This window comes from Pinus tabuliformis, chromosome 5_2 (assembly GCF_031772625.1).
Source record: "Pinus tabuliformis cultivar Carrire ecotype Pingquan chromosome 5_2, CPIR1, whole genome shotgun sequence".
In the NCBI taxonomy this organism is placed as follows: domain Eukaryota; kingdom Viridiplantae; phylum Streptophyta; class Pinopsida; order Pinales; family Pinaceae; genus Pinus; species Pinus tabuliformis.
This window is the reverse complement of record NC_142306.1, coordinates 236,710,005-236,998,362: the sequence shown is the minus strand read 5'-3', so window position 1 is coordinate 236,998,362 and position 288,358 is coordinate 236,710,005.

Genomic DNA, 288,358 nt, shown 5'->3' with positions numbered 1-288,358 from the left:
ATGCGTTACCCATATGGAGGTCCCACATGCCACGTCATCACCTTTAATCGCAATCAGCGGTTGGACATCCCTTAGAAACTAGCAATATTGCAGATATGAAATTGTATAAAGACATGTTATGGTGGTGCAACGGGTCCGAAATATGATATTGCAATCGGAGGTTTTACCATCGTTACATCTCTTCAACACTTGCGATATGCGACGGATGTGATATTTATTTAGGACGTATTATAATGGTGCAGCGGGTGCACAATGTTATCGCAATCAGAGGATTTGGATATACATCCCTTTATGACATGCGATATGATCGTTTCAATAGGCAGATGTGATATTACATTAGGATTTTTTTCATAAACATATCGGGTCCACAGCTCAAATCGCAATTGGGGGTTTCAACATGACAAGGCTTTAAAGAGACTTGTGATGTGGTGGACGCGATATCATATTAAGGCATATGTAATGGAACTATGGGGTCTATATTACGTATTGCAATCAGAGGTTTTGAGTGGTGGCATAAAATAGAACTGTTGATATGATTTCTGCCGATATTATATATTGTTGAAAGGGTTCCCATGGTTTATTACTTCCTCCTTAGTACATATTGCAATCAGAGGATTTCAGTGTAACAACAAGGCTTCAAGACTCATGATGTGGTGGATGCGATATTTCAATAAAAAAATGTTAATAAATCCGTCGGGTCCACAGCCTTATCGCAATCGACGGTTTGCGGGACTTCAGTTGGCACATGGATTAAAAAATGGCCTTAACCCTCGCAGTTGACTGTGATCTAAGGGTTGACTATGAGATCAACGGCTAGGATTTAGTGCGGGACTTCAGCCACGATCAAGGAAGTTTGTACTTTCCTACCCCACTCTTCTGATAGTTGTTGCTCCTGTGACTTCTTTTCACTCTTCTGATAGTTTTCTTCTTTAATATTTGGCTTCTTGCTCCTGTTGCTTTACTGGATCTACTACGTCATTTGTTGTTCAATTGTTGATCAATTGAACTCCTACGTCAATCGTTGTTCAATTGCTGTTGAACCGACCTCCTGCATCATTTGTTGTTCAATTGACCTCCTGCGTCATTTGCTATTCAATTTCTATTCAATCAACCTCCTTTGTCATTTGTTGTTCAATTGCTATTCAATCAACCTCCTACGTCATTTGCTGCTCAATTTCTATTCAATCGACCTCCTGCGTCATTTGTTGTTCAATTGATGTCGTGGGTCATTTTCTATTCAATTGTTGTTCAATCAACTAGGGTCTTCCATCTCATCATATCATCATATATCAAACTTTCATCACTATGAGGATTATGATCAACAGGCATCAATGGGAAATCATGTATCAAAGAATTTGCCATCACAAAAACTGCTATATTGACATCAATGACAACCAGGATTAACATAAGATGGTAATCCCAACAAAGATGGAAAGCAATGATTTCATAAGGAGAAGAGGAGTGGAGGGAGTAGTTAGGGAGTTGATGGAAGGAGAAAGTGAGATGAGGGTAAGGATGAGAGTGAGAGAATTGAAGGATCTGACAGTGAGTGCGTTGGAAGAAGGGGCAGTTCATAGAAAGCCATGGTCACTGCAGTGTTTGAGTGGACAATGAACACAACAAATTCCTCACATTCCAACGAGGAATTTTGTAAGTCTACAGTTATCATCAAATCAAACGTAACACCTTGCCTTGAATATTATGATAGTTTTATTTTTTACTTAGATTGGAAGAAAAAGGAATAAAGTGAGGAAAAAAATGAAGCCTATGGATAATGTTTTATGCCACCATATAAAGGCCACCGAGGGATGGAGCTATGAACCCATGGAAAATAGGCAGTACTATGTTGTTGCTTCTTATTTTTATATTTCCTATTATTATGCGTTTAGATTTTTAAGATTCTGATTTAGCAATGTACCCATCATGTGAACCATTCAGGAGCGGTAAATATTCTACAAAATGAGGATTTTCAGAATATCAATGGGATTTGAAACCATGTAATCAAATAGCCCTATGTCTTGCTGGCGGAAAAATATGCAACGAGTTAATTTTTTTTTTTTTTTTTCTAGTTGCTTTCATGACATCACTATCTTCTAACCATGTGTATTTCCACCCTATTTAATGTGTTTGACATTTTAGATGTTTTATCAAATTTATTTTCTAGTTTAATAGTTTATAATTAAATTCGTTGAAATCATAAAATTTGAGTTATGAATTTTTTATCATCTAAGTATTTTAGATATTTTTAAGACATTTTTTAGGTGTTGGATCTATATATACAATTAAAAGATTAATCTACAAAACAAAAATAAAAAATTGACAAAAATATTTTTTAGAGAAATTCCAGGCACTCTATTATATAACTATACAATACAATAAAAAATTTCTAACTTTTTTAATTGTACCAACATAAATAGCACCAAGAAATAACTTTATTAATTGTACTACCATAAATAACCTTATCTTAAGGTGTAAAATTTTTTAACTTTTAAAATTGTATTACCATAAATAAGCTTATCTTAAGGTGTAAAGTTTTTTTTATTCAATGCAAAACTTGAAGAAATATTTGCATCTCAACATATTTAATAAATCTAGAATTGAAATAAATATATGATAGTTTCACACGCATATAATTGTTATATATAATATTAATTACAAGTATTAATTTTTTTTATTATTTAATTTTCCCAAATATGCTATATAAAGATTTAAACTTAACTACATAAAAGCATGAAATAAAAATGAAGTTTAAGAGTTTTTTGTATAACTTAGTCTCAATAAATTAATCGTCAATCTTGTAAACATAATATTTTTTCTATTATATAAAAGAGTTTTTATATATTTATAATTTACACTTTACAAAAGCTATGGTAATTATTTATATTCATATAATTCACGTTAAAACATAGACATAGTTAGCAAACTATTTAAACCTCAGGAAAAGGATAACTATAAATTTTTTGATGTTGAGTCATTAGTTGAAACCCTGAAATTATAAAAAACCTGAAATTGCATACCGTATTATCTAGGAACAAATAAAACCTTTCTAAAACTTACTTAGAATAAAGACAAATCTGACCATAACCTGCTCACTCATGTTTGTTGCCCCCGACATGTTTATTTCTTTATTCAATAATATCTAGGAAGAAACAAAACTTTTCTAAAACTTACTTAGGATATAGAAAAATCTGATTATTACCTGCTCACTCATGTTTATTAAGAGAATAAGAGTCTAGAAGAAGTGTGAATACTATAACCTGCTCACTCATATTGGTTTCCCCAATCGACATGTTTATTTATCTAGAGAAGAGTGTGAAGCAATATGAATCTTTCTTTCCGAGAAGTTACCAAGATTATTAATTTTATTTTGTATTATTTTGACAAAGTTATAAAGATTATTAATTTTATTTTATTTTTTAATCTATTTGATGAAATTAAAATATTAAATATGATAGTACAAGTTGTGATTGTGAGTCCCAAGATATTATTCTAGAAGTAGTTATATTTCTATGTATGTGAGTTGTATCATTATGAGTCATAGATCCACTTTTTTCAGATCTTATCATCTAGAAGTCGGTGATCTAAACCTATATATGTTCTTTGTTATGTGATCAATAAAATAACTCTGTGATTTTTGTTAACTTTGTCCTTTCTCCATTTTTTTTCTAATATGGTATCAAAGTAGGTTCAACCCTAACTCTCTCAAGAGAGGAGATGATGTGATCATGCAATTTTAGCAATGTTAATCATGTGTACATTGATTCAGAGTTATGCAAGAACACAACTGAATATAGATATAAACATAAAAATAGAGATGCAGCATGAATAAAACTTCATTTCATTAATATCAAAGAAGCGAAATATGCCTACATACAGAATGGAAATAAACTAGCTCCAACAATGGGAGCTCATCTGTAAGAATATATGTGATGGCTACATGCCTCTCAATTGTGTTACAACAAGGTTCGAAGGCCTATTTATTATTGAGAAGCAATGGAAAATCATAAACATCCAAAAACCTACTCTAGGAGATGAAGCACCAAAACTATGGGCCCCATTGCGGTAAATTGGTAAATCAACTTCCCGAGGTCATAACTTTGGCATATGATCTCAGTTTGATGCACATGATACCTCGTTAGAAAGATCTGTTTGACTATAACTTTTTACTGTAGACATCCATTAAATCTCTACATCTGTCAAAAAAAAATCAACATTATTTAGGGCCTTAAAATGGCTCAGAAAGTTCAGGACCCAAAAAACTGCCAAAAATAGTAAATTATGTTACAATTAACCAAACTGAAAAGAAGAAAGAAACAATGGTTGGGTTCTAAGTGGAATAGGCGGGTGGTCACCAATGTCCACCTGTATGACTTCTCCCCCGTTAAGAAGTAATGGTCCCCATTGCATTGACTATCTCTGTGAGATGGGGAAACTTCTATTGAACTTGGTCCCTAGTGAATGTTATGAAACCAGCTCAAGAAAAGATAGAAAAGAAAGATCAACGCCTTAGAATTCAGCCTCTTCGAGGGGGCAACCTCCTTTACATTACATAAATGAACAATTCTTGGATGATACAAATGACAAAACCTCCTTTCTATATATAGGAGTCTAAGGAGTCACAATATAATCCAGCTGACCTAACAATAATAATATAAAGCCACAAAAATAACAATAGAGGGATTCTATGGGGCACAGAAATAACAATATGGGGGTAATAGGGGCACAACAATATAAATAAGGGGTATAACTACAATAGTAATGGGGTAATCACTAGTATTATAGGGACCCAACATGCCCCTCTCCTTCAAAAAAGTGTTGTCCTCAACGCTTGAGTAGTTCTGGATACTTCTGCATAAAATTCTCATCCTCCCATGTGGAATCTTCAGCAGATAAGTTCTTCCACTTGATAAGATACTCTGAAATTGATCGATTTCGTAGCTGTCGAGTTCTTGTTTTTGTGACTGCTTCCGGTTCCAATATAATTTTTCCTTCCTCGTCAAGTTCTGGCAATATTGTTTGAACTGGGAGCTTGTCGCCTATAACCTTCTTTAAACATGAAACATGGAAAACTGGGTGCAATCGAGAAGCTGCAGGAAGCTCCAATTTGTATGCCATAGTACCAATCTTTTCCAACACCTTGTACGGACCATAATACTTTGGTGATAATTTATTATCCTTCTTAGCTTGCTTTAGGGACATTTGCTTATATGGTTGTAGCCGTAGGAATACCCAATCACCTACATCAAAACTTCTTTCACTGCGATGTTGATCTGCCTGTTGTTTCATTCTATTTTGTGCCAACACGAGGTTATCCTTTAAGAGTTGGAGGACTTGTTGTTGATGTTCGATGTGATGTTCCACTGCCTGAACCTTAGAATTTTCTCTTAAATATGATGTGATGGATGGTGGTTGATACCCATAAAGTGCCATAAATGGGGTCATTTTTGTTGCTGTATGGAAGGAAGTGTTATACCACCATTCAGCCAGAGGCAACCATTTGACCCATTGTGTCTGTTTATCAGATACAAAGCAACGAAGATATCCTTCCAAACATTTGTTTACTATCTCAGTTTTCCCATCAGATTGAGGATGATAAGATGAGCTATGAGCTAACTGAGTACCAAGACAAGAAAATAATTTTGTCCAAAAATTTCCAGTGAAAATGGGATCTCTGTCACTTACAATAATCTTTGGGTTTCCATGTAGCTTTTGAACTGTTTCCATAAATGCAGTAGAAACTGTACTGGCTTTAAATGGATGTGATAATGCACAAAAGTGTGCATACTTGGTAAGTCTGTCAACTACCACCATGATGACACTCTTTCCCTCAGACTTGGGTAAACCTGTGATAAAATCCATTGAAACCTCCTCCCAACGTTGGCTTGGAATGGATAAAGGTTGTAATAGACCCGGTGTCTTAATTGTTTCAACTTTATTTTGTTGGCAAACCAAACATTCCGCCACAAACTTTTGAATATCTGATTTAAGGCCATCCCAAAAAAATTCCTTCTTAACCCTGTGGTAAGTTTTTAAAAATCCTGAGTGCCCTCCTAAGGGAGAAGTGTGCAATTCCATAAGAATCTTTTGTTTTAGCTGGGAATTCTTACAGAGGTATAAGCGATCTTTGTACCATAACGAATCATTTTTCCAGCTAAATGTATCAGAAGTACTGGAATCTTGTTGTAGCTTTCGAATAAGTGCCCACACTTCTTCGTCATTCTTCCATTCCTCCCTTGCTTCGTTTATCCAATCTGGTTGGATAATAGAAATGGCACACAACAATGCTTCCACATCCTCATCCTTTCTTGAGAGTGCATCTGCCACCACATTTTGCTTCCCTTTTTTGTAGATGATTTCAAAGTCATAACCCAACATCTTTGTGACCCACTTTTGTTGCTCTTCAGAGGATAATCTTTGTTCTAAAAAGTATTTAAGGCTATCATGATCCGTTTTTACCTTGAAGTGTCTTCCCATTAGGTAGGGTCGCCATTTCTTAAGTGCATGGAGTATTGCCAACATTTCCTTCTCATAAATAGCTTTGCTTAAAAACTTTCCCTTGATTGGACGACTTTCAAAAGCAATGGGTCTTTCATCTTGCATTAGAACAACACCAATTCCATTTCCTGAAGCATCACATTCCACAATAAAGGTTTTTGTGAAGTCGGTGTAGCTAAGACCGGTGCTTGGCACATTGCCTCTTTAAGATGTTCAAAGGCCTTTGTTGCTTCCGGAGTCCATGAAAATGAATCTTTCTTCAATAATGTTGTTAGAGGTGCTGCTATTCTCCCATAATTCTTAACAAACTTGCGATAATACCCTGTCAACCCAAGAAATCCTCGCAGATGCTTTATGGATGTGGGGATTTTCCATTCCTTAATGGCTTTAATTTTGCTAGGGTCTACCTTAACTCCTTCATGAGATACAATATGACCCAAATATTCCACCTCCTGGACTCCAAAGAAACATTTGGATCTTTTTGCATATAATTGTTTCTCCTCCAATAGTTGTAGCACCCTGTCAACATGTTCAACATGATCCTTCCAAGACTTGCTGTAGATTAGTATATCATCAAAAAATACTAACACAAATTTTCTAAGGAATGGTTTGAAAATTGAATTCATCAAACCTTGAAATGTTGAAGGTGCATTGGTAAGGCCAAAAGGCATGACCAAAAATTCATAATGACCCTCATGAGTTCTAAATGCTATTTTCGGAATGTCTTCAATCTTCATTCTGATTTGATGATATCCCGAACGAAGATCCAACTTGGTGAAGTAAATTGATCCATGCAATTCATCCAGTAATTCATCAATGACAGGAATGGGGAACTTATCTTTAATAGTGAGCTTGTTGAGCTCCCTATAATCTGGACACATGCGCCATGATCCATCCTTCTTGTGCACCAATACTACTGGAGCTGAGAAAGAACTTTGACTCGGTTGAATTATACCAGCCTCTAGCATTTCTGCAACCATACGTTCAATTTCACTTTTTTGGACATATGGATATCTGTACGGCCTGATGTTTGGAGGAACACTTCCTGGAATCAGATGAATAGCATGATCATGATCACGCATAGGTGGGAGACCTTTGGGAGTCTCAAATACCTTGGAATGATTGTCCAGGACTTTTTGGAGATCTGGAGAAATAGATGATTCCAATGTGGAAACATCTAGCGAACATAATTGTGCAATTACACCTCTTTGCTCCTTTTTTAGAAGCTTTGTCATGCCATTAGAGCTGATTATCTTTCCTGGTTTCCCTGCAATACCCCTTAATTCAACTTCCTTTCCTTCCACAGAAAATTTCATGAAAAGTTCTTGAAAATTAAAAGCTATTGTACCCAAGGATTGTAGCCATTGGACTCCTAGTACAACATCAGCACCTCCCATTGGAATGGAAAGCATTGGGCTAGTCAATACATATTCTCCCATGGATAGCTTGATATTATGGCACTTTCCAGAACAATTTATTGTTCCTCCATTTGCAATCATCACTTGACACTCTGGTGCTGGATATAGGAAGCAATTCAATTCTTTTGCTACCCTACAATGAATAAAATTGTGGGTGCTTCCTGAATCAATCAACACTATTACCTTTTTCTTCTTGATTTGTCCTTCTATCTTGATGGTTTGAGGAGTGGTAATTCCCGCCAATGCATTACAAGATATGGTCGGATTTATTTGTTCTTCATCTAGGCTTTGTTCCTGGAATATATCCTCTTCTTTTGACCTTTCTTGCTCCTTTTCTTCTTCCTCTTCACAATCTATGTAGAATAATTTCTTCTCAGCACACTTATGACCTTTTGTGTATTTGCTATCACAATTGTAACAAAGCCCTTTTGCTCTTTTTTCTTCCAATTGTTGTGGTGTCAACCTTGTAGGTTGTGGAAGACTGTGGGCAACAACACTTCCGTCTTTATAGTTGTGAATGGTATGCTTCCTAGTTGCCATAATTTTGCTTTCCATTTTTCTTGCTAACCTGAATGCCTTCTCTAATGAATCAGGTTCCCAAAGGCGCACATCATGTTGGATATTATCCTTTAAAGACCCTATGAACACATCAATCCTATGCTCCTCTGGAATATCTTTTACCCTTATGTTCAATTTTTGGAACTCCTCAATGTGCTCCATTATTGAACCCTTTTGTTTGAGACTTATCAATTGGCTAAAAAAAGTGTTGCTTTTTGTATCCTCATAATGTGCTATCAATTCTTCCGTAAAAATTGCCCAAGTGATAAATTGTTTACGAGAACAAAGCCATTGATACCATACAAACTGATTTGGTTCCAAATATAAAGTTGCCATACGTACCTTTTGTGTGTTTTGCACATTATTGAGATCGAAGAATTGCTCCATCTGTAATATCCATGTGGCGGGATCCTTGCCATCAAACTTCCTCATATCAATTTTTGGAATATGGTGGGTCTTCGATCCAACATTAGAGTCTATGGAATCATGATTAACATTTCTTTTGTTCTCATCATGAGTTTCCTTTACTACCTTTTCACCATTAGTAAGTATTTCTTGTAGAAAATTTGTCAAATTTGTCTTCAAATCTGCCATGTCTGTCTTCAAATCTGTCCTCAAATCTGTCCTCAGATCATCCATCTTAGCTTCCATGGCCTTTATCTTAGATTCCATGCCATTTATCTTAGATTTCATGCCATTTATCTTAGCATCTGTTAGCTTTTGTGAGCGTGACATTTGTTGCACTTGTTCTTGTAATTTTGATATATCATGTAGCATTTCTTCCTCTTCTTCATGAGTCATGCTAGAGCTTTCAGGTTCCTTACTAGGTGTTTGCATTTTCTTTCCTCGGGGCATCAGTTACCGATAATAATGCTTTACTATTCCCTTTGAATTCCTTCAAACCAAGCTTATGCAAAAATTAAAAAAAAAAAAACTACACATTTTTTTACTTTGTAGAAGCCTGATATTGAATCTGATGTATCTCTGTAATTTCGAATCATCCAGTTTTGAAATTGTGAACTTTAGTAGCCTTGTATGTCCTCTTTCCAATGCCACTAGTCTGATCCAAATTGGATTCTCCAAGAAAGAGTTATGCACAATCTCCCGCAGTGACCTGATTATAGACTATTTCAGTAGAGCGAACTTGTATGAAGTGCCACGTGTCACTGTTTCAACCTTTGACTCTAAAAAATATATAAAATAAAAGTACAGTCCATCCTCTTTCTGTACCTTCTTACAAAATTTCAATCCGATGCTCAGAAAGAAAGTTATGACGATTTTCCCCAGGTCACCTGTTTTGAATGTAATTCAGGAGTCTGCAAAAATACCAACTTCCTCAGATCATATCTCCGAAAATATCGCGCGAAAAGCTCTGAAATTTGGACCCAAGGTTCAGCGTGATTTCTTCTCAAATGGGTTTTTTTTTGCGACTTCTGAAACATCACATAAAAAAAGTTATAGCGAAAATTCCACGATGACCTGTTTGGAGCAGCGAAACCCTAGAATCCAAAGCTCTGATACCAAATGTTATGAAACCAGCTCAAGAAAAGATAGAAAAGAAAGATCAACGCCTTAGAATTCAGCCTCTTCAAGGGGGAAACCTCCTTTACATTACATAAATGAACAATTCTTGGATGATACAAATGACAAAACCTCCTTTCTATATATAGGAGTCTAAGGAGTCACAATATAATCCAGCCGACCTAACAATAATAATATAAAGCCACAAAAATAACAATAGAGGGATTCTATGGGGCACAGAAATAACAATATGGGGGTAATAGGGGCACAAAAATATAAATAAGGGGTATAACTACAATAGTAATGGGGTAATCACTAGTATTATAGGGACCTAACAGTGAACCACCTGCCTTGGTGCAAAAGTTGGTCAGCGTTGACAACCTGATATAGTTGGATATTTTGTTGGCAAGTTTTCTTGTTTTTGTGTTCACGATCTGATCAATCATGGCCTGTTCCATGCAATTTGAGTTTAACTATGTTGGTGTGAGTTATTCTATAATGTCTTATGTGTTCAGTAATGGTGGAAGGTATGGTCAAAGGCAATCTGCATTAAACACTGGGTGTAGGCTAAGGAATGGGGAAATGTTGAGCTCAAAAGAATTGTCTCCAAGAACCTTGGTAATGGTATAAGGCCCATATCGAAGTGGTTTTAGATTTAGATGGGCTCCAGTAAGACGTTCTTTCTGCAAATGCAACAAAACTTTGTAGCACACTTGAAACTTGTGTGACACCAAATGTTGATCATGTCATTTCTTGTACTTGGCATTGGACTTCTCCAAGATGTCATGAACCTGATGGTGGATGTGCCCGATGCGTGCAATAAATATGGTTTCTTTATCAACCTTAGACAATACATGTGTGGATTATGTCTGTGTAGTCGCATGAGGCATGGAAACATCAATCAGACACAATGGTTGAAATCCTAGACCCGCTTGGAAGGGATTGTGATCAGTCGAGTTATGGAGAGCTTTGTTATAATTTTGATGCACATAGGGAAGGCTCTCATCCCAGGTTCATGGATTCTTGGAGTTGTAGATGCAAATTATGTGCATTATCATCTTGTTGACATCCCTTGTTTGTCCATTAGTCTGGGCATCGAATGCAGTCGACTTGGTGAGCTTGGTGTCCAATAGTATCCATAGGATTGACTAGAATGTGCTCAAGAACCTTCTATCCTGATCTGATATGATGGTCTTTGGGATCCCAAAATGTAGCCACACTCGTTCAAAGAAGAGTTTGGCAATGTCCTTTATTGTGATACTCTTCTTGAGTGCCACCAATATAGTCATCTTAGAAAATATGTCCACGACCACAAATACACAGTCATTCCCATGCTTGGTAGAAGGGAGGCCAAACAAATAGTCCATGAATATGGATTCCAAACGCTGGTTGGAAGTAGGTAGAGGAGTGTACAGGCCTTGCTTCATGATGGTTAGCTTGGCAATGGCAGTGAAAAATCTGATATATTTCCCAACATCCTTTTAGAGTTTTGGCCAATAAAATTACTTTTGTAGTACGACCACTATTTTCTCCACACCAAAGTGTCCTACGATCGACTATAGTGCGACTCCAAAATCAGCTTGGCACGCTCACTTGAAGGAACATAAAGGTGTCCTGGGTAGCATAAAAATGCATCGTGGTGGTGGAAATCAGGAACTTGCTTGCCATATACTAACATCTTGTATGTGGAGGTGAACTCTAGATCATTTTTGTATAGTTGCAGCCATCCAAATGTCTCGTGGCCACAAGAGTTGAGAATAATAGTCATCGCTACAACAGGGGTTTTCTAAGGCAGTCTACGACATTATTGGTGCTTTCCTTTTCGTATTTAATGTTCAAGTGGAATTATTGTAGCTATGTAGACCACTTCTGATAGCGATCATTCTGCAACTTCGCTTGTGTTTGTATAAATTGAAGAGGTCAGTGACCAATGTGCATGAGCGTCTCCTTCCATAGAATGTAATGATTCCATTGTTGGCAGGCCTTCACGATGGAATACTTCTCTTTATCATAGGTGGGTACTTCCAAATTGTGTCAGAAAGTGTCTCACGATGATAGGCCACTGGATGCCCATGATGGGTGAGGACTACACCAATAGCATAGTCAGAGGTGTTTATCGCAATTTCAAAAGGTTGTTGCAGGTATGGTAATGTGAGTATCAGTGTAGAGCAGAGGTGACATTTCAACTCAATGAATGCCTTCTATTGGGACTCAGACCAAGAAAAATTTAATTTTGCTCTGCCCTTAGTAATCTGACTTAAAAGCCAAGTGATATGGGAGAATCCCAACACAAACCTCCGATAAAAATTTTCCAGGCTCAAAAAGTTGTGAAGATTTGTTAGAGTGGTCGGGGTTGGCCAATCCTAAATGACTTGGATCTTAGTTGTATCCACATGCACGCCTTGCGCATTTATGATGTAACCCAAATATTGGACCTGGCTCATGCCAAAGGTGCATTTCTCTAATTTGGCACACATTTTGTGGTATCGTAGGGTTTGAAGGACATTTTGAATGTGTTGCAAGTGTTCTTCCCAACTCTTGCTAAAGATGAGGATGTTGTCCAGATAAAAACCCACGAATGAGTTGGTGAATGGTCATAAGATGTAATCCATTAGCCTCATAAAAGAAGTAGGGGAATTTGTCAACTCTAAGGGCATAAACAAACATCCAGAAAGGTCTTCCTTGGATTTGAAGGCTGTCTTCCATACATATGTGGGCTTTATTGGAACCTGATGACAGCCAAAGTTCAGATCGATCTTGCTAAAATAATTGGCCCCCTTGAGTTGGTCCAAAAGGTCATCAATCTGTGGGATTGGATACCTGAACCTGACACTAATTTTATTTAGTGCTTGATAATCAATGCAGAGCCTCCAGGTCCCATCCTTCTTCTGTACAAGTACAATCGGGCTCCCACAAGGCGAGGAACTTGGTTAGATGTTCCCTTTTTATAGAAACTCCTCGATTTTTCGCTTGATCTATTCATTTTCAAGAATGGAGAAGTGATATATCGACCTATTGGGTAGAGGTGCTTCAGAAGCCAGATCGATCAAATTCTTAACATGACAGTGCAAGGGTAATCCTGTGGGTGAGGAGAAGATGTCCTTATATTTTTCCACAACCTTATCCACCTTCTTTTGCTGTGTGGAGGAACCCTTCCTGGAGGCCATGAATGTGGCCACAATCTTCCCCTTATTTTGAGAGTGAATCAGAAAGGAAAAATAACTCCCATTCTAGGAGATGATCTTACTGCATTGCTTACAAGAGGTGAAAGAGATGGTGGTAGGCAGAGTTGCCTCTAGTATCCTGTATATATTATTTCAAAAATAAATAATAATAGCTTGACTCCTCGACTCATATACAAAATGTCGCTTCCACAGTTATGGTTGATCTAATAATAAATCACAAACTTCAAGAGGAGGAACATCACACAATACCTCATCTGTGAAGGGCTTGATGTTGTAGAGAAGGCGAAACTACTGGCTAATGTAGAGATGTCGTCCTTAGTGAATCCACCCAATGGTGTACGTCTGCGGATGTGGTGTGGTCGATAGGCCCAACCGCTTCACGACCTCTGCTAACATGAGGTTCTTTTGGCTCATGTTGTTGACAACGAATTGTAGCAGCAAGCCCTTCACCCACGTATGTGAGTGGAAGATACACTCCCCCTCCTCTGGATCTTTGGGCTCAATATTTTGGATCTTGGTTATGGCAACAGTGGTTCTGGCTCTGCATCAATAATTTTCTTTCCTTTGTCAATCCCCTTGTCAGATTCTAACTTAGAGTATCAAAATGCATCTAATTCTAAAGCCTTCCACTCATCCATGAGTGACTACTTGGCCCGACACTCACTTGTGTTCTTAGTGGGGTTCTTATAGAACTCCTGCCTCTTTCCTGTGTCCTTCTTTGTCTTCGTGGTGTTTCTTTTTATCTGCAGCTTTGACGGGTTGTCCTAGGTCACCCCACCTTGGATTTGTCCTTTGTTTTGTGGTTTGGAGGTGCATTTCCCTTGCTTCAGATTCGTAGATCCAAAGTCTCACTTCTTCTATTTAAACTTCTACTTGATCTTGACAATGTATCGGTAGGCATTGCCAAGCAAGGAGATGTTCCAAGTGGGTGCATCTAAAAACAGTGAGGGTTCCCTCTCGTCCTTCTGCTCACAGTAGGTTTCCCACCAGTCCTTGACGTGGGGGGAAACTTTGAGGAGTGCAAAAGTAATATTTCCCCTATTGGAAAAATTATGAAGTGAAAAATACCCTTCCAACATATTTAGCCATCTATCTACGACATCTGCATCTATCTAACCTTCAAATATGGGAATATCAAAGTTGAGTTATACCTTGAAGGGAGTGGTTCCTCCAGAGTGGCTATCAGATGAGGATTCTTTACTTGTGGGCATCCGCTAAAGGATCTGAATTTTTTTTTCCATTATCACCTTCCTATGTCACTCGAGGGCTTCTTCAAGCAATATTTTGAGGGGATCTCCTGCTCCCTCGTCTTTTTTTTCTTCTTCCATGGGAGGTCATCGGGGTTTGCGAGGTTGGTCTTTGATCCGAACTTAAACAAGAACACAACAAATTACAAATATAACCATAAATACAAGATGCAGTAGAAATAGCACTTAATTTTATTAATATTAGATATTGAAATATGTTTACAAACAGAATGGAAATAAAACTAGCTCGGGTGATGGTAACTTATCTCTCAAAAGAGATGTGGCGGCTACATCCTCTAAATCATGTTGCAATGAGGCTCAAGGGCCTTTTTATTATTGAACAACAAAGGAAAACCCTAAACAACCAAAACCCTAAGCCTAGGAGATGGAAGGCCAAGAGTTTGTGGGCATCGTTGGGGTTAGTTGGGTAGCCAACTTCCTGTGGTCGTAACTTGTTCATATTATCTTTGTTTGGAGCGTATGATACCTTATTGGAAATATATCTCTGAGTGCTATAGGATTTATAGAAATGACCATGGGCTTGCTACCAACTTCAAAAAATGTTATTTAAGGGGTCAAAACTACTCTGAAAGTTCATGACCCTTGAAAAACTGCTAAATATAGTAAATTCTACAATAAACAAGGAAATGGATGAAACCGGCTAGAGGTCTAGGTGGAATAGGCAGGTGGCCACCAATATCCACATGGATCATGCTTACAAAGTTTCAACCAATTTGAGCCCTAACTCCTCATACCTTGACCTTGTTGGGCACATGCAAAGAAAAATAGAGAAAGAGCAGCCCGCTCTGATACCACTATCTGGACTTATGTAGGAACACAACAGAATACATATATAAACATAAACACATATATGCAGTGGGAATAAAACTTCATTTCATTAATATCAATGAACTGAAATATTCTTATATACATAATGGAAATAAAGTAGCTCGAGTGATGGTAGCTCATCTCTTAGAAGAGATGTGGTGGCTACATGCCTCTGAACTATGTTACAATGAAGTCTGAAGGCCTATTTATTATTGAGAAATAATTGAAAACCCTAAACATCCAAAAATATAACCCTAGGAGATGAAGCGACAAAAATATGGGTCCCGTTGGGGTAAATTGGTACATCAACTTCCTAAGGTCATAAATTTGGCATACAATCTTCATTTGATGTGCACGATACTCATTAGAAAAATATATCTGAGGACTACAACTTTTGACTGCAAATATTTGTTGAAAACTCACATTTTCCTATTTTCCAAAAAACATCGTTTAGGGCCTCAAAACGACCTAGAAGTTTAGGACCTGAAAAACTGCAAAAAACGTAAAATATGTTACAATTAAGGAAATTGAAAGATTGAAAGAAACAATTGTGGGGTTTGAAGTGGAATAGGTGGGTGGCCACCAATACCCACCTCGATCATACATAGATTATTTTAGTGTGTGAGAATTTTTTGTGATCCTGTTTGCGTAGATATGTTTGTTGTTTGCAACTCCTTCAAGCTTCCCCAGATCCTTTGAACTTCCTGCATCAAATTCTTTGGTGGTTCCCCCGAAGTCTCCTCAGGCATGACTACCTCTAGTACTGAAAAAACAATTGATTTCATGCAATTTATAGCTAAAAGAAGAAGAATTAATGGCTCATTACTATGAATGGATGCAAATCAAAGGTGGTAAAAGAAGAAATTTGAGGAATTTATTATAGGCCATGTTAAATTACTACTTGGGATTCTGGATCAACACAAATCAGGAATGAGATTGTTATTAACGTGAAAATTATATCATGATTTTGAATTATGATTTGTAAGTTAAAAAGTATTGACGTGGTGAGCTTGTTGTAGGTTTATTAGTATAATATACAGAAACAAAAGCAGAAGCATCGAGTTTCTTCGAGGTTTAGGAGATGGAGTTTTTGTTTGCAAAATGTTGACTACCATATATTTTATTATTAATTATCAAGCGAAAGATTTAATGGCATCTATAGTAGTTTCTTCATGATAAATTTCAACTTGAGACTGTTGGAAATTGACTCCATGTTTTCTGTTGTAATCATAATGGGAATGAACAAACAAATGACGATCGGTGTTGTCTCCATCTGTTTGGTGTTTTGTTTCATTTTTGTTTTTGGTTGTTATTTTCTTTGTAAAATTATTTTGGTGTCTGAAAATTTGATGCAAAACCACAAAGAACAAGCCAATGATTGAACAAACTAATGTGACTCATCATGCTCTATGAGCATTAGTTACAGGTTGTTCTTAATAAGGTCAAGCTAATGTGACTCATTGTGCTGCAAGGGCATTAGTAGAGGTTATTTTGATGAAAGGTCAAGTTGTATAATTGATTGTTGAAGACGTTATGTATCTAGACTGCTATCCTAGATAACTGATGAATATAGCAGAAGGCCCTGTATTCAATAGGTGGTGGCAGTTCCATAGAATGTTTCAGTATCGAGATTCTGCTTCAGGAGTTCAAGAAGCTTCAATTTTGCAAGTTCATCAACAATGGTTAGAAGTAATTATATTTTAAGTGGAGGTCAAGTGATATCGCAAATATGTGGTGATGAAGAAAAAGCATTGTCTATGAGATTCCAAAGTGGGTGTAAATGCTAATGAAGACTAGCCATACAAAGATCAATATTACTATTGTAATGTGTGTTTCAATATTTGTACATGTAAAGAATTAAGGGAGGGTGTTGGAAGTAATGTGTCCATGTGTGTCATATGTGTCATGATTTACAAGCTGTGATGTGAGTCCCGAGGTATTATTTTAGAAGTAGTTATATTCCTATGTGTGTGAGTTGTATCTGAGTCAATGTGAGTCATAGTTCCACGTTCTTCAGATCTTATCATCTAGAAGTCAGTGATCTACACCTATATATGTAATTCCTTAAGTGATCAATAAAGTAAGTGTGTGATTTGTGGTAACTGTCTGCTCTGCATTATTTTTCAATATTGGGTTTACTTCTATTAAATTTATTTTATGTTATTAAAATATATATGAATTAAAGTTTATATATATCTATATCTATATCTACCTATATATATAATTAAATAATTAAATAATTATTTTATTGAAAATGATTGTCTCATTGCAGGTTATTTTTCATAAAGTTGTAAAATCAAAGGGTCATAAATCTAATGCTACTTCTAATTGGTCTTATGTACCTTCCTAGAAAATATTTACACGAAAAAATATAAAAAGTGTAATAAACTTACTCCTACAAATTTAGATGATAATTCTTCTTCAATTTGGTGTATATGTCATGGGGGCTTCACTCAATGAACCTCTAACCTATCACGTGCGTTCATGACATATTAAACAATACCCCTAATTTGATTACATATTGGAAAATATCCCTAAAAATCACATTATTTAACCCCTTATCAATATCAACCTAATACACCTTCCCAATTAAAAAAATGTCTACTTCCACTATATATTGTAGGTATCCATTTTTCCATTAACATTTTTTATACCCCTTTATATTTTTCATTAGCTTTGAACTCCATTTTGTATAACTACCAATATAAAAACCCTTTACCCCCTATATATCCCCCAATATATTATGCCATTTTGTCCTCAATATATATCCCCCAATATGAACCCACGTGGTATGGTATTGGTCTCCCATTGAAGCCCCCATGGTATATGTTGGAATATTTCACATCAAGAAAATACTTATAATCTTTTTTCCTTGACATAAATAACTATTTCAAAAGAAGAAAGAGCTCCATTACAAGAGTTTAATTAAAGATGATTTTGGCTGTAGGAAGAGGATGGTATTATTGCTATTTTTTTCAATGATACGACATATATTTTAGAGTATTTAGAATAAAAAACATCAATGATTCACTTGTTGGAGTAGGAAATGACAAAATTCAAGAAAGATATGGTGAAGAAGGAAATCTAAATTAGGTGTCAATGGTTGATAAATTTTCAAATGCCTACTAATGAAGCAATTGTTTCACATAAAAAAAAATATATGTCTTAAAACACTAGTTAGCATAAAACATTTAGAGCATTGTTCAAAGGTTTTTGATTTAGCTCCATAGATTTCCTATTCTACTATGTTAGAAAAGAATTATTATTGATGTCAAAAGTGGTTTATGGAGCATATCTTAGGAGTTGCATGCGACATGGGAATTTTGCATGTTGATTACATGTCACATGCAAGGAATGCATGTGAGTTGCATGTGTCATATGGAGTTTGCATGTTGATTGCATGCAACATGCAAGGCATGCATTTGAGTTACATGTGACATGTGATGTTTACATGAAGGTCAAGAGTAAAAATATTTTCGGCATGATTTAACTGATTGATCAATTAAAAACACAAAGAAGCAATAATGAAGTAAACATTTAAGACAAAACATAACTGAAATTTAAATTGACTGAAGAACACAATGATAAATTGGAAATCGATACAACATGCATAATGAAGTATCATAGCATAAAAACAAAAAAACTGAACTAAGTTAAACTAATTTTTCACTTTGATTAAATAAATTCAAGGCACGAGTTAAGAGAAAGAATAACCAAAATTAAAATAGATTGTTGAAATAAAAATCAAGCTAGATAGAGATACAAATAAAAGCAACATCACTTCAACAGAGTTCAAGAGGTTAACTAACAATAAAAACTAAAGCTGAATCAGAGGAAAAGAGGATCAAAGTGTTTAATTTATTGAACAACAAAATAAATAGCAGTTGATTTTGAAAGAAGCGGGTAGTTCATACAAATCCATGGTCACTGCAATGTCTAAGTGAACAACAAATGAAGAAAACATAGCTGCCATACTACCCAACACATGATTTCCAGTTAGGAAGAACAAATTCCAGTCAATAATTATGTAAGTCTACAGTTATCATGGGTGGTGCTATGATGTGTTTCCTTATTTTTATATTTGATTTTCTTATGTGTTTTCATTTTTTAGATTAATGTATGTAGATTTTGGTTTAGCAATGTACCCATAATTTTCGCCATTCATGATGGGTAAATATTCTACACAATGAGGATTTTTGGAAAGTCAATAGGATTTCAAATAATATAATCAAGTTTTATATTCTTTGCAACTCTTTGAATATACATGACATTACTATCATCTAAGCATGAGTATTTAATATAGTTATAGCATACAATAAGGAATTTGTAACTTTTCTAACTTTGCAAGGGTCATGACATTTTGTAAGTTATGAATGTAAGATTAAGGTGCAAAAACAATTTTGTGCAAATCTTGAGATTTTTATTTGACATTTACTATTATAAATTTTGAGATTCTTTTAGTTGGTGATACAATATTAAATAATATTGTGATCATTAATTTGATTATTTAAAATGTATTTTTAATTATAGAATTTGAAAAGCTCATATCTATATTTATATATATATATATTGATTGCAAATTACACATCTCAAATTTATAATATAAATAATAATTTTCAAAATTTTAAATATATATATATAGAGAGAGAGATATATATATTTAACTCCAAAAAATAGTTAAACACCTAATTGTTAACCATAAGACTCTAACCTCTCTTGAATGTATAAAAGTAAAAACATTACAAATTTGATATCATGTTATAAAAAGGGTAATAGTTGCGATGCAGCATAGTCCCTACCTCTACCGCTATTTAATTGATTATTTTGTATAAAGATTTTTGAAGACTCGAAGTTATTTATGTTGGAATTAAAGGATTTAATTGCTAATATTTTCGTAAGAAATTGGCGTATACGATATTATTGGTGATATTCGTATTTCCAAATATCTTTTTGTATTTGTGCGATGAGGTTCGTGTTTCATCCACATTGGTTGTTCCACACTTCTTTCTCCACACAATGATGACTGCACAACTTCTTTTGTACATGCTATATCTGCACATGTAACTCTATTGTGCGAAGAGGTCCACATTTCATCTACTAAAGGATTTTATTGCTAATGTTTTAGTAAGCTATTGACTTATACGATATTATTGGTGATATTCACATTTTTGAATATTTGTCTATATTTGTGAAGAGAGTTCCCTATTTCATCTACATTTGTGTCTTAGCCCATGCTTGTTCCACACTTCTTGTTTCACACAATAATGACTGTACAACTTCATTCGTACATGTTATATATGGGTATGTAACTCTACTGTGCGAAGAGGTCTACATTTCGTTCACATTTCTGTCACATCTCTACTGCTACTTATTTCGTCCACTAATGTATTTTATTGCTAATATTTTAGTAATCAATTAACGTATATGATATTATTGGTGATATTCATATTTCTGAATATCTTTTTGTATCTGTGCAAATAGGTTTGTATTTCATCCACATTTGTATCTCATCCTATGTTTGTTCTGAATTGCTTATTATGTATACACTATATCAGGATGTGTAACCTTATTATGCAGAGAGGTTTGCATTTCATGCAGATTTCTATCTCATTTATATCATTATTTAATTGATTTGTTTTCATAAAGATTTTCACAAAGTGGAAGTTATCTAAGTTGCCATTAAAGGATTTTATTGCCAATATTTTAGTAAGAAATTAACGTATACAATATTATCGGTGACATTCATATTTGATCCGAATATCTTTTTATATTTGTGGGGAGAGGTTTGTATTTCATCCACATTGTTTGTTCTACACTACTTGCTCCGCATAACGACGATTGCACAGCTTCTCCCGTATGTGCTATATATGGACAAGTAACTCTATTGTGTAGAGAGGTCTGCATTTCATTCACTAAAGGATTTTATTGCTAATATTTTAGTAAGAAATTGACATATATGATATTGGAGAGTGTTTGGATCCCTGCGTGGTAAAAAAAAAATGATATCGATGTTTCAGGCTAAGTATCACAACCCAGCAATTGACATATATGATATTATTGGTGATATTCATATTTTCGAATATCATTTTGTATTTTTGCTGGGAGTTTTTTATTTCATCCACATTTGTGTCTCGGCCCATGCTTGTTTTACATAATGATGATTTTACATATTTTTCCATACATTCTATATTTGGATACGTAACTCTATTGTGTGGAGATATCTACATTTACTACTTGGCCTGCACAATGACGTCTCCCACAATAATATTTTAAGTTTAATTTTTTTTATATTCGTATTTCCGAACATCATTTCATATTTGTGTGGAGATGTCAGTATTTCATCAACATTTTTGCCTCATTCCATGCTTATTCTGCACCTTTTTCTCTACACAACGACGAATGCACAACTTCTTTCGTATTGTATTTGTGCAAAGAGGTCTAGATTTCATTCACATTTTTGTCTCAGCCCATGCTTGTTCCGCGCTACCTTCTCTGCACAACAATGAGTACACATCTTCATTCGTACATGTTATATCTGGAGACATAACTCCATTGTGTAGAGAGGTCCGCCTTTTCTACACTGCTTTATCTACACAACTTCTTTTGTACATGCTATATGTGGAGACCCCACCAAAGAAAATAGTTATTTTAATAGATGGTTAACGTAAACGAAGTTATTGATAATATTTTGTATATTTCGAACACCTACTTGTGCAGAAGTGCTCTTTGTACGAATGTCGACACTAAATTGCTCTAACGGCTAATATTATTGCTAATATTTCAATTATGAGTAGTGCATATTAGTAGTCAATTAAGGAAAAGTTCTGTAGATAATAAAATAATGCTTCGAATATATGTTTGTTTATGCTCTTGTGCGAAAATGTTTTTTGTGCAGATGTATGCACTTTGTACTAAACAATTTTATTGACAATATATTGCTAATAATTTAGTTATAGATAATGCATATCAGTCATCAAGTGAGTAAAAGTTGTGTGAAGTGCACAAAAATTGTGTACAAAACCACATTTCATTGATTAGAAGATTTGTTTGTAGTGGAGGAAACTTTCAAGTTTTCATTGTGTGAATGATAGAATTGTTTATGCACATATTATTGATAATATTTTAATTGTAAATAATATATACTATTGATATTTAAGTAAAATTTAATTGTAAATAATGTTTCAAATTAGCATATGTGCAGAAGTGCAGAGAAACTCCATTGTGCAGATGAAGTTTTCAATGTGAAAATCATCGTACTTGGTACTTTAGTATTAAATAATTGCAATACCACTGAAGCAAGTAATGGACTTATACAATTGTTGCTAATACTTTAGTCATAAATGATGTGTATCTACCTGTTTCTATAACTAATTAGGTGGGGTTCCACATTTCGTCTACACTTCTATCTCAGCTAATGCTTTCTCTGCATAGCTTTCTCTGTACGACGACATTTGCACAACTTCTTTCGTGTACGCTATGTGTGGGAACGCTTCCTCCACACGTGTTGTGAGCTAAATTCCACTAGCGCGAGTATCTACGATACATCCTGTCCTTTTATTCAAATAGGCTAAAACATCATTTCTATTATGATAAGTATTGAAATTGTTTTATGGTGGCCCGGATTATGCTTATAAATTCATTTGATTCATTGCTTCTGCCAATGCATAGTCTATTATTATTATAACAAAAGAATATAGTTAATGATTATAGTTAATATGTATTAACGGTTAATCATTACAAGGATTAGGATTGTACATCCATTTATGCTTTTCCTTGTAATTATATAATAACATTATAAAGATTAATGATTGTACGAAATATTCATGTTCATAGGTTGACATAACGAGTTGTGCGCAATGAACTTCTGCACAATGGCAATTTGAATACCGAGGACTATGTTGTGTAGGTACCACTAATCGAAAGTGAGCTTGGCAATATCAATTTGAAGTCAAGTTCCTGAAATAATGTTATCAGTATTGAATAATGCATATTTGTTGTTCATAATATTTTAGTTATAAATTACACAAATTTCTATATTTTTTAATATCACTACTCAATTGAGGGAAGGTCGGATCATTCTAGAATGCAAATAACTTGTAGCAGCATCAATGATCGGAACATTGAGCCGAAGCTTTAATTATGGATATTTGTAATGAGAAAGGTTTCATGCTTTCATTGTGTGGATATGTGTATCTCTAGTCTTCGCATTGAGGGAAGGTTGGATCATTCTAGAATGCAAAGAACTTGTAATAGCATCAATGATTGGAACAATGAGCCGAAGCTTTAATTATGGTTATTTGTAATGAGAAAGGTTTCATTCTTTCATTGTGCGGATATGTGTATCTCTAGTCTTTGCATTGAAGGCATTTATATGTGTTGTTCGCAATAATGTTGACACAAGCAGTGGAATGATACGATATTATTGTGAATATTTTAGTTATAAATAATGATTTTTATTGCTAATGTTTTAGTATTAAATATTTTGTATTTTATTTTGAAACATTTTAACTATAAGTAATGGGTATCTCTGTATTATCAAATATCAACAGTCAATTGAGAAAATATTGTGCACAATTTGAAGAAAATTTAATCATTACAAGTTTTCTTTATGATTATATCATAGTCTATTGAGCAGAGGAAACTTTCAAGCTTTTCTTCTACAAACGCTCGCATTTCAGATTAAAGGCTTTTGTATATTTTTTCTGGGAACTGATGCATAAGTGTTGAGCTTAGCTATAAAAGATTTCAAAGCTAATGTGCAGTATCAATTTTCATTTATCAAATTTGATATTGCATATTATAATCGTTATTTGTGTAGTATAACATTAGTGTTTATAACATATTTTATTATGTGATTACTGTAGATTTTGTTTGGGTAGTTGGAAGCAGAAATGAGACATAAATGAGACAAAATATTTGGAATCACATGTCTAACTATCTAATTTACTTATTTCAGTGAATAGAGTTCATTTAATATTTGCATAATGTGAGAAAGGAAAAAATACATTCAAATGGAAAATTGACATCTCGGTTTTAAAATTACTTTTTCAAAGTAAAAGCTGGCTCGTAGCATGGCAAGTCTACATAGTAAATTTGTTGGATACATGGTAGTTCAGTGAATAATTATGGAAAATACTTTTATTATTGGAAAAAGAGCTTTAGTTAATTAAAATAGAATTTGATTTACGATTTTAATAAAAAATTATGTCGACATTGATTTCTAAAGCGTGTAAGGTGGATTAATCATAAAACGTAACTGTGTCAATTGCACTATGTCAAATTAGAATTCAAGTAAAACGTATATGATTTAAAGTAATAGATTTTACAATAGTGTTTTCTCATTAAAGATTAGAAAAATGAGTACTATCCACATTGATAACGATTACTAGTTAATGGATGTCAATGAAATCGATAGTAGTTAAATGTTGTTTCAGAACTTAAATGTCAATTCGTGATTTAGATTACTTATTGCCTCTTATGCATTATATATATGCTTGTTTCTTGTAAAAACAATTTTTCCATGTTCATTTTGTTCTAAAACTATTAATTGTTTTAAGGTGTTGCTTTATAATTTATCTATTATTTTTTTCATTTATTACTAACACCAAAGAAATGGCTCCAAGAAACAATGGCAGGGGCATAGAGAAAGATGTACATGCAAGAAGAAAAGATATTTTAATGCCCATCTTAGATAACTTAATGCTTAGCAAAGATATTTTAATGTTAATGCATAAAATACTAGAACTTCAGCAAAGGCTTAGGAGTCTCGAAGACGAACTAGATACCATGAGAACATTATGAGAAAGGTTATTGCAAATCATGAACAAATGAATCAGTTCTTGATTCTGATAGCATAATCAATACAATTGTTAATTCATAGAAACAATGGTTAATTAATAGAGAAAGATTTATAATTCCTTTGCTATTTGTTAAATAGATTTTGAAATTAGGTATATGTTAAAGCCTATGTATTGTAATATTGTCAATGGAGTTAACGCAAAGAAACATATTGGAGTATGCAGGATTACAGATCTATGTAAAAATGCAATATGCTTTATAAGTTATATCAGTTTAGAAAAAAAATTGAGCTTTGTATGACAAGTTATTTGGATATTTGTTTAAATCTTGTATGGAATAGTTGTTTAAATAGGAAAAAAATATCGATTTGTAAACAAAGAAGACTGTTATTGTAAATTAATATCACTGAAAATTGCATCATAATGAACTTTAATTTCCTGAGTAGTTATAGAACTTACAGATTTCATAAATCGAGAAAAAAAATGAAAAAAATGATAATGAGGGGAAAAAGCAAAAAAATGGCATAGTATAATACAAAACATAGATTCAGAACAAAAAAATAGTTCATTGGATTATGTTTATGTACAATGTCATAGTAACATTTACATTGGTATAAAAAATCATCTTGTTGATGTGATGAGTAGACTCGTAGTCTTGTTTCCATGGGTATAATATATTGATTGATAATGTGAAATCAGATCGCAGATGTCCAGTAAAATGAAAGATCTACTAGGATGCTTGGAAATGAAACAAGCGAACATTGTGTCATTATCGAATTGCTTAACAGTGTAAACAAAGAAACCTATCAGTGTATATGTACATCTACGTTTTGATGGTCTATCATAAATGTGCCATGTAATTCGAAGTTGCTCAATATTTCAATAGCATATGTTTTGTCTACACAGTATTGGTCATATGAAATTTGTCGTAGTGCAGGTAATAAATTTTCCACTTTGACGCCTCTCAAAATACATTTTTTTTCATTCTTGTTAGTTGCATGTATGATGAAATTTAAATGATGAAAATAAAGAAAGCCAGAGTGCTTCTTGCAGGAAGTGAAATAAAGCATAGTATTTTTTATATTTCTAGAAGTTGTAATTGGAGTACTGCATTTTGACATAAAGTTTTGAATGGAATCGTATATATGCTAACCACTTTTATATATCCTTGAAAATGTTGTAAAAAACAGATACATAGTAACATGAAATAAAATATCTTTCTTATTTTTTGTTCTCTATCCATGTCTATTTAAACATTATGATATATCTTACTGTGCATATTTCACTTGGCGAGGAAAGAAATTGTCTTAGACTATCAGATTACTTTCCCTTGTTCAATGCACAAATGAATGTTGACTGTGAAGTAACTATATATTTTTTATCAAGATCAGTGGAAAAACATTTTTTTCAAATATTTTTGAATTGTAACAGATGTCGTAACAAGTTTACCATGTACTTGAACCTGTTACATATGCAACATTTGTAAAACAATACATGTATATTGTACAATTTTTTCCTCAGACATTGAGATATATAGACGTACATATACATAACTTGTTTTTTATTTCAATGAAGTTCATAAAAATAAAACTTTTAAACAAAAAAATCTTACTATAGCCTAATCATGTTCTCCATTGCCACCTTTGATTTCCAAAACATATTGTGTTTTTGTTTGTGTTACCGAAATTGCAATAGTTGTGATTGTTCCTACTGGAAAGGCATTGTCATTACATCATAGATTTGCAATTTTCATGTTTGAAAAAATCGGTACTCTGTGAAAACAGGAAAAATGTTTTCTACACTACTAAAACTATTTAGACAAATACTTTTCTCACAATCACCACTATCATATTTATGCTTTGGAATAATTGTGAAATCTTTAATAGAGTCACAGGCATTTGTAATAAGTTGACTCATGTTGTTTGATTAACGATGTTGGCACAGGCAATGTTATTGTCATTTTTTCTTTCTTATCTGGTAAGTCTGCAAGAAATATTGCTTTTGACTTATTTATTTTGTCAAATAATGTTCGATATGTGACCAAGACAATGCCATGAAAAAATTTCCGAGTTATATTGTTATTGATACCTTTAATCAACAACGACATTGACTCAGTTCCCTTTTGCCTAATTATTTCCATTGAATTGAAATAATTTTTTTGTTTTTTTAAGAAAAAAGAATGTAAATAATAGAAAAATGAAGGCAGGGAAAAAAGAGGAAAAACGGAAAAAATTAATATAGAGATAATTTATTTTGCACAAAATTAGCTATTTATGTTTATTTCTTTGATAGTTTCCATTGATTTTATTTTTTTTATTGCAATATATGTTTCTATAGTCCTCATCATTGTTATTTCTACATTGTTGTCCATGCCTACTATGACAGCATTCGAATTTGATAAATGTTTCTTGTTTACAACTATTACACTGAAACCACTACCTAAAAGAACACTATAATTGAAAATAAGTAACAATTGTCCAATGAAAATAGAATAAGATAAAGAAAACTCATTAGTAATGTACAAAAATGTTAGATAGATTTTAGCTTTAGAAAATACGAAAGTCTTATAGAAATTTTCAAAGTACTTTTTTCCTTGTAATTGTTGTCCTGAATCCAAATATTTAAGTGTCATGTGTTTCCTAGAAATTTTGAAAAAAATGCTTTTAGTTATAGTACATTAAAAAATATGGCCCAAAAGAAATGGGAGCACACACAACAACAAGAAACAAAAAACAACAACAACAACAATTGCAATGTGTAATGCAAATATAATTAAAGTACAATAAATAAAATAGGAATGTGCCTCTTAGAAGAGTTATGCTTGTCCTTAACAGTATCTGTTATACTTGTTTTCATTTTCGTTGCTATGATGATATGAATTATATCAAATATACAGAAACAAAGAAAAATAAGAGTTTCTAATTCCATAGCATGGAAGTACTTCAGAAATAAGAACTATATGATAGTAACGTATTTTGTCCAAGTGTTTTTTAATATTATTGCATCATATAGTATTTAAACTTTGTACATCATTAGCAAAGGACTGTACCACATATTATATAAACATTATTAGTACTTGCATATAGAAATAATAATGCACTGTTAACTTGTCACTAATGCTACACATTGTGTAGTTTCATTCTAAATGATAGTCACTCACAATCTGCAATTTTGAGAACAATATCATAAACCCATATGAGAATTCTATTTCTTCTTAAACTAGTTTTACATGCATTTAGAACGTGTATTATTGCATGATGAATAGCTCGTAAATGCTTCTACGGACAACACAATGAAACTTAGCAAGTATTATTGTGACATTAGCATATAAGTATTAAACATATATTTTAGACACTTAAGACAGTTGGAATGGTAGATAACAGAAACTGTAATAATAATAATAATAATAATAATAGAAAAAAGTAATCTTCGACTTCGAATATTTAAGTTTAATGTATTTCCTTCAAAAAATTAAGAAAACAATCAATGCCACGTGTTCCTAGATGAATTTACATAGTTATTTTGTTTTTTCCCCCGTTAAGAAAGCATATCATTTTAGAATAGTTTCTATAGCCCAATTGTGAAAAGTGTCAATGTTTTTTCAAACTTTTTAACAATAAACATTTATCTATAAAACTAAATCATTAGTGATTTCCCTTTGCGATTAACGGAAGCATGTATTTGACGAATCAACATACATACCTCATCTTTCACATAGTCAAAACTCTAGACAATGAAAACTAATAATAATGACAGATTAGCATTAATAAATTAATTTCCTGAAAATGTCATGTTCTAATTTTGTCACTACTGAATAAACTTTCGAATATAAAAGCTCGGGACAGTAAAAGCTCTTCACGATAAATTTTTCAACGCATACGTTGTTTTCTTGCACATAACTCATTTTCCATATTTTTTATTGTTAATAGAAAACAAACATGCATATAATATAACACAAATGCATGTGTGCCACATTTCACAACAAATCTCCCACACAAACCCATAGTAAAAACCCTCCTCCTTTTAGTAGGTCGCGTTACTAATTGATAAATACATTGGAATTAAAGGATTTTATTGCTAATATTTAAGTAACGGATCAACGTATACGATATTTTTGATGATATCTTAGTTGTAAATAATGTTCATCTTTGTATTTTCGAATACCTTTTCATCTTTACGAATATGTTTCAAATTAGGAATATGTGTGGAAGTGTGGAATACCCTGTTAAGAGGAGTTGTGAAACCACTCATTCTTCCACACATAACTCGTTTCCATAAATCTATTTAATTTATTCTTTTTTCATAACTATTTTCACAGAGTAGAAGCTATCTTCATGCTCAATAATGCCTTTCAATCAGTCATATCATTGATTGGTAAATACGTTGGCATTAAAGGCTCTAATTTCTAATATTTTAGTAAATTATGGATGTATATGATATTATTGGTGATATTTTAAGTGTAAATAATCTTTATCTTCGTATTTCTAAATATGTTTCAAACTAGGCATATGTGCGCAAAAAATCTGTTGTGCGGAGGAACCTTTTAATGTGAGGATCAGCCCACTTAAAACAAAAGGCTTATATTGATAATAGTTTAGTACTAAATAATGTATATTTGCTTAATAACATTGTTTATTCTTAGATTATTGATAATATTTTACTTGAAAATAATGCATACTATGTTGGCATTATGATTCAAGTGTTGTCCTTGATGGCAACTCACTCAGAGGTTGGTACAGATGCTCAGAAGTTGGTACAGGAGATGGCAACTTAATCAGAAGACAGATCCTAGTACAGCTTGCCAAGGAAGTTCATACACGCAGGTTTGTTAAGCCCAAGTCGCGTGTACACGCAGGTTGGCTTCAGAAAAAGCGCGTGTATGTGGAAAAGTACCTTTGGTCCATGGCGGTTAGTCCTTGGAAGTTGTGCCTATGGTTTCAGACCATTGTGTCTCGACGGGCGTGTCGATCCCTAGTTTTGAAGTTGATGGTATTGTGTTTCTATGGTTTTGGCTCTTGGTATTGAACAAGGCCTAAGGCTATATAAGGAGAAGATCACTAGGCAAAGAGGGTGTGTGTGGGTGTCTGACGCAGTGAGAAGATCTGGTATTGCTGGTTATCTGTTCGAGACGCTTGGCAAGGGTCGGATCTGACAGCAAAGGCAGAAGTAATCATTTCTAGATCTGCACGCGGGTTGCCTTTTGAAAAAGCGCGTATACACGCGGTTTTGGTACAGTGAAGTAGCGTATGCATGATAAGGGTTGATATTTCAGGTTGTTGCTGATTCTGGTGGTTGTTGCAGAGTTCTAGATTCTGGTTTGGGTTCTGTGTTCTTGATGACAGGGTTTCAGTGATTCGGTATTGGGTTGTTTAATGAATTATGATGCAAGTATAAGTTGATGATTGTATTGCGGTAATGTTTGCTTTGTACTCTTGGATCCAGTCTGAAAATTGATGAAACGTGGTCCCTGAAGGTTGTAGGGTCGGCACCTACGTACTAGTAAATGGATCAGCTAGTACTAGAGCTGAGGGAGTTGTAGCTCCCTTCCAGAAGTAGTTGGAAAACGAAAGAGAGGGTTGTAGCCCTCTGCAGGTTGTAGCCTGCATACTGGTAAAGGACTGCACCAGTATATTGTAAAAGAAGTTTCTCATTAAAGAAGAAAGAGACGAATTGCAACAGGTGGTTTTCACCCACATTGGGTTTCCACCTTATATCATGGTGTTCATGTGTGTGGCTTTTGTGTGATGATCTGTTCTGTTATACTGCACCTGTTTACTGTTAATATGCTTAATAATGTTCTGATGCATTTACTGAAGATAAGATTAACTGAATCATAAGATCTCTGGATATATGCTAGTTGCATTAGACACAGTCGCGTGTACACGCGGGTTCACTTAACTGAAGTCGCGTATATGTTTCTGAGTATGAAATTGAAAAGTTTTATCTGATCTGATAATACTGATTCACCCCCCCTCTCAGTATTATTTCCAACAATTGGTATCGGAGCAGGTCCTTCAGAGAAGCTTGATCGCTTGAAGGAGATTCGTAGAACAATGGGAAAGAAAGCACGTCAGAAGAAGAAGACAGCTCAAAGGAAAAATGACAACCTGCCGTTGAGTGGAAGCAAGTGTTCAGATCCTGAAGCATCTCAGATTGAAGATGGACAAGCAAATGAAGCATCAGATCAAATCATAGATCAACAAGATCTACCTAGCAAAAGGGAGAATGCCCTCAAGGAAGAAATCATCAGATTAGAAGATCAGTTAGAATGTGCCTCCAGAATTCGAGAAATGCTGCTAGCACTGAATAAAGAGCAAGAAAACGAGATCCTCAAACTAAGGCATCAGTTGGATGAAGGAAGGAAAGCTGAAGAGACCTTGGAGAAGCAATGTCTTGAAAAGGAAGAACAACATCAAGTTGAGGTAAATATCCTGAAAGGTAAAATAGAAGAAAAGGATAAGCTTTTACGATTTCAAGATAGTACTAAAGTCTTGGATGATATTCTTAATAGTCAAAGATCTCCTGCTATCAAGACTGGTCTTGGTTTTCGTGGATATGTTGAAGGTGAATCTAGTTCACAAGGTAAGGCAAGAAACTCTAATGAGAAATCTGAAATGCCCAACAAGGAACAACCAAGGAAAGAAATTCCTCAAAGAAGATTCTTTACTCCTAACTATGGATGTGATAGACGATTATTTCCTCCACTGAATAATGTTGAATGTTATGTATGTCATAATCTTGGACATGTTGCAGCCATATGTAGAAGAAGAAGGTTTCAAGACCATCATGCAGAAAGATCATCACATTCGAGGTACTTTAATGGATATTGTTTTTCTTGCAATATGTTTGGCCACAAAGCTGCTGATTGCTACAGGAGGAATATGAAACATGTAAGATGCTATACATGTAACAAGTTTGGACATAAAGCAAAAGATTGCAGGAACAAAGCTCATGATAAGAAGAAATCATCAACATGCTTGAAGATATGGAAGAAAAAGGAAGTTCAGTCAGAAAAATATGGCACAGCGCAGGGTACTCAGCACAGCACAGACATACCAAACTCAGGGGGAGCTGAAGGTGTAAAACTTCAGTGTTCTAATTCTCATACGCAAGTTTCATGAAGGAAAGCCGCGTATATACGCGAGTTACAAGCTGCAAAGTCGCGTATATGGAGAAAGGGCAGCAGAACAGACCCAGGTTCAGTCATGGTTGGCTCAGGCTCAGGGGGAGCAGAACAGACTCAGGAAATGGTTCAGACATGGTTGGCTTACACTCAGGGGGAGAATATTCTTCAAATAATGCATTGTTGGCATTATGGTTAGAAGGTGTTGATAAAGTCTATGAAGCTAAATGATACATCTTACTGTTTAGGAATGGTATTGCAGGCTGATGCTTATGGTACAGATCATGATGCTGTTGGTGGCGTTCATAAGTCTTGGTCTAGATATTTCATCACTATGTCATGTATCTCTTTTATGATGTCAAGGTCATGTAACGGCCTATGTTGGTTTCCCCACTATGCCTGGGATGAATGATGAAATGTTCATGTATTATCATCTTCACATGGTTAGGTAGATGAGTCAATATTGGTATATCCCCACTAGGGTGGGTGATGAATGTATGTTGAGTCTTTTGGTGATAGGAAGGTCTTCTATGATGTATAAGACTTTGTTCTTCTTGAAGAACATCTTTTGCAGATCTTGCCTACAGTCAAGGGGAGCATGAACAACACAATTCAGCAAGAGCAGATTGGTACACCTTGGCATACACAAAGGGGGAGCACATTTGGAGATTTCAGCATGTACTCAGGGGGAGTATGGACAGGAGAGGGTATACCAAAGAAGAGAATATCTTGGTCCACCCTTTGCCCTTGATGTCAAAGGGGGAGAGTGACTTGGTGTGGTGGTTGCCATCAAGTCCAAAGGGGGAGATTGTTGGCATTATGATTCAAGTGTTGTCCTTGATGGCAACTCACTCAGAGGTTGGTACAGATGCTCAGAAGTTGGTACAGGAGATGGCAACTTAATCAGAAGACAGATCCTAGTACAGCTTGCCAAGGAAGTTCATACACGCAGGTTTGTTAAGCCCAAGTCGCGTGTACACGCAGGTTGGCTTCAGAAAAAGCGCGTGTATGTGGAAAAGTACCTTTGGTCCATGGCGGTTAGTCCTTGGAAGTTGTGCCTATGGTTTCGGACCATTGTGTCTCGACGGGCGTGTCGATCCCTAGTTTTGAAGTTGATGGTATTGTGTTTCTATGGTTTTGGCTCTTGGTATTGAACAAGGCCTAAGGCTATATAAGGAGAAGATCACTAGGCAAAGAGGGTGTGTGTGGGTGTCTGACGCAGTGAGAAGATCTGGTATTGCTGGTTATCTGTTCGGGACGCTTGGCAAGGGTCGGATCTGACAGCAAAGGCAGAAGTAATCATTTCTAGATCTGCACGCGGGTTGCCTTTTGAAAAAGCGCGTATACACGCGGTTTTGGTACAGTGAAGTAGCGTATGCATGATAAGGGTTGATATTTCAGGTTGTTGCTGATTCTGGTGGTTGTTGCAGAGTTCTAGATTCTGGTTTGGGTTCTGTGTTCTTGATGACAGGGTTTCAGTGATTCGGTATTGGGTTGTTTAATGAATTATGATGCAAGTATAAGTTGATGATTGTATTGCGGTAATGTTTGCTTTGTACTCTTGGATCCAGTCTGAAAATTGATGAAACGTGGTCCCTGAAGGTTGTAGGGTCAGCACCTACGTACTAGTAAATGGATCAGCTAGTACAAGAGCTGAGGGAGTTGTAGCTCCCTTCCAGAAGTAGTTGGAAAACGAAAGAGAGGGTTGTAGCCCTCTGCAGGTTGTAGCCTGCATACTGGTAAAGGACTGCACCAGTATATTGTAAAAGAAGTTTCTCATTAAAGAAGAAAGAGACGAATTGCAGCAGGTGGTTTTCACCCACATTGGGTTTCCACCTTATATCATGGTGTTCATGTGTGTGGCTTTTGTGTGATGATCTGTTCTGTTATACTGCACCTGTTTACTGTTAATATGCTTAATAATGTTCTGATGCATTTACTGAAGATAAGATTAACTGAATCATAAGATCTCTGGATATACGCTAGTTGCATTAGACACAGTCGCGTGTACACGCGGGTTCACTTAACTGAAGTCGCGTATATGTTTCTGAGTATGAAATTGAAAATTTTTATCTGATCTGATAATACTGATTCACCCCCCCTCTCAGTATTATTTCCAACATACTATTGCTATTCAATTGATTATATATTTTAGTATTAAAAATCCATATTTTATGCTTATATTATTAATAATATTTTATTTATAAATAATGTATATGTTTGTATTTCTGAATATGTTTCAAATTACGCATTTATGAGGAAGTTTATAATAAATCCATTGAACGGAAAAATATTTCAATGTGTGATTTGTCGCACTTGATACTAAAGGCTTTTATTGCTAATAATTTAGTATTAAACAATGCATATTTGTTGTTCGTAATAGCACCAAATAAAACATTGGACTTATATGATATTGTTGCTAATATTTTAGTGGGATTCATATCTCACCCACATTTCTTCCGTACAGGCTATATTTGGACACATTTTTTCAATTGATTTCCTGCAAATAGTTCGTACTCCACACAGTAAAATATCCACACAACATTCATATGATATATGTATACAATTTGGAACTTTGTACAAGTATCTATAATCAGCAACATTAAAGGTTTTTATTTCTATAATTTTAGTAAACGATATTTTGTGTAGATGAAGTTTTCAATGTGTAGATCGCCCCACTTAGCACAAAATACTTATATTGCTAATATTTAGTATTAAATAACACATATTTGCTTAATAAAATTGTCTATTCTTAGATTATTGATATATTTTACTTGAAAATAATGCATACTATTTTTATTCAATTGATTATATATTTTAGTATTAAAAATACATACTTTATGTTTATATTATTAATAATATTTTAGTTGTAAAAAATAGATATGTTCATATTTCTTAATATGTTTAAAATTAGACATTTGTGTGGAATTGCAGAGGAATTCCATTGTGTGTAGAAATCTTTCAATCTATGGTTCATCGCACTTGACACCAAAGACTTTTATTGCTACAATTTTAGTATTAAACAATACATATTTGTTGTTCACAATAGCACCAAATTAAATGTTAGACTAATACAATATTTTGCTAATATTTTAGTGGACTCCATATCTATCCACTTTTAGTCCACACACGCTATATCTAAACATGTTTTCTCAACTGCTTTCTTGCACATAGTTCGTACTTTGCACAATAAAATTTCTGCACAACGAAACATCATAATATATGCCATTATCCCGCACATACATCATCCTTCATAAACATTTATATGATATACGATCTAGGAATAGAAAAATTATCCTTTCACAATGAAATATTAAGAAAGGATTTGTTCAGGAAATTGACAAACATATCCCATCTTCTGCACAATCAAAGCTCTCCACAATGACACATAATAATAATACCATATTAACAGTATTAGTTTCATTAACTTCCCTATACATCCATCATTCTTCCCACACATACCCGACCTTCCGCAAATATTCATAGATTTAAAATCAAATCTCTACACAACTGCTCTCCCACACGTACTACGTACTCCGCACAGTAAACCTCTATTGAATCAAAGATAATAATATTCTCAGTTCTCCTACACATATCTAGTTCTTTGTAAACATTAATACAATATATGATATATGATATGGAAATTTATAAAATTATTTTCACACAACTATTTTGTGTAGCTCCTCCATGGGCCATCGCCCCCTCTCCCCCCTGTTACGCATTTTCTCTTTGCAAAGGTTGTTCACACGCAAAACCACCTCTGCACAATTACTTTTATACTCAATAATGCAATTCAATCAGTAATTAACATTTGAAATTGTTATTAATTAAATTAATAGACTTGTCCTAACTACACACTTTCTTTATTGATCACTTAGTAGGTAGGTATATATTACTACGTTTCTACTTCCATACATCCACCCTTGTCACATGTTCCACACATTGTCTGTTTGCATAAGAAATGCTCCATAAAATTTGTTTTTTCTCTTGATAAAACTTTATGATTGCACTAAAGGTACTTAACTTTTGTTTTTTATTCTGAAATGAGCAATGACATTCACATTGTCAACAAGGTTTCATTGGAAATTCAATTCAATATATATGAAAAAAACGGTTATCACTTCACAATGTTTTTTGACTTTGCATTATTTCAAGGAATTAAAATATTAAACATAAAATAATGATTTTGAAAGCTTTGAAATATTAAAATTAATGTGTATTCTCAAAACTAATCCAAAATATAAATCTTTGAAGCTTTGGTTATGATTTTGAAAGAATTAAAATATTAATCTTAACATATATATTTGTTATTAGTTGAGTTCACTGACAAAATGAGAAGGTATATTCAAATTTGAAATTGCAACATGTCTAATGTTCATTCTCATTAACAATTTAATGTTCACCTTGTTTGATAATAGTCTAATGTCAATACAATTCCTGCATATTTTCATATCTCCACATATGGCTTTTATGCGAAAATGAGGAGTCTTAAATTATGTAACGAAAAAAACTTTGAGCATAAGCACAAATGTCACTAAACACTTTTTCTAGACAGACTACAGTTTCTACACTTCATAAAAATTGATTTCTTTTGCACAAAAATAATTTTCTAATCAACTAATTAAAGGTTGTGCTCTTTGCAAATTCGACGTGTTTTTTATAGTTATCTTTGCATAAATAGGCATATACATGGAACTGAGGATAAAGTAAAATGTTCAGAGGAAGCTTTAAATATTTCATCGTCAGAATCTTTGTGCTCCGTATGAAAAGTTGTTTGAAAAAAGCTCCACCCCTACTCTAGATAAATTTAAAAATATGATTACAGTGAACATTATTTATGTTTCATAGCAAAATGAAATATTCTCATGTTGCATGTTATTAGCATATATGTATCAATAGCATAATATGAATGCTTAAAGCATAAGCCTGTAACATTAAGTAATGAAATCATAGTAACAATAATAGTATCAAGTTTCAAATTTCAATCATCATAGCTATAGTTGAAATTAATAAACAAAATACAAATGCATAGAAGATAAGATGATAAGAATTAAGAACATTGATTTTGACTGTGAATTGATTGTATCAATAATGAAAATGCTCAATGGCTTAGTGCATTAGCTCATTCACTATGTTATTCTGGCATCTTCTCTTTAAGTACTTACTTCTTCATCTGCCAAAAGTAAATATGTAAAATGCAATATGAAAGAAACCAAGCAACCGCATTTAGCAAGTATACTATGTGACATTAGTAGAATTAACAAATAACGATGATTGGATACTAGTAAACAGAAAACAAATATGAAAAGATTTAAGGACACTTACAAATTGTGAAAGCATATAGGCTAGTTGTTTGAATATCAACTGCCTCCCAAATGCATGGCCTATTGAACCAATTTCTTCAACTTATAAGCCTAAATGAATTATTTCATTGGTCCCATTGTAATCTCTAGGCTCACATGTTGATCGAATAATTTCTTTTTGATTTCCATTGCCTCCCCTTGTAACTGAGCAGTTAACAAATATTTCCTATCATTAATACTGACAAATTCAACTACCCATTTGTCAATTTCTTCTAGAGTAAAATCATATATAAAATCAAACTTCTTTGCCAATGATTGTTTCCTCTTGTCCAGTTCAAATCCTAGTGTATCTTTTGTAAACAATTTAAAATTTTGTATAATACATGGATTGTCTAGATCTTTAACAATTTACATGGTCCTTAGAAACGTATCACTTCTTCTATTCTCTATGGTCTTACATTCAAAAATAATTTTTTCTAGTGTACTAATTTCTTTTGGACCATCTAGCTTTGATTTGCGTCATTCGACTAGCATTTGGCATTTCTTTGTTTTTCTTGTCCAAATCAGGCAACGATTTAATCTTTTTACCGAAAGCAAGAAAGTCATTGTTAATGAAATGCTTGTATTCTATAACATTATTTGTGATCAAATCGATAAATGAGCTGATTTTTTGTGCTAACCATAGCATAATAGAAACTATGTACCATGCATGTTCAATGACTTCTAATCTCTAGCATATATTACTGGCTATATGAAATTGGACAGCATTAACTAGTCGCAATTCTCAAATAGATCCATAAGATGTGCTGGCAGTGGAAATTGGCGATTGCTAGGTTCGTATTCTGATTGGAGTCATTAAAAAAAGGACCCGAATTTAAAGAATTTTCCAGAATCTCTATTTTTGCTTTCAGTACTAGGTTCCCTGTGTTTCATTCCTCAATAGACACTGCATGTGAATTCCTGATAAATTCATACAATGTTAAAACATCTATTACTGCAATTCCAAACATGTGAATATTTGTTTCTTTTGTATCAATAATGTTTTTACCATGCACCCTTATCTTTTCAATTTTTAATATTTTACTTTCTCTGTTATATTTTGCATCTTGAAAAGAAACAAACTGATCATTGAAAATATAAAATTCTTTGGAAAATTACTTCGTTATTTTCTGCTTTTCATTCAAGGCACTACTAACCAAATCAAGTAGTGGATTTTCCATATCCTCGTTTATAGTTTCTTGACTTCTTATTATTTGTAGAGGACGTTTTCATTTCCTCAATTAAGGCTTCTTGTCATCTTCGAAAATTGATAGCTAACTGTGAATCAGACGTGCAATTTCGGTATCTTTTCATTTTCTTTCACTTCAAGATGAAGGCAAAGAAGTTTTGAATATGCAAAGAGAAGATTGAGCAACTTTTATGCTTCTTTGTCTATGCCTTGTTTCACTACTAATACTTGTTTCTTCAACAATTTATCTAATAGTCATTGCTTCTTCTTTATTATTGTTTGCAATACTATGATTATTTTCACTTTCACTTGTAACTTTTCTTAACAAGATCTCGCATTTGATTGCGTCCAGATGTTTGAGAAATAGACCTTTTGGATCAACGTCTCATGAACCTTCAGCTTTTTTTCTAAATTGAAACAATGCAAAGACCTTGCAAGCTCTGCAAGCTAACTTTCAATCTTCATGATTACTTGCCCAAAGACAAATGGCAAAGAAATAAATTATTTCTTCTTTTTCTGTTCAAATTTAACCTAAAAATTGTAATATTGTTTGTAGAGTTTGGCAATAAAATACATGTCCATCAAAATTATTGGAAGCAATAGTGCTTCACCTCGAAACACATAAACTTGAATAACCGTATTATTTGCTCTTTATTCAAGTATCCCTTTCTCCTAGAGGATAAATTGTACTTCACCAGATATTCGGCAAGGTTGTTGTCTAATTATCATGAAAATAACTTTCTTTATAAAAATATATTGAATTAGACAAAAAAAAATGAAATAGTTTGTTGCTTTCACAATATGGGATAGTGGAAATGCATCGGTTCTTTGTCAATACTGAAATTAGGAAATCCTAGATCTGAAAAAGTGGAAATTTGGAAGATTGAATTTTTATAATTTTTATAAAATAATTTTACAGAAATTCTGTGATATGAATGGATCAAATAGGATGAAATTTCTCACTCAAGATGTGGCCTTATGAGGAGGTGACATGTGGGAAAGGAAGTTTCCACATGTCAATTGATGTGGAATTGTATGGTGTTGACACAAGGCCAAAGGGCTACCATGTGGATTCAAACGACTTTATAGGAACTTGTCATAACTAATATCAAGATACTAGATACCCTGGACACATTTTACAACACGATTTAATGAATAAAGTGAATACATTATTTAATAATAATATGATTTCTTTATGGGGTTTCATGTGAAAATGATTTAAATTCGCAATAAAGGCATGTTAAACATAATGTAAATATCCCATATCTTCATATATTAGATATCTTATATTGTCCTAGATTTTATGTTATATCTGCATCTAGCTCTCTTAAGGAATGGTTTACATGAAAACCTTCCTGATTATTATTATTTTCCCATTTTTCTTCAATCCACAGCTGGCCATATTTTTAAAAGAATTCTTCATGTTCTTCAGGAATACTAGATACCAAGTGCATTTTTAATCATATATTACATTTGGACCTAGGTCAAAACAAAAATGATTACACTTATTTTACTCTACATACCTTTGAGTGACAGAGCCTATTCTTGGTTTTCATGTTTTCATTGTTTGCATTGTCGTGATGATAAAAAAAAATAATAATAATGATGGTGATGAACTAGCATTATATGAAAATAGTTGTCAATATATCAAGAGAAAACATTATAAAAGAAACCCTAATCATGTTTTCCCTAGTTTTCTCAACATCTATTGTCTTGGAAAATTTGCAATGTAAAAATAAAAAAAATTCTTGAAATCAAATGCAACGCAAAACTAAAACATGCACTTCGTAGCGAAGCAATTGGTGGGATAAATTTGAGGAGTACTTCGATGAGTTTTTTTCACATATATGACTCCAACTGTAGTTAATATTTAAAATCCATATATGCAAATGAAAGTACCTGCAAAACAAAGGAAGGACGAGAAGTTAGATGTGATTAATAAAATAGAAGAAAAATCATACTAGTGCCTTATGCCCAATAAATAGAGTAAGAGTTTCTCTTACTGCCTTGCATGAAAAATGACAGTTTATGGTCTTTCACTCAAATAAAAGCATAATTGTCAAAGAAAGAGAAAGACTACATGAATTGTTTTCATGAAAAAGTTTGTTATTCATTGTAAAATTTCCCACTGTAGATCACCACATAATGCAATATACTAAAGCAAAATACTTGATCTACTTCTACAAACAAACTTCCAAAAGCTTAATCGATTTTGAGCAAGATCAAATAGAACACATATGACAAAGAATGAAAAATCAATCCCACATGAACCCAGAAGAATAATCTGGGGAAAGCCTCAGCTAAAAACCCAATCTCTGTAATATCATACAAGTGGAAATATGTCCAGATTACACAAAGCTTTAGCTCACAAGCTATCTAGCTCTCAGGACAATCCCTTAATGTACATAACATATGCCTTACTCTAGTCCTCTAAGCCTCCTATTTCCTTGTGCAGTTTCTCCTAGGTCCTCTTGCTACCACCTGTGCGAATTGACCTCTCACACAACTCACCAATCTCAAAAGTAATTATGCAATGTCCAAGGAATGAATTCCTTCTGCATGCAAGAGATATCCTCAATGGAATATTCCTGCAACTGATAGTACATTGTCCCATCATTTGATCTCAACTAGGTCTTTGACTGAACTGACATGCATGAATTATTTATGAGAGAATATTCAATTATCCAAAGTGCAACAGTTACATGCACCATGCATTAACTAACTGAACTCACAATTAGTGCCACAAACTATTGGAACTAAAATAACTGGACTTAACTTAGTTAACTGAGCTAACTAATTACAACTCAAAGTATAACTCATCTTGATCTCGTTAATCAGGGGATAACTTCCTCAATCAAAGGGGAAACTATTGCATGTCTTCACATAGAATTCATGTTTGATTTTCCCCGACTAATTAACTCAAGATGAATTAATTAATTGTTTTTCAAACAGATGCTAAAATCAAATTCGAATTTTAATTCTCAATTTTATTTCAGGGACTAACTAAAATTGGAGTGTATCCCAAAATTCTATTTATAGAAATGTTATTTTTAGCACTTCTATATTTAACATTTCTTGTTGCTATTTTCAACACTCCCTCTCAACAAGAAAGGGATTATCAGTCACCCTAATCCTGTCTCTGTGTAACTCGAACTTACATTTTGACAATTCCTTAGTCAAAGTATCTACATCCTGTTCCTCGGTCAAACATACAACAACAACATGATCCTCTTCACCACACAGTCTAGAAGATGATGATACCAGATATTGATGTGCTTGGACCTATCATGAAATACTGGATTCTCAGAGAGTTTGATACAACTCTGATTATCACAATAGATCACAGTTGGATCCATCCTCTGACCAAACAATCCAATGAGAATTTTCCACATCCAAATGGCCTCACATGCTGCCTGACTGACAGCCATGTATTCAGCCTCTGCTGAGCTAAGTGCAAATGACCTCTGTTTCCTATTGTACTAAGAAACTGCAATTGAAACAAGGTTTAAAATTCCTCCTGAAGTGCTCTTCTGGTCTGATGGACTCCCTGCCCAATCTACATCTGTGAAGCCCTGAAGCTTCCCTCCCTATGTCCGTTTGTACCACAGTCCATACTGAGATGTGCCTCTAAGGTATCTTAGCACATGCTTCGCTGCCTTCCAAAACAACTTCGTAGGTTGAACCATAACTTGACTCAACTGGTTCACCACAAAGCACAAATCTGGTCATGTGTTCACTAGATACATCAATGAACCCACTAGGTGCTGATAAATAGTAGCAGCTACTACCTCACCTAAAGTAGCATCCTCCTTCCTCCAGTTATCAGCTAGAGAGGTCTACATGGGCTTGCACTTCTCCATGTGGAATCGCCTGAGTATCTCGTTGGCATACTTGCCTTGAGACACAAACACTTCCCCATCCTTCTGCCACACTTCCATGCCTAGAAAGTAGTGCATAAGACCCATGTCTTTCATCTCGAACTCTCTTGCAAGGTCCTCCTTGCAAGACTTGATCAGCTAATCATCACCTGTCAATATCATATCATTAAAATAAATAACAATGATCAATGGCTTACCTTCTACCATGATGTGGTAAAGGTTCACATCTCTTAGTGAAGCACAACCTGGTGATATAGCTGTCGATCCTGGTGTACCAAGCACGAGGTGCTTGCTTCAGCCCGTAAAAAGCCCTCTTGAGTCGGCACACATGCGACTCATGATCGAAGGTCTCAAAACCTTACGACTGCTCAATGTACAACTCTTACTCAATATTCCCATTGAGGAATGCAGTCTTCACATCCATTTGATGGATCTTCCAACCCATCTGAGCTGATAGTGCCAACATCGATCTAATAGATGAGTACCTTTCTACAGGAACAAATGTCTCATCGTAGTCAATCCCCTCGATCCGTGAGAAACCATGGGAAACAAACCTTGCCTTATGTTTCTCAACATTGCCATTAGCTGCTTGCTTTACCTTGTAAAACCCTCGGGAACTCACCACTGACTTATCCTACGGTCTTGGGACAACATCATAAACACAATTTCGAATGATGGAGTCATACTCTTCCACCATAGCATCAACCCAGACTGGTTGCTGCACTGCGTCCTCAAAGGAAGAAGGTTCAGTCTCTACACACTTCCCAACCAGGGCCATGTAATCAATGTACTGCTCGGGTGACCTCCTCTATCTCCGTTGAGAAGATGGATGTCCCACATTATCTCTCGCATCTAGCATCAACCTATCAGCTTCCCCTGAGCGTTTCCACCCATCTTTAAAGGACTCTGCATGAGTGAATGTATCCACTCTCGGATCCTCTGCATGTGACTGCTTTGCATCAGTTTGAGGCTCCTCCTCCTTAGGAACTAAAAGTTCCTCCTATACATGCAACTTGAGCTCCCTCTCAAGTGATACTCAAATGGCTTTCTGCTCATCGAACTTCAGGTCTATGTGTACCACTATCCTCTGACTAGCAGGCAAGAACACCCAATAGTTGTGGGGTGTATCAATGTACTCCACAAGTATCCCCAACTCAGTTGTTTGATCTAGCTTCTTCTGGGCATCTTTTGTCACATGGAAATAAATTGATGATCCAAAAATCCTGAAGTGACTCACATCTGGTCTCTTCCCGAAAAAGGCCTCCATAGGTGTCTTCATTCCCAGTATATGATGCGGGCTACTGTTCTGCAAGTATAATGTTGTATTGCATGCCTCAACCCACAAATGAAGTGGTAGGCTTTGGTCATGCAACATCACTTGAGCTACTCCCACAATCGATCTTTTCTTCCTTTCGGCCACCCCATTTTGCTGTGGGTTATGGGGTGCCATCAACTCCCGTTTAATTCCTTTTACTGCACAGAAGTCCTTAAACTATTGAGAGACATACTCTCCACCATTGTCACTATGCAAGGCCCGTATTTTCTTTCTAGATTATTTCTCTGCCAAGGCTTTGAACTCACAAAACCTTGAGAAGGTTTTATCGTTCTTCTGCATAAAGTAGATCCAACATCTATGAGAAAAATCGTCAATAAAAATAACATAGCACCTTTGTTTAGAGGTGGAGACTGTAGAGAATGGTCCACACACATATGTATGAACTCACTCTAAGATTGCTCTAGCTCTACTGTCTCGATCCTGAAAGGAAGATTTCACATACTTACCCAAGGTAAAACCTTTGCATGTATCCATTTGCTCCAATTTTCCCTTCAGAAGTTTGGTAGAAATCGGTTGCATGATCTTCAAGGCCCCATGGTGTAAGTGGCCCAATCTTCTATGCCATAACTCGCCAACATCTTGGCTCTGCAACAACTCTACTTTGGAACTCAATGCAACACAGTCATTTACCTCCAGCTTGTAGAGATTCTTTACTCGACTCCAAATCCTCTTGGTCTGTCCAGTGTCGATATGCCTCAGGAATGCCTTTCCTTTACTAAAGACTACATCATAGCCTTTTTCTTCCAGCATAGCGACGAACACAAGATTCTTCTTCAGGCCAGGCACATAGTTTACATTAATCAGGGTGAGAGGAGCTCCATACTCGCTCTGAAAGACAACCATACCTTTACCTGAAACACGGTACTTTCCATCATTGCCCATCTCGATCTGCATCTAGAGATCCTTCACCTCCAAGGTACTGAAAGGATTCTTGTTGTCGATCATGTGGAATGGAGTTCCACTATCCAAGTACAAACACATCTCATTATCGATGAAACCATACATGCGATGAGGGTGAAATCCAATTTGAATTATGAGACCAGTGCCTCACCCTCTGATCCCTTCGAGGATCCATTCTTGGATTTCTTCTATGGACAATTCGTAGCATAATGGCCCACCTCATGACAATGAAAGAATCTCACTTTCGATTTGTCAATCTTCTTCCCACCATGGGAAGAACTAGATTTGGAATGGGAAAGCTTCCCTTTCCCTTTCCTCGCCTTACTCGCTAAGGCTAGATTTTCTTCATCATCTGGCTTTGATGAAGATCCATCTCTAGTGCTTCTTCTTATCTCCTCCTGCATGAGATCCAACCAAAGTCGTTCCCAATCTAGTAGTTTCTCTCTTCCATTTACCGAGTCTTGGTAGTTGTGCGAGCTCTTAGGAAGACCAAGGAGAGCAAGACTCATCCCTACACTTCCAATCTCATCCATGCAGGTGGTGAGCTTATTCAGATATGTAGAGATCGTGTCACCCTTTTCACACTTGATTTTCTAAAGCTTCTCTTTCAACGCCAACTTCCTCTGATTGTTTCTGTTCTAGTATAGATCCTTCAATGTTTTACACTTGAAAACGGTGTCTCCTTCCCATGGAGATAAGAGAATATGTGGTCTCAAACTACCTCCAAAAGGATTCTCCTCGCTCTAGCCACACATTTTTTCCATTCTGCCAATTGTTTGGCATTAGTAGCTGCTGGCTTGGGGACTTCTCGATCAATGAAGTCCTTCAAACCATTGTCCTCTAATACTGCTTCCATGCGATCCTTCTAGGCTATATAATTCGAGCTGCCATCAAGGGCATACTCGAGTCTCAAACCATTAAACACCATTGGTGAAATTTGAGATGTGATAAGAATTCGATTTCTATAATCAGGAACTTTGAACTTCAAACTTCGAACTTTTTTGTATATTGTTATTCACTTTGATCACCTTTGCTCTGATACCATGTAGAATTTCCCACTCTAGATCACCAGATAATGCAGTATACAAAAGAAAAATACTTGATTTACTTCTACAAACAAACTTGCAAAATCTTAATCGATTTTGAGCAAGATCAAATAGAACACATATAACAGAGAATGAGAAATCAATCACACATGAACACAGAAGAATACTCTAGGGAAAGCCTCAGCTAAAAACCCTGATCTCTATAATATCACACAAGTGGAAATATGTCCAGATTACATAAAGCTTTAGCTCACAAGCTATCCAGCTCTCAGTACAATCCCTCAATACTGCTCATAGACTAAATAGACACAACATATGCCTTCCTCTAGTCCTCCAAGCCTCCTATTTCCTTGCGTATTTTCTCCTGGGTCCTCTGGCTGCGACCTATGTGAATTGACCTCTCACACAACTCACCAAGCTCAAAAGTAACTGTGCAATCTCCAAGGAATGAATTCCTTCTGCATGCAAGAGATATCCTCAATGGAATATTCCTATGATTGATAGTACATTGTCCCATCATCTGATCTCAACTGGGTCTCTGACTAAACTAACATGCATGAGTTATTTATGAGAGAATATTTAGTTATCTGAAGTGCAGTAGTTACATGCGTGCATGCATTAACTAACTGAACTCATAATCAATTCAAGAAACTATTGGAACTAATCTAACTGGACTTAACTCAGTTAACTGAGCTAACTAATTACAACTCAAAGTACAACTCATCTTGATCTCCTTAATCAAGGGATAACTTTCTCAATCAAAGGGGAAACTATTGCATGTCTTCACATAGACTTCATGTTTGATTTTCTCCAACTAATTAACTCAAGATAAATTAATAAATTATTTTTCAAATAGCTGTTAGAATCAAATTCGAATTTTAATTCTCAATTTTAGTTCAGGGACTAACTAAAATTAGAATGTATCTCGAAATACTATTTATAGCAGTGCTATTTTTAGCACTTCTATATTTATCATTTCTTGTTGCTATTTTCAACATTTATTATAAAAATTTATGTAACTACCACTCAAGCAAGACATACAAGACAAGTATCAAACAAATTTTGTTGTCTCACCTAAACCATTACCATTTTGAGTTCTTTTCTTTAGATAGTTATTCCACTTCAACATTTGAATTGAAACTAGTTGTCCTACGCATATTCATGAGACCAATGAGGTAAACTTAGATTAAATTTGACCAGCTATTAAAATTAATTGCTTGAATAAATAATAATTAAAAAGACTTGCGTGCATGGATACGTGAATGAGATCCTCTTGGTTTTAAGAATAAATTTTTGGAGTAGTTTAATCTTGGAGAAACCCTCCCTCCCCTTGATGAAGCAACATTGAATTCAACATTGACTTTATTGTTGCTTTGTTGGATTAAGGGTTTTTTTCTCCAAGATTATCCAAATCCTAATTTATTTTCCATTGAATAGGGCTGACCATGTGAAGGTGGAAGCTCTCATGGCCCCTCCCTCCCCCTCCAATCACTCTCAATTCCCAAGTACCCAATCTATCTACTATATAGGAAATAGTTGAAAAATTAAAATGCATTAGAAAAAACAAATAGAAAACATTCATTCATTCATTCATAAATCCAAAAAATATTTCATCTCAATATATTTTATCATAAAAAATATGTTTACATAATATGAAACAATGTCATGTACATAAAGAAAAATATAGAAATTATTCATTAACATATAACATTCATTCATTCATTCATTAATCATAGACACAAAATACTTCGTCTCAAAAAAATTTATCATCAAAAATATGTTTTCATAATATGATTCATGATTTTATAATTATATAACTATTAAAATAATTTATTTTTATTGTTCTTTACTTTTGATGCCCTGTTTATGTGCTCATGACATTGTTGAGGCTATTGCAAGAGGGGTGGATCATCTGCTGTAACAAAAAAGAAATGTTAAATTGATATTTTTTGTTATTATTCATTAATAAAAATAGCATTAGGGTTTTCTTTATCTCGTGCACTGGTTGACACTGTAATTTAAAAAAGGAAACAATTACCACAATATCAAAACATACAAGTGTAATTTTGTAGATACTTTTCATGCAAAGCATCGATATTGGTTAAGATAACCAATATTGCCTCCCATATTCACCTGTAGCCTGTATAGAATCTATGAAAAAGTATGTTTGGAATTCGTAGATGCCCTAAACACTACTGGTGACGATGGGAGGAAATATTGGATCTCTTGATCGATATTAACACTTTGTTTGAGAAGTATCTACAGAATTGTACTTTTCCATTTTGATATTATGGTAATTGTTTCCTTTTTAAAGTTTTGTAGATTAGTTCTAGGTTTTGTTAACATCTATCATTCTTTTAAACATGAATCACTAATGGATTGTGGATATGTTACAATGGTTGAACGTTGTATTTGCCAAGAAGAGGACAACAAAAGAAATATGGGGATTATAATATGGACAATATGAGACAAAAGCATTATAATATGGAGATTCTAATATAGAAAATATGAATACCTGAATGAGCTCCTCTTGGTTTCGAGAATAAATTTTTGGAGTAGTTTAATCTTGGTTGAGAAAACCTCCCTCCACTTGACAAAGCAACAACGAAGTCAACATTGACTTTGTTGTTTCTCTATTGGATTGAGGGTGTTTTTCTCCAATATTATCCAAATCCTAATTTATTCTCTACTGAACAGGTCCAACCACGTGAAGGTGGAAGCTCTCATGCCCCCTCCCACATCACTCTCAATTCCGCGGTACCCAATCTATCTAATGTATAGGAAATATTTGAAATAAAGACATTAAGATACATAAAAAAAATTAGAAAACATTCATTTATTCATTTGTAAATCCACAAATCATTTCATTTCAATAAATTTTAACATAAAAAATATGTTTACATAATATGAAACAACGTCATGTACATAATGAGGCATATAGCAATTACTCATTAACATATAACTTTCATTCATTCACTCATAAATCCACAAAATATTTCATCTCAATAAATTTATCACAAAAAAAAATGTTTACATAATATGAAACAATGTCATGTACATAAAGAGACATACAACAATTAGTCATTAACATATAACATTCAATCATTCATTCGTAAATCCACAAAATATTTCATCTCAATAATTTTAATCATAAAAAATATGTTTACATAATATGAAACAACATCATGCACATAAAGAGACATATAGAGATTATCCATTAAATTATAACATTCATTCATTCATTCATTAATCATAGACAAAAAAAACTTAGGGGTTTAGGGGAATAAATAAGAGGGATTTGTAATATTGAGGGAAGAGTGTAGTCGATGATGTTTTTAGATGCTTAAAATGAGAAATTTAATAGCATTGTAAAATTAATAATTGCATATTTATCCTTCAATAGATTAGGTCTCATCCAAATTGCATGTATGTGAATTGTTTTTGAAACTAGGCATCTGAATTGTTGCACCATTTCAAAAATCTAGAAACAAAGTCTGATCATGATTAAAGAATGAAATTCACTTTCTAAACATGGTATACAAATTAAGTTTGAAAATGCATTGTTAAAATATCAGACCTAGTATGAAAACTATAGCCATCGTACTTGAATATGACAAAGTAGTATTTCACATACATATATAAGATCCGAAGTTTGAACATGACTATGGAAGCTAAGACCTATGTTTGATGCATAGATCTTAATGATTAATATTGTATAAATATTGGCGTATGTGTATGTGTGTGTGTTATGAGCATTATACTTCTAATATCGATCAAACAAACAAAATAAAGAATATGAATAACCTAAAGGAGCCCATACCTATGACACAATGTTTGCAAGATATTCTAAATATGGATTGAGGATAATAAACTACCTTCATTAAACATATACTAATTAACCTAGACTTAGTGTACCACTTGAAGCTATAGAGTCATGCAAATAGTGGAAGGCTATAAGTGTAATAAATTTCTAGAATTTGAATAGAACATTAGAACAATATTATGAAATTCAAATATTATTGGGTTAAAGCATGAGACGAGTTGATAATAATCCCATGAAGCATCAAGATTAGTCTCAATATAGACTAGTTGACATTGTTGGAATGGCTACTATATTTATTGTAAGTAATCTATGTATTGGTTGCATTTTCTAATCTATATTAGTATAACAAAATTCTAACATATATCAGTTATCAATTCACAACAGTTTGTGATTATGATGAAAATTTAAGTACACATGACTGTAATGTACATGATGGGATGTATGTATTTTCCTCCACACATTTCCTGTCAATGACTATAACCTTGAATGGCCTAACACTAGTCTGTCATCGCCATCTTAAAATGACACACGAGATGAAAATTTACCATGCCTGTAATCATCACTTCACACTGTCTCATAGATGACCCCTTTTACAAATTATATACATGAATTTTTGGGAGACCATCCCTCTATCTAGCCTATGATTGATTGTGAGAACATGTGAACAAAGTACAATTTATAAGTAGGGGATCATGTCAACAAATATTTGTCAATTGTCATTTATTCACTCATTGTCACAATCAATCATAGGATAGGTAGAGGGGATGGAATTCCATAAATTCAGGCATATAATTTGTAGAAAGTGTCATCCATGATATAGTGTGAAGTGATGATGATAGACATGGTAAATTTTCATTTGTTCGGTCATTTTGAGATGATGATGACAAACCAGTGGTATCCCATTCAAGGTTATTATAATCTTTGATGGGAAATTTGGGGACAACAATTCATACAACCCACCATGGACATTACACGCATATGTACTTGAATTTTCATTATAATCACAAATTGCTGTGATTAGGCATTGAAGCAGGAGTATATAACACCTAAATTAGGAGTGTGGTAGTGTATGGTGGAGTGGGATATGTATACAAATTAGTAGATGGTTGACTTATCATGGGCATAGATTGTGTAAAGGCTTAGTTTAACATGGGAATTTGATTATAGGCTCTTGGTGTTTGTAACAAAGTTAATTAACTTATACCATGAATTTATCAAATATATGGTATTCGACACCATCCTTGTATCACAAAAAATATTTTTACACAATTTGAAACAAAACCATTCTAATTTTTTGCAATGGAGAAAATCACAACTTTTTATTAAGATAGTCTAAAGTTATATGTGCACATGTCGTGAGGAATTCAACCTCTTAGTAAAAAATGTGGTACTAAAAAAAATGGGCTCCAAGTAAACAAGTTCAGTAATTTTGTATAAGATTTGTTTCTCCCTTTTAACATGTAATTAGCCAGGATGTCTTAATCTTCGCCCCCTTCAATTTTTGTGGTCAATGGTGTAATATGTCTTGTTGTTGGCATATTCATATGACTATGCTACTGCAAGTGGGGTTGAGCATCAATTGCAATAAGAAATAAATGTTAAATTCATATTTATAATTATTATTATTAAAAATGTTTTATTAATAAAAAGAGTAGTATATTTTTCTTTACCTGCCTCGATAGTGAATGGAACCGAAATAATTTCAGATGTGGCCATATGTTCATCCTCTTCTGTTGCTACATCCTGTACATGATCTGGTGTAGAAATAAGAAAGGTTATCATGAATACACCATTTGCATTTAAATATTTTTAATTGTATTCCATACTACAATTTTTTTATAACACATGAAATCACTCTAGTATTGAGTTGAAAATTAGTCTCAAGACCAGGCACTCCATTGTCAGTAGGCTCATGTGTTGTATGTACATTTCTTTCCTTCTTTTAACAATCAAGCACGTTAACTTATGGCCAAAAATAATAACCAATAGAATGTAAAAGTAAAGATTTATAAATGTTATTCATTTCTTTTATTTTCCTTAGTGTTATGTTCGATGTTGGAAGACTGTGAAGATGCCAAGCTTGTCCTCTATTCAACCACGACTTGATAAATGTACTTGAAAGAAAGCTTTAGGTATTCCTCTGTGGGAGCTTCTTTGAATTGTGTCCCTTATAATTTTTCATTAGAATATGAGTTTTTCTTCTTTGGTGATATTAAATTAAAATTATTAAAAATCTATAATTTGGATGAAAATTATTTTTTATATACTTACAATTTTTGCGGCCAATTTCAAATAACCACTTGGGTCAAGACAAAGCTACCCATGTTTGGCTATTCTAGCATATGTAGCTTAGGAATTATCTGGAAGCCTATATTTAAAATATTGAAAAACTTAATTAGATGTGACAATGATGATAAAGCATCATAATTACATTATGAAATGTGCCTCATACCTTCCTGGTCTGGGTGGAGTCTTCCATGATTCTCGAACTGCCTTCTTGTGTGCATCTGACACAAGTGCTCTCCACTCCATCTATGGAATTGATGGAGGGATCTCATGCGACTTGGCCCTTTCCAATTGAGACCTATATTGGTCCCGCAAATATTTTAAATGAATTCCTACCTTTGAGGTAACTCCAAATTTGTTGAAAGTACCATCACCAAACATGCAAACCATCCTGTTAATAAGTTACTCTTTTAACTTTGAACTTTGGGATTTCCAGTTCGTGAGAATGGTCAACCCAAAGATTTCCAAGGTAATGCCATACAACGCCAATAAAATACATCATTTCTTTCAAAATGATATTATCATTAGTTTAAAATAATCATAGAATATACGTTGATTTCATTTAAGTTGTACTTAATATTTAAAACAGTTATCAAATACCTCAAAGTTTCTCTATTTTCATAGGGTCATTTTCATCATCTACCAAAAAAATGATTGGTAGTGATCCCATGCTAGTAACACGGGAAGATATAGGAAATCTCATTTTAAATTATGCAATACTATCATACTTTGCATCCACATCATATGTGTAGATCCTGATGTATGTTGTTCAGGGGATGCAGATCCTATTGTGGGTGGTTGAGCGGTTGTACTGGTCTCAATGAATTGTGACCCACTCACATCGACGCTACTACCAACGCTGGCCCGAGCCATAGTCATAGCATGAGGATTGAAATTCGCCAAAACTCCTATAAAATAAAGAGCTTTTTAATAAAGGATGAGTTAACTAAATTATAAACAAACAATTGTGATAATTAAATGAGTTTCTCAACCCATACTGACAAGCTTGTTGCAACAAGGTTTTGATTTCACCTTTTATCTCATTTGTTTGAGGCTCAATCAGAACTAAAGAAATAGGTTTCTTGGTTGCTTTGAATTTAAGCTTCCTTATTGCTTGCATTTGATCAAGGAACATAAAAATTGCATCATCAATAACCTCTTCCTCACGAGAATTTGTGGAATTATCTAAGGTTGGTTCCTTCCCTTTATCACTATGTTTATTAAATAAGTGTAATTTCAATTCATCCACAATTAATCATCATTATATTAATAGTGAAACCACTATTGACGTATATCTAAATTTATATAGAAACTTCACATAATAAATGACAATCATAACATACAATAGACATTTCTTACAAGATGGGTAAAATTGAATACATACCGCCCCCTTAATAGAAATAATTGTATTTATTCTATTCAAATTGTAATCAATGAGCCACTCTTCCCCTGCATCTATTGATTTAATGGAACATACCAATACATAGTGCCCTTCACATCCCTCGAATATGAAATTGGGTTTCTTATTTGTGGTGATAGGCCACATACTATTTATAAACCTGCAATATTCCCTGTTGCTTTTGGCCTTTCATCAATATGCATAGTTGCACCTTTATTTTAATAATTGTATTTTAGTTATATATAATTTTTGACCACTCCATATCTTTGCGTACTTTTTGTATATTGGAATAGTCATACCCAATCATTGTAGTTGTAACAGGGTCTGACCTACTCCATTAATTCAATTAATCCTCTGTAACATACCTTTATTCCATCCATTGAAAATAACCCCAAACCATGTAATGATGATGGGGTAATGCGGTATATCCTTTCATTAAAAAAATATCATTGTTTATATCAGGAAGATCCTTGGGTTCCCATTGTTTCACTAGATGTGTGTACCTCAAGGGCACCTCGATCTCATCTATGCTCTCATTATCATAAGAACATGACCCCACTTTAGTGAGAAAAATTTCCATGCATGTATGGAATTTTCTTCTAATCTTTTCACCTTTAGTTGATCTTCGCCTGCTAGATGACTTAGTATGTTTGGTCAATTTCTACTATCCTACCTAAACTTTCGTCACTCAATAAAGATATATCTGAAAAATACTTATTTGGTTGAATGTCCTATAACACTCCATCGAATGACAAAAACTATTAGTGAGTGGCATAAGGGATGTTGACTTGGATTTCAAATTCTATCATCTGATCTATTTGTTGAAGGTGGATCTGAGCCATATTTTAGGAAAATTGAATACTTTTTTAGCCATTTCCTCCTTCACACAAATGGATTGGATTTGAAATATCAACCTTTGTTATAGAATGAGATTTTATTGAGACCCATCTAATATTATGTTTGGATTTTGGGCTTGAGCTTGAATCGATTATTTTTTTAGGAGTGCCATTAACCACAAGGTATTCTCCACATACCCATCATCACCTATAATATAGGCTTTTATTGCATAAGGGATATCCCCTATAAGAAGTCCCAACTAGGCCTCAGACCGTTTGGAGTAGGACTCCCAGTAGTGGGTAGTAAAGTTATGCCTTGACTGCGATTGCGCACAGAGGTAAGCATGATATCTTTGTCGGAAGAAAGTGTGTGACATTTTCACAAGTCAAGTTAGATGCATGGGGATGTTCTAACACACGAAGGGGAAAAGTAAGTGTGCCACTTAGAATCCTGTAACAGTATGCAGCCTGAAAGGAACACACGAGTTGAATGACATCAAAACCCGGAAGGAAGAATAGTTAATAATCCAAAGTAATGGGTTAAACCAACAACACGACTTCAACAAGATTCATACAATTGTATATGAAATAGTTTATACACAAATGCATAAGTTAAACAACATAATTGCTAAAGTAACCAAAATAGTCGAACTACAATAACAACATATGCATGAAGATGTGTCGGCTCTGTTATGTTATGCAAAGTGAAAGTTTTGTCCATCCATACAACCATGACAGCCACTAGCCCCAATAGTGGAAGGTTACAGTCAACATTGCGTGCACCTGTAAAGAGATGTACTCGCTTTGCACTATCGAGAAGCCAAGGCTCGTGAGAATACTCTCCAAGTCCTCTCTAAGAAATTCCTAGTAAAATATTAGCTCCCAAAAGCCTGTTCTATGAGTTATGAGGTTCCATATATAGCAAAGGGTGAGGTGACCCTTGAAATTCCCCTTTGAATCTTGGACTACCCTCATGACTCTTGAAGTTCATTACATTTAACTCTTTACATTACATGTGACTATTTTCATTCCACTAATGACACTTCGAATCCCACTTTACATTACATTTTATTACAACAAACACAGCGCATAGTAGTGATATGGCTGAGACAACTCATAGCACAAATTGACATGACATTATTGACATGTACTGGCTAACTGTGGTGTCAATGTCACGTTGTTGTCCTGTTAAGTGATGGATGTGTCCTTGAATGTACTTTGTCTTCATCTCCGCATAGCTTGGTGTTCCAGGTTCTTCAATGGTCTTATTCTTCACAAGATGGTTCCATGGGTGTGTTTCTTTTTCTTGTTGTTTGATGTGATTCATGTGTATGTTCAACTGTGAACAAGTCTTCTAGCATGCGCTCCTTCTTCATCAAGTTCGTCATCATGCCATGATTCATTTGTGTACATGTTCTTGCAATTCACTCATGATGGGACGCCATCAAATCCAAAACCTCCTAGTCTAGCATGATGCATTGTTCTCGTGTTTCAGGTCGAGCTGACCGAGAGGTAGTACAAGACACTAAAACTGCGTAGAGCATAGCTCATGCCGGGATGAGAGGCTCTAGAGAAATGTTGGGAAAAACTGTGTAGAGGTCACTGGGAGGCATATTTGCATAATCTGAGACAGCAATGACAACATCAAGGTGGAACCTAGCTAGGTAGGACTATGCAGTTCCTAGGAGGAAGACAAGACAGGGTGTCTAGGGGAACTGCTAGATAGTTCTGCATAATTTTTAGGATGGGGAATGGGCATGTCATCCGCAGTCCAACTGGGAATATATGTAGTTTCTTTGAGGAGGAAATTCTTGGAAGTAGGAAGCACTGGCATGAAATTCTGCGCAGTTTTCTATGGTACGGCAGGATCGGACCGCGAGGAGTTGTTGGTCACAGTTGCGCATTTTTTACGGATAGTGTGAGACAGGTAGTAGGGACCTTTCCGAGATAACCACATAGTTTCTACGATGAGTATAGAGTGGGGTAGTAGGGAGAGTGTCGGTCAAAACTGTGTAATTTTCATAGGCATGGTAGATCAAACTAACAAGGGGGTCTACCAGAAATATCTACACAATTTCTTGGAACAGTGTAATGCTAGGTAGCAGAGGCTTGACTCACATGTTTGCAAAATTTCTGGAGTTAGTGAAGGGTACGCAACTAGGCATGTCTATGTAGTTTTGGAGAGCAACTTAGCTTAGGGTCACAATGCAGTTCAAGTTTTGGTAGATTAGAGGGAGGCATGATGAGTGATCTTGTGGCAAGAGCAAATTGGGTCGGACTTGGGGAAAAATTCTTCATAGTTTTGGGAGACAATCAGCTTTATCACTTCTAGGATTTCACAGTGCAGGTTGCTCTGGACGACCACCTCAAGCTTTGCACAGTTCTGGGAATGAGAGTAGGGTCGCTAAGAGCTGAGACTACATAGTGTAGCTCAGTCAGGGTCCGGTTGAAGGAGGGTTGTCCGGTCGACAAATTTTCAAGAAAAATGGCTAATTATGGGAGAAAGTGAACTTGTGCATACATGAAATTGTGATCTCACACTTAACATGAATCGACGACAAGACACCTCAAATGAACAAGACAAACATGTGCTCAGTGGGACTATCTAAAGGTTAAGAGTTACAAGTGCGACACTTGGGGTAAATCTTCGAACGAGTGTGACGACACTTGTGAGAAAATGCTTACAACTTTGTGTGTGAGTATGAATGATGTTCACATATCAAAAACAACTCATGCACACCAAGACAAACCTTCAAAATTTCTAGAAAAATATCACAAGCATGATATAGCAAATGACTTTTTTCCAACAAGCGAAAAGGAAGCAAGAGACGTAGAGGGAACACGTGGATTAAATTTTAGTGCTTGCAAAGATGCATGTTAGTGAAGACAGAATGATATCACAATGATAAGTAGTACTTCAAGCTACATTAAGAGATGTACTTCAAAATGATGTACTTTACTTACCATACTTACCCTCGATATGATTATGCATTCGATGGAGTTTGCATGCAGTCCAGATCTTTTGCCATCACTCTTTTTCTTGGTCCTTCTCCTCAACTCCTTGAGAGTGACCTAGCATGTCATCTTTTCCTGTAGTCACTGAGAGATAGATCTTATTATTTTCAATGAGCAGTGACTGTTTCCATGATGAGGCCCATCTGTGTATTTTTTGAATGTAAGACAAATTAGACCGCTTAGAAAAGACTGTGCAATTTTGAGATGCAAGAAACTACTACGGGATGGGGTCGTAGGAGGACACCTATGTGCAATTTTTGAATGCAAAATAGACTGGGCAGCTGTGGGACAATACTATGTTGTTTTTGAATGAAAGGAATTGTTACAGGATGGGGTTACAGGAGGAAACCCCCGTGCAGTTTCAAGTTGTAAGTCAAACTGGGTGGCTAAGGGACAACACTGCGTAGTTTCTGAAGAGAGTGGGTTTCGACTGGGAAGGACACTGGAGGAAACCACTATGCAATTTTTTATGCCAAGGAAGGCTGGTATCTTTGCGCATTACATAGTCCCAGCAGGCAAGGGATAATGATTCAGGGTTGCAGAAGCAAAGTGTGCAGTTCCAGAAATCTGGGTGAGGCTAGGTTGCTCAGGAAACTTCCTAAGTTTGAGATCAATGAAACTAATGTAAACAATGATAGAACTTGAATATGATCACACATGAACACTTAGTGATACAACATAGACTACCAAAAACATATAAAACATATTATTCTTGATGAAATAACCTTCATGACAAGAGTGTGTGAAGTGAGTGTGAAACATGTCTATGTGATGAGAACAACCCATATGCACGAATATTTCCCCTTGAAGCAGAACAAATTTCCCTTTGCATGAAAAATGATAATCCCTATGCCCAAAGATGACACATGCTACATAAATATGAGAACGTGAACAACTCTTAAGATCAAGGAGGGGAGATTGATATCATCATCTTACTAATAAGTGACCAAGGAATGATCAATCAAAAGATCCATGGAAGGCTCTGAAATTTGCATGTGATCCAAAATTTTGGAGGGTGGTTGTAGCCGCTCAACATTGGCGACACACTAGTAGAAATCCAGCTCTCTGTATGGATCTTGTCTCATGAAAAGTGATTATAACTCGTCCAGAAGTATTGTTCGATTCTTTAATTGTCATGGCTTCCTCACTAGTTTGTGTGAAAGATGTAGTCCATGCCATTCTCTTTATTAGTCAACACACATACCAAGCCAATTCAACTGAGTTGTTTCGATTGGGGATGATGGGTATATTGATACACAAGTAATATAACTATCAGAGTTTTGGTTTCATGTATGTTTTTGATCCACTACCAGTAGGTCTGGATAGTACCCCAGCAGAGTCACGCAGGAATTCAAGCATCGCTCCGTTGCTAGCAAGCCTAGATAGTACCCTGGTGGAGTTACTTACATCACCTCTCTATGCAAGAAGCCTTTCTCTTCTTTCCCTTATTCATTTTTTTCATATTCAAAGAATTGTGCATATGCACTTATTTATTTTTCATGAGGTGGAAGATGGATCCCGACTTATTTGGAGCAGAAGAGGTTGTCCCTTCAGAGAAGTATGTTATATATACCTCTGACATACTTATTAGTTTTTTCCCCCTCACCTTACTCTACTTGACAGATATGATAAGGATTAACCCAAAAAAACTAATTAGAGTAGATGGTACTAGTTATTAGTGCAAGTGTTGTGTTTTCACCAAGACTCACTCTAAATAGAATATATTTCCATCAGGGTATCATTCACTAAATAAAAAAAGCTCTTCATAAAGAGAGAGAAAAATAGATAACCAAATGTTGATAGTTGTACAAGTCCCCTCATATTTTCCCAGCTTGTCTCAAGCACCAAACACAATTTCATGTAAAACTAACCTATGGGTGCAAAAAAGAAATAAAATAGTAGAAGTAAAGCAAAAGAAAAATAAATAAGCAAAGACAACATGCAAGCAAAACAAAGAAAACCAAAAGGTAAAGAAAAGAAAGAAGGAAAACACTACTCCTACTCCTATACTAAATAATCGATGGGCCTACTCATGTAAAGTGATATTTCCATTACAGCCACCGGTGAATTGGTTGGCCCATGTTGGTGAAGGCATGGTTGACAAGAAATATATACATGAAAACCAGTCAACTGAAAAGATAAAACTGTGAAGACCAACACGCTCTGAGTTTAAAGGAGTCCACATAAAAGAAAATATTAAAAGAGCAGGATAAGCATTTTGCAGACGTACCATGGTGTTGTGACACACTGTGCGTAGATGATAAGCACATACACTCTTTTAAACTTGACTAACAAGAAAACATGAAGAAAGAAGACAACTTGCACTTCAAAGGAGTGCTCATTGTGTAATATTCCTCCAATGCGTGAGTGATGGGATCATGTAATTTTGGTGGAGGATATGAAATATGTGAACTAGATTGATCTTCAATGCACACAAGAAAGTGATGAGGAGCTTCAAGCGTTTCAATAGATTTCTGATTAGGAGTGGAACTTGCCTTATGACAGCGAGGGACTGACATAACCATTAGTGCAAGCTCAAGTGTCTCAATAGCTTGAGGGGTTTCCACTTCATCCATAGATAGATAATAAATGACCAATGGCTTAGAAAGATTATCATCAAGTGAATCAGCATCGTGATCGAATGAAGGAGTACAGGACCACAACAACCACAATCATAAAATTCGAGACGTTCATCAACATCCTCATGATCTGACGAATCATGTAAAGGGGTTAATGAGAAACAATAATTTTCATCCTCTACATTTCTAAAAATGACAGATGAAAGATTGAATGGATTTTCTGAAGAAATATGTGTCCTCTCCACAATGCAATGAGAGATTGACATTCGGTGTTTCTTATGAATGATCGGAAGTAGAAACATACGGCGATGGGTTTTCATAAGGAAAATAAAAAGTGGAAGAATCACAAGAGCTATCAAGATAGAGTGGATGAGGCATGGATAGAAGGAGGTCAACCTTCACCGCTGGTTCTTCTTTAGATTCCCGCACACACTCATGATGAATGAAAGCACAAGTTGGCTGCGCAACATCAACTCCGTTGGCAACATGATCTTCCTGAACAACAAGTGTGCATTCTGAAATAGGAGAGAAAAACACACTACAATCTCGAGGATCAAAAAAACGTGGGGACGAATGTTGAGGAAACAAGTCCACGTGAAAACCAACAGTCTTGCAGACAAAATCTGCGCAGATATTAAGAGCGGGTAAGGTGGTAGGATTTGATAGTTCAATAGATGTATTCCCACCTTCTCCCACCTCGCACTATGGAGCTAGAGTTGTTTGATGAGAAGAGGACAAACAATCACCCATGACAATAACTTTGCCCACCTTAGATTTGGTAACTCTAACATCAAGGTATGTCGAGAGGAATTCGAATGATTCTAAGATTTGCAAATTTTTGGATATATGGAGAAGATACTTAAATCTTCCATCGAGAAATTCCCAATCAATTTCATCTTCAGGAAATCAAAATGCAACATTATGAAATCCTATGTGAAATTTCTCAACGATTTCATCAGGTGCCTTCCATAATTCCAGAATTTATTTATTGAGTGATTTATGATCAAAATGATGGAAAGGATGGTCTACCTCTCCAACCAACTAATTAAGAGACTGAATGGATTTATCATGAAATGTGGCACACCATTGCGATGGGTGCCCTTGAAGTGTGAATGTGAATGATGAGCAGGTTATGTAATCCTCATGGATTTCATACCTTCTACAGAAAGCTACAAAGGCAACTCTATGTACGAGCCAGGCTGCTCCACCTTCACCTTTGTATGTGAAACATGACAAGAGATTCCAGAGATCCTTCGGGATTTCAAACTCATTTCCATAAGACATACATCTTGGAGGAAACGTTTTACAGTTAGTTGTGAAAGATGTGAAAAGATTCAAAACATACTTTGAGGACTCAGCTTGTCATCTAGCCCTCCTTCTAGCACCATAAATGTTGACGGTACTGGACCCGCCAACATGTCAGGGGATCTCCCCAGTAAGAAGTCCCAACTAGACCTTAGACTATTTAGAGTAGGACTCCCAGTAGTGCGTAGTAAATCTATGCCTTGACTACGATAGCGTGCAGAAGTAAGCGTGATATCTTTGTTGCAAGCAAGTGTGTGACCTTACAACATTTTAAGAGAGATGCATGGGGAGGTTCTAACACACGGAGGGGAAAGGAGGTTTGCCCCTTAGAAGCCTATAGTTGTATGCAGCCTAAAAGGAACACATGAGCTGAAGGACATCACAAGCTGGAATGAAGAATAGTCAACAATCCAAAGTGATGGGTTAAACCAACAACACAACTTCAATAAAATTCATACAATCGTATACGAAATAGTTCATACACAAATGCGTAAGTTAAAAAACATACATTTCTAAAGTAACCAAAATAGTCGAACTACAATAAAAATATATGCATGAAGAAGTGTTGGCTCTGTTATATTATTTAAAGTGAAAGTTCCATCCATACATACAACCATGACAACCACTAGCCCCAATAGTGGAATGTGACAGTCAACACCGCTTGCTTCTCCAAAGAGATGTACTTGCTCTACACTATGGAGAAGCCAAATCTCATCACAATACTCTGCAAGCCCTCTCTAAGAAATGCCTACCAAATTCTTGGCTCCCAAAAGCCTATCCTATGAGTTATGAGGTTCTATATATAGCAAAGTGTGGGGTGATCCTTGACATTCCCCTTTGACTCTTGGACTACCCTCATGACTCTTGAAATTCATTACATATAACTCTTTACATTACATGTGATTGTTTGCATTCCATTAACGACACTTGGAATCCCACTTTACATTACATTTGATTACAACAGACATGGCTCATAGTAGTGAGATTGTTGAGAAAACACATAGCACAACTCGACATGACACTATTGACATGTAATGGCTGACTGTGGTGTCCATGTCAATTTGGTGTGTTGTTAAGTGATGTATGTGTCCTCGAATGTACTTTTTATTCATCTCTGCATAGCTTGGTGTTGTGGGGTATTCAATGGTATTATTCTTCACAAGATGGTTCCATGCATGTGTTTCTTTACCGTGTTGTTTGATATGCTTTGTGTGTACGTTCAACTGCGAGTAAGTCTTCTAGCGTGCACTCCTTCGTCATCATGTTCATCATTGTGCCATGATCCATTAGTGTACCTATTCCTATAATTCACTCATGACGAGATGACATCAAATCCAAAACCTCCTATTCTAGCATGATGCATTGTTCTCATGTTTTGGGTCAAGGTGGCAGGGAGGGAGGAAAAGACACATAAACTTCATAGACCATGGCTCACGCCGGGATGAGAGGCTCCAAAGGACTATTAGGACAAACTGTGCAGAGGTCACTTGGAGGGAAATTTGTGCAACCTAGGACAACAATGACAACTGCAAGGTGGATTCCAGCCGGGGAAGACTATGCAATTCCTGGGAGGAAGACAACACAGGGTACTAAATTATATGATTTGATATTGATCATAAATTAAATTGAAGTAGAATTGATTATTTGCCAACAGTGAATTGATTGTTAACATTATATGTTGAATGTGGAAGGCTAAAGAAAATAAATTTATTCAAGATTTAATCAAGAACTTAAGAAGCATAAGTAAACATAAATTTGCGGAAAAAATAGAGATAGAAGACAACAAACATTGATTACGGAGTTTGTCCCTAATGGACTATGTCTACGGGTCCGCTTTCAAGATGGGCATCCACTTTATTAGGATTAATCGAAAGAGGTATTTTACACAGGAAAAACACTAGACTAAGTGTGCACACATGCACTTCTGGTCTCTATAAACAAAACCCTCTCTCTCCTAGATTTCCAATGCCTATATTGGTTCCCAATTCCGCGTCCGGACAACCAAGATACATTGAAAACAACAACTGCCTCTCTCGCTCAACATTTGCATACAAGTCTCAAAATCACTCTAATTGCCTTCAACATGATCAAAAGGTTGAATTTATAGTTCCTTCGGTTCATTCAAATTCTTGATGCCAAACTTAGGCATGTATGAGTTGCATTAAAGGTTGAATGTCTCGGTCTTGTTATAAGAGGACACCATATGATAAGGTTACATGGAGGTTGAATTAATTTAGAACAACTTGCAACCAAAAAAACCCAAAATAGACTTTGGATAGCTTATTCCGCTAGCGGTCAAGTAACGATGGAGATGAGGTTGAATTGATAGCATGTGATTGGGCGGTCTAACCCCCAGCGAACACCTGGTGGTCAACTCCGACAGTTTCGGCTAATGGTGCGGTCACTGTTCACACGACAGCTATTTGTAGTGGTAGTTTCCTACTTCGGTTAAGGTTGCAGTCACAAGACTATGCGGCTTTTGACTGCTCACATGTCACAACCTCCCATTTTCAACTGACAATTCTACTGCGGTTAAAGCTACGGTCATAAGACTGTGCATCTTCCAACTACTCACAAGTTGTGGTCCCGTTGGGGTTAGCACCATTGTGCTTAGGACTATGTATGTTTTGTATTGTTTGTAATATATGATCCGAGAGGGTTTAGTTGCATAGGTTTTTACCATAGTCTGATAGGTTTAGGTCTTAGGTTTAGAACATAGGTTTTTAGCATAGTTTCATTACATTATATCATGCTAAGGTTTAGTACTGGGTTTTAACCTTATTAAAAATAACCCATTACAACAAATTGTCATATTGTGAAATTAACTGGGACCATAATAAAAAGACCATGAAGAAGTAGCCAACACCGAACACTTAAAGAACATTGGCAAATATGATGAAGCTAAAGATGAACTTATCTCTCTGGATACAATGGAATGATAAGATGCTCCTAGATCAGTGTCCAGGGGATCTACTGGACAATTTTGTGCAATTTTCAAGATGGGGATTGGGCAGGTCATCCGGGGTCCAACTGAGAATGTGTGAAGTTTCTCTGAGGAGGACAAACTAGGTAGTAAGAAGCACTAGTAGTCAAGTCTACGTAGTTTTCTAGAGAAGGGTAGGATCGGGCCGCGGGGAGTTTCTCGTCACAACTGTACATTTTTCATGGACAATGCGAGATAGGCAGTAGGGTCCTTTCTAACACAACTATGCACCTTCCGAGATGAGTACAGAGTGGAAAATACGGAGGGTTTCAGTAAAAACTATGAAATTTTCAGAGGTAGGGCACAGCAAGCTAACATGGGTTCTTGCTAGTCAAATCTGCATAATTTCTTGGATCAGTGCAGTGCCAAGAAATGGAGGCTTGACTCACATGTTTGCACAATTTTTGGACGTAGTGCTGAGAAGGCAATTGATCATGTCTACGTAGTTTTGGAGATTAGCACAACCAAGGGTCACATTCAGGTTTCTGGTAGACTAGAGGGAGGATGGATGAGTGATCTTGTGGGAAGCGTAGATTGGATCACGCTCAAATATTACAAGTAGAATTTATAGACATGGGCAAGAAGTCTCTAGGTGAAGATTGGTCATTCTTTCTTGAAATTCCAAAATTGACCACTTTAGAACCTACTGTCACCAAATCAGCACCTCCCCAGTTTAAGCTTGTTCTCACTGCTACACCAAGAGCTGTTGAACCAAGTGCTGAAGCATGAGTGTTTTGTATCCATTGCGCAAAGATAGGTTGTATTTATATAGCAGTATCTGAGAACATATATTGAGACTTGGGGACAACTTCTTTACAGTTCTGGGAGACATTTAGCTTGATCACTTTGAGGATTACGCAGTGAAGGCTACCCCGGAGGACTACCTCAAGCTCTGCGCAGTTTTGGGAAGTAGAGCTGGGTCACTTAGAGCTGAGACTGCACGGTGCAGCTCAGTGAGGGTCTGGTTGAAGGAGGGTTCTCCGATCGACACATTTTCATGAAAAATGGCTAAGTGTGGGAGCAAGTGAACTTGTGCATACATGACATCGTGATCACAAACTTAGCATGACTCGACGATAAGACACCTCAAATCAACGAGAAAAACATGTGCTTAGTGGGACTGTCTAAAGGTTAAGAGCAACAAGTGCAACACTTGGGACAGATCTTCGAACAACCGTGACGACACTTGTGTGAAAATGTTTACAACTTTGTGTGTGAGTATGATCGATGTTCACATAGAGAAAACAAATCATGCACACAAAGACAAACCTTAAAGATTGACAGAAGAAGATCGCAAGCATGATATAGCAGACGAAAGTTGGTCCAACAAGTGAAAAGGAAGCAAGACACATAGAGGGAACACATGGAATGACTTTTAGTGCTTGCAAACATGCATGTTGATGAAGACAAAATGATATAACAATGATAAGAAGTACTTCAAGCTACATTAAGAGATGTACTTCAAAATGGTGTACTTTACTTACCATAATTACACTTGAGATGATTGTGCATCTGACAGAGTTTGCATGTGGTACCAATCTTTTGTGATCACTCAGTTTCTTGGTCCTTCTCCTAAACTCCCTGAGAGTGACCTAGCATGTCATCTTTTCCTGTAGTCACTGAGAGATAGATTTGCGAAGCTTCAATGGGCAGTGACTGTTGTTGGGATGAGGCCCTGCGAGGCCCATATGTGCAATTTTTGAATGCACAATAAATTGGAAAACTTGGAAAAAACTGTGCAGTTTTGAGATGCAAGACACTACTACGGGGTGGGGTCCTAAAAGGACACCTCTATGTAGTTTTTGAATGCAATATAGACTGGGTAGTTGTGGGGAAATACTACGCAGTTTCAGAATGCAAGGCGTTGTTGTGGGATAGAGTCCCAAGAGGACACCCCTACGTAGTTTCAAGTTTCAAGTCAGACTGGGAAGATGAGGTACAACACTACGGAGTTTTTGAAGAGAGTGGGTTTCGGTTGGGAAGGACACTAGAGGAAACCACTATGCAGTTTTTTATTCCAAGGGAGGTTGTGGTATTTGCACACTGCACAGTCCCAACAGGAAAGGGAAAATGCTTGAGGGTTGTAGAAGTAAAGTGTCTAGTTCTGGAAAGCTCAGTGAGGCTAGGTTTCTTGGGAAATTGGCTAAGTGTGAGATCAGTGAAACTGATGTAAAAAATGATAGAACTTGACTATGATCACACACAAACACTTAGTGATACGAAATAGACCATCCAAAACATATAAAACATACTCTTCTCGATGCGACAACCTTCATGACAAGAGTGCATGAAGTGAGTGTGAAACATGTCTATGTGATGAGAAAAACCCATTCGCACAAAGACTTCCCCTTGAAGTAGAACAAAATTCGCTTTGCATTACAAACAATAATCCCTATGCCCAAGGATGACACATGCTGCATAAAGATGAGAACATGAACAACTCTTAAGATCAAGAAGGGGGCTTGAGATCATGAGCTTACCTATAAGTTACCAAGGAACAATCGATCACAAGATCCACAAAAGGATTTGAAATTTTCACATGAGCCAAAATTTTGGAGGGTGGTTGTAGCCGCTACAAAATTCCCAATAGTTGGTAGTAAAGCTATGCGTTAACTGTGATAGCGCACAGAGGTAAGCGTGACATCGCAGTCAAGGCATAGCTTTACTAGGCACTGCTAGGAATCCTAATCCAAAGAGTCTGAGGTATAGTTGGGACTTCTTACCAGGGAGATCCCCTGACATTTTGGTGGGTCCAACACCGTCAACAGGCGGATATTGGGAAATTTTACTTAAAGAAAAACATTATATGATTTATACATCTCCACACATCAAGAAAAAGGGTGATATAAACAATGTAAACTTTGAAACGGGAACTGATACTGTTACCCGTTTTGTAGAGGTGGCAAAAAAATGACCCGATTTTCAAAAGTGTTGATGCAGAATACACATGTTTTTTTAAGAACATGCTTTTTGGAACTTTAATTTTTTTCATGTGCATTAAGTGGGTGAGGCTCCGTGAATGGTAGTGATTTTCATCCTGATTTTAAAAAGTGTGTATTCTGCATCACACCCTTTTTTTAAAAGACCTATTTTTTGACTTTAAATTTTCTAGTGTGTGAAATGTAAAAAATTATTTTCTAAATTTGATAGTTTTTGAAGTCGTCATTGTATTCATATTTTCTTGTTCTCTATCTTAATTTTTTTTTTTTTTTAGTGGGCTTTTTATTGTTTTGCGTTTTTAAATTATAAAGTCGATAGTTTGAATTTTAGATAATCTACATATTTAGACATCTTTTCAACCCCCTTAATTAATTTTTCAATCCACATGAAATAATTGTTTCTAAAAAACAACATTTTTTAACAATGGACATAAAAAATAACCATTTTTAACATAAATATAACAAAAAAACTAAACGTTTTGATAATTTTTTGCTAGAATTAACATGTCAAAATCACAATTTTTATACAAAAATATTAACTAAAAATGGTCAAATAATAGTTTTTTTATGAATTTCATGTCAAAAAGATAATAATAACTACTTTTTTTTCAAAAAAAAATGTTTAACTTAAAAATCAATGCAAAAATCACATATTACCAATATTGAACGTATAACAACCCTAATTGAGTGTTTATTCTTCTCATAAAATGTCAAAGTCAAAACATTGCAAAGCTTGAGTTACAAGCATAACTTAAATTTAATCAAGAATGTCACGTAATCCAAACTCTTCGTCCTCTAGAGTTTCATCATTGTCCTCTTCCACAATATTTTCTGTTTCATTTTGCTCATTTTCCTCTTCTAATGGGTCTTTCATGTCTGCAAATCCCCCAATATGTGTCTTTCCATACATTCCATGTAATGGTGGTTGGGGTTCCTTTGCCTTTTTTGCCACACGTGATTCACTAAAGTCCCCTTTCTTCAACCCAATTTCTTGCATTGCATCTGGAAGAAATTGAAGAGCATTAATTCTTTGCTGAATGAAATTGCATTGTAATGGATCTTTCTCAATTGCAATGCAATTTCTTCCTTTTTGAAGGCAGCATGCTAGTGTTGTACCTAATTATCAAGCACAAACAAATAATGAAGTAAATTAGTACAATGACATATTAATTAAAAAAAAGAACATATTGAAATTCAATTCCATGTGGCAAAACGTACCTGAGCCAGAAAATAAATCCAGAACCCAATCTCCTTCATTTGAACATATGTCTATAAGATAGTTAATCAATAATTGTGGTTTCTGATAAATGTTAACTATCTCTCCTTTCATTTCTTTGTCTTCATATGTTAGTTTTCTCACAACAGCATCATAAGTCAGTATCTGGCTATGAATCTTTTTGTCCACCCGATTAAAAATCATAGACATATGGCTATCATCTTTTGCCCAACTATCAATATGAATGAACTCACAGTCATTTATAAATTGTTGATCTTCATTGTCAAGAATATTTGACTTTTGCCTGTAACATAAAATAGTAAAAGTTCAATTAATTTGTACATAAATTAATTTTTCAACATTAATCAAATATACCTTTAAACATCTTACCATGTAAGCTGCATCCTTGAATTTGTCTTCCCCTTGAAGCTTGACAATAACATTGCCAACTGTGTGTCTGAATGAAATGTCACAAATCTCCATAATGGTGATTACGTCACTTCCTTAAATCCCGCCACCACTTTATTAAAAGCTTGATAAGTATAAGGGTCATTATCATAGAAAATGTTTGGAATATTGAAACCATGGGGAATATCTGCAATAACGAGGGCATAATCCCTTTTTGGTATGAGTTTCGCAATGTCTTCACAGTCGCCTTGTATTACTTGGTATTGAATAGTGTCTAGCCCATTCCAAATGAAATGATTAAGAGTTGGATCAAGTTCAACATTCTTAATACGTTGCTTTCTTAGTCTTTCAATCTTTATTTTTTCAATAAAAGTCTTGAAACTGTCTGGTGCTCCATTATCTTCTTTCTTCATCTTTTACCAAACAAACAAATGTATGTGTAAGTTTTAATTTAAATTAAAAATAGTACACAGATGATTAAAACTGAATGTATAAATCAAGTTACCTTTTTAAATGCAAGATAAAAAGCTTTCAATGTTGATGTAGAACTTGAATCTGGATAGTTGCGTACAACATCATCCCAACTATCTTCATTCAACAATTTAACCATTTGTTCCTGAATTTTCATGTAAACTTTGTGACTGCATAGATAAAGTAAGAAAAAGTTAATATACTGATATGTATAACAAATACTACCAATAACAACATGTTTTAGTTAAAAGATAACTATAATCCTGGAAATAAGTAAAAATAATTCAGCAAACTTACTTTTGAAATTCTTCAGACATTTCTTCCAATGATAATTCCCCCGACTTCACACGAGATAATATTGTTTTGACAATTTTTTCATCTTTCACTCCTTGCATCGCCCTCCAAGGCGTGATGGTCATATCGTCTGGAAGTTGCTTCAGTTCAGGCGCTGATTTATTGTTGCTACATGTCAATGGCTTAGACTTTCTGACCTTCTGGTTTTTAATGCCAATGTCTTCCCACATGCTAAAAATGTCATCAATCAAATTCCAAATATCTCTAGTTCTAAATGCCAATTGGAAAATGTTATCAACACCTCTGAATAAATCGCTAGATCTGTTGTCTTTTCCATTTTTTGAATTGCCTTTATCTTCAATTTGATAGCCTATTTCCATACAACATTCCTTTCGGAAATCTGTAGTAATATTGATCTTATCCCCACCACATTTTTCTAGGAATTCACTATGAATAAATCTAACCTTCTGGACCAAAGTCATAGACATCCTATATTCATTATCTGAATTATGATCCCATGCCACTAGCTTTGCTTCTGTTTCATTTAAACCAGCATAAATGATACATTTCATCGTTTCAAAACGTGGGTTATTAGGATATTCCTCCATCAATTGTCTTTGAGCTTCAACAGAATGGTTCCCCCCAAGCACATAATAATTGTATTCAAAACATTTTGACTTATCAAATGCTTCTTTGTTGGGAACTTGAAGTGGATCAACAAGAAGCACATAACTAACCACATGAGCATATGGATTGTACCTCATCAATGTCTTCAAGTTGTGAACATGCAGATGATGCGGCTTTCTGACTTGATATTGGCATTGTCCTTCACTTGCCTTATAGGTTTGTGTCACATTTAACTGAAATGTACGACCACCATCAACTAAGTTTCTCTTTGTCAAATTCGGTCGAATGGCATTTTGTTTTGTTTTGATAATGCCATCACCTAAATCAGCTCCTGGTGTAATGATTTCTCTGCTTTCTTTTGAAGTTTCACTAGGTTCTTGACTGCTGGTAATGACTACTTCAAGATCTTCAACTCTACTTTTTTTCATCTTAACATTATGAAGAGATCTATTCTTGGCCATTGTTACTTTTGGTCTTTTACGACCTTCCACAATTTCAATGTCATCTTCACTAATGGCAACATATGCTTCATTGTCAACTTCATCGTCCTCAAAAGTAACTTGTTTACCCTTGCTAGATTTATCCACCAGAGGCCTTTTTTTCTGATTCTTTGGATGTAATTTTGTAGCATCATCAATTACTACATTTTCCATGTTTTGCATATCTTCCTCTGACACTGAGTAAAAATGGCTGACAACGTTCATGATATCATTCTCTATGTAATGAATGCCTCCCACCATAATTGAACAGCTTTCAACAAAATTCTGCCAAACAAAATATCATATGTTAATATAATCAAAGTTAAAAAATATAGCGAGACATTTTCAAAACGCAAAATAAAAATACAAATAACAATACTTACCGTGTTTTGTGTCATATCATTTACGATTTGTTTACACAACTTTGTAGATACCTCTCTCCTATCATATAATGAATATGATAGTCGGTATTTAATCCTTTCATGTGACTTGGCAGTTTCTGTAAGTACGTAAACAACTTCAGTGTTTGGTACCGAACACATATCTATGACTTTTCCCATCACCTCTAAATTTTCATTATTATTGCGTGTATCAATGTATAGATATATATTCACAGTTGTGCTCTCTCTTTCTTTCACATACCAGGCTCTTGATGGAAATTTCACCTCTTTTGAACTTTTCCAATCTGAGATTAGCTTCTTATCACTTAAAACAGTTGACATATTTGTAGGTATGAGCTCAGGTGGAGTTCGTTCACCAACGTTTTTTGTAGGTATGAGCTCAGGTGGAGTTCGTTCACCAACGTTTTTTGAAGATACACCTTTAAGACTCCTTGCTCCAGAAAGATTCACAGAAATTTTTCTTGATGCCATTTTCCTAAAAAAAAAATACATAAATTAGTAAATAAAAAAATTGCTAGGCTGGGCTGGGCGAGGTGGGCTGGGCGGGGCGGGCCGGGTGGGCGGGGCGGGGTGGGCGGGTGGGCTGGGCGGGGTGGGCTGGGCGGGCGGGCCGGGTGGGCTGGGCGGGGCGGGCGGGGGTGGGCTGGGCTGGGCGGGGCGGGCCGGGCGGGCGGGGTGGGCGGGCGGGGCGGGCCGGGTGGGCTGGGCGGGGTGGGCGGGTGGGCTGGGCGGGCGGGCGGGGTGGGCTGGGAGGGGCGGGCTGGGTGGGCTGGGCGGGTGGGCTGGGCGGGGCGGGCGGGGTGGGCTGGGCGGGGCGGGCGGGCGGGCGGGGTGGGCTGGGCGGGGCAAGCGGGGTGGGCTGGGCGGAGCGGGCGAGCCGGGTGGGCTGGGCGGGGCGGGCGGGTGGGCGGGGCGGGGTGGGTGGTCTGGGAGGGGCGGGCGGGGTGGGCTGGGCGGGGTGGGCTGGGCGGGGTGGGCGGGGTGGGCTCGGCGGGGCGGGCGGGTGGGCTCGGCGGGGCGAGCGGGGTGGGGCGTGCGGGTGGGCGGGTGGGCTGGGCAGGGCGGGCGGGCCGGGTGGGCTGGGCGGGGCGGGCGGGGTGGGCGGGTGGGCTGGGCGGGGCGGGCGGGGTGGGTGGGCGGGTGGGCGGGGCTGGGCGGGCGGGCCGGGTGGGCTGGGCGGGGCGGGCGGGGTGGGCGGGTGGGCTGGGCGGGGCGGGCGGGTGGGCTGGGCGGGGCGGGCGGGGTGGGCCCGCGGGCGGGGTGGGTGGGCGGGTGGGCTGGGCGGGGCGGGCGGGCCGGGTGGGCTGGGCGGGGTGGGCGGGTGGGCTGGGCGGGGCGGGCGGGGTGGGCTGGCCCACCCCGCCCGCCCCGCCCAGCCCACCCGCCAGCCCCGCCCAGCCCACTCGCCCACCCCGCCCGCCCCGCCCAGCCCACCCGGCCCGCCCGCCCCGCCCAGCCCACCCGCCCACCCACCCCGCTCGCCCCGCCCAGCCCACCCGCCCACCCCGCCCAGCCCAACCGCCCACCCCGCTCGCCCCGCCCAGCCCAGCCGCCCGCCCCGCCCAGCCCACCCGGCCCGCCCGCCCCGCCCAGCCCACCTGGCCCGCCCGCCCCGCCCACCCACCCGCCCAGCCCCCCCGCCCACCCCGCCCGCCCCGCCCAGCCCACCCGGCCCGCCCGCCCCGCCCAGCCCACCCGCCCCCCACCCCGCCCGCCCCGCCCAGCCCACCCGCCTGCCCCGCCCGCCCCCCCCAGCCCACCCGGCCCACCCGCCCCGCCCAGCCCACCCGCCCACCCACCCCGCCCGCCCCGCCCAGCCCACCCGGCCCGCCCGCCCCGCCCAGCCCACCCGCCCACCCCGCCCAGCCAACCCGCCCAACCCGCCCGCCCCGCCCAGCCTACCCCGCTCAGCCCACCCGCCCACCCCGCCCAGCCCACCAGCCCGCCCCGCCCAGCTTACCCCACCCGCCCCGCCCACCCCGCCCCGCCCACCCCGCCCCGCCCAGCCCACCCGCCCACCCCGGCCACCCCGCCCCGCCCAGCCCACCGGCCACCCCGCCCCGCCCAGCCCACCTGCCCAGCCCGCCCAGCCCACCCCGCCCGCACAGGGCCACCCCCGGGCCGCCCCGCCCCCCCCGAGGGCGAAGCGTCGATTCCCGGAATCGAAGCTCCGCCCTCGGGCGGGGCGGGGCGGCCCGGGGGTGGGCTGGGCGGCTGGGCGGGGCGGGCCGGGTGGGTTGGGCGGGGTGGGCGGGGCGGGCGGGTGGGCTGGGCGCGGCGGGCGGGTCGGCGTGGCGGGGTGGGCTGGGCGGGGCGGGCGGGGTGGGCTGGGCCGGGTGGGCTGGGCGGGGTGGGCTGGGCGGGGCGGGCGGGGTGGGCTGGGCGGGTGGGCCGGGTTGGCTGGGTGGGGTGGGCTGGGCGAGGCGGGTGGGTGGGCTGGGCGGGGTGGGCTGGGCGGGGTGGGTGGGCTGGGCTGGGCGGGGTGGGCGGGGTGGGTGAGGGGGAGGGGGATGGGGAGGGGGGAGGGGCGGGAGAGCGGGAGTGGGGGATGGGGAGGGGGGAGGGGTGGGAGAGGGGGGGAGGGGGGAGGGGGAGGGGGGATGGCCGGGCGGGGGAGGTAGGGGGATGGGGAGGGGGGAGGGGAATGGGGAGCGGGGAGGGCTGGGCAGGGTGGGCGGGGTGGGTGAGGGGGAGGGGGATGGGGAGGGGGGAGGGGGGGGAGAGCGGGGGAGGGGGATGGGGAGGGGGGAGGGGCGGGGGGGAGAGCGGGAGAGGGGGATGGGGGGGGGGAGGGGCGGGAGAGGGGGGGAGGGGGGAGGGGGAGGGGGGATGGCCGGGCGGGGGAGGGAGGGGGATGGGGAGGGGGGAGGGTGGGCGGGGTGGGTGAGGGGGAGGGGGATGGGGAGGGGGGAGAGGCGGGAGAGCGGGAGAGGGGGATGGGGAGGGGGGAGGGGCGGGAGAGGGGGGGAGGGGGGAGGGGGAGGGGGGATGGCCGGGCGGGGGAGGGAGGGGGATGGGGAGGGGGGAGGGGGCGGGGGTGTGGCGGCCCGGGCGGGGGGTGGAGGGGGCGGCCCGGGCAGGGGAGAGGGTGGGGGGGCCTGGTGGGAGGGAGAGGGTGGGGCGTCCCGGGGGTCGGAGGGGCAGGGGTGGGGGGGTGTGCCGGGCGGGGGGAGGGGGGTGTGCCGGGCGGGGGGAGGGGGGTCGGGGCCGCCCGTGCGGCCGGGGCCGCCCGTGGGGCCAGAGGGGGAGGGGGGCGTGGCGGCCCGGGCGGGGGACCTAGGGGTCGGCCCGGTGCCGGGTGGGCTCGGGGTGGAGTGTGGGATGGGCAAGGGGCCGGGGTGCGGTGGGGTTGGAAATTTTTTTTGGCCGGGGTGGGGGCGGGTGCCGGGTGGGGTTGGAAATTTTTTTTTTTTAAATTAAAAAATGGGGGGGGGGAGGGAGTTAGGGGGGCAGGGGTTGGAGAAGAGGGGAGGTGTGGCGGGCGGGGTGGGGTAAATAGCAAGATTAGGCTAGACAGTTACTGATTCACCATGTGGTATAAAAAAAAAAATTGGCTTGGAAAATTTTTTAATTTAAAAAAAAATATATTTTTCATTAACGTAATTTAATATGAAAATTTCGAAAAAATAATTGTACTTGCCTTTCAATTGCAACAATTCTTCGTTGTATATATTGTTGATAGCAATATCGCTGCTCCACAAATTCACGAGTCTTTCAAGGAATTTCAGAAAACCTAGATGTGAGGCGAGTAATAGTGATAGCGAAATTTATTATATAAGTGAAATTACGAAGATGTTTTTCCATACGATTAATGTGGAATAATTTGTTTTACATTATTATAGAGAGAATATTGTAGAGTTGTTTTACAACGGATTGAATGTGGGATTAATATGTTTGAGAATATATTATAAAAATTAGAAAAAAAAGAAATTGTTAAGTAAATATGATATACTTTAACTATTAGAATAATTAATGTACAAGTTGTGATTTACAATTTGAATTCTAGTGATTTATTTCATAAAAATAAATTAGTTTATGTTTTTCAATCAATTGTAGAATAAAATAATAAAGGTAAATAAATCTAACAAACTTTTGGAGGGAAATATTTTCGCGAAAATTTTTGGAGGGAAATATTTTCGCAAAAATTTTTGGAGGGAATAACTTTGGAGGGAATATTTCATTCTTTAAGCTATATAATACTCTCAGGAGACTCCATTTGTGTCATTCAACATTTTCTATTTGAAAGTGATGGATTGCTCTGATGGTGAAGTTTCGGTTTATACACCATCAACATCTTCATCGCGTAACAACTCTATTCATATTGATGAATATAGTGGGAATCCTTCCACTATGAATAGAAAGTCAATTCTTCCACTTAGTCCCGATTCTAAGGACTACGAGAGCAACACTGATGAAAGAGGGGATGGAGAATTTAAAGAGTCACATATTCCACTTAGTCCAAATTCTAAGGACTATGAAAGCAGCGGTGATGAGGAGCATGATGGTGAAGTTCAAAAGAATGCGGTGTCACAATGTCCACTTAGTCCTAATTCTGAGGACTATGAGAGTAGCAGTTTTGAAGAATGTGATGGTGAAGTTCAAAAGAATGGAGGGTCACGATGTCCACTTAGTCCTAATTCTGAAGACTATGAGAGCAGCAGTTTTGAGGTGCATGATGGAAAATTTCAAAATAATGGAGTGTCAAACTGTCCACTTAGTCGTAATTCTAAGGACTATGAGAGCAGCAGTGATGATGAGCATGATGATGAATTTCAAAAGTATGGATTGTCACAGTGTCCAGTTAGTCCTGATTCTAAGGACTATGAGAGCAGCGGTGATGAAGCGCGGGATGATAATTTTAAAAAGATTGGAGTATCACAATGTCCTCTTAGTCCTAATTCTATGGACTATGAGAGCAGCGGTGATGAAGCGCGGGATGATGATTTTCAAAAGATTGGAGTATCACAATGTCCTCTTACTCCTAATTCTAAGGACTATGAGAGCAGCGGTGATGAAGCGCGGGATGATGATTTTCAAAAGATTGGATTATCACAATGTCCTCTTAGTCCTAATTCTAAGGACTATGAGAGCAGCGCTGATGAAGCACGGGATGATGATTTTCAAAAGATTTGAGTATCACAATGTCCTCTTAGTCCTGATTCTAAGGACTATGAGAGCAGCGGTGATGAAGCGCAGGATGATGATTCTCAAAACATTGGAGTATCACAATGTCCTCTTAGTCCTGATTCTAAGGACTATGAGAGCAACAGTGATGAAGAACAGGATGATGCAGTTTGTCCTAATTCTAATCAGTATAAAGGTAGCAGTGACAAAGGACAGGATGTAGCATCTTCAATAAGTAAACAGCCACATTTTCAACATAGTCCTAATTCTATGGACTATGAGAGCAGCACTGACAATGTACATGAGGAAGAATATCCATTAAACATCGAGTCAGATTTTCCATTTAGTCTGAATTCTAAGGACTATGATAGTAGCACTGAAGAAGGGGAAGATGAAGGGTATCCTCTCAGTCAAAATTTGAAAATCAGAGAAGATCATAGTGTGGATAACGTTCCTCTTAATGATGAAAGTCCTTATAAAAATGAAGATCCAATGATGGAGATGTTGCCAAGAAATATTGTATCAAGGAGTAGGAGTAGACCTTTTCGTATCAATGCAAGCTATTCTAGTTATACAAGGGGTAGAGCAGAATATCTGACGAGAAGAAGTTCTATCAGCGCTCTCATTTCAAGTGAATGTTGCCAAAAAAATTGCTTGAAACGTATGGATTTCACATTTGCATTAGAAAGCAGGAAGAGATATTTGTCAATGAATAAAAGCATGCAAAACTCATATTTAGTTGGCTGCATGCAATCTACATTGTCAGGTTATGATTATCATATTAGGAATTTTTTATTGTGTAGAAAAACTTTCAAAATGTTTCATTCACTTGGGAATTTTCGTCTCTCGAGAATTCAAGAAAATTTGGAAAAGGATCCCACATTTTATTCAGAAGTACGTTATAAAAGACAGTTTGGGCCATTATCAAATACTGCAATGTCATGGATGAAAGATTTCTTTTCAAAGCATGGAGAGTGTATGCCAAATAGAGAGACAATACATATTCCAGACAATTTTTCAAGACGAGAAATCTACAACTTATACAAAGAATATGCAGAAAGTGCTGAGGGACAGGGCCACTTTATTACATATCAATATTTTGTGAAGCTATGGAAGAAAGAATTCAATAATGTTCGTATTCCTAAGAAGACAAGGATGGGGATTTGCAGTACATGTGCTTCTCTTAAATCAAAAAGGGACAAATGTGAAGGCTCAGAAAGAGGTAAGTGTTCATAACTTTTACTTTTAAAATTGTATAGTCATCAACTATGAAAACATATTTCTTAATGAATTTCTTTTATGTTGTGTAGATTTAATTGTCAAAGAACTTCAGGAGCATCGCGAACAACAAACAAATGAAAGGAAGAAGTTGTACAAGCATCGAAAGAAGTGTTATGATAATCCAAATAAATATTTGGGTTTGATAATTGATGGTATGGACCAGAAGAAAACACTTTTACCACATTTTGTTCGCACACCCAAAAATCTACAAGAGGAAAATTTTATTCAGTTTCACTTGGTCGGTTGTATGGTCTTCAATGGGAAAATGTTGCCAAGGGTGTACTTCACAGCTCCAAATATTCATAATGATGCAAATCTGACCATAACCATAATTCATGATGTCATTTCTCATTGGTCTGGTAATCTTCCTGAAGTTTTGTATCTACAATTGGACAACACTTGCCGTGAAAACAAAATCAGATTGTTTTTGGGTATCTGAACATGCTTGTTGAATTGAGAATTTTTCAAAAGGTAAAGGTTGGTTTCCTTCTTGTTGGGCACACTCATGACCATATTGATCAGATGTTCAGTCATTTTTCAGTCACATTGAGGAGGAAGGAAGTTGGGAGCTTGCCATCACTAATTGAATGTATTAAAAAATCATACATGCCAGAGCCTGCTTTTGAAGTGTTGGAAGAAACTGTTGACATGCGAAGGTTTATTCTGGGATCATATGGTGAGGGGAAATGCATTGAACAACTTAATGACATTAGCTTCCAACATCAATTTCGTATCAAAAAATTGATGGGAAAACACTAATATGGGGCAAGAAGTATTCAACTACTACAGAGTGGGCACCGTCATCAGGATTGCGATTTTTGAAGTTCATTCCAGATCATCCAATATTTGCATAAAAAATATTGTCATTACAATCAGTTGGTGAAGTTCAGAATGCACGTAGACAGAACAGGGCTGTAAATTATTCTGATTGCCTGGAAGAAATTAAAAAATGTATTAGATATACATATGAGTACTTTGACATTGTTGATTCAGTTTGGTGGGAGTCGTTTTTCAATAATCAAAGTGATCTCATTTCGACAACAATAAATGAAGATATACCTTTGAAAAATCCATTTATTTGGCCACAAAATGTGTCGAATGAACATGAGGAAGTAAACATTGTTGAACAACAACAATCTCAGGGTATTATTAATTCTTCACAGGCAGAGGAAAGAGAGATGTATATAGGTTCCAGAAGATCTCGTGCACAACGTGAAGCCATGGAAGACCTTTATAGGGGTTCAGTACAGGATATTAAGGAGGGTTGCATGATTGCAGTGCTAGCAGATGGAGATCCCAATGGCTATCCATTTTGGGTTGCTAAAGTTTTAAAGGTCTTTACAGAAAATGAGGATGTTACAGGTGTTGAAGTACATTGGTATGCCACAAATACACACCCATTCAATGGTGTGTATAAGCCAGAGATGGTAGTTGACAAAAAAAATGGTGGAAAAAGAAAAAGAAAGGGTACAAATATAAATCGCCGCCGCACAGACATATTACAATTGAAGGATGTTGACATACTTGTTTATGACTTCAATTTAACAAAGAGAGGAACTCTTCACTTCAAGACGACAGAGATTCTGAAAAGGTTGTTACCAGAAGGAACAGTGTTGACATGGGACTCTGCTGAAACCAGTCGTAGATCTAGAAGACTTTTGAAACCTGGAATCTTGGGCATGCATGTGGACTCAGATGGGGCACTAGTTGATGACAGAGAAGAATATGGAACATCTTCGTCAGCATCCAGTCACTCATCTGAAGATGTGAATTCTGATGGTGTGCAAGAAAATATGAGTGATTTTGAATAATTGTTTAAGACAGTTTATATAACTGATGTATGCATCGTATCTTCAAATAAAATGGATGTTTTCCATATTTTGTTAAATGAGAAGTTATGAAGCATTTTTATGTTGTTGGATTGTGTCTTAAGTATGATAAATCTTATTGTTTAAATATCTACAATGCAATATCAAATTAGAGATATAATGTCTCTTTTATTCAGTGTACAAATAAAGACTTTTGAATTCATTCAGTGAAATAATTTGTTCATAATGTCATGTTTTTTTAGTTTTGTGGTTGAAAACATGTTAAATTTATACTTAAGAAAGAAAAATGATATTCTACCAGAAACATTAATGTGTTTTTCCTTAAAATTTAACTTTGTTTGAGACATAAAAAATTGGTTTTATTAGCATTGTTTAAAAAGTATGAAAATTGACCCTAAAAAAAATCATTATTCCAGTATCAACACTTTTTTTCTGAAGCTATATTTTGCAGGAAAATTTCGTAGAAAATTTCGTAGTCGCTGCCATTTTTAAAACAACCGCAAAATTGACACCTAAAAAAAAAAAACATCGTTCCAGTATACACACTTTTCGTTTTGAGCACTGTTTTTGTGGTTTTTTTGGGGTTTTTGGGCCAGAGTTCTCGTTTTGAGTTTATAGTTCCCGTTTCAAAGTTTACATTGTTTATAGTATAAGCACAAGAAAACAATGATTCATTAACCACATCTGGGCCAATATATTCCATGCTCCCTCCTCATACCAAAGGATAAAAGAAAGCTATCCTCTCAACTGAAGTGGCTGATGGCACTATATATGAGAAATGGAAACCCAAATTATTGCATACACAACAAAAAATGACTTATATTAACACATCAATTGAAGAACTTATTGACTGATTTTTTGTTGAGAAATTCCTCAACTTGATAGAGATAAAGGTCCTTACCTACCACAAGATAAATATTCTTCCCATGGGATTTGACAAGCCTTGTCCTATACAAATGACTATTTTGGCTTAGTTTTGGAACAGGTAATGAACCCCTATGCTCCTCAATCCTTAATCCCACCTCAATGGAGGGAAAGGTAAAAGAGTCTCAAATGGAAAGTTTGACCCACCTTCCATTGGGATAGTGCTACATGTCATGTTATGGACACACATACCCACAAAAACATCCACATTAAGTGCCACATGAGAGGTCTGAGGCCTATTATTAATCTCAAATGATGGTTTATGTAGACTACCAAATCCATGAGTGGAAATGTTAGGAATTGTTAGTGAATACTTACTCTTCTTTGGTCTTCCTAATTTTCTATGTACCATGACTTGATGTAATCAATGTACTTGTCAAATGAAATATAAAATAAAATTGTATTTTTTGAAAAGAAGATTCTTTAGTAAAGAATAGGTTTCTTTCCCATTGATTATTTTGTATTAGGTTTAGCACCCATTTATGGTCTCTAGGGTTGTGACAAGTACAAAGTCAAAGTCATGATGAAAATTCCCATGAAGGGTTCTTGAATTGATGTAAACAAAATATTTTAAATGTAAAAATGTGATCTAGAAGCTAACAAGTGATGGGTTAGTCAACCCATCAATTCGGCCCCACAAGAGGCCCTTAGACCTCACCAAAACACTGATTTTGCCTTATTTTTGTAGGACAAGAAAGGAGGTTTGCTCTCTGATTTTGGCTTCTATTTGAAGTATGGAAAGGGTTTATGGAGGGTTTATAGAATGGTGTAAAAGGTTTATGGAGGGTTTATAGAGAAGGATGCATCAAGATTTAACTAGTCTTTCCATTACAAGTATTATGTCAAAATCAAAAGCATTAAAACAAAAAAATTTAACTTACAAAACTTTCCATTGGTTTATTGGTTGTAGCTTGAATGTAGAAGTAGGCTTCTTCATGTCAGATTCTTTGCTGCTCCTGAGATGAGGTGGTCTTTGAAAGTAGTCCTTTTATGAAAGTTGATTTTTCTTGAAGTGTTGTCACCTCAATTGTAACCCTCTTTTCTTTTTGCAGGTCCCTTATGAATAATGAACTTGAATAGTAGAAGTCCCTTCTAAATAATGTTGCTCATGTAATGTATCTTGTATTCAAGTCCCTTTAGACAATTTTAGATATTGAATCCAGGTCCCTCTATAATAAACTTCATATTTAATAGCTTGTCTTTGAAGTTTCTTGAAGTAGTCTAATTTTTGAGATGGAAAGGATAAAAAAAGCATAAATGATTTTTTTTTCCCTCTCCCCTTGCTTATTTTGAGACTTGTCCTCAAGTCTTTACCTTTATTTTGCAAATAAAAAAATATTGAGTAGTGAAAATCAAAATGAAATGAAATGAAATAGAACTCTTTTTATGAATTAGAACTCATACAAGCTAACTAATTTGGTTTTCCATTACGAATTCGGGTTTTTACTGTGCCAGGAACCTAGATTTTCACAGCCAAACCGCTTTATTATTCCTGACCTTTTTTTTCTTTTTATTTGATGGAAGAGGAGTAAGATTTGAAAGCTTATGAAAGTAAGTTAGGTTGAATTCATGATCTAGGAGTAGATGGATAGATGGATAATAGGTCTATACTTAAACATGGATGTTCATGGAGCTTAGCATGCTAAATGGATGGTGAATGAAACCGTGAACAATATGAAATATGAAAGGTTTATTTGGCAATGAATGTGACTTGGAAATGAACTTGTCTTCTTCTTATGTTGCTTAGCTTTATGTCTTTCGCCTTTATCTCGATCCATCATATAAGATTGTTAGTGTTGTTGGTCAGAAATTGAAAGAAATATTCAAGATATTTGAGTTTATGGATAAAATATACATCAGGTAAATGTCCTCTTTGTTTTCACTTGACTATTCGTAGATATGAATTTTTAAAGACTGACTTTGAAAATTCCTTCGTCCATGTAGTTGACCCCTTAAATCTTCCTGGGACCTATAAAAACATAGCACTTGCCTAAAATAAAATATTAGATGATGGAGGAAGAGAGGTGTATAGTATCTCTTCTTCTAAGAAATATGTAAACAATTATTGAAAAAAATGTCCAAAGATGATATAAAAAGAAAATGCAAGTGTTTACCACTTGAGGAGTGGTGGCTATCCTAGACCTCCTAGTGGTATTTTGTTCACAAAATATTTGATTTATGTCCAATTAGATTGATTACAAAGTCAATTTAAATTCATATGGCTACTTCCAGTATAAAAATGTTTTCAAAATTATTTAAGATGATATGCTAAAAATGATGAATAGTACACTGCTTGATAGAGTTTCTTTTGAATTGTTTACTAGACCAACAATCATTATTCCGAGTGTAAGGTTTTCGTTAAAGATACGATCGATGTGATTCCACTTGGAGATTAAAGTAGATTCATTTTTTTCTATCTAGTAGAAATAGGTTTTTAAAAGTCTTAGGTTTGATATTTTAAAATTTCTGATGAACAGACCTAGGAGGCAGAGTTTTACTAAGCCGATTTGAAGACATGTGGCATAACGTTTTCATTTGACCTCAAAATGGGATGATTCAAATTGTGTCATGAACTAGACTTGAATATGTATCTTATATATAATTTTTTTTTGAAAATAAGATGATTTTATATGTGAGATATGCCTATGAACAATCAAGACCTAGAATTGTCACCATGCATATTTTTCAACAAGAAGTTAGTATCTTGAGCATAACTTTTTCATATGATATCGGATTGAGGTAATTAAAATTGATTTGGAAACTAGATTTCAAGGTCTATATTCCCTGTATATATCATGTTAATATGTTTCCATTGGACCCATTAAATAAATGTTGTACTAACTTTGTCCTCAAAATTTCACTTGAGACCTAGTTTTTATTTTAATCACATCTTTTTTATTTGTGATCCAAATTGAAAATTTCAATTTGGATTTAAAAACTAGATTTCAAGAGATATATTGTTTAGAAACAAAAATCAAAATGATCATATATGGTTACCCAAAATAGGATTTTCCTTCCTGCATTTTGTCATGGAATCCTTCCAAATGAGTATTGAACAATGATTTCAAGAATTATTCATAAAAGTTTGAAGAAAAAGTATTTTCATTTTACCTATTCATTTATTTATTTTATTCTATCCTACTCTATTGTTGAAAGAAGTCATTCTCTCAACTGTAAGAGAATTTCCCATGCATCAATTTTTGTATCAAGATCATAAGTAGACTCATATCTAAGTTTGGAAAATATACTTTAATGAATGCTTGGACATGAAAAATTTGTTGATCATAAATATTTTATGCTAAGGAATGTTGAAAAATGGAGTGGTGTTGTGAATTAATGACTAGTTGAAACCAAGTTTTGAAATGATCTTTGTTTGTTTGGCTCTCCTTAATTGTCTTAGCACAATTTACTTCTTGTGGCACTTGTTCAAAATCTTGAATGCACAAGGGATCTTGTGACATACATGCTAGAAATTCTTCAATTTCTGGCTCTTATGGTTGATCTTCATTGCATGTGATCCGTGAATCATTCACCTTCTTACAAAGCTAGCTAGAGAAAAGTTTTAGGTTTTCTTTTTGTGTATTCTCTTCATGAATGTTTTGTTCATGTTCTATATTTTGAAATTAAGATTCATCCCTAGTGGTTATTCTAAATTGTGGATAAAGATTTAAGAAGATATTTGTGGTGGCATACCCTCATTCTCTAAATGAATTTTTTAACATCATGATTTGTAGATATTGTTTTGCAAATGGATTTTGTTGTTAATGAGTTTTTATTAGTGGTTGTGAGTTTTGTTTTGGGGATCTATCTTTCTAATTTCTATATCTAAATGTTAATAACCATAATGAAAAATGTTATTTTTGTTTTGTTTTGTTTTCTTGTTGTTTTTGTATTTGTTTTTAAACAAGCTTCCTAACTAATTATATCTAAGTGTGCTTCCCTAGCAACAATGCCAAAAATGTAGGTTTAATTTATGAAACTAAATTAGAACATATATTTAATTATCAACCCGGATTAGTAAACTTAGAAACATGCCGAAATATATGGATCTTAGATCTAATTAACTTAGGAAGCCATTATTTAGGATTTGAAAAGTTGAATACATGTTGGAATCTTAAAGATAGTGAGACAACTATTCTGAAAAGAAAGTAAAGAAAACATCCAGATTTACTCTATGAAAGCATATAAATGATTAGTCAATGAGATTAGTCTATTTTTACAAGATGGAGAAGAGGTTATCTTCTAAGGGTCCTAGTTTTCGTTCCACAATATTTCTATAATAAAATTTCCAAACAACTAAGAAATCATGAAATAATGTAAACTATAAAAGCATATAAATTTAGTCTAGAAAAGCATATGAGAAAGTGAATCTTGTTTCAGTTCAGTCCTAGCTCATAGAGAAGAGGCTCTTTGCTAAGAGTCCTAGTTGTCCTTCCAAATTCAAGTTAATTACTGAAAGGAAAGCAATATTCACTTAAAACATGGCCATAAAATGAATTCATACTGAAAACATCTGCAATATTTGCAACAAATAAATATGATGAACATAAAGAATTAAACTAGCATATGCACAATTATGAACATTATTCTACAACGAAGTGTACTTAGCTCAGAATGAGGGCCCTCCACCTTTTCCTGGTACACCCTTAAAACAATCAGCTACAACACTCCATTCAAATCATATAGTATGCACAAGAAATTGAAACAGCAAGTTTCAACCTTCAATTATCTTCAAAAAGTAACAATCTCCAAAATCTTCAGGGTCCTTTCTAACTATAACAAGAAAAGATAAAAAGGTTTTACAACTAATAATTATCTTAATCCACCTCACAAGGTCGAATTCGTCAGTTACTTACACAAAATATGGGTGAAACCCATAAAATCATAAAACTTCCAATTTTTCAGGCGATTTTCTGAGCGACTGGTCAAGTTTGACTAGCATTGACCGGCACTAATCTAGTTGATTTGATTTAATCCAATAGGTGTTCATCCATCCGTGGTTCCCATAGTTTCTAGATATGTCTTCGGTTTGAGCCCAAGTGTCCTGAAACCATGACTTTGAATGAGCCATTACAAGCTTTTCCAATTCTGTCAAAATTTAATTCTAATGTTGAATTTTGACCAAAATACTAAAATAATTCAAATACATAGTTGACTACCTTGATGTGCATGAAACAAGAAAATTGAGGTGGATAAGGTGATAAAGTGGTGAGGAAAGGTGATAAATGATGAAATATGTGTGTCAAAAGAAGCCAAAATGGGAGACTAACAAGCATGTCCATTACAATAAAGATGCCTCACAACGATAGACTCATACATATACTAGAGAATTAAAGAAAACATATACAGACATTAGGAAATCAGATGATGACTCTATAGCTCTGCATTCTCAATTCTCAACTAACATTCAACATCCAAAACTATCATCCAAAATCCAACGATCATCAACCAAAAACTTACAACCCCTAACCTATCTTTGGAGGCCTTTCTTAGCCTCATCTAGAAACCTCCCGAACCCTCTCAGCATCTCACCCAATCACTCCAGTTGTCTTTTAAAACTGTTAGGATGTTTTCCTCATCATGTTGAGTTATCCCATGTGTATTGATGACTATTCAAAATATCCTTCCCATTTTTCAGTTCCACTCCACCCTATCTCCTATATCCTCAAAATATCTCCACCTTCCAATCAACCACGCTCTCCTCAACTAACTCCACTCTTTTGCAACATCCTAATCATCGGGATTCTCCTACACGTGCCTTCTCTCCTTAGGTGCCACTATTGTCATCCTGTGCGCCTCCATCTACATCACAACCTACCTACTGCACTAGCCCTATGTATCACTCCACCTTAACCATTCATGCTCCTTATACTTGTTGCGTGGTCCTACACTCACAAAAATTTTGCAAAACTTTTTGGCCTCCAACAAGCCCCCAACAAAAAAAATGGATTTTCCACAAGCCACTTAGTCCTTCTTCATCGAAGCAATCTTTTCATTTACAACCTTCTGTAAACTATCCCACACTTCTACCTACACTTCAAACTTGGCTTTCATGTGCTCTATTACGGTGGTCGGTTCCCTAGTGATAGTGGTAGTGTCCTCATTGTTTCTAGTCTACACAGTTTTCAGCAATTCACTACATTTGTCAAGCATCATCAAAACTTAATCCTGGAGATCTATCCAAGGCTTCTGTTCTTTGTGGATTTTATATATTGACTCACTGAGTCGTGATCTATCATGCATCACCTTCCTTATATCAATAGGATTCATATTTCCTATGGTCTGATCAATCTGACATATTTGTTCATCCACTTCCTATATCTACGGGGTAACTTGTTTGATAGTTGGAACCTCTGACATTGCATTTAGCTTCTAGTCATTATGTTCTACCATCTCCTTGTAAGTTTTAACCCCATATAGAAATTACCTTCATACGAATTCTATAACAAAAAAAATAAACAATGCGAGAGCATAACACATAAAACACATATACACAAATATTTTCCCCTACATACCAAAACCGGGACTACCAGCTTGATTTTTCATTATGTTCCTTTCAATGTTACAATACATATTTATACATGCCAAAGCATCCATGGACCGAAAACCATTGCGTCCAAAACCATGGACCGAAAACCATTGTGTCCAAAAACATGTCCGAAAACCATGTAAAAAACCATAGGTAGGTCCGCTCAACGTAATATAGGGTCCAAAAAAAAATTCCCCACGGTGTTGCCTCAGACCCCGTAGAGGGGGGCTACCTGCCCCCCTTTGACCACCTTGCTATGCAATTGATGCAACGAAGGGGGCGAAGCAGGGGCTTCGCCCCCCCCTCTAACCCCCTCATTAACTACGTGGGCTAATGATGTAGGAGCATGAGGTTTAAAGGCAAAATCCTTCACATTATTCCAAAAATCCGAAACACCTTACAAGAAAAGGAGTGGGGTCCTTTAGCTGCAAGTTTTCAAAACTTTCTAGATAGGATTTAGACTAGAATCTAAGATATAGATTATCATGTAATAAATTCAAGTAGTTAGATGTAGTGGAGATTCTCGAGGAGAATATCATGCAAATTAGATAGGATTAGTTAGTTTGGTCCTTTGATTTAGAACCTGGTTGTTAATTGAAATAGTGCTTATGTAATTTCCGAAACATAATAACGAGATTTTGAATGATTCGACTTGTTTTGCCATATATAAGATTTAGTTTTAGAAAATATCTCTCTATATCTTTCTGTGTAGATTTGGTCAATCCCGGAGGTGTTGCATCCCTCTGTGATATCACTGTGTTTTGTTGAATTTCCTGTTTAATTCTAAAAGGTTCAATTATTGTGTAATCGAGTTTAATTCTCATTTTGTGTGTATTAAGAACTGTGGGGTTTGAAGGTATACGGGTTCCTTGATTGGGCTTGAAAGACTACATTCATCCTAAGCCATTGATCTTAATTTTAACTCCTTACGACTAGTCCACAGTGGGGTTACCTTGGTGTTAACTCATGGTTTATTTGAAGTCTCCACAAGTCAGAGGATCCAGTGGCCTTCATTATCCGATGGATATCAGCTAAAGAATTGGGTGGTCGTTAACTCCTGAACCGGACCCGACATCGACTATATTACAGTTTATAAACCCCATCGAGTCCGTCTTATGGAATTAAGAAAGTGGAAAAAACTAGACCTAAACTTCTATAGGCCGAGTGTTTATAAACCTCACTGGGTTTGTATGGTCGATTAAAGGCTGCGCAAATTGTTTGAGCGATGAGACAGTGACTGTTGGATCACTAAAGTGGTTGACCGTTCGATCAAACTTGCATCGTTGAGTCAAAAGTAAGTAAAACTTACCAAATAGTTTTGCAATTGTGATTTTGCAGAGGTTTAGTAGATTTATAAGGCTCATCCTGTTGGGGAAATTTTAGGTGGTTCCACTAGGTTAGTGGAATAGATAACTTATAGATAGATGAGTGATAATCCATGGGAAAGTGAAGAAGGGGTCCAACCTGAATTAGAAGATATTGTGTCTGGTTTTGAACGTTTGTCAATAATGCCTACACCTCGGCCGCTAGCTAGTCGTGGAAAGAATATAGCACAACCCAACACTCCTGACACCTTATTTCATATTGAACGAACTGTTCTCTCTCCTACCAAGCCAATTCCCTATGTTGTTGTGATTTAGACAACATATGTGGTTGTTTCTTGGATTCAGCCTCTGTCACTAGCTCTTTTAGCCCCTGTATGGCCTCCTTAACCTTCATTTCTACCTCTTGACCAGGGGTCTCTACATCAACTGACTCCTCTAGGTTATTCCACTCTAGGTTATCCTCCATCAACGTCTTCTATTTATGACACAATTGTTCTTTGGCCTTTTCCTTATACTCCAAATATCCTGTGTGGTTTTGAAATTTTTTGGCAACACCTGGGTTGCATGTTGTTGTAGTTGGGTCAAGTATATTGAACCCAATTATGGCAGTACTACATTGAACTGCAAGGAGACATCCAAATTTTTCTACATAGACCCCTCCCAAACCTCCATAGTAACGCTTGGAACATGGTACATTATTTTAGGTTGTTGGGATGATGAGTTGGAAATGGTATGTGAATGAGCCTGAGGCTGAACTCCATGCATCCTAGAAAATAAACAACCAAATTTTGTCATACCCGATGAAAAAGTGAGTGTTGTATTTACCTCTTTTTTGAGCTACTGCAATATACTGAACTTAGTCGTTGTTGCGCCTTACATTTGGTATCTGATGCATTCAAAATTATCATTGGTCGACACTGTCTAAATCAAGGAGGTGAAAGTATCATTTTTCTTCTTCATGGCCTTTATTGTGGAGGCACTCAATGCACTACTCCTCAGTATCCTCTTTTTCCAAAACTTCGCCTACTCTCTTGGAGCTACAATTTCTTCTTGCAACTCTCACTTTGGGACAATTGGGGACTGGTCTTCTTACTGCCCCTAGCCTAAAGTTCTTCCATTCATTTCTTCCCCACTTGAGATGATTTCAACTTTTGAGGTGTCTTCCTTTGGAACCTTCCATGTAGGTTCCATGCATCAATTATGCCCTCAATTTCCTTTATGATCAGTCTATAAGTTTCCTTCCGCCAACACTTGTCTGGGTCTCTTCATGGCATAACCCATATATGGTGGAGGTCGACCTTGAACTGTGCTATGACCTAGTACTTCCTCATGCTATCACCAAGTAACTGTGGTGTCTCCTCAATAATCTTCTACATCTATCCCCATTGAGACAAAACATAAGTATGTCAATATTTTTTCACTTTGGTTTATTAAAAGACCATAAATTCTAGAAATTAGTTCCGGCGATTTGTTTTTCTAGATCAACCACCACTTGGAAGTTCTCCTGTTTCTCTCATTTTACCAACATTATCAAAATTATCAGCCATGAAAAGTGAAATTCCTCATTTATTTCTTGAGTGTCTAAACAGTCTTGCTTGAATTCTTGTAATAGAAAAGTAACCCATGCAAACCATTCTCCTTTGGAACATTGATTCACCACAACTGAACCTTGTAGGGACCTCATTTACCCATCAATAGCTTGCATGCGATAACTGGTGCCACGAACCTAGTAGCATGGTTATTTATCATTTAAATTAGGAACCCTTGGTTCCCTCTCTTTGTCTTATATGTCTTGGTCATGGTCACGTTGAGAGCCTTATCATTAATGAGTAATCCTTGGTCTTCTCCTTCCATAGGGAGACCATTAATCTTGTGGATCCATTCTGCGGTGATGGGTACTAGCCAGTTGAGCCACAAGAATTTGTCATACACACAGGCCAACATAAACTTGGTAAAAAATTCCAACTCGTCTCATTGTCCGAAGTGCGGAATATGGAAAAATTAAAAATACTAGAAGTTTCGAAACCTTTAATCCACTTCTATGGTTTTATCTCAAGTGCATTGTGGGGATTGGGCACCACCTGCATATAATCTTGAAGGTTGGGATGATGATATGGGTCGCACAAATCATGGTTCGAGTACAAAACACACTCCATAAAATTCCTTATTCTCCCTTGGTGAATCACTCCTAGCGAAAGAGGTGGAATTCAGGCAATATACTTGCATCCCTTAGGAGTCGACATTCCTTCCTGGGGTCCTAAAAGTGGCGGTGTATAGTTTGGCTCGACTCTCCAATCCATTATCATCGTTAAGTCTACCTCTTTTGTACTCGTCTCTGAGCTTGTATCCTCCTGTGGTTGCTTTGAGCTTTGCCTTTTCGAGGTTTCCTTTATTTTGACCACCCCCTTTCCATTTTCCTTCAGGGAGGATGAATGACATTTTTGGCACGTCTTCCGCTCTTCTACTACTTGGATTTCTTCTTCCATAATTCTCTACTCGTCACTCTCTTCCTTAACTCCCACTTCTTCTTATGGCTTCCCTCTAGTCCTAGTTCTTTAATTCATAGCTTTGCCTTTTCCTATTATTCATTGTTTATGATCCCTTTATCAAATACTTTGTACCATTCTCCTGCATGCCTTCATTCACCCACTCAATCTCACACTCCCGAGCCATTATTCTCTCCTACTGCCTTAAACTTGACAATACATGTCATTACAATAGATTTTTATTTTCAATAGGTGGAAAGGAAGACTTCCTTTCCCATATATGACTGCAATATCCTGAATCAAATTTTCCTTGGACACCCCCAATTTTTCTCATAATTACAAATTATCCGCCCAAAGCATGCTTATTAATTAAATGCCAATTTTTTCTCTTGTTCAAGGTTCTATGACTATTTTTCATTAGCCACAACTTGATTGATGTGTTGTGTATAATCATTGTGTTTCCCACCTAACCATATCATCATCGTCTATTACCAACTTCAGATACACTTTCCCTGAACACTACACACCTTCCAATCTCCCTCAAAATCCGTTTGGGCTTGCGGTGACCACTTCTTTACAATGTAAATGAAACAACCAACTCCTATTTGTAATAGCCCTAGTCAAAATCCATGTAAAAGTTAATAAAGGAAAAATATTTACCATGGTCATGGGACACATTTTCCAAGCTGAATGGTGGGGAAAACCATAGTGATGGGGATCATTGGTCATTGATTAATGGATAATGAAATTGGAAAAGGCAATGATAAAGGCTTTAGAAAGGAAAAGTGGCATTTTGACACATTTATTGATGCAAATAATGGAAATTATGACAAAATGAAGGCGAAAGGTCATAGATTTCATGTGAGGAGGAAAATGAAGGAAAATAATGGAAAAATAAAGGAAAATAGAGGCATCTTTGATAATAAGGCTTCTAAGGATCAGCTAGTAGCCCTTTGTCAGTTCATTTTTGGAGCTTTCATTGTACTCTCTCTCTCATACTCTTGGACACTTAGATTTTTCTTGGATCACTCTTGGAGAGTGTGGCATACCTAGATTATTGGAGAAAGAAGGAAAAGGAAGAGCATGAAAGTGCAAGAGGACATCAGGATCAACAACTACAATGGTTTTTTCTTGCAGGTATTGAGTTGCATGTATGTTTTCCTCATTAGTTTTGGCATGCATGGCATATGCATTTGGTTTATTGGTTATGATCTATCATTGGCATGGAGGATTTCCTCGATTGATAGTGGATTTTCCTAGCCTTTCCATTTCCACGATAACCATGGTGTTGCGGTTTATTTTCATTCCTTTTCTTGTTGGTTCTGATGCTTTATTTAGCATGGGTTGAGTTACTAGTTCTTGGAACCCTTTGTCGAAAAAATTCTCTGGAAGACCTGTAACAAATTGGGCTGAGTTACTAGTCCTGGAAGCCTTGTTTGGAAAAACTTTCTAGAAGATTTGTTTGGACAAATGATCTGGAATCATGACAATAGTTGCGGGTAGAGTTACTAGTCTTGGAAGCCTTGGTTGGTGAAAATGCTCTGGGGCCCTGGAAGGCTTGGGTAGAGACCATTCTAGTGATGGATTTTGATGTTCAACAGTGAGGTGGAATCATTGTTTGATGAGTTGAGGTAGTTTGGCCTCTGGAAGCCCTGGTTCAGTTTTGAAGGATTGTTCCATGAGATCCCACATTCATCCTTTGAATATGGCATGGGGATGACTGGCTGAAGAGAGATTTGGCTCAACCATGTCTATGGGTTGGTGGTTCGTGGAATTCCCAAACCTATTTTTCCTTTGCATCATTAATATGAGGTTATTTCTCCTTGATAATTCATGAGTATTATATTGGTTTATATGTGGATTATATGGTTGGGGTTTCCTTGGTATTTCTATTGTTATTATGATGGTTATGAACATGTATTATTACAGTGGCTATGTATGGCTCTCATCATGTTTTTACTAGAAAACGAATGAACAATGTATATATGGCCTAATAGATGAAATTGCAACTAATGTGTAGAGGCATCAATTCTTCTTAATGATTCTCAAATAAGTATGATACCCATATGCTCAGTTCAATTATTAAGACCTTTAGCTTTCATGTTTGTGACATTTTAATGAAATTCCTATCATGGATCGTAAGGGTTCAAAGTATTCCTTGTCTATGTTTTTGTAAATTTATTTGTGTTCCATTGTGAAATTTCATTTCTAAAGGTGTCATTGAGTTCTGGGAATTGACCTGGGCTCTAGGCCTGAAAAAATGGCACAAATCTCAGAGTCGCAAGGACAACACTTGGAAAACAAATCCCTGGAAGCTCCCTTGCCCTTGCTATGGGAGCTACTGGATTCTCCCATATGCACCCTTATCCATATCAAGGGAGCATCTAGGGGTTTGATGCACTAAAACTTCATTTGGTCTCAGGGGCTGGTTACTTGAGTGGTTGGGATGGCTCTCGTTATTTTTGTTGCTAATGTGGAAGGTCTGTGTGGTGTGTTCCACTGGTTCCACTTCCTTAATTAACACATAAGGAGTCAAATCATATCATAGTAACTTTTCATCACATGTTTATCCAGTTTCGACGATTACTTGGGTTGAGGTAAGAGGTGAATTAGGAGGTTGAATTCCATTATAGTGGCCTCTCGCTGCATATTTACCCCGGTTAACCGGATACCTGGGTAGGTGTGGGAGGAGGGTGTTATAGAGTGGTATCCGAGCATGGTTCACCCCTCGGACTAGAAGGGTTGTGTGCTGGTCATGCATTCATGTCGGTTACATATGTGTTTCTTATGTTGTAAGACCATGTGCTTGTTGCATTTGTATGGTATGGGTTATGGTTGCAATGAGGTCGCTATGGGAAGTTGATGGTGTTGTTATGGCATGTGTCATTTTACTGCATGGTTGATCATGCATTTTTTTACGCATGTTAGTATTCACATGTGGTCAAGTGTATAGTGATGTGGTGGTTGTTGTCATGCATGAGGTCATGGTATGTGTAGTTGATATGGTCATGCATTAATGACTGGACTCTAGCTAGAATGATGGTTATACGATTATTTTCTTATGTGTTATATTTCTATATGTTGTCATTATTACGTTGTACATGTATTACACTTATTTTTTGATCCTGAAAATGAGGTATCCTCCTCGAATGATGCTAAGGTACATTGGTTTATTGTGATTTGGTTTAGCTGACATGATATACCTTGCAGGAAGAATATAAAAGATGACTAGCAAGATGGTAGACTACATTTCCAGAGACTGTCCCTATGGATCAGATGAGCAACATGGTGTTGGGCACTCTTCTGATTTAGCAAACACACTCTAGATATTAGAGGAAGAAATAAGGAGTTGTAAGGCAGACAATGACATAATCATATAGGCACATGAAAAACAATCATAAGTAAATGCATTGATAGTTCATAGTTTGTTAGAATTGTAGCAACAAGGAGCACTTTTAATCAACCATGAGCAAGAGGATAGATCTAATGGGGCATATAGTAGCAGGTCTCATGGTGAGTACATGTCAGATAGAGATGACATGGTTATAGATGGCAGGTCCTTGGATACTCTGGCTAGGAGAGGTGATGGATGCAGGTATTATTCTAGTTATGATTCCGACAGGAATTATGATTGGCATCATTATCATCCTTACAAGAGGAGTGATAGGGGATATTTTCTAGATGATTTTAAGAAAGAAAATCCACCTACATTTGATGGAGAGATGGAGTAATAATAGGATGAAGAGGCATGGTTTCTTGGTATGCGGAAGTTATTCATGTTACATGATTATTCAAAGAACTTAAAACCAGAATAACTATGTTTAGTCTCAAAGGTAGAGTAGATATTTAGTGGGAAGATGTGAAGAATGTCAGAGGTATTCATTAGGAGGACTTGACTTGGAGTGAGTTTGAGAGGATATTCCAAAAGAAGTATCTATCGGAGAGATACTTTCATGACAGGGAAAAATAATTCTACGAGCTAAATATGGGATCAATGACATATGAGGAGTACACTTGCAGGTTCTTGTAGTTGTTGAGGTATGTGCCTTACCTCAAGGAGGAGAAGGCCTAGATTCAGAGATTCATTAGTGGATTACCGATTGAATTCAAAGTTAGGATTGAGTTCAAGGAGCCTAATTCATTGGAGGAAGCCATCCAAAAGCTAAATAATTGCTATGAGAAATTGAAGCATGAGTTTGAGACTAAGAAATATTGGAAGGACAATGATAAGAATAAGGGAAAATGGGACAAGACGCAAGCAAGACCTTAGGATTCAGGTAACAAAGAGAATGTTGCACCACCTAAGAAGTTCAATACATCTGGAAAAGGATAGGGACATTGATCTGAGGAGTAGAATAAGGATGAAGGTTGGACTCCTTTGGAGTGTTGGACTTGTGGAGGAGAGCATTGTAGGAGATATTGTCCACAACATCAGGGTGGTAGACCGTAGATCTACAGTGCTCAGAAGGCACTGACAATGGGAGATGTTTGGAATAGTATTCTTAGGATCTATGCAGCGTTGGAGAATAGACAAGCAGATCACAAGGCATCTATTATCAAGATGGACGGTAAAATTTGTGATGAAGTTGTCTCTGTTTTATTTGATCTTGGATCTAATTATAGTTATATTAATCCTAACTTGGTGGATAAGTGTGGTTCGAATAAATAAGTGCATGCAGAGTCTTGGTTAGTGTAGTTGGCTACAGGTACCAAGAAGAGAGTTCATCACTGGGTAAGATTTTGTACATTTATTTTGAATGGTATACCTACCCCATCACATTTGAGTGTATTTCCGTTGGGATCATACAGTATGTTGTTGGGCATGGATTGGTTGTACCTACATAGAACCAAGATGGATTTTTATGACAAATCCATTGAGTGCTTAGATTGCAATTGGGAACAAAGAGTCTTTTGAGGTAATAAGAAAGAAACATCAATTAGAATGGTGACATCTATGCATGCCATGCATAGTCACAGGAAAGGGTATGTGTTATTTGCGATGCACATTTCTAGTGACAATGGTAAGGAAGTTGAGGATGCAGATGTTTTGAGAAGGTACCTAGTTCTACAATATTTTCAGGATGTATTTCCTGTAGATATTTCAGAGTTTTCACTTCACATGGAAGTATAATTTTCTACTAAGTTAGTGCCAGGGGAAGCTCTGACATCAAAGGCACTTTTTAGGATGAGTACCCCTGAGTTGGTAGAGTTGAAGCTACAATTGAAGGAAATGCTTGACAATGGGTACATTAGGCCAAGTGTATCACCATGGGGCGTGCTAATATTGTTTGTGAAGAAGAAGGATGGTAGTCTTAGGCTATGCATTGACTACAGGAAGTTAAACAAAGTGACCATCAATAACAGGTATCCATTATCGACGACTAAATACGTGTTCGCTCAATTGAAGGGAGAAACAATGTTCTCCAAGATTGATCTAAGATCTAGATATCGTCAGGTATGCATTGAAGAAGATAGAATCTACAAGACAACTTTCCAAACCAAGTATGGGCATGATAAATTTGTTGTAGTTCAATTTGGTTTAACTAATGCTCCAACTACATTTATGTTCTTCATGAATAGTGTGTTGCATCTGTATTTGGACAAGTTTGTTAGTGCGTTCATTAATGATATATTGGTATATTAAAAAAATGAAGAAGCGGATGTTGAGCATTTAGTAGTAGTGTGAGATTGTTGAGAGAACATTAGTTGTATGCTAAGCACAACAAGTGTAGTTTCTTTCAAAATGAGGTATACTACTTGGGACATGTTGTTTCCAAGGATGGCATAGTTGTGGACTCTAAAACGTAAGAGCTATCATGGAGTGGGCATCTCTGAGGAATGTGGATGAGGTGAGATATTTCATTGGGTTAGCAAGTTATTACAAGAGATTCGTTAGGAACTTCTTGCAGATTACTTATCCTATCACATCATTGCAGAGGAAAGGTAAGAATTTTGAATGGACAGAGGAGTGTGTGTCCAATTGTCAGCATCTCAAGAAGTTGTTGACACATGCACCATTGTTAAAGGTTGCATCTCCAAACAAAGAGTTTATAGTATGTACATATACTTGAAAGAGAGGACTTGGTGGAGTCCTTATGCAAGATGGACAGGTGGTATGCTATGAGTCACGGAAAATAAATGAGCATGAGCATAACTACCCGACACATTATCTTGAGTTCGTAGCAATCACACACACATTAAAGATGTGGAGGCACTATCTTCTTGGCATGATGTTTGTATTTATGAGTGACCATAGTGGTTCATGGTATGTATTTGACCAACCGAATCTGAATGGTAGGCAAGCTCGTTCGTTGGCCATGATCAATGAGTTCGAGTTTGAGATCAGGTATATCAAAGGTAAGGAAAACAGGGTGGTAGATGCTCTTAGCAGGAAGATACAGGTAAATTACATAGCATCTATGAGCTCCTATGGGACATATTTAAAGGATATGATCTTGCAAGTAGTTCAACAGGATGACAGGTATATGGAGACTGTACACAGGTTGCAACAAGGTATAGGTACATGTACATGTACAGGTACATATGCAAGTGCACAATATGTGGACTATCATCTCACAGTAGATTGATTGGTTAGATTTAAGAAGAGGATATATGTGTGAGTTAGCAGTGAGCTCAAGAAGGTGATCTTAAGGGAGTTTCATGTGAAACCATATTCAGGTCACGGAGGTTATCAAAAGACGCTGACAATAGTGAAGAAATTCTATTATTGGTTGAACATGAAGAGATTCATAACAAAGTTTGTGGCTAGGTGCTTGGATTGTCAACGGGTGAAGGCAGAGTGTAAGCATCCAGGTGGACTGCTACATCCTATTATGATTCTAGAATGGAAATGGGAGGTCATTTCCACGGACATTATCATAGGTTTCCAAGGACAGTTAGACAACATGATTCCATCATGGAAGTGGTGGACATGTCGATAAATGTGGCACACTTCATTTTAGTGAAGTCTACATTCTCAGCGAGTGATGTAGCATAGGTCTTCATCAGGGATGTGGTCATATTGCATGGAGTTCTGAAGAAGATTGCATTAGATAGGGATGTGAATTTTACTTCCATGTTTTGAAAGGAGTTATTTGTATTTTTGGGCATAGATTTGGCCTTCAGTACTGCTTATCATCCACATACATATGGATAGGCAAAGATGGTGAACAAGATATTGGAGGACATGTTGAGGATGTATGTGACGTATCAACAATGGAAGTGGGAAGAGTACCTTTCACAGGTAGAGGTTTCTTACAAAAATGGGTACCAGCAGTCATGGAGGATGAGTCCGTTTGAGGCATTATATAGGCATAGTTGTAATACTCCCATCAATTGGAGTGATCCAATTAATAGGGTGTTGATTGGACCAGACATGTTGACAGACATGGAGCGAGAAATGTAGGTAATCAAGAAGAATTAGAAAGCAACACAAGATAGGAAGAAGAGCTATGCAGATCATAATACATTTTTCAAGGAGTCTTAGGTTGGCGAACATGTGTACTTGTGCATCAAACCAAAGAAGAGCTCCTTGTAGATTGGATGCAGGCTATGTATCCTCCCTTATTCATTGATTGAGTGGATTTTTTGGTTTATTTCTTTGCTATATGTTTTTGGTACATGTTTTGGTGATGTTTGGTATATGTACATATGTATATGGATCTAAATACTGCCAAAAGCTATGTTATAAAGCTCCAATAAGTGGTATGGGTGTCATGTCATTATGGTGTTATACTTGTTAAGTTGTCATGTTGGTTTGCTTCTCAGTAGGATGATCATTGTAAATACTGCAACGGGCTAAGTTAGAAAGCTCCATGGGAAATATGTTTTTCTTACAACAACCTTATTGGTAATAGGTTTTTTTGAACATTGAGGATGGTGTTCCCCCAAGGGGGAGGGTTCTGTAACAACCTTGGTCAAAAATTCATGTAAAATTTAATAATGGAAAAATATTTGCCAAGGTCATGGGACACGTATTCCAAGCTGAATGTTGGGCAAAATCATAGTGATGGGAATCACTGGTGATTGATTAATGGCTAAGGAAAGGCAATGGAAAAGGATTTCAAAAGGAAAAGTGGCATTTCGTCACATTTATTTATGAAAATAATGGAAATTAGGAGATAATGAAGGTGAATGGTCACATGTTGCATTTGAGGAGGAAAATGAAGAAAAATAGAGGCCTCTTTGATAAAAATGCTTCTAAGGATCAATTGGTAGCCTTTTTTTAGTTTAGTTTTGGAGCTCTCATTCTATTCTCTCTCTCTCATACTCTTGGAAACTTAGAATTTTCTTCGAGCACCCTTGGAGAGGGTGGCATACAACTATGTAAACTTTGAAACGGGAACTATAAACTCAAAATGGGAACTTTGGCCAAAAAACCCCCAAAAAACATCAAAAACAGTGCTAAAAATGAAAAGTGTGTATACTCAAACAATGATTATATTTTTTAAGGGTCAATTTTGAACATGGTTTAAAAATGGAAATGAATACGAAATTTACTACGAAATTTTCATGCAAAATATAGCTTATAAACGAATGTGATGATACTGGAACAATGATTTTTTCTTTTAGGGACAATTTTCGAACTTTTTAAAAAATGCTAGTAAAACCAATTTTTTATGTGCCAAACAAAGTTGTTTATGAGGAAAAAAACACATTAATGTTTTTGGTAGAATATCATTTTTCTTTCCTAAGTATAAATTCAACATGTTTTCAACCATAACATGCTAGATACAAAATAAATTGAATTTTTTTCAATTATAAAATTAAAAAACCATGACATTATGAACAAATTACATCACTAAATGAATTCAAAAGTCATTATTTGCATATTGAATAAAACATACATTATATCTCTAATTTAATATTGCATTGCAGATATTTTAAATAATAAAAATTATCATAATTAAGACATATAATCCAACAACATAAAAATGCCTCATAACTTCTCATTTAACACCATATGGAAATCATTAATTTTATTTCAAGATACGATGCATACATCAGTTATATAAATTGTCTTAGACAATTATTCAAAATCACTCATATTTTCTTGCACACCATCATAATTCACATCTTCATATGAGTGACTAGATGATGACGAAGATGTTCCATATTATTTTATTTCATCAACTAGTGCCCCATTTGAGTCCACATGCATGCCCAACACTTCAGGTTTCAAAATTCTTCTAGATCTACGACTGGTTTCAGTAGACTCCCATCTCAACATTGCTCCTTCTGGTAATAACCTTTTGAGAATCGCTATCGTCTTGAAGCGAGGAGTTCCTCTCTTTGTTAAATTGAAGTCATAAACAACTATGTCAACATCCTCCAATTTTAATATGTCTGTGTGGCGGTGATTTATATTTGTACCCTTTCTTTTTCTCTTTTCGCCATTTTTTTTTGTCAACTACCATCTCTGGGTTATACACACCATTGAATGGGTGTGTATTTGTGGCATACCAATGTACTTCAACACTTGTAACATCCTCATTTTCTGTAAATACCTCAATAACTTTAGCAACCCACAATGGATAGCCATTGGGATCTCCATCTACTAGCACTGCAATCATGCAACCCTCCTTAATATCCTGTACTCAACCCGTGTAAAGGTCTTCCATGGCTTCACGTTGTGCATGAGATCTTTTGGAACCAATATACATCTCTCTTTCCTCTGCCCGTGAAGAGTTAATAATACCTTGAGATTGTTGTTGTTCAATAATGTCTATTTCCTCATGTTCATTCGACACATTTTGTGGCCAAATAAATGGATTTTTAAAAGGTATATCTTCATTTGTTGTTGTTGAAATGATATCACTTTGATTATTGAAAAATAACTCCCACCAAACTAAATCAGCAATGTCAAAGTACTCATATGTATATCTAATACATTTTTTAATTTCTTCCAGGCAATCAGAATAATTTATATCGCTATTTTGTCTGCGTGTGTTCTGAACTTCACCAACTAATTGTAATAACAATATTTTTGATGCAAATATTGGATGATCAGGAGTGAACTTCCAAAATTGCAAACTTGATGATGATGCCCATTCTACAGTAGTTGAATACTTCTTGCCCCATATTAGTGTTTTCCCATCAATTTTTTTGAGACGAAATTGATGTTGGAAGCTAATGTCATTAAGTTGTTCAATGCATTTCCCCTCACCATATGATCCCAGAATAAACCTTCGCATGTCAACAGTTTCTTCCAACACATCAAAAGTAGGCTCTGGCATGTATGATTTCTTAAGACATTCAATTAATGATGGAAAGCTCCCAACTTGCTTCCTCCTCAATATGATTGAAAAACGACTGAACGTCTGATCAATATGGTCATGAGTGTGCCCAACAAGAAGGATACCAACCTTTACCTTTTGAAAAACTCTCAATTCAACAAGCATGTTTAGATATCCAAAAGCAACTTGATTTTTGTTTTCACGACAAGTGTTGTCCAATTGTAGATACAAAACTTCAGGAAGGTTACCAGACCAATGAGAAATCACATCATGAATTATGGTTATGATCAGATTTTCATCATTATGAATATTTGGAGCTTTGAAGTACACCCTTTGGCAACATTTTCCCATTGAAGACCATACAACCGACCAAGTGAAACTGAATAAAATTTTCCTCTTGTAAATTTTTGGGTGTGCGAACAAAATGTGGTAAAAGTGTTTTCTTCTGGTCCATACCATCAATTATCAAACCCAAATATTTATTTGGATTACCATAACACTTATTTCGATGCTTGTACATCTTCTTCCTTTCATTTGTTTGTTGTTTGCAATGATACTGAAGTTCTTTGACAATTAAAGCTACACAACATAAAAGAAATACATTAAGAAATATGTTTTCATAGTTGATGACTATACAATTTTAAAAGCTAAAGTTATGAATGCTTACCTCTTTCTCACACTTCACATTTGTCCCTTTTTTATTTAAGAGAAGCACATGTACTGCAAATCCCCATCCTTATTCTTAGGAATACGGACATTGTTGAATTCTTTATTTCATACTTTCACAAAATATTGATATGTAATAAATCGGCCATGTCCCTCAGCACCTTCTGCATATTCTTTGTATAAGTTGTAGATTTCTCGTCTTGAAAAATTATCTGGAATATGTATTGTCTCTCTATTTGGCATACGCTCTCCATGCTTTGAAAATAAATCTTTCATCCATGACATTGCAGTATTTGATAATGGCCCAAACTGTCTTTTATGACGTACTTCTGAATAAAATGTGGGATCCTTTTCCAAATTTTCTTGAATTCTCGAGAGACAAAAATTCCCAATCGAATGAAACATTTTGAAAGCTTTTCTACAGATAAATAAAGTCCCAAAATGATAATCATAACCTGACAATGTAGATTGAATGCAACCAACTAAATATGAATTTTACATGCTTTTATTCATTGACAAATATCTCTTTCTGCTTTCTAATGCAAATGTGAAATCCATATGTTTCAAGAAATCTTTTTGGCAACATTCACTTGAAATGAGAGCGCTGATAGAACTTCTTCTCGTCAGATATTCTGCTCTACCCCTTGTGTAACTAGAACAACTTGCATTGATACGAAAATGTCTGCTCCTACTCCTCGATACAATATTTCTTAGCAACATCTCCATCATTGAATCATCATTTGTATAAGGATTTTCATCATCATTAAGAGGAATGTTATCCACACTATGATCAGCTCTGCTTTTCAAATATTGACTTGGAGGATATTCTTCATCTTCCCCTTCTTCAGTGCTACTGTCGTAGTTCATCAATGTAAACTTTGAAACGGGAACTATAAACTCAAAATGGGAACTCTGGCTAAAAAGCCCCGAAAAAACATCAAAAACAGTGCTAAAAACGAAAAGTGTTGATGCTAGAATAACACCATTTTTTTTTCTAAGGTAAATTTTCAACATGTTTTAAAAATGGCGGTGAAAACCAATTTTATGTGCAAAATTTGTCCAAAAACACCCTCAAAACGAAGTGTTGGTGTTCGAATAACAATTTTTTTTTCAATGGTAAATTTTGTGCAAAAAAGACCTTCAAAACAAAAAGTCTTGATGCTGGGATAAATTTTTTTTTTTAAAGGGTAAAATTTCAACATTTCGAAATAATAGTGTAAACTATTTTATCATGACCCCGGAAAACATTAAAAAAAATAAATAAATAAAAATTAAAAATTAAAAATTAAAACAATAAAAAAACACAAAAAAAAACATAAATACAAATATATACTAAAAACAAAAGATAAAATGAAAATAAAAAACAAAAAAAAAAAATCAAACATCAAAAATAAAATTCAATCGTAAGAATGTAAAAAACAAAGTTAACCTATAAAAGATAAGAATTAAAAAACTAGAAAAAAAAAATACAAATTAGTAAAAAAAACATATTTAAAAAAAAATGAAAAAAACAAAAAAAACAAAAATGTAAACCACAAAAAAGTTTGGGAAAAACACACACACACACACATTAAAAAAACTATAAAATTAAGTAGGTAAAAATAGAAAAATTAAAAAAAAAAATTAAAAAAAAACTAAAAATTAATTGAAAATTAAAAACAAACTAAATTAAAAAAAAAATGGAAAATTAACAAAAATAAATTAAAAACTAGTGAAATTATGATTAAAATGATGATTCCCTAAAAAAAATGTATATATATATATATATATATATATATATATATATATATATATATATATATATATATATATATATATATATATATCAAAATTTTAGAAGAATATGTCTTTTCCAATTAAAAAAAATAAAAAATTAAAAAACATTTTAAACTTACAAAAAAAAATTGTTTTTGATTTTATATATATATATAAACGAAATTTTGCTTTTATATTTGAAAAAAAAAATATTAAACATATTTAATAAACAAAATGTATTTAATAATTTTTAAAAAACATATTTATAATTAAATATTTAATAAATATATTTAATAATTTAAAAAAAAAATTATTAAACAATTTTAATTTTTTTTATTTTGTTTTTATTATTAAAAAAAAAAATCGACCCACGGTCGTGCCACCCCCGGGCGGTGGGCGGGCAGTTGGGCGATTCCGGGAATCACCCAACGGCTCGCTCGCCACCTGGTGGTGGCGCGGCCGTGGGCTGAGGGGCTGAACATGCAGCGCTCGGCCCATGACCACACCATGACCGGGCGGCGGGTGGGCAGTTAGGCGATTCCGGGAATCACCCAACGGCCCGCCTGCTACCTGGTGGTGGCACGGCTGTGGGCCGAATTCTTTTTTTTAGAAAAACAAAATTAAAAAAAAAAAAGAAGAAAAAATTAAAATTGTTTAATAATTTTTTTTAAATTATTAATAAATATTTAATAAAAACATTTTTGAAAAACATATTTATAATTAAAAATTAAAATTGTTTAATTTGGGCAGAGGGCCACCAATTTTCTTTTATTAAAAAATAATAATAACATTAACTTTCAATTTTTTTTTTAAATAATTTTTAAAATTTAAAATTAAAAAATTAAATTTGCAAAAAAAAAAATGAAAATATGTTTTTATGATTTGTATTTAAAAAAAAATAATTGTTTAAAAATTAAAAAAGAAATTTTATTTTTATTTTTTTATTTTTAAATATAAAATGTAGGTTTATTTATTTATTTTTTTTTTAAATATAAAATGTAGGTTTTTTTTTTTTTTTTTTTTTTTTTAAATATAAAATGTAGGTTTAATAATTTGTATTTTTAAATTAAAAATAATAATAATTATTATTATTATTATTATTTAAAAAAATTATAATTTTATTTAATAAAAAAATATTGTTTAAAAAAGTATATATTTAAATAAAATATGTGTGTTTAATAAAAAATAATTACATTTTCTCTTTTTTTAATAAAAAATACACAAATTTATTTATTTATTTATTTTTTAATATTAATTTAAGCAATTCTTTTTTTCGATTAATTTTTTATTTATTTTTTGAAACTAGTTTGTTTTTATTTTATTTTTTTCCTAGTTTTTGCTAATGTTTTTTTTAATTTCTCTATTTTTACTTTTATATATATATATATATATATATATATATATATATATATATATATATATATATTATTTTTTTCCAAATTCTTTTATGGTTTGTGAGATAAATTTTTTCTTAATATTAATTTTACTAGTTTTTTTTTTCGTTAATTTTCTATTTTTTTTTAAACTAGTTTGTTTTTAATTTTATTTTTTTCCTAGTTTTTGCTAATGTTTTTTTTTTTATTTCTCAATATATATATATATATATATATATATATATATATATATATATATATATATATATATATTTTTGTTTTTTTCCAAATTCTTTTATGGTTTATGAGATAATTTTTCTACATTTTTTATTTTTTAATTTTGTCTTTTTTTATATATATTTTATATTTTTTTTGAGAGACAATTATTTCATGTGGATTGAAAATTTAATAAACGATGTATAAATATGCAGAATATCGAAAATGCAAAATATCGACCTTCTTTTTTAAATATGCAAATCAATAAAAACCTCACTATAAGAAAAAATAAAAATAAAAATAAAAACAAGAAAATATGAAAAAGAAGACCACTTCCAAAATTATTAAATTTACAAAATAATTATTTACATTTCATACATTAGAAAATTTAAAGTCAAAAAATAGGTCTTTTAAAAAAAGGGTCTGATGCAGAATAACCACTTTTTTAAATCAGCATGAAAATCACTACCATTCTAAAATGCAATGTACATAAAAAAAATTAAAGTGCCAAAAACTATGCTCTAAAAAAACATGTGTGTTCTGCATCACCCCTTTTCAAAATCGGGTCACTTTTTTGCTATCTCTACAAAACGGGTAACAGTATCAGTTCCTGTTTCAAAGTTTAAGTTGATGTCCTTAGAATTCAAATTGAATGGAAAATATAACTCGATGTTTAATGGATATTCTTCCTCATGTCCATTGTCAGTGCTACTCTCATAGTCCATAGAATTAGGACTACGTCGAAATGTGACTATTTACTTATTGAAGATGCTACATCTTGTCCTTTGTCATTGCTACCTTTATACTCATTAGAATTAGGACTAAGTGCATCATCTTGTCCTTCATCACTCCTGCTCTCATAGTCCTTAGAATTAGGACTAAGAGGACACAGTGACACTCCATTCTTTTGAAATTCATCATCACGCTCTTCATAATTGTTGCTCTCATAGTCCTTAGAATTAGGACTAAGTGGACATCATGACACTCCAATCTTTTGAAATTCATCATCCTGCTCTTCATCACTGCTGCTCTCATAGTCTTTAGAATTAGGACTAACTGGACACCATGAAACTCCATACTTTGGAGATTTATCATCATGCTCTTCATCACTATTGCTCTCATAGTCCTTAGAATTAGGACTAAGTGGACACTTTGACACTCCATCCTTTTGAAATTCGTTATCGCGCTCTATATTACTGCTGCTCTAATAGTCCTTAGAATTAGGACTAAGTGGACACCGTGAAACTCCATTCTTTTGAAATTCGCCATCATGCTCTTCAAAACTAATGCTCTCATAGTCCTCAGAATTAAGACTAAGTGGACACCGTGACACTCCATTCTTTTAAACTTCACCATCATGGTCTTCAAAATTGTTGCTCTCATAGTCTTCAAAATTAGGACTTAGCAGACATCATGACACTCCATTCTTTTGAACTTCACCATCATGCTCTTCATCACTATTGATTTCATAGTCCTTAGAAGTAGGACTAAGTTGAATCTGTGTCCCTTTATTTATTTGAGGGGGAGGGTGCAGGGGGTGGAGGGCCGGGAGAGGGCACGTGGGGTGGAGGGGGAGGATGGGTGAGGGTGAGGTGGATAGTGAAGCGTGGGTGAGGGGGCAGGGAGGGGTTCAGATGGGTGAGGGGTGCAGAGAGCGTGGGTGAGGGGAAGGGCCTGTGGGTAAGGGGGAGGAGGGTGAATGGGGGGACGGGGGGGTTTGTCACTCACGATGGTTGTTACTCATTTTGAATTAATGGAAACTTTTGTTATACTCCTTCTGTTTACAAACAATTTTATTCACTTCTTTCATGGTTAAGTTTCCAAAGAATTTTAATGTGCACGGTTAATTTTGTTTCGTGCCTGACTCGGTGATATATCTTTTATTTAAAATATTTGGCGGTATATTATAATTACTTTTAGTCAAATACTTTTTTATTTTCAATTTGTTTATTCATTACATACATTTTTTTGTACTTATTAAAAAAATCACACATATATTAAACGAAATATTGAAATAAATTGTTTTAGATTTAAAAATATTAGATTTTTGGGTTTAGTAGATATCAAGATGTAAATATCATTTTGAGCGTAAAGTTTAAAAAATGTTTACATGAATTTTTATTCTTCTACATTTTTATTAGATATAGAATCAAAATAGATCTATGAAGGTTTTGACTAATAAAATAATAAAATGTAAGAATTTTATTATTTTCACTACTTTCATATAAGATAAGCATAGTTAATTTTGGAATGTTTTATTCGTGATTTACTTTTTCTACATTAGAATGTTAATGCATACCCTTTTAGAATGTAAGGGGGGGGGGGGGTGGTTGAGGGAGAGGGGGGGCGTGCGGGTTAGAGGGAGGGCGTGCGGGTGAGGGGGCGAGTGAGAGGGGGCAGAGAAGGGGAGGACGAGGGTGGGCGAGGGTGGGTGGCAGGCTGGGCAGGGAGGTGGAGGCCGTGGGTAGGGCTGTGTGGGGATGTTGGGTGGGCGAGGGTGCACGGGAGTGCTTAGTGTGTGAGGGGGTGTGGGAGGGATCAGGTAGGTGGGGGGCCGAGAGGGATGGCGGAGAGACGGGTTTGTGTGAGGGGGTGAGGGAGTGTGTGAGGGGAGGTGAGAGGGGTGGGCGAGAGGCAGGTGGGTGTGAGGGAAGAGGGTCGGCATGGCCGTGTGGGGGTGGAAGGGGACCGGGTGCGGGTGGGAATCGGGATGTTGGTGGGTCAAGGGGGCCGGGTGCGAGCGAGGATGGGGAGGTTTGGGGCCGATCCACCCTGCCCGACCCCCACCCACCGCCCGCTGGTCCACACCCGCACACCCCTCTCGCACACACCCACCCAGCTTGCCCACCAACCATGCCTGTCCTCACCCGCCTGACTGCGGACCCCGCCCCGCTGTCCCTCACCTAATCTCCTGCCTACCCACCAACCCGCCCAGTGCCGACCTGCCCGCCCACCCGTTAGGGGTGGCTGGGTGATCTTGATTATAGAAATAAAAAATTTATGATATATTTTCGTTGTTAATTTAAGTTAATATGTTTTTGTTATTTACTAATTTATGTGTTTCTATTTTTTAGGAAAATGACATCAAATAAAATTTTTGTGGATCCTTCTGAACTAAAGACTCTTAAAGGTACATCTTCATGAAACATTGGTGAACGAACTCCACCTGAGCTCATCGCTACAAATCTTTCAAGTGCCTCAAGTGATAAGAAGATGATTTCAGACTAGAAGAATTTAAAAGAGGTGAAATTTCCATCAAGAATCTAGTATGTGAAAGAAAGAGAAAGCACAAATGTGAATATATATCTATATATTGATATACCGAATGATAATGGAATTTTTGAGGTGATGGGAAGAGTCATAGATGTGTGTTCGGTCTGGACACTGAAGTTGTTTACATACTTACAAAAGCTCCCAAGTCACATGAAAGGATTAAATACCAACTATCATATTCATTGTATGACACGATAGAGGTATCTACAAAGTTTGTAAACAAATCGTAAATGAGATGACACAAAACATCGTAAGTATTGTTATTTATATTTGTATTTTGCGTTTTTGAAAGTGTCTCACTATATTTTTTAACTTTGTTTTTTATTGACATATGATATTTTGTTTGGCAGAATTTTGTTGGAAGTTTTTCAATTAGGTTGGGAGGCATTCATTTCATAGAGCATGATATCATGAAAGTTGTTAGTAGTTTTTACTCAGTGTCAAAAGAAGATATGGAAAACAAGAAAAATGTAGTAATTGATTATGCTACAAAACTACATCCAAAGAATCAGGAAAAAAGGCCTCTGGTGGATAAATCTATCTAGGGTAAACAAGTTACTTTTGAGGATGATGAAGTTGAAACTGACAGTGAAGCATATGTTGCCATTACTAAAGATGACATTGGAACTGAGAAGAGCCATAAAAGACCAAAAGTAACAATTCCCAAGAATAAATCTGTTGGGAATGTTATGACGAAAAAAAGTAAAGTTGAAGATTTTGAAGCAGTCATTACTAGCAGTCAAGAACCTAGTGAAACTCCAAAAGAAAGAAGTGAAATCATTACACCAAGAGCTGATTTAGAGGATGGCATTATCAAATTAAAATAAAATGCCATTCGAGAGAATTTGACGAAGAGAAACTTGATTGATGGTGATAGTACATTTCAACTTAATGTTAGGCAAACCTATAAGGCAAGTGAAGGACAATGTCAATATCAAGTTAGAAAGCCACATCATCTGCATGTTCACAACTTGAAGACATTGACAAGGTACAATGCATATGCTCATGTGGTTAGTTATGTGCTTCTTGTTGATCCACTTCAAGTTCCCAACAAAGAAGCATTTGATAAGTCAGAATGTTTTGAATAAAATTATTATGTGCTTGGGGGAAACCATTTTGTAGAAGGTCAAAGACAATTGATGGAGGAATATCCTAATAACCCACGTTTTGAAATAATGAAATGCATCATTTACGCTGCTTTATCAGATACAGAAGCAAAGTTAGTGGCATGGGATCATAATTCAGATAATGAATATAGGATGTCTATGACTTTCATTCAAATGGTTAGATTTATTCATAGTGAATTTGAAGAAAAATGTGGTGGGGATAGGATAAATGTTACTGCAAATTTCTGAAAGGAATGTTGTATGGAAATAGGCTATCAAATTGAAGAGAAAACCAATTCAAAAGGTGGAAAAGGCAACAAAAATAGTGATTTATTCAGAGGTGTTGATAACATTTTCCAATTGGCATTTAGAAGTGGAGATGTTTGGAAGTTGATTGATGATATTCTTAGCATGTGGGAAGACATTGCCATTAAAAACCAAAGGATCAAAAAGTCTAAGCCATTGGTATGTAGCAACAGTAAATCAACTCCTGAAATCAAGCAAATTCTAGACGATATGACTATCACACCTTGGAGGGCGATGCAAGGAGTGAAAGATGAAAAAATTGTCAAAACAATATTATCTCGTGTAAGGTCAGGGGAATTATCATTGGAGGAAATTTCTGAAGAATTTCAAAAGTAAGTTTGTTGAATTATTTTTATTTATTTCTAGATTATAATTATATTTTAAATAAAACATGTTGTTCTTGGTAGTATTTGTTATACATATCATTATATTGACTTTTTGTTACTTTATCTATGCAGTCACAAAGTTTACATGAAAATTCAAGAACAAATGGTTAGATTGTTGAATGAACATAGTTGGGATGATGTTGTATGAAAATATCCAGATTCAAGTTCTACATCAACATTAAAAGCTTTTTATCTTGTATTTAAAAAGGTATGTTGATTTATACATTCATTTTTATTCGTCTGTGTACTATTTTTTATTTATGACTTACACATATATTTGTTTATTTTATAAAAGATGAGGAAGAATGATAATGGAGTGCCATATAGTTTCAAAACCTTTATTGAAAAAATAAAGATCGAAAGACTAAGGAAGCAACGTATTAAGAATGTTCAACTTGAACCAACTCTTAATCATTTCATTTGGAATGGGCTAGACACTATTCAATATCAATTAATACAAGGAGATTGTGAAGACATTGCTAAACTCATACCTAAAAGGGATTATGCCCTAGTCATTGCAGATATTCCCCATGGTTTCAATATTCAAAACATTGACTATGATAGTGACCCTTATACTTATCAAGCTCTTAGTAAAGTGGTTGTGGGATTTGTAGAAGTCATGTCATCACCATTATGGATATTTGTGACATTTCATTCAAACACACAATTGGCAATGATATTGTCAAGTTTACATGGTAAGATGTTTAAAATGTATATTTGATTAATGTTGAAAAATTCATTTATGTGCAAGTTAATTGAACTTTTACTATTTCATGTTACAGGCAAAAGTCAAATATTCTTCACAATGAAGATCAACAATTTATAAATGATTGTGAGTTCATTCATATTGATAGCTGGGCAAAAGATGATAACCATATGTCTATGATTTTTAACCGGGTAGACGGAAAGAGTCATAGCCAAATACTAACTTATGATGCTGTTGTGAGAAAACTAACAAGTGAAGACAAAGAAGCAAAAGGAGAGATAGTTAACATATATCAAAAATCACAATTATTGATTAACTATCATATAAACATATGTTCGAATGAAGGAGATTGGGTTCTGAATTTATTTTCTGGCTCAGGTAAGTTTTATTATATGGAATTGAATTTCAATATGTTATTTTTTAATTAATACGTCATTGTACTAATTTAGTTCATTATTTATTTTATGCTTGATAATTAGGTATAACACTAGCATGTTGCCTTCAAAAAGGAAGAAATTTCATTGAAATTGAAAAAGATCCAGCACAATGCAATTTCATTTAGTAAAGAATTAATGCTCTTCAATTTCTTCGAGATGCAATGCAAAAAATTGGGTTGAAGAAAGAGGACTTTAGTGAATCACGTGTGGCAAAAAAGGCAAAGGAACACCAATCACCATTACATGGAATGTTTGGAAAGACATACATTGGGAGATTCACAAACATCAAAGATCCATTAGAAGAGGAAAATGAGAAAAAGGAAACATAAAATATTGTGGAAGAAGACAATGATGAAACTCTAGAAGACGAAGAGTTTGGATTACATGACATTGTTGATTAAATTTAAATTATGCTTGGAAATCAAGCTTTGCAATGTTTTGACTTTGACATTTTATGAGAAGAATAAACACTCAATTAGGGTTGTTATGTGTTCAATATTTGTAATATGTGATTTTTGCATTGATTTTTAAGTTAATCATTATTTTTTGAGAAAAATAATGATTATTATTAATCTTTTGACATGAAATTCATAAAAAAAAAACTATTATTTAACCATTTTTAGTTAAAATTTTCGTATAAAAGTTGTGATTTTGACATGTCAATTCTAGCAAAAAATTATCAAAATGTGTAGTTTTTTAGTTATATTTATGTTAAAAATGGTTATTTTTATGTCCATTGTTAAAAAATATTGTTTTTTAGAAACAATTATTTCATGTGGATTGAAAAATTAATTAAGGACGTACAAATATGTAAAATATCGAAAATTCAAAATATCGACTTTCTAATTTAAAAATGCAAAATAATAAAAACCTTACTGCAAAAAAATAAAATTAAAATTAAAAACAAGAAAATATGAAGAAAACGACTACTTCAAAAATTATCAAATTTACAAAATAATTATTTACATTTTATACATTAGAAAATTTAAAGCCAAAAAATAGGTCTCTTTAAAAAATTGTCTGATGCAGAATACTCACTTTTTCAAATCAGCATGAAAGTCACTACCATTCTACAACGTAATGTACATAAAAAAAATTAAGGTGCCAAAAACTATGCTCTAAAAAAAACATGTGTGTTCTGCATCACCCCTTTTCAAAATCAAGTCACTTTTTTTCTATCTCTACGAAACGGGTAACAGTATCAGTTCACATTTCAAAGTTTATATTGATATACTTGGATACTCAGAGAAAGAAGGCAAAGGAAGATCAGGAAAGTGCAAGAGTGAGTCGTGATCAGCAGCTACAACAAGTTTTGCTTACAAGTACCAAGTTACGAGTATGTTTTCCTTAGTAGTTTTGGAATGCATGGCATATGCATGTGGTTTATTGGTCATGATTGTTAATTGACATTGAGGATTTCTTGGATTGATAGTGGATTTTCCTAGCCTTGCTATTTGAGGATAGACATGGTGGTGTGGGTTATTTTCTTTGTCTTTCTAGTTGGCTCTCATGTTTTCTTTAGCTTGGGTTGAGTTACTAGTTTCTGGAAGTCTTGGTTGGACAAATTATCTAGAAGCCTTGTAACATATTGGGTTGCGTTACTAGTCCTGGAAGTCTTGGTTGGAAAAAATCTCTGGAAGCCCTTTGTGGGTTGAGTTACTAGTCCTGAAAACCCTGGTTGGAAAAATGTTCTGGAAGCCCGATGACAGTTGTGGGATGAGTTACTAGTCCTGGAAGCCTTGGTTGGAGAAAAATCTCAGGATCCCTAGAAGGCTTGGGTAGATACCAATCTGGTGATGGTTTGTGATGTTTGACCTTGAGGTGGTATCATTGTTTTATGGGTTGAGGTGGTTTGGCCTCTAGAAGCCATGGTTCGGTTTTAATGGATTGTTCCATGAGATCCCACATTCATGCTTGGAATATGGCACAAGGATGACTCATTGAAGAGATATTTAGCTCAGCCAAGTCTATGGTTGGGTGGTTCATGGAAGTCCCAAACCTACTTGGTCTTTGTATCATTAATATGACGTTATTTCTCCTTGTTAATTCATGAGTATTATACCAATTTATATGTGGATTATATGGTTGTTGTTTCCTTGGTATTTTTGTTGTTATTATGCTAGCTATGTACATGTATTATGATTGTGGATATGTATGGATCTTGTAGAAATTATGACTGTAGATTAACGTGATAATGCAATATAACTAAAGCAAAATACTTTAATCTACCTCTACAATCAAACTTGCGGAATCTTAATAGATTTGAGAAAGATCAAGCAAAACACATATGATTAGAAGAAGAATCAATACACATGAAACACAGAAGAATATTTAGGGGAGACCCTTAGCTAAAAATCCCACTATCTGTATTATGATACAAGGTGGAAATATCTCAGGATTACACAAAGCTTTAGCTCTCACAACTAGCCAGCTCTCAGTACAATCCTCATAAATGCTCACAGGCAAATAGACTTCTCATAAGTCCTCCACACTGCCTGCCAAGCTCCTATTTCCTAGCGCATTTTTTCCTAGGTGATCCTACTGTTACCATGTGTAACATTAATCACTCACACTAATATTACACCCTGTAAAACTGCACAATCCTCCAGGAATGAATTCCTTTTGCATGTACAATGTCCCTATATTTAGTCTCAACTGGTTCTTTCTCAGAATACACATGCATGAGTTATTTATGAGAGAATCTTCAGTTATCTGGAGTACACTAGTTTGATGCATGCATGCATTAGCTAACTAAAGTCATAATTAGTTTCTCAAATAGTTTGGAACTAATCTAACTGGACTTAACTCAGCAAACTGAGGTAACTAATTACAACTCAAATACAACTCAATCTTATCTCCTTAATTAAGGGATAATCTCCTTAATTTAAGGGATAACTGTTGCATGACTTCACAAAGACTTCTAACTTGAATTTCTCCAAGTAATTAATCCATAATGAAAAAAATAATTTTCAAGCAGCTGGTGAGACTAAATTCGAATTTTAATTGAAGGACAAATTAAAATTGGAATATTATCGATTCTATTTTTATCATTTCTTGTTGCTATTTTTAACATTCCCTCTCAACAATAAAGGAATCCAACTCAATCCCGATCCTGAAACTTTGGAATGTTTTGCATGAAACACTTCTCTCTAGTGTTGTTGCTCCAGCAACTCCAGAAACAAAAAAAAACATCCAACCTAAATCAGAATGATGCCTCTATTATCAAAGTCTCTGACTACTATTGGCTCTATCAACTGAAATCTCTATGCTTATTTTGGCTCATCATTTCTACATTGTTGTCAATCCTTTTATGCACTCTTTAGTATATAACTGCTCTAGCCTCTACCACTTTGATCTCTAACTACATCAATCCCACTGACTCCTCATGCTACTATGTACTTTGAGCTCTCATAGCAAGGTATGATCCATGAGATAAAACCTCTCAATGGACCATGCCCAATTTCAGCCTTCCTGGGACTATCACTTCACATCGCCCCACCTCACACCTGGAGGTATGGCTGCATATGCTCCCTCTGCCCACTTGGCTCGAAGTTCCCCCCTACTAGAGGTCTCTGCATGAGTGGATGCCTCCACTCAGTCTCCTCTCAACATCTCCAATTGTGACTCCCTCACAATTGTCTGAGACTTCTTCTGGGGTTGCATGTTGAGAGGTAATTTACTCTCCCTCTCAACTACCAAGTCTCTAACATTTTCCTTGCTCCTCAAGGCTTTGCATGCATCTCGAACCTCAAGAGCATACAGATTCTTAACTCGTGAACCGATCTGTTTCACCTGTACCATGGTGATGTGTCTAAGGAAAACCTTTCTGTTACTAAAGAAAACATCATAGCCTTTGTCCTCCAACATCATGATCGATACCAAATTCCTCTTCAGTCCAGGCACATAATTCACATTTTTCAAGGTGATAAGAGCTCCATGCTCCCTCTAAAAAGTAACCATGCCTACTCCTAGAACACTATACCTTTCATCATCACCCATCTCTATGCGCATCTTGAGGTCTTTCTCCTTAAAGGTACTAAATAAACTTTTATCACTGGTCATGTGGAATGAGGCTCCACTCTCAAGAAATCAACCACTAGCCATCATCAATGAAACCATGCATACGATGAGAGTAAAGTCCATTTCAAATTGAGAGGCTAATGCCTCTCCTTCTGATCCTTCCGAGGATCCCTTCTTGGACTTCTTCGATGGGCAATTAGTCGCATAATGACCCATCTCTTGACAATTAAAGTGTCTCACTTTAGACTTGTCAACCTTCTTACCCCCATGAGAAGAATTCAATTCGGAATGAGATACCTTCCCCTTCCCTTTCCTCGCCTTACTTGCTAAGGCCAGATTTTCTTCATCATCTTTAGATGAAGAACCATCTCGTGTGCTCCTCCTGATCTCCTCCTGCATGAGATCTGACCACTGTCGTTCCCAATCCTATAGTTTCTCCCTTCCATTCACACAATCTTAGTAGCTATTCCAACTCTTTGGAAGGCCAAGGAGAGCGAGGCTCACCATATCATCATCAGAAATAGTTATTCCCACAATACTAAGCTCATATTTATTCTTCAAAGCTTATCCTTGAGTGCCAATTTCCTTGGGTCACTACTATTCTGGTAGAGGTCCTTCAATGTCTTCCACATTGAATATAGAGCATCCTTCCCATGAAGACTCGAGACAATATGGTCCCGAACTCCCTCAAGGATGATCCATCTCGCCCTCGCCACACACTTATTCCACTCAACCAACTCTTGTGCATTAGTTGAATCTGGCTATGGAATTTCTCGATCAATGAAATCCTTCAAACCATTGTCTTCTAATACAACCTCCATGCAATCTTTCCATGCGATGTAATTCGAGCTACCATCTAAGGCATAATCAAGTCTCAAGCCATAGAACACCATTGACCAACCTAAAGTATGAGATGAATTTGATTTGCACCTGCAACCCCGAACTTCAAACTTCGAATTCTATTCTTAGTATACTTTTCACAACTCTGATAACGTTTGCTCTTGTAGATTTTAAACCCGTAGAGAAATTTCCTGCATACGAATTTTAAAACACATAAAATAAACAATGCGAGAGAATAACACATAAAACACATATACATAGAGATTTTCCCCTAGATCCAAAAACCGGGACTACCAGCTTGATTTTTCATTATTTTCCATTCAATGTTATAATACATATTTATACATGCCAAAGCATCCAATACCATGGACCGAAAACCATCGCGTCCAAAAACATGTGCGAAAATCATGCACAAAACCATAGGTGGGTCCGACCAACCTAACATAGGTTCCAAAACAAAACTTTTCTGGGGCGCTGCCCTGGACCCCATAGAGTTGGGTTACCTGCACCCCTTAAACCCCCTATGACCCCCCCCGCTACGCAATCGGCGCAACAAAGAGGGGCTCCGCCCCCCCTCTAACCCCCCGGTTAACTACGTGGGCTAGTCATGGAAAGAATATAACACAACCCAACATTCTCCCACCTGTTTTTTTCTTTTCACAAGGGGCCACAAGAGAGCTTAGTCATTTATCCAGCCCTATAATGCCCATTATTTCGCTACACCAAGGGAACTTCTCAGAGCTCACAGATTTTGTCAATGCATTTGCAGTATTTTTTAAAGTGTCCACCTTTACCAGCAACACCTTTTTGTCTTCTATCATATCCCTCACAAAGTGATACTGAACATCAATGTGCTTTGTCTTTGAATGATATGAAGGGTTCTTTGCCAAGAAAATCACATTTTTGTTGTCACAGTATATCCTTATATCTCCCTGTACTAACCCCATACTTGAACACAATCTCTACAACCAAACTGCTTCCTTGCTTGCATGAGTGGCTGTTATATATTCTACCTCTGTAGTTGATAGTGCCACTACAAATTATTTCTTACTCATCCAACTGACTGCACCTCCAAATATGTTAAACATATACCCACTTGTAAATCTTCTCTGATCTAGATCTCTAACCCAATCTGCATCAACAAAGCCACGAATATCCAACACTCTGTCCAATCCTCGTCTTTCTTGATAGCACAAACCATAATCACTAGTGCCAAACAAATACCTGAAAACCAGCTTCATTGTTGTTCAATGCTCCTTTCCTGGTTTTGACATAAACATGCTCAATACTCCCACTACATGTGCAATGTCTCGTCTAGTACAGACCATTGCATACATCAGGATACTAACTGAACTTGCATATGGAACATGGGACATGTCCTCTTCCTCTTCTTGTGTCTTGAGACACTATTCAGCAGATAACTTTACACCTACAGGAATAGGAACCTTCACGAGTTTACTATCCTGCATATTAGATCTCTGCAATATTGTCTCGACATACTTCCTCTAGTTTAACTAGAGCTTCCTCTTTGCCCGATCTCTTTTAATTTCCATGCCCAAAATATAGTTTGCAGCACCAAGATCTTTCATGTCGAATTTGGAGGAAAATTGGGTCTTCAAATCCTAGATAATTTCTTTGTCATCTCCAACCAGCAACATATCATACACATATAAGACTAAATGAATAGCATGGTCACCAATTAATTTAAAATACACACAGTGATCTTCTTTGCTTCTGGTGCAGCCAAGTCCCTGTATAAATGTATCAAATTTCTGGTACCACATCCTTGGTGACTATTTTAACCCATATAGAGACTTCTTTAACTTGCATACCCGTTCTTTCTTACCCTTCACTGCAAAGCCTTCAGGTTGCTTCATGTACATTTCCTCTTCCAGATCCCCATGAAGAAACGTTGTCTTCACATCCATCTGTTCTACCTCAAAATCAAAAGCAGGAGCAATAGATAAAAGTAATCTAATAAAATTTACCTTGGCAACAAGAGAAAAAATATCACCAAAATCAATTCCCGACACCTGGGAATAACCTTTTGCTACCAACTGAGATTTGTATTTCTCCACCTTTCCTTCTACATTTGTCTTCTTCTTGAAAACTCATTTGCTGCCAATGGGTTTCCTTCCAGCCGGCAACTCCACCAGATTCCAAGCCTCATTTTTGTGCAAAGATGCCATTTCATCAACCATGGTCTCTTTCCAGAGTTTTCCATCCTCTGAATCTGTTGCTTCCTTCACACTTCTGGGATCATCATCAGTAATAGATAAAGAAAAATTTAAATAGAAAGCAAATGGACTATACCTTTTTGGTTGACTTCTTTCTCAAACTGATCTTCTTACACCTGGAGTTTGTGGCTCTTCATCTTCTGATTCCTTTTCTACTATATAGTTTGATTCTTCCTTCTTTAGCTCAAACTTTATCTTCTCAGGTTCCTTTGGTTGGACTTCATGTTTAATAACATCTTTCACCTCTTTGAACACCACATCTCAGTTGTACACAACCTTCCTTGTTACTGGGTTCCAAAGCTTATAACACTTGAAACCATCCTTATACCCAATAAAGACGCACTTTTCAGATTTGCTATCCAACTTGGTTCATTTCTCCTTTGGAACATTTGCATATGCATCACATCCAAATACCCTCAGATGTGAAAGAGACGGTTTCTTATCAATCCATACCTCTTGTGGAGCTTTATCCTCCAATGCTGATGAAGGTGATCTGTTTACCAGGTAACATGCTATCTCCATTGCCTCTGCCCATAATTCCTATCCTAACCCAACACCACTAAGCATGCTTCTTTCCCTTTCCATTAACATCTTGTTCATTCTTTTTGACACTCAATTTTACTGAGGTGTATATGGAGTAGTCTTCTATCATGTTATACCACACTTCTTACAGAATTCTTCAAATTCCTTACTGCAAAACTCTCCACAGTTACCTATCTTCAACACCTTTATCTTCTTCTCTATCTGGTTTTCCACCAGAGCCATGAATTCTTTAAACATGTCAAAGACTTTAGATTTCTTCTTAAGGAAATATATCCATGTATTCCATGAGAAGTCATTTATAAGTGATACATAGTACATAGACTTACCCAGTGATGGAAACTTTACAGGTCCAAACACATCACTATGTACAAGCTCTAATATATGTTTCTCCCTCTTACCACCAGAGGGGAAACTCAACCGATTATGCTTCCCATATACACAATTTTCACAAAAATCAAAATCCAAAGAGATATTACTCATACCTTCTACGATACCTTTACCATGAAGTATTTGAAGGCCCTTCTCTCCAATATGTCAAAGCCTTTGATGCAACAGCATGGTCTTCTCTCCAGAGACCACTACATTTTCTGCTCCACTTTCAGGAACCACAGAACTATTGCACCCATCAACAACCATGCTACCTTGCAGCTTCTACAAAGTTCCAATCCGAACTCCCCACATCAATATCAGTGCTCCCTGAACCATATTGCAGGTATCCTTCTCGAACACTATTTTTACACCTGCATCATCCAACTTGCTTATAGAAATCAAATTTTTGGCGAATGCAGGAATATGCAGAATACCTGGAAGTGTTCTAGCCCTTCCACCTTACAACTTCAACTTTACTTTTCCGCGACTAATGGTGCTAGCCTTCCTATCATCGCCTAAGAAGACATCACCACCATCGTATTTCTCATACTCGTAAAACCACTCTCTATGGGGAGTTAAGTGAAAGGATGCACCTGAGTCAATCAACCACGTCTCAAGATCTACATGTATACTTGAAGAAGCCAAGTAAACATCTCCACCTTCATCTGAGGTGGTTTTCGCCTCTACAGAAGGAGCATCATCAGATCCCTTTCCTTTATCAGGAGCTTTAGATTGATAGTCCCATTTGTAGTTCCCTTCCTTTCTGCATTTCCAACAGACCACTTTTATAGGTTTTCCTAGAGATTTAGATCTCCCACTTGATGACTTATTTTTGTTTCTGTTTTGGGACCGTCCTCATATAGACAAGGCATCACCATTCTGGCTCTCCATATTTTTTCTATCTCATCTCCTTCATCAGCAAGGATGAGACTACTTCATCAAACTGCAAGGCGATTGCATTGCTACCTATTGCAATAACGAGACTATCCCACAAATCTTGTAGAGAACTCAAGAAATTGATGCACTTATCTTCATCTAAAATTTTAATACCAACATATGCTAACTAACTTACCACAATATTAAATATGTTTGGATGCTCCATCACCGAGTCTCCATCTTTCATCCTCAGGTTATACATCTTTTTCCACAGGAACAATTTATTCACCAGAGACTTAGATTGGTACAAAGTCCCTAACTTGTCCCACAAAGCCTTCATCATAGCTTCCCCTGATACATTCAACAATATTGAATCTGAGACACATAATCGTATTATGCTCTTTGCCTTTCGATCCAACTTCTTCCATTATCATTGGACACTCCCGTTGGTTTAGTACCAGGATCTACCGCAATCCATTGATCATTATCCACCAACAAATCCTCCATATTGAGTTTCCACAACTCAAAACTATGACCATTAAATTTCTCGATCTCCATCTTTCCACTGCTTTCCATCTTCTTTCACCACCAGAATCAATCTCGCAGATCTCCCACTAAACAGGGTCTACCATAGGCTTGAGAAAAACCCCTCAACAACAAAGGCATCCCCGTGAAAATACCAAATCTAGGTTTTAACCCCGTACAGAAATTACTTGCATACAAATTCTAAAAAACATAAAATAAACAATGCGAGAGCATAACACATAAAACACATATACACAGAGATTTTTCCCTGGATCCCAAAACTGGGACTGCCAGCTTGATTTTTCATTATTTTCCTTTCAATGTTATAATACATATTTATACATTCCAAAGCATCCAATACTATGGACCAAAAACCATTGCATCCAAAACCATGGACTAAAAGCCATTGCGTCCAAAAACATGTGCGAAAAGCATGCACAAAACCATAGGTGGGTCCGCCCAACCTAACAAAGGTTCTAAAACCAAAATTTTCTGGGGTGCTGCCTTGGACCCCATAGAGTGGGTTACCTGCACCCCTCAAACCCCCTGTGATCCCCCCCCCCCCCCAGCTACGCAATCGGCGCAATGAAGGGGGGGCTATGCCCCCCCTCTAACCCCTTGGTTAACTATGTGGGCTAGTCGTGGAAGGAATATAACACTACCCAATAGCTTTGATACCATGTAGAAATTTTGACTATAGATTAACTTGATAATGAAATATAACTAAAGCAAAATACTTTAATCTACTTCTACAATCAAACTTACAAAAGTTTAATAGATTTGAGCAAGATCAAGTAGAACATATATAATCAGAAGAAGAATCAATACACATGAAACATAGAAGAATACTTAGGGGAAAGCCTCAACTAAAAACCCCATTATCTGTATTGTCATACAAGGTGGAAATATCTCAAAATTACACAAAGCTTTAGCTCTCACAACTATCTAGCTCTCAGTACAATCCTCACAGATGCTCACAGGCAAAATAGACTTCTCATAAGTCCTCCACACTGCCCTCCAAGCTCCTATTTCCTAGCACAGTTTTTCCTGGGTGATCCTACTGTTACCATGTGTAACATTGATCACTCACACTGATCTTACACCCTGTAAAACTGCACAATCCTCAAGGAATGAATCCTTCTGCACACATGAGTTTTATTTATAGGAAAATTTATGCAACTATGGTACAATGTCCCTATCTTTAATCTCAACTGGGTCTTTCTCAGAATAGACATGCATGAGTTATTTATGAGAGAATATTCAGTTATCTGGAGTACACTAGTTTGATGCATGCATGCATTAACTGATTGAACTCACAATTATTTCCTCAAACAATTTGGAACTAATCTAACTAGACTTAACTCAGTAAACTGAGCTAACTAATTACAACTCAAATACAACTCAATCTTATCTCCTTAATAAAGGGATAATCTTCTTAATTTAAGGGATAACTATTGCATGACTTCACAAAGACTTCTAACTTGAATTTATCCAACTAATTAATCCATAATTAATTAATTAATTATTTTCAAGAATCTGGTGAGACTAAATTCGAATTTCAATTCAAGGAAAAATTAAAATTGGAATGTTCTAGACTCTATTTTTATCATTTCTTGTTTCTATTTTTAACCGATCTCATCATGTTTTTACTTATAAATGAATGAACAATGTATCTATGGCATAACATATGAAATTGCAGCTAATGTGTTGAGGCATCAATTCTTCTTAGCGATTTTCAGATAAGTATGAGATCCCTATGCTCAGTTCCACTATTAAGACTTGTAGCTTTCATGTTTGTGACGTGTTTGATGAAATTCCTTTCATGGCTAATAGGAGTTAAGTCTAGTCCTTGTTGATGTTTTTGAAAATGTATCTTTGTTCCACTATGAAATTTCATTTCTGAAGGTGTCATTGAGTTCTGGGAAGTCACCTAGGATCTTGGCTTGAAAAGTGGCACAAATCCTAGAGTCGCAGGCACAACACTGGAGAAAAAAGTCCCTGGAATATCCCATTCCCTTGTTGTGGGAGCGTATGGAGCCTCCCATATTCACCCTTGTCCATATCAGTGGATCATCAAGGGGTTTTATGCACTAAAAATTCAATTGGTCTCAGGGGTTGGTTACCTAAGTGATTAGTATGGATCCCGCGAGTTTTGTTCCTGATGTGGAAGGTCCATGTGATGTGTTCCAACAATTCCACTTCCTTAACTGATGCATAGGGAGTCAAATCATATCAGAGTAACTTCTCATCACTTGTTTACCCCAGTTGGTTGGTTACTTGGGTAGATGTGGGAGGTGACGTAGGAGGTTGAATCCCATTATAGTGGCCTCTTGTCACATATTCCCCTTGGTTGGTTGGTTACTTAGATGGATGCGAGAAGAGGATGTTACACTAGTCTTCACCCTTCCTACTCTAGATTTATTAACAATGAACCATCATTCTATCTTATTAATGTACAACTGATAGACTATCTCCCTATGTTCTCCCTAGTTCCCCTAACTAGTTTGCACAAGAGCATGGATGTCCCTATAGAGTTTCAACCTGCTCCCATTAACAAATGCCTCATGTGGTGTGCCATCCAAATTCCTTAAGTGCACCACACATGCATTACTCACATGCTAGAAAATGTAACAACCCATCCAATGCATTAGAAACTTCCTAAGATGCCTCAAAAAGTTGTTATCATACAACAATGCTAATTCCCATACCAAGAAGGTATTTTTCTTAATCATACAATTGTCTCATGCTTTGTCTCAATCCTTTTGCACCACTTGGGGGAAGATCTTTAGTGCACGATCTTCTTCTAGTTGTAGTAAATCCTATAAATGTCTATCCAATGCATTAGATTCATTAATCTAGGTAGGTAGTGTAAACCGTAGGCTAGGTACTAAGAACTCCATCGACATCATAACTTCCATCCCATATACCAATCAGAAAGGTGTCTAATCAGTTAATTTCTAACATTTAGTTATATAATCCTAGAGAACTAAAGGAATTCTCAGGTCCCAATAATCATGTTACACATTACATACCTTAGTAAGTGTAGTTTCCAAAATCTTGTTGAAGGATTCCATTTTTCCATTGGCTTGGGGATGATAAGGAGTGACCTTCTAGTGCTAGATATTGAATTCCTCCGTCAACAACGATATTGTTCTATTTAAAAAAATGTCTCTGCTAATTACTCATTAAAATTCTAGGAAACCCAAACCTGATCACCACATTCTCAAACAGAAACCATACAGTAGTCTCTGTGCCACATTCTTTCACTAGTGTAGCTTCAACACATATAGTCAAGTAATCCATAGTAGTGATAATGTGTCGTGCATCAGTCCTCCTCACAGGTGGGTCAATTCGTCCAAAAAAGTAAATGAACAATTTTTTAAATGGCTAAAAGGTGAGTTAAGGGTTTAGAGGTATTTCATCTTGCATAATGGTCTTCCCACCCTTTGACATACGTCACAAGTTCTACAATACGCCTTGCAACTAGTACAATGTGTAAGATATTTTGTGTTATAGTTGCATAGTGCCCCCTAGTGCAAATAGTACATGTTCTTCCACTAAGATCATAGGTCGTTCATGGTCCATAACACATCTTCTCAAGATTCCATCGACCCATAATTTATACAATGCTCCAGTAATCAATTGATAGTCCACTTCTTTTGCCACTAATTGTTTCTTTTTTTCGATCGTGTAACTTTCTGGTGTCATCCCGGTGTTCAAGAACTACATTATTTCTACAAAATAATCATCCACCATTGTTACTGCGAACAATTGTGTTTCTGGAAATTTTTCCTCTAAATTTTTCTCTTCCACGCACGGAGTCAGACATGACACATGGTCAGGCCCAAGTTCATCCTCCTAGGTTTAATTACAATCTGAAAATCATACTCCTTAAAGTATAACAACCAACTACAAATTGTCCCCGCCAACACAGACTTATTGACCAGGTACTTTAAAGTAGAGTGGCATGTATATAATTTAATTTTTTCATGGAACAAATAATGTATGAACTTTTGGAGGGCGTACACCATCGCCAACCCCTCCCCTTTTGTTAAAGTGCAGTTCTGGTCCACAGACAATAACTTTCTATTGGCTAACGTAATAGGATGATCAACCTCCCCTTCTCCTAGCTGAGTCAAGATTTCTCCCAGTGTGATAAAATATGCATCAACATGTACATGGAATTCCTTACTCCAATCTAGAAAGACTAGAATAGGCATTGATACCATCTTCTCCTTTCAATGTTACAATACATTATATACAGGTCAAAGAATTCATAAACCCCAATTTGTTAACCCTGGATTAGAACATAATTGTAGTTCCCTTAATTGGATCTAAAAAATGACATGGGAAAAAACCATCATGCCCAAAACCATGTGTGAAAAGTTTGTGCAAAACCATGGGTAAGTCCACCCACCATCTTTGGGTCCACATAAAAAAAAATCCTGGGGAGCTATCCTGGACCCCGTGTGGGGGGGCTACCACCCCCTGCAAACCCCCTAGCAGGGCGACTACTTCCTCAGTTGCACAAAATGCAATGTAACAACATTTGGGTCTAGTTGTGGAAATAATATAACACATACCCAAATTTCTCCCACTAGTTGTTTTCTTTCCACATACAGGGTCGTAGGAGTGCACAGTCATTAGTCCCGAGCTGCAACGTCCCTACACCAAGAAAGCTTCTCAGTGCTCACAAAATTTGTCAATGCATCTACAACATTCTTCAATGTTTACACCTTTACCAACAACACCTTTTTGTCTTCTACAATATCCCTCATAAAGTGATATTGAACATCAATGTGATTTGTCTTCGAATGATAAGCAAGGTTCTATGATAAGAAAATTGTGCTTTGGCTATCACAGTCTATCCTTATAGCTCGTTGTGCCAACCCCATACTTGAACATAATTTATGCAACCAAATTTCTTCCTTTCTTGTATGAGTGGCTCCCATGTGCTCAATCTCTAAAGTTGAAGGTGCCACTATAAATTGTATCTTTCTCATCCAATTATCTTCTCCTCCAAATAGGTTAAACACATGCCCGCTTGTATATCTTCTCTAATCCATATCTCTGGCCCTGTCTAGATCAAGAAAGCCACATATGTCCAACATTCTATCCAATCTTGGTCTTCCTTGATATTACAAACCATAATCACTAGTGAGATGAAAATACCTAAAAAACCTACTTCACTATTTTCCAATGCTCCTTCCCTGGTTATGACATAAACTTGCTCAATAATCCCACTATATGTGCAATTTCTGGTTTGGTATAGACCATTACAAACATCACGCTACCAACTTCACTCACATATGGAACCCGGGACATGTCATCTTCCTCTTCTTGTGTCTTGGGACATTGTTCAGTAGATAACTTTACACCTACAAGACTAGCAACCTTAACCAATTTACTATCCTTCATATTAAACCTATGCAATATTGTCTCGCCATAGTTCCTATGGTTTAACCAAAGCTTCCTCTTTTTCAAATCTCATTTAATTTCCATGCCCAAAATGTAGTTTGCAGCACTAAGATCCTTCAAGTCAAATTTAGAGGACAATTGGGTCTTCAAATCCTAGATATATTCTTTGTCATTTCCAATTAACAACATATCATCCAAATATAAGACCAAATAAATAACATGATCACCAATTAATTTAAAATACACATATTTATTCGCTTTTCTCCTTGTGAAGCCAAGTCCCTGTATATATGTATCAAAAATTTTGACATCCTTGGTGACTATTTTAACTCATACAAAGGAATTTTTAACTTGCATACTAGTTCTTTCTTACCCTTTATTGAAAATCCTTCTCGTTGCTTCATGTAGATATTTTCCTCTAGATCCTCATGAAGAAAATATTTCTTCACATCCATTTTCTCTACCTCAAAATAAAAAGAAACCAGAACAGATAAAAGTACTCCAATAGAAGCTAACTTGGCAACAAGAGAAAAAATATCACCAAATTCAATTCCTGACACCTAGGAATAACCTTTTTCTACAAAACAAGCTTTGTATTTCTCCACCTTTCCTTCCACATTCATCTTCTACTTAAACATCCATTTTTTTCCAATGGGTTCCTTCCAGCTAGCAACTCCAGTAGATCCCAAACCTCATTTTTGTCTAAAGGTGTCATTTCTTCAACCATGGCCTCCTTCCAGAGTTTTCCATCCTCTAAATCCCTTACCTCCTTGATAGTTTTGGGGTCATCATCAGTAATAGATAAAGAAAAATATGAACACAAAGTAGATGGACTATACCTATCTAGTTTCCTTCTCTCTCGTACTGATCTCCTCAAAACTGGAGTGTGTGTCTCTTCCTCTTTTGATTATTGTTTTGTTGTAGAGTATGATTCTTCTTCCTTTAATTCAAACTATATCTTCAATGGTTTCTTTTCCTTTGGTAGGAATTCATGTTTAATAACATATTTTACCTCTCTAAATACCACATCCCAATTGTACATAGCCTTAATTATTTTTGGGTTCCAAATATTATAACTTTTTAAACCATCCTTATATTAAATAAAGATGCATCTTTAAGATTTATTGTCCAACTTGGTTCTTTTCTCCTTTGGAACATGTACATATGCATCACAACTAAATATCCTGATATGTGAGAGAGAGGGTTTCTTACAAGTCCATACCTCATGTGGAGTCGTATCCCCCAACATTTATGAAGGTGATTGGTTAAATATATAACATGAAATATCCACTATCTCTGCCCAAAATTCCTGCCCTAATTCAGTTCCACTGCTCATGGTTCTTTACTTTTCCATCAACGTCCTATTCATTCTTTCTGCAACTCCATTTTATCGAGGTGTGTATGGAGTAGTCTTCTTACGAGCTATACCCCACTTCTTATAGAAATCTTCAAATTCCTTCTTACAAAAATCTCCATCATTATCTATCCTTAACACATTAATCTTCTTCTTTGTCTGATTTTCCACTAGAGCCTTAAATTATTTAAACCTGTCAAAGACTTCAGATTTCTTCCTGAGGAAATATATACATTTATTGCTTGATAATTCATCTATAAATGAGACATTGTACATATACTGATCTGATAATCACCCTATGAGTGACCTCAGTGAAGATTTATTAAACAAAAGGTATTACAGACCCATGTGCTGGTGTGTGTTCTATGTTATTGAAATAGCGGATCGATCGGAATGCCAATACATAGAAAATAAATGGAAAGACAGCAGAGAAATACAATAAGCAACACAAAGGCACAAGCAATTTTTAATATGGAGTTCACCCTATTCTCCAGGGCTACATCTCCGGTCTAGCTTCAGTGGTGGCCTTGTTTTATTGTCATTCAGTAGAGAAATTACTATGCAGGGACTCAATATGAGTTCTCCTGAAGCAGATTTTTCTTGGCAGGGTGGTTCTTAGATTCCCCAAGCCACTCCGAGTACACAGACTCTTGTTCTTCCTACCAGCTCTGTGACCCTTGGTCTACAGTGGAAAGAGCCAACTGTGATGCTCAATCCTGACAGATTCCTCTATGGGAAGGCTTGATTCTTCAAGATCTTTGGTGCTCGATGTTGCATGTGGTCAGCTTGACCCTCTATCTCCTCTACTTGGCTTTACTGCTCTCTGTGTTTCATTCCTCCTCTCAGGGTTCACTGTTCATTGTTTCCCTTGGTCACTTTGAATCTTTGCTCTCTCTGAATCTCTTTTCAAATGTCTTTGTTCACGGCTTTAGCCATTCGGTATCCATACCCGTTCAGTTCCTCTCCTGCCTACGTCGATTCTCCTTCCACATGTGTGCTTGGAGTTCCCTGTTCGGCGTCAGCATGAACACTCAGGAAGTAGCCACATGTCCTCATTGGAATAGCACCAGCTTGTTCGTTAATGCGTTTCTTCGTTTATGTCATGGATACATCCTTTCTCCACCGTGGCGGTCAACGGGTTCCAAATCCCCTTTAATCGCGGCTTAATTCCCTATCGATTCCGCTTCCGTTTATCAGGCGCAATCTCGGCCGTATGCCCTAGGCTCCTCCAGATCCAACGTCACACGCATGTCGAGCGTGGTTGACTTGCTCAATCTATAACACATGATCACAGTGGTTCTTCTCTCACCTCCACTGGCACGCGTCAATCGCTGAGTGGGATCGCTCCGCTCTCCTCCAAAACCTCTTACCATTCAAGGGCGCCTAGATCAAACCGCTGGTTTACAAGTCGTGGGTCCCACCTTCATATGATGGTGCTTTTCATTTCTCTTCTCAAGGTCCTCTGGCTCTCAACGTGACCGAGTGTTTAAGGTTCTACCATTTCAGCCCTGCTCACCCAGCGATGCGCAATTAGCACTAGGCGCTAATCATGCATTGAAAATCAGCTCCTTTTCCCGTTCCACGGCTCCCAGGGGCTACATCGACCTCTTGCGCAGTCTCCATGGGCCTCAGTGAGCACGCTTTGACCGAGGTCCTCGTCGTTCCACGCTGGTTGCCATGGCCACTGGTTTAGGGTGTTTTCGATTGTTGTTTTGGATTTCATTTGAGATTTGTTCGACTTGATTTAGAAACAGTTCTTTGACAGTCGTTTATGGATCCGATTCGGATCACGACCTCCCTACTAAAAGGGTTTTGGACCACCAAAAGTTGGTTTTCTTCAAGCATCGACTAAGTCAGGAAATTGTTGTCTAACTTTTCCAATCTCAATCCACTTCGCACTGCTCAGATTCGAACCATTAAGCCCAATCCTAAGGTATTCCACCTATCCATTGTGCATCGTCCTTACCTTCCTGTCTAGCACTATGTCTTCCTACAACTCATTAATATATTCAGGTAGCAGGTCATCAACAGAAGGCAATTGACTCTACTCTTCAGGGTCCTCAATCATTGAAGGTTCAAACAACCTCAAGCAACCTGCATTCATGACTGAGTAGATGTGCATGTAAGCTGGCACTTCAAGGTGAAAATCATTTTCACCAATCTTCTCAAGTATCCTGAAGGGTCCATACCTGATAGGTTTTAGCTTCTTACGTTCACCTTGCATCCTGTCCTTGCTGATATACATCCAGTCTTGGTCTCCAACTTGAAAACTATGCTCCATCCGATTCTTATCATGCCTAGCCTTGTACTTGACCTGGCTCTTTTCCAGCTGTTCCTGTACTGCCTGGTGGATCTCTTGGATCTGTTCAATGAACCTAGTTTCCCTATCCACATCACTGTGTCCATCAACCATGGTATCTTTACCAAAGACAAAATCCAAGGGAGACCTTAGTATGAAACCAAAGCAGGTCTCAAAAGGAGATCTTTGGGTAAACAAGTGTTTGGCTCTACTGTAAGCCTGTTGCACATAACACAAGTGTTCATCCCAAATCTTAGGGTGTTTACTACAATATCCTCTCAGTAACTGGATCACTGTCCTGTTAACTACTTCTGTCTTGCCATCTGTTTGTGGATGAAAAGTTGTGCTTTTCTTTAATTTTGTGTTCATTAGTTCCCACAGAATGGACAAAAACTTTCCCACAAATTGGGTGTCTCGATCAGATATAATAGAAGTGGGTAATCCAAAATGAAGCCATACATGTTCAAAGAATAATTTTGCAGTTTGTTCAGCTATAATTTGTTTACTACAGGGTATCAAAATAGACATTTTGTTGAACCTATCCACAACAACATATAGATAATCATGACCTTTCCTAGATTTAGGCAGTCTTCGAACAAAATCCATGGAAATGCTTTCCCAAGGGTGAGAAGGAACTGGCAATGGAGTGTACAAGCCTAGTTTTCTATTGCTGGGCTTGCTTTTAGCACACATAGCACACCCCTTTACATATCTATAAACTATCACACTCATTCTAGGCCAATAGCAGAACCTTTACAGCTGTACAATTGTTTTACTTACCCCGAAGTGACTGAATATCAGAGAAGTGTGTGCTTCCCTAATTATCTTTGCTCTCTCAGTTTGTGTAATGCAGAGTTTCCCACAATGATATAAGAGTCATTCCTTCACATGATAGTCCAATTCTTCTACTCTTTTTCCTTGACTCAAAGTTGCATATACATCTTTAAAGTCCATATCCTAAGCATACTGTTCTATGTATCTTTCATGCAGCACAGAATTATGCTTAAGTATGGTAGATGCATTTATAATGGGTCTAGATAACATGTCTGCAACCTTGTTATCTATGCCCCTTTGATATTTGATAACTAAATGAAACTGTTGTAGAAAACCTATCCATCTGTAATGTCTTGATTGTTGTAACTTAGTTTGGGAGTGTAGGTATTGAAGTGGCTGATGATTAGTATGTATTACTATTTCTTTGCCCATTAAGTAATGTTTTCACTTTTTCACACTCTGAACTAATGCATACAATTCCTTATCATATGTAAGATAGTTGACTACTGCAGGATTGAAAGTCTCAAAATGATAATATATCAGTTTACCGTGTTGTGTCAACGTTGCTCCCATGGCATAGTCACTAGCATCAGTTTGGATCTCAAATGGTCTTTGTAGATCTGGCAGTGCTAGTATAGGTGTTGTACTAATTTTTTCTTTCAATGTGTTGAAGGCTTTTTATTGTTTGCCTCCCCACTGAAACACCTTGTTCAATCGTATCAAAGCATGTAAGGGAGTCGAAATTGAGGAAAAATTTGAAATGAACTTCCTATAATATTGTGCTGCTCCTAAGAAGCTTCTCACTTCTGTAGTAGATTTGCGTTTAGGCCAGTTTAGAATGACTTCCACTTTAGAGGGATCTATTTTCAATTCACCTCCCCCTACTATATGACCCAAATAATTTAGAGAGGTTTTTCCAAATTCACATTTAGAGAATTTAACATACATTTTTTCTCTTTTCAAAACATCTAATGTCTACTTAAAATGCTTTAAATGTTCTTCCCGTGTTTTACTAAAAATCAGAATGTCATCCAGATACACAATAACAAAATCATCAAGAAAAGGTCAAGAAAATGATTGGTGACCCACATGGTGATGTGCTAGGCATGATGAACCCTTTCGCAAGCAACTCCTGCACCTGCTTCTTGATTTCGGCATTCTCTAAAGTAGATAGCTTGTACATCCCAATGTTAGGCAAAGGAACATCTTGTTGCAAAATAATATCATGTACTAGTCCCTTTTTAGGTGGCAGACCTTGAGGTTCTTGAAACAAGACATCATACTCTGAAATAATATTTTCTATATCAACTTACTGATTAGAATTACAACCCTCAAATACATTGGTTTTATCAGTTTTCTTTTCCTTTACAACCATTAGTAAGAACTATTTGCATGAATTTATAATTCTTTTCATCTGTCTTGAGTTTATGAGAGTATAATTATTGTTGAGCTTATGAGCTCTTATAAAGTATTCGATTCCATCTTTAACAAGTAGATACTTGTTCTCATCTCTATAGAAAATAGCCTTTCTATCATACAAGTAAGGACTTCCTAAAACAATTCCACATATATCCCAAGGAATTACATCTAACTCAACCTCATCTACAAATGCTGACCCAAAAGAAAACTTGAGTTTGCCTAGTCTAGTCACTTGTAGTTCTGCTTTATCATTCAACCATCCTAATGGGTATGGCTTCTTATGAGGTGTAGTTGCTAACCAATTTCTTTACAATTGCTTCAGAAATCATATTTACTTGTGAGCCACTATCAAACAAAGTATCAATCTTTTGATTTTCTGAAACAACTCGAATATGGGAAATCTCATGTCTTTTTCTCTTATGTTCTTCATCAATAACAGATTGAGCAGAATTACTAGTAGATGCTTTAGAATTCTTACCTTTTATACCTGTGGCTGCAATGATTGTTTCATCTCCCGAGTCTGACCCCAAATCTTTCTGAATAGCTTCAGCAGTCCTCTTCTTCTTACCCTCAAACTTCTTAGGTCTCAACTCTAGATGCAAAATCCAACAATGCTCATCATCATGCCCCTCCTTTTTACAGTGAGTGCATGAAGATTTGCCTTTCTATGCAGTGTTAGCCTTCCTTGCTTTCCACTTCTTCTTTCGTTTCTCCTTGCTCTTTCTTATAGTGGGTTGGGATGGTCCCCCAACTTCTGCATTTCCATTCTTTCCTCTAGCTTCTAGATGAGTAGCTTGTATAGATACCTCATCTATACTAGTGATATTAAACATGAGGATGGTATGCCTCATGTAGCTGTGTAGACCACCAATGTACTTCAAAAGAGTTTCTAGTGGGTCTAAGGAAATACCCAACGTCAATGCTCTCTTTCGGAACTCTTGAGTATACCCTTGTATACTTTTCCCTTTCAACTGCTGAAGAGTTTGCCAACTCATCACTGCTTGTTGCATGTAGGCCAATGGATAGAAATACTTTTTGATTGCAGTAACAAATTCACTCCAGACAAAGATGGTCTTACCATTCTTCCTCATATCAGCTTGGGTTCTACCTTCCCACCAAACCAAGGCAGTGCCCCCTAGGCGAAGGCTTGCCAACTGAATCTTGCTCTTGCCTGAGTCTATATCTTGTACTTTGCAATACACATCAATTTGTCTAATCCAATTGTCCAACTTTTCAGCATTTATCTCTCCATCATATATAGGCAAATCAAATTTAACATCTAACTTAATCAAAGATGCTTTCTTATTATGCACACGACTACTAGGAGGTGTAGGGAAGCTTTCTTCTTTTCCCTTTCCTTTTGAGTAGTCATGGGAATGAGATTCATATTATTCTTTATCTTACTTAGCGCTTGATGAATCTTCACCCTTATGCTTTCTAAAGTCCCTATACATTTCTTCTACCATAGACTTTATAGCTAGGACACTTTCTATGAATTAAGGGTCTGGCCTTATAGAACCTTCTTCTGACATTGTCTTACGAGAATAGACTCTCCCAATTTCAGGGTTAATTTCCACCAACTCTCCTTCTCCTAATTTGAGATTTGATCTAGTGAGAATTCACAACTAAACCAACACAAGCTTGTCTAACCTTACAGCCTAGAGCTCTGATACCACTTGATCTGATAATCACCCTATGAGTGACCTCAGTGAAGATTTATTAAACAAAAGGTATTACAGACCCATGTGCTGGTGTGTGTCCTATGTTATTGAAACAATGGATCGATTAGATTGCCAATACACAGAAAATAAATGGAAAGACAGTAGAGAAATACAGTAAGCAACACAGAGACACAAGTAGTTTTTAATAAGGAGTTCACCCTAATCTCCAGGGCTACGTCTCTGGTCCAGCTTCAGTGGTGGCCTTGTTTTATTGTGTCTTTCAACATAGAAATTACAATACAGGGACTCAATATGAGTTCTCCTGAAGCATATTTTTCTTGGGAGGGTGGTTCTTGGATTCCCCAAGCCACTCGGAGTACACAGAGTCTTGTTCTTCCTACCAGCTCTGTGACCCTTGGTCTAGAGTGGAAAGAGCCAACTGTGATGCTCAATCCTAACAGATTCCTCTATGGGAAGGCTTGATTCTTCAAGCTCTCTGGTGCTAGATGTTGCCTGTGGTCAGCTCGGCCCTCCGTCTCCTCTGTTTGGCTTTACTATTCTCTGTGCTTCATTCCTCCTCTTAGGGTTCACTGTTCGATGTCTCTCTTGGTCGCTTCAACTCTTTTCTCTCTCTGAATCTATTTTCAACTCTCTCTGTTCATAGATTTAGCCATTTAGTCTCCATTCCCATTTGGTTCCTCTCCTACCTGCGTCGATTCTCCTTCCACCTATGTTCTTGGAGTTCCCTATTCGGCGTCAGCATGAACTTTCAGGAAGTAGCCACGTGTCCTCATTGGAACAACGCCAACCTGTTCGTCGATTTGTTTCTTCGGTTATGTCATGGATATGTCCTTTCTCCACCATGGTGGTCAACGGATTCCAAATCCCCTTTAATCGCGGCTTAATTCCCTCTCGATTCCGCTTTCGTTTATCGGGCGCAATCTCGGCCATCCGATCTAGGCTCCTCCAGATCCAACGTCATATGCAGGTTGAGCGGGGTTGACTTTCTTGACCGATAACGTGTAATCACGGCAGTTTTTATCTCACCTCCGCTACCACACGTCGATCGCTGAGTGGGATCGCTCTGCTCTCCTCAAAAACCTCTTACCATTCAAGGGCGCCCCGATCGAATTTCTGGTTTCGAGGTCATGGGTCCCACCTTTGTACGATGGCGCTTTTCATTTCTCCACCCACGGTCCTCTAGCTCCCAACGTGATCAAGTGCTTAAGGCTCTACCATTTCAGACCTCTTTGCCTAGATTAGCTCCTTTTCCTGTTCCGGGGCTCCCAGGGGCCACATCAACCTCCTGCGCAATCTCCATGGGCCTCGGCAAGTGCGCTTTGACCGAGGTCCTTGTCGTTCCACGCTGGTTGCCATGGCCACTGGTTCAGGGTGTTTTCGATTGATGTTTTGGATTTCATTCAAGATTCGTTCAACTTGATTTAGTCATGGTTCATTGACAGTCGTTTATGGATCCAATTCAGATCATATACCTTCCCAGTCATGGAACTGAAATATGTCCAAATGCATCATTGTGCACAACCTCTAATATCCCTTTCGGCCTCTTAGCACCAGTGGAGAAACTTACATGGTTCTACTTCCCATATAGACAATGTTCACATAAATAAAAATCTAGAGAGTGATTAGACAGAACTTATACCATACCATTACCATGTAGTATGTGAAGGCCCTTCTCTTAAATTTGTCGAAGTATTTGGTGCCACAACATAGTATTTTTTCTAGAGACCACTAGGTTTTATGTTCCCCATTCAAGAACCACAAAACTATTGCACCAATCAATAACAATGCTACCCATAGTATTGTAGAGATTTCCAATATGAACCCCCTACATCAATACCAATTCTCCCCAAACCATCTTGCATGTATATTTCTCGAACACTATTTTTACACCTACATCATCCATCTTGCTTATAGTAATTAAGTTTCTAGCCAATGCAGGAATGTGCAGAACACTAAGAATTGTTCTAATCCTTCCACCTTGTAACTTTAGCATGACTTTTCCATGTCCTATGATTATAGCCTTCCTATCATTCCCTATGAAGACATCACAACCATTTTATTTCTCGTACTTTCAGAACCACTCCCTATGGGGAGTGAAGTGAAAGGATTCACCTAAATCAATCAACCATGCCTCATGGTCTATGTGTGTACTTGAAGAAAAAGGAAAGTACACATTCCCACCTGCATCTGAGGTGGTTTTTTCCTCTGTAGAAGGAGCATCATCAAATCCCTTTCCTTTCTCAAGATTTTTAGATCTACAATCCTTTTTGTAGTGTCCTTTTCCATATTTCCAACACACCTTTACAGGTTTTCCTGGAGATTTAGATTTCCTCTATATTTTGATCTCCCACTTGAGGAATTATTTTTGGTTATGGTATGGGACCATCCTCTTATAGACAAGGCATATCCATTCTATATCTCCATATTTTTTCATGTCATCTCCTCTAAAAACAAGGATGAGAATATTTCGTCAAACTTCAAGGTAGTTGTATTGCTACCTATGGAAACAACTAGACTATCCCATGAGTCTGGTAGATAACACAATAGTCTAATGCACTTATCTTCATCTAAAATTTTAATATCAATAGATAAAAATTGACTTACCATAATATTGAAGGCATTTAGATTCTCTATCGTTGAGTCTCCATCCTTCATCCTCAAGTTATACAACTTTTTTCACATGAATAGTTTGTTCACCAGAGACTTAAATTAATACAAAGTCCCTAGGTTGTCCCACAATACTAAATCTGAGAGATACAACCGTATTGTGCTTTTCACCTTCCAATATAAATTTTCCTAGTATTTTGCTAATATTCTTGTTGATGTCATACATGGATCTACAATGATCCACTAATGTTTGTCAACCAATAATCCTCCATCCTGAGTTTCCACAACTCAAAACTTTGTTCATTAGATTTCTCTATCTCTATATTTTAATTTTTTTCCATCTTCATTCACCGCAAGAATCGATCCCATAGATCACCCACTGTAACAGGGTCTACCATAGGCCTAAGCAAAGCCCCTTACCAGTAAATGTCTCCCCTTGAAGCTAAAACAACTCTGATACCAGGTGCAGGTTTTAACCCTATAAATAACTCACTTGCAAACATATTATTAAAAACGGAAATAGAAAAAAATATAATGGAGAGAACATAAAATACACACAAATATTTTCTCTTATAACCCAAACCAGGAAAACTATATTGAATTTTCATGATATTCCTTTCAATGTCACAATATATTATATACATGCCAAATGATTCATAAACCCCAATCCATTAATCCTGGATTAGAAAATAATTGTAGTTCCCTTTATCGTATCTACAAAATACCATGGGAAGAAACCATCATGCCCAAAACCATGCTTGAAAACAATGCGCAAAACCATGGGTAGGTCCACCCAACATCCTTGGGTATGCACAACTATTATTGGATCTGCATAAAAAAATATTCCTAGGTGTTTCCCCAGACCCCGTGTGCGGGGGCTAGTGCCCCTTGTAAACCCCTTGGAAGGGAGGGATGTCACCCCCATTGTGACCCCCTTGTTACGCCCAACACAGCATATTATCACTTGGGTCTAGTTGTGTAAACAATATAACACATATCCAACAAATATGATTTTTCAATAAGTTGAATATTGTCCAATCATCCAAATAAACTTCCAATAATTTATGCATAAACTTCTTGAATGTAGTCACCACTATTCTAGAAAAAATTGTTGATGCATTCTTCAACCGAAATAGCATCAGTGTATACTGGAAACATCTCCACTCTATCGAAAAAGTGGTCTTGTGTCAATCCTCTTTGGTGATCCACACCTACTGGTATCCCAAAAATACATTAGTAAAACAGTAAGCCTCGTAACCTCCTAAATTTTCTATAATCTCATTCGTAAATGGGGTAGAAAATAGCACGTGGTCATGTGCACAAGCGTCATTCAACTTCCAAAAATTGACAAAAATTATTAGCTCGCTTGTCTTCTTATTTTGAACCACCATAGGGTTGATTTATTTTGATTCCTCCATCGTTTCAATGATCCCCACTTGCAACATCTTCTCCATTTTCCATTTGACCTTTTCTCTGTAACTAGGATTCAACTGATAAGGTTGTTGCTTTACCGGCTTCGCATCAGGCTTTAAGGGAATCTTCATTTCTCCTAACTCCCCGACGATTCCCTTCATTTCTTCAAAGGTTTTGTGGAATAGGTTCTGGTATTCACGAAACAAGTTGGAAACATTTTCAATAGTGTATTCATCCCAATAATCTTTGATGACTACCATCATGGGTGATCCAATGGTTCACTCAAGTGCTCAAAATTAAAAGTGTTCAAAAGTGCTTGAAACCTGTACCAGTGCATATATCTCAATGTACTGAATCCAACACAACTTGAATCGCTCAAACCTGATATCGTATGCTTCTGATATCATGTTCTGATCGATTTCCCAAATAGGTAAAACAATTTGCAGATTGGTTGCAAGGCTATTGACTGGGCAGTCCATATGCTGACTGGGCAGGGTGACTAGTGAGCACCAGTACTGCAACAGGAATGCTGCAACTCCTGGGGCTTCCTACTTTACTATTATCAACCCGGTAGTTTGTAGAAAACTTGGAAGCGACGGCGTTGTATGCACAAGTACTAGCTCTTACTGCAAGCTGTCACTTGGTCAGTTGGTATTTTTAGGAAATTCTATAGGAGGTTGCAGGGGATCTACAGGAGAATCTATAGGAGGATGCTGAGAGATATTTTTAGAAGTTTTAAAGGAGGAAAAATAGTGGGAAATGGTACCTAAATATTAGAGGGAGTTGGCAAGGTGTCTGAAGCTCATCATGGATGATTAGGAAAGAAAATGATGGTTGGATTTTTTCAAGAGACAAGAGGGGAGCTTAAGAGAAAAATGCAGCAATTAGGGAAGATTCATGGAGGGCTGTGAATGACTCATGAAACCTGTGAGAAAAGAGATGATGATGGCTACTTTATTGATGTATTGTGAGTAGAGGTGTGTTGTAAGAGAGCTGCAAGTCAAAATACTGGAACTAAGCAAGAAAAGAACTAGCTGTACCAAAAGAACAACACTATATCTCATATTAACCTAGATTCTGACCTAGAAAAATAAAATGATAAACAGTGCTATATGAACAGGAAGGAAAGGAAAGAGATTTATTACAGAAACAAAAATTAACATGGAAAAATGGATCTGAAGCAGAGCATTAACTTTTAAATCAAACTACAACACTAGAAATTGCATGGAGGAAGCAAAAATATGTTTTTATGGCAGCAAGTAGATCTTGACCTCAATTCATGGTTAGGCTCTATTGATGGCCATTTTGTATCCTTATCTTACCACTATATAACCTACTACAACAACTGAAATGGAAACAACTATATAAACCAACAAAAGCAACCTATTCTAACCAAGAGAAAATGAATCTATCTAACAGAAATTAATTCATGAACTGAAGAAAAAACATATAAATAAAAAGAAAGAGGTGTTGGGCAGCTTGGGTTGGGCCCTAACCCAAGAGCTTCAGCCCTCTAAAAGAGATCAGTCCTGGCTCAGAAAATATTTCATCTCCATTATCAAAATAATAGTCACATTACATAAACTGTCACAAGAGTAAGCTCGAAAGTAAGCTGAGCAAGAACTGCAACAAAAGTGCGAAAATTTAACTAACAACCGACCAAAAAAACTGAGCACCTAAGCATTCCTATTTATATAACTAGAGCCTCCAACAACTCTCCTAAAATCAAGGAGGCTTGGCTCCCAAGACTAGAGATAGACAACAGTTTTTCTTCACTTGCTCAGCTGCGCCTTTTATGCATCAATGTGGCTATTGTGCTCCGAGTTACCTGAACGAGGATTCAAGGTAGGGAGTCATAAATGAGGGAGACACCCTCCTACAAATCCTCTCCCTTGTTTTCCTCAAATATTGGCTGCCAAATGCTCATTAATCCTTTGACTTTGTCCCAAAATTGACCAAAAATATGCATAAAGCACACATTAGACTTCATGGCACAATGACTAACCCAATTCACTATATTAGTACAAATATAATAAAAAGCATGCAATAAACTAATGAGAATGGTGGATTAAGCTGAGTTTGGAGGCCAAATGAGCCCATATAATTACCCATTTCTGGGGCTCATTAGTGACTGGACATGTTGACTGGGTTTCTAGGGCCAATGATTGGCTGCCAAGTGTCCTCTCTGTATTGTTTGAATTATGTTGTGTTTTTATTGGTGGTTGAATGTGTGTTATGTGGTCAGTTGAATGGAGGCCACATGGGCTAATGGAGGGCTACCATGTGGCCTCGCAATAGTGCATCAAAAATTTGTTTGGCCAAACAGGCGTCTTGAAGGATCGAACGCATGACCTATGGACTGGTATCAAAAAGCCTTACCACTCCACTGTTGAGGTGGTTCTTAATCATATAGTTCACAATGCATATTTAATGTTGATGCGAAATATATCTAGGGGACGCAGTCGGGGCTAAGCCCTAGCCCCAAGTTCTAGCACCATCAAACATGAACCAAATTACCAAAAGGTAGCATCAGAGCACAAAACAGAGCAGGGGTTGAACTTGGGGACTAGCCCTGGATCATGTTTCACCAACCAAACCACAGGCCATGAGCTAATGCGATAAATCATAGTGGCATGGAAAATGGGGACAACCTTGATCACATTGCTACCATATGACCGACGTAGGGAATCACAGGTGGGCGCATAGAAATAGGGACCAATTCAAGTTTTATGCACCACATGTGACCCAGTGCAACGCAAAAGGAGGTGTTAAATAGTTCGAGCACATAATTTTAGGGATAGCCCTAGATTTTATGTCACACATGGAACCAACTACCAAAGGCCCATGGGCTATGCCGACCAGGGTGAGCACTTAGACCTAGCCCCCAGACGCATGGCTCCATGTGGCCCTGGTTTTCTGATTTAGGCCTTACTCACCATTTAAACCAAGCAACAAAATGCACCAATTTCAGCGTGAATTTCATCGACATCGGGCAAAATTTCCGCTTGGCGCAACCAGGAAAGGTGGATTCATAGGATGGATAGGAATCTAGTCTATTTTGTGGGGCAGTTAACAGAAGAAAGTTTGAGAGAGCTTAGTTTCTTCAGTTTTTGGCCAAATTGAGCCCAACAAAAGCCCAACTAGGGGTTTTTGAACGTCTTGAAGCCATTGAAGACATAAAATTTACACTCTAAGTATTATAATCCATGCAAACACAAATTTCAACACTTATGAAAGAGGCCCATCATTAGAAGATGGACTAGGATATGTAGCCCATGAGAGGGGTGAACTCCTTTATCCTTTTTTTTGTTACGTGTTTCTGATATGGTATATTGCCTATGTTTTATGCTATTAACTAAGTTTAAAATAAATTATTTTATTTGACTGCAAAGTGATCCATTGCCTACAACACATAAGAATTTTACTTGCAAATTTTTACATCATCTTCAAGTACATATTACAGATGATTTTGGTATCAAAGCTCAAGGTTATTGTAAAGGTTTGATTTTGTGTGCAAGTGTTTTCTGATGCTTACAAGGTTTAAGCTTAAAAGAGGAGAAGGATAACTTGTGGAGCCAAGATCTCAAATTGTTTCAAGGAGAATGATGAGCACTACAAGAATGTTGCAACTCCCAAGGCTACCAACTTTAATTATCAACCCGGGGTTCATCCAAACTTAAGAGCTATCGGCACTACATGTGCAACATTAATGTGTCCTTCTTTTGCTATCATGATGTAATTGAGTGCATGTATTAAAATCAAATCCTAACTAACTGTAGAAATACAAATGCTGGAAATGGAAACCTTAACTTATTGCAAGAATGAAAATAAAAGGAAGGAAAAAATATTCTAATTGCATAAAGTAAATATCATTAACAAAATATCAATCATTACATTTCAAAGAGTTTAGATCCATTGACAGATTTCATTGGATGTGGAAATCTAAAAAAATCATTATTGTATTATCCAATTCGTAAATTTGTCCATTAACCCAATTCGTTGAGATGTTTTGTATGAGTAAAAAGGAAATTCCTAAGTGATTTTTATTCTTCAACCATTTATTTATATCCTAGGGGTCATGATTCAACCCTAAGGGACAAAAATCAACATTTTTGAGCAAATTTCAGCAAGTATATACATGCTGGAAGAGTGCTATGTTATTCTTGCTAGTGCATATTAGGTTCTTCTTACATAGAAACTTCTCTTGAGTCTTTTCTTAATTCTCTAACTAGAGATAATAATAAACTCTTGCATATTGGTGTGATCATCACCATGGCTTCATCTTAAGGTTTTCATACTTTGTCTGGGTAGGGTTTTGAATAGCTGTATAGGTAAGGTTTTTGATAGCTAGTGGACTTCCACTAATATTTTAGAAAAAGTGATGTATGTCTATGTGCTCCAAAACTTGTGTTTTTTTCAAATTTATTTTTCAGCTATTTCTATTCTTTATATATGTTATTTATAGTTATATATGTCTTGATAATTAGATATAAATAAAAAAATAATTTTTTGAATCATATAACATCATCATTGAAAGTTGTTTCATATATCTATTATTTTATTTTTAAACAATATATCTAACTTGTTTGATATCAAATAAAACAATATATCTAACTTGTTTGATATCTTTTCTCCTCAAATTACCTAAAAATTTGAGTCGTTAGAATGTGAAATATTATATTATTGTATTAATATACTCTATTTCACAATAATTCTAAAATAAAGAATTTACAACATTAATATTTATAAATATCTAATCAAAAATATAAATTTTTGTCTTATATTAAAATTTAAAAAATACATAATTTCCTATATTATTTATTTTTAACTATTTTTATATTACGATTTTCTCAAAAATATCACAAAATGTGAATTAAACATCGACCTTACTCTTAAATGTAATAAAATCTAAAGCATTATAAATAATGAAATCAAGAGAAAACAAAAACTCACCCAATATATTTCGATAATAATATATTTCAATAATCTCATATAACCTTTCATATTTAAAGACTAGTCGGTGTTCTTGATGGCTACAGTGTTGGATATTAGAATTATAAAAAGATATATTTGATTGGGCCTTCCCTTTGACTTAGAGTGTTAATATCGTTTTCTACGTTCATAAAATAAGATTTTATGAAAAAAAAAAGATAAACTTAAATTATATCATTTGGATCTAGATTCAGATTTCAACGATAGATACATTATAATTAAAATTATGGGCAGTAACAAACATTGAAATAGTCCAAATTAATGGGTTTGACCATTATTATAAGTAATAATACTCATCGACATTAACATCACATTTGGAAAAGAGACGACAAGATTAAGTAGTATATCACTTGTATGAGAGTTTCCCTTATACTTCGGATCTAGATTATTGTATTATTATACTCTATTTCACAATAATTCTAGAATAAATAATTTACAGCATTAATATTTATAAATATACCATCAAAAATATAAATTTTTGTTTTATATTAAAATTTAAAAAATACATAATTTTTTGTATTATTTATTTTTTAACTAATTCTATATTACGATTTTCTAAAAAAATATCACATAATCCATGAAACATCGACCTTACTCTTAAATGTAATAAAATCTGAAGAATTATAAATAAATAATGAAATCAAGAGAAAACAAAAACTCACGCAATTCAATTCTATAACCTTTCATATTTAAAGACTAGTCGGTGTTCCTGATGGCTAAAGAGTTGGATATTAGAATTATAAGTAGATATATTTGATTGGGCCTTCCCTTTGACTTTGTAGGTTAATATCGTTTTCTGCGTTCATAGAATAAGATTTTATTAGAAAAGAAAGATAAAAGAAGCCATGTAGTATATGATTTGTATAAGAGTTTCCCTTATACTTCGGATCTAGATTCAGTTTTTAGATACATTATAATTTATAATATAATTATAAATAGATATATTTTATTGGGCAATCCCTTTGGCTTTGTAGGTTAATATCGTTTTCTACGTTCATAAAATAAGATTTTATTAGAAAAGAAAGATAAAAGAAGCCAAGTAGTATATCATTTGTATAAGAGTTTCCCTTATACTTCGGATCTAGATTCAGTTTTCAGAGATAGATACATTATAATTTCTAATTATAATTAAGATATATTTTATTGGGCAATCCCTTTGACTTTGTAGGTTAATATCGTTTTCTACGTTCATAAAATAAGATTTTCTTAAAAAAGAAAGATAAAAGAAGCCCTTATACTTCATATAAGATATAATATCATTTGTATAAGAGTTTCCCTTATACTATACTTCGGATCGAGATTCGGGTTTCAGAGATAGATACATTATAATTTAAACTTATGGACAATAATAAACCTTGAAATAGTCCAAATTAATGGGTTTGACCATTATTATTATTAATAATACTCATCGAGATTAACATCACATTTGGAAAGAGACGCCAATAGACGACAAGATTTGGTACAGCAAGTTACATAAACATTTCCACCCACCTTCTTAGAGCGCTCCACACGCACGTTATGTAACTAATACACTTGATTTCCATTTGGAACGAGCAAATTCCAGTTAGGAATTATGTAGGCATAAGCATGTATTTTAAAAAAACGAACACGAATTAGTTCGAAAAATAATCGATATTCGATAAGACTATGATAAAATTTGGTGGACATTTTTGAAACTCTGAATTATAGTTGTTAAATTTGAAGATTTTAGATGTTTCCAAAGTTTTTGATTGACACTAAATTTATTTTCATCATCAAAAAATGATTTAAACACTCTAATATTTTATTTTTTCAAAAAAAATTGCCAAATTCTAATAATAAAAAAACTATCTCTAAAATTTTAATGTTTGAAATCAATATGTAAAATATCCGACGGTATATCCAAATGAATTTTGTAGCATAAATAAATAACGCCATCATCAATTCGAAGGTAACAACTTCCCTTCCATATTACGATAGCTTTATTTTACTTACATTAGAAGAAAAAGGAATAAAGTAAGGGGAAAATATGCCACCACATAAAAGCCACCAACGGTGGAGCTGTGAACCCATGGCAAATGGGCGGTGCTATGGCGCTTTCTCCTATTTTTATATTTCATATTATTGTGTTTGAATATTTAGATTGATGTACGTAGATTCTGGGTAAACATTGTACAACATGAGGATTTTCTGAATATCAATGGGATTTAAATCACATAATCAAATAGCCCTGTGTCTTGCGGGTAGAAAAACACGCAACGAGTTAAATTATTAATGTTTTTCTCTTCCTTAAACATCACTATCTTCTAACCGTGAGTATTTACTTCGAGATTTTAATTAGCGGCGTTTTCTAACTATTCTATATTTGGGTTGGGGTCTTTGGTTAGGCATATAGTCGTAGAAAGAATTATTAATGTTTTTCTCTTCCTTGCTGCTTTTGCATATACATGACATCACTATCTTCTAACCTTGAGTATTTACTTCAATATTTTTATTTGTTTTTTCTTTTTATTTCCTAATGGTGTTTTCTAACCATCATAGTGTAATATTTTGCCTTATTATATTATGATTTTTTTTTCTAAAAAAATTCTAAGTTTTGGGTGTGAGCTATGTTAGTATGCATTCCACAGTAGGTATTCTCTAAGACTGGTTTCATGAGAAATACATTCAACATGCAGGCACCATCATATGTGTTTAGAAAATTCAAGAAAGCAATTATACATTCATCGTATGTGTTTAGAAAATTCACAACATCACTGATATATAATAAGGCAGTCCACAGAATAAATTATTTTTAGGGAAACCTGAACCTACAGTGAGGGAATTAGTAATATGGAATCTGATATTTGAAGACAGTCATCAATAGAGATAGCCAACAATTATAACCCATCTGAAATGACAACTCCCAGCTTAGTTGAGAAATACACTGCCTAGAATTGGAGGCACACGTCCATACTAGTTGACAGCCATTGTTTAGCACCCACTACTTCTAATCTGAACTGAGATTATACACATGCCCTTATAGCAACTACCAGAAGCGATAGAATGACCTAGTTCTATCTTTGATAATTTGGAATCACCCCTGCATTGAAGTAGCTACCCTCCAAATCACCCGAACAACTATAGTCTTATTCACTAACTATTTGAACTAGCAAAGAATTATTTGTTGGAAAGGCAAAGAAGCTGAAACACAAATTCACACACAAAACGCGCTGCAACCCTTCTATTGATCACATGAAACTTGATAATAACAATGAACCCGTTGAAGGGTATTTAACCTTTTCAAACTAGCGACTTGCCTAAAATATCTTGACATGCAATCAAACAACTTGACATGCAACCACACACTATAAGTCCGACTATGAATTATCTTGACTAGACTCAACGCTCAGTTGACTGACTCTCTAACATTAGCCAACTCCTCATGCAGAAGTAATTATCTTATTTTAACACTCCCCCTTATAATTACGACTGATAAACTGACTCTCTAACATTAGCCAACTCCTCATGCGGAAGTAATTAGCTTATTTTAACACCCCCCCTTATAATTACGACTGCTAAACTAAGACTGAGTCATAACAACTCAAGCATGTCTGTTGGTCTATGTCTCATCTAGGCTTACAACACCCAAGTTTCTTCTATGAAACTCAAACACATCTTTTGCTAATGACTTAGTAAATATATTAGCCAATTGATCACTACATTTACAAGGCTTCAAGTGAACTTCTCCATTGCTCACAAGTTCTCTAATAAAGTGATATCTAGTATCAATATGCTTGCTCTTTTGATGCAACAAACTATTCGTGGATAGTGCAATCGCTGAGGTGTTGTCATAGTATATTGTTGTTGATCCTTGTTTCTACTTGATTCCATCAAATACTCTTCTTAACCAAACTGCTTGACATGCTGCTGATGTTGTTGCTACATATTCTGCTTTTGTTGATGAAAGTGTCACAATGGGTTGCTTCGTAGATGCCCATGAAATCACAACTGAACCAAGATGGAACTCAAAACTAGAAGTGCTCTTCCTATCATCCAAACTTCTTGCAAAATCACTGTTCATGTATCCAATCAAATCCTTCTTTTCATTGCTTACATACATTATGCCACAATCTCTAGTTCCTGCTATTTATCTCAGAATTCTTTTTCCTACACTCCAATGTGTCTTTTGGAGTCTCCATAAATATGGAAATCAAACTTACACCTTGCATAATATCTGGTCTTGTAGTTGTGAGATACATGAGGTTTCCAACCAATCTTTTGAATAGAGTTGGATTGACATTTGATCCTTCATCATCCTTGCTTAACTTTGTACCCTGTTGCAACTGGTGTAGGGACATGTTTGCAATTTTCCATCCTGAATCTTTTCAAATCTTTGGCATATTTATTTTGACAAATAAAAATTCATTTTTTAGATTGCTCAATTTCTATGCGAAGAAAATATTTCGTGAGACCAAGATATGTCATCTCAAATTCTTTCATCATGGCTTCTTTAAATTCATCTAACTCAAAATCACCTGTAAAAATCATGTCATCAACATATAAGAAAACAATCAAAATATGTCCATGCTAATTTAATTTTGTGTACATGGTAGGCTCAATGTTGCTTCTGCAAAATCCATTCTTAATCATGTAGCAGTCGATTTTGCTATACCAAGCTCTAGGTGCTTGCTTCATTCCATAAAGTGCTTTCTTCAACCTGTAAACTTTATCTTTGTTACCTTCAACTTCATAACTTGGAGGCTACTGCACATAATTTTCTTCTTCTAGAATTCCATTCAAGAAGACTGGTTTCACATCCATCTGATATACTTTCCACTTGTTCTGAGCTATTGTGGCTAGAACTACTCTTACAGTATCCAATCTGGCTACCGAAGCAAATGTTTCTCCAAAGTCTATTCCCGGTTGTTGTGAGAATCCTTTTGCTACAAGTCTTGCTTTAAATATGTCAATTTCACCTTTGTCATTCAATTTTGACTTGTACACCCACTTCACACCAATGATATTTTTTTCCTTTGGTAAATAAATCAAACCCATGTATCATTATTTTCAATAGCTTCAATTTCTCCATCCATGGCTTGCACCCAATTTTCATCTTTGATTGCTTCTTCAAATGAAGAAGGTTGGAATGACAACAATGCAAAATTTGAAATAACATCGAAATCATCATAAATATGTTTCAGACTTCTCATCTTTCTCTTACCATTTCTTTCTTCTTCACCTGATTGATTGTTAGCAGAACCTAGATCTGTTGATCTACTTGAAGATCCATGCTGCTCAGAAAATCTTGGAGTCCTTGTTAGTGTGTCTCTTTTTGGTGTCTTCGCTTGTGATGCTTTTTTCTCTTTTTCTGCTACATCATCTTCTTCCATCAATGGCGCTTGTGCATCAACTCTTTTGTCTATACTACCATTCCACGACTCATGTTCTTTGAACACAACATCTCTGCTAATTATGGTCTTCTTGGTGACAGGGTTATACAATTTGTAAGCTTTTAATTGCTCACTATAACCAGTAAATATTCATTTTTCACTTTTATCATCAAATTTTCCTCTTCGCTCTTTAGGCACATGTGCATAAGCTACACATACAAGTAATCTAGGATGAGATACGTTGCAAGACATACCTAGCCATGCTTGTTTTGGTATTCTCTTCATCACACTCTTTATAGGATATCTATTTCTCACATAAATAACGCATGCAACTGCTTCTGCCCAATACTCATTAGACAAGTTTCTTCCTTTCAACATGCTTCTTACCATGTTCATAATTGTCCTGTTCTTTCTCTCTGCTACAACATTCTGCTACGGTGTGTGCTTGGTTGTAAAATATATTCTGATTCCATGTTGTTTGCAATAATCATGGAATGTTTTTGAATCATATTATCCACCACGATCTGACCTCAATACCTTGATTTGTCGATCACTTTGGTTCTCTATTAAGGCTTTGAATTCTTTGAACTTTGTAAAAGTTTTAGACTTTTTCTTCAAGAAGTAAACCAAAGTTTTTCTACTATAATCATCAATGAAAGTGAGGAAGTAACAACTTCCACCAATCGACTGTGCCCTCATATGTCCACACGAGTTTGTATGCACTAGCTCAAGAGGTTGCTTTGCCCTCTATGCAAGACCCTTTGGAAAACTTTCATGGTGTTGATTTCCCAAGATGCAACATTCACAAGTACTAGTAGGTTATTTGATGGGAGGTAATCCTCTGACCATTTGTTTCTGCGTCAACAATCTTAAACTAGAAAAGTGCAAGTGTTCAAATCGAAAGTTCCATAACCAATAATCAATAGAATATGCAATTGTAAAAGAACTGACTTGATCATTATAATTCATAATTAGAGGAAAGAGTTTATTCCTCATCATCTACACCTTTGCTATGAATTGCTTGCTTGGGGGCTTGTCATATATAACACATTCTTGACCTTGAAAGATAACTTTGTATCCTTTCTGTGTCAATTGACCAACACTTATCAAATTATGTTTGAGACTAGGAATATAATATACCTTTGAGATTTTCTTCAACTCCCCTTGCTTGGTCAGAATGTTGACCACTCCTTTTCCATTTACATCCACAGTCTTTTCAATCCCCATTTTTACCTTTGTCTTCATAGATTGATCCAAATTTGCAACAAAAATTTTGTTTCCTGTCATGTGGTTGCTACAGCCACTGTCTAATAGCCACACACTGTGAGAAGGTTCATGCATGGTATGGAAAGCTAGGAACATGGATTTAGTACTCTCTGTAGTGACATTAGCTCTCTAGTTCTCTTGATTAGCTATCTTCTTCCTGCAATCACGACCATAGTGACCAAATTTATTGCAATAATAACATCTCACCTTTGATTTGTCAAATATTTGATTATTGTTGAAGTTCCTAAAGTTGCTTACACTTTCCTGTTCATGCTCTTCTTTGCCATCTCTCTGACCACCATATTTTCCACCTTGTCCTCTATCTCTCGATCTACTTATGCCTCAACCTCTATCTCTTGAAATAGAAACCTGAATTTTGAAGGTGACTTCTAAAGTGCATTAGGGGAATTTTGAAGTTTAAAACGTGCCTCCTAAGAAAAATGTACAACCAAAATAAACTTTATAAGAACCAATAGCATTCAAGATGATTATGTCAACCATGGGGGATGATTCACCATTTTTGGAGTAAAAAAGTAAAAATATTAAAAAATAATAATATAATAAAAATACTTTTTCAACTCGTATTTTCAACTTATCTCCATACATTTTTACTCAAATTTCAAGCAGGAGTACTTGTTGGATGCAAAATTGAATTCCTCACCCAAGGAGTACTTATGTTTTGATACTTTCGATGGACCCTAATACACGAAAAATGAGAAATATAAGAAAAAACATGATTGCAATCATGTTTTTCATGTAATTCTCATTTCTCATGTAGCGGGATCCATCAAAACCATGCAACATGGATACTCCTTGGATGAAGAATCAAATTCTTCATCCAACGAGTGCTATTGTTCGAAATTTGAGTAAACCCATAGGGAGATATGTTGAAAATACTAGTTGAAAAATAGTTTTTAATTTTTTCCCTCTAAAATTTGATGATGTAATCTAATCTTATTTTATTATTTCCACTATTATTTTATAATTTCCTTAGGAGGCCCATTTTAGACCTCAAAATTCACGTAATGGGAATCCTTATTTATGTCTATCATTGCCTTATGTGATAGAAGTGATCTTATCAACTCATCAACTGTCAATGATGCCAAATCCTTGACTTCTTCTATGGCTGCTACCACAACATCAAATTTGGTAGACAAAGATCTGAGGACCTTCTTAGCCATTGTTTGATATTTAGTTTTCTCAACATAAATTTTTAAGTGATTTACGGCAATCATGACCCGATTCATGAAATAATTGATGTCCTCTATCTCCTTCATCTGCAGACTTTCAAAATCTCTCCTAGTATTTTGCAACTTAACAATATTGACTTTGGCCATACTTTTATAGCTTTTCCCCAAAGTATCCCATACTTCTTTGCTGAAGACATAATCATAATCTTCTGGAATACTGCTTGGTCTATGTTCCCCTTATTCTCCAAGGAAAAATCGAACCCTTCTCCTCCAGAAACTCCTGATTATCAACATGATAACTCTTTGATGTTCTTATAGAAATTCTTGGCTAGCCCAACAATATTGTACACACAAATTTATGATAACTTGTGGGTCCCAGTGAGCGGGAACATTAGCTTTCTGCAACACCCTTATTCCTTTATTAGGTCAAATTTATTTTTGGTACTCCATTCTCCCATGAAAGTCTTCTAGCCTTTTAAAAAGATGGTAAATACAGTATAAGGATATAAAAATAATTGATAAAGCCTGAGTACCTCAATATTTCTCAAAAATCTCGTTCTCCATTGAAGCTCTACGGTGAAATCTGAGTGATTTCACTCTCAGACTAGGGGGTATCGTCGCAACACCGAAGTTTGTTATGGTAGCTAGGGCTCCAAGGTCCTCAAATTTCTCTTCCAAATCTCTTCAAGAGTTCTCTCTTCAAACTCATACACCATGTACGAATGCAGGGAGCCTCCTCAATTCCCTTCTTTAATGAGTTTGGGATGGCCTTTTCATCTTCACCTTCCCTTTTTGTCTTTTCCCCTTCACCTTCCTTTTTGTTTCTCTCTCTCTCTCTCTCTCTTTTTTTAATTTCACTTTTATAAAATCACTTTATGATACTTTCACTTTATAAAGTTAAATTGACTCCCCACTTTCCTAGGAAATATCATCATTTTCCTTTCTCTAATAAAATCTCCTAGGCATATTTAAGTCCCCTTTTCAGTTATTTCTCCGCTTTAGCCTACGGGAACCAATATAAGCTAGCAGGTTCTGTCATAAGCTACCTATGGGGATAGGGGCAGTGACGTTACATATAGATTTGGGTTGGATTGGGGTTTCTGGTCAAAAAATTGTAATTTTTAATTTAATTATTTAAAATATATTTTTTATTATAAAAGTGAGTTTGTTATTTTTTAATTATATAAATAGATTTAATATTTTAAATTATTTTTAAAATATATAAAATATGTACATTATATAATTCAAATTTATAATTTTAATAAATATTTTCTATATTTTCTATATTAAAATAAAAAAAATATATAAAAGATAATTAAATTCCATGAAACTCTAACCTTTCTATACATATAAAAATTGAAGCGTTAAGAATGTGATATAGTGTTATAATAATTCTCTTTAACCTATAAATATCAGTTTTGGGGGAAATTTAATGTGTTAAACAATATATTTACATGGAAATCCATCCAAGAAGTCAAGTAATCAATCTACCCATGTAGGAAAATGAAAAAGGTGGATAGCCACTTTAAATGAGTGAAGTGTAGAATTTTGTAGAATTTTTCTACAAATAAGCTAGCTCGAATACCATGTAGAACTTTTTCTACAAATCAACTAACTTTGATACCATGTAGAAATTTCCCACCTGTAGATCACCTAGTAATGCAATGTACTAAAGCAAAACATTTGATCTACTTCTACAACCAATTTAACGGAAGCTTAATCAACCATGAGCAACATCAATAAGAACACATATAACTGATAAGAAGGAATCAATCACACATAACATAGAATATATCACTAGGGAAAGCACAAGCATTAAACCCCAACATTGTATTATCAATTAAGTGGAAATCCTCTTCAACATACAAAAAGAATAAGCTCAATGGCTATCTTGCTCTCTTTGTACTCTAATGATCTTCAATCAGAAGATGAAAATCATGGACTACCTAGGCCTCAATATATAGGCCACAAGCATTCCAATCTCCTATAATAGATCCTTCTCCATGCAAGGAACACTTACTAGAAATATCCAAGCATCTGATAGTACACTGTCCCACATCTGATCTCAACTCGGTCTCTGATAGAACTGACATGCAACAGTTATCCATGATTGAATTCTCAGTTATCTAAAATAATAGTTGTCACATACATGCAAGCATTAACAAACTATATTTTATTATTTTAACAACTTGTTAAAATAATCTAACTGGATTTGACTAGTTAGAACTAAGTTAACTGATTCTCTCATTATAGAACTCATACTTATTCCCTCAATCAGTGGAGGAAATTAAGGATAAATTCCTCAATCAGTGGGACAACTCATGTGCATGCTCATAAAGACTTTAAATTCGAATTTCCTTAACTAATTAACTCAATTGAATTAATGAATTAATATTTCCAACTACTATTAAGACCAAAATTAATTTTACTTCCTATAGATAGGCTAGGGACTGCTATAAATAGGAAGGGACCAAGAAATGCTATTTTTAGAACTTTATATTTTTAGTAGTTTCACCTCTCACCCAATGTGGCCAATGACCTCATTGGCCAAACTGCTATTTTTAGACATGCTATTTTTAGCAAGTCTATTTTTAGCACATTCAAAATTTAGCATTTCTTTTTGCACATTTTTCAACACTCCCTCTCAACAAGAAAGGATTTCTCTCGAACCCGATCCTGTAACTCTGGAATTTTCTGCATGCAACACATCTACTCGGTCCACTTGCTCCAACAACACTTGGAACAAAAACACTCCCAACTGACCAGTCTGTTGGGCTAAGAACATACTCTAATATTGAAGCTCTACCTGCTGCTGACAAGTGCTCCCTCTCTAACATCTGCCCTATTGCAACATCTCCATGCATATCGCACCATTACACACCTCTCTGTGCCACCTAGCACTGTACAAAACACTTGTGCCTCTCGCATTGTTGCAGCCTGCTAGCTATGCGCCGTCCTGGGATTCCCTACACTGTCGCTCTCTCTGCCACTCCATCCACATCTGTCTCTACCCAATTAGTTAGTTCCTGCTACTCCACATCGGGGCTCCTGTAGCAAGGACTCATCCAAGAGGTTGGGTACTTCAAGGATCTTGCCCCTCCTCCTTGGGACGATCAATCCACATCACCCCACCCCCTACCTGTGGGTATGGCTGCATGTGATCCCTCAGCCCACCTGGCTCGAAATTTCCCCCTATTGGAGGTCTTTACATGAGTAGATGTCTCTACTCAATCTCCTCTCAGCTTCCCTTGTTGTGGCTGCTCCACAACCTTCTGAAGCTACTGCACCAATCATGGCTCCTCCACAATCGTCTGAGACTTCTTCTGGCTCTGCGTGTTGAGAGGTAATATACCCTCCCTCTCAACCACCAAGTCTCCAACCTTTGCCTTTCTCTTGAAGGCTTTGCATGCATCTTGTACCTCAAGTGCATACAGGTTCTTGACTAGCACACCAATCTATTTCCACTTTCCCTCGGTCACGAAATTTTCTAGAAAAGGAGCTGATTTTAAATCAACGATATCTCCCTCATCTGAACTCTAATTCAGCCGATTTCTTTTTTTATTTTTGGCATTTTTCCGCAGGGAATCAAAATCTGCTATTTATTTCTGAAAATTTTGTATAGAAATTTTCAAATCTGCTTTGCAAACTCTTGGCCCAAAACTCAAAACTTTGAAATCTCCTCTCAATATATTGTTCTTGCTTGATCACCTGTGCTCCGATACCTCTCACCCAATGTGGCCAATGACCTCACTGGTGAAACTGCTATTTTCAGACATGCTATTTTTTAGACATGATATTTTTAGCACATTCTAAATTTAGCATTTCTTGTTGCACGTTTTTCAACATGAAGGAGCTGCATCTATCATACAACAAGTCAAGTAGCCAATATCCCCATGTAGGAAAATAAAAAAAGTGAATAGACACTTTAAATGAGTGAACAATCAGCCACATATCATACAACAAATTGGGTGAGCATCTGCTTGATTCTTGCTATTTCTTGAAAAGTTATTATAACATGATGAAATATCTTGATCTTCATGTTTGTCTATCAATTGCTTTGGTTAATTTAGATACGCAATATCATATATGAAACCAATGCTCTCTTTGAGCTAAAAGTGGGGGAGCTAAGCTAGCTGCTCTGGTTAATTTAGACATACCATATCATATATGAAACCATTTCTCTCTATGAGTTGAAAGTGGGGGAGTTAAGCTAGCTAATTAGTTAGAACTAAGCCATCTATTATAATTTCAGTTTTATGCAATCTATATTACTTTTCCATTTATATTTAATCAATAGTGGGATAAATATTTAGCACCATATTATTTCCATAACCAATATCTCATGTAAAGAGGTAAGACCCCCTCCTCAACTAGGTACCCTTATACTTGTTACATTATCTATAGTATTTTTTTGTATTCCTTTTATTTCCAATGATTCCTTTAATCAACAATTAGTTATAAATTTGTGAGCTTCTCTTTTATTGTAACTTTGGTATTTCTATATTGTAACTCTAAGTTTGATTACTATCATTATAATTATTGTAATTCCAAATTTTGATTATTGTTACTGTACCATTCCTATTATTACAACTCTGGTCATTTATGCTATTGTAATTCTGTAACATAGGCCTATTGCTACAACTCCACTAATTCTTACTGCTACAACTCTCTTGCATGTACTTATTTTTATTTAATATTGACATTAATTAGGAATTAACCATGGGGATTTATACAACAGATTGTGACTCAGGTCATTGTTGCAACTCTGAATTGATACCAATTTGCTTTGTGTCTTTTCTATAATTATAATTACTTTGTTTTTAATTGAATTATGTTTACAACATCGGGTTGTACCCTCAATTCTTTTATGAGAAAAGTGTGGTTTAAAGAATTGGGAGTGATTGTATCATATGTATCTAAAATTGCATTTCTATTACATTAACTGATATCATTTTAACATTGGAACAATTCATTTTAATTTTTTATGTGATTTTATTAAAAAAATTGCGCAAATGTGATATCTAATTTCTTGGTAGTGTGACATTTGTAGGAAAGAATATGACCTAGAATGCCAATTATCTATTGGCCTATTTATTGGTTGATGAGATTAAAATGTTGGAAATACTGAGGGGGGGGGGGGGGGGTGAATCAGTGTTCCTTTTCAATTGTTATTTTTATCAGTTAAATCATTTATATTTAGAACACAAAATGAACAACATGAATAAATGATTTTATTAATATAATCTTTACAATAAATCAAGTACAATGTATATAGGGCTCCAACCAGTTTCCAAGCACCAACTTGGACTTTTTGTGAGGCTCCAACCTCCAGGGCACCAACCCTGTCTTGTCAAGGCACCAACCTTGGATTTAGGAGCACCAACTCCAAGGACACCAATCCTTCCAATTCTAAGGCACCAACCCCAAGGGCTCCAACCCTCTACTATATATTGTCTAGATATGTTTGGTAGTAATTCTTTGCTCCCAACATCTTCTTCACTGAATTCTGTCTATCTACACCTTCACTGCTACATCAATGACAGTCTGTCTTCATATGAAGGAGTCTTCACAACTCTTCATATTTCCCAAATAGAGTCTGCAAAGTTACCTCATGATGATTTCAAATAGGCATCATGATCTCCAATAATGTTTCCAAAATTTGTTGAAATTTTCCAAAAAGATATATGTGCTAAACCTCAATGTATGCACAAAAGGAATTCTATGTTTTCAAGCTTCTGTTCTTATTGTCGCGGTAACTGTTTTGGAGTGACTGCTTCTTATTGTCGTGATATCTTACTTCCAAGAAACAAACTTGCAAACACCTCAATGTTGGTGCAGTCTACTGCTCCCTTTAAACGATGATAGATGAAGCTTTATTTCCTTTCAAAGAATTGTTCTTCCAGTTGCCTTATGTACTTGATTAATTCATCACAGGTCTGAGCCTTTCAAAGATTAACCTAATCAATAGAATTGATTCTTCCTTCGGCTTCCTCCTTTCCTACTGGATTTTCGGCTTCCTTCTGTCTTGCTAGACCTTTGGCTTCCTTCTGTCCTACTGGACCTTCGACTTCCTTTTGTCCTGCTAGACCTACGACTTACTTCTATCCTTCTGCTTACTTCTCTCTCACTCAATCTTTGGCTTCTTTTGTACCTTCATCGTCTGCCAGACCTTTGGCTTCTTGACCTTTCGACTTCTTCTTTCATTCACTTGACCTTCCGGCTTCCTCTGTTCCTTCAAGTTCACAAGTTGTGAATTGTTACCTCTTCTCTATGATAGATGCCCGAGATACATTACCCATATGGAGGTCCCACATGCCACATCATCACCTTTAATCACAATTGGCAGTTTGACATCCCTTAGAAACTAGCGATATTGTGGATGCGAAATTGTATAAAGTCATGCTATAGTGGTGTAGAGGGTCCGCAATATGATATTGTAATAGGAGGTTTTACCATCATTACATCTCTTCAAGACTTGCGATATGCAATGAATGGGATATTTCTTTAGGACGTATTATAATGGTGCAACGGGTCCACAATGTTATCGTAATAGGAGGATTTGGATATACATCCCTTTATGACATGCGATATGATCATTCTGATAGGTGGATGTGATATTACATTAGGATTGTTTTCATAAACATATCGGGTCCACAACTCAAATCGCAATCAGGGGTTTCAACATGACAATGCTTTAAAGAGACTTGCGATGTGGTGGACGCGATCAAATTAAGGCATATATAATGGAAATATCGAGTTTGTATTACATATCACTAGAAGAGGTTTTGATTGGTGGCATAAAATAGAACTTCTGATATGATTTCTGCTGATATTATATATTGTCGAAAGGGTTCCCATGGTTTATTGCTTCATCCGTATTACATATTGAAATAGGAGGATTTCAGTGTAACAAAAATGCTTCGAGACTCGTGATGTGGTGGATGCGATATTTCAATAAACAGTTGTTAATAAATCTGCCGGGTCCATAGTCTTATCGCAATCGATGGTTTGAGAGACTTCAACTGACACATGGATTAAAAAATGACCTTAACCCCCACAGCTGACCGTGATCTAAGGGTTGACTATGAGATCGATGGTTAGGATTGAGTGCGTGACTTCAACCATGATCAAGGAAGTCCGTACTTTCCTACCCCCGCACTTCCAATAGTTGTTGTTCCTGTGACTTCTCTTCACTCTTCCAATAGTTTTCTTCTTTACTCTTTGGCTTCTTGATCTTGTTGCTTTACTAGATCTACTACGTCATTTGTTGTTCAATTTTTGTTCAATTGTTGTTGAATTGCTGATCAATTGACCTCCTTCGTCAATTACTATTCAGTTGACCTCCTGCGACATTTTTTGTTCCATTGACCTCCTGCATCATTTGTTGTTCAATTTCTGTTCAATCGACCTCCCGTGTCATTTGTTGTTCAATTGACCTCCTGCGTCATTTTTTGTTCAATTGTTTTTCAATCGACCTCTTGCATCATTTACTGTTCAATTGACCTCCTGCATCATTTGCTGTTCAATCGACTTGGGTCCTCCATCTCATCATATCATCATATATCAAACTTTCATCACTGTGAGCATTATGATCAATGAGAAATCATGTATAAAAGAATTTTCCATCACAAACAATACTATGTTGACATCAACGACAACCTAGATTAACAATCTACCCCTTTGTTATTGATGGCAATATTCTTCTTCTCTCCCCCTTTGACATCAATGGAAAAGGAGTGCACAAGGACTCCCCCTACCGAACTGCTTCTGTTCTTTATGAATAGTATATTTTTATGGGTATGTTACTCCCCCTGTCGTCGTGCTCTTACTTTTACTCAAGATAGAAGGATTGTTTCCTCATCATCAAATAGCACATTATCCCCTCTTCATGTCTTAGAACTTCTTCATAATGCTTTCAACAATGCTTAAAGATGCTCCATTTAATTGCTTCCCAGTACGCTCCAAATAGCCATACACCAAATGTTCAAGTCCAAGTTTTTATGTTTTTGCAATCCCAATTTTGTTGTCTTCACAATCAGAATGAAGGAGTCTTTATAGTCTGAATCAAGAGAATATGCCACTAAAATTGTCATTCTCGCTATATTTTTTTCAAATCAGGATTCCTTTGTATCTCTGTGCTTCTCCTTAAGTTACTGAGCTATATTTGACTGCACAACATTCTCCTTTCTATAGTCCTTTTGATGAGCCATATTTTCCTTGTGTTCTTGTAAAAGTCTCTGCAAGTTATCTGCATTAGCAGATTTTGATATCCAATCTGTGACTGTCTCTTAAATTCTTTTATTGGTTGACAACTTTTTTCAATTCTTCAATTATGCTAGATTCTTCCAACTACTCTTGCTTCAAGCTCCATTCCCAGATGTGTTTGTTTGTTTGAAGTTTTCCTCTATTACTGTCCTTGATTTACCTGTTCTCACATTATATCCCTGAGTTGAGACATTCAACTTCTGTAATACCAACAACATAGTTATTTTCCCTATTTCTCTAGCATTGGATGGCCCTCTATGTTGCTCCAATTTCATCTTAGTGATCAAGTGGAAAACATATTCAACAACAATCCAAGGAATGGTTACAAGATCATGTTCTTCAATGTAGTGCTCCTGAGAAATGATCTTTATCAAAGGATGATTGTTAATATAGCTCAATAGAGATTTCATAAGGACCCTTTCATGAATAACTTCTGCACTAATGATCAAGAATCACAAGCTCCCCCTAACTGTATGCATGGTCTCTTTTTGGCAGAATCCCATCATCAAACACTTGAAATATCAGGAATATCTTCATCAATTCAACAACATGTGTTGTTGGCTGGAGGGTTCAGGAGATTTTCAGATTGTATTTGCTTTCTTCTCCATACTTGTGTAACTTTCTTTTCTGGCATGGTTCTAGCTTGAGAAGGTACCCAGATCAAGTTACAATTACATGCCATATGACCAATGTTATGACACTTGAAGCATTCTATGTTGTTCATGAATAAGAATTCATGAATTCTTCTTGCGAAATTGCTTCTCGAAGATTGACGGGGATCATTATAAGCCCTACAATCTTTTGCCATGTGTCCAAAGTTTGTACAAGAATAATAATAACCAAGAAATAAACTTTGGTACCTGGGAGATGGATATTTCCTTGATGTACTTCTGAAACCTTTCTTCCTGAGATCCTTTGACGATAATTATTGCTTCTCGCATCCTTGACAACATTTACATTTCTTCTTGGAACAAGACTTCCTTCATTATTGCCTTGACTCTTATCTTTACCTTTGCTGAAACTGGGAGCATCAACATTTCTTTCTGACTTCCTCATATCCTTATTGTTTGAAGCATTATCATTCTTGCTTGAGGATTCACCTGCATACCCGAGACCTGATTTATCAAATGGGCATCTTTGATGGCTGAGCATGTCATCAAAGGCTTGAGAGCTCTTCAAGGTTTTTTCCATCCCTTCAACCTTTTTCCTGAGGGAGACAATCTCTTCTTCCAATTTTTCACAATCATTATTCTTCTTAGCAAGTTGTTTCTCAATCTCTTCCTTAATAAGTATTACTTCATTTTCTTCTAATTTAAGAGAGATGATATCTAACTTCATTTTTGAAGATTTCTTCATTTTACTTTGCTAGTCTGCTCTCCATTTCTTCCTTGATCCTTGTAGCTTTACATGTTTTGGCCTTGAGAAGGTTGATGTTAGATTTTAATTTGAAGATTTCTCCATCCTTTGCTTTTAGTTGACATATCATGGTGTTTCTCTCCTTTTCTACTTCATCAACCTATCCTTCTATGATTGCCAATGCTTCCATTGTCTTCTCAACTCCTCATGCTAACTTTCTTGCTTCTTGTAGTTGAGATTTTAGAGAGGAGACCTCTACCTTGTACTGACCAATCTCTTCTTCAAGTTTGTTCGAGCTCCTGTACCTTTGTTCGAGTTTACTTGACAAGGTATCTTCCCATTTCTTTGCTTTATCCAATTGATTTGTCATGGATATGACTTCTTCATGATGCTTTCTTTTGCTTTGATGAAATTCCTTCTTAAGCTTGGCAAGTTCTTCATCCCTTTCTTGTACTTGAAGCTTGACAAGGTCAACTTTCTTCCTTGTTTGGTCTTGGTCACCAACTAGTGGTTTCTTATTAAGTTCCTCGTTTTCCTTTTTCAAATTTATAATCTCTTCCATGGCAGCCATAAGTTAAGTGAGGAGATATTCTACAAATTCTTTTTCATTCTATTCATTTTATAGGTCTTCTTTAGCCTTGATGTCATCAATCTTATCTTCAGCTTCCTTGATCGGCTCTGTATTTTCTTCTTGTTTTCCATCATTTTATTGACTAGGCATCATTGTCAATGCTCCTTTTGAGTGAAGATCATGAAGTTTGTGCCATATACCATTCGTTGATGAACATTTTCCTAAATTGTTCTTTATAGACTTTGGTAGCCCATTCAAGATTTCCTTCATCGCTTTTGCATTGTACTCCTTGGATTCTCCATTCATCATGTTATCAGTAATTACTGATTCCCATACTTCAATGCCTTGAATCTTTAAGAAATTCCTCATTCTTGCTTCCCATATATCAAAGTTTTCATTGAATCATGGAGCCTTCACAAATTGATTGACTTCTATTTCAGTGGTAGAGGGAGACATATCTTAGGAGGATTGGAGACTTTCTTCCTTGGCTTCACCATTTGTGTTCTAATGGTCAACCTTCAAACTGTTAGGCTTTTGAGTGAAGGTACTGGCTTTAATACCAATTGTTGGAATTACTGAGAAGTGGGGTGAATTAGGATTCCTTTTCAATTGTTATTTTTACCAATTAAATCATTTATATATAGAACACACAATGAACAATAGGAATAAATGTTTTTATTAATATAATCTTTACAATAAATCAAGTACAATGTATATAGGGCTCCAACCTGTTTCCAAGCACCAACTTGGACTTTTTGTGAGGCTCCAACCTCAAGCGCACCAACCCTGTCTTGTCAAGGCACCAACCTTGGATTTAGGAGCACCAACTCCAAGGACACCAATACTTCCAATTCTAAGGCACCAACCCCAAGGGCTCCAACCCTCTGCTATATATTGTCTGGATATGTTTGGTAGTAATTCTCTGCTCCCAACATCTTCACTGAATTCTATCTATCTACACCTTCACTGCTACATCAATGATAGCCTGTCTTCATATGAAGGAGTCTTCAAAACCCTTCATATTTCCCAAATAGAGTCTGGAAAGTTACCTCATGATGATTTCAAATAGGCATCATGATCTCCAATAGTGTTTCCAAAACTTGTTGAAGCTTTCCAACAAGATATCTATGTTTAGCCTCAATGTATGTAAAAAAAAAAATCTCTGTTTTCAAGCCTCTTTTCTCATTGCTGTGGTAACTGTTTTGGCAGTGACTACTTCTTATTATCATGATATCTTACTTCCAAGAAAAAACTCACAAACACCTCAATGCTGGTGCAGTCTACTGCTCCCTTCAAACGATGACAGATTAAGCTTTATTTCCTTTCCCAAAACTGTTCTTCTGGTTGCATTATGTACTTGATTAATTCATCACAGGTCCAAGCCTTTCAAAGATTAACCAAATCAACATAAGTGCTTCATCCTTCGGCTTCCTCCTGTCCTGTTGGACCTTCAGCTTCCTTCTGTCCTGCTGGACCTATGGCTTACTTTTGTCCTTCTGCTTACTTCTTTCTCACTCGATCTTCGGCTTCTTTTGTACCTTCATTGTCTTTCAGAACTTTGGCTTCTCGACCTTTCGACTTCTTCTTTCATTTGCTGACCTTCCAGCTTCCTCAGTTCCTTCAAGTTCATGAGTTGTGAATTATTACCTCTTCCCTGTGATAGATGCCTAAGATGCATTACCCATATGGAGGTCCCACATGCCACGTCATCACCTTTAATCGCAATTAGTGGTTTGACATCCCTTAGAAACTAGCAATACTACGGATGTGAAATTGTATAAAGACATGTTATGGTAGTGCAGCGAGTCCGCAATATGATATTGCAATCGGTGGTTTTAACATCGTTACATCTCTTCAAGACTTGCGATATGTGACGGATGTGATATTTCTTTAGGACGTATTATAATGGTGCAGCGGGTCCACAATGTTTTCGCAATCAGAGGATTTGGATATACATCCCTTTATGACATGCGATATGATCGTTCCAATAGGCAAATGTGATATTAAATTAGGATTGTTTTCAAAAAACATATCGGGTCCACAGCTCAAATCGCAATTGGGGGTTTCAACATGACAAGGCTTTAAAGAGACTTGCGATGTGGCGGATGCGATATCATATTAAGGCATATGTAATGGAACTATGGGGTCTGTATTACGTATTGCAATCAGAGGTTTTGAGTGGTGGCATAAAATAGAACTGTTGATATGATTTCTGCCGATATTATATATTGTCGAAAGGGTTCCCATGGTCTATTACTTCCTCCTTAGTACATATTGCAATCAAAGGATTTCAGTGTAACAACAAGGCTTCAAGACTCATGATGTGGTGGATGTGATATTTCAATAAACAATTGTTAATAAATCCGTCGGGTCCACAACCTTATCGCAATCGACGGTTTGTGGGACTTCGGTTAGCACATGGATTAAAAAATGGCCTTAACCCTCGCAGTTGACTGTGATCTAAGGGTTGACTATGAGATCAACGGCTAGGATTGAGTGAGGGACTTCAGCCACGATCAAGGAAGTTCGTACTTTCCTACCCCATTCTTCTGATAGTTGTTGCTCCTGTGACTTCTTTTCACTCTTCCGATAGTTTTCTTCTTTACTCTTTGGCTTCTTGCTCTTGTTGCTTTACTGGATCTACTATGTCATTTGTTGTTCAATTGTTGTTCAATTGCTGATCAATTGACCTCCTACGTCAATCATTGTTCAATTGTTGTTGAATCGACCTCCTGCATCATTTGTTGTTCAATTGACCTCCTGCGTCATTTGCTATTAAATTTCTATTCAATCGACCTCCTCTGTCATTTGTTGTTCAATTGCTATTCAATCGACCTCCTACGTCATTTGCTGCTCAATTTCTATTCAATCGACCTCCTGCATCATTTGCTGTTCAATTGATGTCGTGGGTCATTTGCTATTTAATTGTTTTTTAATTAATGGAAAAACCTGTGAGCAATTTTTAAAACCGACGTTTCGGACTAGCTAGGTGAGTCCATCATCAGGGTAATGAGATCTGTATTTTGAGAAGAGAGAGTCAAGAAAATGTGAACCTATTAATAGAAGGGCAGAGAGATAACTTAGGGTTAGAGAGGTCGGCTTGGTTTTCATATATTTATTTAATTGTTGTTCAATCGACTACGGTCTTCCATCTCATCATATCATCATATATCAAACTTTCATCACTATAAGGATTATGATCAACGGGCATCAATGGGAAATCATGTATCAAAGAATTTTCCATCAAAAAAACTGCTATATTGAAATCAATGAAAACCAAGATTAACATAAGATGGTAATCCCAACAAAGATGGAAAGCAATGATTTCATAAGGAGAAGATAAGTGGAGGGAGCAGTTAGGGAGTTGATGGAAGGAGAAAGTGAGATGAGGGTAAGGAGGAGAGTGAGAGAATTGAAGGATCCGACAGTGAGTGCGTTGGAAGAAGGGGCAATTCATAGAAAGCCATGGTCAATGCAGTGTTTGAGTGGACAATGAACACAACAAATTCCTCACATTCCAACGAGGAATTTTGTAAGTCTACAGTTATCATCAAATCAAACATAACACCTTGCCTTGAATATTATGATAGTTTTATTTTTTACTTAGATCGGAAGAAAAGGGAATAAAGTGAGGAAAAAAATGAAGCCTATGGATAATGTTTTATGCCACCATATAAAGGCCACCGAGGGATGGAGCTATGAACCCATGGCAAATGGGCAGTACTATGTTGTTTCTTCTTATTTTTATATTTCATATTATTATGCGTTTAGATTTTTAAGATTCTGATTTAGCAATGTACCCATCATGTCGACCATTCAGGAGCGGTAAATATTCTACAAAATGAGGATTTTCAGAATATCAATGGGATTTGAAACCATGTAATCAAATAGCCCTACGTCTTGCTGGCGGAAAAATATGCAACGAGTTAAATTTTTAATTTTTTTTTCTAGTTCCTTTCATGACATCACTATCTTCTAACCATGTGTATTTCCACCCTATTTAATGTGTTTGACATTTTAGATGTTTTATCAAATTTATTTTCTAGTTTAATTAGTTTATAATTAAATTCGTTGAAATCATAAAATTTGAGTTATGAATTTTTTATCATCTAAGTATTTTAGATATTTTTAAGACATTTTTTTGGTGTTGAATCTATATATACAATCAAAAGCTTAATCTACACAACAAAAATAAAAAATTGACAAAAATATTTTTTAGAGAAATTCCAGGCACTCTATTATATAACTATACAATACAATAAAAAATTTGCAACTTTTTTAATTGTACCAACATAAATAGCAGTGAGAAATAACTTTTTTAATTCTACTACCATAAATAACCTTATCTTAAGGTGTAAATTTTTTTAAGTTTTTAAATTTTATTACCATAAATAGGCTTATCTTAAGGTGTTAAGTTTTTTTTATTCAATGTAAAACTTGAAAGAATATTTGCATCTCAATAGATTTAATAAATCTAGAATTAAAATAAATATATGATAGTTTCACAAGCATATAATTGTTATATATAATATTAGTTACAAGTATTAATTTTTTTTATTATTTAATTTTCCCAAATATGCTATATAGAAAAATATAAAGATTTAAACTTAACTACATAAAAGCATGAAATAGAAGTGAAGTTTAAGAGTTTTTGTATAACTTAGTCTCAATAAATTAATCGTCAATCTTGTAAACATAATATTTTTTCTATTATATAAAAGAGTTTTTATATTTATAATTTACACTTTACACAAGCTATGGTAATTATTTATATTCATATAATTCACGTTAAAACATAGACATAGTTAGCAAACTATTTAAACCCCAGGAAAAGGATAACTATAAAATCTTTGATGTTGAGTCATCAGTTGAGACCCTGAAATTATAAAAAACCTGAAATTGCATACTGTATTATCTAGGAACAAACAAAACCTTTCTAAAACTTACTTAGAATAAAGACAAATCTGACTATAACCTGCTCACTCATGTTTGTTGCCCCCGACATGTTTATTTATTTATTCAATAATATCTAGGAAGAAACAAAACTTTTCTAAAACTTACTTAGGATATAGACAAATCTGACTATTACCTACTCACTCATGTTTATTGGCCTCGATCGTAGGCATGTTTATTTATTAAGAGAACAAGAGTCTAGAAGAAGTGTGAAGCAGTATGAATCTTTCTGTCCGAGAATTTACCAAGATTATTAATTTTATTTTGTATTATTTTGAGAAAGTTATAAAGATTATTAATTTTATTTTTTATTATATTACATTTTTTAATTTATTTGACGAAATTAAAATATTAAATATGACAATACAAGTTGTGATTGTGAGTCCCAAGATATTATTCTAGAAGTAGTTATATTTCTATGTATGTGAGTTGTATCTAATTCATTATGAGTCATAGATCCACTTTTTTCAGATCTTATCATCTAGAAGTCGGTGATCTAAACCTATATATGTTCTTTGTTATGTGATCAATAAAATAAGTGTTTGATTTTTGTTAACTTTGTCCTTTCTCCATTATTTTTCTAATATGGTATCAAAGTAGGTTCAACCCTAACTCTCTCAAGAGAGGAGATGATGTGATCATGCAATTTTAGCAATGTTAATCATGTGTACATTGATTCAGAGTTATGCAAGAACACAACTGAATATAGATATAAACATAAAAACAGAGATGTGGCATGAATAAAACTTCATTTCATTAATATCAAAGAAGCGAAATATGCCTACATATAGAATGGAAATAAACTAGCTCCAACGATGGGAGCTCATCTGTAAGAATATATGTGATGGCTACATGCCTCTCAATTGTGTTACAACGAGGTTCGAAGGCCTATTTATTATTGAGAAGCAATGGAAAATCCTAAAAATCGAAAAACCTAACTCTAGGAGATGAAGCACCAAAACTATGGGCCCCATTGCGGTAAATTGGTAAATCAACTTCCCGAGGTCGTAACTTTGGCATACGATCTCAGTTTGATGCACATGATACCTCATTAGAAAGATCTATTTGACTATAAATTTTTACTGTAGACATACATTAAAGCTCTACATCTATCAAAAAAAAAAATCAACATTATTTAGGGCCTCAAAACGGCTCAGAAAGTTTAGGACCCAAAAAACTGCCAAAAATAGTAAATTGTGTTACAATTAAGCAAACTGAAAAACTGAAAGAAACAATGGTTGGGTTCTAAGTGGAATAGGCGGGTGTCACCAATATCCACCTGTATGAGTTCTCCCCCCTTAAGAAGCAATGGTCCCCATTGCATTGACTATCTCCATGAGATGGGGAAACTTCTATTGAACTTGGTCCCTAGTGAGCCACTTGCCTTGGTACAGAAGTTGGTCAGCGTTGACAACCTGATATAGTTGGATATTTTGTTGGCAAGTGTTCTTGATTTGTGTGTTCACGATCCGATCAATCGTGGCCTGTTCCATGCAATTTGAGTTTAACTATGTTGGTGTGAGTTATTCTGTAATGTCTGATGTGTTCAGTAATGGTGGAAAGTATGGTCAAAGGCAATCTGCATTGAACACTGGGTGCAGGCTAAGGAATGGTGAAATGTTGAGCTCAAAAGCATTGTCTCCCACAACCTTGGTAATGGTATAAGTCCCATATCGAAGTGGTTTGAGATTTCGATGGGCTCTAGTAAGACGTTCTTTCTACAAATGCAACCAAACTTTGTCGCACACCTGAAACTTGTGTGACACCAAATTTTGATCAGGTCATTTCTTGTACTTGGCATTGGACTTCTCCAAGATGTCATGAACCTGATGGTGGATGTGCCTGATGCGTTCAATAAATCTGGTTGCTTTATCAACCTTAGACAATACATGTGTGGATTATGTCTGTGTAGTTGCATGAGGCATGGAAACATCAATCAGACACAATGGTTGAAATCCTAGACCCACTTGAAAGGGATTGTGATCAGTCGAGTTATGGAGAGATTTGTTATAATTTTGATGCACATAGGGAAGGCTCTCATCCCAGGTTCATGGATGCTTGGAGTTGTACATGCAAAGTATGTGCATTATCATCTTGTTGACGTCCTTTGTTTGTCCATTAGTCTGGGCATGGAATGCAGTCGACTTGGTGAGCTTGGTGTCCAATAGTATCCATAGGATTGACTAGAATGTGCTCAAGAACCTTCTATCCTGATCTGATATGATGGTCTCTGGGATCCCAAAATGTACCCACACTCGTTCAAAGAAGAGTTTGGCAATGTCCTTTATTGTGATACTCTTCTTGAGTGCCACCAATATAGTCGTCTTAGAAAATATGTCCAGAACCACAAATACACAATCATTCCCATGCTTGGTAGAAGGGAGGCTAAACAGATAGTCCATGAAGATGGATTCCCAACGCTGGTTGGAAGTAGGCAAAGGAGTGTACAGGCCTTGCTTCATGATGGTTAGCTTGGGGATGGCAGGAAAAATCTGATATATTTCCCAACATCCTTTTAGAGTTTTGGCCAATAAAAGTACCTTTGTAGTATGACCACTGTTTTCTCCACACCAAAGTATCCTACGACCGACTATAGTGCGACTCCAAAATCAGCTTGGCACGCTCACTTGAAGGAACATAAAGGTGTCCCGGGTAGCATAAAAATGCATCGTGGTGGTGGAAATCAGGAACTTGCTTGCCATATACTAACATCTTGTATGTGGAGGTGAACTCTAGATCATTTTTGTATAGTTGCAACCATCCAAATGTCTCGTGGCCACAAGAGTTGAGAATAATAGTCATTGCTACAACAGGGGGTTGGCTAAGGCAGTCTGCGACATGATTGGTGCTGCCCTTTTCGTATTTAATGTTCAAGTGGAATTATTGTAGCTATGTAGACCACTTCTGATAGCGATCATTCTGCAACTTCCCTTGTGTTTGTATAAATTGAAGAGGTTAGTGATCGATGTGCATGAGCGTCTCCTTCCCTAGAATGTAATGATTCCATTGTCGGTAGGCCTTCACGATGGAATACTTCTCTTTATCATAGGTGGGTACTTCCAAATTGTGTCAGAAAGTGTCTCACTATGATAGGCCACTGGATGCCCATGATGGGTGAGGACTACACCAATAGCATAGTCAGAGGTGTTTATCGCAATTTCAAAAGGTTGTTGCAGGTATGGGAATGTGAGTATCAGTGTAGAGCAGAGGCAACATTTCAACTCAATGAATGCCTTCTATTGGGATTCAGACCAAGAAAAATTTAATTTCGCTCTGCCCTTAGTAATCTGACTTAAAATCCAAGTGATATGGGAGAATCCCAACACAAACCTCCGATAAAAATTTGCAAGGCCCAAAAAGTTGTGAAGATTTGTTAGAGTGGTCGGGGTTGGCCAATCCTAAATGACTTGGATCTTAGTTGTATCCACATGCACACCTCGCTCATTTATGATGTAACCCAAATATTGGACCTGACTCATGCAAAAGGTGCATTTCTCTAAGTTGGCACACATTTTGTGGTATCGTAGGGTTTGAAGGACCTTTTGAATGTGTTGCAAGTGTTCTTCCCAACTCTTGCTGAAGATGAGGATGTTGTCCAGATAAAAAACCACGAATGAGTTGGTGAAGGGTCATAAGATGTAATCCATTAGCCTCATAAAAGAAGTAGGGGAATTTGTCAACTCGAAGGGCATAACCAACCATTCCGAAAGGTCTTCCTTGGATTTGAAGGCGGTCTTCCATACATATGTGGGCTTTATTGGAACCTGATGATAGCCAAACTTCAGATCGATCTTGCTAAAATACTTGGCCCCCTTGAGTTGGTCCAAAAGGTCATCAATCTGTGGGATTGGATACCTGTTCCTGACAGTAATTTTATTTAGTGCTTGATAATCAATGCAGAGCCTCCAGGTCCCATCCTTCTTCTGTACAAGTACAATCGGGCTCCCACAAGGCAATGAACTTGGTCAGATGTTCCCTTTTTATAGAAACTCCTTGATTTTCCGCTTGATCTCTTCATTTTCCAGAATGGAGAAGTGATATATCGACCTATTGGGTAGAGGTGCTTCAGAAGCCAGATCGATCGAATGCTTAACATGACAGTGCAAGGGTAATCCTGTGGGTGAGGAGAAGATGTCCTTATATTTTTCCACAACCTTATCCACCTTATTTTGCTGTGTGGAGGAACCCTTCCTGGAGGCCATGGATGTGGCCACAATCTTCCCCTTATTTTGAGAGTGAATCAGAAAGGAAAAAAAACTCCCATTCTAGGAGATGATCTTACTGCATTGCTTACAAGAGGTGAAAGAGATGGTAGTAGTCAGAGATGGTGGTAGGTAGAGTTGCCTCTAGTATCCTGTATATATTATTTCAAAAAGAAATAATAATAGTTCGACTCCTCGACTCATATACAAAATTTCGCTTCCACAATTATGGTTGATCTAATAATACATCACAAACTTCAAGAGGAGAAACATCACACAATACCTCATCTGTGAAGGGCTTGATGTTGTAGAGAAGGCGAAACTACTGGCTAATGCAGAGATGTCGTCCTTAGTGAAGCCACCCAATGGTGTACATCTGTGGATGTGGTGTGGTCGATAGGCCCAACCGCTTCACGACCTCTGCTAACATGAGGTTCTTTTGGCTCATGTTGTCGACAATGAATTGTAGCAGTGAGCCCTTCACCCATGTATGTGAGTGGAAGATACGCTCCCCCTCCTCTGGATCTTTGGGCTCAATATTTTGGATCTTGGTTATGGCAACAGTGGTTCTGGCTCTGCATCAATAATTTTCTTTCCTTTGTCAATCCCCTTGTCAGATTCTAACTTAGAGTCTGAAAATGCATCTAATTCTGAAGCCTTCCACTCAGCCATGAGTGACTGCTTGGCCCGACACTCACTTGTGTTCTTAGTGGGGTTCTTATAGAACTCACACCTCTTTCCTGTGTCCTTCTTTGTCTTCGTGGTGTTTCTTTTTGTTTGCAGCTTTGACGGGTTGTCCGGGGTCACCTCGCCTTGGATTTATCCTTTGTTTTGTGGTTTGGGGGTGCATTTCCCTTGCTTCAGATTCGTAGATCCAAAGTCTCACTTCTTCTGTTTAAACTTCTGCTTGATCTTGACAATGTATCAGTAGGCATTGCCAAGCAAGGAGATGTTTAGGAACTCCATCTCATCCTGGATGTATTTGTGCAAAAAACTGTGGTACTTGAGTACCAAATGCCGCTCATAATCCTTGATACTCAACTTTGTGTGAAGGGTATGAAAAATATTTTTGAACTCCAACACGTCTTGGTCCCTTCCCTGTTGTAGTGTGGTCCACTTTATGTACTTATCTTCATACCTCCTGACAAGGTAATACTGCTCCTTGATGGCATGTTGGAAAGAGTTCCAAGTGGGTGCATCTAAAAACAGTGAGGGTTCCCTCTCGTCCTTCTGCTCACAGTAGGTTTCCCACCAGTCCTTGACATGGGGGGCAGCTTTGAGGAGTGCAAAATATTTCCCCTATTGGAAAAATCATGAAGTGAAAAATACCCTTCCAACATATTTAGCCATCTATCTACGACATCTGCATCTATCTAACCTTCAAATATGGGAATATCAAAGTTGAGTTATACCTTGAAGGGAGTGGTTCCTCCAGAGTGGCTATCAGATGAAGATGCTTTACTTGTGGGCATCCGCTGAAGGATCTGAACAAATTTTTCCATTATCACCTTCCTATGTCACTCGAGGGCTTCTACAAGCAATATTTTGAAGGGATCTCCTGCTCCCTCGTCTTTTTTTTCTTCTGCCATGGGAGGTCATCAGGGTTTGTGAGGTTGGTCTTTGATCCGAACTTAAACAAGAATGCAACAAATTACAGATATAACCATAAAGACAAGATGCAGTAGAAATAACACTTAATTTTATTAATATTAGATATTGAAATATGCTTACAAACAGAATGGAAATAAAACTAGCTCGGGTGATGGTAACTTATCTCTCAAAAGAGATGTGGCGGCTACATCCTCTAAATCATGTTGCAATGAGGCTCAAGGGCCTTTTTATTATTGAACAACAAAGGAAAGCCCTAAACAACCAAAACCCTAAGCCTAGGAGATGGAAGGCCAAGAGTTTGTGGGCGTCGTTGGGGTTAGTTGGGTAGCCAACTTCCTGGGGTCGTAACTTGGTCATATTATCTTTGTTTGGCGCGTATGATACCTTATTGGAAATATATCTCTGAGTGCTATAGGATTTATGGAAATGACCATGGGCCTGCTACCAACTTCAAAAAATTTTATTTAAGGGGTCAAAACTACTCCGAAAGTTCACGACCCAAAAAACTGCTAAATATAGTAAATGCTACAATAAACAAGGAAATGGATGAAACTGGCTAGAGGTCTAGGTGGAATAGGCAGGTGGCCACCAATATCCACCTGGATCATTCTTGCAAAGTTTCAACCAATTTGAGCCCTAGCTCCTCATACCTTGACCTTGTTGGGCACATGCAAAGAAAAATAGAGAAAGAGCAGCCCGCTCTGATACCACTATCTGGACTTACGTAGGAACGCAACAGAATACATATATAAACATAAACACATAGATGCAGTGGGAATAAAACTTCATTTCATTAATATCAATGAACTGAAATATGCTTACATACATAATGGAAATAAAGTAGCTCGGGTGATGGTAGCTTATCTCTTAGAAGAGATGTGGTGGCTACATGCCTCTGAACTATGTTACAATGAAGTCTGAAGGCCTATTTATTATTGAGAAATAATGGAAAACCCTAAACATCCAAAAATATAACCCTAGGAGATGAAGCGACAAAAATATGGGTCCTGTTGGGGTAAATTGGTACATCAACTTCCCAAGGTCATAACTTTGGCATACAATCTTCATTTGACGTGCACGATACCTCGTTAGAAAAATATATCTGAGGACTACAACTTTTGACTGCAAATATTTGTTGAAAACTCACATTTTCCTGTTTTCCAAAAAACATCGTTTAGGGCCTCAAAACGACCTGGAAGTTTAGGACCTAAAAAACTGCAAAAATAGTAAAATGTGTTACAATTAAGGAAATTGAAAGATTGAAAGAAACAATTGTGGGGTTCGAAGTGGAATAGGTGGGTGGCCACCAATATCCACCTCGATCATACATAGATTATTTTAGTGTGTGAGAATTTTTTGTGATCCTGTTTGTGTAGATATGTTTGTTGTTTGCAACTCCTTCAAGCTTCCCCAGATCCTTTCAACTTCCTGCATCAAATTCTTTGGTGGTTCCCCCGAAGTCTCCTCGGGCATGACTACCTCTAGTACTGAAAACACAACTCATTTCGTGCAATTTATAGCTAAAAGAAGAAGAATTAATGGCTCATTACTATGAATGGATGCAAATCAAAGGTGGTAAAAGAAGAAATTTGAGGACTTTATTATAGGCCATGTTAAATTACTACTTGGGATTCTGGATCAACACAAATCAGGAATGAGATTGTTATTAACATGAAAATTATATCATGATTTTGAATTATGAGTTGTAAGTTAAAAAGTATTGACGTGGTGAGCTTATTGTAGGTTTATTAGTATAATATACAGAAACAAAAGCAGAAGCATCGAGTTTCTTTGAGGTTTAGGAGATGGAGTTTTTGTTTGAAAAATGTTGACTACCATATATTTTATTATTAATTATCAAGAGAAAGATTTAATGGCATCTATAGTAGTTTCTTCGTGATAAATTTCAACTTGAGACTGTTGGCAATCGACTCCATGTTTTCTGTTGTAATCGTAATGGGAATGAACAAACAAATGACGATCGGTGTTGTCTCCATCTGTTTGGTGTTTTGTTTCATTTTGGTGTTTGGTTGTTATTTTATTTGTAAAATTATTTTGGTGTCTGAAAATTTGATGCAAAACCACAAAGAACAAGCCAATTATTGAACAAACTAATGTGACTCGTCATGCTCTATGAGCATTAGTTACAGGTTGTTCTTAATAAGGTCAAGCTAATGTGACTCATTGTGCTCCAAGGGCATCAGTAGAGGTTATTTTGATGAAAGGTCAAGTTGTATAATTGATTGTTGAAGACGTTATGTATCTAGACTGCTATCCTAGATAACTGATGAATATAGTAGAAGGCCATGTATTCAATAGATGGTGGCAGTTCCATAGAATGTTTCAGTATCGAGATTCTGCTTCAGGAGTTCAAGAAGCTTCAATTCTGCAAGTTCATCAACAATGGTCAGAAGTAATTATATTTTAAGTGGAGGTCAAGTGATATCGCAAATATGTGGTGATGAAGAAAAAGCATTGTCTATGAGATTCCAAAGTGGGTGTAAATGCTAATGAAGACTAGCCATACAAAGATCAATATTACTGTTGTAATGTGTGTTTCAATATTTGTACATGTAAAGCATTAAGGGAGGGTGTTGGAAGTAATGTGTCCATGTGTGTCATATGTGTCATGATTTACAAGTTGTGATGTGAGTCCCGAGGTATTATTTTAGAAGTAGTTATATTCCTATGTGTGTGAGTTGTATCTGAGTCAATGTGAGTCATAGATCCACGTTCTTCAGATCTTATCATCTAGAAGTCAGTGATCTACACCTATATATGTAATTCCTTAAGTGATCAATAAAGTAAGTGTGTGATTTGTGGTAACTGTCTGCTCTCCATTATTTTTCAATATTGGGTTTACTTCTATTAAATTTATTTTATGTTATTAAAATATATATGAATTAAAGTTTATATACATATATCTATATATATATATATATATATATATATATATATATATATATATATATATATATATATATATATATATATATATATATATATATATATATATATATATATATATATAATTAATTAATTATTTTATTGAAAATGATTGTCTCATTGCAGGTTATTTTTCATAAAGTTGTAAAATCAAAGGGTCATAAATCTAATGCTACTTCTAATTGGTCTTATGTACCTTCCTAGAAAATATTTACACGAAAAAATATAAAAAGTGTAATACACTTACTCCTACAAATTTGGATGATAATTCTTCTTCAATTTGGTGTATATGTCATGGGGGCTTCACTCAATGAACCTCTAACCTATCACGTGCGTTCATGACATATTAAACAATACCCCTAATTTGATTACATATTGGAAAATATCCCTAAAAATCACATTATTTAACCCCTTACCAATATCAACCTAATACACCTTCCCAATTAAAAAAACCTCTACTTCCACTAGATATTGTAGGTATCCATTTTTTCATTAACATTTTTTATACCCCTTTATATTTTTCATTAACTTTGAACTCCATTTTGTATACCTACCAATATAAAAACCCTTTACCCCCCATATATCCCCCAATATATTATGCCATTTTGTCCTCAATATATATCCCCCAATATGAACCCACGTGGTATGGTATTGGTCTCCCATTGAAGCCCCCATGGTATATGTTGGAATATTTCACATCAAGAAAATACTTATAATCTTTTTTCCTTGACATAAATAACTATTTCAAAAGAAGAAAGAGCTCCATTACAAGAGTTTAATTGAAGATGATTTTGGGTGTAGGAAGAGGATGGTATTATTGCTATTTTTTTCAATGATCCGACATATATTTTAGAGTATTTAGAATAAAAAACAACAATGATTCACTTGTCGGAGTAGGAAATGACAAAATTCAAGAAAGATATGGTGAAGAAGGAAATCTAAATTAGGTGTCAATGGTTGATAAATTTTCAAATGCCTACTAATGAAGCAATTGTTTCACATAAAAAAAAAAATAAATGTCTTAAAACACTAGTTAGCATAAAAAATTTAGAGCATTGTTCAAAGGTTTTTGATTTAGCTCCATAGATTTCCTATTCTACTATGTTAGAAAAGAATTATTATTGATGTCAAAAGTGGTTTATGGAGCATATCTTAGGAGTTGCATGCGACATGGGAATTTTGCATGTTGATTACATGTCACATGCAAGGCATGCATGTGAGTTGCATGTGTCATATGGAGTTTGCATGTTGATTGCATGCAACATGCAAGGCATGCATTTGAGTTACATGTGACATGTGATGTTTACATGAAGGTCAAGAGTAAAAATAGTTGCGGCATGATTTAACTGATTGATCAATTAAAAACACAAAGAAGCAACAATGAAGTAAACATTTAAGACAAAACATAACTGAAATTTAAATTGACTGAAGAACACAATGATAAATTGGAAATCGATACAGCATGCATAATGAAGTATCATAGCATAAAAACAAAAAAACAGAACTAAGTTAAACTAATTTTTCACTTTGATTAAATAAATTCAATTCACCAGTTAAGAGAAAGAATAACCAAAATTAAAATAGATTGTTGAACTAAAAATCAAGATAGATAGACATACAAATAAAAACAACATCACTTCAACAGAGTTCAAGAGGTTAACTAACAATAAAACCTGAAGCTGAATCAGAGGAAAAGAGGATCAAAGTGTTTAATTTATTGAACAACAAAATAAATAGCAGTTGATTTTGAAAGAAGCGGGTAGTTCATACAAATCCATGGTCACTGCAGTGTCTGAGTGAACAGCGAATGAAGAAAACATAGCTGCCATACTACCCAACACATGATTTCCTGTTAGGAAGAACAAATTCCAGTCAATAATTATGTAAGTCTACAGTTATCATGGGTGCTGCTATGATGTGTTTCCTTATTTTTATATTTCATTTTCTTATGTGTTTTCATTTTTTAGATTAATGTATGTAGATTTTGGTTTAGCAATGTACCCATAATTTTGACCATTCATGATGGGTAAATATTCTACATAATGAGGATTTTTGGAATATCAATAGGATTTCAAATAATATAATCAATTTTTCTCTTCTTTGCAACTCTTTGAATATACATGACATCACTATCTTCTAAGCATGAGTATTTAATATAGTTATAGCATACAATAAGGAATTTGTAACTTTTCTAACTTTGCAAGGGTCATGACATTTTGTAAGTTATGAATGTAAGATTAAGGTGCAAAAACAATTTTGTGCAAATCTCGAGATTTTTATTTGACATTTACTATTATAAATTTTGAGATTCTTTTAGTTGGTGATACAATATTAAATAATATTTTGATCATTAATTTGATTATTTAAAATGTATTTTTAATTATAGAATTTGAAAAGATCATATATATATATAATATATATATATATATATTATATATATTGATTGCAAATTACACATCTCAAATTTATAATATAAATAATAATTTTCAAAATTTTAAATATATATATATATATATAGAGAGAGAGAGAGAGAGAGAGAGAGAGAGAGATATAACTCCAAAAAATAGTTAAACACCTAATTGTTAACCATAAGACTCTAACCTCTCTTGAATGTAGAAAAGTAAAAACATTAAAAATTTGATATCATGTTATAAAAAGGGTAATAGTTGCGATGCAACATAGTCCCTACCTCTACCGCTATTTAATTGATTATTTGTATAAAGATTTTTGAAGACTGGAAGTTATTTACGTTGGCATTAAAGGATTTAATTGCTAATATTTTAGTAAGCAATTGACGTATACGATATTATTGGTGATATTCGTATTTCCAAATATCTTTTTGTATTTGTGCGATGAGGTTCGTGTTTCATCCACATTGGTTGTTCCACACTTCTTTCTCCACACAATGATGACTGCACAACTTCTTTCGTACATGCTATATCTGGACATGTAACTCTATTATGCAGAGAGGTCCACATTTCATCTACTAAAGGATTTTATTGCTAATGTTTTAGTAAGCTATTGACGTATACGATATTATTGGTGATATCGCATTTGAATATTTTTCTATATTTGTGAAGAGAGTTCCCTATTTCATCTACATTTGTGTCTCAGCCCATGCTTGTTCCACACTTCTTGTTTCACACAATGATGACTGTACAACTTCTTTCGTACATGTTATATCTGGCTATGTAACTCTATTGTGCGAAGAGGTCTACATTTCGTTCACATTTCTGTCACATCTCTACTGCTACTTATTTCGTCCACTAAAGTATTTTATTGCTAATATTTTAGTAATCAATTAACGTATATGATATTATTGGTGATATTCATATTTCTGAATATCTTTTTTTATTTGTGCAAATAGGTTTGTATTTCATCCACATTTGTATCTCATCCTATGTTTGTTCTGCATTGCTTATTATGTATACACTATATCTGGATGTGTAACTTTATTATGCAGAGAGGTTTGCATTTCATGCACATTTCTATCTCATTTATATCATTATTTAATTGATTTGTTTTCATAAAGCTTTTCACAGAGTGGAAGTTATCTAAGTTGGCATTAAAGGATTTTATTGCTAATATTTTAGTAAGAAATTAATGTATACAATATTATCGGTGACATTCATATTTGATCCGAATATCTTTTTGTATTTGTGGGGAGAGGTTTGTATTTCATCCACATTGTTTGTTCTACACTACTTGCTCCGCACAACGACGATTGCACAACTTCTCCCGTATGTGCTATATATGGACAAGTAACTCTATTGTGCAGAGAGGTCTGCATTTCATTCACTAAAGGATTTTATTGCTAATATTTTAGTAAGAAATTGACATATATGATATTGGAGAGTGTTTGGATCCCTGTGTGGTAAAAAAAAATGATATCGATGTTTCAGGCTAAGTATCACAACCCAGCAATTGACGTATATGATATTATTGGTGATATTCATATTTTCGAATATCATTTTGTATTTTTGCTGGGAGTTTTTTTATTTCATCCACATTTGTGTCTCGGCCCATGCTTGTTTTACATAATGATGATTTTACATATTTTTCCGTACATTCTATATTTGGATACGTAACTCTATTGTGTGGAGATATCTACATTTACTACTTGGCCTGCACAATGACGTCTCCCACAATAATATTTTAAGTTTAATTTTTTCTTATATTCGTATTTCCGAACATCATTTCATATTTGTGTGGAGACGTCAGTATTTCATCGACATTTTTGTCTCAACCCATGCTTATTCTGCACCTTTTTCTCTACACAACGACGAATGCACAACTTCTTTCGTATTGTATTTGTGCGAAGAGGTCTAGATTTCATTCACATTTTTGTCTCAGCCCATGCTTGTTCCGCGCTACCTTCTCTGCACAACAATGAGTACACATCTTCATTCGTACATGTTATATCTGGAGACGTAACTCTATTGTGTAGAGAGGTCCGCCTTTTCTACACTGCTTTATCTACACAACTTCTTTTGTACATGCTATATGTGGAGACCCCACCAAAGAAAATAGTTATTTTAATAGATGGTTAACGTAAACGAAGTTATTGATAATATTTTGTATATTTCGAACACCTACTTGTGCAGAAGTGCTCTTTGTACGAATGTCGACACTAAATTGCACTAATTGCTAATATTATTGCTAATATTTTAATTATAAGTAATGCATATTAGTAGTCAAATAAGAAAAAGTTCTGCAGATAATAAAATAATTCTTCGAATATATGTTTGTTTATGCTCTTGTGAAAATGTTTTTTGTGCAGATGTACGCACTTTGTACTAAACAGTTTTATTGCCAATATATTGCTAATAATTTAGTTATAGATAATGCATATCAGTAGTCAAGTGAGTAAAAGTTGTGCGAAGTGCACAAAAATTGTGTACAAAACCACATTTCATTGATTAGAAGATTTGTTTGTAGTGGAGGAAACTTTCAAGTTTTCATTGTGCGAATGATAGAATTGTTTATGCACATATTATTGATAATATTTTAATTGTAAATAATGTATACTATTGATATTTAAGTAAAATTTAATTGTAAATAATGTTTCAAATTAGCATATGTGCAGAAGTGCAGAGAAATTCCATTGTGCAGACGAAGTTTTCAATGTGAAAATCATCGTACTTGGTACTTTAGTATTAAACAATTGCAATACCACTGAAGCAAGCAGTGGACTTATACAATTGTTGCTAATACTTTAGTCATAAATGATGTGTATCTACCTATTTCTATAACTAATTAAGTGGGGTCCACATTTCGTCTACACTTCTATCTCAGCTAATGCTTTCTCCGCATAGCTTTCTCTGTACAACGACATTTGCACAACTTCTTTCGTGTACGCTATGTGTGGGCACGCTTCCTCCACATGTGTTGTGAGCTAAATTCCACTAGCGCGAGTATCTACGATACATCCTGTCCTTTTATTCAAATAGGCTAAAACATCATTTCTCTTACCATAAGTATTGAAATTGTTTTATGGTGGCCCAGATTATGCTTATAAATTCATTTGATTCATTGCTTCTGCCAAATGCATAGTCTATTATTATTATAACAAAAGAATATAGTTAATGATTATAGTTAATATGTATTAATGGTTAATCATTATAAGGATTAGGATTGTACATCCATTTATGCTTTTCCTTGTAATTATATAATAACATTATAAAAATTAATCATTGTACGAAATATTCATGTTCATAGGTCGACATAACGAGTTGTGCACAATGAACTTCCGCACAATGGCAATTTGAATACCGAGGACTATGTTGTGTAGGTACCACTAATCGAAAGTGAGCTTGGCAATATCAATTTGAAGTCAAGTTCCTAAAATAATGTTATCAGTATTGAATAATGCATATTTGTTGTTCATAATATTTTAGTTATAAATTACGCAAATTTCTATATTTTTTAATATCACTACTCAATTGAGGGAAGGTTGGATCATTCTAGAATGCAAAGAACTTGTAACAGCATCAATGATCGGAACATTGAGCCGAAGCTTTAATTATGGATATTTGTAATGAGAAAGGTTTCATGCTTTCATTGTGTGGATATGTGTATCTCTAGTCTTCGCATTGAGGGAAGGTTGGATCATTCTAGAATGCAAAGAAATTGTAATAGCATCAATGATCGGAACAATGAGCTGAAGCTTTAATTACGGTTATTTGTAATGAGAAAGGTTTCACGCTTTCATTGTGCGGATATGTGTATCTCTAGTCTTTGCATTGAAGGCATTTATATGTGTTGTTCGCAATAATGTTGACACAAGCAGTGGAATGATACGATATTATTGTGAATATTTTAATTATAAATAATGATTTTTATTGCTAATATTTTAGTATTAAATATTTTGTATTTTATTTTGCAACATTTTAACTATAAGTAATGTGTATCTCTGTATTATCAAATATCAACAGTGAGAAAATATTGTGCGCAATTTGAAGAAAATTTAATCATTACAGGCTTTCTTTATGATTATGTCATAGTCTATTGAGCAGAGGAAACTTTCAAGCTTTGCTTCTACAAACGCTCGCATTTCAGATTAAAGGCTTTTGTATATTTTTTCTGGGAACTGATGCATAAGTGTTGAGCTTAGCTATAAAAAATTTCAAAGCTAATGTGCAGTATCAATTTTCATTTATCAAATTTGATATTGCATATTATAATCGTTATTTGTGTAGTATAACATTAGTGTTTATAACATATTTTATTACGTGATTACTGTAGATTTTGTTTGGGTAGTTGGAAGCGGAAATGAGACATAAATGAGACAAAATCTTTGGAATCACATGTCTAACTATCTAATTTACTTATTTCAGTGAATAGAGTTCATTTAATATCTGCATAATGTGAGAAAGGAAAAAATACATTCAAATGGAAAATTGACATCTGGGTTCTAAAATTACTTTTTCAAAGTAAACAGTTGGCTAGTAGCATGGCAAGTCTACATAGTAAATTTGTTGGATACATGGTAGTTCAGTGAATAATTACGGAAAATACTTTTATTTATTGGCAAAAGAGCTTTAGTTAATGAAAATAGAATGTGATTTACGATTTTAATAAAATATTATGTCGACATTGATTTCTAAAGCGTGTAAGGTGGATTAATCATGAAACGTAACCGTGTCAATTGCACTATGTCAAATTGGAATTCAAGTAAAACGTATATGATTTAAAGTAATAGATTTTACAATAGTCTTTTCTCATTAAAGATTAGAAAAATGAGTACTATCCACATTGATAACGATTACTAGTTAATGGATGTCAATGAATTCGATAGTAGTTAAATGTTGTTTCAGAACTTAAATGTCAATTCGTGATTTAGATGACTTATTACCTCTTATGCATTATATATATGCTTGTTTCTTGTAAAAACAATTTTTCAATGTTCATTTTGTTCTGAAACTATTAATTGTTTTAAGGTATTGCTTTATAATTTATCTATTATTTTTTTCATTTATTACTAACACCAAAGAAATGGCTCCAAGAAACAATGGCAGGGGCATAGAGAAAGATGTACATGCAAGAAGAAAAGATATTTTAACACCCATCTTAGATAACTTAATGCTTAGGAAAGATATTTTAATGTTAATGCATAAAATACTAGAACTTCAGCAAATGCTGAGGAGTCTCGAAGACGAACTAGATACCATGAGAACATTATCAGAAAGGCTATTGCAAATCATGAACAAATGAATTAGTTCTTGATTCTGATAGCATAATCAGTACAATTGTTAATTCATAGAAACAATGGTTAATTAATAGAGAAAGAGTTATAATTCCTTTGCTATTTGTTGAATAGATTTTGAAATTAGGTATATGTTAAAGTCTATGTATTGTAATATTGTCAATGGAGTTAACGCAAAGAAACATATTGGAGTATTCAGGATTACAGATCTATGTATAAATGCAATATGCTTTATAAGTTATATCAATTTAGAAAAAAAATTGAGCTTTGTATGACAAGTTATTTGGATATTTGTTTAAATCTTGTATGGAATAGTTGTTTAAATAGGAAAAAAATATCGAATTTGTAAACAAAGAAGACTGTTATTGTAAATTAATATCACTGAAAATTGCATCATAATGAACTTATATTTCCTGAGTAGTTATAGAACTTACAGATTTGATAAATCGAGAAAAAAATGAAAAAAATGATAATGAGGGGAAAAAACAAAAAAATGACATAGTATAATACAAAACATAGATTCAGAACAAAAAAAATAGTTCATTGGATTATGTTTATGTACAATGTCATAGTAACATTTACATTGGTATAAAAAATCATCTTGTTGATGTGATGAGTAGACTGGTAATCTTGTTTCCATGGGCATAATATATTGATTGATAATGTGAAATCAGATCGCAAATGTCCAGTAAAATGAAAGATCTACTAGGATGCTTGGAAATGCAACAAGCGAACATTGTGTCATTGTCGAATTGCTTAACAGTGTAAACAAAGAAACCTATCAGTGTATATGTACATCTACGTTTTGATGGTCTATCATAAATGTGCCATGTAATTCAAAGTTGCTCAATATTTCAATAGCATATGTTTTGTCTACACAGTATTGGTCATATGAAATTTGTCGTAGTGCAGGTAATAATTTTTCCACTTTGACGCCTCTCAAAATACATTGTTTTTCAGTCTTGTTAGTTGCATGTATGATGAAATTAAAACGATGAAAATAAAGAAAGCCAGAGTGCTTCTTGCAGGAAGTGCAATAAAGCATAGTATTTTTTATATTTCTAGAAGTTGTAATTGGAGTACTGCATTTTGACATAAAGTTTTGAATGGAATCGTATATACACTAACCACTTTTAGATATCCTTGAAAATGTTGTAAAAAATAGATACATAGTAACATGAAATAAAATGTCTTTCTTATTTTTTGTTCTTTATCCATGTCTATTTAAACAATATGATATATCTTACTGTGCATATTTCACTTGGCGAGGAAAGAAATTGTCTTAGACTATCAGATTACTTTCCTTTGTTCAATGCACAAATGAATGTTGACTGTGAAGTAACTATACATTTTTTATCAAGATCAGTGGAAAAACATTTTTTTTCAAATCTCTTTGAATTGTAACACATGTCGTAACAAGTTTACCATGTACTTGGACCTGTTACATATGCAACATTTGTAAAACAATACATTTATATTGTACAATATATGATGAACAATTTTTTCCTCGGACATTGAGATATATAGACCTACATATACATAACTTGTTTTTTATTTCAATGAAGTTCATAACAATAAAACTTTTAAATGAAAAATATCTTACTATAGCCTAATCATGTTCTCCATTGCCACCTTTGATTTCCAAAACATATTGTGTTTTTGTTTGTGTTACCGAAATTGCAATAGTTGTGATTGTTCCTACTAGAAAGGCATTGTCATTACATCACAGATTTGCAATTGTCATGTTTGGAAAAAATCGGTACTCTGTGCAAACAGGAAAAATGTTTTCTACACTACTAAAACTATTTAGACAAATAGTTTTCTCACAATCACCACTATCATATTTATGCTTTGGAATAATTTTGAAATCTTTAATAGAGTCACAGGCATTTGTAATAAGCTTTGACTCATGTTGTTCGATTAACGATGTTGGCACAAGCAATGTTATTGTCATTTTTGCTTTCTTATCTGTTAAGTCTACACAAAATATTTCTTTTGACTTATTTGTTTTGTCAAATAATGTTCGATATGTGACCAAGACAATGCCATGAAAAAATTTCCCAGTTATATTGTTATTGATACCTTTAATCAACAATGGCATTGACTCGGTGCCCTTTTGCCTAATTATTTCCATTGAATTGAAATAATTTTTTTGTTTTTTTAAGAAAAAGGAATGTAAATAATAGAAAAATGAAGACATGGAAAAAAAGAGGAAAAAAGGAAAAAATTAATACAGAGATAATTTATTTTGCACAAAATTAGCTATTTATGTTTATTTCTTTGATAGTTTCCATTGATTTATTTTTTTTATTGCAATATATGTTTCTATAGTACTCATCATTGTTATTTCTGCATTGTTGTCCATGCCTACTGTGACAACATTCGAATTTGATAACTTTTTCTTGTTTACAACTATTACACTGAAACCACTACCTAAAAGAACACTATAATTGAAAATAAGTAATAATTGTCTAATAAAAATAGAATAAGATAAAGAAAACTCATTAGTAATGTACAAAAATGTTAGATAGATTTTAGCTTTAGAAAATACGAAAGTCTTATAGAAATTTTCAAAGTACTTTTTTCCTTGTAATTGTTGTCTTGAATCCAAATATCTAAGTGTCATGTGCTTCCTAGAAATTTTGAAAAAAATGCTTTTAGTTATAGTACATTAAAAAATATGGCCCAAAAGAAATGGGAGCACACACAACAACAAGAAACAAAAAATAACAACAACAGCAATTGCAATGTGTAATGCAAATATAATTAAAGTACAATAAATAAAACATGAATGTGCCTCTTAGAAGAGTTATGATTGTCCTTAACAGTATCTGTTATGCTTGTATTCATTTTCGTTGCTATGATGATATGAATTAGATCAAATATACAGAAACAAGAAAAATAAGAGTTTCTAATTCCATAGCATGGAAGTACTTCAAAAATAAGAACTATATGATAGTAACGTATTTTGTCCAAATGTTTTTTATTATTATTGCATCATATAGTATTTAAACTTTGTACATCATTAGCAAAGGACTATACCACATATTATATAAACATTATTAGTACTTGCATATAGAAATAATAATGCACTGTTAACTTGTCACTAATGCTACACGTTGTGTAGTTTCATTCTAAATGATAGTCACTCACAGTCTGCAATTTTGAGAACAATATCGTAAACCCATATGAGAATTCTATTTCTTCTTAAACTAGTTTTACATGCATTTGTAACGTGTATGTTAAAAATATTGCATGATGAACAGCTCGTAAATGCTTCTACGGACAACACAATGAAAATTAGTAAGTAGTATTGTGACATTAGCATATAAGTATTAAACATATATTTTAGACACTTAAGACAGTTGGAATGGTAGATAACAGAAACTGTAATAATAATAATAATAGAAAAAAGTAATCTTGGACTTCGAATATTTAAGTTTAATGTATTTCTTTCAAAAAATTAAGAAAACAATCAATGCCACGTGTTCCTAGATGAATTTACATAGTTATTTTGTTTTTTCCCCCATTAAGAAAGCATATCATTTTAGAATAGTTTCTATAGCCCAATTGTGAAAAGTGTCAATGTTTTTTCAAACTTTTTAACATTAAACATTTATCTATAAAACTAAATCATTAGTGATTTCCCTTTGCGATTAACAGAAGCATGTATTTGACAAATCAACATACATACCTCATCTTTCACATAGTCAAAACTCCAGACAATGAAAACTAATAATAATGACAGATTAGCATTAATAAATTAATTTCCTGAAAATGTCATGTTCTAATTTTGTCACTACTGAATAAACTTTCGAATATAAAAGCTCGGGACAGTAAAAGCTCTTCACGATAAAATTTTCAACACATACGTTGTTTTCTTGCACATAACTCATTTTCCATATTTTTTATTGTTAATAGAAAACAAACATGTATATAATATAACACAAATGCATGTGTGCCACATTTCACAACAAATCTCTCACAGAAACCCATAGTAAAAACCTCCTCCTTTTAGTAGGTCGCGTTATTAATTGATAAATACATTGGAATTAAAGGATTTTATTGCTAATATTTTAGTAACGGATCAACGTATATGATATTTTTGATGATATTTTAGTTGTAAATAATGTTCATCTTTGTATTTTCGAATACCTTTTCATCTTTCCGAATATGTTTCAAATTAGGAATATGTGTGGAAGTGTGGAATACCCTGATAAGAGGAGTTGTGAAACCACTCATTCTTCCACACATAACTTGTTTCCATAAATCTATTTAATTTATTCTTTTTTCATAACTATTTTCACAGAGTAGAAGCTATCTTCATGCTCAATAATGCCTTTCAATCAGTCATATCATTGATTGATAAATACGTTGGCATTAAAGGCTCTCATTTCTAATATTTTAGTAAATTATGGACGTATATGATATTATTGGTGATATTTTAAGTGTAAATAATCCTTATCTTCGTATTTCTGAATATGTTTCAAACTAGGCATATGTGCGCAAAAAATCTGTTGTGCGAAGGAATCTTTTAATGTGAGGATCACCCCACTTAAAACAAAAGGCTTATATTGATAATACTTTAGTACTAAATAATGTATATTTGCTTAATAACATTGTTTATTCTTAGATTATTGATAATATTTTACTTGAAAATAATGCATACTATTGCTATTCAATTGATTATATATTTTAGTATTAAAAATGCATATTTTATGCTTATATTATTAATAATATTTTAGTTGTAAATAATGTATATGTTTGTATTTCTGAATATGTTTCAAATTACGCATTTATGAGGAAGTTTAGAATAAACCCATTGAACGGAAAAATATTTCAATGTGTGATTTGTCGCACTTGATACTAAAGGCTTTTATTGCTAATAATTTAGTATTAAACAATGCATATTTGTTGTTCGTAATAGCACCAAAGAAAACGTTGGACTTATATGATATTGTTGCTAATATTTTAGTGGGATTCATATCTCACCCACATTTCTTCCGTACAGGCTATATTTGGACACATTTTTTCAATTGCTTTCCAGCAAATAGTTCATACTCCACATAGTAAAATATCCACACAACATTCATATGATATATGTATACAATTTGGAACTTTGTAAAAGTATCTATAATCAGCAACATTAAAGGTTTTTATTTCTATAATTTTAGTAAACGATATTTTGTGCAGAGGAAGCTTTCAATGTGCAGATCGCCCCACTTAGCACAAAAGACTTATATTGCTAATATTTAGTATTAAATAACACATATTTGCTTAATAAAATTGTCTATGCTTAGATTATTGATATATTTTACTTGAAAATAATGCATACTATTTTTATTCAATTGATTATATATTTTAGTTTTAAAAATACATACTTTATGTTTATATTATTAATAATATTTTAGTTGTAAAAAATATATATGTTCATATTTCTGAATATGTTTCAAATTAGACATTTATGTGGAATTGCAGAGGAATTCCATTGTGTGTAGAAATCTTTCAATCTATGGTTCATCGCACTTGACACCAAAGACTTTTATTGTTACAATTTTAGTATTAAACAATACATATTTGTTGTTCACAATAGCACCAAATTAAACGTTAGACTAATACAATATTTTGCTAATATTTTAGTGGAATCCATATCTATCCACTTTTCTTCCACACACGCTATATCTAAACATGTTTTCTCAACTGCTTTCCTGCACATAGTTCGTACTTTGCACAATAAAATTTTTGCACAACGAAACATCATCATATTCGCCATTATCCCGCACATACCTCATCCTTCATAAACATTTATATGATATACGATCTAGGAATCGCAAAATTATCTTTGCACAATGAAATATTAAGCAAGGATTTGTTCAGGAAATCGACAAACATATCCCATCTTCTGCACAATCAAAGCTCTCCACAATGAAACATAATAATAATACCATATTAACAGTATTAGTTTCATTAACTTCCCTATACATCCATCGTTCTTCCCACACATACCTGACCTTCCGCAAATATTCATAGCTTTAAAATCAAATCTCTACACAACTGCTCTCCCACACATACTACGTACTCCGCACAGTAAACCTCCATCGAATGAAAGATAATAATATTCTCAGTTCTCCTACACATATCGAGTTCTCTGTAAACATTAATACGATATATGATATATATGATATGGAAATTTATAAAATTATTTTCACACAACTATTTTGTGTAGCTCCTCCATGGGCCGTCCCCCGCCCCCCCCCTCTCCCCCCTGTTATGCATCTTCTCTTTGCAAAGGTTGTTCACACGCAAAACCACCTCTGCACAATTACTTTTATACTCGATAATGCAATTCAATCAGTAATTAACATTTGAAATTGTTATTAATTAAATTAATAGACTTGTCCTAACTACACACTTTCTTTATTGATCACTTAGTAGGTAGGTATATATTACTACGTTTCTACTTCCATACATCCACCCTTGTCACATGTTCCACACATTGTTTGTTTGCATAAGAAATGCTCCATAAAATTTGTTTTTTCTCTTGAGAAAACTTGATGATTACACTAAAGGTACTTAACTTTTGTTTTTTATTCTGAAATGAGCAATGACATTCACATTGTCAACAAGGTTTCATTGGAAATTCAATTCAATATATACAAAAAAAACAGTTATCACTTCACAATGTTATTTGACTTTGCATTATTTCAAGGCATTAAAATATTAAACATAAAATAATGATTTTGAAAGCTTTGAAATATTAAAATTAATGTGTATTCTCAAAATTAATCCAAAATATAAATCTTTGAAGCTTTGGTTATGATTTTGAAAGCATTAAAATATTAATCTTAACGTATATATTTGTTATTAGTTGAGTTCACTGACAAAACGAGAAGGTATATTCAAATTTGAAATTGCAACATGTCTAATGTTCATTCTCATTAACAGTTTAATGTTCACATTGTTTGATAATAGTCTAATGTCAATACAATTCCTGCAGATTTTCATATCTCCACATATGGCTTTTATGCGAAAATGAGGAGTCTTAAATTATGTAACAAAAAAAACTTTGAGCATAAGCACAAATGTCACTGAACACCTTTTGCAGACCGACTACAGTTTCTACACTTCATAAAAATTGATTTCTTTTGCACAAAAATAATTTCTAATCAACTAATTAAAGGTTGTGCTCTTTGCAAATTCGACGTGTTGTTTATAGTTATCTTTGCATAAATAGGCATATACATGGAACTGAGGATGAAGTGAAATGTTCGGAGGAAGCTTTGAATATTTCATTGTCAGAATCTTTGTACTTCGTATGAAAAGTTGTTTGAAAAAAGCTCCACCCCTACACCAGATAAATTTAAAAATATGATTACAGTGAACATTATTTATGTTTCATAGCAAAATGAAATATTCTCATGTTTCATGTTATTAGCATATATGTATCAATAGCATAATATGAATGCTTAAAGCATAAGCCTGTAACATTAAGCAATGAAATCATAGTAACAATAATAGTATCAAGTTTCAAATTTCAATCATCATAGCTATAGTTGAAATTAATAAACAAAATACAAATGCATAGAAGATCAGATGATAAGCATTAAGAACATTGATTTTGAGTGTGAATTGATTGTATCAATAATGAAAATGCTCAATGGCTTAGTGCATTAGCTCATTCACTATGTTATTCTGGCATCTTCTCTTTAAGTACTTACTTCTGCATCCACCAAAAGTAAATATGTAAACTGCAATATGAAAGAAACCAAGCAACCACATTTAGCAAGTAGACTATGTGACATTAGTAGAATTAACAAATCACGATGATTGAATACTAGTAAACAGAAAACAAATATGAAAAGATTTAAGGACACTTACAAATTGTGAAAGCATATAGGCTAGTTGTTTGAATATCAACTGCCTCCCAAATGCATGGCCTATTGAACCAATTTCTTCAACTTATAAGCCTAAATGAATTCTTTCATTGGTCCCATTGTAATCTCTAGGCTCACATGTTGATCGAATAATTTCTTTTTGATTTCCATTGCCTCCTCTTGTAACTGAGCAGTTAACAAATATTTCCTATCATTAATACTGACAAATTCAACTACCCATTTGTCAATTTCTTCTGGAGTAAAATCATTTATAAAATCAAACTTCTTTGCCAATGATTGTTTCCTCTTGTCCAGTTCAAATCCTAGTGTATCTTTTGTAATCAATTTAGAATTTTGTATAATACATGGATCGTCTAGATCTTTAACAATTTACATGGTCCTTAGAAACGTATCACTTCTTCTATTCTCTATGCTCTTACATTCAAAAATAATTTTTTCTAGTGTATTGATTTCTTTTGGACCATCCAGCTTTGATTTGCGTCATTCGATTAGCATTTGGCATTTCTTTGTTTTTCTTGTCCAAATCAGGCAGCGATTTAATCTTTTGACCAAAAGCAAGAAAGTCATTGTTAATGAAATGCTTGTATTCTATAACATTATTTGTGATCAAATCGATAAATGAGCTGATTTTTTGTGCTAACCATAGCATAACAGAAACTATGTACCATGCATGTTCAATGATTTCTAATATCTAGCATATATTACTGGCTATATGAAATTTGACAACATTAACTAGTCGCAGTTCTCAAATAGATCCATGAGATGTGCTAGCAGTGGAAATTGGGGATTGCTAGGTTCGTATTCCGATTGGAGTCATTAAAAAAAGGACCCGAATTTAAAGAATTTTCCAGAATCTCTATTTTTGCTTTCAGTACTAGGTTCCTGTGTTTCATTCCTCAATAGACACTGCAAGTGAATTCCTGATAAATTCATACAATGTTAAAACATCTATGACTGCAATTCCAAACATGTGAAGATTTGTTTCTTCTGTATCAATAATGTTTTTACCATGCATCCTTATTTTTTCAATTTTTAATATTTTACTTTCTCTATTATATTTTGCATCTTGAAAAGAAACAAACTGATCATTGAAAATAGAAAATTCTTTGGCAAATTACTTCGTTATTTTCTTCTTTTCATTCAAAGCACTACTAACCCAATCAAGTAGTGGATTTTCCATATCCTCGTTGATAGTTTCTTGACTTCTTATTATTTGCAGAGGACTTTTTCATTTTCTCAATTAAGGCTTCTTGTCATCTTCAAAAATTGATAGCTAACTGTGAATCAGATGTGCAATTTCGGTATCTTTTCATTTTCTTTCACTTCAAGATGAAGGCAAAGAAGTTTTGAATATGCAAAGAGAAGATTGAGCAACTTTTATGCTTCTTTGTCTATGCCTTGTTTCACTACTAATACTTGTTTCTTCAACAATTTATCTAATAGTCATTGCTTCTTCTTCATTATTGTTTGCAATACTATGATTATTTTCACTTTCACTTGTAACTTTTCTTAACAAGATCTCGCATTTGATCGTGTCTAGATGTTTGAGAAATAGACCTTTTGGATCAACGTCTCATGAACCTTCAGCTTTTTTTCTAAATTGAAACAATGCAAAGACCTTGCAAGCTCTGCAAGCTAACTTTCACTCTTCATGATTACTTGCCCAATGACAAATGGCAAAGAAATAAATTATTTCTTCTTTTTCTGTTCAAATTTAACCTACAAATTGTAATATTTTTTGTAGAGTTTGGCAATAAAATACATGTCCATCAAAATTATTGGAAGCAATAGTGCTTCACCTCGAAACCCATAAACTCGAATAACCGTATTATTTGCTCTTTATTCAAGTATCCCTTTCTCCTAGAGGATAACTTGTACTTCACCAGATATTCGACAAGGTTGTTGTCTAATTATCATGAAAATAACTTGTTTTATAAAAATATCTTGAATTAGACAAAAAAATGAAATAGTTTGTTGCTTTCACAATATGGGATAGTGGAAATGCATCGGTTCTTTGTCAACACTGAAATTAGGAAATCCTAGATCTGAAAAAGTGGAAATTTGGAAGATTGAATATTTATAATTTTTATAAAATAATTTTACAGAAATTCTGTGATATGAATGGATCAAATAGGATGAAATTTCTCAATGAAGATGTGGCCTTATGAGGAGGCGACATGTGGGAAAGGAAGTTGCCACATGTCAATTGATGTGGAATTGTATGGTGTTGACACAAGGCCAAAGGGCTACCATGTGGATTCAGACGACTTTATAGGAACTTGTCATAACTAATATCAAGATACTAGATACCTTGGACACATTTTACAACACAATTTAATGAATAAAGTGAATACATTATTTAATAATAATATGATTTCTTTATGGGGTTTCATGTAAAAATGATTTAAATTTGCAATAAAGGCATGTTAAACATAATGTAAATATCCCATATCTTCATATATTAGATATCTTATATTGTCCTAGATTTTATGTTATATCTGCATCTAGCTCTCTTAAGGAATGGTTTACATGAAAACCTTCCCGATTATTATTATTTTCCCATTTTTCTTCAATCCACAGCTGGCCATTTTTTAAAAGAATTCTTCATGTTCTTCAGGAATACTAGATACCAAGTGCATTTTTAATCATATATTACATTTGGACCTAGGTCAAAACAAAAATGATTACACTTATTTTACTCTACATACCTTTGAGTGACAGAGCCTATTCCTGGTGTTCATGTTTTCATTGTTTGCATTGTCCTGATGATAAACAAAAAATAATAATGATGATGATGAACTAGCATTATATGAAAATAGTTGTCAATATATCAAGAGAAAACATTATAAAAGAAACCCTAATCATGTCTTCCCTAGTTTTCTCAACATCTATTGTCTTGGAAAATTTGCAATGTAAAAATAAAAAATTTCTTGAAATCAAATGCAACGGAAAACTAAAACATGCACTTCGTAGCGAAGCACTTGGTGGGATAAATTTGAGGAGTACTTCGATGAGTTTTTTTCACATATATGACTCCAACTATAGTTAATATTTAAAATCCATATATGCAAATGAAAGTACCTGCAAAACAAAGGAAGGATGAGAAGTTAGATGTGATTAATAAAATAGAAGAAAAATCATACCAGTGCCTTATGCCCAATTAATAGAGTAAGAGTTTCTCTTACTGCCTTGCATGAAAAATGAAAGTTTATGGTCTTTCACTCAAATAAAAGCATAATTGTCAAAGAAAGAGAAAGACTACATGAATTGTTTTCATGAAAAAGTTTGTTATTCATTGTAAAATTTCCCACTGTAGATCACCAGATAATGCAATATACTAAAGCAAAATACTTGATCTACTTCTACAAACAAACTTGCAGAAGCTTAATCGATTTTGAGCAAGATCAAATAGAACACATATAACAAAGAATGAAAAATCAATCCCACATGAACCCAGAAGAATAATCTGGGGAAAGCCTCAGCTAAAAACCCAATCTTTGTAATATCATACAAGTGGAAATATGTCCAGATTACACAAAGCTTTAGCTCACAAGCTATCTAGCTCTCAGTACAATCCCTTAATGTACATAACATATGCCTTACTCTAGTCCTCCAAACCTCCTATTTCCTTATGCAGTTTCTCCTAGGTCCTCTTGCCACCACCTGTGTGAATTGACCTCTCACACAACTCACCAAGCTCAGAAGTAATTACGCAATATCCAAGGAATGAATTCCTTCTGCATGCAAGAGATATCCTCAATGGAATATTCCTGCAACTGATAGTACACTGTCCCATCATCTGATCTCAACTAGGTCTTTGACTGAACTGACATGCATGAGTTATTTATGAGAGAATATTCAATTATCCGAAGTGCAGCAGTTACATGCATGCATGCATTAACTAACTGAACTCACAATTAGTTCCACAAACTGTTGGAACTAATCTAACTGGACTTAACTCAGTTAACTGAGCTAACTAATTACAACTCAAAGTACAACTCATCCTGATCTCGTTAATCAGGGGATAACTTCCTCAATCAAAGGGGAAACTGTTGCATGTCTTCACATAAAATTCATGTTTGATTTTCCCCGACTAATTAACTCAAGATGAATTAATTAATTATTTTTCAAACAGCTGCTAAAATCAAATTCGAATTTTAATTCTCAATTTTATTTCAGGGACTAACTAAAATTGGAATGTATCCAAAATGCTATTTATAGAAATGTTATTTTTAGCACTTCTATATTTAACATTTCTTGTTGCTATTTTCAACACTCCCTCTCAACAAGAAAGGGATTATCAGTCACCCCAATCCTATCTCTGTGGAACTCAAACTTACATTTTGACAATGCCTTAGTCAAAGTATCTACATCCTGTTCCTCGGTCAAACATACAACAACAACATGATCCTCTTCACCACACAGTCTAGAAGATGATGATACCAGATATTGATGTGCTTGGACCTATCATGAAATACTGGATTCTCAGAGAGTTTGATACAACTCTGATTATCACAGTAGATCACAGTTGGATCCATCCTCTGACCAAACAATCCAATGAGAATTTTCCGCATCCAAATGGCCTCACATGCTGCCTGACTGACAACCATGTATTCAGCCTCTGTTGAGCTAAGTGCAACTGACCTCTGTTTCCTGTTGTACTAAGAAACTGCAATTGAACCAAGGTTGAAAATTCCTCCTGAAGTGCTCTTCTGGTCTGATGGACTCCCTGCCCAATCTGCATCTGTGAAGCCCTGAAGCTTCCCCCCCTAGTTCCGTTTGTACCACAGTCCATACTGAGATGTGCCTCTAAGGTATCTTAGCACATGCTTCGTTGCCTTCCAAAACATCTTGGTAGGTTGAACCATAACTTGACTCAGCTGGTTCACCGCAAAGCACAAATCTGGTCATGTGTTCACTAGATACATCAATGAACCCACTAGCTGCCGATAAATAGTAGCAGCTACTACCTCACCTGAAGTAGCATCCTCCTTCCTCCAGTTATCAGCTAGAGAGGTCTACATGGGCTTGCACTTCTCCATGTGGAATCGCCTGAGTATCTCGTTGGCATACTTGCCTTGAGACACAAACACTTCCCCATCCTTCTGCCACACTTCCATGCCTAGAAAGTAGTGCATAAGACCCATGTCTTTCATCTCGAACTCTCTTGCAAGGTCCTCCTTGCAAGACTTGATCAGCTAATCATCACCTGTCAATATCAGATCATTAACATAAAGAACAATGATCAATGGCTTACCTTCTACCATGATGTGGTAAAGGTTCACATCTGCTTCACCCTTAGTGAAGCACAACCTGGTGAAATAGCTGTCGATCCTGGTGTACCAAGCATGAGGTGCTTGCTTCAGCCCGTAAAAATCCCTCTTGAGTCGACACACATGCGACTCATGATTGAAGGTCTCAAAACCTTCCGACTGCTCAATGTACACCTCTTCCTCAATATTCCCATTGAGGAATGCAGTCTTCACATCCATTTGATGGATCTTCCAACCCATCTGAGCTGATAGTGCCAACATCGATCTGATAGATGAGTACCTTGCTACAGGAACAAATGTCTCATCGTAGTCGATCTGCTCGATCTGTAAGAAACCATGGGAAACAAACCCTACTTGATTTACCTTGTAAAACCATCGGGAACTCACCACTGACTTATCCTACAGTCTTGGGACAACATCCCAAACACAATTTCGAATGATGGAGTCATACTCTTCCACCATAGCATCAACCCAGACTGGTTGCTGCACTGCGTCCTCAAAGGAAGAAGGTTCAGTCTCTACACACTTCCCAACCAGGGCCATGTAATCAGTGTACTGCTCGGGTGACCTCCTCTATCTCCGCTGAGAAGATGGTTGTCCCACATTATCTCTCGCATCTAGCATCAACCTGTCAGCTTCCCTTGAGCGTTTCCACCCATATTTGGAGGACTCTGCATGAGTGAATGTCTCCACTCTCGTATCCTCTGCATGTGGCTGCTTTGCATCAGTCTGAGGCTCCTCCTCCTTAGGAACTAAAAGTTCCTCCTCTACATGCAACTTGAGCTCCCTCTCAAGTGATACTCACATGGCTTTCTGCTCATCGAACTTCAGATCTCTGTGTACCACTGTCCTCTGACTAGTAGGCAAGAACACCTGATAGTTGTGGGGTGTATCAGTGTACCCCATAAGTATCCCCAACTCAGTTGTTTGATCTAGCTTCTTCTGGGCATCTTTTGTCACATGGCAATAAATTGATGATCCAAAAATCCTGAAGTGACTCACATCTGGTCTCTTCCCGAAAAAGGCCTCCATAGGTGTCTTCATTCCTAGTATATGATGCGGGCTACTGTTCTGCAAGTATAATGTTGTATTGCATGCCTCAACCCACAAATGAAGTGGTAGGCTTTGGTCATGCAACATCACTTGAGCTGCTCCCACAATCGATCTTTTCTTCCTTTCGGCCACCCCATTTTGCTGTGGGTTATGGGGTGCCATCAACTCCCGTTTAATTCCTTTTACTGCACAGAAGTCCTTAAACTGTTGGGAGACATACTCTCCACCATTGTCGCTATGCAAGGCCCTTATTTTCTTTCCAGATTATTTCTCTGCCAAGGCTTTGAACTCACAAAACCTTGAGAAGGTTTTATCCTTCTTCTGCATAAAGTAGATCCAACATCTATGAGAAAAATCATCAATAAAAATAACATAGCACCTTTGTTTAGCGGTGGAGGCTATAGAGAATGGTCCACACACATATGTATGAACTCGCTCTAGGATTGCTCCAACTCTACTGTCTCGATCCTGAAAGGAATATTTCACATACTTACCTAAGGTAAAACCTTTGCATGTATCCATTTGCTCCAGTTTTCCCTTGGGAAGTTTGGTAGAAATCGGCTGCATGATCTTCAAGGCCCCATGGTGTAAGTGGCCCAATCTTCTATGCCATAACTCGCCAACATCTTGGCTCTGCACCAACTCTACTTTGGAACTCAATGCAACACAGTCATCTACCTCCAGCTTGTAGAGATTCTTTACTCGACTCCAAATCCTCTTGGTCTGTCTAGTGCCGATATGCCTCAGGAATTCCTTTCCTTTACTAAAGACTACATCATAGCCTTTGTCTTCCAGCATAGCGACGAACACAAGATTCTTCTTCAGACCAAGCACATACTTTACATTAATCAGGGTGAGAGGAGCTCCATACTCCCTCTGAAACACAACCATACCTTTACCTGAAACACGGTACTTTCCATCATCGCCCATCTCGATCCGCATCTAGAGATCCTTCACCTCCAAGGTACTGAAAGGATTCTTGTTGCCGATCATGTGGAATGAAGTTCCACTGTCCAGGTACAAACACATCTCATTATCGATGAAACCATACATGCGATGAGGGTGAAATCCAATTCGAACTGTGAGGCCAGTGCCTCACCCTCTGATCCTTCGAGGATCCATTCTTGGATTTCTTCTGTGGACAATTCGTAGCATAATGGCCCACCTCATGACAATGAAAGCATCTCACTTTCGATTTGTCAATCTTCTTCCCACCATGGGAAGAACTGGATTTGGAATGGGAAAAATTCCCTTTCCCTTTCCTCACCTTACTCGCTAAGGCTATATTTTCTTCATCATCTTGCTTTGATGAAGATCCATCTCTGGTGCTTCTTCTTATCTCCTCCTGCATGAGATCCAACCAAAGTCGTTCCTAATCTAGCAGTTTCTCTCTTCCATTTACCGAGTCTTGGTAGTTGTGCCAGCTCTTAGGAAGACCGAGGAGAGCAAGACTCACCATGTCATCATCGACTGTCGTGATCCCTACACTTCCAAGCTCATCCATGCAGGTGGTGAGCTTATTCAGATATGTAGAGATCGTGTCACCCTTTTCACACTTGATTTTCTGAAGCTTCTCTTTCAGCGCCAACTTCCTCTGATTATTTCTGTTCTAGTATAGATCCTTCAATGTTTTACACATTGAAAACGGTGTCTCCTTCCCATGGAGACAAGAGAATATGTGGTCTCAAACTACCTCCAAAAGGATTCTCCTCGCTCTAGCCACACATTTCTTCCATTCTGCCAATTGTTTGGCATTAGCAGCTGCTGGCTTGGGACTTCTTGATCAATGAATTCCTTCAAACCATTGTCCTCTAATACCGCTTCCATGCGATCCTTCTAGGCTATATAATTCGAGCTGCCATCAAGGGCATACTCGAGTCTCAAACCATTAAACACCATTGGTGAAATTTGAGATGTGATAAGAATTCGATTTCTATAATCAGGAACTTTGAACTTCAAACTTCAAACTTTTTGTATATTGTTATTCACTTTGATCACCTTTGCTCCAATACCATGTAGAATTTCCCACTGTAGATCACCAGATAATGCAATATACTAAAGAAAAATACTTGATCTACTTCTACAAACTTGCAAAAGCTTAATCGATTTTGAGCAAGATCAAATAGAACACATATAACAGAGAATGAGAAATCAATCACACATGAACACAGAAGAATACTCTAGGGAAAGCCTCAGCTAAAAACCCCGATCTCTGTAATATCACACAAGTGGAAATATGTCCAGATTACACAAAGCTTTAGCTCACAAGCTATCCAGCTCTCAGTACAATCCCTCAATACTGCTCATAGACTAAATAGACACAACATATGCCTTCCTCTAGTCCTCCAAGCCTCCTATTTCCTTGCGTAGTTTCTCCTGGGTCCTCTGGCTGCCACCTATGTGAATTGACCTCTCACACAACTCACCAAGCTCAGAAGTAACTGTGCAATCTCCAAGGAATGAATTCCTTCTGCATGCAAGAGATATCCTCAATGGAATATTCCTACCATTGATAGTACACTGTCCCATCATCTGATCTCAACTGGGTCTCTGACTAAACTGACATGCATGAGTTATTTATGAGAGAATATTCAGTTATCTGAAGTGCAGTAGTTACATGCGTGCATGCATTAACTAACTGAACTCATAATCAGTTCCACAAACTATTGGAACTAATCTAACTGGACTTAACTCAGTTAACTGAGCTAACTAATTACAACTCAAAGTACAACTCATCCTGATCTCCTTAGTCAAGGGATAACTTTCTCAATCAAAGGGGAAACTGTTGCATGTCTTCACATAGACTTCGTGTTTGATTTTCTCCAACTAATTAACTCAAGATAAATTAATTAATTATTTTTCAAATAGCTGCTAGAATCAAATTCGAATTTTAATTCTCAATTTTAGTTCAGGGACTAACTAAAATTAGAATGTATCTCGAAATACTATTTATAGCAGTGCTATTTTTAGCACTTCTATATTTATCATTTCTTGTTGCTATTTTCAACATTTATTATAAAAATTTATGTAACTACCACTCAAGCAAGACATACAAGACAAGTATCAAACAAATTTTGTTGTCTCACCTAAACCATTACCATTTTGAGTTCTTTTCTTTAGATAGTTATTCCACTTCAACATTTGAATTGAAACTAGTTGTCCTACACATATTCATGAGACCAATGAGGTAAACTTAGATTAAATTTGACCAGCTATTAAAATTAATTGCTTGAATAAATAATAATTAAAAAGACTTGCGTGCATGAATACCTGAATGAGCTCCTCTTGGTTTTAAGAATAAATTGTTGGAGTAGTTTAATCTTGGAGAAACCCTCCCTCCCCTCGATGAAGCAACACTGAATTCAACATTGACTTTATTGTTGCTTTGTTGGATTAAGGGTTTTTTTCTCCACGATTATCCAAATCCTAATTTATTTTCTATTGAATAGGGTTGACCATGTGAAGGTGGAAGCTCTCATGGCCCCTCCCTCCCCCTCCAATCACTCTCAATTCCCAAGTACCCAATCTATCTACTATATAGGAAATAGTTGAAAGCAAGAAATTAAAATACATTAGAAAAAACAAATAGAAAACATTCATTCATTCATTCATAAATCCAAAAAACATTTCATCTCAATATATTTTATCATAAAAAATATGTTTACATAATATGAAACAATGTCATGTACATAAAGAAAAATATAGAAATTATTCATTAACATATAACATTCATTCATTCATTCATTAATCATAGACACAAAATACTTCATCTCAAAAAAATTTATCATCAAAAATATGTTTTCATAATATGATTCATGATTTTATAATTATATAACTATTAAAATCATTTATTTTTATTGTTCTTTACTTTTGATGCCCTGTTTATGTACTCATGACATTGTTGAGGCTACTGCAAGAGGGGTGGATCATCTGCTGTAACAAAAAAGAAATGTTAAATTGATATTTTTTGTTATTATTCATTAATAAAAATAGCATTAGAGTTTTCTTTATCTCGTGCACTAGTTGACACTGTAATTTAAAAAAGGAAACAATTACCACAATATCAAAACATACAAGTGTAATTTTGTAGATACTTTTCATGCAGAGCATCGATATTGGTTAAGATAACCAATATTGCCTCCCATATTCACCTGTAGCCTGTATGGAATCTATGCAGAAGTATGTTTGGAATTCGTAGATGCCCCAAACACTACTGGTGAAGATGGGAGGAAATATTGGCTCTCTTGATCGATATTAACACTTTGTTTGAGAAGTATCTACAGAATTGTACTTTTCCATTTTGATATTATGGTAATTGTTTCCTTTTTAAAGTTTTGAAGATTAGTTCTAGGTTTTGTTAACGTCTATCATTTTTTTTAAACATGAATCACTAATGGATTGTGGATATGTTACAATGGTTGAACGTTGTATTTGCCAAGAAGAGGACAACAAAAGAAATATGGGGATTATAATATGGACAATATGAGACAAAAGCATTATAATATGGAGATTCTAATATAGAAAATATGAATACCTGCATGAGCTCCTCTTGGTTTCGAGAATAAATTTTTGGAGTAGTTTAATCTTGGTTGAGAAAACCTCCCTCCACTTGACAAAGCCACTACAAAGTCAACATTGACTTTGTTGTTTCTCTATTGGATTGAGGGTGTTTTTCTCCAATATTATCCAAATCCTAATTTATTCTCTACTGAACAGGTCCAACCACGTGAAGGTGGAAGCTCTCATGCCCCCTCCCACATCACTCTCAATTCCACGTACCCAATCTATCTACTATATAGGAAATAGTTGAAAGAAAGACATTAAGATACATAAAAAAATAGAAAACATTCATTTATTCATTTGTAAATCCACAAATCATTTCATTTCAATAAATTTTAACATAAAAAATATGTTTACATAATATGAAACAACGTCATGTACATAATGAGGCATATAGCAATTATTCATTAACATATAACTTTCATTCATTCATTCATAAATCCACAAAATATTTCATCTCAATAAATTTATCATAAAAAATATGTTTACATAATATGAAACAATGTCATGTACATAAAGAGACATACAACAATTACTCATTAACATATAACATTCAATCATTCATTCGTAAATCCACAAAATATTTCATCTCAATAATTCTAATCATAAAAAATATGTTTACATAATATGAAACAACATCATGCACATAAAGAGACATATAGAAATTATCCATTAAATTATAACATTCATTCATTAATCATAGACAAAAAATACTTAGTGGTTTAGGGGAATAAATAAGAGGGAATTGTAATATTGAGGGACGAGTGTAGTCAATGATGTTTTTAGATGCTTAAAATGAGAAATTTAATAGCATTGTAAAATTAATAATTTCATATTTATCCTTCAATGGATTAGGTCTCATCCAAACGGCATGCATGTGAATTGTTTTTGAAACTAGGCATCTGAATTGTTGCACCATTTCAAAAATCTAGAAACAAAGTCTGATCATGATTAAAGAATGAAATTCACTTTCTGAACATGGTATACAAATTAAGTTTGAAAATGCATTGTTAAAATATCAGACCTAGTATGAAAACTATAGCCATCGTACTTGAATATGACAAAGTAGTATTTCACATACATATATAAGATCCGAAGTCTGAACATGACTATGGAAGGTAAGACCTATGTTTGATGCATAGATCTTAATGATTAATATTGTATAAATATTGGCGTATGTGTATGTGTGTGTGTTATGAGCATGATACTTCTACTATCGATCAAACAAACAAAATAAAGAATATGAATAACCTAAAGGAGCCCATACCTATGACACAATGTTTGCAAGATATTCTAAATATGGATTGAGGACAATAAACTACCTTCATTAAACATATACTAATTAACCTAGACTTAGTGTACCACTTGAAGCTATAGAGTCATGCAAATAGTGGAAGGCTATAAGTCTAATAAATTTCTAGAATTTGAATAGAACATTAGAACAATATTATGAAATTCAAATATTATTGGGTTAAAGCATGAGACGAGTTGATAATAATCCCATGAAGCATCAAGATTAGTCTCAATATAGACTAGTCGACATTGTTGGAATGGCTACTATATTTATTGTAAGTAATCTATATATTGGTTGCATTTTCTAATCTATATTAGTATAACAAAATTCTAACATATATCAGTTGTCAATTCACAACAGTTTGTGATTATGATGACAATTTAAGTACACATGAGTGTAATGTACATGATGGGATGTATGAATTTTCCTCCACACATTTCCTGTCAATGACTATAACCTTGAATGGCCTAACACTAGTCTGTCATCGCCATCTTAAAATGACACACCAGATGAAAATTTACCATGCCTGTAATCATCACTTCACACTGTCTCATAGATGACCCCTTCTACAAATTATATACATGAATTTCTGGTAGACCATCCCTCTACCTAGCCTATGATTGATTGTGAGAACATGTGAACAAAGTACAATTTATAAGTAGGGGATCTTGTCAACAAATATTTGTCAATTGTCATTTATTCACTCATTGTCACAATCAATCATAGGATAGGTAGAGGGGATGGAATTCCATAAATTCATGCATATAATTTGTAGAAAGGGTCATCCATGATATAGTGTGAAGTGATGATGATAGACATGGTAAATTTTCATTTGTTCGGTCATTTTGAGATGATGATGACAAACCAGTGGTATCCCATTCAAGGTTATTATAATCTTTGATGGGAAATTTGGGGACAACAATTCATACATCCCACCATGGACATTACACACATATGTACTTAAATTTTCATCATAATCACAAATTGTTGTGATTAGGCATTGAAGCAGGAGTATATAACACCTAAATTAGGAGTGTGGTAGTGTATGGTGGAGTGGGATATGTATACAAATTAGTAGATGGTTGACTTATCATGGGCATAGATTGTGTAAAGGCTTAGTTTAACATGGGAATTTGATTATAGGCTCTTGGTGTTTGTAACAAAGTTAATTGACTTATACCATGAATTTATCAAATATATGGTATTCTACACCCTCCTTGTATCACAAAAAATATTTTTACACAATATGAAACAAAACCATTCTAATTTTTTGCAATGGAAAAATCAACAACTTTTTATTAAGATAGTCTAAAGTTACATGTGCACATGCCATGAGGAATTCAACCTCTTAGTAAAAAATGTGGTACTAAAAAAAATGGGCTCTAAGTAAACAAGTTCAGTAATTTTGTATAAGATTTCTTTCTCCTTTTTAACATGTAATTATCCAGGATGTCTTAATCTTCACCCCCTTCAATTTTTGTGGTCAATGGTGTAATATGTCTTGTTGTTGGCATATTCATATGACTATGCTACTGCAAGTGGGGTCGAGCATCAATTGCAATAAGAAATAAATGTTAAATTCATATTTATAATTATTATTATTACAAATGTTTTATTAATAAAAAGAGTAGTATATTTTTCTTTACCTGCTTCGGTAGTGAATGGAAGCGAAATACTTTCAGATGTGGCCATATGTTCATCCTCTTCTCTTGCTACATCCTGTACATGATCTGGTGTAGAAATAAGAAAGGTTATCATGAATACACCATTTGCATTTAAATATTTTTAATTGTATTCCATACTACAATTTTTTTATAACACATGAAATCCCTCTAGTACTGAGTTGAAAATTAGTCTCAAGACTAGGCACTCCATTGTCAGTAGGATCATGTGTTGTATGTACATTTCTTTCCTTCTTTTAACAATCAAGCACGTTAATTTATGGCCAAAAATAATAACCAATAGATTGTAAAAGTAATGATTTATAAATGTTATTCATTTCTTTTATTTTCCTTAGTGTTATGTTCGATGTTGGAAGACTGTGAAGATGCCAAGCTTGTCCTCCATTCAACCACGACTTGATAAATGTACTTGAAAGCAAGCTTTAGGTATTCCTCTGTGGGAGCTTCTTTGAATTGTGTCCCTTACAATTTTTCATTAGAACATGAGTTTTTCTTCTTTTGTGATATTAAATTAAAATTATTAAAAATTTATAATTTGGATGAAAAGTATTTTTATATATACTTACAATTTTTGCGGCCAATTTCAAATAACCACTTGGGTCAAGACAAAGCTACCCATGTTTGGCTATTCTAGCATGTGTAGCTTAGGAATTATCTGGGAGCCTATATTTAAAATATTGAAAAACTTAATTAGATGTCACAATGATGATAAAGCATCATAATTACATTATTAAATGTGCCTCATACCTTCCTGGTCTGGGTGGATTCTTCCATGATTTTCGAAGTGCCTTCTCGTGTGCATCTGACACAAGTGCTCTCCACTCCATCTATGAATTGATGGAGGGATCTCATGCGACTTGGCCCTTTCCAATTGAGACCTATATTGGTCCCGCAAATATTTTAAATATATTCCTACCTTTGAGGTAACTCCAAATTTGTTGAAAGTACCATCACCAAACATGCAAACCATCCTGTTAATAAGTTCCTCTTTTAACTTGGAACTTTGGGATTTCCAGTTCGTGAGAATGGTCAACCCAAAGATTTCCAAGGTAATGCCATACAACGCCTATAAAATACATCATTTCTTTCAAAATGATATTATCATTAGTTTAAAATAATCATAGAATATACGTTGATTTCATTTAAGTTGTACTTAATATTTAAAACACTTATTAAATACCTCAAAGTTTCTCTATTTTCATAGGGTCATTTTCATCATCAGAAACATGATTGGTAGTGATCCCATGCTAGTAACACGGGAAGATATAGGAAATCTCATTTTAAATTATGCAATAGTATCATGCTTTGCATCCACATCATATGCGTAGATCCTGATGTATGTTGTTCAGGGGATGCAGATCCTATTGTGGGTGGTTGAGCGGTTGTACCGGTCTCAATGAATTGTGACCCACTCGCAGGTGGAGCATCGACGCTACTACCAATGCTGGCCCGAGCCATAGTCATAGCATGAGGATTGAACTCCGCCAAAACTCCTATAAAATAAAGAGTTTTTTAATAAAGGATGAGTTAACTAAATCATAAACAAACAATTGTCATAATTAAATGAGTTTCTCAACCCATACTGACAAACTTGTTGCAACAAGGTTTTGATTTCACCTTTTATCTCATTTGTTTGAGGCTCAATCAGAACTAAAGAATTAAGTTTCTTGGTTGCTTTGAATTTAAGCTTCCTTATTGCTTGCATTTGATCAACGAACATAAAAATTGCATCATCAATAACCTCTTCCTCACGAGAATTTGTGGAATTATCTAAGGTTGGTTCCTTCCCTTTATCACTATGTTTATCAAATAAGTGTAATTTTCAATTCATCCACAATTAATCATCATTATATTAATAGTGAAACCACTATTGACGTATATCTAAATTTATATAGAAACTTCACATAATAAATGACAATCATAACATACAATAGACATTTCTTACAAGTTGGGTAAAATTGAATACATACCGCCCCCTTAATAGAAATAATTGTATTTATTCTATTCAAATTGTAATCAATGAGCCACTCTTCCCCTGCATCTATTGATTTAATGGAACATACCAATACATAGTGCCCTTCACATCCCTCGAATATGAAATTGGGTTTCTTATTTGTGGTGATAGGCCACATACTATTTATAAACCTGCAATATTCCCTGTTGCTTTTGGCCTTTCATCAATATGCATAGTTGCACCTTTATTTTAATAATTGTATTTTAGTTATATATAATTTTTGACCACTCCATATCTTCACGTACTTTTTGTATATTGGACTAGTCATACCCAATCATTGTAGTTGTAACAGGGTCTGACATACTCCATTAATTCAATTAATCCTCTGTAACATACCTTTATTCCATCCATTGAAAATAACCCCAAACCATGTAATGATGATGGGGTAATGCGGTATATCCTTTCATTAAAAAAATATCATTGTTTATATTAGGAAGATCCTTGGGTTCCCATTGTTTCACTAGATGTGTGTACCTCAAGGGCACCTCGATCTCATCTATGCTCTCATTATCATAAGAACATGACCCCACTTTAGCGAGAAAAAATTCCATGCATGTATGGAATTTTCTTCCAATCTTTTCACCTTTAGTTGATCTTCGCCTGCTAGATGACTTAGTATGTTTGGTCAATTTCTACTATCCTACCTAAACTTTCGTCACTCAATAAAGATATATCTGAAAAATACTTATTTGGTTGAATGTCCTATAACACTCCATCGAATGAAAAAACTATTAGTGAGTGGCATAAGGGATGTTGACTGGGATTTCAAATTCTATCATCTGATCTATTTGTTGAAGGTGGATCCGAGCCATATTTTAGGAAAATTGAATTCTTTTTTAGCCATTTCCTCCTTCACACAAATGGACTGGATTTGAAATATCAACCTTTGTTCTAGAATGAGATTTTATTGAGACCCATATAATATTATGTTTGGATTTTGGGCTTGAGCTTGAATCGATTATTTTTTTAGGAGTGCCATTAACCACAAGGTATTCTCCACATACCCATCATCACCTATAATATAGGGTTTTATTGCATAAGGGATATCCCCTTTAAGAAGTCCCAACTAGGCCTCAGACCGTTTGGAGTAGGACTCCCAGCAGTGGGTAGTAAAGTTATGCCTTGACTGCGATTGCGCACAGAGGTAAGCGTGATATCTTTGTCGGAAGAAAGTGTGTGACCTTTTCACAAGTCAATATAGATGCATGGGGATGTTCTAACACACGAAGGGGAAAGAGAAAGTGTGCCCCTTAGAATCCTGTAACAGTATGCAGCCTGAAAGGAACACACGAGTTGAATGACATCACAAGCTGGAAGGAAGAATAGTTAACAATCCAAAGTGATGGGTTAAACCAACAACACGACTTCAACAAGATTCATACAATTGTATATGAAATAGTTCATACACAAATGCATAAGTTAAACAACATAATTGCTAAAGTAACCAAAATAGTCGAACTACAATAACAACATATGCATGAAGACGTGTTGGCTCTGTTATGTTATGCAAAGTGAAAGTTTCGTCCATACATACAACCATGAAAGCCACTAGCCCCAATAGTGGAAGGTTACAGTCAACATTGCGTGCACTTGCAAAGAGATGTACTCGCTTTGCACTATGGAGAAGCCAAGGCTCGTCACAATACTCTCCAAGCCCTCTCTAAGAAATTCCTAGCAAAATATTAGCTCCCAAAAGCCTGTTCTATGAGTTATGAGGTTCCATATATAGCAAAGGGTGGGGTGACCCTTGACATTCCCTTTTGAATCTTGGACTACCCTCATGACTCTTGAAGTTCATTACATTTAACTCTTTACATTACATGTGACTATTTTCATTCCACTAATGACACTTGGAATCCCACTTTACATTACATTTTATTACAACAAACACAGCTCATAGTAGTGATATGGCCGAGACAACTCATAGCACAACTTGACATGACATTATTGACATGTACTGGCTAACTATGGTGTCAATGTCACGTTGTTGTGCTGTTAAGTGATGGATGTGTCCTTGAATGTACTTTGTCTTCATCTCCGCATAGCTTGGTGTTGCGGGTTCTTCAATGGTCTTGTTCTTCACAAGATGGTTCCATGGGTGTGTTTCTTTTGCTTGTTGTTTGATGTGATTCATGTGTATGTTCAACTGTGAGCAAGTCTTCTAGCATGCGCTCCTTCTTCATCAAGTTCGTCATCATGCCATGATTCATTAGTGTACATGTTCTTGCAATTCACTCATGATGGGACGACATCAAATCCAAAACCTTCTAGTCTAGCATGATGCATTGTTCTCATGTTTCAGGTCGAGGTGACCGAAAGGTAGTACAAGACACTAAAACTGCGTAGAGCATAGCTCAGGCCGGGATGAGAGGCTCCAGAGAAATGTTGGGAAAAACTGCGTAGAGGTCACTGGGAGGCATATTTGCATAATCTAAGACAGTAGTGACAACATCAAGGTGGAACCCAGCTAGGTAGGACTATGTAGTTCCTAGGAGGAAGACAAGACAGGGTGTCTAGGGGAACTGCTAGATAGTTCTGCATAATTTTTAGGATGAGGACTGGGCATGTCATCCACAGTCCAGCTGGGAATATATGTAGTTTCTTTGAGGAGGAAAGGCCAGGAAGTAGGAAGCACTGGCATGCAATTCTGTGCAGTTTTCTAGAGTACGGCAGGATCGGACCGCGAGGAGTTGTTGGTCACAATTGCGCATTTTTTAGGGACAGTGCGAGACAGGCAGTAGGGGCCTTTCCAAGATAACCACATAGTTTCTAGGATGAGTACAGAGTGGGGCAGTAGGGAGAGTTTCAGTCAAAACTGTGTAATTTTCAGAGGCAGGGCAGATCAAACTAACAAGGGGGTCTACCAAAAATATCTACACAATTTCTTGGAACAGTGTAATGCTAGGTAGCAGAGGCTTGACTCACATGTTTGAAAAATTTCTGGAGTTAGTGAAGGGTAGGCAACTAGGCATGTCTATGTAGTTTTGGAGAGCAACGTAGCCTAGGGTCACAATGCAGTTCAAGTTTTTGGTAGATTAGAGGGAGGCATGATGAGTGATCTTGTGGCAAGAGAAAATTGGATCGGACTTGGGGAAAAATTCTTCATAGTTTTGGGAGACAATCAGCTTTATCACTTCTAGGATTGCATAGTGCAGGTTGCTCTGGAGGACCACCTCAAGCTTTGCACAGTTCTGGGAATGAGAGCAGGGTCACTAAGAGCTGAGACTACATAGTGCAGCTCAGTCAGGGTCCGGTTGAAGGAGGGTTGTCCGGTCAACAAATTTTCAAGAAAAATGGCTAATTATGGGAGAAAGTGAACTTGTGCATACATGAAATTGTGATCACACACTTAGCATGACTCGACGACAAGACACCTCAAATCAACAAGACAAACATGTGCTCAGTGGGACTATCTAAAGGTTAAGAGTGACAAGTGCGACACTTGGGGTAAATCTTCGAATGAGTGTGACGACACTTGTGCGACAATGCTTACAACTTTGTGTGTGAGTATGAATGATGTTCACATATCAAAAACAACTCATGCACACCAAGGCAAACCTTCAAAATTGCTAGAAAAAGATCACAAGCATGATATAGCAAATGACTTTTTTCCAACAAGCGAAAAGGAAGCAAGAGACGTAGAGGGAACACATGGATTGAATTTTAGTGCTTGCAAACATGCATGTTAGTGAAGATAGAATGATATAAAATGATAAGCAGTACTTCAAGCTACACTAAGAGATGTACTTCAAAATGATGTACTTTACTTACCATACTTACCCTCGATATGATTATGCATTCGACGGAGTTTGCATGCGGTCTCGATCTTTTGCCATCACTCTTTTTCTTGGTCCTTCTCCTCAACTCTTTGAGAGTGACCTAGCATGTCATCTTTTCATGTAGTCACTGAGAGATAGATCTTAGTAGTTTCAATGAGCAATGACTGTTTCCATGATGAGGCCCATCTATGTAGTTTCTGAATGTAAGACAAATTAGACCGCTTAGAAAAGACTGCGCAATTTTGAGATGCAAGAAACTACAGCGGGATGGGGTCGTAGGAGGACACCTCTGTGTAATTTTTGAATGCAAAATAGACTGGGCAGCTGTGGGACAATACTGTGTTGTTTCTGAATGCAAGGCATTATTACAGGATGGGGTTACAAGAGGAAACCCCTGTAAAGTTTCAAGTTGTAAGTCAAACTTGGTGGCTAAGGGACAACACTATGTAGTTTCTGAAGAGAGTGGGTTTCAGCTGGGAAGGACACTGGAGGAAACCACTACGCAATTTTTATGCCAAGGAAGGCTGGTATCTTTGTGCATTGGATAGTCCCAGCAGGAAAGGGAAAACGATTGAGGGTTGCAGTAGCAAAGTGTGCAGTTCCGGAAATCTGGGTGAGGCTAGGTTGCTCAGGAAACTTCCTAAGTTTGAGATCAATGAAACTAATGTAAACAATGATAGAACTTGAATATGATCACACATGAACACTTAGTGATACAACATAGACTACCCAAAACATATAAAATATACTATGCTTGATGAAACAACCTTCGTGACAAGAGTGTGTGAAGTGAGTGTGAAACATGTCTATGTGATGAGAACAACCCATATGCACAAAGATGACACAAGCTGCATGAAGATGAGAACGTGAAAAACTATTAAGATCAAGGAGGGGAGATTGAGATCATCATCTTACCAATAAGTGACCAAGGAATGATCAATCAAAAGATCCATGGAAGGCTCTGAAATTTGCATGTGACCCAAAATTTTGGAGGGTGGTTGTAGCCGCTCAACATTGGCAACACACTGGTAGAAATCCAGCTCTCTGTATGGATCTTGTCTCATGAAAAGCGATTCTAACTCGTCCAGAAGTATTGTTCGATTCTTTAATTGTCATGGCTTCCTCACTAGTTTGTGTGAAAGATGTAGTCCATGCCATTCTCTTGATTAGTCAGCACACATACCAAGCCAATTCAACTGAGTTGTTTTGATTGGGGATGATGGGTATATTGATACACAAGTAATATAACTATCAGAGTTTTGGTTTCATGTATGTTTTTGCTCCACTACCAGTAGGTCTGGATAGTACCCCAGCAGAGTCACGCAGGAACTCAAGCATCGCTATGTTGCTAGCAAGCCTAGATAGTACCCTGGTGGAGTTACTTACATCACCTCTCTACGCAGGAAGCCTTTCTCTTCTTTCCCTTATTCATTTTTTTCATATTCAAAGAACTGTGCATATGCACTTATTTATTTTTCATGAGGCGGAAGAGGGATCCCGACTTCTTTGGAGCAGAAGAGGTTGTCCCTTCAGAGAAGTATGTTATATATACCTCTGACATACTTATTAGTTTTTTCCCCCTCACCTTACTCTACTTGACTGATATGACAAGGGTTAACCCAAAAAAACTGATTAGAGTAGATGGTACTAGTTATTAGTGCAAGCGTTGTGTTTTCACCAAGACTCACTCTAAACAGAATATATTTCCATCAGGGTATCATTCACTAAATAAAACAAGCTCTTCATAAAGAGAGAGAAAAAATAGATAACCAAATGTTGATAGTTGTACAAGTCCTCTCATATTTTCCCAGCTTGTCTCAAGCGCCAAACACGATTTCATGTAAAACTAACCTATGGGTGCAAAAAAGAAATAAAAGAGCAGAAGTAAAGCAAAAGAAAAATAAATAAGCAAAGACAACATGCACGCAAAACAAAGAAAACCAAAAAGTAAAGAAAAGAAAGAAGGAAAACACTACTCCTACTCCTATACTAAATAATCAATGGGCCTACTCATGTAAAGTGATATTTCCATTGCAGCCACCGGCAAATTGGTTGGCCCATGTTGGTGAAGGCATGGTTGACAAGAAATATATACATGAAAACCAGTAAACTGAAAAGATAAAACTGTGAAGACCAACATGCTCTGAGTTTAAAGGAGTCCACATAAAAGAAAATATTAAAAGAGCAGGATAAGCATTCTGCAGACGTACCATGGTGTTGTGACACACTGTGCGTAGATGATAAGCACATACACTCTTTTAACCTTGACTGACAAGAAAACATGAAGAAAGAAGACAACTTGCACTTCAAAAGAGTGCTCATTGTGTAATATTCCTCCAATGCGTGAGTGATGGGATCATGTAATTTTGGTGGAGGATATGAAATATGTGAACTAGATTGATCTTCAATGCACACAAGAAAGTGATGAGGAGCTTTGAGTGTTTCAATAGATTTCTGATCAGGAGTGGAACTTGCCTTATGACAGCGAGGGACTGACATAACCATTAGTGCAAGCTGAAGTTCCTCGATAGCTTGAGGGGTTTCCACTTCATCCATAGATAGATAATAAATGACCAATGGCTTAGAAATATTATCATCAAGTGAATCAGCATCGTGATCGAATGAAGCAGTACAGGATCACGACAACCACAATCATAAAATTCGAGACGTTCATCAGCATCCTCATGATCTGACGAATCATGTAAAGGGGTTAATGAGAAACAATAATTTTCATCCTCTACATTTCTAAAAATGACAGATGAAAGATTGAATGGATTTTCAGAAGAAATATGTGTCCTCTCCACAATGCAATGAGAGATTGACATCCGGTGTTTCTTATGAATGATCGGAAGTAGAAACATCTGGTGATGGGTTTTCATAAGGAAAATCAAAAGTGGAAGAATCACAAGAGCTGTCAAGATAGAGTGGATGAGGCATGGATAGAAGGAGGTCATCCTTCACCGCGGGTTCTTCTTTAGATTCCCGCACACACTCATGATGAATGAAAGCACAGGTTGGCTGCACAACATCAACTCCGTTGGCAACATGATCCTCCTGAACAACAAGTGTGCAGTCTGAAATAGGAGAGAAAAACACACTACAATCTGGAGGATCAACAAAACGTGGGGACGGATGTTAAGTAAACAAGTCCACGTGAAAACCAACAGTCTTGCAGGCAAAATTTGCGCAGATATTAAGAGCGGGTGAGGTGGTAGGATCTGATAGTTCAATAGATGTATTCCCACCTTCTCCCACCTCGCACTATGGAGCTAGAGTTGTTTGATGAGAAGAGGACAAACAATCACCCATGACAATAACTTTGCCCGCCTTAGATTTGGTAGCTCTAACATCAAGGTATGTCGAGAGGAATTCGAATGATTCTAAGATTTGCAAATTTTTGGATATGTGGAGAAGATACTTAAATCTTCCATCGAGAAATTCCCAATCAATTTCATCTTCAGGAAATCAAAATGCAACATTATGAAATCGTATGTGAAATTTCTCAACGGATTCATCAGGTGCCTTCCATAATTCCAGAATTTCTTTATTGAGTGCTTTATGATCAAAATGATGGAAAGCATGGTCTACCTCTCCAACCAACTAATTAAGAGAGTGAATGGATTTATCAGGAAATGTGGCACACCATTGCGATGGGTGCCCTTGAAGTGTGAATGTGAATGATGAGCAGGTTATGTAATCCCCATGGATTTCATACCTTCTACAGAAAGCTACAAAGGCAACTCTATGTACGAGCCAGGCTGCTCCACCTTCACCTTTGTATGTGAAACATGACAAGAGATTCCAGAGATCCTTCGGGATTTCAAACTCATTTCCATAAGACATACATCTTGGAGGAAATTTTTTACAGTTAGTTGTGAAAGATGTGCAAAGATTCAAAACATACTTTGAGGACTCAGCTTGTCATCTGGCCCTCCTTCTAGCACCATAAATGTTGACGGTGCTGGACCCGCCAACATGTCAGGGGATATCCCCAGTATGAAGTCCCAACTAGACCTTAGACTATTTAGAGTAGGACTCCCAGTAGTGCATAGTAAATCTATGCCTCAACTACGATAGCGTGCAGAAGTAAGCGTGATATCTTTGTTGGAAGCAAGTGTGTGACCTTGCAACATTTCAAGAGAGATGCATGGGGAGGTTCTAACACACGGAGGGGAAAGGAAGTTTGCCCCTTAGAAGCCTGTAGTTGTATGCAACCTAAAAGGAACACACGAGCTGAAGGACATCACAAGCTGGAATGAAGAATAGTCAACAATCCAAAGTGATGGGTTAAACCAACAACACAACTTCAATAAAATTCATACAATCGTATACGAAATAGTTCATACACAAATGCGTAAGTTAAAAAACATACATTTCTAAAGTAACCAAAATAGTCGAACTACAATAAAAATATATGCATGAAGAAGTGTTGGCTCTGTTATATTATGTAAAGTGAAAGTTCCATCCATACATACAACCATGACAACCACTAGCCCCAATAGTGGAACGTGACAGTCAACACCGCTTGCTTCTCCAAAGAGATGTACTTGCTCTACACTATGGAGAAGCCAAATCTCATCACAATACTCTCCAAGCCCTCTCTAAGCAATGCCTAGCAAATTCTTGGCTCCCAAAAGCCTATCCTATGAGTTATGAGGTTCTATATATAGCAAAGTGTGGGGTGATCCTTGACATTCCCCTTTGACTCTTGGACTACCCTCATGACTCTTGAACTTCATGACATATAACTCTTTACATTACATGTGATTGTTTGCATTCCACTAACGACACTTGGAATCCCACTTTACATTACATTTGATTACAACAGACATGGCTCATAGTAGTGAGATTGTTGAGACAACACATAGCACAACTCGACATGACACTGTTGACATGTAATGGCTGACTGTGGTGTCCATGTCAATTTGGTGTGTTGTTAAGTGATGTATGTGTCCTCGAATGTACTTTGTATTCATCTCTGCATAGCTTGGTGCTGTGGGGTATTCAATGGTATTATTCTTCACAAGATGGTTCCATGCATGTGTTTCTTTACCGTGTTGTTTGATGTGCTTTGTGTGTACGTTCAACTACGAGTAAGTCTTCTAGCGTGCACTCCTTCTTCATCATGTTCATCATTGTGCCATGATCCATTAGTGTACCTATTCCTATAATTCACTCATGACGAGACAACATCAAATCCAAAACCTCCTATTCTAGCATGATGCATTGTTCTCATGTTTTGGGTCAAGGTGGTAGGGAGGGAGGAAAACACACTTAAACTTCACAGACCATGGCTCAGGCTGGGATGAGAGGCTCCAAAGGACTATCAGGACAAACTGTGCAGAGGTCACTTGGAGGGAAATTTGTGCAACCTAGGACAACAATGACAACTGCAAGGTGGATTCCAGTCGGGCAAGACTGCGCAATTCCTGGGAGGAAGACAACACAGGATACCAAATTATATGATTTGATATTGATCATAAATTAAATTGAAGTAGAATTGATTATTTGCCAATAGTGAATTGATTGTTAACCTTATATGTTGAATGTGGAAGGCTGAAGAAAATCAATTGATTCAAGATTTAATCAAGAACTTAAGAAGCATAAGTAAACATAAATTTGCAGAAAAAATAGAGATAGAAGACAACAAACATTGATTACGGAGTTTGTCCCTAATGGACTACGTCTACGGGTCCGCTTTCAAGATGGGCATCCACTTTATTAGGATTAATCGAAAGAGGTATTTTACACAGAAAAAACACTAGACTGAATGTGCACACATGCACTTCTAGTCTCTATAAACAAAACCCTCTCTCTCCTAGATTTCCAATGCCTATCTTGGTTCCCAATTCCGCGTCCGTACGACCAAGATACACTGAAAACAACAACTCTCTCTCTGGCTCAGCATTTGCATACAAGTCTCAAAATCACTCTAATTCCCTTCAACATGATCAAAAGGTTGAATTTATAGTTCCTTAGGTTCATTCGAATTCCTGATGCCAAACTTAGGCATGTATGAGTTGCATTAAAGGTTGAATGTCTCGGTCTTGTTACAAGAGGACACCTTAGGATAAGGTTACATGGAGGTTGAATTAATTTAGAACAAGCTGCAAAAAAAAAAACCCAAAATAGACTTTGGATAGCTTATTCCGCTAGCGGTCAAGTAATGGTGGGGAGGAGGTTGAATTGATAGCATGTGATTGGGCGGTCTAACCCCCAGCGAACACCTGGTGGTCAACTCCGACAGTTTCGGCTAATGGTGCGGTCACTGTTCACACGACAACTATTTGTAGTGGTAGTTTCCTACTTCAGTTAAGGTTGCAGTCACAAGACTATGCAGGTTCTGACTGCTCACATGTCACAACCTCCCATTTTCAATTGACAATTCTACTGCGGTTAAAGCTACGGTCATAAGACTGTGCAGCTTCCAACTACTCACAAGTTGCGGTCCCATTGGGGTTAGCACCATTGTGGTTAGGACTATGTATGTCTTGTATTGTTTGTAATATATGATCCGAGAGGGTTTAGTTGCATAGGTTTTTTACCATAGTCCGATAGGTTTAGGTCTTAGGTTTAGAACATAGGTTTTTAGCATAGGTTCATTACATTATATCGTGCTAAGGTTTAGTACTGGGTTTTAACCTTATTAAAAATAACCCATTACAACAAATTGTCATATTGTGACATTAACTGGGACCATAATAAAAATACCATGAAGAAGTAACCAACACCGAACACTTAAAGAACATTGGCAAAGATGACAAAGCTGAACATGAACTTAGCTCTCTGGATAGACTAGAATGATAAGATCCTCCTAGATCAGTGTCCAGGGGAACTACTGGACAATTTTGTGCAATTTTCAAGATGGGGAATATGTGAAGTTTCTCTGAGGAGGACAAACTAGCTAGTAGGAAGCACTAGTAGTCAAGTCTACGTAGTTTTCTAGAGAAGGGTAGGATCGGGCCGCGGGGAGCTGCTCGTCACAACAGTACATTTTTTAGGGACAGTGCGAGATAGGTAGTAGGGTCCTTTCTAACACAACTATGCACCTTCCGGGATGAGTACAGAGCGGGGAAATAGGGAGGGTGTCAGTCAAAACTATGAAATTTTTAGAGGTAGGGCAGAGCAAGCTAACAGGGGTTCTTGCTAGTCAAATCTACATAATTTCTTGGATCAGTGCAGTGCCAAGAAATGGAGGCTTGACTCACATGTTTGCGCAGTTTTTGGAGGTAGTGCTGAGAAGGCAATTGATCATGTCTACGCAGTTTTGGAGATTAGCACAACCAAGGGTCACAATGTAGTTCAGGTTTCTGGTAGACTAGAGGGAGGCTGGATGAGTGATCTTGTGGGAAGCGTAGATTGGATCATGCTCAAATACTACAAGTAGAATTGATAGACACGGGCAAGAAGTCTCTAGGTGAAGATTGGTCATTCTTTCTTGAAATTCCAAAATTGACCACTTTGGAACCTACTGTCACCAAATCACCACCTCCCTAGGTTAAGCTTGTAGTCACTGCTACACCAAGAGATGTTGAACCAGGTGCTAAAGCATGAGTGTTTTGTATCCATTGTGCAAAGATAGGTTGTAATTGTATAGCAGTATCTGAGAACATATATTGAGACTTGGGGACAACTTCTTTACAGTTATGGGAGACAGTCAGCTTGATCACTTTGAGGATTACGCAGTGAAGGCTACCCCAGAGGACTACCTCAAGCTCTGCGCAGTTTTGGGAAGTAGAGCTGGGTCACTGAGAGCTGAGACTGCACAGTGCAGCTCAGTCAGGGTCTGGTTGAAGGAGGGTTCTCCGATCGACACATTTTCAGGAAAAATGGCTAAGTGTGGGAGCAAGTGAACTTGTGCATACATGACATTGTGATCACACACTTAGCATGACTCGACGACAAGACACCTCAAATCAACAAGAAAAACATGTGCTTAGTGGGACTGTCTAAAGGTTAAGAGCGACAAGTGCAACACTTGGGACAGATCTTCGAACAACCGTGACGACACTTGTGTGAAAATGTTTACAACTTTGTGTGTGAGTACGATCGATGTTCACATAGAGAAAACAAATCATGCACACAAAGACAAACCTTAAAAATTGACAGAAGAAGATCGCAAGCATGATATAGCAGACGAAAGTTGGTCCAACAAGTGAAAAGGAAGCAAGACACATAGAGGGAACACATGGAATGACTTTTAGTGCTTGCAAACATGCATGTTAATGAAGACAAAATGATATAACAATGATAAGAAGTACTTCAAGCTACATTAAGAGATGTACTTCAAAATGGTGTACTTTACTTACCATAATTACCCTTGAGATGATTGTGCATCTGACAGAGTTTGCATGTGGTACCAATCTTTTGTGATCACTCAGTTTCTTGGTCCTTCTCCTCAACTCCTTGAGAGTGACCTAGCATGTCGTGTTTTCCTGTAGTCACTGAGAGATAGATTTCGGAGCTTCAATGGGCAGTGACTGTTGTTGGGATGAGGCCCTGCGAGGCCCATATGTGCAATTTTTGAATGCACGATAAATTGGACAACTTGGAAAACACTGTGCAATTTTGAGATGCAAGACGCTACTACGGGGTGGGGTCCTAAAAGGACACCTCTATGTAGTTTTTGAATGCAATACAGACTGGGCAACTGCGGGGCAATACTATGTAGTTTCTGAATGCAAGGCATTATTGTGGGATGGGGTCCCAAGAGGACACCCCTACGCAGTTTCAAGTTTCAAGTCAGACTAGGAAGATGAGGGACAACACTACGCAGTTTTTGAAGAGAGTGGGTTTCGACTGGGAAGGACACTAGAGGAAACCACTATGCAGTTTTTTATGCCAAGGGAGGCTGTGGTCTTTGCACACTGCACAGTCCCAACAGACAAGGGAAAATTCTTGAGGGTTGTAGAAGTAAAGTGTCTAGTTCTGGAAAGCTCAGTGAGGCTAGGTTTCTTGGGAAACTGGCTAAGTGTGAGATCAGTGAAACTAATGTAAACAATGATAGAACTTGACTATGATCACACACGAACACTTAGTGATACAACATAGACCATCCAAAACATATAAAACATACTCTTCTCGATGCGACAACCTTCGTGACAAGAGTGCATGAAGTGAGTGTGAAACATGTCTATGTGATGAGAAAAACCCATTCGCACAAAGACTTCCCCTTGAAGTAGAACAAAATTCCCTTTGCATTACAAACAATAATCCCTATGCCCAAAGATGACACATGCTGCATAAAGATGAGAACATGAACAACTCTTAAGATCAAGAAGGGGGCTTGAGATCACGAGCTTACCTATAAGTTACCAAGGAACAATCGATCACAAGATCCACAGAAGGATTTGAAATTTTCACATGAGCCAAAATTTTGGAGGGTGGTTGTAGCCGCTACAAAATTCCCAGTAGTGGGTAGTAAAGCTATGCGTTGACTACGATAGCACACAGAGGTAAGCGTGATATCGCAGTCAAGGCATAGCTTTACTAGCCACTGCTAGAAATCCTAATCCAAAGAGTCTGAGGTCTAGTTGGGACTTCTTACCAGGGAGATCCCCTGACATTTTGGCGGGTCCAACACCGTCAACAGGGGATATTGGGAAATTTTACTTAAAGAAAAACATTATATGATTTATACATCTCCACACATCAAAAAAAGGGTGCTATAGTATAAGCACAAGAAAACAATGATTCATTAACCACATCTGGGCCAATATATTCCATGCTCCCTCCTCATACCAAAGGATAAAAGCAAGCTATCCTCTCAACTGAAGTGGCTGATGGCACTATATAGGAGAAATGGAAACCCAAATTATTGCATACACAACAAAAAATGACTTATATTAACACATCAATTGAAGAACTTATTGACTGATTTTTTGTTGAGAAATTCCTCAACTTGATAGAGATAAAGGTCCTTACCTACCACAAGATAAATATTCTTCCCATGGGATTTGACAAGCCTTGTCCTATACCAATGACTATTGTGGCTTAGTTTTGGAACAGGTAATGAACCTCTATGCTCCTCAATCCTTAATCCCACCTCAATGGAGGGAAAGGGCAAAGAGTCTCAAATGGAAAGTTTGACCCACCTTCCATTGGGATAGTGCTACATGTCATGTTATGGACACACATACCCACAAAAACATCCACATTAAGTGCCACATGAGAGGTCTGAGGCCTATTATTAATCTCAAATGATGGTTTATGTAGACTGCCAAATCCATGAGTGGAAATGTTAGGAATTGTTAGTGAATACTTACTCTTCTTTGGTCTTCCTAATTTTCTATGTACCATGACTTGATGTAATCAATGTACTTGTCAAATGAAATATAAAATAAAATTGTATTTTTTCAAAAGAAGATTCTTTAATCAAGAATAGGTTTCTTTCCCATTGATTATTTTGTATTAGGTTTAGCACCCATTTGTGGTCTCTAGGGTTGTGACAAGTTCAAAGTCAAGGTCATGATGAAAATTCCCATGAAGGGTTCTTGAATTGATGTAAACAAAATATTTTAAATGTAAAAATGTGATCTAGAAGCTACCAAGTGATGGCCCTTAAACCTCACCAAAACACTGATTTTGCCTTGTTTTTGCAGGACAAGAAAGGAGGTTTGCTCTCTGATTTTGGCTTCTATTTGAAGTATGGAAAGGGTTTATGGAGGGTTTATAGAATGGTGTAAAAGGTTTATGGAGGGTTTATAGAGAAGGATGCATCAAGATTTAACTAGTCTTTCAATTACAAGTATTATGTCAAAATCAAAAGCATTAAAACAAAAAAAAATTAACTTACAAAACTTTCCATTGGTTTATTGATTGTAGCTTGATTGTAGAAGTAGGCTCCTTCATGTCAGCTTCTTTGTTGCTCCTGAGATGAGGTGGTCTTTGAAAGTAGTCCTTTTATGAAAGTTGATTTTTCTTGAAATGTTGTTACCTCAATTGTAACCCTCTTTTCTTTTTGCAGGTCCCTTATGAATAATGAACTTGAATAGTACAAGTCCCTTCTGAATAATGCTGCTCATGTAATGTATCTTGTATTCAAGTCCCTTTAGACAATTTTAGATATTGAATCCAGGTCCCTCTATAATAAACTTGATATTTAATAGCTTGTCTTTGAAGTTTCTTGAAGTAGTCTAATTTTTGAGATGGAAAGGATAACAAAAGCATAAATGATTTTTGTTTCCCTCTCCCCTTGCTTATTTTGAGATTTGTCCTCAAGTTTTTACCTTTATTTTGCAAAGAAAAAAATATTGAGTAGTGAAAATCAAAATGAAATGAAATGAAATAGAACTCTTTTTATTTTTTAGAATTCATACTAGCTAACTAATTTGGTTTTCCATTACGAATTCGGGTTTGTACTGTGCCAGGAACCTAGATTTTCACAGCCAAACCCCTTTATTATTCCTGACCTTTTTTTCTTTTTATTTGATGGAAGAGGAGTAAGATTTGAAAGCTTATGAAAGTGAGTTAGGTTGAATTCATGATCTAGGAGTAGATGGATAGATGGATAATAGGTCTAGACTTAAACATGGATGTTCATGGAGCTTAGCATGCTAAATGGATGGTGAATGAAACCGTGAACAATATGAAATATGAAAGGTTTATTTGGCCATGGATGTGACTTGGAAATGAACTTGTCTTCTTCTTCTGTTGCTTGGCTTCATGTCTTTCGCCTTTATCTCGATCCATCCTATAAGATTGTTAGTGTTGTTGGTCAGAAATTGAAAGAAATATTCAAGATATTTGAGTTTATGGATAAAATCTACATCAAGTAAATGTCCTCTTTGTTTTCACTTGACTATTCGTAGATATGAATTTTTAAAGACTGACTTTGAAAATTCCTTCGTCCATGCAGTTGCCCCTTAAATCTTCCTGGGACCTATAAAAACATAGCACTTGCCTAAAATACAATATTAGATGATGGAGGAAGAGAGGTGTATAGTCTCTCTTCTTCTAAGAAATATGTAAGCAATTATTGAAAAAAAAAGTCCAAAGATGATATAAAAATAAAATGCAAGTGTTTACCACTTGAGGAGTGGTGGCTATCCTAGACCTCCTAGTGGTATTTTGTTCACAAAATATTTGATTTATGTCCAATTAGATTGATTACAAAGTCAATTTAAATTCATATGTCTACTTCCAGTATAAAAATGTTTTCAAAATGATTTAAGATTTTGAATTGTTTACTAGACCAACAGTCATTATTCCGAGTGTAAGGTTTTCGTTAAAGATACGATCAATGTGATTCCACTTGGAGATTAAAGTAGATTCATTTTTTTCTATCTAGTAGAAATAGGTTTTTAAAACCCTTAGGTTTGATATTTTAAAATTTCTGATGAACAGACCTACGAGGCAGAGTTTTACTAAGCTGATTTGAAGACATGTGGCATAACGTTTTCATTTGACCTCAAATGGGATGATTCAAATTGTGTCATGAACTAGACTTGAATATGTATCTTATATATATTTTTTTTGAAAATAAGATGATTTTATATGTGAGATATGCCTATGAACAGTCAAGACCTAGAATTGTCACCATGCATATTTTTCGACAAGAAGTTAGTATCTTGAGCATAAATTTTTCATATGATATCGGATTGAGGTGATTAAAATTGATTTGGAAACTAGATTTCAAGGTCTATATTCCCTGTGAATATCATGTTAATATGTTTCCATTGGACCCATTAAATAAATGTTGTACTAACTTTGTCCTCAAAATTTCACTTGAGACCTAGTTTTTATTTTAATCATATCTTTTTTATTTGTGATCCAAATTGAAAATTTCAATTTGGATTTAAAAACTAGATTTCAAGAGATATATTGTTTAGAAACAAAAATCAAAATGATCATATATGGTTACCCAAAATAGGATTGTCCTTACTGCATTTTGTCATGACATCCTTCCAAATCAGTATTGAAATGATTTGAAGAATTATTCATAAAAGTTTGAAGCAAAAGTCTTTTCATTTTACCTATTCATTTATTTATTCTATTCTATCCTACTCTATTGTTGAAAGAAGTCATTCTCTCAAGTGTAAGAGAATTTCCAATGCATCAATTTTTGTATCAAGATCATAAGTAGATTCATATCTAAGTTTGAAAAATATACTTTAATGAATGCTTGGACATGAAAAATTTGTTGATCATAAAGATTTTATGCTAAGGAATGTTGAAAAATGGAGTGGTGTTGTGGATTAATGACTAGTTGAAACCAAGTTTTGAAATGATCTTTGTTTGTTTGGCTCTCCTTAATTGTCTTAGCACAATTTTCTTCTTGTGGCACTTGTTCAAAATCTTGAATGCACAAGGGATCTTGTGATATGCATGCTAGAAATTCTTCAATTTCTGGCTCTTATGGTTGATCTTCATTGCATGTGATCCATGAGTCATTCACCTTCTTACAAAGCTAGCTAGAGGAAAGTTTTAGGTTCTCTTTTTGTGGATTCTCTTCATGAATGTTTTGTTCCTGTTCTATCTTTTGAAATTAAGATTCATCCCTAGTGGTTATTCTAAATTGTGGATAAATATTTAAGAAGATATTTGTGGTGGCATACCCTCATTCTCTAAATGAATTTTTTAACATCATGATTTGTAGATATTGTTTTGCAAATGGATTTTGTAGTTAGTGAGTTTTTATTAGTGGTTGTGAGTTTTGTTTTGGGGATCTATCTTTCTAATTTCTATATCTAAATGTTAATAACCATAATGAAAAATGTTTTTTTTTTTGTTTTGTTTTGTTGTTGTTTTTGTATTTGTTTTTAAACAAGCTTCCTAACTAATTATATCTAAGTGTGCTTCCCTAGCAACAATGCCAAAAATGTAGGTCTAATTTATGAAACTAAATTAGAACATATATTTAATTATCAACCTGGATTAGTAAACTTAGAAACATGCCAAAATATATGGATCTTAGATCTAATTAACTTAGGAAGCCATTATTTAGGATTTGAAAAGTTGAATACATGTTGGAATCTTAAAGATAGTGAGACAACTATTCTGAAAAGAAAGTAAAGAAAACATTCAGATTTACTCTATGAAAACATATAAATGATTAGTCAATGAGATTAGTTTATTTTTAGAAGATGGAGAAGAGGTTATTTTCTAAGAGTCCTAGTTGTCCTTCCACAATATTTCTATAATAACATTTCCAAACATCTAAGAAATCATGAAATAATGTAAACTATAAAAGCACATAAATTTAGTCTAGAAAAGCATATGAGAAAGTGAATCTTGTTTTAGTTCAGTCCTAGCTCATAGAGAAGAGGCTCTTTGCTAAGAGTCCTAGTTGTCCTTCCAAATTCAAGCTAATTACTGAAAGGAAAGAAATATTCACTTAAAACATGGCCATAAAATAAATTCATACTGAAAACATCTGCAATATTTACAACAAATAAATATGATGAACATAAAGAATTAAACTAGCATATGCACAATTATGAACATTATTCTACAACGAAGTGTACTTAGCTCAAAATGGGGGCCCTCCACCTTTTCCTGGTACACCCTTAAAACAATCAGCTACAACACTCCATTCAAATCATACAATATGCACAAGAAATTGAAAGAGCAAGTTTCAGCCTTCAATTATCTTTAAAAAGTAACAATCTCCAAAATCTTCAGGGTCCTTTCTAACTATAACAAGAAAAGATAAAAAGGTTGTAACAACTAATAATTATCTTAATCCACCTCACAAGGTCGAATTCATCAGTTAGTTACACAAAATATGGGTGAAACCCATAAAATCATAAAACTTCCAATTTTTCAGGGGATTTTCTGAGCGACTGGTCAAGTTTGACTAGCATTGACCGGCACTAATCTAGCTGATTTGATTTGATCCAATAGGTGTTCATCCATCCGTGGTTCCCATAGTTTCCAGATATGTCTTCGGTTTGAGCCCAAGTGTCCTGAAACCATGACTTTGAATGAGCCATTACAAGCTTTTCCAATTCTGTCAAAATTTAATTCTAATGTTGAATTTTGACTAAAATACTAAAATAATTCAAATACATAGTTGACTACCTTGATGTGCATGAAACAAGAAAATTGAGGTGGATAAGGTGATAAAGTGGTGAGGAAAGGTGATAAATGATGAAATATGTGTGTCAAAAGAAGCCAAAATGGGAGACCAACAAGCATGTCCATTAGAGAATCAAAGAAAACATATACAGACGTCATGAAATCAGATGATGAATCTATAGCTCTGCATTCTCAATTCTCAACTAACATTCAACATCCACAACTATCATCCAAAATCCAACGATCATCAACCTACAACTTCCAACCCTTAACCTATCTTTGGAGGCCTTTCTTAGCCTCATCTAGAAACCTCTCGAACCCTCTCAGCATCTCACCCAATCACTCCAGTTGTCTTGAAAAACTGTTAGGATGTTTTCCTCATCATTTTGAGTTATCCCATGTGTATTGATGACTATTCAAAATATCCTTCCCATTTTTCAGTTCCACTCCACCCTATCTCCTATATCCTCAAAATATCTCCACCTTCCAATCAACCACGCTCTCCTCAACTCACTCCACTCTTTTGCAACATCCTAATCATCGGGATTCTCCTACACGTGCCTTCCCTCCTTAGGTGCCACTATTGTCATCCTGTGCGGCCTCCATCTACATCGCACCCTACCTACTGCACTAGCCCTATGTTGCACTCCACCTTAACCATTCATGCTCCTTATTCTTGTTGTGTGGTCCTACACTCACAAAAATTTTGCAAAACTTTTTGGCCTCCAGAAAGCCCCCAACAAAAAAAATTGGATTTTCCTCAAGCCACTTAGTCCTTCTTCATCGAAGCAATCTTTTCATTTACAACCTTCTGTAAATTATCCCACACTTCTACCTGCACTTCAAACTTGGCTTTCATGTGCTCTATTACGGTGGTCGGTTCCCTAGTGATAGTGGCAGTGTCCTCATTGTTTCTAGTCTACAAAGTTTTCAGCAATTCACTACATTTGTCAAGCATCATCAAAACTTAATCCTGGAGATCTATCCAAGGCTTCTGTTCTTTGTGGATTTTATATATTGATTCACTGAGTCGTGATCTATCATGCATCACCTTCCTTATATCAATAGGATTCATATTTCCTATGGTTTGATCAATCTGACAGATTTGTTCATCCACTTCCTATATCTACGGGGTAACTTGTTTGATAGTTGGAACCTCTGACATTGCATTTAGCTTCTAGTCATTATGTTCTACCATCTCCTTGTAAGTTTTAACCCCATACAGAAATTACCTTCATACGAATTCTATAACACAGAAAATAAACAATGCGAGAGCATAACACATAAAACACATATACACAAAGATTTTCCCCTAGATACCAAAACCGGGACTACCAGCTTGATTTTTCATTATGTTCCTTTCAATGTTACAATACATATTTATACATGCCGAAGCATCCATGGACCGAAAACCATTGCATCCAAAACCATGGACCAAAAACCATCGTGTCCAAAACCATGTACAAAACCATAGGTAGGTCCGCCCAACCTAATATAGGGTCCAAAAAAATATTCCCCAGGGTGTTCCCTCGGACCCCGTAGAGGGGGGCTACCTGCCCCCCTGTGACCACCTTTCTACGCAATTGACGCAACGAAGGGGGGGCGAATGGGGGCTTCGCCCCCCCCCCAACCCCCTCGTTAACTACGTGCGCTAATGATGCAGGAGCATGAGGTTTAAAGGAAAAATCCTTTGTATTATTCCAAAAATCCAAAAAAAGTTACAAGCAAAGGAGTGGGTTCCTTTAGCTGCAAGTTTTCAAAACTTTCTAGATAGGATTTAGACTAGAATATAAGATATAGATTATCATGTAATAAATTCAAGTAGTTAGATGTAGTGGAGATTCTCGAGGAGAATATCATGCAAATTAGATAGGATTAGTTAGTTTGGTCCTTTGATTTAGAACCTAGTTGTTAATTGAAACAGTGCTTATGTAATTTCCGAAACATAATAAGGGGATTTTGAATGATTCGACTTGTTTTGCCATATATAAGATTTAGTTTTAGAAAATATCTCTCTATACTTGTTTTGCCATATATAAGATTTAGTTTTAGAAAATATCTCTCTATATCTTTCTGTGTAGATTTGGTCAATCCCGGAGGTGTTGCATCCCTCTGTGATATCACTGTGTTTTGTTGAATTTCCTGTTTAATTCTAAAAAGTTCAATTATTGTGTAATCGAGTTTAATTCTCTTTTCGTGTGTATTACGAACTGTGCGGTTTGAAGGTATACGGGTTCCTTGATCGGGCTTGAAAGACTACATTCATCCTAAGCCATTGATCTTAATTTCAACTCCTTACGACCAGTCCACAGTGGGGTTAGCTTGGTGTTAATTCATGGTTTATTTGAAGTCTCCACAAGTCAGAGGATCCAGTGGCCTTCGTTATCCGATGGATATCGGCTAATGAATTCGGTGGTCGTTAACTCCTGAACCAGGTCCGACATCGACTATATTACAGTTTATAAACCCCATCAAGTCCGTCTTAAGGAATTAAGCAAGTGGAAAAAGCCGGACCTGAACTTCTATAGGCCGAGTGTTTATAAACCTCATTGGGTTTGTATGGTCGATTAAAGGCTGCGCAAATTGTTTGAGCAATGAGACAGTGACTGTTGGATCACTAAAGTGGTTGACCGTTCGATCAACCTTGCATCGTTGAGTCAAAAGTAAGTAAACCTTACCAAATAGTTTTGCGATTGTGATTTTGCAGAGGTTTAGTAGATTTATAAGGCTCATCCTATTGGGGAAATTTTAAGTGGTTCCACTAGGTTAGTGGAATAGATAACTTATAGATAGATGAGTGATAATCCACGGGAAAGTGAAGAAGGGGTCCAACCTGAATTAGAAGAGATTGTGTCTGGTTTTGAATGTTTGTCAATAATGCCTACACCTCGGCCGCTAGCTAGTCGTGGAAAGAATATAACACAACCCAACACTCCTGACACCTTATTTCATATTCAACGAACTGTTCTCTCTCCTACCAAGCCAATTCCCTATGTTGTTGTGATTTAGACAACATATGTGGTTGTTTCTTGGCTTCACCCTCTGTCACTAGCTCTTTTAGCCCCTGTATGGCCTCCTTAACCTTCGTTTCTACCTCTTGAGCAGGGGTCTCTACATCAACTGACCCCTCTAGGTTATTCCACTCTAGGTTATCCTCCATCAGCGTCTTCTATTTCTGACACAACTGTTCTTTGGCCTTTTCCTTATACTCCAAATATCCTGTGGTTGTGAAATTGTCTAGCAACACCTGGGTTGCATGTTGTTGTAGCTGGGTCAAGTATACTGAACCCAATTATGATAGTACTACATTGAATTGCAAGGAGACATCCAAATTTTTCTACATAGACCCCTCCCAAACCTCCATAGTAATGCTTGGAACATGGTACATTATTTTAGGTTGTTGGGATGATGAGTTGGAAATGGTATGTGAATGAGCCTGAGGCTGAACTCCATGCATCCTAGAAAATAAACAACCAAATTTTGTCATAACTGATGAAAAAGTGAGTTTTGTATTTACCTCTTTTGTGAGCTACTGCAATATATTGAACTTAGTCGTTGTTGCGCCTTCCATTTGGTCTCTGATGCATTCAAAATTATCATTGGTCAACACTGTCTAAACCAAGGAGGTACAAGTATCATTTTTCTTCTTCATGGCCTTTATTGTGGAGGCACTCCATGCGCTACTCCTCAGTATCCTCTTTTTCCAAAACTTTAGCTACTCTCTTGGAGTTACAATTTCTTCTTGCAACTCTCACTTTGGGACAATTGGGGATTGGTCTTCTTACTGCCCCTAGCCTAAAGGTCTTCCATTCATTTCTTCCCCACTTGAGATGATTTCAACTTTTGAGGTGTCTTCCTTTGGAACCTTCCATGCGGGTTCCATGCATCAATTATGGCCTCAATTTCCTATATGATCAGTCTATAAGTTTCCTTCCGCCAACACTTGTCTGGGTCTCTTCATGGCATAACCCATATATGGTGGAGGTCGACCTTGAACTGTGCTATGACCTTGTACTTCCTCATGCTATCAGCAAGTAACTGTGGTGTCTCCTCAATAATCTTCTACATCTATCCCCATTGAGACAAAACATAAGTATGTCGATATTTTTTCACTTTGGTTCATTAAAAGACCATAAATTCTACAAATCAGTTCCGGCGATTTGTTTTTCTAGATCAACCACCACTTAGAAGTTCTCTAGTTTCTCCCATTTGACCAACATTATCAAAATTATCAGCCATGAAAAGTGAAATTCCTCATTTATTTCTTGAGTGTCTAAACAGTCTTGCTTGAATTCTTGTAACAGAAAAGGAACCCATGCAAACCATTCTCCTTTGGCACATTGATTCACCACAACTGAACCTTGTAGGGACCTCATTCACCCATCAATAGCTTGCATGCGATAACCGGTGCCACGAACCTAGTAGCATGGTTATTTATCATTTAAATTAGGAACCCTCGGTTCCCTCTCTGTCTTATATGTCTTGGTCATGGTCACATTGAGAGCCTTATCATTAATGAGTAATCCTTGGTCTTCTCCTTCCATAGGGAGACCATTAATCTTGTGGATCCATTCTGTGGTGATGGGTACTAGCGAGTTGAGCCACAAGAATTTGTCATACACACAGGCCAACATAATCTTGGTAAAAAATTCCAACTCGTCTCATCGTCCAAAGTGCGGAATATGGAACAATTAAAAATACTAGAAGTTTCAAAACCTTTAGTCCACTTCTACGGCTTTATCTCAAGTGCATTGTGGGGATTGGGAACCACTTGCATATAATCTTGAAGGTTGGGACGATGATATTGGTCGCACAAATCATGGTTCGAGTACAAAATGCACTCCATAAAATTCCTTATTCTCCCTTGGTGAATCACTCCTAGCGAAAGAGGTGGAATTCAGGCTATATACTTGCATCCCTTAGGAGTCGACATTCCTTCATTGGGTCCTAAAAGTGGCGGTGTATAGTTTGGCTCGACTCTCCAATCCATTATCGTCGTTAAGTCTACCTCTTTTGTACTCGTCTCTGAGCTTGTATCCTCCTATGGTTGCTTTGAGATTTTCCTTCTCGAGGTTTACTTTCTTTTTACCACACTCTTTCCCTTTTCCTTTATGGAGGATGAATGACATTTTTGGCACGTCTTCCACTCTTCTACTACTTGGATTTATTCTTCTATAATTCTCTACTCGTCACTCTCTTCCTTAACTCCCACTTCTTCTTATGGCTTCCCTCTAGTCCTAGTTCTTTAATTCTTAACTTTGCCTTTTCCTATTATTCCTTGTTTATGATCCCTTTATCAAATACTTTGTACCATTCTCCCACATGCCTTCATCCACCAGCTCAATCTCACACTCCCGAGCCATTATTCTCTCCTACTGCCTTAACCTTGACAATACATGTCATTACAATAGATTTTTATTTTCAAAAGGTGGAAAGGACGACTTCATTTCCCATATATGATTGCAATATCCTCAATGAAATTTTCCTTGGACACCCCCAATTTTTCTCATAATTACAAATTATCTGCCCAAAGCATGCTTATTAATTACTTGCCAAGTTTTTCTCTTGGTCAAGGTTCTATGACTATTTTTCATTAGCCACAACTTGATTGATGTGGTGTGTATAATCATTGTGTTGCCCACCTAACCATATCATCATCTTCTATTACCAACTTCAGATACACTTTCCCCCAACACTACACACTTTCCAATCTCCCTCAAAATCCCTTTGGGTTTGCAGTGACCACTTCTTTACAATGTAAATGAAACAACCAACTCCTATTTGTAATAGCCCTGGTCAAAATCCATGTAAAAGTTAGTAAAGGAAAAATATTTACCAAGGTCATTGGACACATATTCCAAGCTGAATGGTGGGGAAAACCATAGTGATGGGGATCATTGGTCATTGATTAATGGATAAGGAAATTGGAAAAGGCAATGATAAAGGCTTTGGAAAGGAAAAGTGGCATTTTGACACATTTATTGATGCAAATAATGGAAATTATGAGAAAATGAAGGTGAAAGGTCATAGGTTGCATGTGAGGAGGAAAATGAAGGAAAATAATGGAAAAAAGAAGAAAAGTAGAGGCATCTTTGATAATAAGGCTTCTGAGGATCAACTAGTAGCCTTTTGTCAATTCATTTTTGGAGCTCTCATTGTACTCTCTCTCTCATACTCTTGGACACTTAGATATTTCTTGGAGAACTCTTGGAGAGTGTGGCATACTTAGATTATTGGAGAAAGAAGGAAAAGGAAGAGCATGAAAGCGCAAGAGGACATCGGGATCAACAACTACAATGGTTTTTTCTTGCAGGTACCGAGTTGCATGTATGTTTTCCTCACTAGTTTTGGCATGCATGGCATATGCATTTGGTTTATTGGTCATGATCTATCTTTGGCATGGAGGATTTCCTCGATTAACAGTGGATTTTCCTAGCCTTTCCATTTCTAGGATAACCATGGTGTTGCGGTTTATTTTCTTTGTTTTTCTGGTTGGTTCTCATGTTTTCTTTAGCATGGGTTGAGTTACTAGTTCTTGGAACCCTTTGTCGAAAAAATGCTATGGAAACCCTGTAACAACTTGGGCTGATTTACTAGTCCTGGAAGCCTTGTTTGGAAAAACATTCTATAATATTTGTTTGGACAAATGATCTGGAAGCATGACAATAGTTGCGGGTAGAGTTACTAGTCTTGGAAGCCTTGGTTGGCGAAAATGCTTTGGAGCCCTGGAAGGCTTGGGTAGAGACCATTCTAGTGATGGATTTTGATGTTTAACAGTGAGGTGGAATCACTGTTTGATGGGTTGAGGTAGTTTGGCCTCTGGAAGCCCTGGTTCAGTTTTGATGGATTGTTCCATGAGATCCCACATTCATGCTTTGAATATGGGATGGGGATGACTGGCTAAAGAGAGATTTGGCTCAACCATGTGTATGGTCGGGTGGTTCATGGAATTCCCAAACCTATTTTGCCTTTGCATCATTAATATGAGGTTATTTCTCCTTGATAATTCATGAGTATTATATTGGTTTATATGTGGATTATATGGTTGTGGTTTCCTTGGTATTTCTATTGTTATTATGTTGGTTATGAACATGTATTATTACAGTGGCTATGTATGGCTCTCATCATGTTTTTACTAGTAAACGAATGAATAATGTATATATGGCCTAATAGATGAAATTGCAACTAATGTGTTGAGGCATCAATTCTTCTTAATGATTCTCAAATAAGTATGATACCCATATGCTCAGTTCAATTATTAAGACCTTTAGCTTTCATGTTTGTGACATTTTAATGAAATTCCTACCATGGATCGTAAGGGTTCAGAGTATTTCTTGTTTATGTTTCTGTAAATTTATTTGTGTTCCATTGTGAAATTTCATTTCTAAAGGTGTCATTGAGTTCTGGGAATTGACCTAGGCTCTAGGCCTGAAAAAATGGCACAAATCTCAGAGTCGCAGGGACAACACTTGGAAAAAAATCCCTGGAGGTTCCCTTGCCCTTACTATGGGAGCTACTGGAGTCTCCCATATGCACCCTTGTCCATATCAAGGGAGCATCCAGGGGTTTGATGCACTAAAACTTCATTTGGTCTGAGGGGCTGGTTACTTGAGTGGTTGGGATGGCTCTCATGATTTTTGTTGCTAATGTGGAAGGTTTGTGTGGTGTGTTCGACTGGTTCCACTTCCTTAATTAACACATAAGGAGTCAAATCATATCATAGTAACTTTTCGTCACATTTTTATCCCGTTTCAACGATTACTTGGGTTGAGGTAAGAGATGAATTAGGAGGTTGAATTCCATTATAGTGGCCTCTCGTCGCATATTTACCCCGGTTAGCCGGATACCTGGGTAGATGTGGGAGGAGGGCATTATAGAGTGGTATCCGAGCATGGTTCACCCCTCAGACTGGAAGGGTTGTGTGTTGGTAATGCATTCATGTCGGTTACATATGTGTTTCTTATGTTGTAAGACCATGTGTTTGTTGCATTTGTATGGTATGGGTTATGGTTGCAGTGAGGTCGCTATGGGAAGTTGATGGTGTTGTTATGGCATGTGTCATTTTTACTGCATGGTTGATTATGCATTTTTTATGCATGTTAGTATTCACATGTGGTCAAGTGTATAGTGATGTGGTGGTTGTTGTCATGCATGAGGTCATGGTATGTGTAGTTGATATGGTCATGCATTGATGACTGGACTCTAGCTAGAATGATGGTTATATGGTTATATTCTTATGTGTTATATTTCTATATGTTGTCATGATTATGTTATACATGTATTACACTGATTTTTTGATCCTGCAAATGAGGTATCCTCCTCGAATTATGCTAAGGTACATTGGTTTATTGTGATTTGGTTTAGCTGACATGATATACCTTGCAGGAAGAATATCAAATATGACTAGCAAGATGGTAGACTACAGTTCCCGAGACTCTCCCTATGGATCAGATGAGCAACATGGTGTTGGGCACTCTTCTGATTTGGCAGACACACTCTAGATATTAGAGGAAGAAATAAGGAGTTGTAAGGCAGACAATGACATAATCATACAGGCACATGAGAAACAATCATAAGTAAATGCATTGATACTTCATAGTTTGTTAGAATTGTAGCAACAAAAAGCACTTTTAATCAACCATGAGCAAGAGGATAGATCTAATGGGGCATATAGTAGTAGGTCTCATGGTGAGTACATGTCAGATGAAGATGACATGGTTATAGATGGCAGGTCCTTGGATACTCTGGATAGCAGAGGTGATGGATGCAGGTATTATTCTAGTTATGGTTCCGACAGGAATTATGATTGGCATCATTATCATCCTTACAAGAGGAGTGATAGGGGATATTTTATAGATGATTTTAAGAAAGAAAATCCACCTACATTTGATGGAGAGATGGAGTAATAATAGGATGAAGAGGCATGGTTTCTTGGTATGAGGAAGTTCTTCATGTTACATGATTATTCAAAGAACTTAAAATCCAAAATAACTATGTTTAGTCTCAAAGGTAGAGCAGATATTTAGTGGGAAGATGTGAAGAATGTTAGAGGTATTCATGAGGAGTACTTGACTTGGAGTGAGTTTGAGAGGATATTCCAAAATAAGTATCTATCGGAGAGATACTTTGATGACAAGGAAAAATAATTCTACAAGCTAAATATGGGATCAATGACAGATGAGGAGTACACTTGCAGGTTCTTGGAGTTGTTGAGGTATGTGCCTTACCTCAAGGAAGAGAAGGCCTAGATTCAGAGATTCATTAGTGGATTACCGATTGAATTCAAAGGTAGGATTGAGTTCAATGAGCCTAATTCATTGGAGGAAGCCATCCAAAAGCTAAATAATTGCTATGAGAAATTGAAGCGTGGGTTTGAGACTAAGAAATATTGGAAGGACAATGATAAGAATAAAGGAAAATGGGACAAGAAGCAAGCAAGACCTCAGGATTCAGGTAACAAAGAGAATGTTGCACCACCTAAGAAGTTCAATACATCTGGAAAAGGATAGCGACATTGATCTGAGGAGCAGAATAAGGATGAAGGTTGGACTCCTTTGCAGTGTTGGACTTGTGGAGGAGAGCATTGTAGGAGATATTGTCCACAACATCAGGGTGGTAGACCATAGATCTACAGTGCTCAGAAGGCACTGACAATGGGAGATGTTGGGAAGAGTATTCTTAGGATCTATGCAGCGTTGGAGAATAGACAAGCAGATCACAAGGAATTTATTATCAAGATGGATGGTAAAATTTGTGATTAAGTTGTCTCTGTTTTATTTGATCCTGGATCTAATTATAGTTATATTAATCCTAACCTGGTGGATAAGTGTGGTTTGAATAAATAAGTGCATGCAGAGTCTTGGTTAGTGTAGTTGGCTACAGGTACCAAGAAGAGAGTTCATCATTGGGTAAGAGCTTGTACATTTATTTTGAATGGTATGCCTACCCCATCACATTTGAGTGTATTTCCGTTGGGATCATACAGTATGTTGTTGGGCATGAATTAGTTGTACCTACATACAACCAAGGTGGATTTTTATGACAAATCCATTGAGTGCTTAGATTGCAATTGGGAACAAAGAGTCTTTTGAGGTAATAAGAAAGCAACATCAATTAGAATGGTGACATCTATGCATGCCATGTGTAGTCACAGGAAAGGGTGTGTCTTATTTGCAATGCACATTTCTAGTGACAATGGTAAGGAAGTTGAGGATGCAGATGTTTTGAGAAGGTACCTAGTTCTACAATATTTTCAAGATGTATTTCCTGTAGATATTTCAAAGTTTTCACTTCACATGGAAGCACACTTTTCTACTGAGTTAGTGCCAGGCGAAGCTCTGACATCAAAGGCACTTTTTAGGATGAGTGTGCCTGAGTTGGTAGAGTTGAAGCTACAATTGAAGGAAATGCTTGACAAGGGGTACATTAGGCCAAGTGTATCGCCATGGGGCGTGCTAATATTGTTTGTGAAGAAGAAGGATGGTACTCTTAGGCTATGCATTGACTACAGGAAGTTAAACAAAGTGACCATCAATAACAGGTATCCATTACCGACGACTGAATACTTGTTCGCTCAATTGAAGGGAGCAACAATGTTCTCCAAGATTGATCTAAGATCTAGATATCATCAGGTATGCATTAAAGAAGATAGAATCTACAAGACAACTTTCCAAACCAAGTATGGGCATGATAAATTTGTTGTAGTTCAATTTGGTTTAACTAATTCTCCAACTACATTTATGTTCTTGATGAATAGTGTGTTGCATCCGTATTTGGACAAGTTTGTTATTGAGTTCATTAATGATATATTGGTATATTAAAAAAATGAAGAAGAGGATGTTGAGCATTTAGCAGCAGTGTTGAGATTGTTGAGAGAGCATTAGTTGTATGCTAAGCTCAACAAGTGTAGTTTCTTTCGAATTGAGGTATACTACTTGGGACATGTTGTTTCCAAGGATGGCATAGTTGTGGACTCATAGAAGGTAAGAGCTATCATGGAGTGGGCATCTCTGAGGAATGTGGATGAGGTGAGATATTTCATTGGGTTAGCAAGTTATTGTAGGAGATTCATCAGGAACTTCTTGCAGATTACTTATCCTATCACATCATTGCAGAGGAAAGGTAAGAATTTTGAATGGACAAAGGAGTGTGCATCCAATTGTCAGCAGCTCAAGAAGTTGTTGACACATGCACTAATGTTAAAGGTTGCATCTCCGAAGAAAGAGTTTATAGTATGTACATATACTTGAAAGAGAGGAATTGGTGGAGTCCTTATGCAAGATGGACAGGTGGCATGCTATGAGTCACCTAAACTAAATGAGAATGAGAATAACTACCCGACACATTATCTTGAGTTTGTAGCAATCATACACACATTGAAGATGTGGAGGCACTATCTTCTTGGCATGATGTTTGTATTTATGAGTGACCATAGTGGTTCATGGTATCTATTTGACCAACCGAATCTGAATGGTAGGCAAGCTCGGTGGTTGGCCACGATCAATGAGTTCGAGTTTGAGATCAGGTATATCAAAGGTAAGGAGAACAGGGTGGTAGATGCTCTTAACAGGAAGATACAGGTAAATCACATAGCATCTATGAGCTCCTATGGGACATATTTAAAGGATATGATCTTGCAAGTAGTTCAGCTGGATGAAAGGTATATGGAGATTGTACACAGGTTGCAACAAGGTACAAGTATAGGTACATGTACAGGTACAGATGCAAGTGCACAAGATGTAGACTATCATCTCACAGTAGATGGATTGGTTAGATTTAAGAACAGGATATATGTCTGAGTTAGCAGTTAGCTCAAGAAGGTGATCTTAAGGGAGTTTCATGCGAAACCATATTCAGGTCACAGAGGTTATCAAAAGACGCTGACAATAGTGAAGAAATTCTATTATTGGTTGAACATGAAGAGATTCGTAACAACTTTTGTGGCTAGGTGCTTGGATTGTCAGTGGGTGAAGGCAGAGTGTAAGCATCCAGGGGGACTGCTACATCCTATTATGATTCTATAATGGAAATGGGAGGTCATTTCCATGGACATTATCATAGGTTTCCAAGGACAGTTAGACAACATGATTCCATCATGGAAGTGGTGGACATGTCGATAAATGTGGCGCACTTCATTTTAGTGAAGTCTACATTCTCATCGAGTGATGTAGCATAGGTATTCATCAGGGATGTGGTCATATTGCATGGAGTTCTGAAGAAGATTGCATTAGATAGGGATGTGAATTTTACTTCCATGTTTTGAAAGGATTTATTTGTATTTTTGGGCATAGATTTGGCCTTCAGTACTGCTTATCATCCACATACAAATGGATAGGTAGAGATGGTGAAAAATATATTGGAGGACATGTTCAGGATGTATGTGATGTATCAACAATGGAAGTGGGAAGAGTACCTTCCACAGGTAGAGTTTTCTTACAAAAATGGGTACCAACAGTCATGGAGGATGAGTCCATTTGAGGCATTATATAGGCATAGTTGTAATACTCCCATCAATTGGAGTGATCCAATTAATAGGTTGTTGATTGGACCAAACATGTTGGCAGACATGGAGCGAGAAATGTAGGTAATCAAGAAGAATTTGAAAGCAACACAAGATATGAAGAAGAGCTATGCAGATCATAATACATTTTTCAAGGAGTCCTAGGTTGGCGAACAGGTGTACCTGTGCATCAAACCAAAGAAGAGATCCTTGCAGATTGGATGCAGGCTATGTATCCTCCCTTATTCATTGATTGAGTGGATTTTTTGGTTTATTTCTTTGGTATATGTTTTTGGTACATGTTTTGGTGATGTTTGGTATATGTACATATGTATATGGATCTAAATACTGCCAAGAGCTATGTTATAAAGCTCCAACAAGTGGTATGGGAGTCATGTCATTATGATGTTATACTTGTTATGTTGTCATGTTGGTTTTCTTCTCAGCAGGATGATCATTGTAAATACTGCAACGGGCTAAGTTAGAAAGCTCCATGGGAAATATGTTTTTCTTACAACAGCCTTGTTGGTAATAGGTTTTTTTGAACACTGAGGATGGTGTTCCCCCAAGGGGGAGGGTTCTGTAACAACCCTGGTCAAAAATCCATGTAAAATTTAATAAAGGAAAAATATTTTCCAAGGTCATGGGACACGTATTCCAAGCTGAATGTTGGGCAAAATCATAGTGATAGGAATCACTGGTGATTGATTAATGGCTAAGGAAAGGCAATGGAAAAGGATTTCAAAAGGAAAAGTGGCATTTTGGCACATTTATTTATGAAAATAATGGAAATTAGGAGATAATGAAGGTGAATGGTCACATGTTGCATGTGAGGAGGAAAATGAAGGAAAATAATGCGAAAATGAAGAAAAATAGAGGCTTCTTTGATAAAAATGCTTCTAAGGATCAGTTGGTAGCTTTTTTTTCAGTTTAGTTTTGGAGCTCTCATTCTATTCTCTCTCTCTCTCATACTCTTGTAAACTTAGAATTTTCTTCGAGCACTCTTGGAGAGGGTGGCATACAACTATGTAAACTTTGAAACGGGAACTATAAACTCAAAATGGGAACTCTGGCCAAAAACCCCCCAAAAAACATCAAAAACAGTGCTAAAAATGAAAGGTGTGTATACTAGAACAATGATTATATTTTTTAAGGGTCAATTTTGAACATGTTTTAAAAATGGAAATGACTACGAAATTTACTACGAAATTTTCATGCAAATTATAGCTTCTGAACGAAAGTGATGATACTGGAACAAAGATTTTTTTTTTTTAGGGACAATTTTCGAACTTTTTAAAAAATGCTAGTAAAACCAAATTTTTATGTGCCAAACAAAGTTGTTTATGAGGAAAAAAACACATTAATGTTTTTGGTAGAATATCATTTTTCTTTCCTAAGTATAAATTCAACATGTTTTCAACCATAACATGCTAGATACAAAAGAAATCGAATTTTTTTCAACTATAAAATTAAAAAACCATGACATTATAAACGAATTACATCACTAAAGGAATTCAAAAGTCATTATTTGCATATTGAATAAAACATACATTATATCTCTAATTTAATATTGCATTGTAGATATTTTAAACAATAAAAATTATCATAATTAAGACATACAATCCAACAACATAAAAATGCCTCATAACTTCTCATTTAACACCATATGGAAATCATTAATTTTGTTTCAAGATATGATGCATACATCAGTTATATAATTGTCTTAGACAATTATTCAAAATCACTCATATTTTCTTGCACACCATCAGAATTCACATCTTCAGATGAGTGACTAGATGCTGACGAAGATGTTCCATATTCTTCTCTTTCATCAACTAGTGCCCCACTTGAGTCCACATGCATGCCCAAAACTTTAGGTTTCAAAATTCTTCTAGATCTACGACTGATTTCAGTAGACTCCCATCTCAACATTGCTCCTTCTGGTAATAACCTTTTCAGAATTTCTATCGTCTTGAAGCGGAGAGTTCCTCTCTTTGTTAAATTGAAGTCATAAACAAGTATGTCAACATCCTCCAATTTTAATATATCTGTGCGACGGTGATTTATATTTGTACCCTTTCTTTTTCTATTTTCTCCATTTTTTTTTGACAACTACCATCTCTGGCTTATACACACCATTGAATGGGTGTGTATTTGTGGCATACCAATGTACTTCAACACTTGTAACATCCGCATTTTCTGTAAAGACCTTTATAACTTTAGCAACCCATAATGGATAGCCATTGGGATCTCCATCTGCTAGCACTGCAATCATGCAACCCTTCTTAATATCCTGTACTCAACCCGTGTAAAGGTCTTCCATGGCTTCACATTGTGCATGAGATCTTCTAGAACCAATATACATCTCTCTTTCCTCTGCCCATGAAGAGTTAATAATACCTTGAGATTGTTGTTGTTCAACGATGTTTATTTCCTCATGTTCATTCGACAACATTTGTGGCCAAATAAATGGATTTTTAAAAGGTATATCTTCATTTTTTGTTGTTGAAATGATATCACTTTGTTTATTGAAAAATGAGTCCCACCAAACTAAATCAGCAATGTCAAAGTACTCATATGTATATCTAATTACATTTTTTAATTTCTTCCAGGCAATTAGAATAATTTATATCTCTATTTTATCTGTGTGCGTTCTTAACTTCACCAACTGATTCCAATAACAATATTTTTGATGCAAATATTGGATGATCAGGAATGAACTTCAAAAATTGCAAACCTGATGATGGTGCCCATTCTATAGTAGTTGAATACTTCTTGCCCCATATTAGTGTTTTCCCATCAATTTTTTTGATACGAAATTGATGTTGGAAGCTAATGTCATTAAGTTGTTCAATGCATTTCCCCTCACCATATGATCCCAGAATAAACCTTCTCATGTGAACAGTTTCTTCCAACACATCAAAAGTAGGCTCTGGCATGTATGATTTCTTAAGACATTCAATTAGTGATGGAAAGCTCCCAACTTGCTTCCTCCTCAATATGAATAAAAAACGACTAAACATCTGATCAATATGGTCATGAGTGTGCCAACAAGAAGGAAACCAACCTTTACCTTTTGAAAAACTCTCAATTCAACAAGCATGTTTACATATCCAAAAACAACTTGATTTTTGTTTTCACGACAAGTGTTGTCCAATTGTAGATACAAAACTTTAGGAAGATTACCAGACCAATGAGAAATCACATCATGAATTATGGTTATGATCAGATTTTCATCATTATGAATATTTGGAGCTTTGAAGTACACCCTTTGGCAACATTTTCCCATTGAAGACCATACAACTGACCAAGTGAAACTGAATAAAATTTTCCTCCTGTAAATTTTTGGGTGTGCGAACAAAATGTGGTAAAAGTGTTATCTTCTGGTCCATACCATCAATTATCAAACCCAAATATTTGTTTGGATTATCATAACACTTATTTCGATGCTTGTACAACTTCTTCCTTTCGTTTGTTTGTTGTTTGCGATGATCTTGAAGTTCTTTGACAATTAAATCTACACAACATAAAAGAAATTCATTAAGAAATATGCTTTCATAGTTGATGACTATATAATTTTAAAAGTTAAAGTTATGAATGCTTACCTCTTTCTGACACTTCACATTTGTCCCTTTTTTATTTAAGAGAAGCACATGTACTGCAAATCCCCATCCTTGTCTTCTTAGGAATACAGACATTGTTGAATTCTTTCTTTCATACTTTCACAAAATATTGATATCTAATAAACAGACCATGTCCCTCAGCACCTTCTGCATATTCTTTGTATAAGTTGTAGATTTCTCGTCTTGAAAAATTATCTGGAATATGTATTGTCTCTATATTTGGCATACACTCTCCATGCTTTGAAAAGAAATATTTCATCCATGACATTGCAGTATTTGATAATGGCCCAAATTGTCTTTTATGACATACTTCTGAATAAAATGTGGGATCCTTTTCCAAATTTTCTTGAATTCTCGAGAGACGAAAATTCCCAATCGAATGAAACATTTTGAAAGCTTTTCTACAGATAAATAAAGTCCCTATATGATAATCATAACCTGACAATGTAGATTGCATGCACCCAACTAAATATGAATTTTGCATCCTTTTATTCATTGACAAATATCTCTTCCTGCTTTCTAATGCAAATTTGAAATCCATATGTTTCAAGCAATCTTTTTGGCAACATTCACTTGAAATGAGAGTGCTGATAGAACTTCTTCTCGTTAGATATTCTTCTCTACCCCTTGTATAAATAGAACAACTTGCATTGATACGAAAATGTCTGCTCCTACTCCTCGATACAATATTTCTTAGCAACATCTCCATCATTGAATCATCATTTGTATAAGGATTTTCATCATCATTAAGAGGAATGTTATCCACACTATGATCAGCTTTGCTTTTCAAATATTGACTTGGAGGATATTCTTCATCTTCCCCTTCTTCAGTTCTACTGTCGTAGTCCATTAATGTAAACTTTGAAACGAGAACTATAAACTCAAAACGGGAACTCTGGCTAAAAAGCCCCGAAAAAACATCAAAAAAAGTGCTAAAAATGAAAAGTGTTGTTGCTGGAATAACTCCATTTTTTTTCTAGGGTAAATTTTCAACATGTTTTAAAAATGGCGGTGAAAACCAATTTTTTATGCAAAATTTGTGCAAAAAACACCCTCAAAATGAAGTGTTGGTGTTTGAATAACAATTTTTTTTTCAATGGTAAATTTTGTGCAGAAAACACCCTCAAAACGAAAAGTGTTGATGCTGGAATAACAAAATTTTTTTAAAGGGTAAAATTTCAACATTTCGAAATAATAGTGTAAAATATTTTATCATGACCCCGAAAAACATTAAAAAAAAAAAACAATGAAAAAACACAAAAAAAAATAACAAAACATAAATAAAAATATATACTAAAAACAAAACATAAAATTAAAATAAAAAAACAAAAAAAAAATCAAACATCAAAAATAAAATTCAATCATAAAAATGTTAAAAACAAAGTTTACCTATAAAAGATAAGAATTAAAAAACTAGAAAAAAATTACAAATTAGAAACAAATAAATAGTAAAAAAAACATATTTAAAAAAAATGAAAAAAAAAAAATAAAAAAATAACAAAAATGTAAACCATAAAAATGTTTGCGAAAAACACACACACACATGCATTAAAAAAACTATAAAATTAAGTAGGTAAAAATAGAAAAAAAAAGAAAAATTAACAAAAAACTAAAAAATAATTGAAAATTAAAAACAAACAAAATAAAAAAAAAAAATGGAAAATTAACAAAAATAAATTAAAAACTAGTGAAATTAAGATTAAAATGATGATTCCTTAAAAAAAAAAATGTAATATATATAGATATATATATCAAAATTTTTAAAAAATATGTCTTTTCCAATTAAAAATAATAAAAAATTAAAAAACATTTTAAACTTAGAAAAAAAAATGTGTTTTTGATATATATATATATATATATATATATATATATATATATATAAAATTTTCATTATTTATTTAAAAACAAACCAAAACGTAAATTTTAAATAAATATATATATATATATATATATATATTTATTTATTTAAACGAAAACTTTTTTTTTATATTTGAAAAAAAAAATTATTAAACATATTTAATAAACAAAATGTATTTAATAATTTTTAAAAAACATATTTATGATTAAATATTTAATAAATGTATTTAATAATTAAAAAAAAAATTAAACAATTTTTTTTTTTTTTTAAATTTTGTTTTTATTATTACAAAAAAAAAACGGCCCACGGCTGCGCCACCAATTTTATTTAATAATTTTCTTTAAATTATTAATAAATATTTAATAAAAGCATTTTTGAAAAGCATATTTATAATTAAAAATTAAAATTGTTTAATTTGGGCGGAGGGCCACCAATTTTATTTTATTAAAAAAAATAATAATAACATTAACTTTCAATTTTTTTTTAAATAATTTTTAAAATTTTAAATTAAAAAATTAAATTTGTTAAAAAAATATGAAAATATGTTTTTATGATTCGTATTTAAAAATAAAAATAAAAAAATTAAATAATTGTTTAAAAATTAAAAAAGAAAATGTAAATTTTATTTTATTTTTTTAAATATAAAATGTAGGTTTAATTTTTATTTTTATTTTTATTTTTAAATATAAAATGTAGGTTTAACAATTTGTATTTTTAAATTAAAAATAATAATAATAATAACAGTAGTTATTTAAAAAAAATATAATTTTCTTTAATAAAAAAATATTGTTTAAAAAAGTATATATTTAAATAAAATATGTGTGTTTAATAAAAAATAATTACATTTTCTCTTTTTTTAATAAAAAATACACAAATTTATTTATTTATTTATTTTTTAATATTAATTTAACCATTTTTTTATTTCTTTTCGATTAATTTTTTATTTATTTTTTGAAACTAGATTGTTTTTAATTTATTTTTTCCTAGTTTTTGCTAATGTCTTTTTTTAATTTCTCTATCTTTACTTACTTACTTATAGATAGATATATATATATATATATATATATATATATATATATAAATGTTGTATTTTTTTCCAAATTCTTTTATGGTTTGTGAGATAATTTTTTTTTTAATATTAATTTTACTAGTTTTTTTTATTTTTTTGTTAATTTTCTATTTTTTTTAAACTAGTTTGTTTTTAACTTATTCTTTCCTAGTTTGTCCTAATGTTTTTTTTTTTTAATTTCTCAATTTTCTTATATATATATATATATATATATATATATATATATATATATATATATATATATATATTTGTTTGTTTTTTTCCAAATTCTTTTATGGTTTATGAGATAATTTTTTTTACATTTTTTATTTTTTAATTTTGTCTTTTTTATATATATATTTATATTTGTTTTTTAGAGACAATTATTTCATGTGGATTGAAAATTTAATTAATTATGTATAAATATGTAGAATATCGAAAATGCAAAATATCAACCTTCTTCTTTAAATATGCAAATCAATAAAAACATCACTATAAAAAAAATAAAAATAAAAATAAAAACAAGAAAATATGAAGAAGAAGACCACTTCCAAAATTATAAAATTTATAAAATAATTATTTACATTTCATACAGTAGAAAATTTAAAGTCAAAAAATAGGTCTTTTAAAAAAAAGGTCTGATGCAGCATAACCACTTTTTAAAATCAGCATGAAAATCACTACCATTCTAAAACACAATGTACATAAAAAAATTAAAGTGCCAAAAACTATGCTCTAAAAAAAACATGTGTGTTCTGCATCACCTCTTTTCAAAATCGGGTCACTTTTTTGCTATCTCTACAAAACGGGTAATAGTATCAGTTCCCGTTTCAAAGTTTACGTTGATGTCCTTAGAATTCAAATTGAATGGAAAATCTAACTCGATGTTTAATGGATATTCTTCCTCATGTGCATTGTCAGTGCTACTCTCATAGTCCATAGAATTAGGACTACGTCGAAAATGTGACTATTTACTTATTGAAGATGCTACATCTTGTCCTTTGTCACTGCTACCTTTATACTCATTAGAATTATGACTAAGTGCATCATCCTGTCCTTCATTATTGTTGCTCTCATAGTCCTCAGAATTAGGACTAAGAGGACACAGTGACACTCCATTCTTTTGAAATTCATCATCACGCTCTTCATAATTGTTGCTCTCATAGTCTTTAGAATTAGGACTAAGTGGACATCATGACACTCGAATATTTTGAAATTCATCATCCTGCTCTTCATCACTGCTGCTCTCATAGTCCTTAGAATTAGGACTAACTGGACACCATGACACTCCATACTTTTGAAATTTATCATCATGCTCTTCATCACTATTGCTCTCATAGTCCTTAGAATTAGGACAAAGTGGACACTTTGACACTCCATTCTTTTGAAATTCGTTATTACGCTCTTCATTACTACTGCTCTAATATTCCTTAGAATTAGGACTAAGTGGACACCGTGACACTCCATTCTTTTGAAATTCGCCATCATGATATTCAAAACTGATGCTCTCATAGTCCTCATAATTAGGACTAAGTGGACACCGTGACACTCCATTCTTTTGAACTTCACCATCATGCTCTTCAAAATTGTTGCTCTCATAGTCCTCAAAATTAGGACTAAGCAGACATCATGATGTTCCATTCTTTTGAACTTCACCATCATGCTCTTCATCACTGCTGATTTCATAGTCCTTAGAAGTAGGACTAAGTGGAATCTGTGTCTCTTTATTTATTTGAGGGGGAGGGCGCGGGGGGTGGAGGGCCAAGGGAGGGCACATGGGGGGGAGGGGGAGGGTGGGTGAGGGTGAGGTGGATGGCGAAGCGTGGGAGAGGGGGCAGGGGGGGGGGGGTTCAGATGGGTGAGGGGTGCGGAGAGTGTGGGTGAGGGGAAGGGCGTGCGAGTAAGGGGGCGGAGGGTGAATGGGGGGACAGAGGGGGGGGTTGTCACTCATGATGGTTGTTACTCATTTTGAATTAATGGAAACTTTTGTTATACACCTTCTGTTTACAAACAATTTTATTCACTTCTTTCATGGTTAAGTTTTCAAAGATTTTTAATGTGCACGGTTAATTTTGTTTCATGCCTGACTCGGTGATATATCTTTTATTTAAAATCTTTGGCGGTATATTATAATTACTTTCGGTCAAATACTTTTTTATTTTCATCTTTTTTATTCATTACATACATTTTTTTGTACTTATTAAAAAAATCAAACATATATTAAACGAAATATTAAAATAAATTCTTTTAGATTTAAAAATATTAGATTTTTGGGTTTAGTAGATATCAAGATGTAAATATCATTTTGAGCGTAAAGTTTAAAAAATGTTTACATGAATTTTTTTCTTCTACATTTTTATTAGATATAGAATCAAGATAGATCTATGAAGGTTTTGATTAAAAAAATAATAGAATGTAAGAATTTTATTATTTTCACTACTTTCATATAATATAAGCATAGTTACTTTAGGAATGTTTTATTCGTGATTTACTTTTTCTACATTAGAATGTTAATGCATACCCTTTTAGAATGTAGGGGGTGGGGGGGGGCGGGGGGAGTTGAGTGAGAGGGGGGGCGTGCGGGTGAGAGTGAGGGCGTGGGCGGGTGAGAGGGAGGGAGGAGGGCGTGGGGGTGAGGGGGTTGGTGTTGGCAGCCGTGGGCGTGCGGGTGAGGGGGAGAGTGGGGGGAGGGGCAGAGAAGGGGAGGACGAGGGTGGACGAGGGTGGGTGGTAGGCTGGGCAGGGAGGTGGAGGCCGTGGGCAGGGCTGTGTGGGGATGTTGGGTGTGCGAGGGTGCACGGGAGTGCTTAGTGTGTGAGTGGGTGTGGGAGAGATCAGGTAGGTGGGGGGGCGAGAGGGGTGGCGGAGAGACGGGTTTGTGTGAGGGGGTGAGGGAGTGTGTGAGGGGAGGTGAAAGGGGTGGGCGAGAGGCGGGTGGGTGTGAGGGAAGAGGGTCGGCATGGCCATGTGGGGGTGGAAGGGGAGTGGGTGCGGGTGGGGATCGGGATGTTGGCGGGTCAAGGGGGCCAGGTGTGAGTGAGGATGGGGAGGTTGGGGGCTGACCCACCCTGCCCGGCCCCCACCCACCACCCACCCGTCCACATCCGCACACCCCTCTCGCCCACACCCACCCAGCCTGCCCACCAACCCTGCCTGCCCTCACCCGCCCGACTGCCCACCTTGCCCCGTTGTCCCTCACTTAACCTCCTGCCTGCCCACCAACCTGCCCAGTGCCGACCCGCCCGCCCACCCGTTAGGTACGAATAGGTGATTTTTATTATACAAATAAAAAATTTATGATATATTTTCGTTGTTAATTTAAGTTAATATGTTTTTGTTATTTACTGATTTATGTGTTTCTATTTTTTAGGAAAATGACATCAAAGAAAATTTTTGTGGATCTTTCTGGACCAAAGACTCTTAAAGGTACATCTTCAAGAAACATTGGTGGACGAACTCCACCTGAGCTCATGGCTACAAATCTTTCAAGTGCCTCAAGTGATAAGAAGATGATTTCAGACTAGAAGAATTTAAAAGAGGTGAAATTTCCATCAAGAATCTAGTATGTGAAAGAAAGAGAAAGCACAAATGTGAATATATATCTATATATTGATATACCGAATGATAATGGAATTTTTGAGGTGATGGGAAGAGTCATAGATATGTGTTCGGTACTGGAAACCGAAGTTGTTTACATACTTACAAAAGCTCCCAAGTCATATAAAAGGACTAAATACCGACTATCATATTCATTGTATGACACGAGAGAGGTATCTACAAAGTTTTGTAAACAAATCGTAAATGAGATGACACAAAACATCATAAATATTGTTATTTATATTTGTATTTTGCGTTTTTGAAAGTGTCTCGCTATATTTTTTTAACTTTGTTTTTTATTGACATATGATATTTTGTTTGGCAGAATTTTGTTGAAAGTTGTTCAATTATGTTGGGAGGCATTCATTTCATAGAGCATGATATCATGAAAGTTGTTAGCAGTTTTTACTCAGTGTTAGAAGAAGATATGGAAAACAAGCAAAATGTAGTAATTGATTATGCTACAAAACTACATCCAAAGAATTAGGAAGAAATGCCTCTGGTGGATAAATCTAGCAAGGGTAAGCAAGTTACTTTTGAGGACGATGAAGTTGAAACTGACAGTGAAGCATATGTTGCCATTACTAAAGATGACATTGGAACTGAGAAGAGCCATAAAAGACCAAAAGTAACAATGCCCAAGAATAAATCTGTTGGGAATGTTATGACGAAGAAAAGTAAAGTTGAAGATTTAGAAGCAGTCATTACTAGCAGTCAAGAACCTAGTGAAACTTCAAACGAAAGCAGTGAAATCATTACACCAGGAGCTGATTTAGAGGATGGCATTATCAAAACAAAACAAAATTCCATTCGAGAGAATTTGACAAAGAGAAACTTGATTGATGGTGATAGTACATTTCAGCTTAATGTTAGGCAAACCTATAAGGCAAGTGAAGGACAATGTCAATATCAAGTTAGAAAGCTACATCATCTGCATGTTCACAACTTGAATACATTGACGAGGTACAATCCATATGCTCATGTGGTTAGTTATGTGCTTCTTGTTGATCCACTTCAAGTTTCCAACAAAGAAGCATTTGATAAGTCAGAATGTTTTGAATAAAATTATTATGTGCTTGGGGGCAACCATTTTGTAGAAGCTCAAAGACAATTGATGGAGGAATATCCTAATAACCCACGTTTTGAAACAATGAAATGTATCATTTACGCTACTTTATCAGATACAGAAGCAAAGTTAGTGGCATGGGATCATAATTCAGATAATGAATATAGGATGTCTATGACTTTCATCCAAATGGTTATATTTATTCATAGTGAATTTGAAGAAAAATGTGGTGGGGATAGGATAAATGTTACTGCAGATTTCTGAAAGGAATGTTGTATGGAAATAGGCTATCAAATTGAAGAGAAAACCAATTCAAAAGGTGGAAAAGGCAACAGAAATAGTGATTTATTCAGAGGTGTTGATAACATTTTCCAATTGGCATTTATAACTGGAGATGTTTGGAAGTTGATTGATGATATTTTTAGCATGTGGGAAGACATTGCCATTAAAAACCAAAGGGTCAAAAAGTCTAAGCCATTGGTATGTAGCAACTTTAAATCAGCTCTTGAAATGAAGCAACTTCCAGACGATATGACTATCACACCTTGGAGGGCGATGCAAGGAGTGAAAGATGAAAAAAATTGTCAAAACAATATTATCTCATGTGAGGTCAGGGGAATTATCATTGGAGGAAATTTCTGAAGAATTTCAAAAGTAAGTTTGTTAAATTATTTTTATTTATTTCTAAATTATAATTATATTTTAAATAAAACATGTTGTTCTTGGTAGTATTTGTTATACATATCATTATATTAACTTTTTGTTACTTTATCTATGCAGTCACAAAGTTTACATGAAAATTCAAGAACAAATGGTTAGATTGTTGAATGATGATAGTTGGGATGATGTTGTATGCAAATATCTAGATTCAAGTTCTACATCAATATTAAAAGCTTTTTATCTGGTGTTTAAAAAGGTATCTTGATTTATACATTCATTTTTATTCGTCTGTGTACTATTTTTTATTTATGACTTACACATATATTGTCTTATTTTATAAAAGATGAGGAAGAATGATAATGGAGTGCCACATATTTTCAAAACCTTTATTGAAAAAATAAAGATCGAAAGACTGAGGAAGCAACATATTAAGAATGTTCAACTTGATCCAACTCTTAACCATTTCATTTGGAATGGGCTAGACACTATTCAATATCAATTAATACAAGGCGACTGTGAAGACATTGCTAAACTCATACCTAAAAGGGATTATGCCCTAGTCATTGCAGATATTCCCCATGGTTTCAATATTCCAAACATTAACTATGATAGTGAACCTTATACTTATCAAGCTCTTAGTAAAGTGGTTATGGGATTTGTAGAAGTCATGTCATCACCATTATGGAGATTTGTGATATTTCATTCAAACACACAATTGGCAATGATATTGTCAAGTTTCAAGGGGAAAACAAATTCAAGGATGCAACTTACATGGTAAGATGTTTAAAATGTATATTTGATTAATGTTGAAAAATTCATTTATGTGAAAGTTAATTGGACTTTTACTATTTCATGTTACAGGCAAAAGTCAAATATTCTTCACAATGAAGATCAACAATTTATAAATGATTGTGATTTCATTCATATTGATAGTTGGGCAAAAGATGATAGTCATATGTCTATAATTTTTAACCGGGTAGACGGAAAGAGTCATAGCCAAATACTAACTTATGATGCTGTTGTGAGAAAACTAACGAGTGAAGAGAAAGAAGCAAAAGGAGAGATAGTTAACATATATCAAAAACCACAATTATTGATTAACTATCATATAAACATACGTTCAAATGAAGGAGATTGGGTTCTGAATTTATTTTCTGGCTCAGGTAAGTTTTATTATATGGAATTGAATTTCAATATGTTAATTTTTAATTAATATGTCATTGTATTAATTTAGTTCATTATTTCTTTTATGCTTGATAATTAGGTACAACACTAGCATGTTGCCTTCAAAAAGGAAGAAATTGCATTGAAATTGAAAAAGATCCAGTACAGTGCAATTTCATTCAGTAAAGAATTAATGCTCTTCAATTTCTTCCAGATGCAATGCAAGCAATTGGGTTGAAGAAAGGGGACTTTAGTGAATCACGTGTGGCAAAGAAGGAAAAGGAACCCCAATCACCATTACATGAAATGTTTGGAGAGACATACGTTGGGAGATTCGCAGACATCAAAGATCCATTAGAAGAGGAAAATGAGCAAAAGGAAATAGAAAATATTGTGGAAGAAGACAATGATGAAACTCTAGAGGACGAAGAGTTTGGATTACGTGAAATTGTTGATTAAATTTAAGTTATGCTTGGAAATCAAGCTTTGCAATGTTTTGACTTTGACATTATATGAGAAGAATAAACACTCAATTATGGTTGTTATGCATTCAATATTTGTAATATGTGATTTTTGCATTGATTTTTAAGTTAATCATTATTTTTTGAAAAAAAAAATGATTATTATTAATCTTTTAACATGAAATTCATAAAAAAACACTATTTTTAACCATTTTTAGTTAAAATTTTCGTATAAAAATTGTGATTTTGACATGTGAGTTCTAGCAAAAGATTATCAAAACGTGTAGTTTTTTCGTTATATTTATGTTAAAAATGGTTATTTTTATGTCCATTGTTAAAAAATATATTTTTTTAGAAACAATTATTTCATGTGGATTGAAAAATTAATTAGGGATGTATAAATATGTAAAATATCGAATATTCAAAATATCGACCTTCTAATTTAAAAATGCAAAATAATAAAAACATCACTACAAAAAAATTAAAATTAAAATTAAAAACAAGAAAATATGAAGAAAACGACCACTTCAAAAATTATCAAATTTACAAAATAATTATTTACATTTTATACATTAGAAAATTTAAAGCCAAAAAATAGGTCTCTTTAAAAAAGGGTTTGATGCAGAATACCCACTTTTTCAAATCAGCATGAAAATCACTACCATTCTAAAACGTAATGTACATCAAAAAAATTAAAGTGCCAAAAACTATGCTCTAAAAAAAACATGTGTGTTCTGCATCACCCCTTTCAAAATCAGGTCACTTTTTTTCTATCTCTACGAAACAGGTAACAATATCAGTTCACATTTCAAAGTTTATATTGATATACTTGGATACTCAGAGAAAGAACACAAAGGAAGATCAGGAAAGTGCAAGAGGGAATCATGATCAACAGCTACAACAAGTTTTGCTTACAAGTACCAAGTTACAAGTATGTTTTCCTCAGTAGTTCTGGAATGCATGGCATATGCATGTGGTTTATTGGTCATGATTGTTAATTGACATTGAGGATTTATTGGATTGATAGTGGATTTTCCTAGCCTTGCTATTTCGAGGATAGACATGGTGGTGTGGGTTCTTTTCTTTGTTTTCTAGTTGGTTCTCATGTTTTCTTTAGCTTGGGTTGAGTTACTAGTTTCTGGAAGTCTTGGCTGGAAAAATTATCTAGAAGCCTTGTAACATATTGGGTTGCGTTACTAGTCCTGGAAGCCTTGGTTGGAAAAAATCTCTGGAAGCCCTTTGTGGGTTGAATTACTAGTCCTAGAAGCCCTGGTTGGAAAAATGTTCTGGAAGCCCGACAACAGTTGTGGGATGAGTTACTAGTCTTGGAAGCCTTGGTTGGAGAAAAATATTAGGATCCCTAGAAGGCTTGGGTAGATACCAATCTGGTGATGGTTTGTGATGTTTGACCTTAAGGTGGCATCACTGTTTTATGGGTTGAGGTGGTTTGGCCTCTAGAAGCCATGGTTCAGTTTTAATGGATTATTCCATGAGATCCCACATTCATGCTTGGAATATGGCACAATGATGACTCATTGAAGAGATATTTAGCTCAGCCAAGTCTATGGTTGGGTGGTTCGTGGAAGTCCCAAACCTAGTTGGCCTTTGTATCATTAATATGAGGTTATTTCTCCTTGTTAATTCATGAGTATTATACCTGTTTATATGTGGATTATATGGTTGTTGTTTCCTTGGTATTTTTGTTGTTATTATGCTAGCTATGTACATGTATTATGACTGTGGATATGTATGGATCTTGTAGAAATTATGACTGTAGATTAACGTGATAATGCACTATAACTAAAGCAAAATACTTTAATCTACCTCTACAATCAAACTTGCGGAAGCTTAATAGATTTGAGCAAGATCAAGCGGAACACATATAATTAGAAGAAGAATCAACACACATGAAACACATAAGAACATTTAGGGGAAAGCCTTAGATAAAAATCCCACTATCTGATACAAGGTGGAAATATCTCAGGATTACACAAAGCTTTAGCTCTCACAACTAGCCAGCTCTCAGTAAAATCCTCACAAATGCTCATAGGCAAAATAGAGTTCTCATAAGTCCTCCACACTGCCTACCAAGCTCCTATTTCCTAGTGTAGTTTTTCCTAGGTGGTCCTACTATTACCATATGTAACATTAATCACTCACACTAATATTACACTCTGTAAAACTGCACAATCCTCAAGGAATGAATTCCTTTTGCATGCATGAGTTTTCCTTATAGGAAAATTTATGCAACTGATAGTACAATGTCCCTATCTTTAATCTCAACTGGGTCTTTCTCAGAATACACATGCATGAGTTATTTATGAGAGAATCTTCAGTTATCTGGAGTACACTAGTTTGATGCATGCATGCATTAACTGACTAAACTCACAATTAGTTTCTCAAACAGTTTGAAACTAATCTAACTAGACTTAACTCAGTAAACTGAGCTAACTAATTACAACTCAAATACAACTCTCTTATCTCCTTAATTAAGGGTTAATCTCCTTAATTTAAGGGATAATTGTTGCATGACTTCACAAAGACTTCTAACTTGAATTTCTCCAACAAATTGATCCATAATGAAATAAATAATTTTCAAGCAGCTGGTGAGACTAAATTAGAATTTTAATTGAAGGACAAATTAAAATTGGAATATTCTCGATTCTATTTTTATCATTTCTTGTTGCTATTTTTAACACTCCCTCTCAACAATAAAGGAATCCAACTCAATCCCGATCCTGAAACTTTGGAATGTTTTGCATGCAACACTTCTCTCTAGTGTTGTTGCTCCAGCAACTCCAGAAACAAAAAAAAAACATCCAACCTAAATCAGAATGATGCCTCTATTATCAAAGTCTCTGACTACTATTGGCTCTGTCGACTGAAATCTCTATGCTTATTTTGGCTCATCCTTTCTACATTGTTGTCAATCCTTTTATGCACTCTTCAGTATCTAACTACTCTAGCCTCTACCACTTTGATCTCTGACTGCATCAATCCCACTGACTCCTCCTGCTACTATGTACTTTGAGCTCTCGTAGCAAGGTACGATCCATGAGATAAAACCTCTCAATGCACCATGCCCAATTTCAGCCTTCTTGGGACTATCACTTCACATCGCCCCACCTCAGACCTGGAGGTATGGCTGCATATGCTCCCTCTGCCCACTTGGATCGAAATTCACCCCTACTAGAGGTCTCTGCATGAGTGGATGCCTCCACTCGGTCTCCTCTCAACATCTCGAATTGTGGCTCCTTCACAATTGTCTGAGACTTCTTCTGGGGTTGCATGTTGAGAGGTAATTTACTCTCCCTCTCAACTACCAAGTCTCTAACATTTTCCTTGCTCCTCAAGGCTTTGCATGCATCTTGAACCTCAAGAGCATACAGATTCTTAACTCGTGAACCGATCTGTTTCACCTGTACCATGGTGATGTGTTTAAGGAAAACCTTTCTGTTACTGAAGAAAACATCATAGCCTTTGTCCTCCAACATTACGATCGATACCAAATTCCTCTTCAGTCCAGGCACATAATTCACATTTGTCAAGGTGATAAGAGCTCCATGCTCCCTCTGAAAAGTAACCATGCCTACTCCTAGAACACTATACCTTTCATCATCACCCATCTCTATGCGCATCTTGAGGTCTTTCTCCTTCAAGGTACTAAATAAAATTTTATCACTGGTCATGTGGAATGAGGCTCCACTGTCAAGAAATCAACCACTACCCATCATTGATGACACCATGCATATGATGAGAGTAAAGTCCATTTTGAACTGAGAGGCTAATGCCTCACCTTCTGATCCTTCCGAGGATCCCTTCTTGGACTTCTTCGATGGGCAATTAGTCACATAATGACCCATCTCTTGCCAGTTAAAGTGTCTCACTTTAGACTTGTCAACCTTCTTCCTCCCATGAGAAGAATTCAATTCGGAATGAGATGCCTTCCCCTTCCCTTTCCTTGCCTTACTTGCTAAGGCTAGATTTTCTTCATCATCTTTAGATGAAGAACCATCTCGTGTGCTCCTCCTGATCTCCTCCTACATGAGATCCGGCCACTGTCATTCCCAATCCTACAGTTTCTCACTTCCATTCACAGAGTCTTGGTAGCTATTCCAACTCTTTGGAAGGCCAAGGAGAGCGAGGCTCACCATATCATCATCAGCAGTAGTTATTCCCACACTACTAAGCTCATCTTTATTCTTCGAAGCTTATCATTGAGTGCCCATTTCCTCAGGTCGCTACTATTCTGGTAGAGGTCCTTCAATGTCTTCCACATTGAATATGGAGCATCTTTCCCATGGAGACTCAAGAAAATATGGTCCCGAACTCCCTCAAGGATGATCCATCTCGCCCTCGCCACACACTTATTCCACTCAGCCAACTCTTGTGCATTGGTTGAAGCTGGCTATGGGATTTCTCGATCAATGAAATCCTTCAAACCATTGTCTTCTAATACAAACTCCATGCAATCTTTCCATGCTATGTAATTCGAGCTACCATCTAAGGCATAATCGAGTCTCAAGCCATAGAACACCATTGACCAACCTGAAGTATGAGATGAATTCGATTTACACCTGCAACCCCGAACTTCAAACTTCGAATTCTATTCTTAGTATACTGTTCACAACTCTGACAATGTTTGCTCTTCTAGATTTTAACCCCGTACAGAAATTACCTGCATATGAATTCTAAAACACATAAAATAAACAATGCGAGAGCATAACACATAAAACACATATACACAGAGATTTTCCCCTGTATCCCAAAACCGGGACTACGAACTTGATTTTTCATTATTTTCCATTCAATGTTATAATACATATTTATACATGCTGAAGCATCCAATACCATGGACCGAAAACCATCGCATCAAAAAACATGTGTGAAAATCATGCACAAAACCATAGGTGGGTCCGCCCAACCTAACATAGGTTCCAAAACCAAAATTTTCTGGGGCGCTGCCCTGGACCCCATAGAGTGGGGTTACCTGCACCCCTTAAACCCCCTGTGCCCCCCCCCCGCTACGCAATCGACGCAACAAAGAGGGGACTCTGCCCCCCCTCTAACCCCCTGGTTAACTACGTGGGCTAGTCATGGAAAGAATATAACACAACCCAACATTCTCCCACCTGTTGTTTTCTTTTCATAAGGGGCCACAAGAGTGCTTAGTCATTTATCCAGCCCTATAATGCCCATTGTTTCTCTACACCAAGGGAACTTCTCAGAGCTCACAGATTTTGTCAATGCATCTGCAGTATTCTTTAAAGTGTCCACCTTTACCAGCAACACCTTTTTGTCTTCTATAATATCCCTCACAAAGTAATACTGAACATCAATGTGCTTTGTCTTTGAATGATATGAAGGGTTCTTTGCCAAGAAAATCACATTTTTGTTGTCACAGTATATCCTTATAGCTCCCTGTACTAACCCCATGCTTGAACACAATCTCTACAACCAAACTGCTTCCTTGCTTGCATGAGTGGCTGTTATATATTCTGCCTTTGTAGTTGACAGTGCCACTACAAATTGTTTCTCACTCCTCCAACTGACTGCGCCTCCAAATATGTTAAAAACATACCCACTTGTAGATCTTCTCTGATCTAGATCTCTAACCCAATCTGCATCAACAAACCCATGAATATCCAACACTCTGTCCAATCCTAGTCTTCCTTGGTAGCACAAACCATAATCACTAGTGCCACACAAATACTTGAAAACCCACTTCACTATTGTCCAATGATCCTTTCCTGGTTTTGACATAAACCTACTCAATACTCCCACTACATGTGCAATGTCTGGTCTAGTACAGACCATTGCATACATTAGGATACTTACTGGACTTGCATATGGAACATAGGACATGTCCTCTTCCTCTTCTTGTGTCTTGGGACACTGTTCAACAGATAACTTTACACCTACAAGAATAGGAACCTTCACCAGTTTACTATCTTGCATATTAGATCTCTGCAATATTGTCTCGACATACTTCCTCTGGTTTAACCAGAGCTTCCTCTTTGCCCGATCTCTTTTAATTTCCATGCCCAAAATATAGTTTGCAGCACCAAGATCTTTCATGTCGAATTTGGAGGAAAATTGGGTCTTCAAATCCTAGATAATTTCTTTGTCATTTCCAACGAGCAACATATCATCCACATACAAGACCAAATGAATAACATAGTCACCAATTAATTTAAAATACACACAGTGATCTTCTTTGCTTTTGGTGAAGCCAAGTCCCCGTATAAATGTATCAAATTTCTGATACCACATCCTTGGTGACTATTTTAACCCATATAGAGACTTCTTTAACTTGCATACCCGTTCTTTCTTACCCTTCACCTCGAAGCCTTCAGGTTGCTTCATGTAGATTTCCTCTTCCAGATCCCCGTGAAGAAATTTTGTCTTCACATCCATCTGTTCTACCTCAAAATCAAAAGCAGGAGCAATAGATAAAAGTAATCTAATAAAATTTACCTTGGAAACAAGAGAAAAAATATCACCAAAATCAATTCCCGACACCTGAGAATAACCTTTTTCTACCAACTGAGATTTGTATTTCTCCACCTTTCCTTCTACTTTTGTCTTCTTCTTGAACACCCATTTGTTGCCAATGGGTTTCCTTCCAGCCGGCAACTCCACCAGATCCCAAGCCTCATTTTTGTGCAAAGATGTCATTTCATCAACCATGACCTCTTTCCAGAGTTTGCCATCCTTTGAATCTGCTTCTTCCTTCACACTTCTGGGATCATCATCGGTAATAGATAAAGAAAAATTTGAACAGAAAGCAAATGGACCATACCTTTCTGGTTGCCTTCTTTCTCAAACTGATCTTCTTAAACCTGGAGTTTGTGGCTCTTCATCTTCTGATTCCTTTTCTGTTGTAGAGTCTGATTCTTCCTTCTTTAGCTCAAACTCTATCTTCTCAGGTTCCTTTGGTTGGACTTCATGTTTAATAACATCTTTCACCTCTATGAACACCACATCTCGGCTATACACAACCTTCCTTGTTACTGGGTTCCAAAGCTTATAACCCTTTAAACCATCCTTATACCCAATAAAGATGCACTTTTCAGATTTACTATCCAACTTGGTTCATTTCTCCTTTGGAACATGTACATCTGCATCACATCCAAATACCCTCAGATGTGAAAGAGACGGTTTCTTATCAGTCCATACCTCTTGTGGAGTTTTATCGTCCAATGTTGATGAAGGTGATCTGTTGACTAGGTAACATGCTGTCTCCATTGCCTCTGCCCAGAATTCCTATCCTAACCCAACACCACTAAGCATGCTTCCTGCCCTTTCCATTAACATCTTGTTCATTCTTTTTGCAACTCAATTTTACTGAGGTGTATATGGAGTAGTCTTCTATCATGCTATACCACACTTCTTACAGAATTCTTCAAATTCCTTACTGCAAAACTCTCCACAGTTATCTATCTTCAACACCTTTATCTTCTTCTCTATCTGGTTTTCCACCAGAGCCTTGAATTCTTTAAACCTGTCAAAGACTTTAGATTTATTCTTAAGGAAATATATCCATGTATTCCATGAGAAGTCATTTATAAATGATACATAGTACATAGACTTACCCAGTGATGGAACCTTTACAGGTCCAAACACATCACTATGTACAAGCTCTAATATATGTTTCGCCCTCTTACCACCAGAGGGGAAACTCAACCGATTATGCTTCCCATATACACAATTTTCACAAAAATCAAAATCCAAAGAGTTATTACTCATACCTTCTACGATACCTTTACCATGAAGTATTCGAAGGCCCTTCTCTCCAATATGTCCAAGCCTTTGATGCCACAACATGGTCTTCTCTCCAGAGACCACTAGATTTTCTGCTCCACTTTCAGGAACCACAGAATTGTTGCACCCATCAATAACCGTGCTACCTTGCAGCTTGTACAAAGTTCCAATCCGAACTCCCCACATCAATACCAGTGCTCCCCGAACCATCTTGTAGGTATCCTTCTCGAACACTATTTTTACACCTGCATCATCCAACTTGCTTACAGAAATCAGATTTTTGGCCAATGCAGGAATATGCAGAATACCTGGAAGTGTTCTAACCCTTCCACCTTGCAACTTCAACTTTACTTTTCCGCGACTAATGATTCTAGCCTTCCTATCATCCCCTAAGAAGACATCACCACCATCGTATTTCTCATACTCGCAAAACCACTCTCTATGGGGAGTGAAGTGAAAGGATGCACCTGAGTCAATCAACCATGCCTCATGATCTACATGTGTACTTGAAGAAGCCAAGTAAACATCCCCACCTTCATCTGAGGTGGTTTTCGCCTCTACAGAAGGAGCATCATCAGATCCCTTTCCTTTATCATGAGCTTTAGATTGATAGTCCCTTTTGTAGTGCCCTTCCTTTCTGCACTTGCAACAGACCACTTTTATAGGTTTTCCTAGAGATTTAGATCTCCCACTCGATGACTTGTTTTTGTTTCTGTTCTTGGACCGTCCTCATACAGACAAGGCATCACCATTCTGGCTCTCCATATTTTTTCTGTCTCCCTTCATCAGCAAGGATGAGACTACTTCATCAAACTGCAAGGAAGTTGCATTGATACCTATTGCAATAACCAGACTATCCCACAAATCTGGTAGAGAACACAAAAAATTGATGCACTTATCTTCATCTGAAATTTTAATATCAACATATGCTAACTAACTTACCACAGTATTAAATGTGTTTGGATGCTCCGTCACCGAGTGTCCATCTTTCATCCTCAGGTTATACAACTTTTTCCACAGGAACAATTTATTCACCAGAGACTTAGATTGGTACAAATTCCCTAACTTGTCCCAAAAAGCCTTCATCATAGCTTCCGCTGATACATTCAACAATACTGAATCTGAGACACATAATCTTATTATGCTCTTTGCCTTTCGATCCAACTTCTTCCATTCTTCATTGGACACTCCCGTTGGTTTAGTACCTAGATCTACCGCAATCCATTGATCTTTATCCACCAACAAATCCTCCATCTTGAGTTTCCACAACTTAAAACTATGACCATTAAATTTCTCAATCTCTATCTTTCCACTGCTTTCCATCTTCTTTCACCACCAGAATTGATCTCGCAGATCTCCCACTAAACAGGGTCTACCACAGGCTCGAGCAAAACCCCTCAATAATAAAGGCGTCCCCGTGAATATACCAAATGTAGGTTTTAACCCCGTACAAAAATTACCTGCATACAAATTCTAAAAAACATAAAATAAACAATGCGAGAGCATAACACATAAAACACATATACACAGAAATTTTTCCCTCGATCCCAAAACTGGGACTACCAGCTTGATTTTTCATTATTTTCCTTTCAATGTTATAATACATATTTATACATTCCAAAGCATCCAATACCATGGACCAAAAACTATCGCGTCGAAAACCATGGACTAAAAACCATTGCGTCCAAAAACATGTGCGAAAATCGTGCACAAAACCATAGGTGGGTCCGCCCAACCTAACATTGGTTCCAAAACCAAAATTTTCCGGGGTGCTTCCTCGGACCCCATAGAGTGGGTTACCTGCACCCCTCAAACCCCTTGTGATCCCCCCCCAGCTACGCAATCGACACAATGAAGGGGGGGCTCTGCCCCCCCTCTAACCCGTCGGTAAACTACGTGGGCTAGTCGTGGAAGGAATATAACACTACGAAATAGCTTTGATACCATGTAGAAATTTTGACTATAGATTAAACTGATAATGAAATATAACTAAAGAAAAATACTTTAATCTACTTCTACAATCAAACTTACGAAATCTTAATAGATTTGAGCAAGATCAAGTAGAACACATATAATCAGAAGAAGAATCAATACACATGAAACAGAGAAGAATACTTAGGGGAAAGCCTCAGCTAAAAACCCCACTATCTGTATTATCATATAAGGTGGAAATATCTCAAAATTACACAAAGCTTTAGCTCTCACAGCTATCTAGCTCTCAGTACAATCCTCACAGATGCTCACAGGCGAAATAGACTTCTCATAAGTCCTCCACACTACCCTCCAAGCTCCTATTTCCTAGCGCAGTTTTTCCTGGGTGATCCTACCGTTACCATGTGTAACATTGATCACTCACATTGATCTTACACCCTGTAAAACTGCACAATCCTCAAGGAATGAATCCTTCTGCACACATGAGTTTTACTTATATGAAAATTTATGCAACTACGGTACAATGTCCCTATCTTTAATCTCAACTGGGTCTTTCTCAGAATAGACATGCATGAGTTATTTATGAGAGAATCTTCAGTTATCTGGAGTACACTAGTTTGACGCATGCATGCATTAACTGACTGAACTCACAATTAGTTCCTCAAACAATTTGGAACTAATCTAACTAGACTTAACTCAGTAAACTGAGCTAACTAATTACAACTCAAATACAACTCAATTTTATCTCCTTAATTAAGGGATAATCTTCTTAATTTAAGTGATAACTATTGCATGACTTCACAAAGACTTCTAACTTGAATTTATCCAACTAATTAATCCATAATGAATTAATTAATTATTTTCAAGAATCTGGTGAGACGAAATTCGAATTTCAATTCAAGGACAAATTAAAATTGGAATATTCTAGATTCTATTTTTATCATTTCTTGTTCCTTTTTTTAACCGATATCACCATGTTTTTACTTGTAAATGAATGAACAATGTATCTATGGCATAACATATGTAATTGCAGCTAATGTGTTGAGGCATCAATTCTTCTTAGGGATTTTCAGATAAGTATGAGATACCTATGCTCAGTTCCACTATTAAGACTTGTAGCTTTCATGTTTGTGACATGTTTGATGAAATGCCTTTCATGGCTAATAGGAGTTCAGTCTAGTCCTTATTTATGTTTTTGAAAATGTGCCTTTGTTCCACTGTGAAGTTTCATTTCTGAAGGTGTCATTGAGTTCTCGAAAGTGACCTAGGATCTTGGCTTGAAAAGTGGCACAAATCCTAGAGTCACAGGCACAACACTGGAGAAAAAAGTCCCTGGAATATCCCTTTCCCTTGTTGTGGGAGCGTATGGAGCCTCACATACGCACCCTTGTCCATATCAATGGATCATCAAGGGGTTTTATGCACTAAAAATTCAATTGGTCTCAGGGGTTGGTTACCTAAGTGATTGGTATGGATCCTGCGAGTTTTATTGCTGATGTGGAAGGTCCATGTGATGTGTTCCACCAGTTCCACTTCCTTAACTGACACATAGGTTGTCAAATCATATGATAGTAACTTCTCATCACATGTTTACCCCAGTTGGTTGGTTACTTGGGTAGATGTGGGAGGTGATCTAGGAGGTTGAATCCCATTATAGTGGCCTCTCGTCACATATTCCCCTTGGTTGGTTGGTTACTTAAATAGATGCAAGAAGAGGATGTTACACTAGTCTTCACCCTTCCTACTCTAGATTTATTAAGACTAAACCATCATTCTATCTTATTAATGTACAACTGATAGACTATCTCCCTATGTTCTCCCTAGTTCCCCTAACTAGTGTGCACAAGAGCCTGGATGTCCCTATAGAGTTTCAACCTGCCCCCATTAAAAAATGCCTCGTGTGGTGTGCCATACAAATTCCTTAATTGCACTGCACATGCATTACTCACATGCTAGAAAATGTAACAACCCATCCAATGCATCAGAAACTTCCTAAGATGCCTCAAAAACTTGTTATCATACAACAATACTAATTCCCATACCCAAAAGGTATTTTTCTTAATCATACGATTGTCTCATGCCTTGTCTCAATCCTTTTGCACCACCTGGGGGAAGATCTTTAGTGCACGATCTTCTTCTAGTTGTAGTAAATCCTATAAATGTCTCTCCAATGCATTAGATTCATTAATCTAGGTAGGTAGTGTAAACCGTAGGCTAGGTACTAAGAACTCCATCGACATCATAACTTCCATCCCATATACCAATCGGAAAGGTGTCTAATCGGTTAATTTATTACATGTAGTTATATAATCCTAGAGAACTAAAGGAATTCTTAGGTCCAAATCATCATGTTACACATTACATACCTTAGTAAATGTAGTTTCCAAAATCTTGTTGAAGGATTCCATTTTTCCATTGGCTTGGGGATGATAAGGAGTAACCTTCTAGTGCTAGATATTGAATTCCTCCGTCAACAACGATATTGTTCTATTTAAAAAAATGTCTCTGATAATCACTCATTAAAATTCTAGGAAACCCAAACCTGATCACCACATTCTCAAACAGAAACCATATAGTAGTCTCTGTGCCACATTCTTTCACTAGTGTAGCTTCAACACATCTAGTCAAGTAATCCATAGTAGTGATAATGTGTCGTGCATCAGTCCTCCTCGCAGGTGGGTCAATTCATCCAAAAAAGTAACTGAACAATTTTTTAAATGGCTAAAAGGTGATTTAAGGGTTTAGAGGCATTTCATCTTGCATAATGGTCTTCCCACCCTTTGACATACGTCACAAGTTCTACAATACGCCTTGCCATCAGCATGTACTATGGGCCACCATAGTACAATGTGTAAGATATTTTGTGTTATAGTTGCGTAGTGCCCCCTAGTGCAACTAGTACATGTTCTTCCACTAAGATCATAGGTCGTTCATGGTCCATAACACATCTTCTCAAGATTCCATCGACCCATAATTTATACAATGCTTCAGTAATCAATTGATAGTCCACTTCTTTTACCACTAATTATTTCTTTTTTTCTACTGTGTAATTTTTTGGTGTCATCCCGGTGTTCAAGAACTACATTATTTCTACAAAATAATCATCCACCATTGTTACTGCGAACAATTGTGTGTCTGGAAATTTTTCCTCTAAATTTTTCACTTCCACGCATGGAGTCAGACGTGACACATGGTCAGGCCCCAAGTTCATCCTCCTAGGTTTAACTACAATCTGAAAATCATACTCCTTAAAGTATAACAACCAACTACAAATTGTCCCCGCCAACACAGGCTTATTGACCAGGTACTTTAAAGTAGAGTGGCATGTATATAATTTAATTTTTTCATGCAACAAAAAATGTATGAACTTTTGGAGGGCGTACACCATCGCCAACCCCTCCCTTTTTGTTACAGTGCAGTTCTGGTCCACAGACAATAACTTTCTATTGGCCAACGTAATAGGATGATCAACCTCCCCTTCTCCTAGCTGAGCCACGATTTCTCCCAGTGTGATAAAATATGCATCAACATGTACATGGAATTCCTTACTCCAATCTAGAAAGACTAGAATAGGCATTGATACCATCTTCTCCTTTCAATGTTACAATACATTATGTACAGGTCAAAGCATTCATAAACCCCAATTTGTTAACCCTGGATTAGAACATAATTGTAGTTCCCTTAATTGGATCTAAAAAATGCCATGGGAAAAAACCATCATGCCCAAGACCATGTGTGAAAAGTTTGTGCAAAACCATGGGTAAGTCCACCCACCATCTTTGGGTCCACATAAAAAAGAATCCTGGGGAGCTATCCTGGACCCCGTGTGGAGGGGGCTACCAACCCCTGCAAACACCCTAGCAGGGGGACTACTTCCTCCGTTGCACGCAATGCAATGTAACAACTTCTGGGTCTAGTTGTGGAAATAGTATAACACATACCCAAATTTATCCCACTAGTTGTTTTCTTTCCACATACGGGGTCACAGAAGTGCATAGTCATTAGTCCCGAGCTGCAATGTCCCTACACCAAGAAAACTTCTCAGTGCTCACAAAATTTGTCAATGCATATACAACATTCTTCAATGTTTCCACCTTTACCAACAACACCTTTTTGTCTTCTACAATATCCCTCATAAAGTGATATTGAACATCAATATGATTTGTCTTCGAATGATAAGCAAGGTTCTATGATAAGAAAATTATGCTTTGGCTATCACAGTCTATCCTTATAGCTCGTTGTGCCAACCCCATACTTGAACACAATTTATGCAACCAAATTTCTTCCTTTCTTGTATGAGTGGCTCCCATGTGTTCAACCTCTATAGTTGAAGGTGCCACTACAAATTGTATCTTTCTCATCCAATTATCTTCTCCTCCAAATAGGTTAAACACATGCCCGCTTGTATATCTTCTCTAATCCATATCTCTGGCCCAGTCTAGATCAAGAAAGCCACATATGTCCAACATTCTATCCAATCTTGGTCTTCCTTGATATTACAAACCATAATCACTAGTGAGATGCAAATACCTAAAAAAACCTACTTCGCTATTTTCCAATGCTCCTTCCCTGGTTATGACATAAACTTGCTCAATAATCCCACTATATGTGCAATTTCCGGTTTGGTATCGACCATTACAAACATCACGCTAGCAACTTCAGTCACATATGGAACCCTGGACATGTCATCTTCCTCTTCTTGTGTCTTGGGACATTGTTTAGCAGATAACTTTACACCTACAAGACTAGGAACCTTAACCAATTTACTATCCTTCATATTAAACCTTTGCAATATTGTCTCGACATAGTTCCTATGGTTTAACCAAAGCTTCCTCTTTTTCAGATCTCATTTAATTTCCATGCCCAAAATGTAGTTTGCAGCACTAAGATCCTTCAAGTCAAATTTAGAGAACAATTTGGTCTTCAAATCCTAGATATATTCTTTGTCATTTCCAATTAACAACATATCATCCAGATATAAGACCAAATAAATAACATGGTCGCCAATTAATTTAAAATACACATATTTATTCACTTTGCTCCTTGTGAAGCCAAGTCCCTGTATATATGTATCAAAAATTTCGACATCCTTGGTGACTATTTTAACTCATACAAAGGCATTTTTAACTTGCATGCCAGTTCTTTCTTACCCTTCATTGAAAAGCCTTCTCGTTGCTTCATCTAGATATTTTCTTCCAGATTCTCATGAAGAAAATATTTCTTCACATCCATTTTCTCTACCTCAAAATAAAAAGAAACAAGAACAGATAAAAGTACTCCAATAGAAGCTAACTTGGCAACAAGAGAAAAAATATCACCAAATTCAATTCCTAACACCTGGGAATAACCTTTTTCTACAAACCGAGCTTTGTATTTCTCCACCTTTCCTTCCGCATTCAGTTTCTGCTTAAACACCCATTTTTTTCCAATGGGTTTCCTTCCAGCTAGCAACTCCAGTAGATCCCAAACCTCATTTTTGTCTAAAGGTGTCATTTATTCAACCATGGCCTCCTTCCAGAGTTTTCCATCCTCTAAATCCATTACGTCCTTGATAGTTTTGGGATCATCATCAGTAATAGATAAAGAAAAATATGAACACAAAGTAGATGGACTATACCTATCTGGTTGCCTTCAATCTCGTACTGATCTCCTCAAAACTAGAGTGTGTGTCTCTTCCTCTTTTGATTCTTGTTTTGTTGTAGAGTATGATTCTTCTTCCTTTAATTCAAACTATATCTTCAATGGTTTCTTTTCCTTTATAACATATTTCACCTCTCTAAATACCACATCTCAATTGTACATAGCCTTCATTATTTTTGGGTTCCAAATATTATAACTTTTTAAACCATCCTTATACTAAATAAAGATGCATCTTTCAGATTTATTGTCCAACTTGGTTCTTTTCTCCTTTGGAACATGTACATATGCATCACAACTAAATATCCTGATATGTGAGAGAGAGGGTTTCTTACAAGTCCATACCTGATGTGGAGTCGTATCCCCCAATATTTATGAAGGTGATTTGTTAAATAGATAACATGAAATATCCACTATATCTGCCCAAAATTCCTACCCTAATTCAGTGCCACTAATCACGGTTCTTTACTTTTCCATCAACGTCCTATTCATTCTTTCTGCAACTCCATTTTATCGAGGTGTGTATGGAGTAGTCTTCTTACGCGCTATACCCCACTTCTTATAGAAATCTTCAAATTCCTTCTTACAAAAATCTACATCATTATCTATCCTTAACACATTAATCTTCTTCTTTATCTGATTTTCCACTAGAGCCTTAAATTATTTAAACCTGTCAAAGACTTCAGATTTCTTCCTGAGGAAATAAATACATTTATTGCTTGATAATTCATCTATAAATGAGACATAGTACATATAATGATCTGATAATCACCCTATGAGTGACCTCAGTGAAGATTTATTAAACAAAAGGTATTACAGACCCATGTGCTGGTGTGTGTTCTGTGTTATTGAAACAACGGATCGATCAGATTGCTAATACATAGAAAATAAATGGAAATACAGTAGAGAAATACAGTAAGAAACACAAAGGCACAAGCAGTTTTTAATAAGGAGTTCACCCTATTCTCCAGGGCTACGTCTCCGGTCCAGCCTCAGTGGTGGCCTTGTTTTATTGTCTTTCAGCAGAGAAATTACAATGCAGGGACTCAATATGAGTTCTCCTGAAGCAAATTTTTCTTGGCAGGGTGGTTCTTGGATTCCCCAAGCCACTCGGAGTACACAGACTCTTGTTCTTCCTACCAGCTCTATGACCCTTGATATACAGTGGAAAGAGCCAACTGTGATGCTCAACCCTGACAGGCTTGATTCTTCAAGCTCTCTGGTGCTCGATGTTGCTTGTGGTTAGCTTGGCCCTCTGTCTCCTCTGCTTGGCTTTACTGCTCTCTGTGCTTCAGTCCTCCTCTTAGGGTTCACTTTTTGTTGTTTCTCTTGGTCGCTTTGACTCTTTGCTCTCTCTGAATCTCTTTTCAACTGTCTTTGTTCACGGCTTTAGCCATTCGGTCTCCATGCCCGTTCAGTTCCTCTCCTGCCTGCGTCGATTCTCCTTCCACCTATGTGCTTGGAGTTCCCTGTTTGGTGTCAGCATGAATGCTCAGGAAGTAGCCACGTGTCCTCATTGGAATAGCGCCAACTTGTTCGTCGATTTGTTTCTTCGGTTATGTCATGGATACGTCCTTTCTCCACCATGGCAGTTAACGGATTCCAAATCCCCTTTAATCGCGGCTTAATTCCCTATCGATTCCACTTCCGTTTATCGGGCGCAATCTTGGCCATATGCTCTAGGCTCCTCCAGATCCAATGTCACACGCATGTCGAGCGCGGTTGACTTGCTCGATTTATAATGCACGATCACAGTGGTTTTTCTCTCACCTCCACTGGCACGCATCGATCGCTAAGTGGGATCGCTCCACTCTCCTCCAAAACCTCTTACCATTCAAGGGTGCCCCGATCAAACCGTTGGTTTCCAAGTCGTGGGTCCCACCTTCGTATAATGGCGCTTTTCGTTTCTCTGCCCATGGTCCTCTGGCTCCCAACGTGACCGAGTGCTTAAGGCTCTACCACTTCAGCCCTGTTCACCCAGCGATGCGCAATTAGCACTAGGCGCTAATCACACATTGAAAATCAGCTCCTTTTACCGTTCCGGGGCTCCCAGGGGCTACATCGACCTCCTGCGCAGTCTCCATGGGCCTCAGTGAGCGCACTTTGACCGAGATCCTCGTCGTTCCACGCCCGTTGCCATGGCCACTGGTTTAGGGTGTTTTCGATTGTTGTTTTGGATTTCATTCGAGATTTGTTCGACTTGATTTAGTCACGGTTCTTTGACAGTCGTTTATGGATCTGATTTGGATCACGACCTCCCTACTAAAAAGCTTTTGGACCACCAAAAGTTGGTTTTCTTCAAGCATCAACTAAGTGAGGAAACTGTTGTCTCACTTGTCCAATCTCAATCCACTTCGCACTGCTCGGCTTCGAACCTTTAAGCCTAATCCTGAGGTATTCCACCTGTCCACTGCGCGTCGTCCTTACCTTCCTGTCCAGCACTGTGTCTTCCTGCAACTCATTAAGATATTCAGGTAGTAGGTCATCAATAGAAGGCAATTGACTCCGCTCTTCAGGGTCCTCAATCATTGAAGGTTCAAACAACCTCAAGCAACCTGCATTCACAACTGAGTAGATGTGCATGTAAGCTGGCAGATCAAGGCGAAAATCATTTTCACCAATCTTCTCAAGTATCCTGAAGGGTCCATACCTAATAGGTTTTAGCTTCTTACCTTCACCTTGCATCCTGTCCTTGCTGATATACAGCCAGACTTGGTCTCCAACTTGAAAACTATGCTCCATCCGATCCTTATCATGCCTATCCTTGTACTTGGCCTGGCTCTTTTCCAGCTGTTCCTGTACTGCCTGGTGGATCTCCTAGATCTGTTCAATGAACCTAGTTGCCCTGTCCACATCACTGTGTCCATCAACCATGGTATCTTTACCAAAGACAAAATCCAAGGGAGACCTTAGTATGAAACCAAAGCAGGTCTCAAAAGGAGATCTGTGGGTAAAAGAGTGTTTGGCTCTACTGTAAGCATGTTGCACATAACACAAGTGTTCATCCCAAAGCTTAGGGAGTTTGCTACAATATCCTCTCAGTAACTGGATCACTGTCCTGTTAACTACTTCTGTCTTGCCATCTGTTTGTGGATGAAAAGTTGTGCTTCTCTTTAATTTTGTGTCCATTAGTTCCCACAGACTGGACCAAAACTTTCCCACAAATCGGGTGTCTCGATCAGATATAATAGAAGTGGGTAATCCAAAATGGACCCATACATGTTCAAAGAATAATTTTGCAGTTTGTTCAGCTATAATTTGTTTACTACAGGGTATCAAAATACACATTTTGCTGAACCTATCCACAACAACATATAGATAATCACGACCTTTCCTAGATTTAGGCACTCCTCCAACAAAATCCATGGAAATGCTTTCCCAAGGGTGAGAAGGAATTGGAAATGGAGTGTACAAGCCTAGTTTTCTGTTACTGGGCTTGCTTTTAGCACACATAGCACACCCCTTTACATATCTAGAAACTATCTCACTCATTCTAGGCCAATAGCAGAACCTTTACAGTTGTGCAGCTGTTTTACTTACCCCGAAGTGACCGAATATCAGAGAAGTGTGTGCTTCCCTAATTATATTTTCTCTCTCAGTTTGCAGAATGCAGAGTTTCCGACAGTGATATAAGAGTCGGTCCTTCACATGATTGTCCAATTCTTCTACTCTTTTTCCTTGACTCAAAGTTGCATATACATCTTTAAAGTCCATATCCTAAGCATAATGTTCTATGTATCTTTCATGCAGCACAGAATTATGCTTAAGTATGGTAGATGCATTTATAATGGGTCTAGATAACATGTCTGCAACCTTGTTATCTATGCCCTTTTTATATTTGATGACTAAATGAAACTGTTGTAGAAAACCCATCCATCTATAATGTCTTGATTGTTGCAACTTAGTTTGGGAGTGTAGGTATTGAAGTGACTGATGATTAGTATGTATTACTATTTCTTTGCCCATTAAGTAATGTTTCCACTTTTTCACACTCTGAACTAATGCATACAATTCCTTATCATATGTAAGATAGTTGAATACTGCAAGAATAAAAGTCTCAGAATGATAACATATGGGTTTACCGTGCTGTGTCAACACTGCTCCCATGGCATAGTCACTGGCATGAGTTTGGATCTCAAATGGTCTTTGCAGATCTGGCAGTGCTAGTATAGGTGCTATACTAATTTTTTCTTTCAAGGTGTTGAAGGCTTTCTGCTGTTTTCCTCCCCACTAAAACACCTTGTTCAATCCTGTCAAAGCAAGTAAAGGAGCCGCAATTGAGGAAAAAATTGAAATGAACTTCCTATAATATTGTGCTACTCCTAAGAAGCTTCTCACTTCTGTAGCAGACTTGGGTTTAGGCCAGTTTAGAATGACTGCCACTTTAGAGGGATCTATTTTCAATTCACCTCCCCCTACTATATGACCCAAATAATTTAGAGAGGTTTTGCCAAATTCACATTTGGATAATTTAACATAATTTTTTTCTCTTTTCAAAACATCTAATGTCTACTTAACATGCTTTAAATGTTCTTCCCATGTTTTACTAAAAATTAGAATGTCATCTAGATACACAATAACAAAAACATCAAGAAAAGGTCAAGAAAATGATTGGTGACCCACATGGTGATGTGCTAGGACTGATGAACCCTTTCTCGAGCAACTCCTGCACCTGCTTCTTGATTTCAGCACTCTCTAAAGTAGATAACATGTACATCCCAATGTTAGGCAAAGGAACATCTTGCTGCAAAATAATATCATGTACTAGTCCCTTTTTAGGTGGCAGACCTTGAGGTTGTTGGAAATAATACTGAGAGGGGGGGTGAATCAGTATTATCAAGTTCTTTTAATAAATCTTCCTTATTTATACTTTGAATTATTTTTGCATGTCAGTACCATAAAATAATGAGCATGAACAAAGAAAACAGATAGTCAGACCAAAGAACACCAGATGTAAGGTGGAAACCCAATGTGGGTGAAAACCACCTGCTGCAATATGTCTCTATCTTCTTTCAAATTAGAAACTTCTTTTACAATGGTTTTGTACTGGTGCAGTCCTTTACCAGTACGCAGGCTACAACCTGCAGAGAGCTACAACTCTCTCTCGTTTTCCAGTCTCTCCTGGAAGGGATCTACAACCCCCTACTTCTTTTCTTTCAAGGACCACTTTTCATAAATTTTCAAACTGGATCCATAAACATCAAGAGATCATCAAGTACAAGTAAATCACCCAGTCAACTGCAGTAACCAGATCAACAATAACAGTAAACTAAACCTAGAACACCTGATCAACAGAAGAACTCAGTCAATAAAATATCTTAAGGCAGATACGCAATTTTCCTTTATCTGGTCTGCGTGGCCACGCACTTCACCTTCTGCTCCCCTGCGTATACCCGCAGAGCGCCTTCTGCTGCACCGCGTACCCACGCACTGTTTCTTCAATCACATTGTGTACTGTTACTGTAGGCACGCACCCACAGATACTATCGTGCCGCGTACTGCTACGGTATCCACGCAACCACAGATGCTATCGCGTCGCGTACCTACGCACCGGCAGCTTCTGTCGCGCCGCGTACTTTCCTTATGCCTACGCACCTTAACCTCTGTTGCGCTGCGTACCCACGCACTATGCCTTCTACTGCTCTGCGTACCCATGCAGTGCGCCTTCTTCTGCTCTGTGTACCCACGCACTTCCACTGTTAATCACCTGTGTACCTCTGGTTAGGGCAGAAATTGGCAGTTCACCAGTATGCTACAGATCGTCAAATGCCCAGATCTGTTCATGCACTCGAGAGATCACCCTTCACAGATTCACTTTCAACTTCACTTTTATATAGATCAACCTTTTAAAACAATAACCCAATATTTCATATCTTAAGATGTTCAATTTTCAAAAGATACTTAGCCAAGTGATTTCCTTTGCTTTATATAGGCAAGCTCTTCCTAAAATCATGGATCAATACCATAGATCACCAATATAAGGGGCCCTAAAACATGAGGCTCAATAATAATAATAATATAAAACAATACCACAGGCCAAAACCATAGAATCAAGAACGGCAGGCTAAATACCACGGGCCAAAAATAGGAAACCCCACGTGAACGCGCTTCTCTGCCTTGAAGTAAGTGAACTGGGGGTACGCATCTTCTGAATGGGTGACCTGCGTGTCTGGTCGCAGTCCCTTCACGGCGTACCTGCATGTATGCACCTTTTGAGCTATTCTCCTGCGTACCTTTTAATTTTGAGAGCCTGATCAGAGCATTGCCACTTGAGGGTGTTGCCATCAAGTACAACATCTGTAACATAGAGCCATACCAGAATCTTAATGCCAACAATCTCCCCCTTTTGACTTGATGGCAACCTCAAAAATATTCAACGTCATTCTCCCCCTTTGACATCAAGGGCAAAGGGTTATGCTCCCCCTAAGAACATGCTCCCCCTAAATGTGAACCAGATCTTCAAAGAAGAACCATAATCCACCAAACACCATAAATGACCATGAAAGAGATAGAGACATATTGCAGCTATATTCAGACCAGCATCCATGATCTCCTTTTGTACGTCCTCCATAATGCCAACAATGCATTATATGCTCCCCCTGAACCTGTGCCATTCGATCTTCAACCAAACCGCAATTGCGTACAACCAACCATCAGAAGAGATTCAACAAGATGATGCATCAACAACCCCCAGCTTTTGCCTGAGGTATTCAAAGGTCTCCCTGGGCAATGGTTTGGTGAGTATATCAGCAACTTGTTCCTTAGAAGGAACATACTCCAACTTGACCTTTTGTTCAATTGCTTGTTCCCGGAGAAAATGATACTTGATTGGTATATGCTTGGTCTTTGAATGCATGACTGGGTTTTTTGAAATGCTGATTGCACTTATGTTATCACATAAGATGGAGATAGGTGGTGTACAAGTGATTTGAAAATCCTGCAAGGTCTGCATAATCCAAAGGAGTTGAGTGCAGCAAGATGAAGCAACAACATATTCTGCTTCAGCTGTAGACAAGGCAATCAAACTTTGTTTCTTGTTGAACCAAGATACTAATCTGGAACCCGTAAAGAATTCACCACCACTTGTGCTCCTCCTGTCATCCACGATTCCTGCCCAATCTGCATCTGTATAAGCATGAAGTGTGAGATCTATATCTCTAGGATACCATAAGCCATAATTTTGAGTCCCTTGAAGATATTTAAAGATTCTCTTCACTGCCTGAAGATGAGCTTCCTTCGGATTCTCTTGAAATCTTCCAACTATTCCCACTGCATGCATGATGTCTGGTCAGGTACCTGTCAAATAAAGTAGACTTCCAATCATAGATCTGTAGGTTGGTTGATACACTGCTGCTGATTCATCATTTTCACTGAGGCTACATCTTGTGACCATGGGTGTACATACTGGTTTTGCATCTTCCATGCCATATTTCTTCAAAATCTGCTTGAGATACTTGGTTTGAGACAAAAAGATCCCTCCTTCTTTTTGTTGGATTTGCAAACCAAGGAAATATGTCAGTTCTCCCAGCAAGGACATTTCGAATTCGTTTTGCATCACTAAAGCAAAGCTTTGACTCATAGCTTCTTCATTGTTGCCAAAGATAATGTCATCTACATACACAACAAGTATTATCAATTTGTCATTTTCAACTTTTATATAAAGATTGTTGTCTGCAGATCCTTTTGAAAAACCTTGTTGATGAAGATATTTGTCCAAACGATAGTACCAAGCCCTTGGAGCTTGTTTGAGCCCATAGAGAGCCTTTTTCAATCTTCATACAAGATTTGGACCATTTCCAAGAATGAAACCATCTGGCTGCTCAATGTATACTTCTTCTTCCAAGTCTCCATTCAGAAAGGCTGATTTCACGTCCATTTGAAATACTTTGAAGTTTTGAAATCTTGAGAGAGCAAGGAACATTCAGATGGCCTCAAGTCTTGCAACAAGAGCAAAGGTTTCTTCAAAATCTATTCCTTCTTGCTGCGCATATCCTTTACAAACAAGTTTGGCCTTGTTTCTAATTACTTCTCCATTTTCATTCAATTTATTTTTGAAGACCCATTTTGTCCCTTTAACATTCTTATGCTTTAGTCTAGGAACCAGCTCCCAAGTGTTGTTCTTTTCGATCTGCTCAAGTTCTTCATCCATTGCTTTCACCCAACATTCATATTTGCATGCCTCTTTCACATTTTGTGGATCAGTGGAAGAGAGTAATGCCAAATAGCTTGAAGCTTCTGCAACTGTTCTTCTTGTTTGTACACCTGCTTCTTTCTACCCCAAAATCTGAGATTCTGTATGATTCTTTTGAACATATCTGGATGGAGTCTTCTCTTCTATCCTTATCTGCTCTTCTGGTTCTTCTTGAGGTTCTTCTTCTTCATCATTCTGTCTTTGAGGGTAGTCTTCATCTTCTTCGATATCTTCATGATTTACTTGCCTAGGAATGTATCCCTTCTCATCAACCACTACATCAATGCTGTCAACAATTCTTCCAAGTCTTTTATTGTAGCACTTGTATGCTTTGCTGTGTGGAGAATAACCAAGAAGAATGCATTCATCTGCTCTAGGTTCAAGTTTGCCAAGTTGCTCATCAGTATTCTTAATATAGCATTTGCTCCCAAAGATTTTGAAGTTCTTTACCGAAGGAGTCTCACCATACCAGAGCTCATGAGGAGTTTGAGTGTTGTTCACCCGGACATTTGTTTTGTTAAGAATAACAAATGCAGCATATGCAACCTCACTTCAGAAAGTTGCGGGAGTTCCTGACTCATCAAGCATAGCACGAGCCATTTGTTGGACTGTTCTGTTCATTCTTTCCACTACTCCATTTTGTTGAGGAGTTCTAGCTGTAGAGAATTCTCTTCTTATACCATGTTCTTCACAGAAATCGAAAAATTCATTTGAGGTAAACTCCCCACCTCTGTCGGATCTGAGGCACTTAATTTTGTATCCTGATTCATTTTCAACCAAGGCTTTAAAGGATTTGAATTTTTCAAATGCTTCATCTTTGTGCTTCATAAGTCCTAACCAGACAAACCTGGAGAAATCGTCAATGAATAATATCAAGTATTCTTCTCCTCGAGGTGTCCTTTTCTTGAATGGTCCACATACATCTGTATGTACAAGCTCAAGAGGCATCCTAGCTGATCCTTCCTTCTCTGGAAAGTTAGTTCTGGTTTGTTTTCCAAACTGACATGATTTGCATATGGTGTTGTCTGGAATTTCAATATCTGGAAGACCGCGAACTGCCTGATATTTGCATGCTTTCCTTATTTGTGAAAAGCTTAGATGCCCCAACCTCCGGTGCCATAACTAGTGTTCATCATCCTTGCTTAGATAGCATTGTTGTTGTCCATCTTCAAATATGAATAGATTATTTGGAGTTCTTTTACCTTTGATCACCATTTTACCTGTATCAAGATCACGAAAAAGACACCCATTTGATCTAAATATCACCTCGGTTCCTTGATCACACATCTAGCTGACACTCAGAAGATTATGCTTAAATCCATCAACATACAAAACATTTCCAGCTTTGACCTTTTCTTTTAACTGAGCAGTGCCTTTTCCCTTTATAGTTGCAGGAGTATCATTTCCAAAAGAAACTTTCTTTCCCTTTTCTAAAGCAGAATATGATTCAAGTTTTTCTTTATCACCTGTCATATGCTTCAAACATCCACTGTCAATGTACCATAGATTTTCCTGTCCCTCTGCATAAAATGCTATCCCACATGTTTTTGTTTGTGGTTCCTTTATTCTCCATGTTTTGGTGCTTGAGGCTTGTTCCTTTGTCTGCTGAAACCTGCTCCTGAATTCAGAATCTTCATGACCAAACTTATTGCAAATAGAACATTCAACTTCATTTTCAAGAACCGAAAAGTTATTATAGGTCCTTTTTGTAATCCTGGTCATACTTCGTTGTTTTTGAGCTTCTCTAGGCATGATTGTATTATATGCAACACATTGAGCTGCTTTGTGTCCAAAGTTATGGCAAGAAAAGCATTGTCCATTGAAGAAACTTCTGTGGTTATCAAATCTTCCGGCCAAACAATTGTAATTTCTATTGTCATTCATTCTTGAAGCAAATTGAGAAGATTTTACCTGTGGCTGGTTGTAGCTTTTGTTCATCCTTAAGACGGATTGCCCCTGGTTTGCCTGATAGTATTTGTTTGTAATTGGTCCCTGATTTACCTAGTGATCTCCATTGTGCTTTTGCTCATTCCTTCTTGCTACATCAAGATAACTCTTTGAGGTGGATGCTTGAGAAGTTTCTCCAATATAGCCCAGACCTGTCTTGTTTAGAGGAGAACGATGTACATTGATGATCTCATCCAGGGTTTCAGATCCTTTGACAAACTTAAGATTAATAGCCTTTGTTTTCTCAATCTCTTTTCTAAGACCAACAATTTCACCTTCTAACTTTTCAAGATATTTTTCCTTTTCATCAATCTGAAATTGTAGAGTATCAATTATCATATTCTTTTCTTCTATACATGTCTTGAGTCTAGAAATTTCTTCATGAAAGCTATCCACATCTATAGCATCCATGTAATCATCATCTTCAAATGCCATTAAAAGTTTATAGTCATTACCTCGTTCATCTTCATCACTATTTGATAGACCATCACTATCTTCATGAGTGTAGTAGCTTTTCTTATTTTCATTCTGTTTCTTGCTCCATCTAGCAGGTTCCTTTCCTTTATCCTTATGAGGACATTTCGCAGCATAATGACCTACTCTTCCACAAGCAGAGCATTTAAAAGGAAACTTACCTCTGAAACTTCCAGAACCCCTTTGAAGATTTCTGACAAAATTTGATTCTTCTTCTTCTTCTTCTGCCACGTGACTTGCTTCATAATAGTCTCCTTTCCATGAGGCCTTGAAAGCAGCTTCTCTTCTGTCTGATGGACCTCCCTTTCTCATTTCATAAGCAGTTAGAATTCCGTGTAGCTGAGACATAGTAAGAATTCATAGATTTTCCTTTTCTTCTATTGCAGACACTTTAGATTCAAACTTGGGGGACAATGATCTTAGAACTTTTTCAACCACAATAGCCTCTTTTATTTCTTCACCCAAGTTTTTCATGCAATTAACAATCTCATCTACCCGAAGGAAATAGTTAGCCACACTTTCATCATTATACATTCTGAGATTCTCATACTGAATCCTGAGGGTTTGAAGTTTAGCACGCTTTACCTGTTCATCTCCTTCGTAGCTCAAGACAATCTTGTCCCATATTTCTTTTGCGGATTTATATTGCATAACCTTCATGAATTCTGTTTGAGATAAGCATCCTAGCAGAGTATTGACTGCTTTAGCATTTGTTTCATATTTCTTCTTCTCGGTTGAATCTGTAGGAGTAGCTGAAGGAAAAGCGTAGCCTGTATCTATGATATCCCAAACTTCTGTACCAAGAGATTGAAGATAGGCAGTAACTCTTACCTTCCAATAATTGAAGTTTGTCCCATCAAAGATTGGTGGCCTGATTGAAGCTTCCCTCGCGTAGTTGCTCATGATGAATGATCTTCCTCCAAGCGATCAAGATTCTCTGAAGGACCTGCTCTAATACCAATTGTTGGAAATAATACTGAGAGGGGGGGTGAATCAGTATTATCAAGTTCTTTTAATAAATCTTCCTTATTTATACTTTGAATTATTTTTGCATGTCAGTACCATAAAATAATGAGCATGAACAAAGAAAACAGATAGTCACACCAAAGAACACCAGATGTAAGGTGGAAACCCAATGTGGGTGAAAACCACCTGCTGCAATATGTCTCTATCTTCTTTCAAATTAGAAGCTTCTTTTACAATGGTTTTGTACTGGTGCAGTCCTTTACCAGTATGCAGGCTGCAACCTGCAGAGAGCTACAACTCTCTCTCATTTTCCAGTCTCTCGTTGAAGGGAGCTACAACCCCCTACTTCTTTTCTTTCAAGGACCACTTTTCATAAATTTTCAAACTGGATCCATAAACATCCAGAGATCATCAAGTACAAGTAAATCACCCAGTCAACTGGAGTAACCAGATCAACAATAACAGTAAACTAAACCCAGAACACCTTATCAATAGAAGAACTCAGCCAATAAAAGATCTTAAGACGGATACGCAGTTTTCCTTTATCTGTTCTGCGTGGCCACACACTTCACCTTCTGCTCCCTTGCGTATACCCGTAGAGCGCCTTCTGCTGCACCGCGTACCCACGCACTATTTCTTCAATCGCACTGCATACTGTTACTATAGGCACGCACCCACAGATACTATCGCGCTGCGTACTGCTACTGTAGCCACGCAACCACAGATGCTATCGCGCCGCGTACCTACGCACTGGCGGCTTTTGTCACGCCACGTACTTTCCTTGTGCCTAGGCACCTGAACCTCTGTCGCGCTGCGTACCCACGCACTGCACCTTCTACTGCTCTGCGTACCCACGCGCTGCGCCTTCTTCTGCTCTGCGTACCTACGCACTTGCACTGTTAATCACATGCGTACCTCTGGTTAGGGCCGAAATTGGCAGTTCACCAGTGTGCTACAGATTGTCAGATGCCCAGATCTGTTCATGCGCTCAAGAGATCACCCTTCACAGATTCACTTTCAACTTCACTTTTATATAGATCAACCTTTTAAAACAATAACCCAATATTTCAGATCTTCAGATGTTCAATTTTCAAAAGATACTTAGCCAAGTGATTTCCTTTGCATTATATAGGCAAGCTCTTCCTAAAATCATGGATCAATACCATAGATCACCAATACAAGGGGCCCTAAAACATGGGGCTCAATAATAATAATAATATAAAACAATACCATGGCCAAAACCATAGAATCAAGAACGGCGGGCTAAATACCACGGGCCAAACATAGGAAACCCCACGTGAACGCGCTTCTCTGCCTTGAAGTAAGTGAACTGGGGTACGCATCTTTTGAACGGGTGACCTGCGTGTCTAGTCGCAGTCCCTTCAGGGCGTACCTATGTGTACGCACCTTTTGAGCTATTCTCCTGCGTACCTCTTAATTTTGAGAGCCTGATCAGAGCATTGCCACTTGAGGGTGTTGCCATCAAGTACAACATCTGTAACATAGAGCCATTCCAGAATTATAATGCCAACAGAGGTTCTTGAAACAAGACATCATACTCTGAAACAATCTTTTCTATATCAGCTTGCTGATCAGAATTACAACCCTCAAATACATTGTTTTTATCAGTTTTCTTTTCCTTTACAACCATTAGTAAGAACTATTTACATGAATTTATCATTCTTTTCATCTATCCTGAGTTTATGAGAGTATAATTATTCTTGAGCTTATGAGCTCTTACAAAGTATTCGATTCCATCTTTAACAAGTAGATACTTGTTTTTAGCTCTATAGAAAATAGCCTTTCTATCATACAAGTAAGGACTTCCTAAAACAATTCCACATATATCCAAAGGAATTACATCTAACTCAACCTCATCTACAAATGTTGACCCAAAAGAAAACTTGAGTTTGCATTGTCTAGTCACTTGTAGTTCTGCTTTATCATTCAACCATCCTAATGGGTATGGCTTCCTATGAGGTGTAGTTGCTAATCCCAATTTCTTTACAATTGCTTCAGAAATAATATTTACTTGTGAGCCACTATCAAAAAAATATCAATCTTTTGATTTTTGGAAGCAACTCGAATATGGGAAAGCTCATGTCTTTTTCTCTCATGTTCTTCATCAATAATAGATTGAGTAGAATTACTAGTAGATGCTTTAGAATTCTTACCTTTTATACATGTGGCTGCAATGATTGTTTCATCTCCGAGGTCTGACCCCAAATCTTTCTGAATAGTTGCAGCAGTCCTCTTCTTCTTACCCTTGGACTTCTTAGGTCTCAACTCTAGATGTAGAATCCAACAGTGCTCATCGTCATGCCCCTCCTTTTTACAGTGAGTGCATGAAGCTTTGCCTTTCTGTGGAGTGTTAACCTTCCTTGCTTTCCACTTCTGCTTTCTTTTATCCTTGCTCTTGCTTACAGTGGGTTGGGATCGTCCCCCAACTTCTGCATTTCCATTCTTTCCTCTAGCTTCTAGATGAGTAGCTTGTACAGATACCTCATCTATACTAGTGGGATTAAACATGAGGATGGTATGCCTCATGTAGCTGTGTAGACCACCAATGTACTTCAAAAGAGTTTCTAGTGAGTCTAATGAAATACCCAACATCAATGCTCTCTTTCAAAACTCTTGAGTATACCCTTGTATACTTTGCCCTTTCAACTGCCGAAGAGTTTGCCAACTCATCATTGCTTGTTGCATGTAGGCCAATGGATAGAACTACTTTTTGATTGCAGTAACAAATTCACTCCAGACAAAGATGGTCTCGCCATGCTTCCTCATATCAACTTGGGTTCTACCTTCCCACCAAACCAAGGCAGTGCCCCCTAGGCGAAGGCTTGCCAACTGAATCTTGCTCTTGTCTGAGGCTATATTCTGTACTCTGTAATACACATCAATTTGTCTAATCCAATTGTCCAACTTTTCAAAATTTAGCTCTCCATCATATATAGGCAAATCAAATTTAACATCTAACTTAATCAAAGATGCTTTCTTATTATGCACACGGTTACTAGGAGGTGTAGGGAAGCTTTCTTCTTTTCCCTTTCCTTTTGAGTTGTCATGGGAATGAGATTCATCTTCTTCTTTATCTTGCTTAGCGCTTGATGAATCTTCACCCTTATGCTTTCTAAAAGTCCCTATACTTTTCTTCTACCATAGACTTTATAGCTAGGAAACTTTCTATGAATTGAGGGTCTGGCCCTATAGAACCTTCTTCTGACATTGTCTTTCGAGAATAGACTCTCCCAATTTCAGGGTTAATTTCCACCAACTCTCCTTATCCTAATTTGAGCTTTGATCTACTGAGCATTCACAGCTAAACCAACACAAGCTTTTCTAACCTTACAACCTAGAGCTTTGATACCACTTGATCTGATAATCACCCTATGAGTGACCTCAGTGAAGATTTATTAAACAAAAGGTATTACAAACCCATGTGCTGGTGTGTGTTCTGTGTTACTGAAACAATGGATCGATCAGATTACCAATACATAGAAAATAAATGGAAAGACAGTAGAGAAATACAGTATGAAACACAAAGACACAAGTAGTTTTTAATAAGGAGTTCACCCTATTCTCCAGGGCTACGTCTCCGGTCCAGCTTCAGTGGTGGCCTCGTTTTATTGTGTCTTTCAGCAGAGAAATTACAATACAGGGGCTCAATATGAGTTCTCCTGAAGCAAATTTTGCTTGGCAGGGTGGTTCTTGTATTCCCCAAGCCACTCGGAGTACATAGACTCTTGTTCTTCCTACCAGCTTTGTGACCCTTGGTCTACAGTGGAAAGAGCCAACTGTCATGCTCAATCCTGACAGATTCCTCTATGGGAAGGCTTGATTCTTCAAGCTCTCTGGTGCTCGATGTTGCCTGTGGTCAGCTCGGCCCTCTGTCTCCTCTGCTTGGCTTTATTGTTCTCTGTGCTTTAGTCCTCCTCTCAGGGTTCACTATTTGCTGTCTCTCTTGGTCGCTTCGACTCTTTGCTCTCTTTGAATCTCTTTTCAACTCTCTCTGTTCACAGCTTTAGCCCTTTGGTCTCCATGCCCGTTCGGTTCCTCTCCTACCTGCGTCGATTCTCCTTCCCCCTGTGTGCTTGGAGTTCCCTATTCGGCGTCAGCATGAACTTTTAGGAAGTAGCCACGTGTCCTCATTGGAACAACGCTAGCCTGTTCGTCGATTTGTTTCTTCGGTTATGTCATGGATACGTCCTTTCTCCACCATGGCGATCAACGGATTCCAAATCCCCTTTAATCGCGGCTTAATTCCCTGTCGATTCCACTTCCGTTTATCGGGCACAATCTTGGCCATCCGATTTGGGCTGCTCCAGATCCAACGTCATATGCACGTTGAGCGCGGTTGACTTGCTCGACCGATTACGTGCAATCACTGCATTTTTTCTCTCACCTCCGCTGCCACGCGTCGATTGATGAGTGGGATCGCTCTGCTCTCCTCCAAAATCTCTTACCATTCAAGGACGCCCCGATCAAATTGCAGGTTTCCAGGTCATGGGTCCCACCTTTGTACGATGGCGCTTTTCATTTCTCCGCCCACGGCCCTCTGGCTCCCAACGTGATCGAGTGCTTAAGGCTCTACCATTTCAGCCTTGTTCGTCCAGATCAGCTCCTTTTCCTGTTCTGGGGCTCCGAGGGGCTACATCGACCTCCTACGCAGTCTCCATGGGCCTCGGCCAGTGCGCTTTGACCGAGGTCCTCGTCGTTCCACGCCGGTTGCCATGGCCACTGGTTCAGGGTGTTTTCGATTGCTGTTTTGGATTTCATTCGAGATTTGTTCAACTTGATTTAGTCATGGTTCTTTGATAGTCATTTATGGATCCGATTAAGATCATATACCTTCCCAGTGATGGAACTAACATATGTCCAAATGCATCATTGTGCACAAGCTCTAATATCCATTTCGGCCTCTTAGCACCAATGGGGAAACTTACATGGTTCTACTTGCCATATAGACAATGTTCACATAAATAAAAATCTAGAGATTGATTAGGCAGACCTTATACCATACCATTACCATGTAGTATGTGAAGGCCCTTCTCTTAAATTTGTCGAAGTATTTGGTGCCACAACATAGTATTTTTTCTAGAGACCACTAGGTTTTATGTTCCCCGTTCAAGAACCACAAAACTATTGCACCAATCAATAACAATGCTACCCATAATATTGTACAGAGTTCCAATATGAACCGCCTACATCAATACCAGTTCTCCCCAAACCATCTTGCATGTATATTTCTCGAACACTATTTTTACACCTACATCATCCATCTTGCTTATAGTAATTAAGTTTCTAGCTAATGCAGGAATGTGCAGAAGACTAAGAAGTGTTCTAATCCTTCCACCTTGTAACTTTAGCTTGACTTTTCCATGTCCTATGATTATACCTTCCTATCATTCCCTATGAAGACATCACAACCATTGCATTTCTCATACTTTCAGAACCACTCCCTATGGGGAGTGAAGTGAAAGGATTCACCTGAATCAATCAACCATGCCTCATGGTCTATGTGTGTACTTGAAGAAAAAGGAAAGTACACATTCTCACCTGCATCTAAGGTGGTTTTTTCCTCTATAGAAGGAGCGTCATTAAATCCCTTTCCTTTCTCAAGATTTTTAGATCTACAATCCTTTTTGTAGTGTCCTTTTCCATATTTCCAGCACACCTTTACAGGTTTTCCTGGAGATTTAGATTTCCTCTATATTTTGATCTCGCACTTGAGGAATTATTTTTGGTTATGGTATGGGACCATCCTCTTATAGACAAGGCATATCCATTCTATATCTCCATATTTTTTCATGTCATCTCCTCTAAAAAAAGGATGAGAATATTTCGTCAAACTTCAAGGTAGTTGTATTGCTACCTATGGAAACAACTAGACTATCCCATGAGTCTGGTAGATAACACAATAGTCTAATGCACTTATCTTCATCTAAAATTTTAATATCAATAGATAAAAATTGACTTACCATAATATTGAAGGCGTTTAGATGCTCTATCGTTGAGTCTCCATCCTTCATCCTCAAGTTATACAACCTTTTTCACATGAATAGTTTGTTCACCAGAGACTTAGATTGATACAAAGTCCCTAGGTTGTCCCACAATACTAAATCTGAGAGATAAAATCGTATTGTGCTTTTCGCCTCCCAGTATAACTTTTCCTAGTATTTTGCTAATATTCTTGTTGATGTCATACATGGATCTACAATGATCCACTAATGTTTGTCAACCAATAGATCCTCCATCTTGAGTTTCCACAACTCAAAACTTTGTTCATTAGATCTCTCTATCTCTATATTTTATTTTTTTTCCATCTTCATTCACCGCAAGAATCGATCCCATAGATCACCCACTGTAACAGGGTCTACCATAGGCCTAAGAAAAACCGCTTACCAGTAAATGTCTCCCCTTGAAGATAAAACAACTCTGATACCAAGTGCAGGTCTTAACCCTATACATAACTCACTTGCAAACATATTACTAAAAACGGAAATAGAAAAAAATGTAATGGAGAGAACATAAAATACACACAAATATTTTCTCTTATAACCCAAACCAGGAAAACTATATTGAATTTTCATGATATTCCTTTCAATGTCACAATATATTATATACATGCCAAAGGACTCATAAACCCCAATCCATTAATCCCGGATTAGAAAATAATTGTAGTTCCCTTTATCGTATCTACAAAATACCATGGGAAAAAACCATCATGCCCAAAACCATGCTTGAAAACAATGCGCAAAACCATGGGTAGGTCCACCCAACATCCTTGGGTATGCACAACTATTATTGGATCTACATAAAAGAATATTCCTAGGTGTATCCCCAGACCCCGTGCAGGGGGGGCTACTGCCCCTTGTAAACCCCTTGGAAGGGAGGGATGTCACCCCCATTATGACCCCCTTGTTATGCCCAACACAACATATTATCGCCTGGGTCTAGTTGTGGCAAGAATATAACACATATCCAACAAATATGATTTTTCAATAAGTTGAATATTGTCCAATCATCCAAATAGACTTCCAATAATTTATGCATAAACTTCTTGAATGTAGTCACCACTATTCTAGAAAAAATTGTTGATGCATTCTTCAACCTAAATAGCATCAGTGTATACTAGAAACATCTCCACTCTATCGAAAAAGTGATCTTGTGTCAATCCTATTTGGTGATCCACACCTAGTGGTATCCCAAAAATACATTAGTAAAACAGTAAGCCTCCTAACCTCCTAAATTTTCTATAATCTCATTCGTAAATGGGGTAAAAAATAGCACGCGGTCATGCACACAAGCATCATTCAACTTCCAAAAATTGACACAAATTATTAGCTCGCTTGTCTTCTTATTTTGAACCACCATTGGGTTGATTTATTTTGATTCCTCCATCATTTCAATGATCCCCACTTGCAACATCTTCTCCATTTTCCATTTGACCTTTTCTCTGTAACTAGGATTCAACTGATAAGGTTGTTGCTTTACTGGCTTCGCATCAGGCTTTAAGGGAATCTTCATTTCTCCTAACTCCACAACGATTCCCTTCATTTCTTCAAAGGTTTTGGGGAATAGGTTCTGGTACTCACGAAACAGATCGAAAACATTTTCAATAGTGTATTCATCCCAATAATCTTTGATGACTACCACCATGGGTGATCCAATGGATCACTCAAGTGCTCAAAATTCAAAGTGTTAAAAAGTGCTTGAAAGTTGTACCAGTGCATATATCTCAATGTACTGAATCCGACACAACTTGAATCGCTCAAACCTGATGTCATATGCTCCTAATATCACGTTCTGATCGATTTCCCAAATAGGTAAAGCAATTTGCAGATTGGTTGCAAGGTTGCGGACTGGGCAGTCCATATGCTGACTGGGAAGGGTGACTGGTGAGCACCAGTATTGCAGCAGGAATGCTGCAACTCCTGGGGCTTCCTACTTTACTTTTATCAACCTGGTAGTTCGTAGAAAACTTGGAAGCGATGGTGTTGTATGCACAAGTACTAGCTCTTACTGCAAGTTGTCACTTGGTCAGTTGGCACTTTTAGGAAATTCTACAGGAGGCTACAGGGGATCTACGGGAGAATCTATAGGAGGATGCTGAGAGATATTTTTAGAAGTTTTAAAGGTGGAAAAATAGTGGGAAATGGTAGTTGAAGATTAGAGGGAGTTGGCAAGGTGTCTGAAGCTCATCATGGATGATTAGGAAAGAAAATGATGGTTGGATTTGTTCAAGAGACAAGAGGGGAGATTATGAGAAAAATGCAACAATTAGGGAAGATTCATGAAGGGCTGTGAATGACTCGTGAAACCTGTGAGAAAAGAGATGATGATGGCTACTTTATTGATGTGTTGTGAGTAGAGGTGTGTTGTAAGAGAGCTGCAAGTCAAAATACTGGAACTAAGTGTCATGCGAAAAGAGTCGATAATGCGGACAAAACCGACCTCCCTAGAAGCAAAGGCTTTCTAGTGACAAACAAGACAAATAAACACTACCTTTCTCTAAACATGCATTTAGAATACAAGTAATCAGGTGATTTTAACATACCTTTAGTCCAACGCTTTGTAGTAGTCCAGTCTCACCGATCCAGATGAGCTCCTCCTTCTCTTCGAAACCTGCATTCACTAACAAGCCAAAAGATTAAATAGCACCTGATAAACTCATAAAATAATACATATCTATCATACAGACCAAGGAGTATATGAAACAAATCATGAATAACAATCTGTTGAGAAAAATGAGTTCATTTGTATTAAGTGGAAACAAAAGAAACCATTACAACCTGAGCCTTGGTGTTGTGCAGGTCCCTCCTAGGGTCCAGCAAGAGTTTTCCTTTACTTTGATCAGCTCACCCACTCTCAAATAAGGCTAAGAAAGGATGGGAATCTCTCCTCTCAAGCTTTACAAGGGAGTCCTAATTCCAGCAGCATCTACCCTTAGGAATGTTCAGCTTTCAACTTCCCCTCCCTCTGGCCCAATGCCTGTATTTATAGTGCTCTAGAGGAAGTTATTCAGGTCCACCATCAATGGGATAAGCCCCTCTTTGGATGGGATAGCTCCCGTCTTGATGGGATAAGTTCCTCTTTCATAGGGATACATGAACCATCTGGAGGCGCTCCATACACGTCAAACAAGCTTCTAGAATGCTCTAGAAATGACTACAAGTAACTTTTTTACAGAGCGTACAAGTACGCAGGTATTGTGAACTTGGGGTGCGTACACGCAGGTAAGGCTAAGAGAAACTGCGTACCTAGAGATATATAGATTTTTAAAGACTTTCTCTCTTTATTGGAGTTTGACATGGAGAGCAGAGGTATGAGACTTGCCAAGGAGGATAGTATGACAGTTGATGGAGCCATACTAACTGCAAATAGTCATGGTGACAAATTTTAGTGTAACAGATTGCCCCCTAAAGTGCGAAGCCTATAGTAGATAAGGGTTTCATATCATCTAGGAAGGGTGAAGTACTTTATCATTTCAAGGATTATCTTGTGGAGAGCCCAGTCGGAACCTGCAAGTATTCAACACAAAATACATATATAAGATCATATCATCGCTGAGGTAGGCATTCCCATACTCAGATTGAAAACTTTTAACTAACAAACTATCTACTGTTCTGATACAAGAATGATTTTGCAGTACATCATAATTATAGACTTTGTAGACACAGTATGGGAGCAACCATCTATTTATGATTAGCCTACTGTATAGTGAATACAAAACTCCTCGCAACCTGGATGGTGGAAACTAGATCCAGGGTCTTCATTTCTACTTCCCGAACAGGTACGATTCTATCCATGCGAATAAATGAGTTGATGTCAAACATGGTAGAAACCACTTGATTACTAGTCAGTGATGTAAACTGTTAACAAGCGTGAGAGAGACCACCAGTGATGTCAATGGTTCTCAAAGTACCCAGTACAATCCATGAGATGTGAATGAATGAGTTGGCGTCGAACATTTCACGGAATCCTTCGATCGAAAGTCAATGATGTAAACCATCATCAAAGGCGAGAAACCTGCCATTGATGCATGCAGACTTCAAGGTACTAACGATTCCTAGGTCATCTTTCTAGATAATGTGCTGATGTCGATAGAAAGCGACCCGTTGCAGGCAAGCCCACAACACGAAATCATAGATCAAGTTGAAGAAATGTAGCTGTAAGGACTGACTCAGGGATGGTCAAGATGGATGACGGGTATTTTGCAGATGAATGGTTTATATGCAGAGACCTCTTGAACACATAATGACACAACAGTTGGCTTGGTGACATTTGACCCAAAGTTAATACCCAGCTGAAAACTTTCAATGTGGTTTGATCAACTGTGAGGCAAAGGATTTCCCAACCCAGGTGAATGCAAAGTGTCGTGTTCAAGAGTGGTAATAAGGCTTCTTCTGAGACAAAGGATAAAAAATAGGCTCATTTTTCTCTCTTTTCCCCCACCATTTCTGGCAAGTATCTCTTTATTTTTTGCAAGCTTGAGGAGGATAACATATGCTTGATTATAAGCTCATCCTTCGGATGAGTCCAACTTAGTTTTGATTCGAACCCTAAGAAGGAGTGGTTCGTTCCTGTTTGTAATCGAACAGGTCCTTTACTGTGAAATTTTAACGAGTCCAATATAGGAGAAACTCGGCGTTTTTCAATTTTAGAGAGTCTGAAAAAACTTAAGAAGACTCCAGGTTGAAATTTTTCGTAAAGTTGTGTCTCCCAATCCCGAAAAAGTATAAAATAATACTTGAGAGAACCGCTTGATCTTACGACCAAGGAGTACTTTCATGATTAGTGTCTTTGACCTGAAAAGTAAATAGCGATCAAGGACACGTCGTTTTATTTCCAGTATCGAATTTGAAACGACCAAAATTCGGCAATCTTTTCATGTTTTTACGGTCAGAAAAGGGCTATAAGGGGACCATCTTTTAATTCCGTTTAAACGAGTGTAAAAGAAACACTCGTCAATCTTTTCATGTTTTGGGAGTCAGAAAAGGGCTTAAAAGATGATTGTGATGTTTTTGTATGTGAAAAATGACAATTTTCCCTGAAAATCCTTGTATCCTGCACAAAAACCAACACATTACTCATACCTGTTTAATATAGATAAAAATACTTTGAAAAATACCTTTTCATGGTGGAAAATAAACAAATTTAACATTCATTTACTCAAAAAACTTATAAAAAGGGCTTTTACCATTTCATTTTTACCAGTTCACCGTTGAGGAGAGA